The 253,875-nt window shown below is 39.3% G+C and overlaps 4 protein-coding genes and 1 long non-coding RNA gene across 8 annotated transcripts; 4 read left to right on the top strand and 1 right to left on the bottom strand.

Moving 5' to 3' along the window:
- Positions 1 to 3,519: 3,519 nt before the first annotated feature.
- On the top strand, positions 3,520 to 15,035 carry ARL1 (ADP ribosylation factor like GTPase 1). 2 transcript variants are annotated; one of them, XM_006043581.4, is made up of 6 exons: positions 3,522 to 3,756; positions 5,935 to 6,072; positions 8,031 to 8,112; positions 9,000 to 9,111; positions 11,803 to 11,981; positions 12,710 to 15,035. In XM_006043581.4, exons 1-6 carry the CDS (start codon positions 3,753 to 3,755, stop codon positions 12,738 to 12,740), a joined length of 546 nt encoding a protein of 181 aa, XP_006043643.1. In that variant the 5' UTR covers positions 3,522 to 3,752; the 3' UTR covers positions 12,741 to 15,035. The 2 variants fall into 2 exon arrangements, with proteins under 2 accessions (XP_025139429.1, XP_006043643.1); XM_025283644.3 differs by lacking the exon at positions 5,935 to 6,072 and having other exon boundaries at positions 3,520 to 3,756.
- Positions 15,036 to 18,537: 3,502 nt separating this feature from the next.
- On the bottom strand, positions 18,538 to 105,438 carry UTP20 (UTP20 small subunit processome component). The gene is made up of 62 exons (XM_006043580.4): positions 105,246 to 105,438; positions 104,270 to 104,350; positions 102,030 to 102,096; positions 101,780 to 101,912; positions 101,137 to 101,325; positions 100,212 to 100,293; positions 99,436 to 99,573; positions 98,806 to 98,961; positions 97,925 to 98,071; positions 97,706 to 97,840; positions 96,368 to 96,445; positions 94,456 to 94,634; positions 90,020 to 90,175; positions 89,787 to 89,875; positions 88,075 to 88,180; positions 84,480 to 84,630; positions 83,732 to 83,794; positions 82,796 to 82,954; positions 81,231 to 81,307; positions 80,402 to 80,481; positions 79,793 to 80,036; positions 75,825 to 76,010; positions 72,454 to 72,544; positions 70,364 to 70,449; positions 69,493 to 69,618; positions 66,234 to 66,400; positions 63,794 to 64,002; positions 59,038 to 59,181; positions 58,361 to 58,440; positions 55,928 to 56,145; positions 55,164 to 55,308; positions 53,444 to 53,531; positions 52,392 to 52,535; positions 52,160 to 52,210; positions 51,901 to 52,053; positions 50,428 to 50,583; positions 49,969 to 50,109; positions 49,410 to 49,547; positions 45,486 to 45,625; positions 45,160 to 45,242; positions 42,753 to 43,045; positions 42,303 to 42,442; positions 41,970 to 42,126; positions 38,578 to 38,676; positions 37,694 to 37,861; positions 36,161 to 36,327; positions 35,326 to 35,467; positions 34,321 to 34,437; positions 32,457 to 32,627; positions 32,094 to 32,225; positions 31,584 to 31,694; positions 29,750 to 29,829; positions 29,242 to 29,311; positions 28,933 to 29,115; positions 28,053 to 28,184; positions 27,445 to 27,577; positions 25,120 to 25,307; positions 22,577 to 22,648; positions 20,729 to 20,992; positions 20,407 to 20,533; positions 19,110 to 19,255; positions 18,538 to 18,866 (listed from the first exon to the last, which is right to left on the bottom strand). The coding sequence occupies exons 1-62, from the start codon at positions 105,288 to 105,290 to the stop codon at positions 18,711 to 18,713; spliced, it is 8,349 nt and encodes a 2,782-aa protein (XP_006043642.3). The 5' UTR covers positions 105,291 to 105,438; the 3' UTR covers positions 18,538 to 18,710.
- Positions 25,226 to 36,317, top strand: LOC102412086. Its single transcript, XR_003108794.3, has 3 exons — positions 25,226 to 25,363; positions 30,009 to 30,161; positions 36,181 to 36,317. It is a non-coding gene; the product is annotated as an uncharacterized LOC102412086 (long non-coding RNA).
- Positions 105,439 to 105,449: 11 nt separating the features above from the next.
- SLC5A8 (solute carrier family 5 member 8) lies at positions 105,450 to 240,659 on the top strand. 3 transcript variants are annotated; one of them, XM_025283642.3, is made up of 16 exons: positions 105,450 to 105,593; positions 107,046 to 107,147; positions 181,609 to 181,674; positions 183,868 to 183,919; positions 195,312 to 195,379; positions 196,601 to 196,755; positions 199,489 to 199,629; positions 215,003 to 215,132; positions 216,946 to 217,034; positions 218,339 to 218,451; positions 222,535 to 222,602; positions 227,235 to 227,321; positions 230,643 to 230,848; positions 236,301 to 236,404; positions 238,950 to 239,029; positions 239,293 to 240,659. In XM_025283642.3, exons 2-16 carry the CDS (start codon positions 107,103 to 107,105, stop codon positions 239,416 to 239,418), a joined length of 1,530 nt encoding a protein of 509 aa, XP_025139427.3. In that variant the 5' UTR covers positions 105,450 to 105,593; positions 107,046 to 107,102; the 3' UTR covers positions 239,419 to 240,659. The 3 variants fall into 3 exon arrangements, with proteins under 3 accessions (XP_025139427.3, XP_025139428.3, XP_006043644.3); XM_025283643.3 differs by having other exon boundaries at positions 105,507 to 105,593; positions 107,026 to 107,147; XM_006043582.4 differs by lacking the exons at positions 105,450 to 105,593; positions 107,046 to 107,147 and adding an exon at positions 172,997 to 174,159.
- LOC112584539 (adhesion G protein-coupled receptor A3-like) lies at positions 202,073 to 203,572 on the top strand. Its single transcript, XM_045165405.1, has one exon. It carries the CDS (start codon positions 202,073 to 202,075, stop codon positions 203,006 to 203,008), a length of 936 nt encoding a protein of 311 aa, XP_045021340.1. The 3' UTR covers positions 203,009 to 203,572.
- Positions 240,660 to 253,875: the final 13,216 nt, after the last annotated feature.

Below are 253,875 nucleotides of genomic sequence, written 5' to 3' on the forward strand. Positions count from 1 at the left end.
TTTGTATGATGCCAAGTTAAGAACCCTTAGTCTCAAAAAAGCTCAAAATATTCAGGAATAAGTTTAACCAAAGAAGTATAAGACCTGTACACTGAAAACTATAAAATATTGCTGCTGTTGCTACTGCTGCTGCTAAGTCGCTTCAGTTGTGTCTGACTCTGCGACCCCATAGACAGTAGCCCACCAGGCTCCCTCGTCCCTGGGATTCTCCAGGCAAGAACACTGGAGTGGGTTGCCATTTCCTTCTCCAATGCAGGAAAGTGAAAAGTGAAAGTGAAGTCGCTCAGTCGTGTCCAACTCTTAGTGGCCCCATGGACTGCAGCCTACCAAGCTCCTCCGCCCATGGGATTTTCCAGGGACGAGTACTGGAGTGGGTGCCATTTCTTTCTCCGACAAAATATTGCTAAAAACAAGTAAAGATGACCCTAATAAATGGAAAAACATCCCATGTTTGTGAATGGGGAAGACTCACTATTATGATGGCGAAATTTCTCAAATTAACCCTACAGAGTCAGTGCAATCCTTGCTGAAATTCTAATTGCCTTTCTTTGCATTAACAAACTGATCCTAAAATTCATATGGAAATGCAAGGGATCTAGAACAGCCAAGACAATCTTGAAAAAGGACAAAGTTAAAGAATTCATAATTCCTGATTTCAAAATCTATCACAAAGCTACATGATGGTATTGTATGAGAACAATACATGAGGACAGACATAAGCATCCCAGGACTAGAACTGAAAAGTCCATAAATAACTGAAAAGTCCACAAATCTGTACATTTATGGTCAACTGGTTTTCAACAGAGTGAGTGACATGACCATTTAATGGAAAAATCAGTTTCAACAATGGTGTTGGAACAACTGAATATTTACACGTAAAAAAATGAATCTGGACTCCTACCTCATAAATTACACAAAAAACAATTAAAAATGGATCAGAGACATAAATGTAAAAGACAAATCTACAAAATTCTTAGAATATGGGTGTAAATTGATGTGAGCCTGGATTAGGCAATATTTTTTTAGATATGACACAAAGAGTACAAGCTGAAAAATAAAAATACATAAATTGGGCTTCATCAGATTTTAAGTTTGTGCATTAAAGGATACTATCAACAAAGGGAAAACACAATTCACAGAACTGGAGAAAGTACTTGTGAATCATGTATTTGATAAAGGTCTAGTTTCCAAAATATATAGAGAACTTCTACAACTCAACAATAAGATGACAAATAATTCATTAAAAAATAGGTAAAGGATTTGAGTAGACATCTCTCCAAAGAAGATAAACACATAGCCAATAAGCACATGAAAAGATGTTCAACATTACTAGTCACTAGGAAAATTCAAATCAAATCCACAATGAGATACCATGCCATACCTATAGGATGGCTATAAGTTAAAAGTAAAAAATAAGTGTTGGTGAGGAAGTGGTGAAATAAGAACCCTCAAATGTTGGTTTGAGGGAAGCAACCAAGGCAGTTTCCTTGGGGGGAGCAGTAGGGAATTATTGTTTAATGGGTATAGAATTTCTGTTTGGGGTGATGAAAATATTCTGGGATTTGACAGTGGTTATAGCTGCAAGCTTCATGAATATATGAAAAACCACTGAATTGAACACTTAAAAAATGATGCTATTGTATGTGAATGACTTCTCAATAAAAAAAAAAAGACCACATAGTCTAACAAGAAATTCTCTGACAAAGTACATATTATTGCAAAGAAACATTTGAGATATAACACATCTAGTTATGATTTCAAAATGTTGCTTAGTTTAAAAGACAATTATAAATGCACAGTGTGAAAAGCCCTTCTGAAGCTTATATTTACTATCCTTTTATATTTATTATATTTCATAGGTTCTGCTTCACTCTGCTTGGAATTTATTCTGCTTGGAATAAAATCTAAGCAAAGAATGTAACTTTCACTAGCAATGGAACACACTTAAGTCTTAAGTTTCTAACTTCGGAAACTACAGAAAACTACAGTATGGCAGTTTGCTAAATCAACTTACCAAACTTACAGTTACAGAAGGCATCATAATGTAGTTACTTTAAGTCTGAAGTCAAATGGTAACAGTAGATGTCCTAGCTCTATCGCTTAGCTCTTTTCCACTTCTTCATCTGTGACTGAGATAGGTGGAATTGAAGTTCCTTCTAGCTTTAAAATTTTAAACTTACTCCATCTAATTGTAGCTTTACAGTCAAAAGAATTTTGGAATTGTTTTCCTTGCTTGGACTATATTAAAGCGTTCACATTTTAAAATTTAACATATAATTATTGTACCATAACATTTGAAAGGGATTAAATCAATTAGACCAACTTATCTCATTCTGCTGAGAACTGGCCTGAGGCAATACCTCCATCTGGTGGTTTCTCTTCAAACATAACATTCTAGAAGACGGTTTGGCCTCTCATCAAATTAGGACAGGTAGTTTAGGTATGCCTATTTTAGGAAACAAATTTAATAATGTTGCATATGTTTAAGTTAACTAATGCTTATGTAATTGGTCTTAAAAACTTGTAATTCAACACATTTAACAAATATTTGTTTAGTGCCCAAGTATAAGAACAAAAGAGCAAACAAAATAAAAATACGTGTATTCATAGATGTAACAGTCTAGTGAGAGAAAGTAGACAGATAAGCATAATAAGCAAGTAAATTATGTTAACTGGTAAGTTCTATTAAAAATCAGGATAAGGGGGATGTAGGGTAGGTTGCAGTTTTAAATAAAATCTGAGCAAATACTTGAAAGAGGTGACGTCAATTCTACACGCTTGTCTCAAGAGTAAAATTTCACTGACTTACAATCTAAGTATCTAGCTTTAATTCTAGCGTGCTGCTATACTTCTGCTTCCTCAAATGTGCCTTTTTAGTAAGCAGGGACTGCAATACCAGGTCAATATTAACAAGAAGGATATTAACATATTAACAGGATAATAAAATATTAACAAGAAGGACTGCATTTTGAAAAATGACGCTGCCCTAAAGATACACACCTTTCCTAGAGTAATGACTTTAGTATCAGGAAAGGTACAGGTGGAAGAAAGGAGGGGCTCTAACCCTGACCCTACAGACCACGGCGACGCCTAAAATCTCGATAGCGGCCTCAACTGTAAGGCTGCTCCGCAATGGTGGCGCAGGGCTCTTCCTATCATTACTATGTAGTTCTATTTCCTGATCCGAGAAAGGAACGGGGGAAAATCAGATAAACTCCGCAGGGTGCTTCTGGACCAGGAATGTCTGGTACGCCGCAACCTGCGCCCGCACCCAATCAGACAGCCGCATCCAGGCGTGACGCGCATTCCTGGTTGGCGGATTCGTCACTTCTTGGTGTCAGAAGTTAAAATGAAAATTCGAATCTCTATACCTCGGAATCCCTTCTTGTCCAAGAAAACAGAAGCAAGAGCAACCGGAGTCCTTGAATCTTTTTTTTCCTCTCGTGACTTCCACAATATCTACACCCTGTTTGCGGGGACTTGCGTCGAAAGCGACGACGCGGACGCTCAGGCCTCGGTTTCCAGCGCGCAGTCGCGGCGGCCCCTCAATCCCGCCCCTGCCGGGAGGTCCGACGTGGAAGTTGCTGGCTGACCAAGCTTCCAAAGAAACTGTCTGGGAGCCAAGAGTCCGAGCGGGAGCCGGAGCGCAGGCCTAGGCGAGGGGAGGTGGCGGCGCCGAGACTCGAATAGGAGTCGCTGCCGAGGTCGGGGCCAGTCTCTGACAGTGGACGAGGGCGGACAGGCGGTTCATCATGGGTGAGAGATCTGAGAAGGGAGCCTGGGCGCACCGAGAGGCCGAGGCCGAGGGGACGGATTGGGGAGAGGAGGAACAGAGGGGCAGGCCTGGGGAGCCCAGCCAGCGTCTCAGGGAGCTGGTTGCTGAGGACTTCAGTCATCTTGGCTCTTCACTAGTGTGCGTGGACTCTGCCTCGAACCTTCGCTTCCTGTCTCCCCGCGGCGTCAGGGGTGGGTCACCGTGGGTCGGTGAACTTTTCCCTTACCTCCTCGGACCCAGCGCCGCTTGCTGGGCGGAGCTGGTATGCGAAGCTTGGCAACATGTCAGTCGCAAGTTCGCTAAGGTTTCTTGGGTGAAAGATGAGCTCTGACCTTGTAGTGGCAGCTTGATACTCTCCCTGGTCGCTGAGACAGCGTCAGTTTAAAATCCAAAAGGTGTTGCTCGTAATGTTTTATTGCCAACACGGCATTTATCTGCTTGCCTGTAACTTTTTCTGTAAGAGAGGAATAGGGAGGGGGAAGTGGGCAGGGAAGATATTACTGGTCAGTGATGACGTTTTAAACTCAATTTTTGGAGTGCTAATTGAGAGAGCTACATTGTCGTCAAGCATCAGGTAGAGCTTCGCTCCCCACTGGAGCCCAAATGAAGGTGCAGATTTTTTAACTTGGTCACAACTCTCCAAGTGATGCAAATTTTTTGGGTTATTTAAAAACCTCAGCTATTTTCTGGGGAGTTTCCATCTTGCTCTGAAACATCAGAAGCGCCTTCTTGTCTTTTTGCATAACCCTTTCAGTTTTTTCCTACTGCCTCTTTTTAACCTGTAAAAAAGGATTTTGTCAAGTCACACTCCTTATGTTACAAACTTTCAAAGTTCTCTAGCCCATGGTGGATTCATTTTTCCAGACTTGTAGTTTTTAATTTTTTCATTTCTTTGTAAAGTAACCAGGTGGTGTTTGTGAGCATCGTTTCTGTTGTCAACTTTTTTATATTGTTAGTGTAACTTTTTTCTAATCTTTTCAAATGTCTTTTGGTAAGAAAGGGCCAGAGTGCTTTTATTGGGTGGGGAAGGGTAATCATTAAAAAAGAACTTATTTTAAAAGAGCTTCTTGTTTGATTGTAGAAATAATAAAGATTCTGAATTTCCACCTCCGTCACTCTTAGGGGTTATTTTATTTAAACACACATCAACAATTTAATCTGTTACTGGGAGGCCCTGCTGACACAGAGGATAATTTTAAATTTTAACATTTTTTCAGCTGTATTGAGGTATGAATGACAAAAATTGTATATATTTAAGGTGTACAGCATGATATTTTGATATATGTATACACTGTGAAATGATTACCACATTCAAGCAGATTAACACGTTCATCACCTTACAGTTACCCTTTTTGTGTGTGTGATGAGAACACTTTGAGATCTGCTGTCTTAGCAAATTTCAAGTGTACAATATGTTATTAATGAAATATAGTTACCATGATGTTCATTGGATCTCCAGAACGTATCTTCTAATGAAAGTGTATACCCTTTGACTAACACTGTCTCATTTTCCCCACTCTCCCAGCATCTGGTAACCACCATTCTATTCTCTGTTCACAAGTGCTTTTGTATTACACAATACCTTGTGTATAGGAAGCTTTCTGGGAATAGTTCATGATATGTTGAATGTTGCTTTATTACTATTTTTTAAAATGTTTTCATCAGAAATAATTTTTGTTATTTTTGGCTTCTGTCTCAATTTCTTTGCAAGTTACATTCCTTACGGAGAATTCTCAGTGATTGAAGGTACTTATGGTACTGCTGTTGGACAACAATAATAATTGCTTTTAATGTTCAAGGACTTCATTGTCCCACTATCATTCTAATTTGCCCTCTAATTTCTAGGGGTAATGAGGATATCACGTTAAGCTATTCATATTCTCTTGTTTAGAAAGTGAGCTCCATGAGGGGAGTCATATTTCTCTTATTTTTGAGTATATCTTCTGAGCCTGCCTAACATAGTATCCAGGACATGGTAACAATCAGTAATTACTAGTTTGATGTTGAATGATGTGTTTCATTGGAAGCAATGTTCCTATGAATGGAGGAAAATACTACAATGTTATTGAATTTAGTATAGCTTTTAAAGATCAAGATTAAATGTTTTGTGGATCTAGTTCTTGAAGTGATATTGAAATACATTTTTGTTATTTTCTAAGGTGGCTTTTTCTCAAGCATTTTTTCCAGTCTGTTTGGAACTCGGGAAATGAGGATTTTAATTTTGGGATTAGATGGAGCAGGAAAAACTACAATTTTGTACAGATTACAGGTTGGAGAAGTCGTGACTACTATTCCTAGTAAGTGTTGGTATGATAAACTAATCATAGGATAGGAGCTTTTGTTTTCCATTGGAAAAACAACTTTATTTCTGAATACATATGTAATGTAATTAATAAGATTTGTAGACTTCTATGAGCATAATATTGATAACATTTTTTTCATAAATTTACAGACAGTTTGGTGTAATTTATGAACCCCTGTTCATGGCTGGGTTCTGCTGTTCAGAGTTGTTTTAAAAGTTGGGTAGAGTTAAGCCACAGAATATCATTGAGAGCCAGTATCTTTATTGATAAAATGAAGATAATAAATATTCATCCGCTTTGAAAATAAAGCCAATGAATAAGGAAAATGAATCAAGTATATAAAATACTTTGTAAATCTGAGTAAAGAATTATCAGTATGTCGATACTAAGTTATATATATATATATATATATACACACAGACACACACATACATGTACAGTGTTTTTTTTCCTGTACTTGTTATTATTTGATTAAGATTAGTTTTTTTTTTGTTTTTTTTTTTTTTTTAGTAATCCTATTGATTATTTTTAAAGATCTGAGTTGAAGAGACTGAGTGTTGAATTAATCTGGAACTTAAAAATATCAAGAAAAGTAACACCTTTAAATCAATTGATACCTTAGAAAAATATTCTTCAATAGTACTAATTTACTACATAAGAAGACTGTTTTGTTACTTATACTATTTTCATTTTTTTGCCCTGAAGATTAGTATACTTAAACTAAGTTTAATAGTTTGTAGAGTTTGCTCAAGAATGTCTTTAAGTTACTCCGTCACTCAAGGTATTTCTATTTAGTACTATTTAAACTTGCAGATTAAAAAAGAAAAGTCTAGCTTTTACAAAAGAACTTTTTGAACCATGTCATCTGTTACTTCTTGCTACCACCTTCAAGCAATTTCAGTTTCTTTGGTTTTTGGTTCTCAAATCTCCCATCTGTGCTGCAGTTGAGTCATGGTGGCCGCTGTGGTGCCCATAGCTCAGTGGATTGCGTTTTAGCAAATGTGGTTTATACCATGTTCTTCTCTGCAAATAAACAACATTTGTAATTGAGGTTGAAGATGATGATTACACTGCTACCTAATTCTGAGGGAGACATCATGAACTTGCTTTTTACTTTTTCACTCAGATTTGCTATAGTAATTTTTTTATACTTGCCATATATACTCTTAAGCATCGTTTACCAGTATAAACTTAAATCTAAAAAATTAATTGTCCAATTGTAGCTGTAAGTTACATTTTACTTTGATTTTTTTTAAGTTTGTAAAATCTTAGTAATTTTTATATGTATAGCTCCTAAGTTTTTTCAGCATCCTCTCCAGCTGCTCTGGATTCCTTTCATTGAAAGTAATAGTATCTTGCCTTAGGCATGTAATGCCAAGCTCCACCTAAGAAGGATGGCAGGGAAAGGGGTTGAGACTCTTCCGCTTTGACCATCTAGCTGTGACCTTATTGTGGATGAGCTCTTGAGGAAGTCTTCAGAGGGTCTGTGAGAGTCCCTGTGTTAGCGAACTCAGCCTCCATAAAGAGGTATACAGCCATTGCTGTCCCTTACTGAAGTTTAGAATCTAGGCTTTTATCCTATTTGCTACCTACCAAAATTCCATTTTTTGTAATACGTTTACAACTGTCCTTTCTAAGTATAACTTTCTGAACGCTTTTGTATGCCAGCGTTTAACATAATAGGATTTCCACTGAGCTAAGAATTATCTAATTGCAGAGGTGGCTGGGGCTTCTTATATACCCTGATTGGGGTATACCCTGTGGGGTTGATCTTGCTTATTGTGGGGGGGTGTGTGTGTATATGTATAGCACAGCATACTATCATAAATGGAATAATATTTGAACTAATAATGTGATTCAACAATTACCACTAATTGCTGAAACTCAGACTGGACACTTTGAAGACAGAATGTATTAGTCTTCATATACTCTTAATTTGCTTTCTCTTCCAGCCATTGGATTTAATGTTGAGACAGTAACATACAAGAACCTTAAATTCCAAGTCTGGGATTTGGGAGGACAGACAAGCATCAGGTATGGTACAAAGGCCAGACCATTTTGTAGTATGGGGATCTTTATTGTTCTTTTAGGGTTAACAGCAGTAAATCAAAATATGTCTTCTTTTGTAATGTAATGGGAGCCACCTAGTTTAAAATGAGGTAAAACCACCTTATTCTCGCAATTAAAATCTGAGAATTAAAGATTTTTAACTGAAAATAATTAAAATCTACGGAAGTCAGTTTTTCCAATATCACTTAGATGAAAATTTTTTCCATGAAAGTCTCAAGACCTGATTACTTCAGTAGTATTTAAATAAAAAGAATCCTCTAGTTAATTCTTGTCAGTCCCTTCCTCTGTGAGACAGACTGTTTTGGATTTCATGAAAATACCTTTTCGGCCCACCATTTAGGACTAGATGCATTCCCCAAGCATTTTGCTGCCTTTTAACTCATTTTATTTCTTGAACCACTTTGGAGTCATTTGTTAATTTTAGCCATTTCTACTTCTTGTCTTCAGTGATCAATTTAAATCTGTTACTAAAATTATTTTTAAAGAACCCATTTCTCTTAAGGAGTTTCTAGTTAAAGATTTATAGGATACAGTGATCAGGTCTGTATGAAACATTTTTTCATCAGTACATTTAGTGATTTTATAGATTCTTCTCTCAGCCTGTAGTCTAAACTCATTCTTAAGCTCCTTGATCCTATGTTTTATCAATATTCTTTCTACCCATTCCCATCTGAAGGATATGATATATGTCCATCAGAAACAATCATTATGGCATTGATACTGATATGGGTGCGAAAGGATTGGCAAGTAACACACTTCACCCCACCATAGCCAAGTCGTAGCATATAAATTAACTTATCAGTTTCATCTTTCAAATAATAATGTATTCTCCCTTTCTGAATTTTCTTTAGGCCATACTGGAGATGTTATTATTCAAACACAGATGCAGTCATTTATGTAGTAGACAGTTGTGACCGAGACCGAATTGGCATTTCCAAATCAGAATTAGTTGCCATGTTAGAGGTAAGAAAACTTTATTAAAATGTGGGTAAATCATTTATATTTGCTTGCTCTTTTTATTATTTATTGTCACATGCAGAAATAATTAAAAGGGAAACAGGGGTCTCCCCCATACCCATGTCTTTAGTATCATTTTCTTTTATGCAGATTACTTTCTATTCCAAAAATACTGTTGGGGAGTGTTGAAGACAAAAAAAAAAAAAAAAAATTCCAGTCCTGTAACTTCCTTTAAATTAAATTCCTTAATTTCCAGAAAATTCAGAGCTAAACCCTTTCTAAACTGAAGTGACTATTCTAAGTCACTTCTGTGAAGTGATTGTTTTTTTAATGTCTTTATTTCTGGTTGTACAATTTAGCATATGGGAGCAGATTTATTGTATAAGTATATAAATAATAAAGTATATTTGTTTTAGGAACATTGAAGTTCAGAATGGATTTCTGGCACAATTCTGGCCCCTGTTTACCTCACCCAGCTTTATCATTTTTTTACTCTTCCCTGTGTTTACAGTACCTCAACCATACCGGTATTTCTTTTCTTTGCTCACTGAATTTGTGTACCTGACACCTGGTTTAGGGTTTGTACTTGCTTCTCTTGCTTGGAATTTTCTTTCCCCAAATCTTTATGTGGCTGTCTTCTTGACATGTTTTATCTCACATGTTTCTTCCTCATAGAGGAGGTCTCAGTTATCTTCTAACCCTTTATCTTACTTTATTTTTTGTAACTACTTACCATTTCTTTCCATTATTTTAAACATATTTGTTTACTTATGTATGCTTCCCACCCTAAAGTGTAAAGTTCTTTCGTTTACCTTGTACCCCTGATGTGTGGAACAGTGTATAATAGCTCTTAACTAAGAACCCAATACATTATATTCACTGAGGTTTGAAAGATACTGATAAGCTAACTGAATTTAGAGGGTGCATTAAGTAGTCATCTAAAAGATTTTAAAATTGTTAAATAAGCTTCTGAAATGTACTAATGATTAACTTAATAATGAAATTGCCTTTGCTTGAGAAAATTAGATGTATAGGTTTCCTTTTCCCACTAAAACTATGATTCTGAATTATCCAATTATTGAATGTTTAAGTTCCAGGCAACTTGATTGCTAGTTAGAAGCAAAACTTAGAATATTTCGGACTTCTGAGTTCTTGGATGATTAACTTCCTAGTAGCTTCCAATTTATAAATTTCAACCTAAAGTTTTAAAGTTTTGCCTAAATTTTTTTTTAAACAACATAGCGTCACATTTATCATAAGAGCTTCTTAGACCAAATTCAAAGCATAAGGAATTTTAAGGGACTGGTTAATTGCCTCGGCTATAACATATTTTTAAAATATAAGCTTTCAGTTCAGTTCAGTTCAGTCGCTCAGTAATATCTGACTCTTTGCGACCCCATGAACTGCAGCATGCCAGGCCTCCCTGTCCATCACCAATTCCCAGAGTTCTCTCAAATTCAGTCCATCGAGTCAGTGATGCCATCCAGCCATCTCATCCTCTGTCGTCCCCTTCTCCTCCTGCCCCCAATCCCTCCCAGCATCAGAGTCTTTTCCAGTGAGTCAGCTCTTCGCATGAGGTGGCCAAAGTACTGGAGTTTCAGCTTTAGCATCATTCCCTCCAAAGAAATCCCAGGGCTGATCTCCTTCAGAATGGACTGGTTGGATCTCCTTGGAGTCCAAGGGACTCTCAAGAGTCTTCTCCAACACCACAGTTCAAAAGCATCAATTCTTCAGCGCTCAGCCTTCTTCCCAGTCCAACTCTCACATCCATGCATGACCGCAGGAAAAACCATAGCCTTGACTAGACGGACCTTTGTTGGCAAAGTAATGTCTCTGCTTTTCAATATGCTATCTAGGTTGGTCATAACTTTCCTTTCAAGGAGTAAGCGTCTTTTATTTTCATGGCTGCAGTCACCATCTGCAGTGATCCTGGAGCCCCCCAAAAAATAAAGTCTGACACTGTTTCCCCATCTATTTCCCATGAAGTGATGGGACCAGATGCCATGATCTTCATTTTCTGAATGTTGAGCTTTAAGCCAACTTTTTCACTCTCCACTTTCACTTTCATCAAGAGGCTTTTGAGTTCCTCTTGACTTTCTGCCATAAGGGTGGTGTCATCTGCACATCTGAGGTTATTGATATTTCTCCCAGCAATCTTGATTCCAGCTTGTGTTTCTTCCAGCCCAGCATTTCTCATGATGTACTCTGCATATAAGTTAAATAAGCTGGGTGACAATATACAGCTTTATTTAGCTGTAATTCACATGGTATAATAAATTTTTATTGTATAAAGTATGGCATAAAAGAAATGGATTATTAACTTCAGTTCCCAATTCTCAAATTGTATTGGATTGTTGTTAGGTTTTTTCTAGTATTAGGATTTGACTTGTGTAATCTTTCTCCATAGAAAACTAAAAATTGTATTCATTCTTTAGGAATTAACTTTTAATTCAATCAATATTTATTTATTAGTGACATAAAGTACATGTGGAGGTTGAATCAGGACTATTATATTAAAACTTACAGACACAAAACCAATTTGTTTTACCTTTGTACACAAAACTTCTCAATGGAGTAAAGAAATATAAAAAGGAGTTAGGAAATATGCTTTTAAAATAATAGATTTTTTTTTTTGGCATTTCTTCCTAAACTCAGGAGCAAATTGATTAGAGAGTATTTTTTTTTTATTTTATTTAGGAAGAAGAGCTGAGAAAAGCCATTTTAGTGGTGTTTGCAAATAAGCAGGACATGGAACAGGCAATGACTCCCTCAGAAATGGCAAATTCACTTGGGTTACCTGCCTTGAAGGACCGAAAATGGCAAATATTCAAAACTTCAGCAACCAAAGGCACTGGCCTTGATGAGGCAATGGAATGGTTAAGTATCATGTTTCCAGAAGCCATTTGAGGATTTGTGTGTATATGCATTTGTAATTTCCCTTTGGTCTTAAGGATGAAATCAGATTACTTTGCATTTTATCATATTAAGTTCCTCTACCCTTTTCTTCCACTGGTTTTCATGTATATCTGCTTTTGTTTTAGCCACACGTACTAATTATAGTTAGGTAAACCACCTCTCTGCTATATTTCTAGCTTTTTCCCTTATTCAGCTCACCCTCCAGTTCCTTATCCTTCAGGACTTAGGTTGAGGCTCTCTGCTTCTCAAGAGCCTTCCTACCTCCAGGCCCACTGCCTTACCACACACACAGATGTCCTTGTCCAAGATCAGTGATATAATAGTAATTGTTACACTGTATTGTAGTTGGTTTGTGCATCTGCTCATTAAATTATCATCTCCTTGAGAACTGAGGCTAGTTTTCATCTCTGAATTATCTACATCTGGCCTGGCTATAGTAGCAGCCTGGAAAGTGGCTATTTGGTTGTTTTTGATTTTTCATTCAAAGCATAGACAGAGTGAGAGCTAAAATACACCCTTGTGGAAATTGAGTCCATAACCTTATTCTTCTGATATAACCATCTTAACCTTCATCATTTAAAGTGCTTTGGAATTCATCTTCAGTATGAAATTTATATTATAAATTGTCATTCTCTATACCTGAAAATTTGAAGTTAATTTTATGAAACTGTTCATTTTCTCTTCACAGGTTAGTTGAAACATTAAAGAGCAGACAGTAATTCAGTCACTTTTGCTCCTCTGAAACGAAGACCACATCACATATCCCTTTGGAAACAGTTAAGTGTGCTCCACACTACTAAATGTTAAAGCTGTCTGTTGGCATATACAGAACTGACTGGAACATTTGTAATACATATTAAAACTAAGTATTTGGTTGGAAGGGTAACTCATTGTGATTGAACCAACTGAATGTCTGCCCTATATAATGTAAAATATTCCTTCCTTGTTATCTTGTGTTAAGGTATATATTCTATTTGTATGCAGTTCTTATTCAGATACAGTCCTATTAAAGAATGTACTCTTAATGAGGAAAAAAACCCTCCGATTTTTAAATTAGTGGTTGCATCTTGTTTGTATTAACACTAATGAATATCTTAACTCAGATTTTTCCCTCTAAAATGAATTAGGTTTTTCCAAAGATTAGGCTCAATAGAGTAGGCCAAGAACCTAGCGTGGGTAATTATAGTCTTCATTTGCTTAATGACCACTTTATCTAAGCTGTTTCATTTAAAAGCTTTTGGTTATAGGCATGAAATAATTAATTTGGTGGCTAACTTCACTGACTTATCTGTAATTATTATTTTATACTATTTATAGTTGTTTGGAAATTTTTTTCAGATTTGGACCTACTCAGTCAATTGGTACAGGAATCCTGCCATGTAGCTAGGACATTATTTTTACATCTTCATTTTTATGGACATGGACTCAAAATGCTGATAGACTGGCTTGACTAAAGTCACCTACAAGGGAATCTTACAGTGAGATTTCAGGGTCAGACAGAAGCTTGTCCCATGAACTATAAGTTCCTGGAAGTGCCAACATTGACAACACAACTTAATTCCTTATGTAAAATTAAGCTAATAGAAGTAGACATAGTACATTCAAAATAATGTCTGTAAATTTTTCCATACTAGTAGAGGTAGTAGAAATAGTCCTAAATGGTTATATTTGATTGAATTCACAACACATTAAACAAAATTTCATATTAAAGGAAATTTTTTGAAAATAAGACTTATTTTAAGAAGCATTGTAAAGGATGTTTTTTACTGCCTTTGGTTCTTTCTATCTGCCTGTAATTGAACATGTGACTTTGGTGAAAAGTCAAAATCTTACTGATTCTAGAGGGAGAAAGTATTCCTGATTTTAAAAATTAGACTTACTGCTGCTAGACTATCAAAAACAATTATTTCCTAATGGACTTTTAAAAGGAACTTTACAAACAACCCAGTCTACAGTGAGACAGAAATAGAGACCTTAGTAATTACTAAAATTGGGAGCAATTTTTTTCAGGCCTTCTTCCAGGAGCATGTGTTCCCAGTGTACCCCAAAGTACTAACAGTATATAACTGACATCGTGTCATAGTTGCAAGGCACTCCTGATGGGCAAACTGTCTTTTTCATATTCATATCCCTAATGTCCAGTATGGTGCCTGGCACATTATGGCACCTCAGAATATGTTCATGGTTAAAAATGGTAGGCTGTATATTTGTCAGCTAGGAAAATAGTAAACCAGCACTTTATACTTGGGTCCCTTTCTGGTCAGTGGCACATATCTCGTGTTAGACTTGTACCTAAATGGATAAGCACTCCCCAGTGGTTCACGAACACTGTGAAGATAGAAGTATGGGGAGGTGCAACCCTGGCAGGCAAATGCTGCCTGACAAATAGCCTTGGTAGCAAAGGCCTGCACTTGGATGATCCTGATCCCTCTGGTTTGCCACAAAGAATAGGATGGGATAAATAGAGCATACATTGACATTAACCTGGTATAAATGAGAAGGTCCTTGTCTAGCAGGAAACAGCTGTACAAGTATGTTACAGGAGGTTGAATGTTTATATTTATAAAAATCTACTGAGTCTTGTTTCATGAGAAGCCTGAAAAGGACCAAACTTGAAATCAGAGCATATGAGTTCTAGGCGCAAAGGGCCACTCCATCAGTTTCTGTTTGGTTTTTCTTTTTGTACAGATAATATCAAAGGTTTCTTTTAGCGCTAACATTCTATTTTATAATTCTGTTTGGTAGTTGTGCTGTGTCATGTGATCAAATTTAAAAAGAGAAATTGAGAGTGGAATTCTATTATCAGAATACCTGAGATGCACTTTAAATTGTGGAAATGTAAGCTCCTTGAGGGCAGGGACCATACCTTATTTACTGTCAGAATCCCTTGCATCTAGTGTGGTGCACCTGGCTGGTACATACTTGGTACTGCGCTCTCAATAAATATTTACTGGAATAAATATTGATTACATACTGATTAAAATGATTAAATATTAAAACAAAGCCGTGCTCAATATACTTGAGATATTTATTTTTCCTGACTTTGCTTTTAGTATTAATAACTTTTGATTTATAAATTTTTTATAAAAGCAAATACCTGCACTTTAAATCACTTAGAATTGGGTCTGCTTTCCAGGATGCCCTATGTTTATCCTTTTGGGATATTACAAACACCTTGCAAGTGTGAGAACTCCTGTTTGAGATACAAACTACATCACAACACAATTGTGAAGCTCATGAATGTTTGAACATTTGATTCCTATGCCATATGCTGTAATATTCTAACCCTGTCACCATAAAGAGCATGGGCTTTCAAGTCCCAGGTTTAATCTTGACTCTGCCACATTCAACCTGTGTCACCTTTAGCTAGATTATTTAACCTGAGATGAGATTCCTTATCTGTAAAATAATGAGTTTTAGGAAGCTGTCAGAAAGACTTAAATGAGTTAAATTAAATGTAAAGTGTAGGATGATTTTTCCTCCCCCTACCCTTCCAAATGTATTGGATACTAAAGAATATTGCTTCTGTTTAGTACATCAAGTGTAGAGAGGCAAAAGATACCACATGGTTGAACAACATGCCAGACTGTTTTCCATAGTATTTTATAAAAAAAAGTTCCCTTTCTTCCACCACGCTTGCCAACATTTGGTATTGTCAGCCTTGTTAATCTGAAGGGTTCAAAATGGAGTTTCATTCACATGTTAATCTGCATTTCCCCAATTATTAACAAGGTTAATACAGGAGTGACTCAAAAAAAGGACATAGCTGATACTAAAACCCTACTAGCACAGGTTTTAGTCCTTTAATTTCTGGCGTGGGGAGACAATGGTGTCTAGGGACTCCTACAGCCAAAGTGGCGGTTTTGAAGTTCATGAGTGCCACCACAAGGTGGTCTCAAGACAATGACTTACTAACCAATACACAACTACTTTAATATTCAAGACCTGTTACAGCCTGTTATTTGGTAAGGGCCTGTTATTTGGTAACTGGGTTAAGGGCCACTTATATTTCCTTTGCAATGCCTGTTTCTATCTTTTGCCACTTTTTCAACTGTATCATCTTCGTTGGTTTTTGGTATTTGTTATATAGCCTGGGTGCTATTAATCATCTATCAGTATAAGGTACATACCACATCCCGGGTATGTCACCTTATAAGTAGAAGTTCTTAATCTTTATCACATCATCCCTCTCTAGATAGCACTTTTTGTCTTATTTTTCAGTATCTGACAGGGCAAGCCCCTTACGCTCTTCTAAGAGTATCATAGCTATTTTCGACTTAACTATCTTCCATATAAATTTTAGAATCAGCTTGTTGGGATAATATGAAGAACTCCTTTGGGATTTTGCTCAGATTTGTATTTAACCACAGGTTTCCAACTGGAGACAAACTAGCAACTTATGATACTAAATCTTCCTACCCATGAATGTAAAACTCCAAATTCTTTGGCACTCAGCTTTTTTTATAGTCCAACTCTCACATCCATACCTGACTACTAGAAAAACCATAGCTTTGACAAGACGGACCTCTGTTGGCAAAGTAATGCCTCTGCTTTTTAATATGCTGTCTAGGTTGGTCATAGCTTTTCTTCCAAGGGGCAAGTAAATATCTTTTAATTTCATGGCTGCAGTCACCAACTGCAGTGATTTTCAGATCAGATCAGATCAGTTGCTCAGTCGTGTCCGACTCTTTTCGACCCCATGAATCGCAGCACGCCAGGCCTCCCTGTCCATCACCAACTTCCGGAATTCACTGAGACTCAGGTACATTGAGTCAGTGATGCCATCCAGCCATCTCATCCTCTGTTGTCCCCTTCTCTTCCTGCCCCCAATCCCTCCCAGCATCCGTCTTTTCCAATGAGTCAACTCTTCGCATGAGGTGGCCAAAGTACTGGAGTTTCAGCTTTAGCATCATTCCCTCCAAAGAAATCCCAGGGCTGATCTCCTTCAGAATGGACTGCTTGGATCTCCTTGCAGTCCAAGGGACTCTCAAGAATATTCTCCACCACCACAGTTCAAAAGCATCAATTCTTCGGCGCTCAGCCTTCTTCACAGTTCAACTCGCACATCCATACATGACCACGGGAAAAACCATAGCCTTGACTAGACGGACCTTTGCTGGCAAAGTAATATCTCTGCTTTTGAATATGCTATCTAGGTTGGTCAGTGATTTTGGAGCCCCCCAAAATAGTCTGTCACTGTTTCTGTTGTTTCACCATCTATTTGTCATGAAGTGATGGGACAAGATGCCATGATCTTGATTTTTTTTAATGTTGACTTTTAAGCCAGCTTTTTCACTCTCCCTTTCACTTTGATTAAGAGGCTCTTCAGTTCCTCTTTGCTTTCTGCCATAAGAGTCGTGTCATCTACATATCTGAGGTTATTGATATTCCTCCCGGCAGTCTTGATTCCAGCTTGTGCTTCATCCAGCCCAGCATTTCGCATGATGTACTCTGTATATCAATTAAATAAGCAGGGTGACAATACACAGCCTTGACATACTCCTTGCCCAATTTTGAACCAGTCTGTTGTTCCATGTCTGGTCCTAACTGTTGCTTCTCTACCTGCATACAGATTTCTCAAGGGGCAGTTCAGGTGGTCTGGTATTCCCATCTCTTGAAGAATTTTCCAGTTTGTTGTGATCTACAAAGTCAAAGGCTTTGGATTAATCAATAAAGCAGATGTTTACCTCTTGCTTTTTCTATGATCCAATGGATGTTGGCTATTTTATCTCTGGTTCCTCTGCTTTTTCTAAATCCAACTTGAACATCTGGAAGTTCATGGTTCACATACTGTTGAAGCCTGGCTTGGAGGATTTTCAACATTACTTTGCTAGCATGCGAGATGAGTGCAATTGTGCGGTAGTTTGAGCATTCTTTGGCATTGCTCTTCTTTGGGATTGGAATGAAAACTGACCTTTTCCAGTCCTGTGGCCACTGCTGAGTTTTCCAAATTTGCTGGCGTGTTGAGTGCAGGACTTTCACTAGCATCAACTTTTAGGATTCGAACTAGCTCAGCTGGAATTCCATCACCTCCACTAGCTTTGTTCCTAGTGATGCTTCCTAAGGCCCACTTGACTTTGCATTCCAGGAAGTCTGGCTCTAGGTGAGTGATCACACCATCATGGTTATCTGGGTCATGAAGATCTTTTTTGTATAGTTCTTCTGTGTATTCTTGCCAGCTCTTCTTAATAGCTTCTGCTTCTGTTAGGTCCATACCATTTCTGCCCTTTATTGTGCCTATCTTTGCATGAAATGTTCCCTTGGTATCTCGAATTTTCTTGGAGAGAGCTCTAGTCTTGTCTCCTTGCTATTCTTTGGAACTCTGCATTCAAATGGGTACATGGAGCTTTATAAATATCTATATAAAATTTTGTAATTTTGCAAATCATCTGCTTGATTTACTCCTAACTTCTTCTGTTGTCTTGCTATTTTAATGTGTTTTTTTAAAAAGAAAAGTACATTTTAAACTCTTTATCATTAGTGTCAAATGCTTTTTAGACAGTGAAGATACAGTAGTATTATGAAATATTTTAATTAAAAACAAACATGAATTATATTAAACTGTATAATATTATACAATCTATGCCAAAGTTTAAATTAAATAATAAAACCTGCTATGATTTTGGACCAGCAGGTACACCAGAAAGTTCATGTTTCAGGGTAAGTTCGGACACAGCACAGGGAGCACTTTATTCCACCATTGCTAAATCTTTCAGGCTGTGGCTCTTTTGTCTCTTGGCCTTATAGCCTGGACGCAGGAACTCAATCTTTCTCTTCTTTGCTTCACTTTTATTTTTGTGTTTCTTCAGCTTTTTCTTGGCGGCAATATCAGGATTAGTTACAAACTTGAAAAAAGAAAAGAAATTTTGTATTACTTTTAAAGTAAATGTTAAACCAATAAAAATCAAATGCAGAAATGGACCATTTTTGAACATCACAAAATCTGGAGCCCCAGCTATAAAGTCCCACCTCTCAAACACAGCCAATTCCTCTTTCCTCCCTGGGTAAGTATGATACACACACGCACACATGCCTGGTTAAAAATAGTTAAGCCCAATGAACAGGTCAATTTCAAGCAGCAAGCCTACCTCCAAAGCCTTTCTCTTTTTCCGGAGTGCCCTTTTCTCAGTAGCCTGTTTCTGTACAGAGGCAAAGGCTAATGAGAAGCTCTCGAGCCCGACCAGCTTTTTCAGTAATTCTATGATTTCCTGGGATAGATTCTTCAGTGAAGGATCTAATGACACACAGAGTAACAATCAGGAATGCACAGGAAAAAACATATTTGAGTATGTACAAAATTAACATGCAAAATTTAAATTCCCAAGGCATGATCACTTTTATTACTTCAACATTAAACACTGATCTAAAAACTAGTCGCTTTGTTTCTGAGTTCCTGAGGTAGGAGAATAAGCAGAAGTGTTGGACACAGCATTCCATGGCACCTCCTCATCAAGGATGCTGCCAGATATCAGAGACCGTGAAGCACTTTCCCACAGGGATCCTGGCTCAGAAGACATTAAAGTAATTTGAGAACTGGACAAATGTTTTGTGTTACCTTTATTAACCTGCTCAGGTCTGTGCAGATGGGGGCAAAGAAAGGTAAGCATGTATCTCTAGGTCCTCTAATTCATGGGTCACAGAGGCTTGGCTCTGGCTGTAACCTCTTTTTTTGGGGGGGGGGGGTGGTGGGAGGGGCAGATCAAAGACTTTTAACCACCAGTGCCTGGCAAATATTCAGTGCTCAATAAATGTTGGTTGACAGCCAAAGCCAACCTGAGCTACTCTAAGGAAACTCAAGGTTGTAGGAATAGATAGCTCCTGTTTTGACATTTACTTCATTTATTAATATTTTAAAACTCTTTTAACATTCACTTTTTTTTTTTTAACATTATTCCCTGGCTTTCCAATCCCTAATTTCCACTAGTCCTGTTACCAAAAGAGAGAACATAAGGATCACTGAGGGAAAGGTACCAAATGAACCAGGCAAGAAAATATACTGGGAAAAATGAGAACATCTGAAGTAAAAACTATTTGATAGTTTTGCCTTATAATTCTTAACTGACTTATAGTGACATTTGTTCTTTATTGTTCACAGCACTGTGAGGTTTAGAACCACTCCAAATTAGTTTTCTTTTAATATTTAATCTACACTTAGGAGTTAAAAAACATCATCCTTTAGGAAAGAAACCTTCACTCTTAGACACAAGAAAGCATACAGAAGATAGTAAAAAATAACACAAATATGCCTTATTTGTTTGCTGTTGCCTTGATACCTAGCAAGTTTTCTTTCTTAAACTCTGGCAGAAAGGGAGGACAGAAAAGAAGAAGGAAGCATTCAGGAGAGAAGATAGGTATTTTAACATGTAGAAGAGGATGCAGAATTACCCTGCTCTGAATAGGTGCTGTTCAGTTCCCGGAACAAAGGCGCTATGATCACTGGGAGGTACGGCTTCACCTTGTCTATTCCAAGGTCCATTGCTATGGCTCCGAGAAATTTAAAGATGCATGTTCTCTGAAAGTACAGATCATTTTTCATTTGTACTTGTAGCTACAGAGTTAACTTAGAAAACAAGGTCTATTTAGGGGCAGATATTATGCTACAGTTGTGGGTTCAAAAGGTTCTAGGGACTTGGGAGGATAGCTAGTATCATTAAAAAAAAAAAAAAAAAAAAGACTACTTTTCAGCCATTTTGCATATGCACCACACCTTTAAGGGGTTTCTAGGTGAATACGCAGCTTCCACTTTTGCGATCCGGGACAATTTCTGGATCAGCCAGAGCAGTGTGGCTGGCCTGCTGTGCTCTTCTTTCTCATCTGCACACGCCTTGTGTTCTTCCACACCCTCTCCGGCCATGCCATCACCTAAAACTTCCTGTTCTTCCGTGTCTTCTTTTATGTCCCCTTGCTTGTCCCCAGAATCAGGTTCCAGTAAATATAAGACTTTGGCTACAAACAACAAGTTCTTAACAACCTTAAAAAAAAGGGATGTGGGGAACGGGGGAGGGGGAAAGGTAAGAATTAGATTCTGATTTTGCAATAAATATGGCTTGGTAAAGCAGAAGCTAAAACAGGTATCCTATAATTAGACAATAAAAAACTGGTATTCCAATATTCATGAGCAGTCCCTTTTTGTAAAAATTCAGTTTACCCAACAGTGTGTCCAAATCTATTTCCATGTAACTTTTATCCATTTGGCCTACTTCTGTTCTTTAAGGTCCCACTGAGTAATTTCATTCTTGACCATCCATTTATATTTTTCAAGAGAGCTTTCATCCTCATTGCATTAAATTCCTTCATCTAGTCCTCACAGAAATAACAATTTTCATTTTTTGAGCACTGACTAGTTGCTTTGTATACATTCCAATTCACCTTTAAAATATCCCTATCAGGTACTACTGGGCTTCCTGGGTGGCATTAGAATCCGCCTGCCAACATGGAGATGCAAGAGACATGGGTTTTATCCCTGGGTCAGGAAGATCCCCTGGAGCAGGAAATACAACCCACTCTAGTATTCTTGCCTGGAGAATCTATGGGCAGAGGAACTTTGCAGGCTACAGTCCATGGGGTTGTGAAAAGTCAGACACAACTGAGCACATGAAGTACTATTATCAGCAGAAAAAACCAAGGCAGGCTCAGAATTGTTGAATCTCACCCAAAGACAAAGTGGTCAACCAGAAGTCAAGGTCTTTAGAATTCAAGCCCAAGTTCTTATATACTGAGCCTCTTCTTTCCCCCATATCCCATTAAATTAAACTGCCCAGGGGTGGTTTTTTCAGTCTTGTAATAATGGACCCATTTATCGAATCCTAATCTTGGGACATCTATGAAATCTCTGCTGTGGGTATTTCACACCTATTGTGTGAAGGAGGAAATCAAGTTGGTTTTGCACTCCTTCATCATCCTGGCTACTCCAAGGCTACTGTGTGCCTAAGGTTCCTCCAAATGTGGTACTCAGAGTACTACACGCTGTCCAAGGCCAGCCTGGCCATCAAGAGTTAATGCCAAGAGGATCACTTCCTTCTGGAAGCTGGGCCTTTGTGAGGACAGTACCAGATTTGGAGGCCTTTCCCCCCTTAACAGCCACTTCACATTGTTAACTCCAAGATTAAGGTGAACTAAAATCCATAGTTTCATTCATCCTGGGTCAGTATAGTCAATCTCTTCCTACCTGTGCTGAGTATGTATGGTTTATCAGCCTCTACTAAAATATATTGTGTGAGACCCCACCCACTGTCCACCCTGGCATGACTGCTTTGGCCTCACTTTGCCATCCATTCCCCCTGCACTGGGAGCATAGTCTTAACCACTGACCACCAGCAAAGCCCCCAAATGTACCATTTTTATTGGTAATTTTAAACAGAGCCAGGAGTAATCCCAGTATGGACTCCAGAGTCGATTAGATACGTGTGCCTAATTGATCATGTATATAAATGTTTGTTTATATTTCATTTAATTCCCCAAGACTTAACTAGGAAAAACAAAAACCAAATGTGAGCTTGCTCCTATACTGTTGGTAGCATAGGTCCCTTATATTTAACTGGAAGGATTATAATACCTGTTCTCCTAGAGACTGGTCCAAGAATTTGGAGTGCAACTGATGGCAAGAGGCTAGGGAGATACTTTTCATCTGTGAAAAGAAAATGGACATTGGCAGACACAACACAGGGTATTCCTGATTGTTTTCAAAAACTTCAAGTAACTATAATAATGCAACTAAGGTAGTAGATTTTTCTCTGAATGAGCACCTGCATAGATCTGGAGAAGGAAGGTTCATGAGCAGAAATTAAATGTTCCCTTCTATCTGTCATAAGCGTTTTAACTAAAGGACATGGGGAGATATAAATCATAATCTTTAGATTACTGGTAGACAACTTTACAACCTTCAAATACTTTCCCTCCCTCTTTTCTTTTCTTCCATCCTCCACTCTATCTCCCCAGAGAAAAATCCACTACCTTAGTTGCACTATTATAGTTACCTGAAATGTACCAAGGGAACATTTCATGCAAAGATGGGCACAATAAAGGACAGAAACGGTATGGACCTAACAGAAGCAGAAGATATTAAGAAGAAGTGGCAAGAATACACAAAAGAACTGTACAAAAAATACCTTCACAACCCACATAATCATGATGGTGTGATCACTCACCTAAAGCCAGACATCCTGGAATGCAAAGTCAAGTGGGCTTTAGAAAGCATCACTATGAACAAAGCTAGTGGAGGTGATGGAATTCCAGTTGAGCTATTTCAAATCCTAAAAGATGATGCTGTTAAAGTGCTGCGCTCAACATGCCAGCAAATTTGGAAAACTCAGCAGTTGCCACGGGACTGGAAAAGGTCAGTTTTCATTCCAATCCCAAAGAAAGGCAATGCCAAAGAATGCTCAAACTACCACACAATTGTACTCATCTCACATGCTAGCAAAGTAATGCTCAAAATTCTCCAAGCCAGACTTCAACAATACGTGAACCATGAACTTGCAGATGTTCAAGCTGGATTTAGAAAAGGCAGAGGAACCAGAGATCAAATAGCCAACATCCGTTGGATCATAGAAAAAGCAACAGAATTCCAGAACACCTATTTCTGCTTTATTGACTATGCCAAAGCCTTTGACTGTGTGGATCACAACACTGTGGAAAATTCAAGAGATGGGAATACCAGACCACCTGACCTCTTGAGAAATCTGTATACAGATCAAGAAGCAACAGTTAGAACTAGACATGGAACAACAGACTGGTTCCAAATTGGGAAAGGAGCACGTCAAGGCTGTATATTGTCACCCTGCTTATTTAATTGATATAGAGAGTACATCATGCGAAATGCTGGGCTGGATGAAGCACAAGCTGCAATCAACATTGCTGGGAGAAATCTCAGTAACTTCAGATATGCAGATGACACCACCTTTATGGCAGAAAGCGAAGAACTAAAGAGCCTCTTGATGAAAGTGAAAAAGGAGAGTGAAAAGCTGGCTTAAAACTCAACATTCAGAAAACTAAGATCATGGCATCCAGTCCCATCACTTCATGGCAAATAGATGGGGAAACAGTGGCAGACTTTTATTTTTGGGGGCTCCAAAATCACTGCAGATGCTGACTGCAGCCATGAAATTAAAAGGCACTTGCTCCTTGGAAGAAAAACTATGACCAACCTAGACAGCATATTAAAAAGCAGAGACATTACTTTGCCAAAAAAGGTCCATCTAGTCAAAGCTATGGTTTTTCCAGTAGTCATGTATGGATGTGAGACTTGGACTATAAAGAAAGCTGAGTGCCGAAGAATTGATGCTTTTGAACTGTGGTGTTGGAAGACTCTTGAGAGTCCCTTGGACTGTAAGGAGATCCAACCAGTCCATCCTAAAGAAAATTGGTTGGTCCTGAATATTCAATGGAAGGACTGATGTTGAAGCTGAAACTCCAGTACTTAGGCCACCTGATGCAAAGAACTGACTCATTTGAAAAGACCCCGATGCTGGGAAAGATTGAAGGTGGGAGGAGAAGGGGATGACAGAGGATGAGATGACTGGATGGCATCACCGACTCAATGGACATGAGTTTGAATAAACTCTGGGAGTTGGTGATAGATAGGGAGGCCTGGTGTGCTGCAGTCCATGGGGTCACAAAGAGTTGGACACGACCGAGCGACTGAACTGAACTGATCCTCCACTCATTCAATATTTATGGTGTTCCCACTATAAGCCAGGTGTGCTAGGCCCTAAGACATGGGAGACAGATATAACATGGTCCCTGCCTAACACTTTCATGAACATGATGATCTCACTGAGGCATCAACAAGGTTATGAAGGAGGCACGACAGACAGTATCTTCCTTTCCAGCACTGATAAAGAACTTAAATATGTAATGGAGGATACATGTGCTAAACAAGCAAATAAAAAATCTGATTAGGGTCTAAAATTTTTCTTCGAAAAACCTTGGCCTTGAGGGTGACCCCTCTCTAGTTACTAATACTCGTGTGGATCCACATGTGCATCAAGTTGTTGACTGGAAGAGTTCCTCCCAAGGGCCAACCCCAAGATAGTAACATGAACCAGAATGAATACCTCATGAAGATGAGGGAAGGAAAAGGTGTTAGAAAAATCTTACCTTTTGCTCAAGGTCATTTGTTAGGAAGCGGATTGCGACAGGTTCCGAGACTTTCATTTTAGTTTTTTTGACATGCTGTTTTCTAATAAGTTCCTCAGGTTGGCAAGAGGCAAAGAGCAATCCAAAAATCTGGGCTGCTGTGAGCCACACCCAGCTGTGCGGATATCTCAAGTGGGAGTGCACGTGACCTGAGGGAGCCAAAACACATTTTCAGACATCTCAAGGCTTTCCTGACTCTATGGTGGTGAGCATGACTAATTAGGCATTTCTTGAATATCTATTATGTGCTTGAATTTAGGAACCAAAGATGAACAAAACAGTCCCTGCTTCTCAGAGGTGAGGTAGAGACTGAAATAACTAGAGAACCAACTCCTACCATGAGAAATGACATGAGATCTGAGTAAGCCTAAAAACAGGCCAGTTTCATAAGAACGTAGCTTCAGATTCAAGGAGGTAAGGTAGCATTAACAACTGCAATTTCAAATTAAAATTAATGTAAATATATATATGAGTACACTCGTTTCTCCTAACTGTTGAAATCAGTGGCACCAGGTAGCTGACTGGAAAGGTATCATTTAATAAGGCATTCTGTGTGCCAGCCATAGGCTAAGTGTATTACACATATTAGCTCATTTAGACCTCACAACAGTTCTGTGAGGTTGGAATTGTCATTCCCAGTTTATAGTTCCAAAGGGGGCTAAGTAATGTGCCAAGCTGTAACAGGCAGAACCAAGCCTGGACCCAAGCTCAACCTGGCCCCAAAGCTCATATCCTTAAATATGACCTCTTAAAGGATCTTCATTATGCGCCCTCAAAGCTCATACTCTTATGCTACTCTCAGAGCCACTCTCCATATACCACACTTGGGAAGTGCAATAGAAAAGCCTTGTGTTGGGGAACAGGACTAAAATTTTGAACAATCCGTGTCATATCTTAGTTTTAGTCTATGCTATATTTCACGAAGATGGTTTTACTTTTTTTTTTATATGAACCTTTGTAATATCTCAATGGAGCCATACCAGAGTAGGCTATACAGTAACTTAGTAACTGGATGATTTTTCTCATAAAATCATGAGTTCTCTTGAAACAAATGGTTATTTAAAGAATTCATTGCAGTGTCTATTTCCTAGTATTTAGTTTTGATTAATCAAAGCTAAAATGGTAAATTAATAATTCTAGGATCTTATTTTTTTATTTAAAGACTGTTACATAACTTAAATATTTCCATAGCAATGAAATGATTTAGTAAATTATGGCACATTTACACACAATGGATTATTTATAGCCAATTAGAAGGATATCTACTAAATATGTTATATATAATATGCTTGCTGCTGCTAAGTCACTTCAGTCATTTCCGACTCTGTGCGACCCCACAGACGGCAGCCCACCAGGCCCCGCCGTCCCTGGGATTCTCCAGGCAAGAACACTGGAGTGGGTTGCCATTTCCTCCTCCAATAATATGCTTGCTGCTGCTGCTGCTAAGTCGCTTCAGTCGTGTCCAACTCTGTGCGACCCCATAGACGGCAGCCCACCAGGCTCCTCTGTCCCTGGGATTCTCCAGGCAAGAACACTGGAGTGGGTTGCCATTTCCTTCTCCAATGCATGAAAGTGAAAAGTGAAAGTGAAGTCGCTCAGTCGTGTCCGACTCCTAGCGACCCCATGGACTGCAGCCCACCAGGCTCCTCCGTCCACGGGATTTTCCAGGCAAGAGTACTGGAGTGGGGTGCCATTGCCTTCTCTGAATAATAATATGCTTACTTAAATATAAACAGGATATAAAAGTTTATATGGAATTAGGCAACCTCAAAAAAACCCTATGGCTATTTGACAAAAGTAAGACTGGATGGAAATGTGTAACAAATAAGTAGCAAGGAGGACTTCGGGAAACTTCTTCCTTTCTTTTACTCCTCCATAATTAACATAATTGGGTTTCCTTGGTGGCCCAGTGGTAAGGAATCCACTTGTGATGCAGGAGACACAGGTTTGATCCCTGGGTCGGGAAGATCCCCTGGAGAAGGAAATGGCAACCCACTCCAGTGTTCTTGCTTGGGAAATCTCATAGACAGAGTAGCAGCTTGGAGGGCTACAGTCCATGGGGTCACAAGAGTCAGACAATACTTAGCAACTAAACAATAATTAACATAATTAATTTTTTATTTATAAATGAAATATATTATTTATGATTATATAATTTGCTTTTCCTCCCAGAAAAACATACTTTCACTGTAATCAATCTGAAAGGCCTATTAAATCTTTTTCTTATGAACCTTCCCCCTGATACTATATATTCCATTTATTTTTAAAGAAAAAGGAAATACTCACTCCAGATTTTACTCAGAGTTTCAGAGGGCTTGGTAAACTGAATGATATTACATTCCTTGATGAGTTTACTTATCAGTGTAAGAAAACTGAACAGAAGGCGATCTGCAGCTTTTTCTTCAGTCTCTTCCATGATCTAAAAGTAGGAAGAATGTTAAATTAATTAAGAAAATAATTTCAAAGTATTCTACGGACATTTTTACTCCAGGATGTACATCTGTAGCAGGGTTTCTCAACCACAATACTGCTGACATTTTGGTCAGGTAAATCTTTGCTTTGGGGGACTGTGCTGTGCATTAGAGGATGTTTAGCAATACTCCTGGCATCTACCCATTAGACAACAGTAACACTCTTCTAACCTCCAGTTGTGACAACCAAAACTGTCTCTAAACATTGCTAAATGTCCCCTAGGGGCTTATGAAATTTTGATCATATACTATGGAAGATAACTTACTTTAATCTTCATTTCAAAAAAGAATAACTGCACTGCGTTCTTACTTTTATTAATAAAAAAATTTTTTTTGACACAAATATGTAACCTGTTAGCTACACTATCTCAAGTAAAACTACAAAAATAAGCCAATACTTTTACTCCCTAACATATAACTTACATCTGTAAAGTTTTCAGGATCAATCTCCTTTTCAATCACAGGAAGAACAATTCCAAGTCTTCTCTCAAAATTGACTCCTTCACTCTCCGCAAAAAAGCCACAGATCAGGGCAGCTAGTTGTCGATTTAAGCGCTACAGAAAATAAAACCATCACAAGACAATAAACTTGGGAGGCTGTCTCCAAAACTGAAATGAAGGTGCTTATGACTGCCCTCAGTAGTTCTTTATGATACCAGAAGTTAACAGAATGTGGATTTTTGGTAGCTAATATGAAAAATACAAAGAAATCTTCATTTCCCTAGAACAAAAATTTTAAAAAGTGGTATTCATGATTATCCACTGAATAACTCTTTTCTCATTTTTTTATTAAAAAAAAAAAAAAAGCATTCCAGGCCCCCTGCCCAAAATCCTATTCTGATTTTAAAGCCAGTGTTACGTTATGATGTGTTGTTTGTATTCTACAAAGATGGGCCAGTGATGATGGGGCTAGATTTAGCAAGTTGATACAATTATTGGCAAAATACATTCTATAAATTGTATAAGCAGATATTCATCAATGAGGATGAATTGGAAACAAAGATATCAATGGAGATTGGTTAAGTAAATTATAATACATTCATGTAGTGGAGTAACTGGGCAACACTGACCTTGTTGTGGGAATACAGGTGATTTTTATGTTATTCTCTATTTGTTGTTACTCTCTATAACTTCTTATATTTTCTAAAATTTTCCTATAAGCATATATTATTACCATAATCAAATAAAAACAATAAAGCTACTTGGGAAAAACTAATTCAACAACGTATAATATGTATTCTTAAAAGTATAAACACCAAAAGCTCAGTATTTTCTTTGCAGTATGACTATAAGCAACCCTGACCTTCTTTGCCCCAAACCAGGTGGTAACCATATCGAAGAGCCAATCTTTTTTCTCAAGGCTGATTTTACTGAGTAAGGATTTGATTGCCATGGATGCCATCTTTTTACACATGGCAGAGTCATCGTTCACCATCATTAGACAAAGAGGAATAAAGAACATTCCACAGTTCTCATGGAGCAGTCCCTAAAAGAAAACAGATACTTATGAGCACACCGAGACCAGAATTCTCACATATGTCCTACCAAAGGAGAACCAGGGGCTCCCAGGAGCCACAGCTAACAGAAAGTCTGTCTCTGTGATTCATAGTACCTGAGGGAATGTGTCAAAGAGATAAGCAATCATTTCCAAGGCGGACTCTCTCCCGGTCTCATGTTCATAACTAGGGTAAGAACATCAGAAGGACTTGTTAGTAACTTTAAAATTGACCAGTAATTATTTTTAAGAATTTAAAATATTGCCTCAAGGTGCCAGTCTATTTCTTAAAAAGTGGGAAAAAACTCCATTTTCCTAACTTTAATACAGGTACTTATCAGGCTACTTTGCAGTTTAAAATATAACTGTTAGATTTTTACTGTTCTCCTAAGCAGACTTTAGGGACAACTGATGATCAGACTGAACTGAAAAGCAGCTTACAGAACTGCTCTATGAAGCCAGGTACAGTGGTTGGCAGTCAAGCCAGTGGTTCATAGGATAGCACCCTGGGAAAATGTGCCTTTATGTTTTGACTTTGCTCTTTTCAAGACAGCCCACACACTGAAAGGAGAAGGAACCTACCCGCCCCCACCCCTGCCTTGTATGGTTTATGACTTCAACTTACGTCAGTTGAGCAAGCATGAATTCCAAGTTTGGTCGCAATTTGTCACCCAGAGGATAGTCAAGAATGTATTTCAGAAAAACCTAGAAATAGAAATCACACAAGAGATTATTGGAGCCTGTCTCTCCAGGATTCCTTTTTCCTGACCTGCTTTCTGGGACACAATGGTAGGCTACAAATAGTAGGGTGATCAGTTAGGTGAAGTCCACCTCCTGAGTCAATAACTGTGCCTCTCCCCTCTCCTCCCACTTCACTTCCTCAGGTCCTGCCTGGTGAAGAGTCAAGTCCTGGCCCACCATGAGCCTGGATGTTTAGAGCTCCAAACCTCAGCTCACACCCTGGCAGCTCATCACTCTGAAAAGAGGCTTTGGTGAACTGAGTATGGACTGTGGTTCAACCCCATATTTCTCCTGAAGTAAGAATAGCAATAGTAGTGATAGTAATAATAACCACTGCATTTACTGAATATCTTCTGTGTGTCAAGCACGGGATGAAGTGTTGCTCAGTTGGTTTTCATACTCCCTTACAAAGTAGACATGACCCCTTTTACAGATGAAGAGAACAGGCACAGAAGCTAAGTAACTTGCTCAGGTGATAGTAGCAGAATTCCATGCCTAGTGTATCTACATCCAAAGGCTCTCCTTTCAGAGCCTTTAAACTGCTGTATTATTCAGCTTCCCTTATTAATAAGCTGTGAGATCTAAGCACATCATTAACCTTTCCAAAGCCTGTTTTTCCGTCAACCATAAAACGGTGGTACTGTTTCCTTTGAAGGGAAGTTACAAATAGAAGCCGTGTATGTAAAGTGCTGGGCGTGCAGCTAGTGCTTAATAAACAGCACCTGGCCCTCCTGCTTCCTAAAAAAGTTAACTTTCTGTGAAGACAGCCTCAGCAGCCCAGCCCTCCTTTAACTCCTGAGTTCATATTTGCAATTCAGAACCTTCTATTTCCTGGGTTGATATGTGGTCATATTATCAGGACAGATTTATGAAAATAAACCTGCTAATGTCATTCCTCTGCCTACTGATTTCAATGACTTTTTGTTATTCTTAGAACAAAGCCCTAAATCTTTAACAAGACTACAAGGTCTTGCCATATCTGGCAGCTTCGACAAGCTAAGCTCTTACCCACCTCAAGGCTCATCTTCCAGCCTGCAAGGCTAAGCCTTATTCTTTCTTCAAATTCTGCTTACATGCCAATCCTCAGGAAACCTTTCCCTCACTGTCCCACTAGGGTGGTCTTCCACTGTGTCATATGTTCTTCCATATTTTGTAGATTTTAAGAAGTACAGTTTTCTACATTTTAACATATGGACTGAAATTGAGATATCTTACAATGAATGGCATCATACCACTATGTCAAAGTTTTTTTCTTTCTCTGAGGTATATAAGTAATGCTGTGTCTTTAAGTGATGAAATAGAAATATGACAGTATTATTTTCCTCATGGCACTTAGGATAATTATAATTAAATAATCATTCATGGGATTTCTTTTTTTTTTTTATTCGTGGGATTTCTGCTTTGTGTGTGTCTGCTATAGGACAGATAGGGACTCTGACTGGACCACCATATGGAAATCTTTCTTGCAGGTTACCATGCTGCAGAGGAAAATGTATTTCTTCATCCACCTGAAATATGCCACATAAGGGCTATACTCAAAATGCTCCTTATACTGAAAAATGGCCCTGTACTTGGTATGTGAATGGGCTCCTGAGTCTCAGAATCAAGCAACAGCATGACACAGTTTTCAGAATTCAAGCAGTGTTGACATCTCTCTACCTAAAAACCAAACAGAGAAGGCAGGGCCCAACCATGGGAAAAAACTTCTCTTCACAAACCTGTCTGCACTGGACTCTGGCAGGTTCGCTTTGTGCAGAGATTGCCAGCTTGGATACTTTCCTCATGACATCATCAATTTCTGGGACCAACAACTTTCTTGATAAAATGGCCTAAATCACAAACGAGAAGACATACTCATTTCATGTTTTACTGCAAATGGCCTCTTGTTTACTAAGCTGACCTGATGTTCAAATAGCCTCAGGCAGTTTTCAAACATAATGAAAGTTATCTCCAAAAGAAAAAAAATATAAACTTAAAAAAAATGGTCAATTTTATGAAATGTATAAGTAAAGTACCTGCCTTTGTACAGAATTCTCTGAAGTTTAATATAGAGCTCACATTCAAACATTTTGGTAAGTAGATATGTTAGCTTATAATTAATCAACCAAAAAATAATAATCTTTTTAAGAACTATCTACAGCTAGTCAGAGCACTATGTTCCATGTAATTCTAAATATCTGACATGAGGCTCGTACACTGCACAACCCAACAATCTGGTGATGCCATACCTTCAGAAGACCAAATGCAGTGGCTTGTCTTGTAGTATCATAGATGTCCTCCTCAGCATACGCTAGTAGAACCTGAAGCTGCTTTTGAGTTATCTGGTATGACTTCACTTTCTTCACAAGTATGGTCACACACTGCAGGTCAACAACAGTGGGTTAACAGAGCATCTCAGAGACCAGGATCCAGGGGAATGATAAGGACTCAATACAACAGCAATGTTTTTTCACACAGTGTACTAACACTCTGGCCTTACCAAATTAATCTGGAAGAAATTTTGACCAAGACCATAAAGGATGATGAGGAAAATTCACTATGTTGCTAGTCCTGGTCCTGGCTTTTTCTAAGTGCAAGTGAAAACACCTCACCTTGAAACAGTTTACCACCAGGTGGAAGTTCTGGCCCCTGGCGGCCCCGAGTTTTGCATAGTCCTTCAGCAAAAGAAAAAGGTGTTTTGTCAGCTGCTCTGCTTTTGTTTCTATAGATGGCAGGGGGAACCTCAAGATCCAGATCAGGCATTGCAAAGCACCTGTGATCACCTGAAAAACAAAAAACAGAAAAAGCCAATCAACTGATGAAGTGACCAAACTCAAGAATCCAGCACCCGAGGCTGTGTAGACTCTGGGCAATCAAGTTGAAGGAATGAAATGCTCTGCCATTCTACTCAGGAAGCACTATGCCCGAAGTGTAAGAATAAGATAAGGAAGTTTCCTCTTTCCTGTTGGAGCTGCTTCTCCACACGATGGAAGGTACAGCCCAAGCAAGTGAGAAAAGGTGCTCACTTACCACATTCTTAACCTACTATGTGTAAATGATTAGATGGGCTGGCTAATTTTAGCATTTCTTCTTTTTTTTTCCTGAAAATCACATTATAAATGCCTTTCCAATTTTCTAGAATGGTTCTTTCATGTAATCCATTCTTATTGAGCTTATATTATGTCACAAGACACTCTACAGAATGTTAGAAATACGACAATAAAAAGGATGCCATTCTGCCATTTAAAGAGTAGATAGCTGACTCAGAAATTAAGCATGAGAACTATGACCTATAATTTGATATAGTTACGTGGAGTGCCAAAGATACGAGAAATGTGCTGGGATCAAGTGACTACAAAAGGATCCCTGAGCCTTCGAGATTATCTAGATCAGCTGGTTCACTTGGCTCAGCACTAGCCAATAGATGCCTACACTCTGATTGCTGGAATGGCCTTATTGGTCTGGATCAAGATGAAGACAGAGGAAAGAGCTTGCTGCTGCTGCTGCTAAGTCGCTTAGTCGTGTCTGACTCTGTGCAACGCCAGAGACGGCAGCCCACCAGGCTCCCCCGTCCCTGGGATTCTCCAGGCATGAACACTGGAGTGGGTTGCCATTTCCCTCTCCAATGCATGAAAGTGAAAAGTGAAAGTGAAGTTGCTCAGTCGTGTCTGACTCCTAGCGACCCCATGGACTGCAACCTACCAGGCTCCTCCGTCCATGGGATTTTCCAGGCAAGAGTACTGGAGTGGGGTGCCATTGCCTTCTCCGAGGAAAGAGCTTAGGAGTCAGAAAAACCAGGGCTTCAATCCCAGTTCTTCAGCTTATTACCTGTTTGACTGCAGAGACGTTCCTTTACCTCTTGGCACCTTTACTGTAAAACAGGCCATCTGACAAGGTTGGCAAGGTGTGGGCTTTGGAGTCTGACAGACTGAGGCTCATATCCTAGATCTGTCATAGGTGACAAGTCACTTAGCTAAAGGCCTGGATTTCTCATCTTTGAAGTAGAAGCATAAATAATATATGCTTCATGGGCTGTTATGAGGAATCATGGCAGTGAGCAGTAGTGACAAGGAGAAGGAGATGATCACTGCCATGGGGACAGCACCACTTACCCTCACGAAGTTGTGAGGATCAAATGAAACAACTAATGTACCTAGAAGGGCTTTTTTTTTTGGCCTCACTGAGTGGCATGCAGACCTTCCCAACCAGGGATTGAACCTGTGACCCTTGCATTGGAAGCACAGGGTCTTAACTACTGAACCACCACGGAAGTGCTTTAGAAGGGCTTTTATAATTATTAAGGGCTCTCCATTATTATTAAATTGCTGTTAAGGGAGCAATTTAATGCAGGGAACAGAGGTGGTTCATGTTGTTATAAATGTCTTTAAAAACTCAATCACCCTATGAAGCACAAGCCTAGAAATAAGTTTTAGGTATTCTGCACGACACAGGTCCTGTGAAGCAACAGATGCTCACCTTCACGTCCATGGAACCCAGGCAGTCTATGAGGAGAGACACAAAAGGATCCAACATTTCCAGGACATGTTCACTTGAAGACTTGACCTTGGAGGTCTTCAGACTAAGGTGCAATAGCTAGAAGTTTTAAAAAGATACATCATAAGAATGAGGTTAGGCATAAGAATAAGATTAGAATAAGGGCATAAGAATGAGGTTAAGGTGAAATGATTTTAAAAGACTAATGTGAAAAGTTAAGATGCTTCTATTTGAAATCATAAAAAGTGCAAAGAAAAGGGAGCCACCTGGGAGAGTCTCAGTAAATGGAGAAGGCAGGAGCTCACCATGCAGCTGAGATTCGAAGTTCATTTACCAAGTGGTTATTGCCCAGCATCTACTTTGATTCTATGCACTGGCCCAGCATGAAGGATGTGGCAATAAACCAAGATGGGCAGGGTCCTTGCCCTGATGGATCTTGGCCAGGAAGACAGACTCTAGGGAATAATTCACTATAAAAGGAGGGTGCTTTGAGAGTTCTGTGGGGACCTGGGCAGAGGGAGGAATAGATGGTGAGGTACTGGGGTGGGAAAAGTGTAGTGACTCTAGAGAACTGAAGGGAAGCCCTGCATCCAGCATGAGGCTGTGGCCCAAATGAAAGACAGGGCTCTCTCCTGGGAAAATGGGAGCTAATGAAGGATGAAAAAATATATACAATAAAATGATCAAACTTGTGTTTTCAAAACCTCACCATCTTTTAAAAAAATTTAAGAGTAGTTCAGAGGTACAAACTCATAGGCAAAGCAACAGTGAAAGCACTGTAAATATTAGGTCAGAATCACTAATTCTGAGAAAGTTCTACCATCAAAATAAGTAATAAATAGTAAATGGACCAATGCACCTTAAAACGAATTCCGTAATTTATGGTAAAAAACATTTCCAGTGGAAATGAGCAGTACTGGAAACTCAGCAGAGGATTAAAAGGCACAGAATCACTGTGGGCCGCAAGTCTTAACGGTTAATTCTTACCCGAAGCCCAGACTCAATAAATATGTGCATGTTGGTTTTCTTGCTCACGACAGCTTTCTGTCCACCTCGAACTGGAGTTGGGGGGAGCAGAAGACAGCTCTGGGGTGGCAGGCGTGGATCTGGTGCGGGGGTTGCTGGATTTCTGTCAGTCAAATGGAATGAAAACCAGTGGAAACAAACACATTGAGATGCTGCATCCCCAGAAGCCACTGTGTCTCTTTCTGGTGAGGAGCATCCAGCACCAAATAATTGCTCTTGGCTGTGGGGTTTTTCTCCCTTAACCATGAGACACAGAAGGGATGATCAGGTTGCTAATCAAAGTTTCTAGAGCCCCAGAAGCAGAGGTCAGAGGGGTGAATGCACATCTAAGTTAAAATGAACAGCAAGAGGACGCTCCCTTTGATTTCTGAAAACAAATGCCAAGGAGTCTTTCTTAGAACACCCCAGAAGCAAAATCCAAAAGAAGTTCACAAATAGCTATTTAAAAATCTTTGGAGGTCTAAGACTCTGGTCAGAACAAGAAGTATATATTTAAAATCTACCCTAACTTGGATTGAATAAATATCTAAAAAGTGGTGTCAGAGAAATGTTAAAATAATTGGTAACCTTCACAGCTACTTCATTCAGCAGAAAAATAATCTTGTGTTGACATGTATCACTTGGAAGGACCTCAGTCCAAACACAAAGTAGTACCATCTCACACCTCAGATAAATATACCCTTTTTTTTTTTCTTTTACTAAAGCCAGTTATTAAATGTACCCACTTAAGATGCTGAGAACTGAATGGCTTATTTGAAGCAAGTACCTAAAGGAAAGTTGTTTTTTTCAAACTTACTTTTCTTTCTGTGTTAACAGGGGGAGATTTTCGCTGACCAAACCATAACTAAGCAACAGAATGGATTCTGCTGTCATTTCCTGGTTTACAAGTAACCCTGCTATGATTCGGCGTAAGGTTTCGTGAACTTTCCGGGCCAGTTTTAAACTTGTGGTATTTTGCAAGATCTAAAGGCAAACACAAAAGCATGCTGAGGTGACAGAACTGCATTTTGATTTGTTATATATTTGTTTGATTTGTTTTATATATTATTTTTAAAGTATGTTTTTTCCTAATTAAAAAACAAACATTCTTAATAAAATTTCAAATGCAAGTATAACATAAAATCAAATTTACCCATGACCTCAACCCCAGAAATAATCACTACCATTAGTGTATGCCTCTGGAGTTTTTGAGCCTCCTCTGTACTCTGTTGTTGAGGTCCGGGCACAGGGTTGGAGATAGGATGTGACACTTGGAAGATGCCAGCCTTCCAAGTGCATTAAATGGGGTGATTTACAGACAAGCACATACACATCAATACAACGCAGTCACTCCTCACAGGAAACCATGCTAATGAAGACGTATGATGGCTAAGCCTCAGGGCTGGATATTAGGTATTGGGCCAAATCAGAGGAACTTAATGGGAGCTTAGCACCATCACCCCAGGAAAGCCCTGTGTGTCACAGCTAGTCCTCTGCACAGGACATGGTATTAGTAACTTTTATTACCTTGGAGGGACTTGATAATTTACATGGAAAACATGTGTGCTTTGTTGATTCTTTCATCTTAAAAACATATCTAACATTCTTAGATCAGGCTCAGATAAGCTAAATGTATTTTAGGAACAATTAGGGAGTGAATCTAGCATCAAAGCACGTAGAATTAGTTAATTTACGTCATTAGATAGGGTTTTTTTGCTCTAGGTTTAGTATGTAAAACTGTAATCAAGTGAATTAATAATGCTTGTTGAATGTTCACCCCTGCAACAGGCACAGCGAGCACTCTGCAGGCAGGTAAATTACAGTCCCTGCCCAATAGGAAGCAGAATGAAAATGGAAAGAATGTGAGCTTTGAAATTCCAGCTTCAGAAAGATCTGGCATGAAATCCTGGCTTTTCTACTTATTCATGTTTCTTTCTACCTTTTTGAGCCTGAATTTTCTCGTGTGTCAGATGGAAGTACTGTCAATCTCAGGGATGGCTGTGCAGATTAGAAGACATAATGAAGCACAGTGCTAAGAACACTGACATGTTCAATAAATGCAGTTCTCGTCCTCTTGGCAATCGGGGAGCAGCAGTCTCACTCCAAAGGCTATTCGCAGTTACTGATGGGACTCAGCTGTGTAATTCACCTATAATTCAATTTCTGTTGCATTTCCTTCTGCATCTCATGGTTTACATCTGACTCCTGGATCAGAATGCCCATCTCAGGGCTGCCAGACACGTGGTACTGGTGTTCTTAGTACTAAAGTGAATCATGACACTCAAGGCTCTTTTCAAGAACTCAAGATACTGAAAGGTGGTGATTCCCTATATTACATTCAAGTCCTTACCTCTTTTAGTGGAAGGATAAGTTTTGTAACCTGATCTTTTCCTACAAACTTGCCCAAGATTTCATAAGAATCGTAACTCTTGCTTCTTCGTGCCTCCATGACCTTGGAGAGGATCTGCTTTACTTCCTTCTCTTCAGCAACAGCACCAAACAACTCATGGTTAAAAATCTTTAAAAGAAAAAAGCTAAATGGTAATTATGTACACTCAAGCAAGATATGCCAACATAAGCAGTCTCTGCTTATGGTTAATTTCTATTAGATTTCACTTGTTTCAATGTAGCTAAGAGACCAATTACAGAAACACTTCAAGGTTTATACCGATGGAAAACAAAAGAATACTACATAGATTTACATATATAACTATATAATACACAAACAGGGATTTTTTTTGATTATTACCAAAAAGTAGCTTAATTTCCCTTTAAGAAAGTCTCATGATATTTGAAATTTAATTATCAAAATTAATGCATTTAAAAATGTAGTATCTAAACTTTTAATGTATAAACAAAAGATTGTGTGCCAAACTTAGAGTCTTTCTAACCCACCCTTCAAATTACTGTATTATCCAATTTTAAAAGTTGAGTGTTATTAATTTTTCACTATTATACATACAGTTCTGGTGAATATACATTTGTACAAACCCCAGATCACACCTGATTATACCAACTCAGGACCTACAGCAGGGCACCCATCTCATGTCACTTGAATCTTAGCTTTTTAAACCTCTGCCATCCTAAGAGGTGAGACAGTACATTATTTTCATGTTTATGTTTTATATTAATATATGTTTGTTTGTAGGCTATTATTGTGTCTTATTTTATGATATAATTTGTGTTCTTTGAACTCTTAAAAAAAAAATCAGAATTCCTTTCTCTAAATCTTACCTCAATCATTATATCCAAACAAGAGTCCAAACTCCCGACTTGTAGCTTGTTGGTAAGGCCTTGCAGCAACATATAGACAGTGAAAGTCAGCACATGGACCTGAAGTGAGATGTATGAGAAGCGCACAGATGGTCAGGAACACCACAGTAGGAAGAACAAGATCAAGGAGGACTGCAAAGGGTACACTCTGATTATATATTTGTCAGCATTGCAGGAAGCTTTGCTAAACAACACATACTTATATCAGGGTCTCAAGTCCTTTAGCCAAATGGTCACTTTGTAGAAAAGATGCTCAGCAACACATCACATGCACAGGGTCTATCACTGTGACTAAATCAGGCCAATCATTTTTAAAGAACAGCATGCATGCTAATTTGCTTCAGTCATGTCTGACTCTTTGTGACCCTATGGAGCCCACTGGGCTCCTCTGTCCATGGGATTCTCCAGGCAAGAATACTGGAGTGGGTTGCCAGGCCCTCCTCCAGGGGATCTTCCCGACCCAGGGACTGAACCCCAGTCTCTAATGTCTCCCTGGCAGGAGGCAGGAGGGTTCTTTACTATTAGCGCCACCTGGGAAGTCCATAAAGAACGCACAAATCTTGAACTTTTAAAAACCAACCTCTTAATTAAGGAGCCTACATGAAGAAAACAAGTTTCTGCCCTAAACAGTGATCACACCTAGCATTCCTTAGAGCTTACTATGGGCTAGACACTGTATTACTTCTCACATGTACTATATCTTTTATTCCTCACTCAATCTATGGTGTAGGAGAAATAGCACCAGCGCTTTCACTTGAGGAAGCTGAGACGCAAAAAGGTCAAGCAACTTGCCCAAGGTTACAGGAACAGGAAGTGGTGAAGTCAGGATCTGAAATCAGATGGTGCCAGAGTATACAACAGAGTATGTTCTCTACACTGCTTCCACTGCTGTAAGTTATCAAGGTAAACAGGTAATGACCATGTGCTAAGAAAATACACTTGGCTGTCAATATACAGATTGGATTTTAAAGGAATAATTTCATATATATGCCTTTAAAGGTACTTATGATCTTTAAGTACCTTTATATATTTAAAGTGTTTGCTGAAGACACTGGATGCATGGAACCACTACTGGGGAAGAACACCAGAGTGCAAATACCACCAAACTTCCAGTGAGTTTACCCCTGTTTTCTATATGGCTATCCCCCAGCCAACATGGAAATCATGCTAGGATTCAGAGAAGTCTATGAGAAGTCCTGTGGCTTTAGGAATAGGAGAGAAAACTCAAGAATGTTCCAAGAGAATAAGGAAATCTATTTTGTTTTTCTTTTCTCCATTTCCTACACCCCAAGGATCCTGTGGTGGTGGTGGCAGTGGCCTAGACACAGGGGCTGCTGCAGCCACAACTCTGCAGGGAGACCTTCCTTTCCTTCAGTGGGACTGCAGTTTGGAAAGGGTGGGCCCACAAGCTGCTTTTCTCCTCTCTAACTTGCCACTGCCTAGCCTCTGTGTGGTTACAGTTGTGGGAAGTGTGTGGCAAAGTAGGAGAAACAGTGCCAGCTTTGTAGCTGGAGATGTGAAACATGGAAAAATAAAGTGTTAACAAAGAATCAAAAGATATAAGGAACTAAGGAAACTTGAGAAGTGAAAAGAAAAATAACTGACATAAGAAAATTTACTGGATGGGTCCAACAGCAGGATGGAGATTAAAGAGGAAGGAGTCGGTGAACTTGAATATGAATCAACAGAAATTATGTAATCTAAACAGAAAGGAAGAAGACTGAAAAATAAATGTGAATCACGCATCAGGGATGGATGCTGCTGCTGCTTAGTCGCTTCAGTTGTGTCCAACTCTGTGTGACCCCACGGAATGTAGCCTGCCAGGCTCCTCTGTTCATGGAAATTCTCAGGCAAGAGTACTAGAGTGGATTGCCATGCCTTCCTCCAGGGGTTCTTCCTGACCCAGGGATAGAATCTGGGTCTCCTGCATTGCAGGCAGTCTTAATCACTGAGCCACCAGTGAAGCCCCCAGGGATGGATGGGACCCTTCAAAAAAGTCTAATATACAGTTCACTGAAGTCCCAGAAAACGAGAAAGAGTGCAGTGCAGAAAAGTATTCGAAGAAATAACAGGTGAAAACTTTCCAAAGTGACCAAGAAGCTCAACAAACCTCAAACAGGGTAAAACCAAAGAAATCTGTGCTCATAATCCAACTGCTGAAAAAGAAAAAGTCTTTAAAGCTGCCAGAGAAAAATAACGTGTTACTCAGAGGGGAAGAACTATTTATCAGAAAGGCCAGAAGAAGTGGCATGACATTTTTACAGTGCTGAAAGGAAAAGAAATAACTGTCAATGCAGAAGTGTGTCCTTCAGGAAGAAGGTGAAACAAAGACAGTAACAAGGGAAAGAAAACAAAGAGGGTCTGCCGCCACTACACATGCTCTACATGCTTGCCCAGACCGAAGGGAAATGATACCAGGAAGAAATCTGGAAATTCAGAAATGAAGAAAAAGCAGTAGAAACGATAAGTGTCTGAGGATTAAAAGCAAAACTCTGCGCTGCACTCGCCATCTGCAGTGGCCCACACTCTAGTCTGCGGAGCATGCCTCTCTCTGAATCTGAGTAAGTCTACTTCTTACCTATCAAAACAAAACAAAGCAAAACAGCTCTAACACTGCCCAATAAGTTTTCAACATATGGTGAAGTAATACATAAACAACTATTAAACAAAGGAAGGGTGAAGGGATCTATATTTTTACATTCCACTTGAAGTAGGAAAATATTGATTCTAAACAGATTATTAAAAATTAAGTATGGTTATGGTAACATAGAGCAACCACTCTACCAGGAGTCTTGGCTGGTTACTTCAGAAAAACAAGCTGTAGTGTTTCTCAAACTTTCAATCACTTGGGATCTTTAAAAATGCAGATTGTGTAGGTCCAGGGCTAAGGTCCTGATTGTTCTCCTAATAAGTTCCCAGGTGCTGCTGATGCCATGTGTCCAAGGCCCACATTTGGGAGCAGCAAAACAGCCAGGTAACTTCTCAAAGAGCTCTGCATTCCACCTGGTGCTCTTACTAACTTTACGACATATATGTTTCAACTCAAAACAAATTTTTATTGTTCACATTTGTGGCGATACAGTCATCAAGAATTTTATTAAGAACTCACAGAATACAAAACCTGATATCAAGTAATTTGACAGAAAATCACAGATTCTTCCGAAAAATAAAAAGGCTTTTTAAAAACTAGATTTTTAAAAAATATGGATTAGAAATTTTTAAATATTCTTGCCTGCACTCTTAGTAGATTAACTTTGCAAAAGATAGACCCAAAGTACCATGACTTAAGTGTTTAAAGTGCAACTATGTGAACTCCAACCCAATTTTAATATAAAATGCATGATGCAATTTACCTGATAGCCACGCACAAGCGTAGTCTGTAATTCTTTTAAAATATATTGTAGATAATGCACACCCAGATCCTCTATTATTTTTGCGAGGGTACTGCGTGCAATGTCTCTGATTTCCTGTGCTCTGTTCTTGAGGAGGGCACACACTTTCAGCAAAATACTAGAACATGAGTTGAAAAATCTAATTAGCAGAAACAAATAAAAATACAAATATTCTTTTGTTTCTTAATTACTCATAATCCAAATTATTCCAGTTAGGATTCTGAATTATAGCAAACTGTGACAGTGCTTCTAACAAAAAAGAAGAACCAATTTCTGATTTGTCACATAACATACCTTGGCAGATTAGTTTCCATAACTTCTCTTGGAAGGGACTGCATTAGTTTAACCATGGCAAAAGCTAAAGGAACTCGAACCACTTCCTCATCATTCACAACCTTCGATTTTATGAGTTTGTGTTCTTCGTCTCTTTTAGTCTGTAAGAAAATAAATAAATAAACTGAAACAAAAATAAATGCATTAGGGACCTACCAACACTACAACCTTGCAGCTGAAAAATTATCTACTGGTATCAAAATGATCATGAAGAAGGATCATTACTTCCTTAGCTGCAGGAGAGGAATCTGAAGATGAGGAGATAAGAGAAGGAAAGTGAAACGTGAAATGTAGAAAAAAAGAAAATCCAAAAGCTGATGTCAACCCATGCAGTTAGGAGCCTCAGTCTGATAAGGCCCCACAGACACCTGAGTTCAAAAAGACCTGCTGGGTCCCAGACAGAATGATTACCGTAGATGCCAGGCATTTATGGAGCCTGGGCAGGATGTCCCCAGTTATGGTTCCTTGGATATTTTTAATTGTTCTCTCCAATTCTTCCTTATTCCGAGGAAGGAAGGAGATGGACTTTGTGATACACTCAGATTCCTTAGCCGCCGTCCCTTCATAATCAGCTGGGTCAGGGTTTTCTGGCTCTTCATTCTTGTCCGACAAAGTCTTATTACATTCATCCTCCTTCTCGTCCTCATCCATATGCTCTAATTCCATGGCTTCGTGCTCTGGCAACTCAATCACTTCTGTGGTATCTATGTTTAGTAAACAACAAAAGTCAACTTAAATAAAGAAACAACACAGTTGTGTTAAGTAGTCTTTTCTACCAACATCTAATAAAAAAAAAATCACCAACTACAAGGGCACGATAAAGACTGAGGAAACAGAAGTAAATGAGACTGTTATGGCTCTTCACTTTCTTACAGTTTAGTCTAATGAGGAATAGAGACAAGTAAACTGATAATTAATAAAAAGAGTGGAATAGCAAGTACAGGGTACTTGAGGAACACATGGGGAGGCTGGGAAAAAGGAGGTGTCTAAAGCTTCCAAAGTACTGTGGTTCAGTTCAGTTCAGTGGCTCAGTTGTATCCAACTCTTTGCCACCCCATGGACTGTAGCACACCAGGCTTCCCTGTCCAGCACCAACTTCCAGAGCTTACTCAAACTCATGTCCATTGAATCGGTGATGCCATCCAACCATCTCATCCTCCGTTGTCCCCTTCTCCTCCCATCTTCCATCTTTCCCAGCATCAGGGTCTTTTCAAATGAGTCACTTCTTCATATCATGTGCCCAAAGGATTGGAGTTTCAGCTTCAGCATCAGTCCTTCCAATGAATATTCAGGACTGATTTCCTTTAGGATGGACTGGTTGGATGTCCTTGCAGTCCAAGGGACTCTCAAGAGTCTTCTCCAACACCACAGTTCAAAAGCATCCATTCTTCGGTGCTCAGCTTTCTTTATAGTCCAACTCTCACATCCATACATGACTACTGGAAAAACCATAGCTTTGACTAGGCGGACCTTTGTTGGTAAAGTAATGTCTTTGCTTTTTAATATGCTGTCTAGGTTGATCATAGCTTTTCTTCCAAGGAGAAAGCATCTTTTAATTTCATGGCTGCAGTCACCATCTGCTGTGATTTTGGAGCCCCCCAAAATAAAGTCTGTCAGTATTTCCCCATCTACTTGCCATGAAGTGATGGGACCAGATGCCATGATCTTAGTTTTCTGAATGTTGAGTTTTAAGCCAACTTTTTCACTCTCCTTTTTCACTTTCATCAAAAGGCTCTTTAGTTCCTCTTTGCTTCTGCCCTAAGGACGGTGTCATCTGCATATCTGAAGTTATTGATATTTTTCCTGGCAATCTTGATTCCAGCTTGTGCTTGCTTCATCCAGCCCAGCATTTCGCATCATGTACTCTGCATGTAAGTTAAATAAACAGGGTTGACAATATATAGCTTTGACACATTCCTTTTCTGATTTGGAACTAGTCTGTTGTTCCATGTCCAGTTCTAACTGTTGCTTCTTGACCTGCATACAGATTTCTCAGGAGGCTGGTCAGGTGGAATGGTATTCCCATCTCTTGAAGAATTTCCCACAGTTTGTTGTGATCTACACAGTCCAAGGCTTTGGTGTAATCAATAAAGCAGATGTTTTTCTGGAACTCTCTTACTTACTTTTTCGATGATCCAACAGATGTTGGCAAAAACCTACATTCTTGAGCATGAAAATCATAATGGCAGCCAACAGAGCTCATGCAGAAACGTCCCTTATTACAGGATTCAAACTGGGCAGTGTGGTGGGGCAAATCCAGACCTGTCTCTGCTAACAAGCCATGACTACAGTTCATTAATTTAACTCTCGTGTGCTCTGGATTCTTCACCAGTAAACTGGAGATGGATTACTTGCAAGGCTATTATAAGTATTAAATGTGATAAAGTCTCATTTCTGACACTTCACTGACCTTAATAAATGACAGCTATCCATTAGTCTTTGTTTTGTTTATGTGCTGTGCAGCTTTAGGAAAGTTACTTTACATCTGAAATCTCAATTTCTCCTATAAAAAATATGGAGTAACTAACACCTAAGGTTCTAGTAAAATTCTTATGAAGACAAATGAGTATTTCTGTGTAAATAACCCATAGCTCAGATTTTTGCCCCATACATTTTAGACTGGACTTCTCTATTGTTCAACAAGTTTTCAGAATAATACTCAAACCATTCATTTTAACTTCCTCCTGACTCATTCACTGGTCACTGCTACAAGAGCAGAAAAAGGGAGTTAAGCTGAATTTTGCCATCTTTAATTCATAATAATAAATAACAGAAGAATAGGAAGGAAATTTGGTTTAAGAAAGTTTAAAAAACTTACCCTCTTCATTCTGAAGTTTTCTCATTTGTTCTTCAAGAGTTTTGTGGTCAAAGTGGAATGCTTCTAACACTATCACTAGCAAACTGTTAAAAAAATTTCATAGAAACATATATTTGATTAATTAATATATTTGACTCTTAAAAGAAAAGTTAGACTTATAAATATTAAGATTACTTTTTCCTATGTTAGGTAATTTTTTACTTTAACAAATCTTAGTATCACCTCATTGATACAAATTAAAAGTAAACTGGGATTATAGAAAGGTTATTTCAGAAAAGAATCCAAATTTTACATTTTGAAAACAAAAATAACAAGTTTGGCCATACCTGACACCCAACTTTTGATTGATCTGTCCCGCCTGTAAGACATGAATGAAATGTTTCAAGTAGTACACGTATGCTGACCAAGAGAGATGTTTGCAAACAGCTCCAATAACTTCTGTGGCAGCAATGGTTATATTTTCATGCTGTAAAACAAATCAAGAGCATAAGTAAGAATAAATATTTGCAAATAAAATACACATACACAGCTAACTTGGTACAATAAAAATCTTAGATAGCAGGTGATCAGAAATTATAGAAAGGAAAGAATGCCCAAACTATGTTAAATAGTTTTCCTCTAGTTCTGGAAAAGCTTCTGTCAATTTCAAATGATATCCTCCTCTCATTAAAGAATTTAACACATTTTAGACTCTATTTCACTCAGACCTCCTTTATAGGTTCAAGCCTACAACTGTGAAGTAAATTCAAGGTATAAACGTTGATAAATGTCAACGTTAACTATAGATTGCACTGTTGAGCACTCAAAAGAACAATGCTTTGGAGACAACCCTTTCAGATCTCATGAAGAAGAGAGGCTGGATTTACTCTCATACCTTAACTAGGAAAGTAGAGAAAAATATCAAACAGTTTTCAGACTTTGGACATCAGTGTAGGATAGTGACCCCTGAGAGAAAGGAAACAAATGAAAAGAGCCTTATAACTACCCTCAGTTGATTGTGTGGGGATAACTGCCAGGCCATAGCACAGGAGAAGAAACCCCAAAAGAGACCTGTATCTCCTTGAGTTAAGGGGTCAGAGTTGATGCTGTGGAGCTCGAGTCCATAGGGCAGAGTACCAGAGAGAAGAGTTCAGAGAGAAAAGCTGCCCAGAGAAAGAGCCCCTTAAGCTTCAGCTGAGTATTGACCAGTACACTCTGAATAAGGAAGAGATGAGGAGAGAACTACCAAAAATGAAAAGGTGCAACAATCATCAAAGACGATACAGGGATGAGAATAGTTCCTGTTCCTTTCAGCCAGAGTGAAAAACCTCACGATACATGGAGTACTGGGTATTCAGGTACTCAGAAGGTTAGTACCTCAGTGGTAAGTTCAAATGAGCATCACACTAAGAGCTACTCGTGCCTAACAGAGCTTAAAAGTGAGCCTCAAAAGGACCAGACTACTCACAAGTAGCCTAACTGCATCTGAAAACAATTCTCAGAAATACTTAAAGAAATACAAAAATACCCAGCACCTAGCAAAGTCAAATTTATGATGTCTGGCATCTGATAAATAATTACCAGGCATACAAAGAAGCTGAAAAATAAATCTAATAAGAAGAAAAATCAAACAACAGAAGCACAGAAATGACACAGATGACACAGCCCTGAAAACAACTGATATAACTGTATTGCATACGATCAAGAAGGGAGAGGAAAGCACGAGCATGTTATGGAGACACATGTGAGGCATAAAAAAGGCCCAAACTGAACTACAGAGATGGAAAAGACAATTCTGAGGGAAGATATACTAGATGGGATTAACAGTAGATTACACATGACAGAAGGAAACACTAGTGAATGTGAAGACACAGTAGTAGAAAAATGAAACCAAATGAAACCCAGAAGGAAAATAAAAAGCCTCAGTGAGTTATGGGATATGGGACAATTTGGAATAGCCTAATATATGATGTAATCTCCAAAGACAAGCTGCTACTGCTGCTGCTAAGTCATTTCAGTCGTGTCCAACTCTGTGTGACCCCATAGACGGCAGCCCACCAGGCTCCCTCGTCCCTGGATTCTCCAGGCAAGAACACTGGAGTGAGTTGCCAGTTCCCTCTCCAATGCATAAAAGTGAAAGGTGAAAGTGAAGTCGCTCAGTCGTGTCCGACTCTTAGCAACCCCATGGACTGCAGCCCACCAGGCTCCTCTGTCCATGGGATTTTCCAGGCAAGAGTACTGGAGTGGGGTGCCATTGCCTTCTCCGAAAGGCAAGAAGGGGAACCAAAAATATCTTTGAAAAAGTAATGGCAAAAAATTCAAAGTCTGACAAAGACTACAAATCTATAGATCCAAGAAGCTCAACAAACTTCAGTCACAAAACAGTAAGGCTAACTAAGGCACCTGATAATCAAATGGCTTAAAACTAGTGATAAAGAGAAAAATGGGTGGGGGGTGAGAGGGGGAAAGAGATGCTCCACTCAGAACAAAGGATAACTTCTTTTGGAAACAGTATAAACGAGAAGTCAGTTCAAAGTATTCTTAAAGTATTAGGGAAAAAAATCCAAAACCTGTCAAACTAGAACTCCATACCTAGAAACATTATCTTTCAAAAACAAAGATGAGAAAAGACAAACAAGAGCTGAAAGAATTCATTACCAGTAGACCTGCACTACAAAAAATTTAAAAGAAAGTCTTCCTGTCAGTAGTAAAATGATACAGGGTGATTATCTGGACCCACACAAAGGAATGAAGAACACTTGGAATTATAAACATGGAAACAAATACAAAAGATCTTTTCTTTAGTTTTAAAGATCTCTTCGAAAGATAACTGATGGTTTGAAGCAAAAACAACAGTGTATTATGTGGTTTAAAGCTAACATACAGGTAAAACTTATGAAACAAAAACAGTACAAAGATAACTAACAGGCCAACAGAAGTAAAATAAAATCACTAAAAAAATATCCAGTTAACCCAACAGAAGAAGAAAAGGAGGAAAGAGAGAAAAAAATGAGACAAATAGAAAATAAATAACAAGATCATAGATTTAAACCCAACCATATTAATAATCATTAAATGCAAATGGTCTAAAACTAATCAAAACGCAGAGACTCTCTGAGTAAAAAAGCAAGATACAGCTATATATGCTACCTATAAGAAACCAACTTTAAAAGTAAAAGTAAAAATCACAAATAGGTTAAAAACAACAGAAAGGTGTACCAAACCAATACCAACCAAAGCTAAAACAGTTTTTTTTTTCCACCTACACTTCCTTCCTGTTTTACTGCCCTCTATCTCTGAGATGCTTACTGGCTCCTTAAACTGGAATTTAGGGACTCATTCTTTTACCTACTTAGGAAATTTAAAAAAATTCTTTAAACATCCTGAAAATACAGAAGAAACCTATCCTTGAACAAAATCATAAAATCAAGTCACAAATCCTGCTATTAGGTCAACTAGACTTAAATATTCATCAAGTCTTTACCATGTGCAGGCACTGTTCTTAGGCACTGTGTCAGCTGCTCAGTTGTGTCCGACTCTTTGCGATCCCATGGACTGTAGCCTGCCCGGCTCCTCTGTCCATGGAATTCTCCAGGCAAGAATATTGGAGTAGGTTGCCATCTCCTTCTCCAGGGGATCTTCCTGACCTGGTTCTCCTGCATTGCAGGCGGATGCTTTACTGTCTGAGCTACTAGGGAAACCCATTCTTAGGCATACGTAGTATAAACCTGAAGACATTCTGAGTTCAAATATAGGTTCTGACTGTATGTCTCTGAGAAAGTTATATAACCTCACTTATTCTCAGTTTATTCTCCTATAAAATAGTGGTAACAGTCCCTACCCCATAGGGTTGAGTTGCTGTGAGGATTAAATCAGAATTGTGCCTGTATCTGGTATAGTGCTAAAGAAAGGTAGCTATTGTTTTATTTCATTTCTTATGAGCCATTTGGGAAAATAATGAGAATTAAGGCCTATGATACAAAAATAAAAGTATGACATCTTGGTGATGTGATCATTTCTGTGAAGGGAAATATTCTGTGGTTAGCCTTTGTGAGCTAATAATAGTGAACATAAAATAATAGCCACCATTTTTAGAGCATGTGCCTGGCACAATTTTAAGGGCTTTTATAAGATCTATTTTTTGAAGAACTATTTTAAGTCTCTAATTATGGTGAACAACATCAGTATGGATGCCACCAACCCCACCTACACTTTGCAGCTCTGTCACGGTACAGGGAAAAATTTACTGGCTTCTACAGCTAAAGCCCTACCTTGAGCATTTTCTCATCAAAAACTGGTGCCATAGCATAAGGCATGATGTAATTCTGAAGAGATTTAGAAGACAGCACGACTTTGCCTTCCATCAGTTGTTTTGCCAGTTTCTTCAAGGCTCTTGCTCTTCTGTGGATCTATGAGTTAAATAAAATATAAATTAGTTACTGAATGAGCTCACCAACAATCAGCTCCATTTCCGTATTATATTCCTCTTCGAAAAAAAGATTAAGAGTGAAATACAATCCATGTGTTACATGAGCAAACACCTGTGCCTTGATTTGTTTACAGAGACATAATGCATATAGCATTTCTTTACCAATAAATCCTAGAGCATTTAAACTTCTTAGCAAATGGCAGGGAAAGGTGACACTATTATTATGGCTTGTGATACCACCAAGCAAACAAGCATGTCCTATGCAAATCTGATGACCACAAAGACCAAGAAATGAGAAGCTCAAAACTTTTTGGAAAATTAAAATATATCTTTTAAAATGAGAACCGCTGAAATGTTTGTTTCAAAGACAAGGGGGAAAAAAAAACAGAATTGTCTTCTACCTGAATGTGCTTCATATTCTCAAAGAAGTCCATTTCTGGATCATGGCAATCTGTAAGCTGAACCAAGTCTTTAAATTCTGGTTGATTTGGAAAGGTTTGAATTAAACAGGAAAGCAGTGTGGTATAATCCTGTTGAATAGTCTGCAAATATCAAGTTAAGAAAAAAAAATTTTTTTAAAGAATTTGATTAAATAATACAAAGAAACACCAAAGAGTCATTAAATTTTTTAAAAAAGTTAAAACACTCCCAATGTAAAAACAAACTACATAAAATCAGAAATGATTGCTCTCTTCTCCGTTCCCACTCCTCTGTTAAGTCTGGTGAGTATTTATACAATCAGGTATTTTAATTAAGTATACTAAGGTTGACTGCTTTTCCACAAATTATAGCAGAAGTGCAGGAAAACAAACAAACAAAAAACCCACAGATAACAAGTACTTAATTGCAAACCTCAATACCTCTGTCTGGCTCTTCAATCCTTTCCTCAGTTTCTCCAGGAGAGAACGATGAATGATTTCTCTATATTCTTTCTCTGTGACATTCAAAGCAGCAAGCTTTTTGATGATACTCATCAAGCACATGCTTGCATTATCACTTAAAGACATGTCTCCTAACTGGACACAGGAAAAAGCCCAAATTATACTGTGCAATACCTGTGATATGGACTATTATTTCCCAATGAAAGAGCTTGTAACATTTAGCCACTCTTCTGTATAAAACTCTCTACTAAGAAATGTCCCACAGGCCACTTCACACTTAAGGAAGAACAGGGGTGTGAGGAACACAGTAAGTGACTTGGAAAAATCATGCTTACTGAGAAGGGCTGGTTATTTGAGAAAATACTATGGTATGTACTTTTGTAAAATTACTGATTTTGTCTTTTGAAATTTGGTATTTTATACATCATGGGTTGTTTTTCTTTCTCCCCCCAATTTTAATTGAAATATGAGATACAGTTTTTAATTAGCTTTATTTCTCGAAGCAAAGAGAATAAAAGGTTCCCTAAAGCCAGTTTCAATATTCAAAATCAGCCGTTCACTTAGAATGACAGAGTAGGCTGGTATAATTCTGGTTAGCTGCTCCAGAGCTCCTCGTTTATAAAGAAGGTAGGTTGTAAGTGTAGAAAAATATTCTCAACTACGCTAACCAGGCAGTGATTCAGAATCCCTTATGTTGAACTTTGATATATGAAGAATGAGCCCCAAATGGTGAGATTACTTTTTCCTCTATTACTTAATCCTTAATATTTGACAAATAACTATAAAATACCACAAAAGATTACTGATACCACTACATAGTTAACTATTAAGCAAGGGTTTCATTTTCCCTATTTTTGAAATTTAATTCATTTTAGCAACATGGCACTTAATATATAGCTCCAAACCTTTTTATTTCTACTGTATCAATAAAAGAGGGAAACTGTCAAATAATATTGCTATTTAACTTAAAAAAATTGATATTTAACTGACACACCATGAAATTTACCCTTTTAAGTTGTATAATTCATGGTTTTCAGTATATTCCAAAGGTTTTATAACCATGACCACTAGCTAATTATAGAAAATTTTTACCATCCCCAAAGGAAATCTTGCACCCATTATAATATAATCACTCATTCCTCATTTCTTTCTCCCCTCACAGCTCCTGATAACCACTAATTTATTTTCTGTCTTTGTGAATTTTCCCATTCTAATATACAGCTTTTGACTTTTCAAAGTGCTTCCACATACATTATTTTTTTCAAAATATCTGCCTTTCATATCATGAGAATAACAGTATGGTCTTTGCTAAACTAAATATTGTGCAACTAAAAGAAATTTTATACTAAAAATCCCATCCCCCTCAAAAACCAAATTAAGAAATTAGTATATATGGTTGTACTGTCAAAACAATAAAAAATAATCCATAAATTTTTACTATAAAAAACCTACCTCCATGTTATAGAAACAATTATGCATAACTGGGATTAGGTAGTTAATGTCTACAGTTTGCATCTCTTTAATGTAAGAGGTAATGGTCTGGAACGCCGAGAAGCGAACATCAAAGTTGATATCATCAAGATGTCTTTGATCAAAGGCGTTAAGCTACAAGAAATGCCAGTGAAACCATATAAATGAAGGTATATAAATCTTAAATAAGGAAAACAATAATAGTTTTGAAGCAAAAGAGACTTAAGATTTTCTTTCTTACCTTGACAACATCAGTAATATATGTTAATCCACTCTCAAAATCAGAAAGGGTCTAAAAGGAATGAAAGCAGTGTATTATTAGTGAATACAACCTTAACTTTTTGATTCCCTGCCTGCACTCAAAAATACATGGAAACATCATATTGGCACTAAGAAAGCTGCTAATATACATTCCATGTCATAGTGATCTTTTGAAAAAGGAGTGATTTAGGATAAAAATGAGTATTACAGACCTGGAAAACTGTACAAAGTAACTGTCTTGACAACTTGTTCTTAATAACTGAGAAGAGTTTTGCTAGAGGCTTGAGGAAGCTTGTAGGCTCCAGACAATGTTCCAACAGGTTTTGTATTGTCACCAGAATGTCAATTTCTGTATCCTTAAGAAATAATAACATTGAGAGAAATCATATTTCAGTAATTCAGAAAACTGGTCATGTTGTTTTTAATATATTACAGCACAGAAAACAAATAAATATGTGTAACAAGTAAAAGTAGTAGTAATTAGAAAAGTTATTTTATGGTCTTTTAAAGTTCTTAACATTTTAACTTGATCAAAACACCATAATAGTGCCCATCAACAGTTTCTTCCTTTAGTTCTAATAGAAAATATACATGGTTTTAAATCATAATTTCTTCTATTTTCTAGTCAAAAAAGAAACAAAGAAAATGAACTTGCTGACAAAAAACACACACTTTCGGTTGTGCGGAAATGCGTGGTCTTCTAAAACTCAATTACTACATGCTAAGAGTCATTTAGTACAACTACTAAGGCTTTATAAATGAGTGTTAGAAATGGGGAAACTCTTTTAAAAAATAAAGTCTAAACTAGGGTTTGAAAATCATACCAGAGACTCTCAGCAATGTGTGAATATATGTGAATATAAAACCAGTTTGACTTTTCATTCAGTTTGCCATTCATATTTAAGATCACTATCATTCACATTTAAGATCAATGCACACCTCAGGTTCCAGATTTGTTACTGATCAAAGCCAGAGAGGGGGGGAAAAAACTCTGAAACGAATAAGAAGCTAAACAAAGGAAAACAAAGAGGTGAGACTTTTACTGTAATAGTAGATGATGAAGTCTTCACTTTCTTACCTGCCCTCATTTCTTTCTGTCCCAATTTTTCTCCCCTGTTTTCAGTTTTATATTTCTTTATGAAGTCTTCTCACAAATACTCTGAGACAAATATCTCACAGACTCTAGCCAATAAAATTATTTTTCACAAATAAACCTAATAATAAACTGTCACTTCAAAGACAAATAACTGCTGTGAATTCATACCTGAGCAACACTGCCACGGTAGAGGAATGGTAGGAGCAGTGTAATGAGCAGAGAACTTTGTTCTTTTTCTTTCACAAACTTGCTGATCCTGGAGAAGGAAAAACAAATGGGATAGGTAAGGAAGATACGTAAGATAAGAATATTTCCCAAGAAGTTAAACTTTTTGTAGAAAAACATCAGCGAGGAAAGACCCAGATTAGCTTGTAACTATGTGAACACGTGTAAAAAGTTTAATTCAGTTTTTGAACAGTGCCCACTCTCCTTCCATCTTCAGGTTGGTGGCTACCGTTCCATTGTTCTTGTTACATCTGATTGTGCGTTGCTGCTGCTGCTGCTAAGTTGCTTCAGTCGTGTCTGACTCTGTGTGACCCCATAGACCGCCTCCCACCAGGCTCCCCCGTCCCTGGGACTCTCCAGGCAAGAACACTGGAGTGGGTTGCCATTGCTTTCTCCAATGCATGAAAGTGAAAAGTGAAAGTGAAGTCGCTCAGTCGTGTCAACTCTTAGCGACCCCATGGACTGCAGCCCACCAGGCTCCTCTGTCCATGGGATTTTCCAGGCAAGAGTACTGGAGTGGGGTGCCATTGCCTTCTCCGGATTATGCATTGGTAATTGCTTATTTTGCAAGGAAATAACATTTTTAAGTGTCGAGATTCGTTTTAGGCTTTATATACATTTCAATTTAACTTCCACAAAAGCCATATAATATAGGAATTATTAATCCCACTTTGCCCATAGAAAACTGAGGCTCAGAGAGACTGATGTCACACAGAAAGGAAGTGGCAGAGCAGGGTTTGAAAGACCCTGGTCTTTCTGGTGCTAATCATCATCATCATCTCACTACCACATAGCCTATGATAAAATGTAATAAATATATTTGGTATGGTTTCCCATTCTGCGTAAGTTAGAAATACACTAGTATAAACAAAACATTTAAAAGAAGTTCCTGGAAGATTTAACACATCATTTTCTGTTGTTGCTGAAAGTAACAGAAAAAATAAACTTTCAACAACTAAATCCTGTAACAATTTAGGGTTTAAGATATAACCATTCTGGGGGAATTGCCTGGCGGTCTAATGGTTATGACTCCGTGCCTCCACTGCCGGGGGCAAAGGTTTGCTCCCTGGTCAGGGAACTACAATCCACATGGCATGGTCCATCCCCCCACAAAAAAGACACAATCATTCTGTGCATTCAGATTTACCAACCAGACACTTTATAGAAATCACAGTTACCTACTACCAGGTCTAGCAGTATATAGAGAATTTTTAAGAAAATCTTTAAAAATCCTTATAAGATCTTGACTCTTAAAAAAAACAAACATAGCAACCTGCTCTTTTAAGTTAGTTATTTTTATCAATCCCCCTAAAAAACTACAACTTTATGATCTCACAAAATGCAAAATCCTAATTGAACAAAATATGCAAAGGCTAATAAAGAAAATCTATTAGTCTACCTTAGAATTTTGAAAACTCTGTTATCTTTTATAATAAAGACAGATGCCATAAAAAGTCTATTCCAGCAAAGAAAAAGAATTCTACATAAACTGAAAACTGGAGGACATTTAAAATACTGAAACCTTTTTAGGTTTAACCTAAAACCTTTAACCTAAACCTTTAACCTTTACCTTACCAAAGCAAATGAAAAACCAAATATAATTAAAAAAAAATTAAAATCACAAGTTGTAACATTACCTTTTAAGAACCAATAGACCACTTACTTTGAAAGAATGCCAAGTTCCTTACTGACTTGTGCTCTATTCTTCTTCTTTTTTAGCTTTTCTGCACTTATTGTGGTTTTGCTGAGATACTGGAGAATAGCAGGTACATGAGGTAGAATTAATCGTCCTCCTATTGTGATAGACTCTGAAATATAGATAAATGAACTGATTTTAATTAACTACACTCTTAAAAGATAACTATACAATATCTTCTCAATGCCAGAAAAGGCAGGCACTCAATTATCATGAAAATTTCATACATTTCAACCTCCAAGATTAACTAAATTTCTTCTTAGTTAAAACATCTATACTGTTGTTTAGTCACTAACTCATGTCTGACCCTTTGCAACCCTATGGACTGTGGCATGCCAGGCTTCCTTTATCATTATCTAAATTGAAAATCCGTATGAGACCCTTGAAGTTTTATTCAAACCACTTTCAGTAGCACTAAAAGACTGTTAGGATAATATGGTAAGAAGAATTCAGAGACATGACAGTGGAAATCATTCGATAATGTCCTAGAGGACAGTTGAGCTTTCTGGAGAGTAAATAATCTGAATTTCTAACTACTGCAAAGAAAATTCAGTTTATATAAACTGAATTATTAAGTATTTAATTAATCTAGGTATTAATTCCTATAGAAGAGAAACTCTCTTAATAGCTTAGATTATCTGAAGAATCAGATTCTATTGACTTTTTCACTCTGAGGGTACAAATGATACCTCAAAAGTAGAAGAACCCTTTGCTCTGTACAGCTTACGTACCATCTGCACTTTCTGTGTATACACAGCCTGTCACCGGCAAGCTCAAAACTGCTTCTGAGGGTTCAAAATCTGGAAGGCTAAGAAGGTCGTCGGCTATTTCCATCACAAGACTAGCTGTGGCTTCAGAGAGGTTTTTTGCTGAGAGAATCGCAAAAACATTGGTCAGGATATCACATTCTGGGTGCCCAGGTTTCTGTTTAGCCAGGAAACAGAAATATCTGCAAGAGGAAACATTGAAACAGTCACCTTCTTTCTCAATATGTTTATTTCTAAAAACATGTTCCTTATGGATTTTCAGTTTAATGAAGATATATGTGTATGTGTGCAGATGAATGCTAGCTAATAAGCTCAGAAGGGAAATTACTTTAAAATTTGATGGATTATAATTCTAGGCACCATACATTGTATTATCTTGACACTTTATGTATATTTCTCATATTATCTTGGCACTTTATGTATATTTCTCTTTTTATGTATATGTTAATCTTCGTAACATCTCTGTTATGGTGGTATGCTTATCTCTACATTATAGATGCAAAAACAGAATTGTCCAAAGCCACTAAGCTAATAAGGGGTAAAACTGAGCTCTGAACTGCTAGTTCTAAGAGAAATGTACTAAAGACAGGCTATTTTTCAACTATAAGCCTTCTAGAATGTGAATGTTTATGCTGCTCCTGCTAAGTTGCTTCAGTCGTGTTCGACTCTGTGCGACCCCGTAGACGGCAGCCCACCAGGCTCCCCCATCCCTGGGATTCTCCAGGCAAGAACACTGGAGTGGGTTGCCATTTCCCTCTCCAATGCATAAAAGTGAAAAGTAAAAGTGAAGTCACTCAGTCGTGTCCAACTCCTAGCGACCCCATGGACTGCAGCCCACCAGGCTCCTCCGTCCGTGGGATTTTCCAGGCAAGAGTACTGGAGTGGGGTGCCATTGCCTTCTCCGGTGAATGTTTATACACTCACATAAAAACCAATGTACTACAACATGAAAATTAGGAATACAGACCACAGGTCAAATAAACACTTGCTGATCTAGGATATGCAACATTGAGACTAGGATCATTTGTGAAAGGAAAGGTGATGAACCCATCCCCAATAATGAAAGCCTCAAACAATGTTCCAAAGAGCAGAGAACACAAAAGCTTTCTAGCTACACATAAACCAGCAACTGTTTTACAGCAAGAGATGCTATCCTAACAATCAGTAGGAAGGTCAAACTGAAAAAATTCAAATAGTTTGGCTTTACCAGTTCATCATCAATGGAAAAAGAGCTCAAGCACTTGAACATGTTTAGTCCTGACAAACTCAAAGAAAAGTCCTAAGAGGTTATGTTCATACAAGTTTGTCCAGTAGATACTGGGGACAGTGTGGGCAGGCACCAAACAAGACAGTTTACATATTATCATCTCTATTGCCAACGAGAGGGAAACTGTAGAAGAGAATGAAATGGTATCCAGTGATGTGGCTCTATCCTTGATGAGGACCTAATTCACATAAAAACGGAATCACTATTGTAAAGTCTTTTTCGGTGAAAGTTCTTCATACCTTATTTGTGTAACAATGATACAACTACAAAACGTTTCTCAAGTATGCCTATGAAGTGCGGCTTATAAACGTCCAATAAAAAAACAAGATATGAAATTGCTTTATCCAACTGGGAATTAAAAGAGCCCTTCTGACAGTAAAGACAAAATAGGCTTTCCCGAGGAAGACAATGTCAAGGTATTCAGTTTGTTTTTGAAGACTATTTAATGACATGGGGAAATGTTCATGACAAAATATACATGAAAAAACAAAATCAAAAGATAGCTATATGGTATGATCCCAATTTTGTAAACTGATGCCAAGATTTTAACTTTTCCTTTATTCTATCTTTTATTCTTCAAACTGGATAGGACAAACTTAAGTCTGCTTCCATCATTCTTCAGTAAATACGCATTTAATTTTTGTAACATAGCATCTCTGAACCATCAGTCGATGAAGGTTCTGTTAATGGCTCATAATGTCCATAAAGGGATACTGATTTGTGACCATGAGTGCTGCATGCAAATTTAGATGGCGTTTTATAAAGAATAGAAGAAAATGACCTAGAAAATCCAGGAAACCTATGAAATTTTTTAAGTGGGAACTGAGAAAAAGACTAGAATGCCAATTACAAATCAGCTTTTACTGATTTTCTATTTCATTTTATATTTATACATAGATACATATGTAAAAGCATTTATCCTGGATCACACTACACCTATGATTTGGCCAATTGCACTTTTCTTTAAACTATGGATTTTGAGATTCAATGACTTTATTCTCTTTAACTGCACTAAACATAGTTCACTATGTGTAAAGAGCATAAATGACACTATTAGTTCCCTTTATTAGTTTTGACTAGATTAGTCTAAAACACTGACGTTTTTAAAGGTACAAAAAAAAAAATTTTACCTTGCATTTCTGCACCAGATACTAATTAGTTTCAGTAGAGGAGTAGGAGAATACTGACTTTCAGATCCAAGCCTGCTGATCTAGATACAAAATAAAAACAATACAAGATAAGAACATAATACAGACTTGAAGGAAAAAATCAAACAACTGAAAAGCAGAACAAGAACAGAAGCCACACAAGGATATAAGAGCCAAGAGATAGAGATTAATATTTAAAGGATAAACTGAACAGTGAGCAACTGTGCCTAAGATCAAGTCTCTGCTACAGTCTTAGCTATAACTACACCAGTTATCATCACCAAGTGGGGACAACCAGAGAAATCAAACAAGGAAACATGCAACAACAATCCCAGTGTATTTTTTCTCACGCTTGTCAAAATCCAGAGGCATACCATGTGAGGTGCTACAAAAGTTACATGGCATTTGCTTAAGAGACACAGTCATATTCAAATTAGCCTTAAGTATAAATGCTACTATACCACAGAAACTAGCTCTTGAGCTTTTGGTGGTAGTGGAAGCAAAGAAAAGTGTTCTAAAACTTCCAGAAACAAAAAAAGGCTTGACATGACAGAAAAGACCAGGATAAGCATTTGTGCCTGGGTGTAGACTGTGCGGGTAAAGTAGTAATAAAGGAAAAAGCAGACAATATCTGGGCAGAATGTGGGAATCAAGTTTACCTGGGGCCAAACTACACCATGAAATACTGCATCAATTTCTTCTGTTCTGAATTGATAGGACTCCCAATCCAAAAAGATATCAGTTACCATTTTGATTCCAAGACGTCTTAAATTTTTCAGTGGGTTAATAAACCTCAGCTGTATCTGTAAAATAAAGATCTTCTATTATAAGAAAATACTGTCTTTAGCTTTGATTCCTCAGGGAGGCACTTCTGCTCAGACAGCTAAGAATCAAGCTGGAAATCCTGCTAAGTCTGTTGACTCTGGTTCTGATTCACATGGAAACATCAGTAAGTCATATCGCTTTTCTCACTGAACAAGAAGGGAATACAGACTTCAAAAAAAAAAAAATCAAGTGGTGAGATGTGTTCTATTATCAATGTCCAGCAAAATCACACTAAGTGTCCTCAAGGCAAAACAAAATCTCAGTGGGAACATCTGTTTTGTGTTCCACAGTGTTTTACTTTTTTATTTAAGCAATTGTCTCAAGTAAAATTCTGATTTCTTTTCACAAATATAACACTCTGCCATTATAATGCTTCAGATTAGGAAAAATAAAATCTAAATGTTCATTTCAAATGAAAGCCACTTTTCTATTTTTTATATTTGTATTATTATTTTTACTTTTTTTTTTTTTAAAGACTATGAGTTTTTGGTTATTGTTAAAATTAGTCCACAGGACTGAAGAATTTATAGTTTCTTCAAACAGTGAAATACCTTGTGCAGTAAAGGAGAATGAAGTGACTGAATTAAGGCCTGCAAAGATCTCAAAATATACAGCTCAAAGGAAAATACAATTTGGAGAAAAATAAGATTTGTCTGTCTAGAGGCATAGAAGCTAGAGTCAGTAGATGTTTAAATTAACAGCAAATTTCTTTTATTAACAGGTGTTGCTACTTCCACTGGCATCTCCTTTCCTACAAGTTATAAAATATAAATAATGCAGCCAATTTTTTTAGGCTCAGAGTAGAAAAATATACTCAACCTATACTAAGGAGTCCAATGGTATGCTAGCCATAGTCCTGACCTCAACTTATAATCTTCCTGAACATTTATTAAACTACAAGAGAGATGAAAAATACCAAAGATATTTGACTTAGGACAAGAATTACTATAAATTAGAGAAAGGTTAAATTTCAGGGAGAATTTCCACTGCATCTTAAAAGATGAAGAGATTTAGGTCAGGCAGAGAGAAAAAAAGGCCTCAGAGAGATTTCTCCCAAGTACAGAATGTTGTAAAACCAAACAAATGGGAGAAGATTCAAAACCTAATTGTTTTTCCACTTGATTAACATATTGTGAGCTCTGGATATATAAGTGGCAACTTATTTTCTACACTTGACTTTAATTAGTGACATTTAAAGCACACTAAAATGTATGAAGACAGCACAAGTGCTCTAACATAATGAACATCAGGTCTTGTGGCCACGATAACATGGAGAAAACTCTCAAGTTACTTGTCATAAGAATCTGATAATATGATGAATGGAGGTATCTGAATATGAAACTGAACATTTTAAATTCAAGAGAGTATGAAGATGCCATTAATTTGCTATGTAAATCTAAGGAATCATGATGGCTGACATAACCCATCAAGTTTCTGCCATTCACTTTTAATTAACTATTATACAAGTTACAAAGAGAGGAAATGACAGACAAGCACAAGACAGTGACACTGTTACAAGTCGTTCTGTTTTGCCTCAGTTCCACTGACAGTATTTCCATTATTCTCTGGATCACATCTGGCGAAAGATAAAAACTATTACTGATATTTGAAGAAGCATGGTATCACGATCCCCTGGAGCAGTAAGAAACTAACCTTGGCAAACATGACACCAAATCAGAGGCCCCACTTTCCCCACCTCCATCAGCCCCGCAAGGCCCCCATCAAGTAGAATCTGCATGTTCTATTCTCTTTTGTTACTACAGGGCCAACTGCCCAGTCCTCTCAGTAATTGTTGAGAAATTAAACTGGAGAAAAATCCTAAGAAAGAGCAACTGCAGACTTTAATTCCTAGAGGAATACTCCATATGACGGAGTTTATGGACATTTACAAGTTACTTCCTTGCTTAAATATACCAAAACAAAAAAACACAAAAAACTAAAACCAAATCAAAACAACCTTCAAGACACCATTTCAGTGTCAGTCAATGCCCTGAAGGATCTGAAAGCTACAAAAAAGTCAATGTTTGACTTCACTCAAATACACAAGGGCAGAATTTTAACTCACTTGAGCATATTACTGTGTGATAATTCATTACAGAAACTCAAGGAATTCCCTGGATTTGTCCAAGAATTAACAAGAAAGAAGAAAAGTAGGCTCTTATGTGTCAGGAAGGCTAGCACTTCACTGTCTAATGAACTGTGAAACTGTATAAATGAGCCTTTGAATTACTGATTGTTGACTCAGGAGTAAGGCTGCATTACTGAGTAACATCTTCTAAGTTAACCAGAAAGTCAGAGGACTTTCATGATTTAACATGTCCACATATAGGCAGTCACTGTCACTCACTATAAGACAAAAACTAAAATTCTGTTTCTTCTTGGGATATGTCAATACTGTTCCGCCCCAGGACTTTGTGCTACTAGTCATTTTCTCTGCCTGAAATGTTCTTCCAGCGGCTGGGTAGGTATAAGCTCAAATATCAGCTCTTGAGAGGTGACCCTGAACACCCTACTAAAAGCAGCACACATCTACCTCTAGTTATTTTAAATTCTTTACATCTTCATGTCTTTCCCTAACACGCTCATGCTTTCCTTTCCTTTTGTGAATGTATGGCACGTATTTCTTAATGTCCTTGTCTAATTCTATCACCTGTATCATTTCTGGGTCTGATTCTATCCATTGTTCCAAAAGGTTCTGAGCTTTATTCTGGGATGCAGTTGATTTACTCAGAAAAGTTCGGTCTTTTTAGGCTGTGTTAGATGGAGCCACAGTAGCTGTTATGCCTGGGCTACTCTGGCTCCACTAGAGACAATCCCCTTCCTAGGACACTCCTTGATGCCACATCTCATGAGGTTTCTGCTCTGGCTGTCGGGAACATGAGCTGCTTCCAGCCCTGTGTTAGCTGCAGGGCTGCTCTGCCTGCTGTCTTCAGGTGGTTGTACTGTTTCTAGACATGATAAAATAACAGGGACCAGATTTATCCTCCCCTCTCAAGGCACTGAAGAATATATGAAACAATGATTTTTTGGACACTGGACAGCAGGCAACAGAGGACAGTCATCCCCGAGAGAGGAGAAACAGTCAAGATGAGTCCTACACATTCCCTCGCTTCCTGCCTGCAGACTTTGACCTTGGTATGGGAAGGAAAATGAGGGGACAATGGTGCAGCTCAGGGAGGCCAAGGTGGCTAGAAGTCACGAACAGAGGACTGGAGAGAAAACAGGGACACAGAGAATGACTTACGGATGTCTGCAGAGGCACCTCCTGAGTTTATTTTTCCTCTTAGAACTTATCAACTGATGTTCTTCTATCATTTGGCTATTTATCTATAACCTCCCCAAGATACTGAGTCCTTACTATTTCATTTTCCATCTACAACAATGTCTGGCAGATAGCAGGTGTGAAGTAAGTATTTACTGAATAATTAAACGGACAGGAACTTTTGTTTGATCCTTCACCCCAGTGCTTAGTACAGTGTCTGACACACAGTAAGGGCTCGATGAATAAGGCAGCATAAAATTCTGGCTGTATCTAAGAGGCAGTTCACCAGGCACATCAATAAAACAAATGAGTTTTAGCCAAATTAAAACTGCCTATTTGTCATTAACAACAACAGCAGAATCTGAGTTAAGAATCAACAGCAGAAACCTGAATGTGGATTTTCACTTCAGGTCCTATCTCCAAGAAGTCTTTAGTCCATAAAAACATTTTAAGTTCCCCTAAACTCCACAGAGTAAACTTATGTTCACACACCTGTTTCAACAGAACATAAATATATCATCTTCAAAATCATTCAGAAAACATTTCCTAAGCACCGTCTCATGAAGCCTCCTGGCAGTTAGCTAGTTGGCTTGTCATGCCCAATCTTGCTACTTACCTTCACTTAAAACATTGCATTTAGAGTAGGTAAGCATTTATTTTTACAAGAGCTCTGGGCAACTCTATCTCAACAAGGACAATGCCAACAGTGTTGTTGTCTTCATTCTCCAAATACTCTGAATAAATGAGAGTTAGAAGACGTGTTTCATACTTTCAGGCTTCTGAAATTAAAAATCTAAGAAACATCAGTTCAACTATACCAGACTTTGGTCTCTGAGACATAGACAGAACTAAATGCCTCCCTACCGTTTCACCTCCTTTTTAAATAGACACTTGATACAATCTGCATTTTCTAGCTATTCATAAGTATTTATAACAGTGAAGATTCCCAATAATAGGAAAGGTCATTTTAAAGAGACACCTTACATAAGAAAGATTTAACCTAGAACGATGTTAGCTATGGGTGCCAACCAATTTTCCAAGTAAAACACCGACCAGTATTAGCCCAAGAAGAAAGTGATAAAAGTCACTCAGTCATGTTTGACTCTTTGTGTCCCCGTGGACTGTAGCCTGCCAGGCTCCTCTGTCCGTGGAATTCTCCAGGCAAGAATACTGGAGTGGGTTGCCGTTCCCTTCTCCAGGAGCTCTTCCCGACCCAGGAATCGAGCCAGGATCTTCTGGATTGCAGACAGATTCTTTACCAGCTGACCTACCAGGGAAGTCCTATTTGCCCAAGAAGAAAGCTAAAGTTTAAAGTGAATCTCGCTCACCTTTTCTCGTTGGTCAAGGACGTGTGATATAGTTGCAGTCATGCAGAGCAGTAGCTGCAGAATCTTTGGTAAATATGCACTGATCAGGTGACTAATGTTCTTCAAAACTATCTCAAGGCTATTTAATATGCCATGCTGACGACCCAAAGGAAGAACTTTAGACAAATCTAAATCTTCTACTGCTTGAATGACAGCGGTATGGCATTCTCCTGGTGAAACACAGAGGAGCAGAGATAGCATGTGAAGTGAAATATTAGCTCATTCCTATTTACAATTATAGCTTCCTTTCAATTTCTCCCAATACAGCATTTTCTATTGTTATAATTTACAGATGATAATATATTTTACTTATTTTTCTCCTTTTGATTCTTACCAAACATTAAATGAGCTAGATATAGTAGGTTTTACTATTACCACTTTAAAGATGAGGAAACTGAGGAATAAGAGAGAGTAAGAAACCTGTGAAAGAACTAAGTCTATAAGCCCAATTCTTCCCCTATTTACACAATCCCTCAAAACCTGAGGAATTCCATTTTATTAATATTCTGTCTATCAACTTTCCACATTTTTCCCTCTGAGCTTTGATGGACTATGCTAATTTCAGCAGTTTCAAAGAAAATACCTTGCTATGTGATAAACTCTTTTAAGGCTGAGAATCAAATGTTTTATTTCTCTTGCAGTCGCTTGTAAATAAATAAAACAATAGTCCTTTATAAATGGGTGCCAAACTGATTTCATAATTTACTTAAAAGACCTGAATTGTTATTGTTTGAGCTTTACTTCAGACCAACTGGTATGAGATCATGAGCTTGCTGATTCATACACCTAAGTGGTTTATCCATGAGGGTATCATTTATAGCTACCCTCTTACAACAGAGGCCACTGCACTGAACAAAAACTTCTGTATTCCTTAACAGCCAACTTTCTTCACAGGGCAATATCATACTGAATGAAAACTTTTTAAAAAGCTATAACAATAACCCTGTGTACGAGACAGCAAAAGAGACACTGATGTATAGAACAGTCTTATGGACTCTGTGAGAGAGGGAGAGGGTGGAAAGATTTGGGAGAATGGAATTGAAACATGTAAAATATCATGTATGAAACGAGTTGCCAGTCCAGGTTCGATGCACGATACTGGATGCTTGGGGCTGGTGCACTGGGACGACCCAGAGGGATGGAATGGGGAGGGAGGAGGGAGGAGGGTTCAGGATGGGGAACACATGTATACCTGTGGTGGATTCATTTTGATATTTGGCAAAACTAATACAATTATGTAAAGTTTAAAAATAAAATAAAATTAAAAAAAATAAATAAATTTAAAAAAAAGAAAAAAAAAAAAAAGCTATACCTATCATTAAAAAAAAACAAAAAGCAACACATGACCCTACAAATAAATCTATGTTTGCCTAAAGCAAAGCAATTATAAAACTGAAACACAGGTATTGTAGTCAGGAAGATCTGGGTTTGAATCCCAGCTTCATCTGGGTTCAAATTCCAGGGCAAAGTACTTACCTCTCTAAGCCTGTTTCCTACTTGTAAAATGGCAACAAATAAATACTGAACCCTACTGTGGCTGTTTTAAGGGTCAACTGAGTTGTAGGTAAAGGAGCCTGTCATTAATTCTGGCAGGAAGCAGATGAACCTCACATACTGGAGAACATATGACAGAACATCACATTGTATACAGTTACTAATCCATTTTGTTTAGACTGTGAGGTTAAGAGCAGAGGTTATAAATGCTCAGTTTTCTATTTTCAACAGTGTCCAGGGCACAGGAGGTATTTGACAAATCATTATTTAGTAGGTGAATGACTCAGTGAAAGAATACATGCCAGGACAATTAAGATTTATTTTGCAGCATGCTTTAAGTTTCTAAGGAAAAACCTATTCATCGTATATGGAGAAGCACCACTTTTCAAGGGCTTCCCTGGTGGCTCGGGTTGGTAAAGAATATGCTTGCAATGTGGCAGACCTGGGTTCGATCCCTGGGTTGGGAAGATCCTCTGGAGAAGGAAATGGCAACCCACTCCAGTATCTGTGCTTGGAGAATTCCCAGGGAGAGAGGAGCCTGGCAGGCTACAGTCAGTGGGGTCACAAAGAGTCGGATACGATTGAGCGACTAAGCGCTTGGCACATGCTCTACAACTTGGCACCACTTTTCAAATGGCCAAAATGTACAAGAGAAGCAGAAAACACATTTTCTAATCAGGGGCTTATTAGCACAAGGCTGATGATAATCCCAAGATCATCTGTGAGGTCTACCTAATTCAATCAAAATTTAAATGAATTACATGTTAGCAAAAAGACCACCACTGAGACTGGGAGGAGCAACCAACCCCCTGAGAAAGACGCCCAAGAGCGTGGGGGAACAGCCTGAGACAGCAAAGGTCTGAGCAGAGAATATGCATTCACAGCGCGGCAGGCAGTTGATACCTACCGTTCCTGAAGTGCTTCACAGGCTCAAATAGAAGGTCTAAGAATATCTCGATCTCTTCTGGCTGGGTCCCAGCCAGGAACCTCAGGACGATGGACATGCGGGTACCAGAAGCAGATTTCCCCTGAGTTTTACTTCCAGTCTTATTCTTCATTCGACCATACAAAATTCTAAAATGTCCAAAGAAGGTTATTTGTTTGCACATTAACCCTAAAACAGTATTTTCTTGCACATTGATCCTAAAACACAATTGTTTTGTTTTCCTAGAAGGCTGGAATAGCAGCTCAACAGATTTAAATGAATGCATTCTAAAACAGGGAAGAATGAAATAAAAATCAAATTTTTAACATGGAGATTTTAAAACAACAACAACAAACAAGGCAAAGGGAAGCAGGAAGAAGAAAATATAAAGACAATGACTGGAAGCTGGTTCTTTGGAGGAGGGAAAAAAAGAAATAAAACAGGCAGGCCAGAGATAAGTCTCAACAAGGAAAAATGAAAACAGGAATATATAGATTAAAACGAAATAAAATAAGAGAGTACAACTATAAGTAAAACAAGGAAACTGGAAAGATTTCAATTAAATGGGTAATCTTCTGGAAAAGACCGACATCTATAAATAGTCAAAAGGAACCTAACAAAACCTGAAGAGATCAGTAATCATGAGTAAATTTGGAGTCAACACAGTTTTACAGATGAATTGTTGAAACTTTCAAGGAGAAACAATCCCCATGATATAGTTCCACAGCAGGGAGAAAGAAGGAAATAGTCCTTTTTCAGGGATGGATCTAGAGATTATTATACTAAAGTGAAGTTAAGTCAAAGACAAATATGATATCAATTATATATGGAATCTAAAAAATAATACAAATGAATCTATATACAAAAACTGACTCACAGGCATAGAAAACCAACTATGATTACCAAAAGGGAAAGAGATGGGGAAAGGGATAAATTAGAACTATGGGATTAACAGATACAAACTACTATGCATAAAATAGATAAGCAATAAGGATCTACTGTATAGCACAGGGAACAACGATATTCGATATCTCATAATAACCTAAAATGTAAAATAATATGAAAAATATATACAAATAATAATCACTTTGCTGTACACTTGAAAGTAACACAATATTGTAAATACTTCAATAATAATAAATACATAATGAGGAGGGTGGGGGAAGTCCACAACATTTCTGAAAACAGTACCCAGTGCTGCATTAAAACAGTATTAAAGCTGAATAAGGATTATTCCAAGAATGCAAGAAAGAATCACCAGTAAAATCTATTAATACAGATCCATGGCTTGTAGAAAAAAGTTAATACGATCATTTAAATACATGTCAATAGGCAGTCTAATAAAATTCAACATCCATTTAGTAAAAAAACTAAATAACATAGCAATAAAAGCTACCTTCTTAGCATGACAGAACTACTGACTTAACATTCAAAATTTAAGGACAATGGTTTTCAAACTTTTTGATATTAGGATCCCTTTTTACTCCTAAAAATTACTTTAGAGCTTTTGTATATGTGACTTTTATCTATTAGTATTTGTCATAGTACAAGCTAAAACAAGTTAGCATAACTAACATTTTTAATAAAAATTGTATTTTCCAAACCTGGCCCTCTCCAAATTAGAGAGACCAGAGGCATTGTTGTACATTTTTTTCCTCTCCAAATTTCTTTATTGCCTGGCTTATTAGAAGATAAATGAATCCTCGTATCAGCTTCTACATTCAATCTGTTGCAATATACTGTGGTTGAAAATCCAGCCTTACAAAGATATGCAACTGGAGAAGGGGAATATGTTTTGTAAACTTTCAGATAATTCTTCTCAGATAATTGTGAATATTCCACTTTGATTCTGCACCAAAGCTCAAGAAGAGGCAGTTTCTTAAAGGCTAGTTGCAAGGTGGAATCTAAAACCATTATCAGTGAATTTTGTAAACTCTGTTACATTAAAATCCATCTGTCTACTTTGCACTTTGAACAGATCTTTACCCATGAATGATTCTGTAATATGCATCAGTTACTTGGAAAATTTGAAAAAAAATTCCATGGAAACTAGTGAGCTGAAGAAGTATTTTATGCATACCTCTTAATTCATACAGAATAATAAAAAGACAAGTACTCAAGGCTCAAGACTCAATAAGGGCAGTGAGTGAAACCAGCTTTTAATTTTTTTTTTAAACTCTAGGTCTGTGGCAATGAAGAATGACCAACACAGTTTGGAGCCACTGTCCTGATTCATGCTAAGCACCTGGAGTTTTATACGTCACTGCTTTTGCCTGGTCAGCACAAATAGGAGCACAGTGAGGAAAGGGAATGTCTTTATGAAGAAAGTTTTAACCTCGTGGATGTCCTAAAAGCATCTCTGGGAAAGCCCCCACCAAGAAGGAGCAGACCACACTTTAAGACAAGCACAACTGTTCTAGAAACATTACTGTTAAATACAGTAGCAAGACAAGGGTAACTACAACTACCACCACGCCAAGTAATTCATGTAGGCTCTGTGGGGAATACACAGATCAAACGACACAACAGTGAAGGGGGTATTTATATCAGAAAAGAGAAGACAAACTTCATCTGACCACTACTGACTAAGAGGCATGGAGTCTGTCTTCTGGTAGAGAAAATGGATAATAAGAGGCCATGTTGGATGATTAAGTACTGTAAAGAAAGACTGTGGTGTGGGCTCTGAGAGGGGTGGTAAATGAAAGAGATGTTAGAGAAGCAGGTCTAGGCTAGGTCATACCATGCCCTTAAAGGAGTAGTAAGGACTCCATTTGTTGTTCTCAGTAAAATGGGACCTCAAAAGGTTTTTAAACAGGGACTAACAAGCTGACTGATGATTATTATTTACAATTATTTTTGACCCAGAAAAATCCAATGAAAACTATAAAAACTATAATAAAGTTTTATACATGGTTAGTTTTTATCTCTCATAATTAGTTACCTATCAAACAAATACATTATTTTTACTATTTCTCAATGGTTTAAACCTTAGAGAAATACTGGATTTAATTTTAATAACAATTAAAAAACATAATGTCAAGATCTTTCCTCCTATTAGGGACAAAATATTTAAAATAAGTCTCTATAACAATTTGACTTTCCCCAAAGAATCAATTATAAAAATAAATAAAATTCAAGATGAAATATTCCATTATAATTGCTGAAAGAATCATAATACTATATTCACAACTGTTTTTGTGATCAATACTTAAAATATCAGTTTTGAAAGAGTATAAATTACCTCATCAGAATAGGAAACAGTTCTGCTCGGTGGGCTGCTTTCACCACTGTATTATCTTCAGAAATGCTAAAATGCACTATCTCTTCCTTAAAGTTTCTGTCTTCAAGCAATCTTTGTAGGTTTTCCCTTTAAAAATAGAATTTAGCATAAATCATCACTTAATCAAAAATACTTTTTAAAAATATAATAGAGTAATAAATATATACATAAAAGAAACAGGCATTAAGAATATTTTACATTGTGGCTGACATCCATAAAAGAAAGTCTTCACACAAATACCTTCCAAAATGGCAAGTTTCAAATTTTAAAACGTAAGAGGGATCATAGTGAAAGTAAAAGTGGCTCAGTGGCCTGGAATTCTCCAGGCCAGAATACTGGAGAGGGTAGCCTTTCCCTTCTCCAGGGGATCTTCCCACCCAGGGATCAAACCCAGGTCTCCCGCATTGCACGCGGGTTCTTTACCAGCCGAGCTACAAAGGAAGCCCAAGAGGGATCATAAGGGGTTAGTCAATAATACAGCTGTTTAAAAAAGCATAATATGAAAGCTTTCTTCAGTTCTTGGAGCATAATTAAGATGATTCCTTAAGTAATCACCAAGATTTTAATGCCATTATATAAGCAAGAAGAAATGACATAACCTCAACACATATTTTTCAATTAATATTCTCTCTCCTACCTTATTATCTATGAAGAAGCACTCTTAACAAACAAATACACTTCTAGTTTTCATTGCTTACCTGAAAATAGCATTATGATTACCTTAGAAAAGAGAGCAATTTCCTGGGGCCTTTAAAAAATTATAAGAGGCTCTCTGGTAAAAAGAGTAAAAATAGCCCCCTAAACAGCATTTCTTTAGCTTCAAATAACTTACCTGTAAGGGAGAATATGTGGATGTTTATATGTCAGTATGCAATCCAGTGTTATTTTTTGTACCATCTGATCCTGATGTAGCAACAACTAGGAATGATATTTTATAAAATAAATGAATGAAGTCAGATATACACATGCCATCAGATAGTAATTTACTTTTACTAATTTGCTAAATTAAAATTCTTAGAATCTAAATTTTTAGATGTGGGTTAAAGATGATTCATGACAATAGCTTTACATTGTCCTGGAGGTAACAGAAAATAAATAGAATGTATGTAGAGAACAAAACAAAAACACAACTCTGACACCTGCATCCCACATGGCAGACTCTCAGGTCTGTCTTTTGGCCAAGGCCAATTCCCTACATGACTTTAGGTTTACACCAACTGGATTGGTCCTGTAGTCAGGGAAAGCTCTTATACCATGAAGGTAACCACAGTCAGTAAGATGCCAGGAAAGACCCAGCTCTGAGGCCTCTCTGATCAGTCCAGATTTTTGCTTCCTGTCGACAACTGAGAGTTTTGACTTCTGATTTTATAAACAAGTTATATCTGAATTATACACAAAATAAGGATAAATTCTGCCAAAATAATGTTTCATTTAAAAAACCTCCAAGTGAAAAGAGAAAATCTTATTTCCTCAGATAGCTTAGAATGACATCCCATGCTTTACTCTGCTTCTGACACCATTTTTTTTTTCTTCTGCAACCTTTTCTGGAATTCAAGGTCATATACTATAACTGCAACGGACTACTACTCCACCTACTTTCATTCAGTCTACCGGATCCTGAAACGCTAGGGCTCCATAAGGCTAACTCGCCTAGCAGTGAAAAGTAGCAGCTCTCTTGGTACAAACCCCTACTCCCTTCTAAAACCTAAATCTTATGAGACAACTAACACTTTGCTAAACCCACTGTTAACACAGCCAATCAATGTTTCAGTTCAGTTCAGTCGTTCAGTTGTGTTTGACTCTTTGCGACCCCATGAATCACAGCATGCCAGGCCTCCCTGTCCATCACCAACTCCTGGAGTTTACTCAAACTCACGTTCATCGAGTCAGTGATACCATCCAGCCATCTCATCCTCTGTCGTCCCCTTCTCCTCCTGCCCCCAATCCCTCCCAGCATCAGTCTTTTCCAATGAGTCAACTCTTCACATGAGGTGGCCAAAGTACTGGAGTTTCAGCTTTAGCAGCATTCCTTCCAAAGAAATCCCAGGGCTGATCTCCTTCAGAATGGACTGGTTGGATCTCCTTGCATGCCAAGGGACTCTCAAGAGTCTTCTCCAACACCACAGTTCAAAAGCATCAATTCTTCGGCGCTCAGCCTTCTTCACACTCCAACTCTCACATCCATACATGACCACAGGAAAAACCATAGCCTTGACTAGACGGACCTTTGTTGGCAAAGTAATGTCTCTGCTTTTCAATATGCTATCTAGGTTGGTCATAACTTTCCTTTCAAGGAGTAAGCGTCTTTTAATTTCATGGCTGCAGTCACCATCTGCAGTGATTTTGGAGCCCAGAAAAATAAAGTCTGACACTGTTTCCACTGTTTCCCCACCTATTTCCCATGAAGTCATGGGATCGGATGCCATGATGTTCATTTTCTGAATGTTGAGCTTTAAGCCAACTTTTTCACTTTCCACTTTCACTTTCATCAAGAGGCTTTTGAGTTCCTCTTGACTTTCTGCCATAAGGGTGGTGTCATCTGCATATCTGAGGTGATTGATATTTCTCCCGGCAATCTTGATTCCAGCTTGTGTTTCTTCCAGTCCAGTGTTTCTCATGATGTACTCTGCATATAAGTTAAATAAGCAGGGTGACAATATACAGCCTTGATGTACTCCTTTTCCTATCTGGAACTAGTCTGTTGTTTAGTCACCCTCAATTTCTTTAAAATCCACTAAATCAGTACTGTCTAAAACTGTTTCTCAAGGTATAGACAGTATCTGTTAGTTAAAAAATATATACTTAAAATGTAGAAATCAGCCCTAGTCAACAATTACTGAAAATCTAGAAGTTATTTGGGTAAAGAAAATGGTAGAGAAAAGTTCACAACTAACTACAGTGACAAGAATTAATTTTACTTACCTGAAGATACAGCTCATATAATTTCGATTCCAGATATAAGGCTCGTGGATTTGAAAACTTAGAGAAAACTTGCAAATGAGCAATTAGCTGCCTAAAATGCACAAAACAAACAAACAAAAGATACAGAGAGAAAAACAGAAAAAAGAAAAACCAGAAACAAAAACAGACATTATTTTCGTAAGATGATAGTATCTACCAGTTTTCTCTGACAAGTACTCTAAACATTTCAAATACAGTTTCACTGTTAATTACACTAGCAAGTTTTAATTACTTGAATTTAGGAAATCATTCTCCAGAAATTCCAAATCTCAGGCAGGGCTTTCCCTGAAATTCAGGCTCCCAACCTCAGAAAATCATTCAGGATGTGCTTAGAATGGTTTAAGTGAAACCAAATATAGAAAGAAAGTAATCAAAACACTAACATATTCCAAAATTGAACACAGATGATTTTTGGAATGATCCTTTTTTTTTCTGTCTAGTTTTTATGCAGTAGACAGGAAAGTGGAACATACTACGCTTCCTCACTTTCATATAACATAAAAACTGATGTCAGGCAACAGAGGTCCAAGTTTGGATAACTATGGCTCTTCCTTACCAAGAAACAGAAAGACAGAACAATGTTCTGCAGTTGGAATCTAAATTTGAAGACGGGGTTGCCTTCAAATAAACGGTACCATCAAAACAGAATGAGCAGAGAGCTTCTACTACATTTACATGTTCTACTTCCTAATACTTAAGATTCTGTGAGGCTTTAAAAACACTTGAGAAAACTGTTTTCTCCCTGTGTATAATTTAAAAGAGGTATTAAAACTTAAAAAAAAAAAAAAAAAACCCTGAATGAATAAATTACAATCTTGAGAAATGTTATTTGCCTATTTCAAGAACCTAAGCAGGGAGAAGTGGAGAGAGGTGGAAACAAAGCCACATGTGTGGTTCTGCCATTCTGAGCTGCTGACTTTGGGAAAAGTCACAGAATGTCTCAGCGTCTCATTTCTCATCTCAATAAAGAACAAGACTTTCAGCTTTTCTGCAGGACTGAACTAAAGAAAACAAGCTGTGGTACTTCAGTTCCTAAGAGCTTAGGGAACAACACATTTCTTTGCCTAAGAATAGGCAAAAAAAAAAAGCAAAACTGAAAGTCTTACTAGTTAACATAGAGAAAAACAGTTGGAAATTACGACCTCTTTAGATATTGTAGAAAAACAGGGGTAAGGGAAGCACTATTGTTATATTTAGCCTAAATGCCTGTGATGATTAGTCTTATGTGTCAATCTAAGTTACCATCCCAGCTATATAACAAAACACTAATCTAGGTGTTGTGATGAAAATATTCTTGTACATGTGGTTAACATCCACAACCAGTGGACTTTAAATAAAGGAGATGACCCTTAATAATGTGGGTGGGCCTTATCAAGTCAACTGAAAGCTGGAAGAACAAAAACTGATGTTTCCCAGAAAAGGAATTCTGCCATAAGGCTGTCACACTGAAATACTACCCTATGAATTTCACATTTAAGACTACAGCATCAAATCCTGCCCCGGTTTCCAACCTGCCCAACAAATTTTCTGGTAAGCTCTGACTGATACAATGTCTCTGTAATTACTTATCACTGAGCCTTTGCAGTTTTACAAAACACAATTTTAAAATCTACGGAAACATACATTCCTTTCCTCAACATTTACTAAGTATTTTTTATGTGCCATGTAGCCTTCAAGAGACAAACAGAAGTTAATTTACAGATTCTCATTAAATACCTACCAGTAAGGGGTGTGTTCCACGGGTTAATAAAATTGGACTATGAATATACTGAGATGGCCTCCAGAAGAATGTGTTTATCCATTTACTTATACTTTCAATGATGGTGAATGCTAGCAACATTCTAGGTTTGGCTACAGAGGGCAGGGAAATTAATCAAGACATGGAACTTGTCTTTAAAGAGCTTTAAATTTACATGGAAGATTTATTAAAAAAAAAAAATAATATCCATGGCAAGGAACAGCATCTGACCAGAGGAGCTGTTATCAAAGTTTGAAGGTGGGTAGATAACTAGATAATTTCCAGTTTAAAAGACAGGAAGAGCTTCACTGAAGAGGCAGTGTGAGAACTCGGCCTTGAAGTTATGACTAGAATTTCCCTTGGCAACAATGAGGCAAGGGCACTGCAAAAAGAATGCTATAGCAAAGGTCCGAGGATAAGAACAAAAGATGTATGAGTGCCTGAGTAGCTTATTCATTCACTCAGCAAACAGGTATGAGGACAAACCTTTGGCCAGCTGTTATGCTGAAGCACACAAAGACAAATGCAGCAATCTCTGTCTTAGGGGAAGTAGTAGGCGACAGAACACTCAGAGCTGTGGAAAGGCAGGAGCAGGGAGGCTGGGCTGTGATCTTTCTCACCCCTGTGCTTTATACACTATTTCCATCAGCCAGCAAGTCCTGTGCCTGGTAAACTTGTTTTTCAGCTCCAAAGGTGATCTCCTCTTTGTAAAAGTCTTCCCTTTGTGGTAGAATTATTGTTATTATTTTTTACTGTGCTCCTGTAACTTCTTTAAAAACATTTCTTCTATTAAAATATTTCACCAGGCATTAGACTACTTCCAGCTCTGCAGAGGCTAAAGACCGTTCATCTCTGTAGCTCTGCATTTAGCAGAAGAACCTCAATACAGCTGCTGAATGCTAGGCAAATAGATGACTCACGGGAAAGACTCAACAAGTGGGCATGTGAGATTGAGATGCAAAGTGTTACAGTAACACAGCAGCACCAATCTGGTGAATCCCTGGCACTTCAATTCAGACAATCTTTAAGTAAGCTGAAAGCACAGTCCCTTCTTTTTTCTAAGATTTCTGACAATTTAGGTAAATGAATAATCCAGAGAGCTGGAAAGAGAATATAACAGCATGAAAAAGTGAAGAAAGCCAAAAGTAATCAAGACAGAAGTGCTGACACCCTTATTTATAAAAGAAAAGATGTTCCATTCTGTGTTCCCTTAGCACACAAACATAACATCCCAGTGCTATGGAAGAGAACGGCAAAGGTCAAGGCCATTTAACTGCTACAGGCCCCAGGGCTCTCATCTATAAAAAGGTGCTTTGAGCAGATGATTCCAAAGTCCCTCAACTCTAACACACTGCAGCTAAACAAGAAAAAATAAAAAATAAGCAAGCAAAGGAAAAAAACTCAGAACACTAGCAGTTTTCTTAGGCTATAAAAGAAAATCCTGGGAAGATGCAACAGTCTGATAAATAATTATCTGAGTAATTTAATCTCATTCCTGGCTACTTCACAGGTGGTCACACGAGGTTTCTTCCTGCCCTTCCCTAACCCTAACCCTGGACTGGAGCCCTGGACTTTTCAGCAATGCTGAACCTACTTTGCCGCAGCTCTTCTTGTCTTTTTCTTCTGTGCGGGTTCCTCTTGGGGCCCCAGCTCTTCCTCCAGCTCGTCGTCGTCTCTGGCGGCAGTTTCCTCTTCTACTTCCTCTATCGCCAGCCCTCTGCCTTTTCTTCGCAGATCCTGGGTTGGTGCAATCTGCAGATCTGCTGGGTAATACTCATTGCTACAGTGGAAAGAGTGATATGAGGCAGATATCCTAAATGCTTGTGACAAATGTGTGCCCCCAGTTCATAGACTCACACACAGAAGAAATGCCAGAGGCCCCTTAGTGGAGGTCTTCTACAACATTTAAATTCAGCCTCTCTTAAGGACCTTATTTGACAAGTCAATCACTAACTGCAAAAGAGAGCCTGCTTCATTGTTACACTGTTGAGAATAAGTGAAATGTCTATTTTGGACTAAGCTGAAATTGGCCTCCCTGTCTCTGGAACCACAACTTGGGGAGGAGTGCATAGGGGTAGATTATATTACAGTGTTTAGACCATGCTGTATGTGTATCCCAGATACATTGTTTTGAGGATGTCCTTTCAAAAAGGGGGCCACAACAAATTCTAGTCCTCCAGGTATGGCCTAGTAAGACAGGGGGGACTATCAATTCTGTTGCTTTTGAGGGAAGTCACAATATGACAGACTCGAATGGAAAGTCCAGGCAATGAAAATCAGTAATGTTTCATGTTTTGGCTCCTCTAAGCTTGTGCAGTTGGTATTCATATGTGTTACTGAATTCCATAGCTTAAATTTTGGGCCACTGTTGTAGGTAACTAATACTACCTTGAAGGCTATTGTTCAGTGCATTACTTTTGTGTCATTTTGGTTCATTAATCTAACAATTATAAATATGTTGTCTATTCTGTGTATAACACTGGGTTACAGATGTGAGGAAACTGATCAGACTGACTAAGTCCTCACTCAAAAATATACTGACACATGTTAGAGGATAGCATCCTACAAACACACCTTAAAGAAATATACTACAGGTTAATATACTACACCACACCTGGAGGCCTGAGACACTACCATGCTCAATGCTGTATTCTTAGCTAGCAGGATCTTCCCCTTAATAAATTAAAAAAAAAAAAAGAATGAATGAATGACATGAACAAAGTTGCTCTGTCCTTTACAAATTGTACCATCACTATTTAAAAACATCTGTATTATACTCTCAACGCTCAATTAACCAAATGACATATTTTTAACCTTTACCTCCGAGCATAGCATGCTCATTCATTCATTTACTAAATAAGATAGTTTATACAAAGCACTTATAAGAGGGTCTGTAAGACACAGCAAGTAGTCATTAAATGTCATCTATTATTAAGATACTGTTTCTATTGTTAGTCATTCATTCCTGCTGCTGGTTTGGGGCTTCTTAGAAAATGTTTACAAGGGATTCACAGTTAGTACTAATATCAAATTATTTGAAAAATATTTAAAAGTATAAATATATAACTCCCCAAAAGTAAAAGCCCATAATGTATTTCAAAGCCAGACTTAAAAGTGACTCTTGGGTTTTCCATTAGTTTGGATCATCTATCAAGATATTGGTTATAGGGAGTAAGTGCCAATTAATCTTAAACATTTTTAAAAAATTATATCTTTTCAGTTGTTATCTTTTTAAACTCAAGAGACTCACTTCCTGTTACAGCCTCCTCTCTCCATTCCCACCCCCACAGTACCTAGTCCTTCTAGAGATAGACATTTACATGAGGCTAAGGAGTAATTTATTTCTTTACGGAAAAACTTAAAAAATCAACATGACAGGAACTTCATATCCTACTAACACCTTTAATACCAGCTTACATAGGTACAGCTCCTTGAAATTCACAAAACAAATGATAAACATTACTTTACATGATCTTCAAAACAAGGAAAGGAAGCTAAATGTCACTGTTCTCGTTCTAGAAGTAAATTAAAGCCCAAAGAGTGAAAAAGAGAAAATCATTACACTACCACCATATCTATTGACCTGTGTGTATCTTTGCTTGTAACCTTTCCCAGAAAGAATTATTCATGCAAACCTTTTTATTTATGCATGGGATCCTTTCTCCTCTTACCTATTCAAAGACAGGGCTCTAGCGATTTTACCCCCTCTGGCGTGACTAATTTCCCCTCCCTTTTGGATCACTCACACCAGCATTACATACATAGAGACTGTTTAAGTTAAACAGCAACACCACCAAAGGCCCTCTTTCCGTTCCCACACTTCCTTCCACCTATGTCTGCTTCCTTTCTACAAGAACTGTCCATACTTGCTGTTTCCATTTTTCTTCTCCATATTCTCTTAAGCCCATTTTAATCATACTTTCATCCCTATCAGATTAACCAAAACAACTCTTGTTAAGTAAAGCCAAAAGTCAATTCTTATTCTTCATCTAACTGACGTCTTAAAGATCTGATTCCACTGATTACTTTAAGAAATACTGAGTGGTCTTAATTCTCCTATTACTCTTTCCTGGACTCCTTTGCTGGTTCCTTAACCTCTGAATATTGCAGCTGGTCCTTGGAAATCTTTTCTCCCTACATTTACACTGCAGGTGTGACTTCACGCCCTATAATTTTAAAATCCATCCATATACTGATGAGTCTCAAATTTATTATCTTAAAAGCAAACTCTTCCTTTGAACTTTAAACTCCACATTCACCTGTCTACTTGAAATCTCTACTTAGATGTCTGTTTAGTATCCCAAACTTAATATGTCTTTAAACAAAACAAAACAAAACAACTCTTGATTGTCCCCACAAATCGGCAAACGTTTGCATTTCTTCCAATCTCAGCCAATGGTTAACTTTCTTCTTCCAGTTGTTCAGGCCCAAAAAAACCTTATAGATATCCTTAATTTCTCCCTTTTTTTCCTTCCTGCATACCCCCCACCACTCACAACCCCTATCCTACATATGTTAGCAAATGCCTCAGGTTAACCTAGTTGCAATTCTTCAAAAACGTATCTTTTTAAATTGAAATCTGACAAGTGTCCAGAATTCAACTACTTCTCACCATCTGCATTACTCCCACCATGGTCAAGTCACCATCATTTCTTGCACAGATTTTTGCCATTTCCTCCCAACTCCCCCTCCCCAGTCCCTCTGCCCTCACCACTTCTGTCCCACAGTCCATTCTCAAAACAGAAGCCAGAAAAATCCTCAAGAAAACATTAGTTGTGTAATCCTTGTTTAACCTTCCCAAAGGCTTTCTATTCCACTGATGATAAAAACCAAAGTCTTTACTGTCACTTCAAAGCCCCTACACAAATTCATTCTCCTGTTAAATCTTTTGCTCTCACCTCCAACTACTTTCTTCCTGGATCACCCTGCTGTTCCTTGAAAAGGCTGGCAGGCTGTGGTCTGTGGCCTGCCTAACCCAACCCTATACCATTTTCCCATGTAACAAAATGAAAATGGAAAATTTACCTTTGATTGACTAGTACTGTTCTATATTCTGCACCCCTTATCTTTAGCATTTTAAAGCAATCTGACTCTTCACAGAGCATATCTAGTCAAAGTAAAACAGTACTCCAGAAAGTTCTTGTTATTCTTTGAGAGCACATTCCTCAGCATCATGAGAAACATTCAAGAGGTTCAAAACAGAGTGGCTGGGGTTGAGTTACCTGAAAGTACTTTTAAGCTCTAGGCAGGCAAAACAACAATGAACAATAGGGCAACAAATAACAAGGCCACTGTGCATTGATCTAAGTCAGTACAGCCTTTCTCACTTTGCAACCTGGACTTTTTTATTAACACCATTTATGAGCTGGTTAGATTTTGATTCATGTAAGAACAAGTGAACAAAACTAGTTTATCTGTTATTCATAGAGCCAGTGCTTTAGAGATGTGCTAGTGATTTGAAAAGATGATAGACGTAAGGACTCAGCCAATCTGGGAATTTCACTTTGTACCTTCTCTTCCTCACACCCTACTAGGGACATATTCCTAGGAAAGAACACTTACTTGATAAATCTCAAGAAAAGTGGGGAAAGCTCCCTGGACCGTGGCTCTACCCTTTCTGGGAATTTTGCCAGAGCTCGCCAGAGCAAAAAACGGAAATTGGTGTGGTCCAGTCTTTCCTGAAGGTCAGTTTTCAATGTCAACTGCTTGTGATAAAGAGCTCCAACGTTTCCTTCCTGAGTCTGCTCCCAATTTGCATCTCCAATAGACTTCTCCTCATCTCTTGTGTCATTCTGCAGTTCTTTCTCTGAAAGAAAAAAGGTCATCATAACCAGTAGAGAAATGTTACTAATAACATCTATGTATGTCTTCCAGTGGGGGAATTTCCTTCTCTAGTAATACAAGCAAACAATAAACCGTATCCAAAGGTTATTAAAGATAATTTATTTCTCATTTCTGTTTCCCAATTTCATGCGTAATTAAGCAACAGAAATTAGGGAATTCCCTGGCTGTCTAGTGGTCAGGACTCTGCCCTTCCACTGCAGGTAGAACAGGTTCAACCCCTGGTTCAAGAACTAAGATCTTGCAAGCCTTACATCATGGCCAAAAAATAATTAATAAACAATCATTCCCCCCACTCCTCAGTTCTCTTCCTTAAATTCCTTTACATACCAGCATGTGTAGCTGCTTTTTCTAGATGCTCATAGTAGACTTTCCAAAACTGCTTATTTTCCATTTCATGTGCATAAGAACTAAGAGTAAAGATCATAAAACAAATATGTGATATAGGTCTTATTTTGAGAGATCTCATAGGGGAAAAAAAAGTAAAAAAGGATATAATTAAAATATTAAGTTATCCCTGAATGTGAGTCATAAGCAACTTTTACACTTATTTTTCAAAATGCTTTCACTACTTAGAACTAATAGTTAGGCTTTTGAGAGGGCACACATAATATATTTCCAATCTGACAAATAGGGTAGACCACCTGAAGACAAATGCCTACAAAAGAATAGATTTCTACAAATGAGACACAACATATGCATTTTTCATATGATTATGACAGTTCTTTAGAATTAAAGGGTTTTGGATACTAGATATCGAAGGTTTTAAGAAGTCCTTACTTTTAAATTAAAGTTTGGCTCAATGATTTTATATATAAATAAAATTATGTATTATAATTTTTACTTTTATTATTATATTACTGTTACTATAAAAAATTCAATAATATAGACATGCAACATAAAGTAAAAAGAGAAAGTTCCTCAAAGTGATTTCAAAGCACAGAGAAACATATATAAAACACCTGACTTGTCAAACACTTGGTATCAGACAGAATAATTAATGTTTATCTTTTCTTCACCTTGTCCCACAATGTCTTTAAGGTAACTATAAATACTATACACATCCAGTCATTTAAATCATGCCCTGGAGGACAATACTGGCTCCATCATTCTGCAGTAATGAAAGCACAACAGCTTCATCCATTTCACCCAGGCTTACCTTATGAGTTCAATAACAGGATCCCAGAGAGCACTGAAGTTTACATACAACATGCCTAATAAATAACGAAGTGGCACCTGCAATCATAGAGAACTAGTTCAGATCAGCATCAAAATGCCAATATCCTGACTTAGGACAACCTGAGGTTTGGAAGGAAGCTTGTGTTTTAAGAAAAAAACTTCTAGGTACCAATTCAGATTTCAGTTACAGTAATTTTCCTCCTCTCCCCAAAATGTCACTGGCTATTCAACAGAAAAGAATCACTAAAGCAAACATAGTATTCAAACCCACTCCAGATGTTTATGCAGGAAGAATGTATCTGAATAAACAGATTTGACTCATGATTAAACTCATTCCTAACAAACATTGCCATCACCTGACAAGACAAAATGTGAACAGTAATCAGCAAAGTACAGGTGCCTAAGAACCCAGCACCGTACTCTGTGAGTGGCAGCTGAGGCTTCACGAACAGATATGAGTTCTTAAGACTATACATCAAGAATTTAGTTCAGAGGATCTAAAGTCTTCTCAGTCCCTTTTGGAATGACAACCACTATCACCAGCATCCCCGTGTGCTCAGGAAGCATCATGTAACACAGTAGTTTCACTGTTATTGGGGGGTGGTGCTTGTATCTACTTTAGCAGCAGAACCCTTTTCCAAGTGAAACATAACACAGGACATACAAACAAGTTAGGAACAGAACTGCTCTGACAGAAAGGGGAATGCCTCCACTGGCCTTCTTCCCAAAGGGATCATGATGTATCATCAAGGGTCATGGACAGAAAATGCCTCGTAGAAAAGGTAGAGGGCTGACGTCCTGCTGCATTGAAAAAATCTGAAGGTGAGTTGCTATTCAGTTGCTAAGTTGTGTCCAACTCTCTGCAACCCCATGAACTGCAGCACACCAGGCTTCCCTGTCCTTCACTATCTCTTGGAGTTTACTCAAACTCATGACCATTGAGTTGGTGATGCCATCCAACCAAGAGACTCTCAAGAGTCTTCTCCACCACCACAATTTGAAAGCCTCAATTCTTTGTATCTGGCTGTTAATTGGACATTGCTCCTCCTGCTGCCACCTACTTACTATTTATCCTCACACGTGTGTGTGCTTAGTCGCTCAGTTGTGTCCGACTCTTTCAGACCTCATGGACTGTAGCCCACCAGGCTCCTCTGTCTATGGGGATTCTCCAGGCAAGAATACTGGAATGGGTTGCCATGCCCTCCTCCAGGGGATCTTCCCAACCCAGGGATCAAACCCAGGTCTCCCGCATTGCATGTGGATTCTTTACCATCTGAGCCACCAGGGAAGCTCCCTTATTCCCACGTACTATACACACTCAGGAGAAGGGAGGATAATAGAGTATTGTTGCTATTGAAAAGGCTGCAGAGTCATTTATCTCAAAACACTGAACAGAGCTGGGAATTTATTTAAATTCTTTTTTAAAAATTCTTTTTTTAAAAAAATTCTCTCCACTTTTCTACTTGGTATACTTCCCTTTTATAAAAAAAGCTAGTGAGGCAGATCTTAAAGTATAAATTAAATAATAAAAAGAAAGTGTTTTACCTCCTGTAACGGCCCATCAGGGACTGCAGACTGCACTACATCATGCCTGAGTTTTCTCAAATGAAGAAGCTTCTCTCTGAAATCGTTCACAGTGGCTGGCACGAGTTCTGCCTGGCGCAGTATAGCAAAGACAGACTGATGCTCTGAGAGCCCATCATCCTGAACAACCACAGGAAACCAAGAGGAACGTCAGTGTTTTTATTTTCCAAAAAGAGTATCAAATGTGCACAGAAGTCTAAAAGATAAAAACTGGCACATATTAATGTTTTAAATTAAATAAGTAACACATTTTTGGAGTAAATGATTCTTTCTTCTTCACACTACTTACTTTTTGGTCAGTAATTTATGTTTAAGGTCTAGCACAGGCATGAAAAGTAAAAAAAAAATCTCTAGACTGGCAACATTTGTCAAAATAAAGCAAATGTATATATACTTTCACTATACAATTCTAAGTAGAAGTAATTTCTACTTCTGGAAGCAATCATTTGTGTTACTGTACAGATACCTGTGTAAGGATGTATACAGCAGTATTATTGGAAATGATGAAGACTACCAATAACCCACCTAAACATCTACTGAGGGAGAACTGGTTAAATACAACATTTTAAACTGTGGGGCAGTATTCAAACTTCAAAAGAAATGAGGTAGGGCTGGAGGAACTGATATGGAAAACCCTGTGTGACACCATTTGTTTAAATTATCTAAGTATGTACTAAATTATATACGTATGTACAAAAGTCTAACAGTCACCAAGTAACTGGATTTTCAGTGATGGCCTTACTGAAGGGGTGGGAAAAAGAATTACAATTTTTTTTTCTTCAAATTTTGTGATAGATATTTACATAGTATTTGAATTTTCTGCAAAATTATCATTTTAGGAAAAATAATATCATATTACTTTTTTTAAAAGTTATCCAAAATGAACAGTTAAAATACCTCCATTAATTCTGGAAGCTGAACCTCAAAGTGGTTTAGGATCCTTATTGTCAAAAGTCGAATCTACAGGAATTAAAAAGCATGTTTCAAACTCCAAAGTTGAAATGCAAGAAGAAACTGATAGAGTCAATGAGAGCTAGAGTTAAGTTTCATGGAATTATAAACGATACACCTACCACTTGTCAGAGTAATACATGTTTATTCTATTTCTTATTTCATATTCTAACACCAACCAACACCTTACTCAAATGGTCCATGGAACAATTAATGACCAGACTAGACTGAGAAGATAACGAAACCATAAAACCATGCTCATAAAACCATGTTGTTTCTTTGAACTATGACACTATAAGCATCTCTATAAATAAGTGCAAAGATTCTGACTGAACTTCTAATTCCACTGAAATTAGTGATCCTTATTTACAAATAACATGTTCCGGTATTTCTATATACCTTAATGAGCAGCAGAATCACCTAGAAGTCTTTGAAAAATCATGTAGATATTTTACTTCCACCCTATGCCTGCTGAATCAGAACTTGGGGCTGTGGGGAGCCAGAATCTATATCTTTAGAAAGCTCCCTAATTAATCCTGCTGTAATCAGCTTGTAGGTCAGTGTTTAGGAATCACGGCTTTAAACAGAAACCACCTCAAAGCAGCATTTTCTGATTAAGGAGCTCGACAACCCCTGGCAATACAAATAAAAACAAAAGATGAGAGGCAGAGAATACACCACAAAACCACAGTACCTTGGATATACCAGTCGAAATGTTTGCTTGTAACTTGGGAAATAACTCCATTAAAGCCTCCTCTGAAAGTGGCCCCCTGCAGCCACATAAGGATAATCTCTGATAATAGAGATCAGCCAACAGCAACACAGACGGCTCCAAAGGAAACGTTCTGCAACGAGATATTTATTAAACCCCAAGTGTGCCACACACCCCAAAGAAGTCAGGCTATACTAGAAACCACAGAAGATTATCACTGACGGAAATATAAGACAGAACAGGTAAAAATTATATGTGGACATTTAGCATCACTTAAGACATGAAGAATCTGAGGCTCAGCAATAGTGAGTCACAAGCTCAAGGACACACAGCCAAGTGGAGGCAGAGACAGGATTATAATACTGTATTGTGACTAAAGTCCAGTGCTGTCTTTTCAGCAATAAATGACAATGACATACGAGAGGATATGTTATATTTGTGGGGTGTTTTCCATGTGCCAGGCACTGAGTTATGAGGGAAGAGGTACAGAGCAGGGGCCGCCACACCAGCTCTGGGGTAGGGTAGTCAGCCCATGTGCATCAGAGATGGAACCCTGAATAAGCCACTTAACCACTGTGTACTATCCTCCAACAAATATGTATTGAGTGTCTACCATGTACCAGTGACTTTTCCTAGATGTAACAGGAAACCATGGAAAAAGTCCCTTTTTCTAATAGCAGAATGTAGCCCACAAGTAAATAATTAATGACAGTGGTGAGGATGGTGGACAAAAACAAACTGGGGAAAGGAGGCTGGACTGAGAAGACTGGTGTGGGGGAGAGGGGGAGGGTGAGGGGTGGTCACGGAAGGCAGAAACTGAAGGATGTCAAAAAGTGAGCTGCAGGACACCTGGAAGAAAAGCATTCCACAGGGAACAGCAATGCCAATGCCCAGACACGTGTGCCTGCCTCTGTGAGCAGAATTGAGGCAGCCACTCCAGCTGGAACAGACAGAACGAGGAGTGATGGGGGATGAGGTCAGAAGCCAGGGCTAAGATCACAGAGCCCCAAGGAACACCGTGAGGACTGTGGACTTCATCCCGCGGGAGCTGGATACCATGAGAGCAGGGTTTCTCAACAGTGGCTCCACTGTCGTGTGGACCAGGGACTTCGTTGTGCGCCCGTCCTGTGCACTGCAGGACGCTCCTCTACCCACCAGACCCCACTGGCAGCCCCCAGTTGTGACAATCAAAACGTCTCCAGAATCGCCCCTGGCTAATATTCAGTGCCAGAGGGTTGTTGGCAAAAGAGTGACATGTACTCTTCCAACTGAAAAGAACTGCTGTTGATGGGTACAAAACGGACAGCAGCAGGGCCAGGATGGAAGCAAGGAACCTTGTTAGGAAGCTACTGTTGTCATCAGATGAGAGACGGTGGTCCCAACAGGGCAGCAGTCGGTACTGAGCACCTAGGAGTCTGGACTTACTTAAGAACGTTTTTTGGGTTGTGCTGGGTCTTCACTATTGCACGGACTTTTCTCTAGTTGTGGAGAATGGGCTACCCTAGCTGTGGTGCGCAGGCTTCTCATTACGGTGGTTTCTCTTGTGGAGCAATAGGCTCTAGGGCATGTGGGCTTCAGTAATCGCAGTTTCCGGGCTCCAGAGCACAGGCTCAGTAGCTGTGGCTCACCGGCTTAGTTGCTCCACAGTATTTGGGACATCCCCATATCAGGGGATCAAACCCGTGTCTCCTGTATTGGCAGGCGCATTCTTTATCGCTGATCCACCAGGGAAGCCCCTGAATTTATTTAAGAGCTTTAATTCTCCCATATTATAATGTGAACAGTACCTCCAGTTCAGGGGGTTGTGAAGATTGCATTAATTAACATACAGAAAGTACTCAGAAGAAAGACCAGCACAAAATAAAAATACAATAAATGCAATTTGCATAGTTATCACTGCACTCAGGGTTTGATTCAATCTCTAAAAGGGAAATACTGCTATTCCCTTTTGAGAATAAAGTGGAGATGAACTAACTCAAGGCTATCGAGCTGGTAAGTAGTAGAGACAAGGTTCAAATCCAGATTGCCGTGGCTGTGAAACCTCTGGCTTAACCAACAACCAGCCCACATCCAGCACAGAGGCCTCCACCTACAACTTTTACAACTGGAGTTTTCACCGCCACCCTCCAAGCTGATCCATTCCTGTTAGAGGTTTCCAGACCTCCAAGGCTAAGAGCACCTGCCTGGGAGACCAGCTGGCCTTCTGAAGGGGACAGACAAACCCTACTCTGTTATGAGTGCCTTTCTGTTTCAAAACCTCCACAGATGCCTTAAATTTTTCCCACTAAAGAACACAGTGTGAGAAGTTTGATGATTTTAAAGAAACAGTGGTTAGGGGGCAACATATGTAATATGATAAGTAGGATGACAGCAAATTCTCTCCTTAAAGGAATTTAAGGCAATTCAATTAACAGTAGAGACAGGGCTGCCTTGCCCAGATTGTATTATTGCAGTAAGTCTCCAAACTGGTCTCTTTTATCCTCCTTCAGTCTCTTCTCAATATAGCAGCTGGAGTGATCCTGCTTCAGCCTGAGTCACTCCCCTATCAAAAAAAAAAAAAAACAAACCCAGGGCTTTCCCTTTCACTCCCGAGTAAAAGCCCAGGCCCTGCGATGGCCAGAGGTCAAGCTCTGCCCGCCACCTCCACCTCGCCTACCACCACTCCTAGCTCCGCTCAGGGACAGTGGCTCCCTGATGCTCTAGTCAGGCACTTGCATGGAGCCCCAGCACTCACATCTCCCCCAGGCCCCTGACATCCCCATGGCTTACTCCCTCACTGCTTCTGTGATTCTGCTCAAATGTCCCCTTCTTCGTAAGGACTTCCCTAGTTAAAAATCCTATTGTTCCCAACCTCCAGACTCGCCCTATCCCCAACTTTACTACTGTCCAACAGGCTACATATTTTAAAATATGTAGTTGACTAGTGTGTTAGCACCATGACGGCAGGGAATTTTGTGTTTCATATACTGTGTCTCCCAGTGCCTAGAATAGGGTCTGGTATATGAGAAAAGCAATAACTATTTATTGAATGAAGTAAATGAACAAATATATTTTTAAAAGCATGGAGATAAATTGGATTAGACTCTGGAAATGGAAGCAAACTACAAGAATTTCAAACAGCCTGATCTTTTAGAAGGAGTGCTAAGCTGAATGGCTCCCAGTAACGGCCCTGTGTTACGACTCAAATCAAAATAAACTTAAGAGACCAAAAACTGAATTGTTTGGTATATAGTGAAGGACCACAGGGGAGTTTGTGAAATGTGTCAAGCTGAGAAAGATGGTGAAAGAAGCAGAAATGTAAACGCTGGAACCACTGTGCAATGTCATGTGACTGACATTATATACCCACAACACTCTGTGACACTATAAATTTACATGCACAATACAATACCTTTTACAAAGATGAATCATCTTCAAAGACTGTATCTGAAATGTTCTTATTTTAACTGAAGTATTTAAATTGATAATAAATTTGCTATGTGAATACAGCTCAGGTAAAAAACAGATTCAAGATTTCACAAACACAGAAGCCTTTATATCTGATTCATTAGGCTGAATGGAAGGTATGTCTACTCACAGTACTAAGTTCTTCACACGTTCCACAGGAACCAAACGAAGAAGTTCAGAAGATTCTTCCAAACCTAGCAGAGTATTTACAGCTTGACAAAGAACAAATAAGTTTCCTAAAGGCAGAAAAACAGGAGAGATCACATTATTTATTTCTTTGATACAATAACTATCAGACCTCTCATTTATCTACCACTTGGTATTTATACAGAGTTCCTAAATTAAAGTGAATCTGTGCCTTCTAAAGGATTTTCTGTCAAATGTCAGAATATAACAGAAAGGAACTGAAAGAGGTTTCAAGTCTTTAACTTTCTTAAGAGAAAAATATATTCAGAAATAGAGAGTAAAAATATATGTTCCCTTCAACTGAGATGAGAAAATTCAATGGTTCTACTGACTGGCATTATCAAAATTAGAATTTTTGAGGAGAACAGACTTAGACTTTCTAAAAGCTAAGAAATTATCTTTGTATAAAACTCAAGTTGATTTTATGACTCCAATTTATAAGAAAACACATATCTAATGGCTACCATCTATAATCCACTCAATTTATGTTAGTTAATCATCTAAATCTAGATCAAAGGTTGGCAAACTATGACCCCCACGTCAGATTGTGGAGGTAGTCTGATTTTATATGGAGAAGGCAATGGCAACCCTGGTTTTGTATGGGCAACAAAATGAGAATGCTTTTCCCATTTTTAAAGGGTTGTTTAAAACAACAAATAAACAGAATATGCCACAAAGACTGAAGACTGAATGTGGCCCACAAAAGCTAAAATCTTTACTGTGTGGTCCTTTACACAAAAAAATTGCTGACCTCTGCTCTAGCCTTAGAACAAGGCTATCCAGTAGAACCTTCCGCAATGGTAGAAATGCTCTATACATGTGCTGATGTGTAGCCACAATCCAATATGGCAGTCACTAGCCACACGTGGCTACTGAGCACTGGAAATTCTCTAAACATGTCTGTTTAGTATCTAAATAGATACTAAACACAGAACATAGTACATTAATATTTAAATGAGTGACTACCATATATACAGATTAGGAAAAAAATACTGAGCTAGAATAAAACAAAATACCTATTTTTATTTATTTTTTAATTGTAGCAAAATTTTAATACTTACCTTCTTTTGATCAAAATGCCTACTTTTAAACTGCTGTTATCAGGGAGTAGGGAGAGATGGACATGTATACAACAGGAATGGTGTTTGGGACAGGGCAATCTAATTCTGCCTGGATGAGTTGAAGGCCTTCCTAGAGATACTGTGCTGGTGTTGTTTTGAAAGCTAAGTAAGAGTTCACTGAATGATGACAGACCTAGAAAGGACTCCAGGCGGAAGGGACACATATGTAAGGGTAGCTGGAGCGGGTACAAGAGAGTGTCTTGCTCAGAATAAGTAAATGCTGAAGGACAAGTGTACTGGAGCTGGCCTGGGCATAGAAAATGCGAATAAGACACAAGCTGGTACTCAAAGTTCTATCTCATTTCTTTGACAGTAGCATTACTGAATTTACTCAGGCAAATATTCAGACCATCCTGACCTGATTACGAGGTGGAGCCCTCGTAATTACATCTCAGCCTCTTTCTTCCCTATTTATACTCGGGGGGGTTCTGCCAGAATACAACGACGGTACTATTCTCTGGTACCCATGTGTTTACAGTTCCTCTGGGTGCGCCAGGAAAGACAGACAAGAGAACAAATGGTGATTGTAACTGACCTTTTCCAAAGCTCCCTCTGTCAACAGTCATGAAGAGTGACTCGATGAAGTAGGTGACTAGTGGTATCACCTTCTCTTTCTCCAGGGGCCTGTCCAAGAAGTGGAGAGAAAAACGGAAACACTCAAACTGGCGTTCAACAACTTTTTCATGAAATAGCAAAAAAATGACTATTAAATATTTTCATCAGTTTGCTAAAATACTTTTCACAATTAAACACAGTTGATTTTCTCACCTAATATGAGGTAACACAACAAGGGCCGCCCAAGAACATGAAAGGTAAGTAGTATCTTGATTCGGGGGTGACTGAATTATAGATAAAAGATGTTCCAACACCGAGATCTGTTCCTTTCCTTCCTTGGATTTCGTCGTCTTCTGCCTTATATAGGATCTGAAAGAAGAAAAGATAAATATTTAAAATAAGAAAGGAGATAATTGCTTTTGCCCTCTGAAATTCAAAATAAAATTGGTTCCTCCACTGATACTATGTATAAAATAGACAACTAGTGAGAACCTATTGTATAGCATAAGGAACTCTACTCAGTGCTCCGTGGTGACCTAATTAGGAAGGAAATCCAAAAAAGAGGGAATATATGTATACATACAGCTGATTCACTTTGCTGTACAATAGAAACTAACAACATTGTGAAACAACTATACTTCAATTAAATTAATTTTTAAAACTTGGTTCCTTTCCATGTGTGGAGAATAGCAGGGAGGAGGGAATTGGTGCTGATGGTTGAATACAAATAACTAAACAAATGTGACTCATTTACTGATTTTCAGTGACAAGGTTTTTTTCAAACCTGTTGGTTCTGCTTTCTTTTTCTATTTTAATTTGCTTCATAACTTGCAAAGCAAGTCTCTTCCAGTTTTAGGTATTACTTCTGAATTTGAACTACTGATGGACAAGTGTTTAAGGTAATTTATTGGTATGAACTGACTTCTTCCATCGCCCCCTTTCCTTTTTAACATGATAAAATGATTAAGGGGCTTCCCTGGTGGCTCAGACAGTATTAGAAGTTACTTCCTCTGCTGCTTTAATCTGGTAACTGTTTACTCAATGATATTTTCTGACTTGACACTCAGTTTTAGGTACCTGTTACTTTGGCAGTATTTTTGTTTACCAATGAACTCTACCTCAGTCTTATTTCAAAGACAGAATCTAACAGAAAGGAAAGTCAAAGAAACAATAAATAAAATGATCTGCTATTATAATTTATCCTTCCATGACCAGTCTGGTAAACTTGTTATGAAATTGAAGTAGAATATCAGGTTTTTATTCCTACACCTTTTTATCATTAAAGTTAATGAAAAAGTTGCACTCTGTTTTGTTTCATACTTATCAGGATACTGAATGCTTGGAAACTACGATAGATAAAAACCAAGTTAATTTTATTGGTAATTTCTAAAAGTTGTTTTAGAACTTGTTTATACAGTCTTTCTAGTACTAACCATGACTCAATAATCTGCAAAAAATCTTACAAATAAAAAAAAAATGAGATGCTTTATAAAGGTAAGTCATTAGTTGCTATGTCATCCCCCTGCTTTATCACACCTGCCAATGAGCTCCTCCAATAAAATCCATAATTCTTACCTCATCCTGTAAGGCCTTGGATGATCTGACCCTTGTCTCCTTCTCTCATTTCCTCTAATTCCACTCTCTTCCTTTCTCGATGCTCTTTACCTGCACACGCTTTCCTTTAGTTCCTCAAACATACAGGCTTATTCCCATCCTACAGTCTTTGCAGGAACTCTCTTCTCTGTCTGGAAAACCTTTCACCCAGCCTTTCTCTGCCAGGCTGGATCCTTTTACCATTACAATTGGACCAAAGGTCCCCTCTCCAGACAGGACGAGTGCTGTTCTCTATCAACTCTCTCTCGACACCCTGTTTTATTTTTTCTTTTATCACTATCTAAAATTATCCTGTTTATTTACCTGTCTCACAAGCTTACCCCACTGAGAGTCTCATCTCCTCCAAAGAAGCCCTTTTTCATTATTATATCCCAGTGCCTCAAACAGTACCTGATATGATAAGTTTTGTCAAATGACAGAATACATTTATCTTCTGAAGACTCTTTTCACATCTATTATCCTCTCTAATTTCCACTATAAATTTGTGGATGAAGTGTGACCAGGAATATTCAGACAAAGACAAGTTATTCTACAGGGTGACAGAAATTTTCCTAGTGATGGAAGTTTTCTTACAGAAAGAAAACACAGAACCTGTGGCACTTGCTTTAAGTTAATATGCTTCCATTTATTAGGAATGATAATTTCTATTTGAAAAAAGAGTAAGCAGAATCCTTTCAAATAACTAAACTTTGCTTTAACTTCCAAAGAGTATCTATCATTTTTAATAAAACCGAAAAAGTAATCCACAGCCTTTTTAACAATTCAAACAATGCAAAAGTGTATAATCTAAAAGCTAATAATCACTTCTTTCTTCCTCTTACCATCCTTCTGATGTAAATAAAGTTAACAGTTTTGTGTATCTTTAGGGAGTTGTCAAATCTCCCCAAACTGACCTTTAGATTTAATATAATTCAAAACAAAATCCCAGCAAGGATTTTTTTGTAGACAAGTTTCTTCTAAAATTTATACAAAAGAAGAAAGGACCAGGAATAGATGAAGCAATTTTGAAAACAAAGAACACAGTGGAAGGATTTAAGATTTCCTGATTCATTTTATTGTAGTAATAAGACAGTGTGGCATCAGAGGAGAAGAGACACATAGATCAATGGAACAGAAGAGACAGCCAGAAAGTCCCACACATTAATGTCCAGCTGATTTTTGACACAGATGCAAAAGAGGTTCAATGAGAAAGAAGAGCCTTTTCAACAAATGTTGCCAGAGCAGTGGACATTTAGAGGCAAAAAAGGAAACTTGATCTAAACTTCACACCTTATATAAAAACTAACTCAAAATGGATCATGGACTTAAATGTAAAACATAAAATGATAAGATTTTAAGAAAAATAGGAGGAAGTACTTAAGAACTACAGCTAGGAAAAAAGTTCTTAGACTCAACATCAAAAGCATTATCCATAAAGGGAAAAGCTGATAAACTGGACCTCGTCAAAATATAAAACATCTGATCTGTGAAAAATCTTAAGTGAAGGAAGATAAGCTACAGACTGGGAGAAAATACTTGCAAAGCAGGTGAAAGGATTTATATCCAAATATATAAAGCATTCTTGAAACTCAACAATAAAGAAACAATCACAATCAAGTTAGAAGATGGATCAAGGAAATGAACATATATGTCACTAAAGATGATATGCAGATGGCAAATAAGCATATCAATATCCTTAGCCACTAGGGAAATGCAAATTAAAATCACCATGTAGATATCACTACATCCTATCGAACTGGAAAAACCAAAAAATCAGTGATAATATCAAACGTTGGTGAGGATGCAGAGACACTGGATCACCTATACTTCTGGTGGGAATGTAAAACGGCACTCAGTTCAGTTCAGTCGCTCAGTCGTGTCCAACTCTTTGCGACCCCATGAACTGCAGCACGCCAGGCCTCCCTGTCCATCACCAACTCCCAGAGTTCACTCAAACTCACAAAATGGCACTACCACTCTGCAAAACTATTTGACAGCTTATCAACCTGAACATGCCCGTATCATATAATCCAACAAGTCTGCTTTTAGGCATTTACCTCAGAGAAATGGAAAGCTATGTACATGAATGTTAATAAGAGCATTATTCATAATATCCAAAAACTAGGAATAGCATAAATATCTTTCAACAAGTGAATGACTAAACAGACTGCTCCATCCATTACCTTGGAATACTACTCAGGAGCAACACAAAGAAATATATTCAAAATAAAAAAGAACGGGTTACTGATGCACACAACTCAGATGGGTCTCAAGGGAATTATGTTGTGTGAAAAAGTCAATCTCCAACGCTGTACAGTACAATTTCATGTATATAATATTCTTGAAATGACAAAAGTGTAAAAACAGAGTGTAAGATTAGTAGTTGCCAAGAGTTAGGGTTGGAATGCAGAGCCGCAGGGTGACTATGGCTACTGAAAGTAGCACCAGAGATCCTTGCAGTGATGGAATAGCTCTGTATCTTGACTCTGGTGATTGTTGTGAATAGACATGAGATAAAAATGCACAGAACTATATATCCATATACATTTACACACAGAGATGAGTGATGTAAAACTGGTAAATCTGAATAAGATTGGTAGATTGTACTGATGTCAATTATCTAGTTGTGATATTGAAATAAGTTTATATAAGATGTTGCCACCAGGGGGAAAACTGCAGGAAAGGTATATGGAACCTCTCTGTTCTGTTTATTATGACCACACGTGAATATACAATTGTTTTAAAATAAAAGGTTAAGAAAATTAATAGTGACTTCTTTCTTCCACTTACCACCTTCCTGAAGTTAACAACTTAACCTGTTTTTGTACCATTCCACATGTTCCTATGCTTATATATACTTTCGATTTTAACTTTGCAAAATGTGATGGTATTAGATGTACTTACTCTCCTACAACTTATTTTTTTCATGTAACAATATATCACAGACATTTTTTCAGTTAATACATGTAGATCTTCAGTTTTTACAATATTCTGAATGCATTATTTTTAAATGTAACCCTACCAAGAATATAGGAAATTAGGACTTTAGAACTTACCCCACCGTCTGCTGGGAGAAAAGCAGAGGGTACTTCTCAATCGCCATGGAGCCAGCAGTGGGAGGTGCTGCTTTGTTAAGAATGAGCTTGGCCAAAATGGCCAGAGCTTCATCTCTGACTGCAGCATCATTCGTCAGGAAGCAATTCTCAATATACAAGAGAAAGCTGGGTAGGAAAAGCTAAAAATAAACAAGAAAATCATACTTATTAACAGATGTAAATTTCAGAACACTTAATGAAGAGAATATTCTAACACTTCCACAAAGAAAAAAAGATCATAAACAAAGATACCAGACCTCTCCAGAGGAGCAAAGGATGCAAGAAGACAATGGAGCAAGGCCTGAAAAACTGAGGAAGAATGAAAGAATCTAAAATGATACACCTGGGGTACTGGAGGTATAGAGTGAGGAGACAAGACACTTTCAGATGTACTAAAGCTCAAAATTTTACTACTGTTCACCTTTTCTCAGGAACCTCTGGAGAATGTGTTTCATCAAAATAAGAAAGTAAACTACAATGTAAGAAAGCAAGCTATAGCAAGAGAAAGACATGGGACCCAGGAAACAGGGCAAGTCCCAGTATGGCATCTGTGCAGTGGGCAGAGAAAGCAACCCGTTCAGAGTTAAATGGTTCTGGCAAGACTGTCTCCAGAAGAGAAAAGATCTGTTAAATGATGTGCTAATTCGCTGTGTGGAAGGCATTATACGAGGCTGCTGGAAGGCTGGTTGATGAACAATTTTAAAGAAGCAATTTCCAGTTTTTAAAGAATGAGGCAATTGGAAAAAATGAAGGGGTACACAAAAAAAGAAATGTAACTATAAAATATTCCTTGCTTATAAGGAGTACTGAGTATGATCTCAGCCAAAATTTGTGATGTTAACTCTCTATTGAGAAAAGTAGTATAAAAGAATAGAATCCACCTACTCAGGAGGAAGCCTACAGATGTGGACTAAAATTAATGTGTCAAGAAAAAGCAGTATATTCAGATGATTTAAAAATATAAAGTAAATACTAGAAAAAAAAATAGCTAAAAAAAAAAATCATTAGGTGTGCTTGTTCCTGGTGAGGAAGATGGGGGTGGGAATATTTAGCCCTGTGTGACCTTTCAAACTACATGCATAGGATACTCTGATAAAAATAAGTTATTAAAAAGAAGACCAAAAGGAACAGGGGAAAAGGAAAAGATGCCGCTGCCAAGAAAATCAGAGGGCTATAAAGGGTCCTCACTGGGCAGGAGAACAGAGCTAGGACATGTCTAAAGAAGAGGGGGTTTTTTTTTTTGGAGACAACCAAAAATATATATATTATTAAAGACTAAAGGGGAAAATGAGAGAAGAGATAGATTTCTATGAAGTACATAGTAGGATCACCAGTTTTAAGGAGTGGCAAATGTTTGATGCGGATGAGGGGAAGAGATAAGTTCAGGATTTGATGACACAGTGTTTTATAACTTCCTAAGTGAAAAGTGTGAAAGTGTTTGCCAGTCAGTTGTGTCCAACTCTTTGCGACCCCAAGGACTATAGCAAGCCAGGCTCTTCTGCCCATGGGATTCTCCAGGCTACTAGAGTGGGTAGCCATTCCCTTCTCCAGGGGATCTTCCCAACCCAGGGACTGAACACAGGCCTTCCACATTGCAGGTAGATTCTTTACCTTCTGGGCCACCACTACAGGCTATAACTTCCTAAAAGATTACTAAAACCAAATTGGTTACCTATTATAATTTAAAATGCTTAGCATGTGGAATAAAGTTTCACATGTGACTTAGAACTGGAATATAATTGTTTCAAAAAAAAAAGAATTAAAAACATCAAATCCTTTCCTATTCCTTTCAAAAAACAAAAATCACAGGATTTTTAAAATTGATTATTTCATCATGACAGAGTCAAATCCAAGACTTAATAATCTCACTCACCTGCTCAAACTGCTTCATAGCAAACATGACTTCTGAAAAATCCAAAATTAAGCGTCTTTCAAAGTTGCTTTCAAAAACCTGTGGCAAAGAATACTAATGTAAGTACAAAGAGAGTACTCTCCCATTCCTGAAAATAAAAACATCCCAAATCTTCAAGGTCCTCCAGCTTGCAAGTAGGAAGTAGTGGGATGCTCAATACAAGTTAAAGTAGTCATGGGAAGCAAAAAGAACTGGACTGTTGAATCTGCCACTGCCAGGGGTGAGCCCAGGCACTGGGCCCCCCTCCACAGAAAAGAAACTACTGAAGTAGAGGAATGGTGGGCACACTCCCACCAGCATTCTAAGTGCTCGGCCTTCTCCAAAGGGACTTACAGATTCGAAGGGCACTGTACTTCCAGTGATTAACACAGGTGCTCTGCCTAAGACCTGCTCATTCTTTCCCAGCTACACAGCAACATAAAAGGACAAGCAACACTTTATACCTTCTTTGTAACTTTCCACTGCTGCCCTACAAAGAACCTAACTGATTTTTACTTTCAGTCCCATCTCCCTCCAATTCATCTTAACTCACCAAGATACCAATCTCATTCAATTATTTCCCTGCTTATCATTTTTCCAGGACCCTCCACTACTTGCAGAGGAAAAAAATCCAACCTAATTTTTCAAAGCCAAGCAGAGCTTTACTGATATATATCACACTTCCTGTGCCCACAGCCCAGATGGCATAGATTTTTGAACACATCTCTGTTCTTCTCTCTCCTAGAGTTTTTAATCCCTCCTCTGACTGGCAGACTGATATTTAACCTTCAAGGACTATTCAAAATATAAGTCCGTTGAAAAGCATTCTGTTCCACAATCCCAGACAGAATTAACCTTTACGTTTCAGTTCAGTTCAGTTGCTGTCGTGTCCGACTCTTTGCGACCCCATGAACTGCAGCACACCAGGCCTCCCTGTCCATCACCAACTCCCGGAGTTCAGTGTGACACAAATGTTGACAGACTGATTCAACAGATTTAAACTAAATACTACCAGGACCCCACCTCCCTAAAAAAAAAATCACAGGGGGAAAAAAACCCAAAAACTGTCCATCCTACCATATCTAGTCCATAGCCTGCACTTGGTTAAGTAAATATTTGTTCAGGTGAATATTTGCTGAGCAGATTTAGCTTTTAGCACATTTGTTTTATTTCCGATACAGCATGTGATTCACATCTCCTTAACAAGATTATAAATTCCCTGAAGGCAGAGCCTTTGCCAGGCTTCACTGGTATTCCCCTGAAGGCTTACTCAATGCTAACATATTAACTACTTGATTAATATTTGCTGAAGTAAATTACTTTTTCTATGGTTTCTCTGATGAGGGTCTCTGGCAAGGAAACATTTTCGCCTAGGATCAAAGCAGAAACTACACCCAAGAGTGTCTCCCGGCAAGATGTAGCGAGATGGGCTGTTTGTAGTGTTTGAGACAAGACCTGTAAAACAAAAGGGAAAACAATGCACACTTAGCAGTCAGCTTCTAACAAACATGCTCTAAGCAAACTAAGTTGGGAACTTACTTTACAAACATCAATGGGTTTGGTTATCTTTGATCCATTTCCATGTTTTACAAGTATCAGGTATGTTTCTAACAACCTTTTAATCTGTTCAGAACTTTCACCACAATTAGTTTCTGTTACTTTTGTATGTAGATCCAGGAGTGATTCCTGCAAACAAAGAATTTAAGAGAGGAAAAACTATCAACTATCAAACTCATCTGTTAATGAAAATATTATGTGAAGCCACTCAAATTTTCACATTCTTTTGCTTTGAAATAAGAAGACACCTTTACTGGGAGTCACTAATGATAACTACAAACGTTACTCCCATCCAAGTACTAACCAGGGCTGATCCTGCTTAGCTTCTGAGATCAGATGAGACTGGGTGAGTTCAGGGTGGTGTGGCTATAGACATAGGTGAGTTCAGGGTGGTGTGGCTATAGACATAGGTGAGTTCAGGGTGGTGTGGCCGTAGACATAACCACAAACGTTTCTGAGTGCACTGTTTCAAGTTCTTAACAAGTATTTCCTCACCATCCTCACAGGTAGAGAATACTATACTCTTAGTTACCAGATGAAAAGACTGAGGACTAGACACTTAAATAAGTTTCCTAAGTCACAGGAGCAGTAAGTGACAAAGCCACTATGCAAAGAGGCCATCTGGCTCCAAAGCCTTTGCTCTTATCCACTATGCTGTACTGCATGCATCTCAAGATACCGAAAGCAAGTAAAAATATTAGTACAAGGGGTAGATGGAAGGAAAATCCTAGTTAGTGTGTAAAATTATAACAACAATTATAAAATATAATCTCCAGCAGAAGAAGGAGATTCTAAGCTAAGAACAACAGCAATCAACTCTTGGACTCCTAGTTACACACAAATACTTAAAAACCACAACTCACTTGCAAACATTCAAAGAATATTCCAAAATGTTCCTTGTAGATATAGAGTGCAGTGGATTTGACCATGTTTTTGAGTGTTTCTCCAACTAAAATCCATGGAAGTTGAGCTTCTGTTTCTGTAACTGGTCCAAGCTTTTGCAAAATTAGCTTTATTGCCTGTGGAAATCCAAGAGTCATGAAAATGAATATGTACACTCTTAGTCTCAAGTATTTCACTGTTATTTCCACTCTTGATTATTCTCCACTCTGATCAAGCTATCTTAAAATCTGATTCAGGATAATCAAGGATATGACAGTTTTGGTGGTTAACTATGTGTCCCAAAAGAATTTCAAAACTAGGATTAGGAATTTTATCATACAACTGCCCACCCCCATCACCCTCGCTCACTGATCAATTTATGTTACCTTCCAGCATGCAGGATGAAAAAGAGAGCAGTGATTTTTTACATGAGAAATACCTAATAACCCAGGGCCTATATTAAGTAAGCACTGCTTTTAAAGCCCTAATGCTCCCCAAATGTTTTCTATTTACTCTACGTAATCCTCTCTCTGAATCACCTGTGTATATCTCATTCATTTCCTTTTTAATCCTTTTCACAAAGACTCAAGGAACTCCTCTAGCTCATTTACCTTCTCTGTGCAAGAGTGAAACATATTTCTAACTCCTTTGCACATTTCAAAGAGCAACTGTCCAACGCCTTCTACTTTTTCTGGATGTTCATCAAGATCAAGAAACATTAAATTGAAAAGTGCATTTTTATCAGAAACCTAAAACACAAAATGCAAATAGAAAACTGCATTTACAACATAAACATATCCAAAAGAAGAATTATTATTTGCTATTCTAAAGATTTATATTTAAATGTAATAAGGAAAAAAATTCTGAAAAGAAGAGACACTTGCCAATGATTTCAAACTACTGCGAGAGTACCGTAACATTTGTAATGTTACACAGGAGTGATTAATTCATGGGTATAATATGAAGGTATGTACCAAGAAAAACTATGTAAGGCAACATTCTATCTTTTATGAGTATAAAAGAAATTTAATAGCAATGATTTTATTATAAAAACTCTTATAAAAACAAAAACAAATGACACTATAAAATCAGTTGCTTATAGGAAACTATTATAAAAAATCCCTGTTAATCTCACTGTTCATGTATAGACTGACATGAATTAGAGAATGTATATACACCAAATAACAAGAAAAGAAACAACCAAATTATTTCACATTAGTAAGCAAAAACAACCTTATGATGAGATAACCTCAAAACACTAACAGGTTTCCATTTATATATATATATATATGTCAGTCCATAATAACCATATTGTAAACGATATTGCCTTCTGTTCATCAGATTCTTGAGGATTAATGAGCAATAAACATACAATTATCAAACTAACCTTTCTCATCAAAAAAGTAAAGCTTTCAGCAGCAAAATTTCTTATATGTAGCTTTTTATGAGCCAGAAGTGTACTATACATGCTATAAATGAGAAAATAAGATATTTAATTAATCATTTTAATAAAGATGTATTAATAGTACATGTCAATTATGTTCTTAATACTATGCAAGGAATGCAAGGAAGGTATAATAAAATAAGCAGTTTAAAATCTCATTCGATTACATGACACTCACATGTCAAATGGAGACTGAAGTTAACAGACATTAAAAGTTCTAGGATTGGTTGTTGTCAGTATCAATAAAAACTGCCTGGACTTCCCTGGTGGTGTAGTGGATAAAGAATCTGCCTGCCAAAGTAGGGGACATGGGTTCCATTTCCGATCCAGGAAGATTCCATGTGCTATGGAGCAACTTAGCCCCTGTGCTGCAACTACTGAAGCCCATGCACCTAGAGCCTGTGCTCCCACGCACTGAAGCTAGAGAGCAGCGCCTGTTTGCCACAACTGGAGAAAGCCTGTGTGCAGTAACAAAGGTCCAGTGTGGCCAAAAACTAAAAAAGTAAAAACTTCCCTTGACCAAAAGACAAAAACTTAACACAACTTAAATGCTAAAAACTATCACTGTAGAAGAGGATCACTCTTCTGAGGGGCTTCGAGCACCCAGTTGTTTCCACAGAGGAAATCTTGTGTTCGACAAGTGCCTATTGCTTTTGCTCTCAAAGCTGATACAGATGGGGAACAGGACTTACCGTAGAAGGGCATGAGAAATCTTTTTGAGATGATGGAAACATTCTTAAACCGGATTGTGGTGATCGTTGCATAACTTTATAAATTTACTAAATAGCACTGAATTATATACAAAATAAAATTTTAAAGCAAAAAAAAAAAAAAAAGAAGAAAAACCTATATGAGAGAAAAGGGTTACCTGTATATATTGGACATGTCTTTCACCATCAGTCTCCAAAGGTACTTGTACAGATATGACAGAGAGGTGAAAGCCCATTCTAACAACTCCGTGTCCTGAGTCTCCAGGATTGAGGTGATGGTCAGAAAAAAATCCTGAAAATGGGGATAGAAGTCTGTCTGCAGATCTCGTGCCAACTGTACAATCAAACTGGATGAAAAAAATAAAGGAGGTAACTGATTCTGACACATGAAGATCAAAAACTGAACACTACAAATCTAGTTCACAAATGATAACCAATCGCCTATGATGAAAGGATTAATTGAACCTTCTAAACCAAGTCTCAAGAGAAGTATAAAATTTTTCATGTTTTAAGAGTTGAGCAAAGAAATCAGGCTACAGCAAGAAGATACATTCTATCACAAGTTATGGTCAATCATTCCAAAACTGTAAAAAATCAGGTTCTTATAAAAGTAGAGAAAGCAAAAATCCCTAAGATTCTGCTTTACGGTAATGTATCAATATTTTAATCTAACAACAATAAAAAAAGGTAAATTCTTGCTTCTACATTACAAACACCAGATCTAAAGCACATGTAGCTTTAAAGCAACCTTTCTTAAAATTCAGATAAATGTTGTCACTTTTCTCTCAACATGCTACTTACTCCAAAAGGGGTTGATAGGCATAACTGTTCTTGATTTGCAGGTGAGTCTTCAAACTCTGAACTATCTCATTTTGATGATACACCAGCTGATTGAATGACTGGCATTTGTCAATAACTTCTTTGTAAAACTTCCCTGGGTAGGGGGAAAAAAAAAAGTTCTACTTTTCTATCACACCACCACTCTTTAGCTGTTTTGACCATATTCAGTGCAAATGTCAGGTGAATAAAATAGAAACAAAACAGAAAATACCAAAGTGTTCCGTCAGGTTCAATTCTCTCCACTTCAGCAGACCCTCAAAAAAGTAGGTTTCAACTTCCTGCCAAGATTAAAGCAGTCCATCAATCAGACAACTCAAAGAAAAACTATAATCAAGGTAAATAAGAATAAAGATATATTAATATTTTAAGACAAGCATGATAGACAAGAGTTGAAAAACTCTTCTTAGTTTTTTTTTTAGCAAAGGGCATTAACTAACACACCTTAAAAAGCAATTGGGTATACAATATGGGCAGCAGATTTAAACATATGCAATAGTCACATTTAAAAAAAAACTTTTTATTTTTCTCACAATTTTAGGCCAAGAAAAATGTTGACTCTTACAGTTCTTTCATTCTGCTTTTGGAAATATGAATTGCTACACTCTTACAGAGAAGTAATCTGGCATTTCTATTAAAATTAAAAACAGGTATGTCCTTTGACCCAGCGCTTCCATTTTTGGAGATATTCTTATAAAATTTGTGAATATATAAGGATAAAGATGCTCATTCAGCTTTATTGTGTGTGTGGGGGGGGGAATATAAAAAAGCCTAAATATCCAACAATAGGAAAATGGTTGGCATATACCTTATGGTCTACACATAAGATGATATACCATGTGTCTATCAAAAAAAATTATATCTATTACTGAATTAGAAGGATGTTGACAGTATTCTTTCAAAGTGAGAAAAGCAGGTTTTATAGTGAGGAATTTGGTAGGAACCAATTTTTCTTAAGAGAAAAAAAAAAAAAACCTCTTTAAGTGTTTGCACATATTTATATGAAACTAAAGTTCTTACTTAGATGACTACCAAATCATCAAAAATGGTTGCCCTGACTCCAGTCATGCTCCTTCCTCCACATTAAAGCCAAAGAGATCTAAAACTTACACTTGGATCATGTCACACACTCCCCTGTCTTATAATCCTAGAATGATTTCCCACAGCTTCAGGATAAATTCAAACTTAGCTGGATATGAAGTTTTTCATGGTCCTTGATTATCTCTTCAGCATTATCTTTCACCAGCTACCCCTTTCACCCATTCACAGTTACCATCAACACAAACATCCCACATCCAATTATAAGCGCGCCAAAATGCTTTGCAGGTTCTTGAATGTGACATGCTCTCTTTAGCCTCTATTCCTTTACAAACGTTTCTTCGTCAGCCTGAATCAGCCTTTCCCGCTTTCTTTGCCATGCTAAAACCCACAGAAACAAGACTCAATTCACATAACACTTTGCCTACTTAACCTTTTTTGACACCTCACTTTACACCCCCAACGAATCTTGGTTAGGCTCCCTTCACTGTGAGCTCCCAAAGCATTATGTGCCTACCTAGATAACATCACTTAGCTGAACTCACATATTGGTAACACTGAATTCACATATTAGAGACACGGCATTCAAAGTGACAGTGAGCAGAGCCTGCCTCGAGTCAAGTGAAAAACTGTAAAAACTGAGGTTGAATCCCAAATTGATGGCATGTTATAAAAATATTGGTAGAGAAATGATGCAGTGATTTTTGAATACAGTTATGGCTGAATTACAGCATGGTCAGAAACAGAAAAAAGTTATATGGTCAAGGCCCCCTTTTTTTAAATAAAGGAGGAAACTAAGCCCCAGTAAAGTAACTTGCTCAAAATCTCTTTATTTATTTATTTTTTAAATTTTATTTTATTTTTAAACTTTACAATATTGTTATTAGTTTTGCCAAATATCGAAATGAATCCGCCACAGGTATACATGTGTTCCCCATCTTGAACCCTCCTCCCCATACCATCCCTCTGGGTCGTCCTAGTGCACCAGCCCCAAGCATCCAGTATCGTGCATGGAACCTGGACTGGCAACTCATAAAATCTCTTTAAAACTGTAGTTTCAGGAATACAGATCTGCAGCAGGGCTCAGAATGCATAAGGGAAGGGAGAGACTGGAGTCAGAGGCCACCTGAGAATCCAGTCAATTTTCTAACATCATCCAATAGAACTTTTGCAATGATGGAAAATGTTCCATATCTGCATTTGGTCAACATGGTAGCAACTAGCCACAAACAGCTACTGAGCACTAGAATTTTTTATTTAATTCTATCTAATCTGTCAAGTGTGGCTACTGTTTGAGACAGCAAAGGTCTAATGCATTTCACGTTCATAAAAGAATGGCTTGAGAAATAATTCACGTCTCAGACTGAAAAACCAACTATGAGTACTTGAAGATCAGCTAATTTAACATTCTCTTACCTCGTCGTAGCTTGCAGTTCTATCAATCCGGTGAATAATGTCGATATTCACATTCCCCAGTCGCTCAGCAAATGTAAGAAACTGAAGAGGAGGAGTATATTTAAAATACATTATCATTTTATACGTTTCATATCTTGAATATCTGTTTTAGTGCTATATAATCATATGTTGACAATTTCCTTGTGAAAGTATAAAGTTTAAAGCTTCCATATGCCGCCTCATGTTCTATCATTAGAAATGATGATATGCTTCACTTTCAATTTCAGACTTGTATTTTCAATCAATCATAAAATGTATAACTGAGTTTTACAACTAGAAGTAGACATCACTGATGAATCACAAAAGACAACTTTAAACAAACTGAACGGGCGTTAAACAAATGTACTGCAGTACTATAGGAAGAAAATGAAATATTTCTATGAGTGTATTTGCAAAATGTTTAAAATCAAATTCCCAGGCTAGACTGTGTTAAAAGACAGCAATATAGCCTCGCTAGATCTACTGCTAGGTTTCATTCATACCCTGCTGCAAGCACAGAATCTGGCGAAGTCGTTTCACCAACTGTATTTTTAAATATACATAGACCTACGGTTGTGGAGTAACAAAGAAACCCTCAAGAAACAAACAGAAAGCGGTGTTATCAGCCAGAAGCTTTAAGTCCCTTACCTCCTCCACCGACCCGCCTCCCCAATTCGGTCTTCAAGGATAAAAGAGCAAAAATAAATTCCTAACCGGTTAGTCTGTGATACTGAATTTAATTCCGATCTGAAAGGACCTCTGAAGCAGGCCAGACCCCACAAACCATAGCGGAAATCTGGAGTTCGGGTTTCCTTCCCCATCCCATTATTTACTACGCCAGGAGAGAGGAAGGCTCGTTTGCCAGAGCCTCCGGACAAGAGACTCCCGCTCGGTCCGGAGCACGGTACTCCTAGAATCCCGCTCAGAATCAGGCCCACCGGCAAGTTCCCTCGCTCACCCGATACGTGTTCTCGGTCTTGTGGGAAACCGGCTTTGGCTTCATGGCTGCAGAGGGGCAGCGGCCCGCGAAGATCTCGGGAAGGGTCGAAGGGATGCTACAGGCTGTAGAGAAGGAAAACTGGTTCACACACTTGCACTCCCACGTACTTAGACTATCTCACGTGCGGCTTGAGTTACTGGGGGCCGCCATATTGGAGACGGGGAGGAGGCTGGGCGGATCACATGAACGGAAGTAGCGGACGGAGCAGGCGCGCCAGTCCCCAGAGCCTCTGGGAACGGCGGAGTGTCTGCGGAGGTGTGTATGGAAGTTTATCAGCTGTCTTGAGCGAAGGCTTATAAGAAAAAGGTGCGTTTTTATCATAAAAGAAAATACGTCGTCATTAACAGCTGACCATCACTAACCCTCACTATGTACCCTACACCAAGCAAAGTTCTTTACATTCATGGTTTGACAGTAAAGCGCATTGTGAACGTTCAGTTCAGTCGCTCAGTCGCGTCCGACTCCTCGCGACCTCATGATGATTCGAAACGTACATATTTTTAAGTCTCTTTAGCCTACGAAGAAAGCAAGGATTAGCAACCGGTAAGTGGCAGTCTGGCAGAGGTCACTCGGCTTCAAAGTCTGATATTCTTAACACGCCTGCCAACGCAGGAGATGTAAGAGACGCGGCTTCAATCCCTGGGTTGGGAAGATCTGGAGAAGGGCATGGCAACCTACCCCAGTATTCTCGCCTTAAGAATGCGATGGACAGAGAATGCTGATTCAGGCTGACGAAGAAACCTTTGTAAAGGAATAGAGGCTAAAAAGAGCATGTCACATTCAAGAACCTGCTATTGCCCTCTATGCCAACATCTTCAATATCTCCATGCCATCCTCTGTTCCCTTTTACCACAATGGTTCTGCCTGCCCCATCCCTTCCAGCCAGTTCACTTAGACAAATTCTTTCATTTCTTCCTTCATAAGCTCGATTGGGAAGTCTTGGCAATTTTGCTCTTTAATCTTTGTTTCCTCAGTGCCCTCTAATTTAAACCCCAGGGATTACAAGAATGCAAGGAGTTTGCCTAGCTACGTGAACCTCAGTTTACTCATCCACAATTTAGGGGTAATACTAGTGCCCCTCATGGAGTTGTTCTGAAGAGTCAGTAACCTAATACTTTGGTTATCGAATTGTGGTCCCCAACCAGCAACATCAACACTGTATGGGAACTTGTTAGGTGTGAATTCTGAGGCTTCACCCCAAACCTGTCGAATCAGAAACTGGGGATGAGATATTTTTATTACATATTTGCTATTGTCATTATTTTATTCTCCTATCCATATCACCAGGGTAGGTTGTATTATCCTCACTTTAAAGATAAGGGATCTGAAGCTCAGAGGACTTCTAAGCAGTGGAAGCATTTGTATTTGGGTCTTCCAGGGTTTTTGTTTTTTTTTTTTACTGCCCCACTTTTTTTTTTTTTTAACTTTTTACTTTATATTGGAATATAGTTGATTAACAATGCTGTGTTAGTTTCTGTACAGCAGAGTGATTGAGCTGTACCTGTACATGTAGCTATTCTTTTTCGAATTCTTTTGCCATTTCCCTTGTTGTGTAGTATTGAGCAGGGTTCCCTGTGCTATACAGTAGGTTCTTGTTTTCTATTTTAAATATAGCAGTGTTGCCCCACATCTTAAGACTGTGAACTAGGAGGGACAGACTTAGAGAAATAAATGCATGGATGTTGTGGTGGACATTTGTAGAGTTCTTGACAGTGTGTGTTCTCTCTTCTTGAAACAGCATCCTGATTTTCCTTTCAGGACTCACTCTTCCCTCATTCTCAGTATCTGAAGTTCAGATTAGACACCTAGGAGGGCATGTGTCCTAAGAAGCATTTCTTTGACCAACTAACTGGTTCAGAGGTGAGTATGTGTCCTAAACTGGACCAAGGGCCCTATCTGGAAGTTTTGTTAGAGCTGTTGGGAAAGAGGTGCTTCTTTTTCCTGGATTTTGCAAGATGATAGTAGCCTTAAGCTGTTGGTGGCCATTGTGTGACTTCATTGAGAAGTCCGCCTGAGAATGAGCTCTGTGCAAAGTAAATGAGAGAGAGAGAGACAGGGAGAAGGGGTGAGGGAGGGAAGGAGATGAAGATGAGCTTACGTGAGCCAATGGATCCCTCCATCCAGTTCTTGGTCTTTTCAGTTGCCCTAGTTAACAGATTCCCCCTTTGTGTGCTTAGGTCAATTTTAATTGGGTTCTGTCACTTTCACCCAAAATGATACTTAACACATCTGATTTAAACTTTTTGTGTTGCTGATAAATAAGACTGGAAACTTAAGCCTTCCTTTCAATGCAAATGTTTATATGGTGAGTCAGAGTCAAAAAAAAAAAAAAAATCAAAGACAAAATCTTGATAATAGGAGTCAGTGATAGACTGGAAAGAATATCAGACCAGGAGTCATAAAACCTGGTTTCTAATCCTGGGAGGTTCACTCAGCTGTGTGACTTTGTAAAATTAATGCTGCTCTGAAAGAAATAATGTATACATATGTGCTTTAAATATTCCATTGAAGTCAAATAATTATTAGAGTTTCTCCTTAAACTTCTTACATGTATAGAATGGTACATTTTCAGTTAATTTAGTGGTGGAGGTAGAGAAGGAGATGCTTCTTGGTTTCTTATGTATTGCTCTTTGATCTGGGTGATAGAATACTTTAAAGATACATTTAAAAATACATCTTAAGAGAATGGAAAGGCAAGTCACAGACTGGGAAAAATATTTTAAAAACATATATCTGATAAAATATGTGTATCCAAAATGCACAGAGAACTCTTACAATTCAGAAATAAAAAGAACTGAGTTAAAAATGGGTAAAAGATGTTAACAGACACCTCACCAAAGAAGATATACAGATAGAAAATAGGTGAATGAAAGATGTTCAACATCGTATGTTATTAGACAGTTGCCTATGTGTTAGATTGACTAAATTGTAAAACGGGTCTCTAGCCCCCATACCACAGACTGTACCAGTCTGTAGCCTGTTAGGAATGGGGCCACACAACAGGAAGTGAGTGGTTGTCTTCCATGAAACCAGTCCCTGGTGTCAAAAAGGTTGGGGACTAGACTACTGCTCTAAAATATTGGCAACACTAAATCCTGGAGAGGAGCAAAACAAACTCTCATTCATTGCTGGTGGGAATGCACAATGGTACAGCCACTTTGGGAGACAGTTACCTACTTTTTGTAAAGCTAAACATAGGCTTATCATATGATCCCCCTGTCACTCTCCTAGGTATTTAACTAAATGAATTGGAAATTTATGTCCACACAGAAACCTGCATATGGATGTTTATAACAGCTTTACTCATAATTGCCAAAATTTGGATGCATTCAAGATGTCCTTCAATAGGTGAATGGATGAACAAACTATGGTACATCCTTAAATATAGTATTGTTCATTGATGAAATGAATCTGAAAAAGAATGGATATATGTATATATATGACTGAAGCACTTTGCTATACACCTGAAAATAACACAACATTGTGAATCAACTATACCCCAATATAAAATAAAAATTCAATTAAAAAAATGAGCTATCTGGTTTCAAAAAAAAATGAAAGAAGCTTAAATACATATTGCTAAGTTTAAAAAGCCCATTTGAAAAAGCTGCATACTGTGTGACTCCAACTTCATGACATTCTAGAAAAGGGAAAATTATAGAAACAATAAAAAGATTGGCGGTTGCCAGGGGCTGGGAGGAGGGGGCAAATAGGTGAATCACAGCGGGGTTTAGGGCAGTGAATCTATTCTGTATCATACCATAATGGTGGATACATGACTTTATGCATTTGAGAGTACTCACAGAATAGTAGAACACAAAGAGTGAACCCTCAGTTAAATACAGACTTTAGTTAGTAACAGTGTATCATTATGGGCTCATCCATTGTAACAAGCATGCCACAGTAATGCAATGCAGTTAATACTCAGAGACAGACTTCCCTGATGGTCCAGTAGCTAAGACTCTTCACTGCCAGTGCAGGAGGCCCAGGTTTGATCCCTGGTCAGGGAACTAGATCCCACATACTGCAACTAAGAGTTTGCATGCTGCAGCTATTAATAAAAAATACCACGTGCCACAACTAAAAAAGAAAAAGAACCTGCATGCTGCAACAAAAACCAAAGATTTTGCATGCCTGCAAAGAAGACCCAGTGTAGCCAATTAAATAAATAAAAATTAAAAAAAAAATGGGGGAAATTGTATGGGAAGGGAAAGTTGGCATACAGGAGTTCTCTACGCTTTCTGTTCAAGTTTTCTGTAAACTTAAAGCTGCTCCGAAAATAAAGACCATTAACTTAAAAAAAGTTGCATCTCCTCCTAACTCCTTCTTGGACGCAGAGTTCTTTGGAGAACATCATGACTACTTGAGATGGGATCTGGAAAGACAACATCCTGCTCTTGAATCCTGGGAGCTCCAAGAGGAAGTCGGATCAGAATCTCATTAACACTGGAAACGAAGAAAATTTGGATCTGTGTGATTCAGAGTGAAAGAGAAGCAAGTGACTCAGAATGCCAGATAGGGAAAAAAGTCTATTTACATACTCAATGAATTTCTATTGAGTGCCAGCTATATGTCAGAAACTGATCTAAAGGCTTAAGAGACAAGAGTAAACATATGAATTCCCTGTCTTCGTGGGGCTCATGTTCCAGTGTGGGAAAATAAAAAATCTATAGTAGATCATCAGATGGCAATAAATGCTATGGAGATGAGTATACTAAGTGGAGAGTGTGGCAGAAACTTTTAACTATTCCACAGAATTCATTCCCCTTTTCATTTTTTAGAAAAAGAACCCCTCTCTCAGCTTTTAACTGATAACATGGCTACGGCATTAGAGTCTGCATTCCCCCTGCCTTCATTTTGCACCTGGATATATAGTTCTGTGACAAGTTCAGTTCAGTGGGGTATGAGTGGAAGGGTTTTGTGTAACTTTCAGGTCATTAACTGAAGGATAAAGCCACTTTCCTTGTATCCTCTCTTTCTCCTTCCAGCTGGCTAGGAGATGGCACTGACTGGAGCATCCTTGGAAGCCAAGTATGGAAGATGACAGAGCCCCCAAATTTAGAGTGCTCAATTACTGAGTATTACACAAGAAGGAAGTAAACTAACATAAGCCATTTTGGGTTTGGATCTAATTTCTGGGTCAGGAAGATCTGCTGGAGAAGGGACAGGACAGGCTACTTACTCCAGTACTCTTGCTCTTCCCTGGTGGCTCAGCTGGTAAAGAATCCACCTGCAGTGTGGGAGACCTGGGTTCATTCCCTGGTTGGGAAAATCCCCTGGAGAAGTAAATGGCTACCCACTACAGTATTCTGGCCTGGAGAATTCCATAGACTGCCTAGTCCATGGAGTCGCAAAGAGTCGGAGATGACTGAGCAACTTTCACTTTCATTGCAGCTTAGCTGGTACTTAATTTGGAGAGCACCAGAGCAAAGTGGGGGAGGATTTGCAATGTTGTATAAGGTAATCAGGGAAACAGAAGCATGAAGGAAGAGAGGGAGGGAACCATGAACATGAAGATAATTCCAGGCAGAAGAACAACAAGTGCAAAGGCCCTGAGGCAGTATTGAGCTTCAGTCTGGTCCAGGAATAGCCAGAGGTCTAGCATGTCAGGAACACAGCAAGTAGGAGAGGAAGTCAGAGGGTTGAAGAGCAGATCACATATAGCGGGTTATAGATCATACTAGGAGATTGCTGAAATGGCCTCTTAGAAAGGGTGGCCAAGGTCCCAGGGCACGGACAATGAAAGAAGGTCCATGGAAGAGGAAATCACCAGATGCCTTATAGGAGCAGTGAAAGAAGACTGCTATGTATTTCTCAATCATCTGTAAGTTGATTTATGCTTATATTCATGGGGAATTATAGAGACAAAGACATTATGATTTCACTATATACTCTTGGATGTATTCTATTAAACAGATACTGTATTTGTAATCAAATGCTGTCTGGGCAGGTGCGTTTTCCAGAGATTCAGTGGGGATTTAATCTAAAGGATGAGTAATCTTCCACCAAGAATGACCACAACCCAATGCCCAGGAATATCTTTGTCACAAGAGCTATGCAGTCACAATGTTACAAGCATTCCCCATTTTACAGGCTAGGGTAACCCAGAGAAATCAAATGACTCACTTGAGATGACACAGGAAATTAATGGCAGAATTGGGAACTAGAATTCAGGTGTCCTGATCCCCAATTTAATACGCTTCCCATTACAATGAACTTTACTTCATGTTAACTACAAAAGATGATGGTGGATATTTCAAATCACAAAACAATCCTAATGACATTTGCCACTGGATTTGGCAGTATTCTTGCTTGGAAAATCCCATGGCTGGAGGAGCTTGGTGGGCTTGGTGGGCTACAGTCCATAGGGCTGCAAAGAGTCAGACACGACTGAACGACTTAACAATGCTTTGGTTGAGGGATCCATTCTTTTGTCAGCAGCAGATTTTCTTCCTCTAATGATTCTTTGTCTAAAGCACTGTGGAATGAAAAACTGCCTTGATTGCACACAGTCAGATAATCTTGATGGAGATAGTGTTAATAAGGCCTTTTATCTATAAAGGACTTGAAGATTTGTAAGGAATTTAACGTCTGTCAACTCCTCTGATCCTTACAGCATCCCTGCAAGGTAAACAGGGTAGATATAAGTTCTGTCACATTACAGATGAAATTAGGTAATCCCAGAGATGAGAAGTGACTCAGCTGAGGTCACTCATCTCTGACTGATGATGCCAGATTTTCTCGCTCCAGGTTCAAAAGACTTCTTGCAACATGTATCCACCCAGATGATGAATAGCTGATACTTTATAGCTCTTGCTATGAATCAGGTACTCTTCTGTGTTTTGCATATTATGACTCGTTTACTTGTCTTACAAGGTAAATTCTATTGTTATTCCCATTAGTGTTGGGAAAACTGAGACTGAGTTACTTACCCAAAGTCAGTTTCATAAAGCAGTCAGAGCTGGAACCCAAATATATGTAGACTGTATCCAGAACCTGTGCTTCTGGCCACTGCACTGTGCTACCTCTCCAGTTACGACTCTGAAGCCATTTTATGATTCAGGTAGCTCATGGGCACACATCAGGAGTCTGTGAGATGAAATTAAGATACCTCATAGTTCCAGTGACTGTCCTAAGCCCGTCTTTAATGTGAACAGCCTCTTGATCATTATCTACTTATATGATAGATGTAATCAAGATTTGACTTGTAGACCCATCTTCTGGGTGGGATGGAAGAAAACTTGTGCATAACAATAGCTATTTTGGCATCAGTGTTGAAAAGTTTATACAGATAGTGAACCACGTATGTTCTGCAAAAGAATCAGTGCTGAGAAGTCATTGCTTCACTCTCTTTTTCTTTAATTCATTAGTAATATCAAGGAGTAGAGAAGAATATAGACAAGTATAGAAGCCTATTCAATAGAATACAGTGCAAGTAGCATGTGACAGTTCTGAACCTAGATCTTGCACTCTTCCAGGCTCTGTTAGGCCTTTACCAGGGCAATCAAAAAGCCCAAGCTAGCCTTTTGGGTGATGAGAGACTACATGAAGAAAGCCTTGTAGCCAAGTCATCTAAAGCCAAGGCCATGCATGCATACATGCTAAGTCGCTTCAGTCGTGTCTGACTCTTTGCAACTCTGTGGACTGTAATCTGTCAGGCTCCTTTGTCCATTGGCTTCTCCAGGCAAGAATACTACAGTGGGTTGCCATGTCTTACTCTAGGGATCTTCCTGATCCAGGGATTACACCTGCATCTTTTATTTCTCCTGTATTGGCAGGTGGGTTCCTTACCATTAGTGCCACCTGGGAAGCCAAGGTCATGCATAGTATTCATCTGTTCTTTTGATAGCACTACTTTAATTTTCTTTTAGGGAACCCTCTCTTTATTTATTCTTAGTCCATGTGTTTTTATCACCAACCCATCTCCTATCTCTGGGTTGGATGAAAGTGATCCAGACCCAGGCACAGTGTATTGCCCTAAAAAAACAAAGTGGTTGATCAGGGATAGGTGTGTGATCCTAGTCAGTCCAGTGAAAGTTGTCCCTCATATGTTTACCTGAACTATTAGAGTACAGGTGTCCTTGGTGGCTCAAGTAAAGAGTTTGTCTGCACTGCAGGAGACCTGGGTTTGATCCCTGGATCAGGAAGATCCTCTGGAGAAGGAAATGGCAACCCTCTCCAGTATTCTTGTCTGGAAAATCCCATGGACTGAGGAGCCTGGTGAGCTATACCCCTTGGAGTCACAAAGAGTCACACATGGCTAACACACACACCAACGTTAGAAAACAGAAACTCTCTTTCTACTTAACTAATAGAATATAACCTAGAGGCTGCTGGTGGCCATCCTGACCCATGAGGGAATATTTGCATGAAAATGAAACTAAGATAAAAGTAGAGCCAAGAGATGGGGAGAATCAAGTTCCCAATGACAAATTAGGGCATCTAGATCTAGCTGTGTCTACTCTTGGACTTTTAAATAACGTGTGTGCATGCTCAGTCATGTCTTACTCTTTGCGACCTGACCCCATTGACTGCAGCTCGTCAGGCTTCTCTGTCCATGGGATTTTCCAGGCAAGAATACTGGGGTGGGTTACCATTTCCTTCTCCAGGGGATCTTCCTGACACAGGGATTGAACCCATGTCTCCTGTGTCTCCTGCATTGGGAGGTGGATTCTTTACCACTGAACCACTTGGGAAGCCCATATGAACCAATAAATTCCCTTATGTGTTTAAGCAAATCTTAGATTTCTGTCACTTGCAACCTAGATTAATTTTCCTGATTAATTGTTCTGGTTAATACTGGCATAATTCATACGTTAGACTTTCTTGCTTTGCCTGAAAGCAAACTGTATCAGTTAACTATTGACACAAGAAAGCTGCATAAAAAAACAGCCACAGTGGCATGCAACAAGCCTATGGCTGGATGGTTCTCATGTTCTGGGTTGGTCGTGGCTGATCTTGGCTGGGCTTGTTGGTGCTGGTGGTCTGCTGACCAACTAGGGGATGGCTAATCTAGCATGGCCTTGGCTTGGATGACTTGGCTACATACCTCTGCGTCATGTGGTCTCTCTTCATCAAGCAAGCCAGCTAGCTTGGGCTTGACTCATGGTCAAGAAGAGGCCTGAGAGAGCCTGAAAGAATGCAAGACCTAGGCTCAGAACTTCACACACCACTGTCACCTTACTCTGTTTGGCAAAGCAAGTCGCAAGAATAGCTCATATTCAGTGGGTGGGGAAATAGTCCATCTCTTGATGGGAACAGCTACAAATTCCCATTGCAAAGGGCAAAGCTACAGGGAGGAGCCAAGGATTAGAGCCATTTTTGCAGTCAGTCACCACACTCATCCTTGTTACATTTGATACAATGGTAGTAAAGAGATAGGGAGAAGGCAATGGCAACCCACTCCAGTCCTCTTGCCTGGAAAATCCCATGGGCAGAGGAGCCTGGTAGGGTGCAGTCCATGGGGTTGCTAAGAGTTGGACACGACTGAGCGACTTCACTTTCACTTTTTACTTTCCTGCATTGGAGAAGGAAATGGCAACCCACTCCAGTGTTCTTGCCTGGAGAATTCCAGGGACAGGGGAGCCTGGTGGGCTGCTGTCTATGGGGTCGCACAGAGTTGGACACGACTGAAGCGACTTAGCAGCAGCAGCAGCAGTAAAGGGATAAGTAAATGGGGACTGGCACTTACCAGTTGCTCACCAAAGGTAGCATGTTCTTTCAGTGCAGGAGATGATGCTCCCCTGGGAAGACCATAGCCTTGACTACACGGACCTTTGTGGGCAGAGTGATGCCTGCTTTTCAACACACTGTCTAGGTTTGTCGTAGCTTTCCTGCCAAGATGGTAGCAGATCTCTGGCTCTGAGGCAATGAAGTTGAAAGTTAGGATCCCCCTGAATTTTGCTTCTCAGGTCTTTCTGCCAGTTTCGTGAGCGCCCAATTGCCTGTGTTAAATACCCTTCTGCTTGAAATATCTAGAGTGGTATCTGTTTTCCCTATAGGTATCTACATGATACAGATTTCAAATTCTGGACTCTAAACTGTCGTCTCTCACATTTGTTAACCTTATTATTATCCACTTTTTTCATGTTCCCAGCCTGCTGCCTCACAGCCTACCCTCTTGCCCACACACCTAGCATACCCTTAGGAAGGGAGCTCTGCTTCTTATTGCTGAGAAAAAAGAATGTGTTACATATGACCTCCCTCAGCTATTCTGTCTCTCCACTTGGAACTGTAGCTACCCTTTTTGTTTCCTTCTGCTCCATCTGTACTTCTGGGGTAGAAAAAGGATAAGACTTTTATGTGGTGCATGGCACCTTTTATTTACCATTTTAACCTAATTTTCTGCCATTTTTCATATGTGCCTGTACTAATTATGGTAGACTGACAGCACTGAAAAATAAAAAAAGATGGAATTGTTGCTGTAACAAAAGACCCCAAAATCTGTAGTAGCTCAAACACAGTGAAAGTTTATTTCCTGCTCAAATAACAGTGCTGGGCACATGTATAATCAATGGGATAAGCCCTCCTCTATTTAGGGACCCAAATTGATGGAAACCCAACCGTTTTGAAGATGTGCTTTTCAATGTGACCTTTCCAGACATCCAGGAGGGGAAAAGCATATGAGGGATATATATACAGAGTTTTTTGTGGGTCAGGTCTAGAAATGTCTTTTTTATTCCCATTCCATTAGCTAGAATTCAGTCACATGGCTATACCTAACTGCAAAGGAGGTTGGGAAATGTAGTCCAGCTATATGAAAGCTGAGTGCCGAATAGTTGATGCTTTTGAACTGTGGTGTTGGAGAAGACTCTTGAAAGTCCCTTGGACTGCAAGGAGATCAAACCAGTCAATACTAAAGGAAATCAATCCTGAATATTCATTGAAAGGGCTGATGTTGAAGCTCCAGTACTTTGGCCATCTGATATGAAGAACTGACTCACTGGAAAAGACCCTGATGCTGGGAAAGATTGAGGGCAGGAGGAGAAGGGTACAACAGAGAATGAGATGGTTGGATGGCATCACCGATTCGATGGACATGAGTTTGAGCAGGCTCCGGGAGTTAGTGATGGACAGGGAAGCCTGGCATGCTTCAGTCCATAGGGTCACAAAGAATCAGACATGACTGAATGAATGAACTATGTGTCCAAGAGGAAGGAAAAAAATGGATTTTGGTGAATATCAGTCTGTGCCATTATGCCTTAAACCTTGGAAAACTTAATTTTTCAACTGTTCAACTTTGTCTCTTCTAAATTAAGGATAATAAAAGCATCTCTGTAGGGCTGTTGTAAGGATTAAATGTATTATACTATAATTCTTAGAATAGGGCCTGGCACATAGGCAGGTCCATCCATAACCATCAGTGTTACCTGTTGTCATTTTTATCATTATCATCATCATCATCCTTAGAGACTCAGCTTAAATATTACTTTCTAAGTAAAGTCTTGGTTCTCCCCTTTTTCTCCTGCCCATCTCTTGCCCAGAGTTACATTGTATTATAACTGTTTTATGATTGGTGCCTCCCGTAACATGCTTCTTGAGGGCAAGAATTGTGTTTGCTGCTGCTGCTAAGTCGCTTCAGTCCTGTCTGACTCTGTGCGACCCCATGGACTGCAGCCTACCAGGCTTCTCCGTCCATGGGATTCTCCAGGCGAGAACACTGGAGTGGGTTGCCATTTCCTTCTCCAATGCATGAAAGTGGAAAGTGTGTTTAGTTCTTTTTATATCTCAAGTATCTAGCATAGTCCCTGGGGTATGATAGATATTCACTAATATTTATTGAAGGAGGAAAAGGGGAAGGGGAGGAAGGGAAAAAAGGGAGAAGGAGGGAGAAAGGGAAGGAGGGAGGGAGTAACAAAGGAAGAAAGGAAGGAAAACAATGCAAGGGTCAACATCTTGCCAAAGGTAGATTCATGAAAGGGCAGCCTGATACACTGCATAGCGGCTTTAGTTGCTACCATATCCCAGATCCCAGAGGCTCTGAGCTACTGCCAGCTCAGGGTCCAAGCTTCAAACCCTGTGCTGGCTGCCCTGTGCACCACCTCTCATCCTCTCAGCCCAGCTTTACTCCAGCCGCTGCTACAACACTCAGGCCGCCAGAGGTATAAGCCTACCATCCCTTGCCTCAGATGTTTGCATCTCATTCTGCCCTGGGCTTGCTGTCCATTTCTTTCTTGGACACCTGCAGAAATGTGTTTTGACTTTCACATATGCAAACAATGCAAGTGTGAGGGAGGTGGCATGTTGTGGGGCAACTTAACCATTGAAGGACAGGAGGTAGTGGATAAATGTTCCTTTTTTCCAGCTCTTGGGCAGTTGATTCTGGTAGGGTGACCAACTTGTCCTGGTTTCCTTAGCACTTTTCTGGTTTTTCCTCTGAGAGTCCCACATGGCAGGAACCCCCTAATTCTGAAAGGAATTCTACAAGACTCTTCATGAGCTTCCGGTGGGGGTCAAGTCCCAGGTGCGCAGAGCTCAGTAACACACCTGGACTGCCTTTCCCTACTTACTTCGATGCAAGCCCTGTCTCAGGCTCTGCTTTCTGTTGGTGTTTGAATTGGGCAGCCCTGAGCTATTTCAAATCCTGAAAGATGATGCTGTGAAAGTGCTGCACTCAATATGCCAGCAAATTTGGAAAACTCAGCAGTGGCCACAGGACTGGAAAAGGTCAGTTTTCATTCCAATCCCAAAGAAAGGCAATGCCAAAGAATGCTCAAACTACCACACAATTGCACTTATCTCACATGCTAGTAAAATAATGCTCAAAATTCTCCAAGCCAGGCTTCAGCAATATGTGAACCGTGAACCTCCTGATGTTCAAGCTGGTTTTAGAAAAGGCAGAGGAACCAGAGATCAAATTGCCAACATCCGCTGGATCATGGAAAAAGCAAGAGAGTTCCAGAAAAACATCTATTTCTGCTTTATTGACTATGCCAAAGCCTTTGACTGTGTGGATCACAATAAACTGTGGAAAACTCTGAAAGAGATGGGAATACCAGGCCACCTGATCTGCCTCTTGAGAAATCTGTATGCAGGTCAGGAAGCAACAGTTAGAACTGGACATGGAACAACAGACTGGTTCCAAATAGGAAAAGGAGTTCGTCAAGGCTGTATATTGTCACCCTGTTTATTTAACTTATATGCAGAGTACATCATGAGAAACGCTGGACTGGAAGAAACACAAGCTGGAATCAAGATTGCCAGGAGAAATATCAATCACCTCAGATATGCAGATGACACCACCCTTATGGCAGAAAGTGAAGAGGAACTCAAAAGCCTCTTGATGGAAGTGAAAGTGGAGAGTGAAAAAGTGGGCTTAAAGCTCAACATTCAGAAAACGAAGATCATGGCATCTAGTCCCATCACTTCATGGGAAATAGATGGGGAAACAGTGGAAACAGTGTCAGACTTTATTTTTGGGGGCTCCAAAATCACTGCAGATGGTGACTGCAGCCATGAAATTAAAAGACGCTTACTCCTTGGAAGGAAAGTTAAGACCAACCTAGATAGCGTATTCAAAAGCAGAGACATTACTTTGCCAACAAAGGTCTGTCTAGTCAAGGCTATGGTTTTTCCTGTGGTCATGTATGGATGTGAGAGTTGGATTGGGAAGAAGGCTGAGCGCTGAAGAATTGATGCTTTTGAACTGTGGTGTTGGAGAAGACTCTTGAGAGTCCCTTGGGCTGCAAGGAGATCCAACCAGTCCATTCTGAAGGAGATCAACCCTGGGATTTCTTTGGAAGGAATGATGCTAAAGCTGAAACTCCAGTACTTTGGCCACCTCATGGGAAGAGTTGACTCATTGGAAAAGACTGTGATGCTGGGAGGGATTGAGGGCAGGAGGAGAAGGGGATGACAGAGGATGAGATGGCTGGATGGCATCACTGACTCGATGGACGTGAGTCTGAGTGAACTCCGGGAGTTGGTGATAGACAGGGAGGCCTGGTGTGCTTCGATTCATGGGGTTGCAAAGAGTCGGACATGACTGAGCGACGGAACTGAACTGAGCTTCCCTGTGTAGTGATGTGTTCCCAGCTCTAGAAAAGTAAACAGGGCAGGGCCAGAGGAAATGAGTCAGGGCTCCAAACAGCCAAATTAACACTTTCCTGATGTTGCTACAAAATTAATCTGGAAGAGATGATATCATTTAAAGATATCCTGAAACAAAAACAAAAAACCTATTCATTCAGTAAAAAAAAGAAAAGAAAAATGATATTATCATGAAATGTTTATTAAATGTGCAAACAGCAGGGTGTTGGAGAGAATATCAATCAGAAGACTTAGCTTTCCTTTTTTTAATATTTTTTATTTATTTGGCTGCATTGGATCTTAGTTGCAGCCTGCTAGATATTTGTTTCATCATTCAGGACCTTTTTTTGTGGCACATGGTCATAGTTGCCCTGCAGCATGTGGGATCTTAATTCACCAGCCAGGGGATCCAACCTGCATCCCCTGCACTGCAAGGCAGATTCTTAATCACCAGAACACCAGTGAAGTCCTGGGAGACTTAGCTTTTAGCCCCACTTGAAGCTACCTTGTGGTTCAGACGGTAAAGAGTCTGCCTGCAATGAAGGAGACCTAGGTTCGATCCCTGGGTTGGGAAGATACCCTGGAGAAGGAAATGGCAACCTACTCGAGTAATCTTGCCTGAAAAATCCCATGGATGGAGGAGCCTGGCAGGTACAGTCCATGGGGGTGCAAAAAGTTGGACACGACTGAGTGACTTCACTTTTACTTTCTAGCATCATAATCCTACATGACCTTTGTCATTTTTCTTCTCCTTGGGCCTCAGTTCCTCATCTATAAAATGAGGACGCTGGACTTGTCCCTTTTTGCTTTTACCAGTTGTCCTGTTGTACAGGAGACAGGGATCAAGACCATTCCCATAGAAAAGAAATGCAAAAAAGCAAAATGGCTATCTGGGGAGGCCTTACAAATAGCTGTGAAAAGAAGAAAAGCGAAAAGCAAAGGAGAAAAGGAAAGATATAAACATCTGAATGCAGAGTTCCAAAGAATAGCAAGGAGAGATAAGAAAGCCTTCTTCAGTGATCAATGCAAAGAAATAGAGGAAAACAACAGAATGGGAAAGACTAGGGATCTCTTCAAGAAAATCAGAGATACCAAAGGAACATTTCATGCAAAGATGAGCTTGATAAAGGACAGAAACGGTATGGACCTAACAGAAGCAGAAGATATTAAGAAGAGATGGCAAGAATACACAGAAGAACTGTACAAAAAAGATCTTCACGACACAGATAATCACGATGGTGTGATCACTGACCTAGAGCCAGACATCCTGGAATGTGAAATCAAGCAGGCCTTAGAAAGCATCACTACAAACAAAGCTAGTGGAGGTGATAGAATTCCAGTTGAGCTATTCCAAATCCTGAAAGATGATGCTGTGAAAGTGCTGCACTCAATATGCCAGCAAATTTGGAAAACTCAGCAGTGGCCACAGGACTGGAAAAGGTCAGTTTTCATTCCAATCCCAAAGAAAGGCAATGCCAAAGAATGCTCAAACTACCGCACAATTGCACGCATCTCACACGCTAGTAAAGTAATGCTCAAAATTCTCCAAGCCAGGCTTCAGCAATATGTGAACCGTGAACTTGCTGATGTTCAAGCTGGTTTTAGAGAAGGCAGAGGAACCAGAGATCAAATTGCCAACATCCGCTGGATCATGTAAAAAGCAAGAGAGTTCCAGAAAAACATCTATTTCTGCTTTATTGACTATGCCAAAGCCTTTGACTGTGTGGATCACAATAAACTGTGGAAAACTCTGAAAGAGATGGGAATACCAGGCCACCTGATCTGCCTCTTGAGAAATCTGTATGCAGGTCAGGAAGCAACAGTTAGAACTGGACATGGAACAACAGACTGGTTCCAAATAGGAAAAGGAGTTCGTCAAGGCTGTATATTGTCACCCTGTTTATTTAACTTATATGCAGAGTACATCATGAGAAACGCTGGACTGGAAGAAACACAAGCTGGAATCAAGATTGCCAGGAGAAATATCAATCACCTCAGATATGCAGATGACACCACCCTTATGGCAGAAAGTGAAGAGGAACTCAAAAGCCTCTTGATGGAAGTGAAAGTGGAGAGTGAAAAAGTGGGCTTAAAGTTCAACATTCAAAAAATGAAGATCATAGCATCCAGTCCCACCACCTCATGGGAAATAGATGGGGAAACAGTGTCAGACTTTATTTTTGGGGGCTCCAAAATAACTGCAGATGGTGATTGCAGCCATGAAATTAAAAGACGCTTACTCCTTGGAAGGAAAGTTATGACCAACGTAGATAGCATGTTCAAAAGCAGAGACATTACTTTGCCAACAAAGTTTTGTCTAGTCAAGGCTATGGTTTTTCCTGTGGTCATGTATGGATGTGAGAGTTGGATTGGGAAGAAGGCTGAGCGCTGAAGAATTGATGCTTTTGAACTGTGGTGTTGGAGAAGACTCTTGAGAGTCCCTTGGACTGCAAGGAGGTCCAACCAGTCCATTCTGAAGGAGATCAGCCCTGGGATTTCTTTGGAAGGAATGATGCTGAAGCTGAAACTCCAGTACTTTGGCCACCTCATGGGAAGAGTTGACTCATTGGAAAAGACTGTGATGCTGGGAGGGATTGAGGGCAGGAGGAGAAGGGGACGACAGAGGATGAGATGGCTGGATGGCATCACTGACTCGATGGACGTGGGTCTGAGTGAACTCCGAGAGTTGGTGAGGGACAGGGAGGCCTGGTGTGCTGCGATTCATGGTGTTGCAAAGAGTCGGACACGACTGAGCGACTGATCTGATCTGATCTGGCTGTTGCACTTACTTGTGGGGTACTGTGGGGAGGACAGAGGCTCCAGGGGTGTCAATAGGTCAAGCAAATAGGGGAGGGGACAGGAGCCGAGGTTCATACCTGCATCAGTAGTTGAGTACATGTTGCAAAAAGATTATATAAATGGATCATGGTGGATGGTGAAGAACCCCTAATGAGTGTCCCTAATGTTCTTAAGATTTATCAATGAATCAAAAACCCTCTGCCTACCTAGACGAGATTTCAGGGCCAAGAAGATTTGCCTTTAACTTTTTTTTTTTTTTGGCCATATGTCTTAGCACGCAGGATCTTAAGTTCCCCAACCAGGGATGGAGCCCATGTCCCCTGCAGTGGAAGTGCAGAGTATTAGCAACTGGACCACCCAGGGAACTCCCTTCCTTTAACTTTTAAGAAAGATCTTCATAAAAACTGAACAGCTTGAGGCCATGACCTTGACAGCCAGATGGAAAACCCAGCCAGTGGTGTGCTAGAGTACTTTGTACCTACTTGTAAGAGGTGATTGTGAAATATTCAGGAATTTTGTGAGCCTAACAACCATTGGTAGCTTGAAACCAGTCTTGGGGAGAGCACTGACACCATAGAAATTGGCCAATGCTAAAACTGGGGCTCTCTCTGCCCCCTGAGTTGTTTTACCAGCCCTTCACTGCATCCAGCTTTGATCACTGTTAGCTTCTTATCCAGGATTGTGGCTAAATTATATGTGTGTGTCTTAAAAATTTTTTTTTTTTCCTCCTGTGTTTTTTTTTTTTTTTTGGATTGTGGATACAGTGATCAGAGTCATTAAAACATGTCTTTCTCTCTCCCTTCACAGAGGTTTTCTTTATAGATGCTATGAATTTGAAAGATGCAAATCCCTGCAGAGCTATCTGGCAAGAGTCCATACCCCCAAGTCCTGCAGGTCCTGGCAGGGCCCAGCTCTGCCTGTATTCCTCAGAACCACGTCAGGGTGTCATGGTGCTGCTTCAAGAGTGTTTGTCCTCATGAATTGCCTCTTTGGGGGCTTTGGGCAATTCTTGAAGGATTTTGAAAGCTTGGTTGGAATCCTGGTTGTGCCACTTGGTAACTCTGTGACTGGGCAAGTTACCTAACCTGACTGAACAGTTTAACTTCTGGGCTTAACTAGAACCTAAGGAAGTTTAAGCGTTAAGGTACCACACTTGTGTGAGTCTCTCACGGGGGAGCCTTAGGCATGATGTAATTTGTTTAATGTTTATTTGTTTGGCTGCACCTGGTCTTAGTTGCAGCACGAAGGATCTTCTACCTCCAATGTGGCGTGCAGGTTCTTTGGTTGCCACATGTAGATATTTTAGCTGCAGCATGTGAACTCTTGGATGCGGCCTGCGGGATCTAGTTCTCTGGCTAGGGATCGGACCCAGGCCCTCTGCATTGGGAGCACAGAGTATTAACCACTGGACCTCCAGGGAAGTGCCTGCATTTTCTATTTTAATCTCGTCATCTAAACCCAACCCCTCACCCCTACCACAAAGTACATCATCTTCAGAGATTCACACAACTTGGATCAGCTACTACTTGTGGAAAGGAATCATGCAACACATGTAAAAGGCTTAACCCAGGGTCTGACCCATTGGAAGAGCTTCATTAAAGTCCCTGCTGTAATGCAGATGCTTTCCCTCTATCACCACACATCCCATGTCATTTTTCTCCTGTCCCGAAATGTCAGCACTCGTCCACATTCTGTTCGTAGTTTGCTTCTCCTCCGCCCACCACACTGGCTTCTTGCCAATCACTTGCCACTCGGCCAAACTTACTCCAAGAAGTGCAACATGCAGCGCCTCACTGCCGTGATTGTAATGGTGAGAAAACAATTTTTAGCAATCACGTTCTTCATCTCCTTGCAACGTGACAGCAAGGAGAAACCATAAGTGAATTGCCCGAGGCTCCTTGGTGTGATGGGGAATCAAAGACATATTAATACTTAACAAAACATCGAACAGGACAGGAAAACAAAGGGCAATTGAGGCAAGGCTCTGATGCTCTGCCAATTGTTAAAATAAGAGGCTGATTGTCAGTCCACCATGAGGTAGAGAGCTTCCCTTAAGAGCATAAGTATCTCAGAATTATCAAAAGCCTCTAAGTCCCCTTAGTGATGGGCTTTTACCACCGGTAGAGGGGAGGCAAACCACATTTAGTGCATTTGGCACTACAGGTGTAGCAAGAATTTCAGAGCCATATGCCTTTACTCATGGTGAGTTAGGGCGTGGTTGGTGTGCCTGTGAGCCCGACGTGCACTCCTTCCCTGAGCTGGAAGAAGGGACCTTGAGTCAGATGAAACTTAGGTGCAGTCATTACTAACAGACTGTTGTATGCACGGCACCTGGAGTGGTGCTTTCTATTACACAGTGTTGAAAGCTGTCCAGTCAGGCGGAGAGAGTGAGGCCATTGGGATCAGATGAATCTCATTTAATCCCGGCACTGCTTTGTGTTGTTATATGATTTAGACTGTTTCTGCAACCTCTGATCCTCAAGTTTCCTCATCTGTAAAATGGGAAAAATACCACTCACATTGCAAAATTGCGAAGTTTGTAATAAATGTTCATTTTTTTACCCTCTTCTGAAAGCATAGAATCCAAGTGCAGTTTTGGTATTCTCAGAAACTGTTCATGTAGCTTTTCTGAGTCTTGTAGTTATGTTAGTAGTTGAAACATTTTGTCCTGTTATATTTTTGTGGCACAAGAATTAGAATATTTACATGAGTATGATAAAGAATCCACCTGCATGCAGGAGACCCGGGTTTGATCCCTAGGCTGGAAGATCCTTTGAAAGAGGAAATGGCAATGCACTACAGTATTCTTGCCTGGGAAGTCCCATGGACAGAGGAGCCTGGCAGGCGACAGCCAATGGGGTTGCAAAGAGTCAGACACGACTGAGCAACTAACACTTTCACTCTTTCAAAAAAGATTACACATAATTCCAACATGTAGTTACAGCTTTTGTTAAAACCCTTGGAGGTAACCTTCCAGAATATATTTATGCATATAAATACTTGTATTATTGAAATATAATTATATGATTCATATTATTCTATAACCTGCTTTTTAAAAAAGATGATAGATCTTATTTATAGGAATCCTTGGGGAAAATCTCTTCCCTGACAAGCCAGGTAACAACTCTTCCTTGTCATAGGAAACAGTTGAGATTAACACACTATTACAATTGTCTATCGTTATTAAATAAGTTATAGTAAAACTTCAGTGCATTTTTCCCAGAGAAAGGCCATACAGCCGCTATAATGAAAGAAAACAAGTGACATTTACAAATCCCATTGCTGAAACTCCTTTGTTTAGGAATCATGTTGGTTTTTTTTTTTTTTTAACAATTTTATAAAAACTATAAAGAAACTTGTCCCTTTGCATTCAAAACAAGGCAAAAAGAGATTTGTAATTGGATATTGTCCTTGATCAAGCTGCTATATCAAAATACCATGGACTGGGGAGCTTAAACAATGGACATTTATTTTCTCACACTTCTGGAGAATGGAGGTCTGAGATTAGGGGACCAGCAGATCTGGTTCCTAATAAGAATGTCATTCCTGTCTTGCAGATGCCCGGCTGCCTTCCAGCTGCAACCCTGCATGGTGGAGAGAGAGTGTGCTCTGGTGTATTCTTCTGCTTATAAGGACATTAATCTTAACTGTGGGGCTCTACTCTCATGACACTCTCATGACCTCATCTAAACCTAATTACTTCCAAAAGCCTGCCTCCCAATACCATCACACTTAGAGTGAGGGCTTCAACATGTGGATGATGGGTAAGGGTAGAAACATCTAGAACAGAACAAATATTGTTATAGGCCCATAACACCTTCACTAAACAAGATAATGGACTTCTCTGGTGGCTCAGATGGTAAAAGAATCTGCCTGCAATGCACGAGACTTAGGTTCGATACCTGGTTCAGGAAGATACCCTGGAGGAGGGAATGGCAATCCAATCCAGTATTCTTGCCTGGAGAATTCCATGGACAGAGGAGCCTGGCAGGCTAAGTCCATGGAGTCAGAGTCACACGTGACTGAGCAACTAACACTTTCACTTTTCTGTAGAGAAAATAATAAAAGGGAGCAAATTACCTCTACCCTAACACGGTACTGGCACTTAGAAAATGCTCCATGTTTGTTAGATTCCTGTTCTGCCCTCATTCCTCACGACAGTGATACGAAACATCCACAGGCTTTGGAATCAGACCAGGGTTTGAACACTGGCTTATTATCATTGAATACTGGCTTTATTTATCATTATCACTGGCTTATTTGAACACTGGCTTATCATTTGGTGGAGCATCTCGAAGCCTCATTTTATATTTGAGGATGTCCCTTCCTGGGATAGGGTGACTATCCACTCTTCTTTTAGGGCTCTGGCCCATACCTCAAGGATTTATCTCTGTGTAAATTTCACATTTCCTGGGCAATAGAAATTTCTTAGACATGTAGTTATCTGCAGCTGCTGCAGGTGCTAAGTCGCTTCAGTTGTGTCTGACTGTGCAACCCCGTAGATGGCAGCCCACCAGGGTCCCCTGGGATTCTCCAGGCAAGAACACTGGAGTGGGTTGCCATTTCCTTCTCCAATGCACGAAAATGAAAAGTGAAAATGAAGTCGCTCAGTCGTGTCTGACTCTTAGCGACCCCATGGACTGAAGCCTACTAGGCTCCTTCATCCATGGGATTTTCCAGGCAAAAGAGTACTGGAGTTGGGTGACATTGCCTTCCTCAGTTATCTGCAGAAAAAATTTTAAATATGCAAAAAACTGAGTTTGCATATTTTGTTATTTCGACCTCTGTAAAGCTAGTGGAGGTGATGGAATTCCAGTTGAGCTATTTCAAATCCTAAAAGAGGATGCTGTGAAAGTGTTGTACTCAATGTGCCAGTAAATTTGGAAAACTTAGCAGTGGCCACAGAACTGGAAAAGATTGGTTTTCATTCCAATACCAAAGAAAGGCAATGCCAAAGAGAGCTCAAACTACCACACAATTGCACTCATCTCACATGCTAGTAAAGTAATGCTCAAAATTCTCCAAGCCAGGCTTCAACAATACCTGAACCGTGAACTTCCAGATGTTCAAGGCTGGTTTTAGAAAAGGTAGAGGAACCAGAGATCAAATTGCCAACATCCGCTGGATCATGGAAAAAGCAAGAGAGTTCCAGAAAAACATCTATTTCTGCTTTATTGACTATGCCAAAGCCTTTGACTGTATGGATCACAACAAACTGTGGCAAAATCTTCAAGAGATGGGAATACCAGACCACCTGACCTGCCTCCTGAGAAATTTGTATGCAGGTCAAGAAGCAACAGTTAGAACTGGACATGGAACAACAGACTGGTTCCAAATAGGAAAAGGAGTACGTCAAGGCTGTATATTGTCACCCTGCTTATTTAACTTCTATGCAGAGTACATCATGAGAAACGCTGGGCTGAAAGAAGCGCAAGCTGGAATCAAGATTGCCGGGAGAAATATCAATAACCTCATATATGCAGATGACACCACCCTTATGGCAGAAAGTGAAGAAGAACTAAAGAGCCTCTCAATGAAAGTGAAAGAGGAGAGTGAAAAAGTTGGCTTAAAGCTCAACATTTGGAAAACTAAGATCATGGCATCTGGCCCCATCACTTCATGGCAAATAGATGGGGAAACAGTGGGAACATTGTCTCCAAAATACTGCAGATGGTGATTGCAGCCATGAAATTAAAAGACGCTTACTCCTTGGAAGAAAAGTTTTGACCAACCTAGATAGCATATTGAAAAGCAGAGACATGACTTTGCCAACATAGGTGCATCTCATCAAGGCTATGGTTTTTCCAGCTAGTCATGTATGGATGTGAGAGATGGACTATGAAGAAAGCTGAGTGCCAAAGAATTGATGCTTTTGAACTGTGGTGTTGGAGAAGACTCTTGAGAATCCCTTGGATTGCAAGGAGATCCAACCAGTCCATCCTAAAGGAGATCAGTCCTGAGTATTCATTGGAAGGACTGATGTTGAAGCTGAAACTCCAATTCTTTGGCCAGTTCTTTGACGTGAAGAGCTGACTCATTGGAAAAGACCCTGATGCTGGGAAAGATCGAAGGCGGGAGGAGACAGGGATGACAGTGGATGAGGTGGTTGGATGGTATCACTGACTCAATGGACAGGAGTTTGGGTAAACTCCAGGAGTTTGTGATGGACAGAGAGGCCTAGTGTGCTTCAGTCCATGGGGTTGCAAAGAGTCGGACATGACCAGGCAATGGAACTGAACTGAATTGAACTGAAAGTGTCAAGAGATCCTAGACTAGGATCCCTTTCCTACCCCTGGCCCTGAAAGTAATTTCTAAAGTCCTGCCTGAACAGCAAGCAGCCTCTCCTTCATTGGCATGTTCAATAGTTTGAAAATCATTGATACCTGAAATAGTGGTAAAATCAAATAGGGTGACCTAACAAAGTCAAACTTTGTGAGCTGAAAAATGTGGCCTCAGAGTCTGAGTGGGTATTTGGAGAGCACTGACGTTTCACTGGGCAGTGAGAGAAGCAGAGGGGATTAAACCAAGTTTCTGTGCTTAAGTCTTTAGTAAAATTAGAGTTGGCACAGTTTGCTTTGGCCCTGAATCCCAGCCATATCCTGAAAACAAGGTGGAAGCTACTGCCAAAAATAACATGCTTTTTGTTTGACCATTGCACTTAAAGTAACATAATACATTTTTGCAAATGTCACAGGACTTCTCATCTCATATGGATCTCCTACTGTTTTGGGCTGAATGTGTCCCTTAAAAATGTATATGTTGAGTATGTTGAAGTCCCAGTCCTCAGTATCTCAGAATGTGACTTCATATGGAGAAAGGGTATTTACAGAGGTGACTGAGTCAAAGTGACATCATTAGGACAGCCCCTAATCCAATATGACTGATGTTTTTATAAAAAGTTTGAAAATTTGGGACTTCCCTGGTGCTCCAGTGGTTAAGAATCTGCCTGCCAGTGCAGGAGACACAGGTTGGAACCCTGGTCCAGGAAGATTCCACATGCCACAGAACAACTAAGCCCAGGTGCCACAACTACTGAGCCCATGTGTCCTATAGCCTGTGTTCCACAACAAGAGAAGCCTCCACAGTGAGAATCCTTCACACTGCAGCAAGAGAGTAGCCCCCTCTGGCTGTATCTAGAGAAAGCCCATGCTCAGCACTGAAGACCAAGCACAGTTTAAAAAAAAGAAGGGCCATCCTTGCCAACACTTAGATTTTGGACTGCAGCCTCATGCGTTGTTTTATTTTGTTACAGCAGCCCTAACAGACTAGTATGTCTGCCTAGATGGACTCTTACCCATTCCCCACAGAGGAAATTATAGACTGTATGGGAGGGGTCTTCTGGTAGCAGGCAATAGAATTGAAGTGAAAAGTGAGAGTCTATTGTAATGGCAGATGGTCATCTTAGAAAAGCAAGGCCAGAGGTATGGGATGGGCCTCAGCCAGGGACACATTGGAACCAGGGACTCATTTGCTATCAGGGCTGGTCACATCTCTGCCAATGGACTGATTTTGAGTCTCCAGACCTTATAGTAGGACAGACAGATTCCCATACATAGTTGAGGTCCAGTTACTTAAGAACCTCCAAAACGATCTGGGGGAAGGGACGTTGGCTCAGCTGTCATTGCTGGCTTAATTTCTGGTGTCCCTGTCTCAGAGCAATCATATATCTAAAACTTTTCCAGAAGCATCCTCTGTAACCATGGAGGTTTTGGAGGGAAAGAGTTAGACCAATTAGTTTACTATGGTGTAGTCTCCCAGGGCTGCTGTAACATGACCACAGACAGAAATTTATTCTTTGACAGTTCTAGAGGCTGGAAGTCCAAGATTAAGGTGTCAGAGGGATCATGCTCCCTCTAATAGCTCTAGAGAAGAATTCTTCATTACCTTTTCCTAGTTTCTGCTGGTGGCCATCAGTGCTGGCATTCTTTGATTTGTAGCTGCAGCACTCTAATCTTTGCCCACATCTTTACATGGCATTCTCCTCTCTGTGTTCAAATTTCCTTCTCCTTATGAGAATACCAGCCACTGGATTAGGGCTGGTATTAACTTGGTTACATCTGTAACAACCATATTTCCAAATACAGTCACATTCACAGGGACTGAGGCTTAGGACTGGAACAGATATTTGTAGGGGATGGGTGATGGGTGGGACACAATTCAACCCACAACCAATCAGAATTCACTAACAAACTGTTAACAATTTTACTAGTTCTCTTCCTGCTGTGGCTTTTTTTATCCCTGAAGGTTCACCAGGGACCTTCCTGAGTCAACAGCCTAACTTTTTCTACCGCAGATGTGCTGTGCAACATGTGGGATCTTAGTTACCCTACTAAGGACTGAAACTGTTCCCCAGGCAGTAGAAGCATGGAGTCTTAACCACTTGACCACCAGGGAAGTCCCATATAGTCAAACTTTTCAACTCCTCTGTCTGTATTGTCAGGCATCTCTACCTTCCTCCTTTTTATCTTGGAAGAAGTGTATGAATAGGGTTGTCAGATAAAATACAGAACACTTGATTAAATTTGAATTTCAGATAAACAGTAAATTTTTAGTGTAAGTATTTCCCAAATATTGCATTATATCTTGAATTTTTATTTGCTAAATCTTGCAGTCCAAGTTATGCTCCTACTAAAAAGATCTTAAAGTTCTTTAGATAAAGTATGGATTTTCCATTTGACCACCACACCAAAATATCTACACCTGACCTACTTTATTTAATTAAGTTATGTACTTGGCACCAGTGGATGTTTCAGTTTGCAACCCCTATTCTGGAGTTAGTGGTCAGTTAGAGGGTTGAAAGTCAGGTGAAAGATTACCAGATTCTGAACTAAGGCAAAAACACAGAGGTGAAGAGGAGAAGGATGGATTTTAGAGCTGGTAGGATGCAGAATAAAGAATTTTGATATCTGTCTGAATGACTTTAGCATTATAACCCGGGCTACCAAATGAAACTAGTAATTGAAATAGGAATACAGGAAGAAAGGGAATTGTAAGGCAAAGTGGTAGCTTTGTAGTTGGACATGCTGGGTTTGGGATATCCTTTAGATGGTTGGCTGTGGGGCACTCAGGAAAGAGGTAGGAACTGAAATGTAAATTGAGAGGTGTAAGCATGTGGGTAGTAACTGAGATGTGAAAGTAGTTGAGATTTCCTATAGAGAAACAATAGTATTAGAAAAAAAATAAAACCCTGTGGAAGACCAAATTTTAAAGTGCACAGAGGAAGGAATCCAGGAAGGAAATAGACATGGTTAGGAAGTAAGTGATTTAGAGTCAGCAGTTTGGGCTGGGTTCTGTGGGGTGGTTCTTCTGCTGGCCTCACCTGGGCTTACTGCATCTGCAGACAGATGCCATTCCATTAGGTGCTCTGTTTCCACAAGTGCTCTACAAGCATCTGTCACATTTGATGTTGTGTCACACTTGCCAATGGTGCATTGGCCAAAGAAAGTCACAGAGCCAACCCAGACTCAAGGGATGGAGAAACAGATTCCACATCTATGCAGATGCAGGGATGGAGGGAGGTGAAGAATTTGTGGTCATCTTAACAATGTACAAGATGGTCTTACTGCCTCCATTTTATAGAGGGGAAAACTGAAGCACAGAGAATTTAAATAACTTGCTTATGCTCACAGGGCTCCAAAGTAGCAGATCCAGAATTTGAACCCAGATAGTCTATCTCCAGTCTATACTCTTAACTGTGTGACACTACCTGACATAATAAATACTTTGCAATAATAGGCACTCAACAAAAGTTGGCTCTTCTTTTCATAACATAAAAGGCAGCATAAAGAACGACCTCAGAAACCCTTATTAATAGAAATGTTTGTGGAAAAATACTGTGCATCCCTGTCAATGGTGGTTGTCATTGACTGATACTGATGTTTTTAAAGAAACAGCATTAACTGTTCTACACTTGATTTGGCCAAAGGCATAGAGCAACAAATGTTGCTCTCAGACTGCAAGAGATGTATTAAAATATAGAAATTAAAACCAATGCTAAATTGAGGAAAACAAAACAAGTAGCACTTTGAAGATAAGTTGGTTATTTATTTATCCAGTAATCATTTGTGAATATTCCTCATACATTAACTTGGAACTTGCAAGCTGACTCAATCGTAAATCAGTTAGTTCAGTTCGGTTCAGTCACTCAGACCAGTCTGACTTTTTGTGACCCCCATGGACTACAGCACGCCAGGCCTCCCTGTCCATCACCAACTCCCAGAGTTTACTCAAACTCATGTCCATTGAGTCAGTGATGCCATCCAACCATCTCATCCTCTGTCATCCCCTTCTCCTCCCACATCTTTCCCAGCATCAGGGCCTTTTCAAATGAGTCAGCTCTTCGCATCAGGTGGCCAAAGTATTGGAGTTTCAGCTTCAACATCAGTCCTTCCAATGAACACTCAGGACTGATCTCCTTTAAGGTGGACTGGTTGGATATCCTTGCAGTCCAAGGGACTCTCAAGAGTCTTCTCCAACACCACAGTTCAAAAGCATCAATTCTTTGGCGCTCAGCCTTCTTCACAGTCCAACTCTCACATCCATACATGACTACTGGAAAAACCATAGCCTTGACTAGATGGACCTTTGTTGGCAAAGTAATATCTCTGCTTTTTAATATGCTATCGAGGTTGGTCATTGGAGAAGGAAATGGCAACCCACTCCAGTACTCTTGCCTGGAGAATCTCTTGGATGGAGGAGCCTGGTGGGCTACAGTCCATGGTGTTGCAAAGAGTCAGACACAACTGAGCGACTTCACTTTTCACTTAGGTTGGTCATAACTTTTCTTTCAAGGAGTAAGTGTCTTTTAATTTCATGACTGCAATCACCATCTGCAGTGATTTTGGAGCCCCCAAAATAAAGTCTGCTACTGTTGCCACTATTTCCTCATCTATTTGCCATGAAGTGATGGGACCAGATGCCATGATCTTCATTTTCTGAATGTTGAGCTTTAAGCCAACTTTTTCACTCTCCTCTTTCACTTTCATCAAGAGGCTCTTTAGTTCTTCTTCACTTTCTGCCATAAGGGTGGTGTCATCTGCATATCTGAGATTATTGATATTTCTGCCTGCAATCTTGATTCCAGCTTGTGTTTCATCCAGCCCAGCATTTCTCATGATGTACTCTGCATATAAGTTAAATAAGCAGGGTGACAATATACAGCCTTGACATACTCCTTTTCCTATTTGGAACCAGTCTGTTGTTCCATGTCCAGTTCTAACTGTTACTTCTTGACCTGCATACAGATTTCTCAGGAGGCAGGTCAGGTGGTCTGGTATTCCCATCTCTTGAAGATTTTTCCACAGTTTGTGGTGATCCACATAGTCAAGGCTTGACTATGCCAAGGCTTTGGCATAGTCAATAAAGCAAAGGTAGATGTTTTTCTGGAACTCTCTTGCTTTTTTGATGATCCAGTGGATGATGACACATTGATTTCTGGTTCCTCTGCCTTTTCCAAATCCAGCTTGAACATCTGGTTCACTGTTCGAGTATTGTTGAAGCTTGGCTTGGAGAATTTTGAGCATCACTCTGCTAGCGTGTGAGATGAGTGCAATTGTGTGGTAGTTTGTGCATTCTTTGGCATTTTAGATTTTTCACGTTTACGAATGTACTGATTTTACATTTTAGTGTGAAATTAAAACCTTAAGTAAAGACCACATCCTAAGACTTGCAGAATACAACTTAGAGTTCAGCTGTGCATTTCTCTTCTAAGTCACAGAAAAACAGTGAGAGGGAAGTCAGTGCTCTAAGTGAATTTACAGAAGACAAGCAGCATTCAGGGATTCAGAGGAGGGCACTTGTGCCCTTGAAGGGGCTTCAAGGACACAGGTAGTATTAGCCACAGTGGGGACTTTGTGTACATATGAATTATGACTCAAGGAGGAGGTAATTGTCTAAAATACAGGTTCCCAGGCCCCATCCTTACATATCTTGATTCATCAGGTCTGGAATGGGCTCCAGCATGCCAGATTTTCTCATCCTCATTCCCACGTGATCCTGATACAGATAAGCCACAGAGCAGGTTTTTTTGTTTTTGTCTTTTTTAAGAGCCACAGTATTTTTTAAAATTAAATTATTTATTTATTTATGGCTGTACTGCTTTTTGTTTTTGGCTCCACTTGTTTCAGCACTCGGGCAGGCTTCAGTAGCTGTGGTACACAGGCTTAATTTCCCCATGACATGCATGTGCAGTCTTCCCAGACCAGGGGTCAAACCTGTGTTCCTTGCATTGGCAGGCAGATTCTTAACAACTGGACCACCAGGTGAGTCTATCACAGAGGATATTTTAAGAATAAGTGACAGTAGACACAGCCTTGGGGGAGTTGAACAACAGAAAGGAGGGTAGAAAAGGATAAGGCCATTGTAGACGGGTACTTGATTACAAAGTTCTTTTAGTTGGGTTATATTTCCTACATTATCAAAGATAATTTCATGTTTTGAATGGGGGGGTCTTTGTTTATTCAGTTCAGTTCAGTCCCTCAGTTGTGTCCAACTCTTTGTGACCCCATGAATCGCAGCACGCCAGGCCTCCCTGTCCATCACCAACTCCCGGAGTTCACTCAGACTCACGTCCATCAAGTCAGTGATGCCATCCAGCCATCTCATCCTCTGTCGTCCCCTTCTCCTCCTGCCCCCAATCCCTCCCAGCATCAGTCTTTTCCAATGAGTCAACTCTTCCCATGAGGTGGCCAAAGAACTGGAGTGTCAGCTTTAGCATCATTCCTTCCAAAGAAATCCCAGGGCTCATCTCCTTCAGAATGGACTGGTTAGATCTCCTTGCAGTCCAAGGGACTCTCAAGAGTCTTTTCCAACACCACAGTTCAAAAGCATCAATTCTTCGGTGCTCAGCTTTCTTCACAGTCCAACTCTCACATCCATACGTGACCACTGGAAAAACCATAGCCTTGACTAGATGGACCTTTGTTGGCAAAGTAATGTCTCTGCTTTTGAATATGCTATCTAGGTTGGTCATAACTTTCCTTCCAAGGAGTAAGTGTCTTTTAATTTCATGGCTGCAGTCATCATCTGCAGTGATCCTGGAGCCCAAAAAAATAAAGTCTGACACTGTTTCCACTGTTTCCCCCATCTATTTCCCATGAAGTGATGGGACTAGATGCCATGATCTTTGTTTTCTGAATTTTGAGTTTGAATCCAAATTCTTCACTCTCCTCTTTCACCTTCATCAAGAGGCTTTTGAGTTCCTCTTCACTTTCTGCCATTTGTTTATTAGCTTCCAAGAAAGGCAATGCCAAAGAATGCTCAAACTACTGCACAATTGCACTCATCTCACATACTAGTAAAGTAATGCTCAAAATTCCCCAACCAGGCTTCAACAATACCTGAACTGTGAACTTCCAGATGTTCAAGGCTGGTTTTAGAAAAGGCAGAGGAACCAGAGATCAAATTGCCAACATCTGCTGGATCATGGAAAAAGCAAGAGAGTTCCAGAAAAATATCTATTTCTGCCTTATTGACTATGCCAAAGCCTTTGACTGTGTGGATCACAATCAACTGTGGAAAACTCTGAAAGAGATTGGGAATACTGGACCACCTGACCTGCCTCCTGAGAAACCTATATGCAGGTCAGGAAGCAACAGTGAGAACTGGACATGGAACAACAGACTGGTTCCAAATAGGAAAAGGAGTACGTCAAGGCTGTATATTGTCACCTTGCTTATTTAACTTATATGCAGAGTACATCATGAGAAACGCTGGGCTATAAGAAGCACAAGCTGGAATCAAGATTGCCAGGAGAAATATCAATAACCTCAGATATGCAGATGACACCACCTTCATGGCAGAAAGTGAAGAGGAACTAAAAAGCCTCTTGATGAAGGTGAAAGAGGAGAGTGAAAAAGTTGGCTTAAAGCTCAACATTCAGAAAATGAAGATCATGCCATCCGGCCCTATAACTTCATGGGAAATAGATGGGGAAACAGTGGAAACAATGTCAGACTTTATTTTTTGGGGCTCCAAAATCACTGCAGATCATGAGCAGGCATGAAATTAAAAGACGCTTACTCCTCGGAAGGAAGGTTATGACCAACCTAGCTAGCATATTCAAAAGCAGAGACATTACTTTGCCAACAAAGGTCTGTCTAGTCAAGGCTATGATTTTTCCAGTGGTCATGTATGGATGTGAGAGTTGGACTGTGAAGAAGGCTGAGCATGGAAGAATTGATGCTTTTGAACTGTGGTGTTGGAGAAGACTTTTGAGAGGCCCTTGGACTGCAAGGAGATCCAGCCAGTCCATCCTAAAGGAGATCAGTCCTGGGTGTTCATTGGAAGGACTGATGCTGAAGCTGAAACTCCTGTACTTTGGCCACCTCGTGCGAAGAGTTGACTCATTGGAAAAGACTGTGATGCTGGGAGGGATTGGGGGCACGAGGAGAAGGGGACGACAGAGGATGAGGTGGCTGGATGGCATCACTGACTCGATGGAAATGAATCTGAGTAAACTCTGGAAATTGGTGACGGACAGGGAGGTCTGGCATGCTGTGATTCATGGGGTCGCAAAAAGTTGGACACGACTGAGCGATTGAATTGAACTGAATGTTCTTCAATAAGTTTTCCTTACACAAGTAAATGGATGGATGGCATATTTGTATATTGTAATATTGTAGGAAATGATAAAATTATGGGAAGACAAATATCCATCAATAGGGCACTGGCAAAATGGGTTTTGCAACATGCATACAATGAATATTTTGCAGCTATGCAAAGAATAAGGAAGCTTTTTATGTACTGATATGGAGGAAATTCAAAGACATAATGTTTTTTGTTTCTTGTTTTGGCTGTGCTGGGTCTTTGTTGCTGTGCAAGGTCTTTCTCTTGTTGCAGAGCACACATTCCAGAGCACTCAGGCTTCAGTATTTGTGGCACACAAGCTTCGTTGCCCTGTGGCATGTGGAATCTTCCTGGACCAGGGATCAAACCTGTGTCCCTTGCATTGGCAGATGGATTCTTAGCCACTGGTCCATCAGAGAAGTCCAAAGACATACTGTTACCTGAAGAAAGCAACATTGAGGGATGTCTATAGAATGCTGTAAATTTAGGTATAAGGAGGGGAGATATATATTGGTATTCACTTGTATATACAGAAAAACAATTTCTAGAATATTCCTCAAAGAACTAGTGAGAGTGATCATTTATTGGAGGAAGGTGGGAACTGGCTGGATACAGGGACAGAGGTGGGAGAGAGAATTTTGACTGTAATTGCTTTTAGATTTTTTTTTGTTCAGGTGAGCACATAATCATATAATCTCTTTGAAATGTTGTATGAGCAGAAGGAAGGAAGAGAGTGCCATGTGTAGATTCCAGTAGGATCTACTACAAGGTTCTGGGAAGGCCATTTGGTTCAGGGCATGACATTCAAAAACAATCTCAAAATTCTACCTCCAAATGAGATTTTATGCACATTCACAAAGACTGAATTTACCAACAACTGACAACTTTAAACTGTGTCTCATTATCGAGTCACATCATCTATTGTGCATCTTGAACTAATATTTTTATAAACTCTACCCTTAACAAAAATTAGTTATTTGGCTCTGCTGGATCTTAGTTGTGGCACTCAGGATCTTGATCTTCGTTGTGGCATGCAGGTTCTTTCATTGTGGCATGTGGGATCTAGTTCCCTGACTAGGGATCGAACCCAGCCCCCTGCATTGGGAACATGGAGTCTTAGCCACTGGACCACTAGGTAAGTCCCAAACTCTATCTTTTAAATAACATGATTTGTACTCCATATTACATTCTATTTAGAAATTAACTTGTTAAATTATTAACTTGTAAATATTTAAGATCAAGTGGGGCTTCCCAGGTGGCCTAGTGATAAAGAATCCGCCTGCCAATACAGAAGATGCAAAAGATGCGGGTTCAATTCCTGCATGAGGAAGATCCCCTGGAATAGGAAATGGCAACCTGCTGCAGCGTTCTTTCCTGGAGAATTCTATGGGCAAAGAAGCCTGGAGAGCTACAGTCCGTGGGGCCATAAAGGGTCAGACATGACTGAGCAACTGAATGCACACACATAGACATCAAGTGACCACGTGTTTGCCTTTCTTTACTTTTTTACACTGTTGAGAGCTTCAAGATGTAGTAGTAACCTGGACTTCTTTCTATATGGCTCTGTATCAGCCCACAACTGTTTGGAGTTAATGATTTCAGTCAGGAAGGCAGTCTAGGGTCTTCCATACATTACATTTATGATTATTCTTCATAGTAGGTTCTCAAGCCAAAGTCTGGTTCATGAATTTCTATGTGTGGTTAGTATATAAAGGTGTGTCTATTACTTAGTTTGGACTGTGAGGTTTTTTTCTCCCTAATCCAATTGAAAGAGGCTGTATATTGGGTTGGTCAAAAACTTTGTTTGGGTTTTTCCATAACATGAGTGAACTTTTTGGCCAACTCAATATTTGTAAATTCTGTGGTCCTCACTGTATTAAAGTGAGTTCAGGATTTCAGACTGGGCCACCTTCACAGAATGTGGGTGTGTGTTTACCAGAACACACATGGCCATACATATGTTCAGGTGTCTCTTTGAAAGCAGGGTACAATATAAGCAGAAATTTTGTTTCTGCTATTCTTGTGAGACTGTGTAGTCTAGTGATTATGAGTGCTCATTCCAGAACCTGACTGCCTAGGCTTGAATTCAGCTTCACCAAGTGTTAGCTGGGCAGTCTTGGGCAAGTTAGTTAATTGTTTTGAGTCTGTATTTTCTCATCTGTAGAGTGAGTATAATAATTGTTCCTATTAATAATTATATCTACCTCATAAGGTTGCTGCAAGGATATATATATACACACATACATACATTTCTATATATATATATATATACATTTCTATATATATGCATTTTATGTATATATGTATATGTAGAAATAAAACAACTTCAAGCACTTAGAACAGTGTCTAGCATATAATAGAAAATAAGTGTTAGTTATTATCATTCTCTTAGTGTCCTAACAGGTCTGTCAAACAGAACTGGCAGTTTTCCAAGTGACACTTTTAGTTCATTCATTATTCAGACAACACACAACATCCTGATGCCTGGATATGTCAGGTATTATGATGGGCTCTGGGCAATGTCCATTTTTCCATTTCCTTTAAAAAGAAAAGCTGACTCTCCCTGTTTTCTCAAGAAAACGCCTTTGTGACTTGGCGTTCCTGGAACTAGAGCGGGAATCCTGGGAGTGTGACAATGCACCATGGCTTACCAGCAGAGACCTCTGTCCCTGAGCAAGAGTCACTCGTGTGGGGAGTGGACTGAGATTGCCCAATGCCAGCTCTTCCTAAATCCACATCTACAGCAGCCCTGCAGTGGTCAGAACTGCCTGTTCTGGCAGCGTACGGTGACATCAGGCTGGGGCTTGGTGTGTGGGGACACACCGTTCCTGGCGTTTGTCCTGATGGTCTTCCACAAGGTGGCATCTGTCCTACTTTCCAAACCCTTTCCTTCAGGTAATCCAAAGCCAGGATAAGGAGGTTACAGATTATTTACTCTGAAAATTCCGACTCTCTTCCAGCTTCATACATGTTAAATGGCTTGCATTACGAGAAGAGCCAAGGGACTCTAGCAGTGCATTTCTTTTCATTTTATTTAAAGAGAAATTCATGAGGCCCTTTCACTGCACATTAAGGATGAGAAGGTGGAAAGGGGAGAATGGGTAAGAGAACTAGCATTTATTTAACACTCGCTCTGTGCCAGGAAGTTTATATATGTTGGCGTTTGGGGAACCTGGACTTGACTAAGGTCTGCGAGGTCAGGGGCCATGGATGCCTTTATTTATCTGTTAGCATAGTGCCTTATCTCATGTTACTAAATGAAATAAATAAATATATATATATATATAAATATATATATATTATGAGCCCATGTCTGTCTGTCTATCTGTTTAATCTTTGCCAAAGCTCACATCATTTAAAAATTACATTGACCTTTGTCAACCGGAAAAAAAAAAAATGCACATGACATTTGTGAGTTCAGTTCTATTTGGGGCTTACTGTGTACTATAGTCCAAGAGATAGCCTTTCCAGTAGCTCTGAGAACTGCCGCACAAAGAGGAGTGGAGAGGGGGAGGTCAGTATATAGACATGATTTGGCCAAGGGGCAGGGGGAGGTCTGTGCAAACAAGCATCAATCTTATTGGAAGGTTGCTGCCAGTCATGAGAAGGTTGCTGCTAGTCACAAGGAGCAGATGATTTTAGTGCCTTTATCTAGGAATGAGAAGATGCAAGAAATTGGATTCATAGAATTTTCTCCTGAAAATATCTGAGTATCTGAAGACCATTCTGTCTATTTTTCCCAAAGCACAGAGAGCCTCATTCCTGATCCTTGCCCTGAACTCTTTTCAGGGTGCCTTAAAAGTCAGCAACTGCAGGGTGAGTGACTTCAATTCTTTTAAAAACCAGATGGCAAGTGACATTCTTTAGTTTACACTTTGGTCTGAGTTGAAGACCATCTCATCATTTCTATATCCAATATTTGGTTTTATATTTCTTCTCATATAATATAAGCTAATTAACTTATTGTTATAGTCTTTTGAACCTGAAGATATTTTCAGAAGTGTAAATTGAATACATCTATGGGTTTGATGAAACTGTTACTTTTTAATTAAAATGGTTACATTCATCTTATTTTCACTTGGCTTCCCAGGTGGCACTAGTGGTAAAGAACTTGCCTGCCAATGCAGGAGATGTAAGAGACACAGCTTCGATCCTTGGGTTGAGAGGATTCCCTGGAGGAGGGAATGGCAACCCACCCCAGTATTTTTGTCTGGAGAATCCCATGGACAGAGGAGCCTGGAGAGCTACAGTCCATGGAGTTGCAAAGAATCAGACACAACTGAATCGACAGCACAGACCTAAAACAGAATCCTCCTGTCTTCTTACAGTGACATTTTTGGCATTAAGAGCAGCTTGAAGTTGAATGGGGAGGAAGAGAGAAAGTGGAATGAGAGGAGGGAGCAGATTGGCTTAGCATTCACCCTCCCTACACTTCTAAAGTCAGTATTTAGAATTAAGATGAACTAATTGGAAACATCCTTCTTGGAATTGTTTATGTCTTGTAATACTTTAAATATATTAGGTCAGTGATTCTCAAAGTTTAGTTATTCTGCAGGTTTGCTCTAAATTCACAGTGTTTAGTATATTTTTGTATCACCTGTACTTGTATTGATATTTAAATCAACTCACTTTTTTTGTGTGTGTGTAGCAGAGTTTTATTAAAGTGAAAAAGGGACAGAGAAAGCTTCTGACATAGACATCAGAAGGGGGATGGAGAGTGCCCTGCTTACTAGTCTTAGCAAGGGAATTATATACTTTTTAAATTGGTTATTACAATAAATCAAAAGAATGTCTCAAGGTTGTAAAGATTTTACTAGACCCACCCCCCACAATTTACATTTTAAGATGACAGGATAAGAACTAAGGATAGAAATATTTTACCAGACCCACTCCTATAATATACATTTTAAGATAACAGGATTAGTCAGGTTTTCAGGAAGGAGAAACTGCCCTCAAGCAAGATACATTGTTGTTATATAATCCTTAGTACAGAGTTTGAACTGAGTTGTTTGTTGTGTAGTTATCAGTTCCAGGCTTAAAGAAAAAAACGTTTATGTGACTAAGACTAAGGAATGTAGGGAAGAGAAAAAAAAAAAACCTTTTGTCATTTCCTCCTTCTTGAGAACTCCAAACCCCTTTCTCCTCCTTGGTGACACCGGACTTCTTATCAATCTGCCTAGGAACTGACTCTCATTCCCCCTTTTCTTTCAGGAGAATATGGCTGCCAAGGGGAAAAGGGGCATCTCTCTCATTCTGTAGCTACTTCCTGCTGTGATGGGGCACTGTCCCTAAATTGTTGAGGCAACATATTTTCCTAACCCTAATATTGAGGGTCTCTGATCCAGGGGCCCCAGGTAATAGTTGGAAAAAGCTGTGGTACTCGTAGGAGCCTGGACAACCATTCATAACTTAAAAGCTTTCAGACGGTTAGAAACAAACCCATTTATACAGTTACAGATGTAAGGCAAAATAGTCATTAAACCAAGTTAAAACATTATCAAAATTAAGTCACATTATGTCCATAGTTAAGGTACAATATGTTATACCAGTCCATCTTAGGATTGTTAGATGTCATCAGATCAAGAAGAGGTGTCACACATGATTGTTGTTGGTGAAGGTATTCCCAGAGCTGAAGAAAGTCCTTTCCTTGAAGCAGAGAAATCCACCACACAAAGCCTTCAATTGATGACGAGGTTGAAAAGCTAAAAGCTGAGTCACATAGTTAATTTTAAGGCTTCAGGATCTATGACAATGTCAGTCAGTTCAGTTGCTCAGTTGTGTCCGACTCTGAGACCCCATGGACTGCAGTATGCTAGGCTTTCCTGTCCATAACCAACTCCCAGAGCTTACTCAAACTCATGTCCATTGAGTTGGTGATGCCGTCCAACCATCTCATCCTCTGTCTTCCCCTTCTCCTCCCACCTTCAATCTTTCCCAATATCAGGGTCTTTTCCAATGAGTCAGTTTTTTGCATCAGGTGGCCAAAGTGGCACAAAAACAGTCTGCCATAGAGACAGTCCCTTCTTCTTAAGAACAGTTCAAGCTCTCATTAAAGCTATGGGTAAAACTTTAAACCAACTGTCTTGTGTTTCCTGAGTTAGCTTACACAGATATCTTTTAATAATGTCACTAGCCTTTTCAATCTTTCCTGCAGATTGGGGTCTCAAGGAACAGTGTAAATGATATTCTATTCCTAGAACTTTTGACACCCCTGGAGTTATAGTAGATTTAAAGATGGAGCATCGTTGCTCTGAACTTTAGAGTTTAAGATCCCTCTTACATCATGAGAAGTCAGTACAGTAAGATTTTGCCCATTAGTAAACTTGTGAGCTTTAGGCATTAGCAGAACAATAGTAGCAATTACCCTCAAACAATGTGGCCACAGCCTTTTTTCAGTAACAAACTAAACTCTGATCCTGTGGGCAAGCTCAAAGGTGAACCCTACAGGAGAGCAGTTTGAAGAGCTTCAAAAGCCTTTTGAGTCTCTGGGGACCAAACCAGCTTGTCGGTTTGGGCCTGCTGAGTCACAGTTATAAGTTTATATAAAGGCTGGGCAAGTTCCCCATAACCTGGAATCCAAATGTGGCAGTAGCCAGTAATGTCCAAGAATCCTCTTAATTTTCTTAAAGTCATAGGTAGAGTATGATTTATGATAGGTTTAACTCTAGAAAGTATCCTTCAAATCAGTGACTGAAAAATATTTGGCTCCTTTAGGAATTTCAGATAATAAAGTATAAGAATTAGGTACTTGTTATTCATATATCTTGAACAAGTCTCCATTTATCATTTGACTTTTTTTACACCCAAAATAGGAGTGTTACATGGACTATTAGAATTAATAGCCCTTGTTCCTTTAAATTGTCAGTGATGGGTTTTAACTCTTCCTTAACCTCAGGCTTTAGAGGGTACTGCTTTTGATGTGGAAATAGGTGAGGGTCATTGAGCTTGATAACAACAGGAGTAGCATTTTGTGGTCGACCCACAGTTTTTCCATCAGCCCACACTTTAGGTTTTACATTTTGTTCAATTAAAAAGAGCAGGTTCCATATTCATGAAAACAGAAGCCTGGACTTTGCTCAGTATATCCCTCCCCAGAAAGGGTGAGGGAGACTCTGGCACGATTAGAAACTCATGAGAAAACAGCACAGAGTCCTAGTTGCAGCTTAAAGGATGACTGAAATAATAGCGTTTGGCTCATCCTGACAGTCCCATTACAGTAGTGGATCAGGAGGAAAGTGAATTAGGGGCTTCAGTGAGCACAAAGTTGCCCCAGTGTCCAAAAGAAAATTGACTTATTGGCCCCCTCACAGTTATTAATACCTGGGGTTCCTCAGGTGTAATTAGGATGGGGACCCCTGGGCACCTTCAGTCCCAATTATCTTGAGAGTCTGACCCCTGGGGCCTAAACCTCAGAGTGCAGTCTCTTTTCCAGTATGGTCCTTTGCAGACCGGACATGGAGCCTTGGGTGGCTTAGAAGCCTGAGGGCAATCCTGCTTGAGATGCCCCTGCTTTCTACAGTAATAACAAGTCCTTCCATTTTCACCTGGGTCCCTCTGGGCATTTTTCCTCAGGCTGTTTCAGAGTGGATCTAACAGCCATTGTTGGGGCTTTAGTCTTTTGTCTGGTTCTTTTTTTGCCTATTTTCCTCCTCATATTCTCTACCATAATATACCATCTGAGCCAGCTACAACAGTTTTTCTAAAGACTGATTTTGTCCAAACGCCTGTTTCTGTAGCTTGAGGCAGATATCTGGAGCTGACTGAGTGAGAAATCTATCTTTTAAGATCATTCCTCCTCTGCACTTTCTTCTCTCCCTGTTCTATATCAGCCAACTTAGTATAGTCTAAAGTCTCAGCACGCACTTGCTTGAGTCCTTCAAGATTACTTCTAGCAAAGTGGTTCTGATATGGGAACTGCTTGGCTCCCAGTAGGGAGGAGAGCTACTTCATGTTCCCTCTTTCCCCTTATCGCATGTTCAAGCCATTCATCTCCAAAAGTAGTAGCTTCCCCCAAAACTCTAGCTCTTGAGTCAGGAGTCAGTCAGTCCCAAGACAAACATCTCTCCAAGTAAGGTCATAAAGTAAAGTTAGTCCTATAAAGTCTTCTGTGTACCTTTGGGATCTTCTTAATAGTCTTGACCACAATTGGGACTGTTTGAATTTCTACCTAGACTGAGGTAACTCCTCCTGGAAGGGTGCCCTGATTATCAGCCTGTTTAGTTGGGAGCCCCAGATACAGGGGCTAAGTAAGTGGACAGGAGGCAGCTGAGGGCTTCACACCCAAATCTGCACCCTTAGGACATAAGTTCTAGCATGTCTGCAGAGAGATAAAGAGCAACATATATGTCACTTCTACCCATTTCTCTTGTTTTCTACAGAACTGGTCTAGTTGTAAACAGTATCATAAGTAAGATCCTACACTGGCCAGCATTCCCTGTCTTCCAAAGGATACTGTGGCCATTCAGTATCACAGAGGAATATTGGGCATGTCTTTTTAAACTCTGGGGATCAAACTTGTCCCAGTTTTTAAAAAATACATTGTAAAGGAGTGGTTCTGGAACTGCTAGCTCCCATCTATAACAGAAAAAACCCAGCATCCACAGCCATGGCTTCTTTCCACTAGAGGCATCCCTTCCTGCTCTAGATGGGGGTGTAGACAGACTTTCCACTGAAGCTTTCCTTCCCTGGTCAGACTAGTCTCTCTCTTACAGATGCAGCCACCTTACTCATCCCTCCCGGTTCTACCACCAAGGTGGGGTGGAGATGCACCAGGGGTAGACCTGATGGCATCTCGGGTTGATTTTTAGTTCCTTATCACCGATATGCTACTGGAGATCAGTGGAGAAATAACCAGAAAGAATGAAGGGATGGAGCAAAAGCAAAAACAACAACCAGTTGTGGATGTGACTGGTGATAGAAGCAGGGTCTGATGCTGTAAAGAGCAATATTATAGGAAACTGGAATGTTAGGTCCATGAATCAAGGCAAATTGGAAGTGGTCAAACAGGAGATGGCAAGAATGAATCTTGACATTCTAGGAATCAGTGAACTAAGATGGACTGGGATGGGGGAATTTAACTCAGATGACCATTATATCTACTATTGTGGGCAGGAATCCCTTAGAAGAAATGGAGTAGCCATCACAGTCAACAAAAGTGTCTGAAATGCAGTACTTGGATACAATCTCAAAAATGACAGAATGATCTCTGTTCCTTTCCAAGGCAAACCATTCAATATCATGGTAATCTAAGTCTATGCCCCAACCAGAAATGCTGAAAAAGCTGAAGTTGGACAGTTCTACAAAGACCTGCAAGACCTTTTAGATCTAACACCAAAAAAAGATGTCATTTTCATTATAGGGGACTGGAATGCAAAAGTAGGAAGTCAAGAAACACCTGGAATAACAGGCAAATTTGGCCTTGGAGTACAGAATGAAGAAGGGCAAAGGGCAAAGAGTTCTTTCAAGAGAATGCACTGGTCATTCTCTGCTCTGCACCGGTCAGAGCAAACACCCTCTTCCAACAACACAAGAGAAGACCCTACACATGGACAACACCAGATGGTCAACACTGAAATCAGATTGATTATATTCTTTGAAGCCAAAGATGGAGAAGCTCTGTACAGTCAGAGAAAACAAGACTGGGAGCTGACTGTGGCTCAGATCATGAATTCCTTATTGCCAAATTCAGACTTAAATTGAAGAAAGTAGGGAAAACCAGTAGACCATTCAGGTATGACCTAAATCAAATCCTTTATGATTATACAGTGGAACTGAGAAATAGATTTAAGGGACTAGATCTGATAGAGCACCTGATGATCTATGGATGGAGGTCTGTAACATTGTACAGGAGACAGGGATCAAGAACATACCCAAGAAAAAGAAATGCAAAAAAGCAAAATGGCTGTCTGAGGAAGCCTTACAAGTAGCTGTGAAAAGAAGAGAAGTGAAAAGCAAAGGAGAAAAGGAAAGATATACCCATTTGAATGAAGAGTTCCAAAGAATAGCAAGGAGAATTAAGAAAGCCTCTTCAGTGATCAGTGCAAAGAACTAGAGGAAAACAATAGAATGGGAAAGACTAGAGATCTCTTCAAGAAAATTAGAGATACCAAGGGAACATTTCATGCAAAGATGGGCTCAATAAAGGACAGAAATGGTATGGACCTAACAGAAGCAGAAGATATTAAGAAGAGGTGGCAAGAATACACAGAAGAACTGTACAAAAAAGATCTTCATGACCAAGATAATCACAATGGTGTGGTCACTCACCTAGAGCCAGACATCCTGGAATGTGAAGTCAAGTGGGTCTTAGGAAGTATCACTATGAACAAAGCTAGTGGAGGTGATGGGATTCCAGTTGAGCTATTTCAAATCCTGAAAGATGATGCTGTGAAAATGCTGCACTCAATATGACAGCAAATTTGGAAAACTCAGCAGTGGCCACAGAACTGGAAAAGGTCAGTTTTCATTCCAATCCCAAAGAAAGGTAATACCAAGAATGCTCAAACGACTGCAAAATTGTACTCATCTCACATGCTAGTAAAGTAATGCTCAAAATTCTCCAAGCCAGGCTTCAGCAATATGTGAACCATGAACTTCCAGATGTTCAAGCTGGTTTTAGAAAAGGCAGAAGAACCAGAGACCAAATTGCCAACATCCGTTGGATCATCGAAAAAGCAAGAGAGTTCCAGAAAAACATCTATTTCTGCTTTATTGACTATGCCAAAGCCTTTGACTGTGTGGATCATAATAAACTGTGGAAAATTCTTCAAGAGATGGAAATACCAGACCACCTGACCTGCCTCCTGAGACACCTGTATGCAGGTCAAGAAGTAACAGTTAGAACTGGACATGGAACAACAGACTGGTTCCAAATAGGAAAAGGAGTACATCAAGGCTGTATATTGTCACCCTGCTTATTTAACTTCTATGCAGAGTACATCATGAGAAACTCTGGGCTGGAAGAAGCACAAGCTGGAATCAAGATTGTTGGGAGAAATATCAATAACCTCAGATATGCAGATGACACCACCCTTATGGCAGAAAGTGAAGAAGAACTAAGGAGCCTCTTGATGAAAGTGAAAGTGGAGAGTGAAAAAGTTGGCTTAAAGCTCAACATTCAGAAAACTAAGATCATGGCATCTGGTCCCGTGACAAATAGATGGGGAAACAGTGGAAACAGTGGCAGACTTTATTTTGGGGGGCTCCAGAATCACTGCAGATGATGATTGCAGCCATGAAATTAATACGCTTAATCCTTTGAAGGAAAGTTATGACCAACCTAGACAGCATATTAAAAAGCAGAGACATTACTTAGTCAACAAAAGTCCATCTAGTCAAGGCTATGGCTTTTCCAGTAGTCATGTATGGATGTGAGAGTTGGACTATAAGGAAAGCTGAGAGCCAAAGAATTGATACTTTTGAACTGTGGTGTTGGAGAAGACTCTTTAGAGTCTCTTGGACTGCAAGGAGATCCAACCAGTCCATCCTAAAAGAGATCAGTCCTGGGTGTTCATTGGAAGGACTGATGTTGAAGCTGAAACTCCAGTACTTTGGCCACCTGATGCAAAGAGCCAATTCATTGGAAAAGACCCTGATACTAGGAAAGATTGAGGGCAGGAGGAGAAGGGGACAATAGAGGATGAGATGGTTGGATGGTGTCACCGTCTCAGTGTACATAAGTTTGAGCAAACTCTGGGAGATAGTGAAGGTTAGAGAAGCCTGGTGTGCTGCGATTCATGGGGTCACAAAGAGCTGGACATGACCTAGTGACTCATTTGAAAAGACCTTGATGCTGAGAAAGATTGAGGGCAGGAGGAGAAGGGGATGACAGAGGATGAGATCGTGGGATGGCATCTCTGACTCAATGGACATGAGTTTGGGTAAACTCCAGGAGTTGGTGATGGACAGGGAGGCCTGCGGTGCTGCGCTTCATGGGGTTGCAAAGAGTCGGACACGACTGAGCGACTGAATTGAACTGATCACCAAGACCTTTGTTTGATTTGTCCTTTTCCCTGATGCCACCCAGAGTGTAACAGAATAGCTTTCCTGGAGTGTTTCCCCAGCTAGGACTACTAGGGGAAGCATCCATCTTTCATGTGCCTTTGGACATTCCTGAGTACAATCCTGACCACAGTAGAAGCAGTGAGTCACTGCCACATAGTTTCTGTGATAGTGAAAGTGTCAGCCAGTGAGGAAAAAGTGATTTTTGTCCTCAAGCTACTAGGGCCAATCCTTCCAATTGATTTCTGGAAGTCTTGAGTTCGATTTCTGGGTCTGGAAGATCCCCTGGAGAAAGAAATGGCAACTCACTCTGGTAATCTTGCCAAGAAAATCCCATGGACAGAGGAGCCTGGTGGGCTATAGTGCATGGGGTTGCAAAAGAGTTGGACACAATTAAGTGGCTGAACACACTGTCAGGGACAACCATTATCTGCTAGCAACTTTGATTAGTTTCACCTATTTTAATATTTTATATTAAAGGAACAGCATTATATGTTGTCTTTCCTGTTTGGTTCTTTGGCCAACATTGTTTTTATTCCTTTGTAAAGATATTTATTTATTTGGCTGCATTGGGTCTTAGTTGCAACATGTGAACTCTTAGTTGTGGCATGTGGGATCTAGTTCCCTGACCAGGGATTGAATCTGGGCTGCCTGCATTGAGAGCACAGAGTCTTAGCCACCAGACCACCAGAGAAGTCCCTCAACATTGTTTCTAAGATTCATCCATATTGTTGTCATAGTCATGAATCACTCATTGACATTTCTGCATGTAATTTCACTGTGTGAAATACCACAATGTATTTATCCATTCTGCTGTTTGTGGGTGTTTGGGAAATTGCCATTTGAGGGCTGCTATTTAGAGTGCTGGGGCTTCCCTAGTGACTCAGAGTTGCAGGTTCAATTCCTGGATTGGGAAGATGCCCTGGAGAAGGAACTGGCAATACACTCCAGTATTCTTGCCTGGGAAATCCCATGGACAGAGGAGCCTGGTGGGCTACAATTCATGGGGGTCACAAAACAGTTGGACACAACTCAGTGACTAACAACAGTTTAGAATGCAGCTACAAAGATGCTAGTGCATGTCTTTTGGTGAACACATGGATGCATTTCTCTTGTGTATATACATAGGAATAGAATTACTGCATCTTAGGGATTGCCTACATTCTTTTGTTTGGTACAACAGTTTTCCAAAAGATTGCACCAATTTATACTCCCAACAGTGTTGTATGTGGATTCTGGTTGCTGTATATCCTTGGCAAACCTTGGTATTTTCCATCTTTTTCATCTTAGCATTCTTGATGGGTGAGTAGTAATGTTACACTATGACTTTTAATTTGTAATTTCCTGGTGACTTATAAAGAAGAATATTTCTTAGCTATTTGTATATCTTTTTTTTTTTTTTAGAGTATTTTGGCCTCTGTTCTATTAAGTGTCTTTTCTTATTGATTTATAGAAGTTCTTTATATATTCTAGATCTGATCAGTTGTCTAATATAATTACTACAGGTATCTTCTCCAGCTTTATAATTGCTTTTTCTTTCTTATTTATGTCTTTTGATGAAGAATTATCAATTTTAATATAACCTAATTTATTGATTTTTAAAAAACTTTCGTGCTTAATGGTTTTAATATCCTGTTTAAGAAACCTTTGCAAACTTAATTCAGTGATGTTTTATCATATCACAGTGCTATTTGAGGGGCCACAAGTTTAGGTGACTTCTCATCAATACTAGGCATCAATTTGGGTTGATATTTAGGTAACTTTTGAAAGGTCCTTGAGTTTTGTGTTTCTGTGTAGAATCCAGTTGCCAACAAATATGCCTTGGGAGGTTGCATGTGTGCTCAGTAGCTCAGTTGTGTCTGGCTCTTTGTGACCTTATGGAGTAGAGTCCGCCAGGCACCGTTTCAGTAAAATATTGTGTTCACCTTATATTTTGGAGGGTTATTTTTTTAACCCTCAAATTGAGAAGAGAAGAAAATTTAAAATGTTGTTTACTTAAATTTTCTTTTCCAAAGTCAGCTTGGCCTGAAGAAAAAAGCATCCATTTAGTGCAATGGCCTTTTGTCTGATGCTTTTTAGTTGCAAATTATCCACTCTCTCTGAGCCATAGTAATCTCTTCTGCAAAAGCTGTGAAATAATTCCTGCCATGTCAGGAATAATTCCTATCATGTCATAATCCTGTTATGAAAATAACAAGATGATGCAGTGCCTATAGTACACCAGTACTTTTGTGGAGTAACTACCATACTTGGAGGACAGGTATGTAGTCCTTGGCAGACTACATAGTTCTTTATAGTCTGAACTTTGGAAAATAACAGAGAATATGACACAGAATTTGAGATTTACTGTCTACCAGGAGTGACCAAAAAGTATCACAAATGATTGACATTTTTAATGTAGGAAGTTACAACACCAGGCAATCAACTCATTCTTTTGAGAAATGTTCTTATTTGTACAGCTCTTTCCAAAAGACAGCAAAAGACTTTATCAAGTTAAATACGAATGATAAAACCAATACAGGACTTATAAAGCCAAATACATAAAATTTTCAGTAGCTGAAAGTGAATCTTTAATCTGTGGATTTCATTAGTGTGTTAGTTGTTCAGTCCTATCCTACTCTCTGCGACCTCATGGACTGTAGCCTGCCAGGCTCCTCTATCCATAGAATTCTCCAGGCCAGAATACTAGAGTGGGTAGCCATTTCCTTCTCCAGGGGATCTTCCTGACCCAGGGATCAAACCCAGGTCTCATGCATTGCAGGCAGATTCTTTACTGTCTAAGCCACCAGAGAAGCCCACCAATTTCTTACATTGGTAAACAGACCACTTCCTTGAAACCTCTCTAAAATCAAACTATGCTTAATTAATAAGTCAAATCAACTGTTTTTCTTTAAAGAAACCACTTTAGTGAGACCTGATTGGCATGTAAAAAGCTTTACATATATACTGTGTATAACTCGAACGGTTTGGGCAGATCAACTAGTTTTATTAACGTATCATAAGGAACAATGAATAAAACAAACAGAAAAGTTGCATGACCATAGCAACAAATGAAAAGGGGAATTCCCCCACCAAGAGACTGACCTTAACTCGGACTAGTTCCTGGTCTTAACTTTGTTTCCTCTGACTTCAGTGGTGAAAAAGTATGAGAATTTCTCAGGGAGCACCCCAGTGCCTCATACTTTTGTTTACCCATCATCTCGTGATGGCAGCTTGTCATTAAGAACCCAAGCATGCAGATGGCTTATAGAAATGAGAGGGCTTAGGCTGTGTATGAGGCATACGGTCAGGTGTTTTGTATCCTTTCAAGTATTTTAATAACGCTTATTATTATATAGTCAGTGTTTCCTGACACAGTATGCCTTCTACACTCAACATGAGTTTTCTTTGTGCTTGCAGTAGTTTCAAGTTTTATTTTTAAAAATGAAAAGTTACTTTTCTGTAGAAAGAAATCAGTAGAAGAATGTGGCCAGAAAGCAGGAAAGGCAAGAAGGAGTCTTTTCTTATTCTGTCAAAAAGAAATGTCTTTTAAAAATGTGGGCTTTCTTTGGCTAGCCAATTATTGTTTTTCAACAGTTCTATCTTATTGATTACAAAATGAGATGTCTAAAGTTGGAAGAAAGTTGAGAATTGTTACTGCTTTTGCAAATCTGAGTCTTGGCCTAAGGATGGAAAGTAACTGAGACGTTAAAGATGAAAGAATTGCTAAGAGATTAAAAACAATGAAAAAAAAGAGAGGAGGAGATAATTATTAACTCTAACAAAAGCAATAAATTATATAAGAAAGTCAATTTCTTCTTAGTACTATATGTGACTTGGCTGTGAATAATACTTATACATAATACATACTGAATTTTCCCTAACACAAATCATGGTATAGTTATATTAGGAAAACTGGGGACACAAGGTGTGTGTATATGTGTGTAAAGGTGGGGAAAGAGGGGCTTCATAAGGGTGCTAAGTCTTCAGTTTCCCTGACAGGAAGGTGATGCTGCTGCTGCTGCTGCTAAGTCACTTCAGTCGTGTCTGACTGTGCGACTGCATAGATGGCAGCCCACCAGGCTCCCCCGTCCCTGGGATTCTCCAGGCAAGAACACTGGAGTGGGTTGTCATTTCCTTCTCCAATGCGTGAAAGTGAAAAGTGAAAGTGAAGTCGCTCGGTCGTGTCCAACTCTTCGTGACCCCATGGACTGCAGCCTACCAGGCTCCTCTGTCCATGGGATTTTCCAGGCAAGAGTACTAGAGTGGGGTGCCATCGCCTTCTCCGAGGAAGGTGATAGAACATACTTAAACTTTAGAGCATTGGAAAATAGAAATCTGGAGGTCAATACTAAAAGAAACAGCTAAAAAAGTATAAACTGGTTTTTCTGGAGAGTGAGAATTAGGGGTGAGAACACTTGGGAGGGAATATTGATGGTTTGTTGAAAAACTTTGTAATATGATTTGACATTTTCACCTATATACACATACTCTCTCTCTTTGTCTCTGCTTAGTTGCTCAGATGTGTCCAACTTTCTGCAACCCTATGGACTCTAGCCCACCAGGCTTCTCTGTCCATGGGATTTCCCAGGCAAGAATACTGGAGTGGGTTGCCATTTCCTCCTCCAGGGAATCTTCCTGACCTAGGGATCAAACCTGCATCTCCTGCATTGGCAAGTGAATTCTTTACCCCCGAGCTACCAGGAAAGCCCATATACATATATTAGCTTAATAAAATAAAAACTTTCATAAAATCAAGGACCTCTCCTAAAACTAAACTAATGTCAAAAATTTTAATAATGATAAAACAAAAGGAGGAGATGATTGGGGGCAGGATGTGGAATATATTCTCAGTTCGAAACAAGTCCCATAAATAAATGACTTTAAGAACATAACCCGTTCATAAAGACAGGCCTTTCTACATTTCAAACCCAACCCATGTGGCATGAGCTCTGCCTTTGGAGGTTCTAGATACAGCCCGGCTTCCACCACCTTGTCGCCTTGTTCAGTTCTTTCCTGTTTCCTGTTGGGAGTGAACGGGTATTACCTCTTAGAGGAATGCAAAGTGCCAACCTAACAAAGCTGATGTTCTCAGTTCAGTTCAGTTCAGCTGCTCAGTCATGTCTGACTCTTTGTGACCCCATGGACTGCAGCATGCCAGGCCTCCCTATCCATCACAAACACCCGGAGTTTACTCAAACTCATGTCCATTGAGTCAGTGATGCCATCCAACCATCTCATCCTCTGTTATCCCCTTCTCCTCCTGCCCTCAATCTTTCCCAGCATCAGGGTCTTTTCAAATGAGTCAGTTCTTCACATTAGGTGGCCAAAGTACTGGAGTTTCATCTTCAACATCAGTCCTTCCAGTGAATATTCGGGACTGATTTTCTTTAGGATGGACTGGTTGGATCTCCTTGCAGTCCAAGGGACTCTCAAGAGTCTTCTCCAACAGCACAGTTCAAAAGCATCAATTCTTCAGCACTCAGCTTTCTTTATAGTCCAACTCTCACATCCATACATGACTACTGAAAAACATTTAGGTCCGTCAAAATCAGTTTTCCTAGAAATGAACATTGGACTGAACTTTTGAGGCCTAACAGCCCTTTTTGGATCTGAGAATGAGCTGGGGAACTCAAACCTCTTTTCTTTTCTTTCTTTTTTTTTTTTTTTTTTTTGCTCTTTTAAAGGAAGTAAAGGGACTTGCAATGACACTTAAGGGGGAGTGCTTTTTGCAGGTTAGGTACACAAGGTGCCATGGGAAAATAAATGAGGTTGACAATAGGTTCAGCTTAATAGGACTTTGCAGACTTCCAGAATTGTTCAATTAGATATCAGATTTCTGGGGAAAAGAAAAAGCTCTTAGTCTACTCAGTTTAGACTTGGGTTTAGATTGGGTTGCAGGTACTTTCCACTTGGCTAGCAAAATCCCATCTGCTAGAATTTGAAGAGCAGCCAGGGCTTGAGCTGTAAGCATTTCTCATGTTTGTGCTGGGCCAGGCATCCCCCCAGGAAACAGTTATTTTGGGGCATCAAGCACTCATTGGTCAGAGAAAGTTGCAACATATCACCTGATCCCGGCAGCTGTCCTGACGAGAAGAAAGGAGCAGAGAGGGTACTCACAGAGTCACTGAGCAGGGCTCTTGCAATGTAGGGACACACTCTTTCCCTTCTACCATTACATTTAGGTAGCTTCCATGTCCTGGCTATTGTAAATAGTGCTGCTATGAACATTGAAGGGCATGTATCTTTCTGAGTTATGGTTTTCTCTGGATATATGCCCAGGAGTGGGATTGCTGGATCATATAGTAGTTCTATGTTTAGTTTTTTAAGGAACCTCCATACTGTTTTCCATAGTGGTTCTTTCAGTTGATACTCCCACCAACAGTGTAAAAGGGTTTCTTCAGAATTTGTTTGTAGATTTTTTGATGATGGCCATTCTGATCAGAGTGAGGTGACACATCATTGTAGTTCTGATTTGCATTTCTTTACTATTAATACATAGTGATGTTGAGCATCTTTTCATGTGTTTGTTGGCCACCTGTGTGTCTTCTGTGGAGAAATGTCTAGTTAGGTTTTCTGCCTATTTTTTGGATTGGGTCATTTGTTTCTTTGATATTGAACTGCATAAGCTGTCTGTATATTTTGGAGATTAATTTATTGTCAGCTGCTTCATTTGCAAATATTTTCCCCCATTCTGAGAGTTGCCTTTTTTCCTTTTGTACATTTTATAATTTTTCTACAATGGTTGGGAATGGAGGTGAATTTTTGCCCTCAACAATATTCAAAAGGGCCACAAATGTATTTGAATGTAATAATAAAGCAAATAAAAATAATGAAAGCTAAATATTGAGCACTTACTATATGTTAGGAACTGCTTTAAGCTCTTTACATGTGTTATCTCATTTAATCCTAGAAATGGTTCAGCTAATTGCACTGTCTCAACATCATCTTAAGAAGCATCCTGTGCTAAAAAGCTGATTATTTCCTGACTTTATGCAAACAGAGTGACATACTCAACATACAATCCTATTTGTCCCCTTATTATGTGTTACAAGCAGAGATGTAAATGAACTAAGAAATTGTTTCTTATGAGTAAAGATTTTGAAACAGTGTCTACTGGGTCTCATATCACTGCCTCATGGTGTAAAGAGGACTTGCTCACTAGATGAGAATTCTCCAAGTACCACCCTGACTAATTCATCTTATGAGGCGTGGATCTCACATGCATTCAAAATGACTCCATTTAAAGTAAATACAGCCTGTCACATACAGAGTTTTCAAAGTTGGCCTTCTAGACCCAAGGATTCCCCCATAAGATGGGCCATGGAAGCTAGCTTACCCCACCCACAATTTGCTAGTGTTTCCAGGGAAGCAAAAACCATGCATAAGGAAAGCAGAGAAGTCTATGCCAATCGAGAGCCAACCCATCACTCCACCCAAACCAGAAAGTCAGGAGCTAATGCCATGGAATGTGCTGTGCTTCTCCTTCCCAGCAGCCACCAGCTGGATGCAGGACTTCCTGACATGTTCCTGGAACTCAGGGAGGATAGAATTGGGAGAACAGGCCATACCATCACTGCTAGAAACTGGGCAGGTACAACAGAAGTTATTACATTAAATAAAATAATGATGATAAAGACCACTGGTTCTGAAAACTATTTCACCTATTTAGATTGGACTACTGACATTCTGTCAGGTGGCTCAGTGGTAAAGAATCTGCCTACCAGTGCAGGAGATGCAGGAGACAGGGGTTCGATCCTTGGCTTGAAAAGATTCCCTTGGAGTAGGAAATGGCTGCTAACTCCAGTATTCTTGCCTAGGAAGTCCCATGGATAGAGGAGCCTGGAGGGGTACAATCTATGGGGTCCCAAAAGTTGGACATGACTGAACGTGCACGCGTGTGCACACACGTGCACACACACACCACACTGACTTTCTAGGACTTTTTTACCTTCAGGTCCAGAGTGAAGGACACCCTCAGGACAGAGTGAAGGAGTGGAAGAGACTAATGTTGACAGAAAGGAAAGTCAGAATTTTGGAACTGAGAAATTCTAAGAGTGTCCATTTCCCAAAGAAGAAACAGGGGCACAGAGAAACTCAGTGACTTACTTAAAATCACACAGTGTAGTCAGTACTATTGGAATCTAGATCTCTGGACTTCTGGTTCAGTGTGCTTTCAACAGAGATACCCAGCCCCATCTTTTAAAAAAAAAAAAAACAATGAAGCACTTTAGAAAACTGGGAAATTTTAGCCCCTTCCCCCAATTGCCCATAATCATAACTTTCCAATCAATAGCTATTATTGTTTTTGTATACCTTTTTCCTACATATCTTTATTTTCATATTTTTAATATTACCATAATCATTACCATACGTGTTTCAGATTTTTTGAAACAAAAGACATTTTTTACAATTTCAGTAATTTTTATGTCCATTCATATTTCTTTATTAAATGTCTACATGCACGAGGTACTGTTCTAAATAAAACAATGTCCCTGCCCCACAGAACTAACATCCTAGTGGGATGGACATAGAACATATAAATAAGTAATGTACGACATTCCCCAACGAATGATGATAATTTGTTCCTGGAAAAGGGTCCTTGTGGAGTGAATTCTCATAGGCTGAAAATGTAACTAACGTTAATTTCAGTAAGCAAAACATTTTTTCTTGAGTGTCCCCTTTGTTAAAAACAACACCAAACCCATCGAAACAGACTGTGTTATCTCATAAGTAAATAATTATCATAGGCCTTATATCTGTGTGGGCTTGCCAGGTGGTGCAGTGGTAAAGCATCTGCCTGCCAATGCAGCAGAGGCAGGAGATGTGGTTTCTATCCCTGGGTCAGGAAGATTCCCTGGAGGAGGAAATGGCAACCCATTCCAGTATTCTTGCCTAGAAAATCCCATGGACAAAGGAGCCTGGCAGGCTACAGTCCACGGGGTCACAAAGAGTCAGACATGACTGAGTACACACACACACACACACACACACACACACACACACATATCTGTGATACCCAGAGTGTACATAATTAGATGTTTACTGCAAAAAAAAAAAAACAGTGAAGACTAAAAATATGGATGAAATGATGCACGAGATGAATACTTCCATGAGTCCTTTAAAAGAAGAAACTTAGGGCATCCTGCATCACTTTCAAAACTGCAAGGATGACACATGGGTGCTTGTGCTGAATGCACTCAGAACTGGGGTTTCCTAAACCCCAGAAATCCAAATCCATCCTCCTGAATGTGAAGAATGACTCATCGCTGAAATGGTGGTATTAAATAAAACTGATTGAGTCTATTTCTTCCCGTCCAAGTACTAACCAGGCCTGACCCTGCTTAGCTTCAGAAATCAGACAAGATTGGGTGCATTCAGGGAAGTATGACCATGGACAAGTCTGTTTCTTGAAATACCACCTACCCCTGCAACACGGTTCTCTCCAGGGACTAACCAGTACAATGGCAGGTAGTGATCAGTCGTAGAGGGGGTAAACGTGTGTGTGTGTGTGTGTGTGTGTGCGTGTGTGTGTGTGTGTATGATTTCCAGATAAAAGGGCATAGGGAATAATGAGGAGCAGAGATGGGGTGAGAAGGGTCACATCTTATACAGAATAATCAGAGAAAGAAAGGTCAAACTGGTCAGAGGTGACCTTCCAGCACAGCTGTGAATGACATGAGAGAGTGAGCCATGCGACTATCTAGGAAAAGACCATGCCAAAAAGGAAACAGTAAGTGCAAAGGCTCTTTTGCAGAGCTTGCTGGATGTGCTCAAAGAATGGCAAGAAGGCTGTTGTGAGGGAGCCCAGTGTGGGAGGCAGGGTTGTAGAAGCTGATGGTGTCCAGGTGCCAGGTTAAGAAGGGCCTTGCTGGCCATGCTGAAGACCTGAGAACTTTGGAAGCCAGTGTAAGATTTTGAGCAAGGAGTGACACAAACAGATTCATACATGAAAAACAGACTAAGGGTCAGGGAGATAAATTAGGAGAATATCATGGGATTCAATTGAGAGAAGGATAGAAGAAGATAGCTGGGGTCAGGGTTACAATGATGCAGACAGACAGAGGTAGTTAGATTTTAGTTGTGTTTTGAATATAAAGCCAAAAGGCTCTGCTTTGAGCTGAATGTGACCCATCAGAGAAAGACAGGAATCAATACTATTAACAATAACAACAGCTAACAGTTTGTTACCTTTTATGCTTTACATATATTAATCACAAGTGCAATTATACTTAATGTCTTTCTAGTACCTTCACTGTGCCAGATTCTAAATGCTTTAACATACATTCACCCATATCATCCTTACAACAATCCCATTGGGTAGGCACTATTATTGACTCCATTTTTAGATAAGAAAACTGAGGCAGAGAGTGGTTCTGTGGTTTGTGTAAGGGTGATCCAATAGGAAGGGCTTCCCTGTGACTCAGTGGTAAAGAATCCACCTGCAATGCAGGAGACACAGGTTCAATCCCTGGGTTGAACCTGATGGAAGGCATGGCAACCCACTCCAGTATTCTTGCCTGGAGAATCCCATAGACAATGGAGCCTGGCAGGCTACAGTCCATAGGGTCGCAAAGAGTCAGACACGAAGTGATGTAGCACGCATGCACAACCCAACAGGAAATGGTAGAACTGAGCTTTGAATCCAAGCCCTTAGACTATAGAGTCAAGATTCCTAACCACTACACACAGAACCTCTTGTGATGATAAGGTTTTGATCTAAGCAGCTGGGTAGGTGGTGTTGCCATCAACTGAGACATGAATATCTGGGGCTCATTAGATCTCTGAGTGTAGATGTTGTGTGGATATAAAGAATCTGATGTTCATGGGAGAAGCCAGTCTGAATGATCAGCATATACATGGAATGTAAGGCCCTGGAACAGATAGAGGAATAAAGTTCATTTGACTTCAACATTAATTTGTTAATTTGAATTCAAATTATATGTCTGTTGGGTATCAGGTATGGTACTAGGCACCAGATAAAAAGAGGCAAGCAAATCACAGAGTTCTTGCTCTTGAGAATGTTTCAGGAAGAAGGAGGAGGAATAGGGGAGGGAAAGGAGGGAGAGGAGAAAGAGGAGGAGGAAGAAGAGGAGGGGGAAAGGGGAAGAGCAGGAAGAAGGAGGAGCCATTCATGATATTGGTATCTGGAGTTTGCCTAATGAGTCCAGTGGAACACCTCATAGAAAAGCCTGATAGTTGACAAGCCTCCACCCATTGATTCACCAAGTATGAGGGAGAAGAAAGGGTTTTTCAGACATGTGAAATCTCAAAAGAATTACTTCCTGTGGACTTTTTCTCAGGAAGCTTCTGGGTGGTATGCACAGTCCAGACAAGGGAATATATGAAAAGAAACCTGAGATTCAAGTAATAAGAGATCAACAGGGTAAAGACTGGCAAACTTCTTGGATTATGATAAACTGAGATCCCAGGGCAACAAGTGTGCAACAGGTCTGGAGAGCAGTAAGTCCACAGTGATTGCATGATGTATTGAGACATACTGATGGAGATTAACACTCTGGGGGAAGAGTCTGGGAATGAGATGACTAGGGGAAGGAAGCAGGGGGGTGGTCTCTTTTTGTGAGTATGAGTACACTCCATCAGTCTCTCAGTCTTCAGTGTAGAAGCCCAGTCTCAGTTGTCCCCAGGGGCCTCTGTCCACAGTCTCTCTGGTTTAACCTCATCTGTGAGTGAAACTTCAGTTTTCTGCTGGGATGGTGGAGAGACAGTTGATCAGCTTTGCTAGGGGTGGGAGGTTGAGGAATTAGGATAAGATTTCTTTATGTATATATTTCTGGACCCCTCTTCCTCACCTTCTCCCTCTTCAAAAACTATTGCTACTTCCAAATCCTGATCCTTCTAGGGGCTTCTGAGGTACAAATAAGCCTACTTCTGGGCCTTCTCTACCACTGGCTAGAATTTCAGCTTCCTCTCATTTTCTAAGTAGGTTTCTACTTAATGCATCTGCTTTCCAGCTTCCAAAATTTTATCCTCGTTCTTTCACTCTCTCTTTTATGGTTTATGCTGTTTTTATTCCACTACAGTTGATTTTAGTGAGGTTTGTGCTTATTTTCTCAGTCATGTCCGGCCCTTTGCGACCCCATGGACTGTAGCCTGCTGCACTCCTCTGTCCATGGGGATTCTCCAGGCAAGAATACCCGAGTGGGTTTAGTGAGGTTTGGGAAGGAACCAAAAGTAAAAACATCATTCAATCTGCCATGCTGTTTGAAAAGTAGTTTTCTTTTAAATTGTAAAATATTTGCATAGAGCTTAATGAATAATTGTAAAGTGAACAATCATTAACCAATACTCAAGTCAAGAAATAACACATTGATAGCACCCTAAAAGCCCTCCAGGTATCCCTTCCTTGTGACAACTAGCTACCTCTCCCCAGAGGTAACACTATACCACCTTTTAGTATTACAACTTCCTTCTTTTTCTTTAGTGTTTTACTACCCAAGTCTGCATTGTGAAACAACACAGTTTAATTTGCTGTTTTGAAATTTTTACATAAATGGAGTGAAAAATGTGTTTTCTTTACTGTTTAGCTTCTTTTACTCAACCCAATAAAATTCAGTCATGGCACTGTTCACAACCATCTTGATTGGCTGAGTATGACTCATTGGAAAAGACTCTGATGCTGGGAGGGATTGGGGGCAGGAGGAGAAGGGGACGACAGAGGATGAGATGGCTGGACAGCATCACTGACTCGACAGACGTGAGTTTGAGTGAACTCCAGGAGATGGTGATGGACAGGGAGGCCTGGCGTGCTGCAATTCATGGGGTCGCAAAGAGCCTGACACTACTGAGCAACTGAACTGAACTGAACTGAACTGACGGTGTGCTTTTGGGTTGTTTCCAGTTTGCAGTAAGTCTCATTGCTGGGACATTCTTGTACACACCAGGTGGTGCACATGTACACAAGTTTCAAGCTGCAGGGAGTAAACATTCTGAGTCACAGTGCATGAGCATCTTCATCTTTATATTACCCATCATTTGCCAAAGTGCTTCTACCAATGTTATATGCAAGACCCCAGTGCTTCACATTCCTGCCAACACTTGGTATCATTTGACTTTAGCTTTTGCCAGTGTGGTAACTGTGCAAACCTAGCATATAGAGTGGGAACTATTATGCTTCCTTTTCCCTGTACTTGCATCACTTTATCACCGTGCTTTTTAAGTCTTAAAAAATATTTTTTAACTTATTTGGCTGCATTGGGTCTTAGTTCTGGCCCTCGAGATCTTCCTTGTGTTAAGCAGCGTCTTTCATTGCGGTGCGCAGGCTCAGTAGTTGTGACTAGCACTTGGGCTCAGTTGCCCTGCAGCGTGTGGCGTCTTAGTTCCCTGACCAGGGATTGTACCCACATCCCCTGTATTGCAAGGTCAATTCTTAACCTCTGAACCATCAGGGAAGTCCTCATCACCATGCTTTTTGAAAGGATCACTGAAACTTCTTTCTCATGAAGGTCAAATCTGTAAGACAATGTTTGCTCCATCGTTGCTTCTTGAAGTTGTTCCACATGGAGCCTTCTGACCTGCTCCCATATGGACTAGCTGCTTATTTGTACTCTTGGATTTGCTGTTTCCAGTCATACCTTTCTTCATTTTCTCCCTTTTTTCATGGAGCACATTCTCCAGAAGCTTCATGAGAAATGGTGTATAGGGAATAGCACTTTTGATGCCTTGTCTATTTGAAAACATCTTTATACTCCTCTCACACTTGGTATGATAGTTTGATTTCCTATAGAATTTTCAGTTGTAGTTTTTCCTAAAAGAACTGTGAAGGCATTATTTTATTGTCCTCTAGCTTTCTACAAAGGCAATGGCAACCCATTCCAGTCCTCTTGCCTGGAAAATCCCATGGATGGAGGTGCCAGGTAGGCTGCAGTCCATGGGGTCGCGAAGAGTCAGACACGACTGAGCGACTTCACTTTCACTTTTCACTTTCATGCATTGGAGAAGGAAATGGCAACCCACTCCAGTGTTCTTGCCTGGAGAATCCCAGGGACGGGGGAGCCTGGTGGGCTGCCGTTTATGGGGTCGCACAGAGTCAGACACAACTGAAACGACTTAGCAGCAGTAGCAGCAGCAGCTTTCTACACACTTATTGAGAACTTTCACCCTGAAGAATCATGTTCTTAAGATTTTTAGAAAATTTCCTTTGTAAGTTTTGTTCTCTCCATTCTTTCTCTAGAATTCCTATAGTTTGTCTTTTAGACTTCAAGGATTGAACTTATAGACTTCTCTTCTTTTAGCTTTTTTTGCATCTGTCTGTATTTTTGTCCTCAACTTTATCTTCTAATTCTTCCACAAATTGTTCATTTCTGTTCCTCTAATTTCCAGAAGCTCCATCTTATTCCCTAAATGTGACATTTTAACAGCAAACTCTTCACATTTCATAAATGTGGAATTTTCCTTGTTTTCTCAGGAAATAACTCCAGTGTTTTTTGTGCGTGTGTTTGTTTTTAAGGTTTTCCTTAGCTTTTTTTCAGTGACACCGTTTTTATTAATATTTATTTCCTCATTTCTTCTGGTTTCTGTCTTTTGCATGAAAGGTTTTTCCCAAATGGAGAGTGATCCCTGGATGTCGATTCAGTTAAACAGAGAGGCACCACAAGCTAATCGGAAACTGTGTGAAGGCTGGGCTTGTTGAGGAGAGGGTCTCACTTTAGGGTGGTCAGGTGAGGGTCCTGTCTTTTTCTTTAATTAATTAGTTAGTTGTTTTTCGCTGCTCTGGGTCTTTGTAGCTGCAAGTGGGCTTTCTCTAGTTGCAGCAAGTAGAGGCAACTCTTCGTTTTGGTGCAAGGGCTTCTCACTGAGGTGGCTTCTCTTGTTGCAGAGCACAAGTTCTAGGTGCACGGGCTTCGTTAGCTGCAGCTCGTGAGCTCCAGAGCGAGGGCTCAGTAGTTATGGCACATGGGCTTAGTTGCTCTGCAGCATGTAGGATCTTCCTGGATCAGGGATTGAACATGTGTCCCCTGCATTGGCATGCAGATTCTTATCCAGTGCACCACCAGGGATATTCAGGGTCCTGTCTTTGTATAGAACTCCTAGATCCCAGGGTTCTCTTGAGCTGGTTGGTTTCCCCAGAAAGGAATCCTCTCTAGTCCTGCCTGAGAGAGTAGAAAAATCTGGTAACAGTGGGATCCGAGTGTTGAAAGGCTGGGGCGGGGTCTCCTTATTCAGTAGACAAATGGGTCTCTAACCCCTATTTTTTTGGGAAACGTCTCACTCCAGGCCTTAGCAGTGATGGGTTCCTCAGCCAGAGTTTCTGTAGTTTAACCTTTTCAGAAAGGGTGATTTTCATTTTTGGCAAGAAAAATGAAGAGGCAATTGCCTGGCTGCCCAGAAAAGCCTTCTGGCTTTTCATTTTACCTCCTACCCTTACCTTTAGGTGGACATGGAGTGAGTTAAAGCAGACTCCAAGAGATAGTGATGAACAGGGAAGCCTGGTCTGCTGCAGTCCATGGGGTCACAACGAGTCAGAGATAACTTAGCAACCGAACAACAACAACAACTTACTTTACATGTATGTGGCGTTTCTGACTCTTCCTGGAGGGTACTGTGCTACAATAGGTTTTGTTCTTGTTGGCTTCTTTCCCTTAAGGTATTTAACAGGTGAAGAAAGCTGAAACCCAAGTCAATTACCACTTGCATTCTTCCAAAATTGTGCTAAACCTTTTACTGGCAGCCGTATCTTCTCCCCTTCTCTCTTTTTTAATCCCTTTGATGTCATTTTAGTGCTGTTCCAGGAAGTAGTGCAATATGTGCAATCAACATATTCTTCTGGACATCATTCCTTCTTTGTGTTTAACTTTCTATATCCAAAAGAGGAGTTGAGATTGTTTGCAATAAAAGATACATAGGAGGAAGAATGGGAGGAAGAGATAGGGAGTTTGGGATTCACATGTACACACTGCTGTATTTAAAATGGATAACCAACAAGGACCTACTGTATAGCACAGGGAACTCTGCTAAATGTTATGTGGCAGCCTGGATGGGAAAGGAGTTTGGGGGATAATGGATGCATGTATATGTATGGCTAAGTCCTTTTGTGGTCTACCTGAAACTATCACAACATTGTTAATCAGCTATACTCCAATATAAAATAAAAAGTTTAAAAGAAAAAAAAAGATATATAGGCAAAAAAGATTGAAATAGGGGGAGAAAAACAAAAGTCAAGCAACAAAAGAAGGAAAATATGTGTGCCAGAAAACCCGGCTACAGATGTGGGCTGTGATAGCGCGAAGGTTGGCCTTACTGAGCTGCTATTGCAGTTCTGCTAATAGAAACATGAGGAGTTTCATAGCCTTCATTACCTAACAGGAAACACACCAGGGCATCAGATAAAACTCCTCCTGCGAAATTTATTGAGCTGTTGACCCATTGCTTAATAAAGTACCTAGTACTCCAATGCAGAATTGATTACATGGAGTTGGTCAGAGTGAGACTCAGGTAAGAGACAAAAGAAAAGAAGATGTGTGAGGGTAGTACTGAGTCATTTATGCTTCTCCCAACTCAGGCCTTGTGGTGACTGTGGGCGGAGGACAGTCACCGGCCATTTCAGTAGACAAAGGATGTTGTTGCTGTCAGCCACTGCAGCCGCCTCCAGCGGTGTACCCTGAGTGGATTCAGGATGGAGAAAACAGGATACTGGTCCTAGACAGTTAAGGTGCATATCAAAGGAATGATTTCAATGAGCCCAGACTCTTTCATCTCCCCCCACCCCAAAAGCACTAAATTCATTAACTTGAGATATCTGTTTTTTCTTTAAGTAACAGTACCTGGTTTTTGTTGCCAAGACTCCTATATATCCTGGTTCCTCCCTTACCTCTTCAGAACAATCCCTCAGAGCTCTCTGAGAGGCTGTCTCCCGAGCTTAATTCCTCAGTGTGTCTGCCAAGTAAAACATAATCCTCAACTTCTAGATTGGGCATTTTTTTCAGTTGATAGCATGGACTCTTGTACTGCCTTAAATTTATAACTTTACTCAGTGTTCCTAGGTGAAAGGTCATTAAGAAAGTGCTCTGTAGGAATTCTTATACTCTTATTTTCCTTTGCCATGTCAGAAGGATATTTCAGGACCCCATAGCAACTGTGATTGTGATTTCAAGGTAAAGAATAAGCAGACAGTAGGGTATTAGAACTGGAGTATATTTTTCTCTAAATTTCCTCTCAAAAATTAGAGGAAAGAGGCTTTTTTTCCTGATAAGAAAGCATAAGTCTAGATTCAAGATCCAATGAGATCACTCCCAGGATTCCAAAATTCACTTTTAGAAATTCTTAGGAAATTCTTGATGCCAATGGGCATGGTAAAGTAGGTCAATGCAACAGCATGTTTAGCATTTTTTTAAAGGCAACAAACAGTGCTGGATTCTGGGGATTCATGATGATGAGCAGGCCCATTCCTTTTTTCCAAGGAGTTTATTTCACTCTCACAGGGGATAACAGAATGGCACAGATGTTTAATAAAGGAGGTCCCTTTCAGAGCATCTTGCCAGCTCACCACCCTCCCACATGGGAAACTAGTCCCCTTCTCCACTCTCAGGGTGGATCTGTGCAGCCACAGGGGGAACCCTGCCCTTCTGGCCCCCGCTGATAGGATTAATGGTCCAGAGACATGGCACCCAAGTTGCACCAATCAGATTTCCTCTGCATGGGATTTAGAATTAAAATTCAAAGGTGCTAATTGGTCTCTGCTACTTACTGAATTAAGGGCATATAATCACAGGCTTCAACATTTCTGATCATATACCTGTGGCAATTCAGAGAAAACCCAACTGGAGAGAGGGGGGAAATGAAGCAGGTGTGTAGAGTGGCTTTCCAGTTCCTGCTTTTGGATGTATGGAATCCATGAGATTATCCTGCATTAACAGCCTTGGTTAAAACAGCCTTGATTAAACCACAATATCAATATGAAGGCCAAAAATGCAGTGCAAACACGCGGAAAGAGCTCAAGGCCAGGAGAGAGTACACCTGGTTGTGGGCAAGTAGTAGCAAAACATTCATGAAAAATGTTGACAATTCAGTCCCCCTTTAATGACAGGTGAGACTCTTTATCACCCATCTCACCTAGGAGGAGGTGGGGTGAGGGTATTTATACAGAAAAGGAACCACATAAGGGAGAGAAAACTTGGGACGGGGATGTGCCAAGATGAGTGGGGAGAGTGGTCTTCTTGTGCAAGTTTGAGCTCTTTGAGAAGCTCTGATCCTCTTATGAGCTGTGACACATGTCAGCACAGTCTAGGGTTCTTTTTCCACTTGAGCATAATTGCCAGCAAGTGTCATTTTGTTCCCAGTAACCTCCCTAGCCACTCTCCTTAAAAAAATTTAAAAGGCCATTCAGAAAAACTCCTGTGTTTCTACAGAAGACAAAAAGATGTGAAGCAGCTAGTCATGTAAAGCTGTAATTTTCAATATGAATTTCTTATTTCCTTGTTTCAGAATAAGTGGTAAATTAACATTTCCCAGCAGTGTGAGGTGAGTAAACTAATACCAAACATTATTTCACCCAAAGGGAACCTGCTTGGCTCTGTTGACCCTCTCCTCAATATCTGTATCTAGGGCCTTCAGATGTAGCAGGCCACCAATTTTCAGGGCCACCAATTACTTTTCTGGGAAAAAAGTTATTTTGCCAAATTTTAAAAACACACCATAAATAGGACTGGGGAAAAGGTGTAATATATACCTATTGTGGGTTAAGTTGCTATTTTTCACAAAATATTAAATGTAAATATACTTCTAAAATGAATAATTATGCATTTATAAAGCATTGCATAAAGAAGCTTATTATATATTTTTACATGTTTATAAATACACTAATTAGTTAGGGGATAAAAGTGAACTCAGTAGGAAAGTTCTGGAGATAAACAAAAGAAGTGAGAACTTGTATCTTATAGCTAATATCATTTATCTTATTTAGTGAGAGATCTGGTTTATAAACTAAAATAACTTTTAGGTCAAGTCAGTGATATTTTAAGCTTGATGGTAGCCCATGTAACTTTCTTAACTGCTGACTTGTTAACAATTTTAAATATCATTTGTTCCCAAACTGATCTTTATCCTAGCCTTGTATTAAGAACTTCCATGAGCTTGAAATCTTGTCCTTCCTTCACCAAGCATCTGACACAGATATAATCCCATTACAGCAGATGTCACTGCTAAATTTTCTGTATCATGGGAAATATTTCCTACTCCAGTCATGACTCTTCCTTAAAAGAATGTAGTCTGTATAACAAAACAATTGGGATAGTGCCTGTACCTAATTTTAATGAACTTTGACTTTACTCCATCCTATGTACTGTGTTCCTAAAATCAATGCACACTGATCTTTAAAGCAGCCAATCGCATGTCAAAATGCACATGAGAAATGCTTTCTTCAAGGGCTATAGGCAAATGAGTAAAGGGTAGCCCACTATGAACTGGCACCACAGTGTTCTTCTGTGTCTCCCGTTCTGACTCAGCCACTTCACTGCTTCTGTGTGGCCCTAGTGTTATGGGTCTTCTGAGTGGTTTCTTGAGGAGAGAACAGCTGTTTGTCAAAACAAAAGAAAAAACCAGAAACTGACAACTTTACGTAGAGAAGGGTAAACTGGGAACTAGTCATTGGCGCAGTTGATTTGTGTTTTTAAACCTGAGGATATCTAACTTTGTCAGCTAAGGTTAACCCATGGGGAAATAGTAAAACTTCCTGGGAAACTGGTATCTGAGAAAGAAGTCTGTTTTGGTGCTCAAGTTAGATGTGGCAGAGACTGCTGGTGATCTCCCAGTGTCTATTCTTCTCTTCTTCTTTAGAAGTAGGACCCCCAAATTTAGTTTGGCACATGTCCCCTTGGTGTAAGAACTTCATTTCCCAGTCTCCCTGGCAATTAGATGTGACCATGTGACTAAGTTCTATTCAATGGGATATAAATGCAACCATCACTTAAAATTGATGAGAAATGTCCTTGAAAGATGTGGATGTACCCTAAGCAGTCCTTTCCTTCTTCTCGATGAAATGGAAACCAAATCTGAGTATGGTAGAACTGTAGGAGAGGAGTTTGGATCCCAAATCATTTCATGTAGACTCACCCCTCTCCAACCGATCCCAACTCTTGCTACTTGTCCATGAACATCTTTAAATGTGAAAGAGAGACATTTATCTTGCTTAAAGCATTGTTATTTTGGTTCCTGTCATTCTCAGCCAAATGCAGTATTAACTGATACAATGAGTAAAGAGAACATAATGATAAATTAAACTGCTTCAGGTCTAAGGGTAGCTTTAAAATAACAAGTAGTTCCTCCCATTTTTTCCTTCAAAATGCCTATGAAACACAGAAAAAAATGAAATTTGCAGCATTAGAAACCAAGACTGAGCCAATTTATTTGAAAGGATTTCCTAATAATTCCTTCCTTTGTCTATTCACAAGTTCAACAAATTTTTTTATTTTTCAATTCATTTTTAAAATTAATTAATTAATTTGTCTGTACCAGGTCTTAATTGTAGTATGTGGGATCTAGTTCCCTGACCAGGGATTGAACCTTGGTCCACTGCATTGGGAGCATGGAGTCTTAACCACTGGATCACCAGGGAAATCCCAACAGATATTTTAAAAAATAACTATTATGCATCAAGTTCTACACTCAGGGAGTATAATGGTGAACAAAGAAATTCCCTGTCATGATGGGGCTTCTGTTCCAGTGGGAGGAGACAGACTATAAACCAGATAAACAAAGAACTATGTCAGACTGTTTTGTATGTGAAAAAAAGCAAAACAAAACAAACACAAAGTAAGGGAGTAGAAAATGATAGATGGAGTGGTCAGGGAAGGATTTGGAGGAGATAACATCTGAGCAGACACCTGAATGAAGTGAAGGTCAGAGTCATGATGACATCTGGAGGACGAGCATTCAAGGCAGAGGATGCAACACATGCAAAGGCTCTGAGGCAGAAACAGGCATGGCTTATTCCAGGAACACTGAGAAGATAACATGGCTGGGAATAGAGTAAATGGGGAAAAGAAGTGGTAGGAAAAGATGCCTGAGAGCTGGTCAAGGGGCAGATAATGTAGGATGAATTACTAGGAGGTCACATTTAACTGAACAAAAAACATACATCATGGTCCATTATAGATTCAATGTAATCCCTATCAAGTGACTAATGGTATTTTTCATAGAATTAGAACAAATAATTTCACAATTTGTATGGATATACAAAAAACCTTGAATAGTCAAAGCAATATTGAGAAAGAAGTACGGAACTGGAGGAATCAACCTGCCTGACTTCAGACTACTACAAAGCTACAATCATCAAGACAGTATGGTACTGGCACAAAGACAGAAATATAGATCAATGGAACAAAATAGAAAGCCCAGAGATAAATCCACGCACCTATGGACACCTTACCTTTAACAAAGGAGGCAAGAATATACAATGGAGAAAAGACAATCTCTTTAACAAGTGGTGCTGGGAAAACTAGTCAACCACTTGGAAAAGAATGAAACTAGAACACTTTTTAACACCATACACAAAAATAAAGTCAAAATGGATTAAAGATCTAAATTTAAGACCAGAAACTATAAAGCTCCTAGAGGAGAACATAGGCAAAACACTATCTGACATAAATCACAGCAGGTCCTCTATGACCCACCTCCCAGAGTAATGGAAATAATAGCAAAAATAAACAAATGGGGCCTCAGTTCAGTTCAGTCGCTCAGTCGTGTCCAACTCTTTGCGACCTCATGAATCGCCTGATTAAGCTTAAAAGCTTTTGCAAAATGAAGGAAACTATAAGCAAGATGAAAAGACAGCCTTCAGAATGGGAGAAAATAATAGCAAATGAAGCAACTGACAAAGAATTAATCTCAAAAATATACAAGCAGCTCATGCAGCTCAATTCCAGAAAAATAAACAACCCTATCAAAAAATGGGCAAAGAACTAAACAGACATTTCTCCAAAGAAGACATATAGATGGCTAATAAACACATGAAAAGATGCTCAACATCTCTCATTATCAGAGAAATGCATATCAAAACCACAATGAGGTACCATCTCACGCCAGTCAGAATGGCTGCTATCAAAAAGTCTACAAACAATAAATGCTGGAGAGGGAACAAAGAAGAGAGTACCCTCTTACACTGTTGGTAGGAGTGTAAACTAGTACAGCCACTATGGAGAAGAGTATGGAGATTCCTTAAAAAATTGGAAATAGAATTGCCATACGACCCAGCAATCCCATTGCTGGGCATACACACTGAGGAAAGCAGAATTGAAAGAGACATGTGTACCCCAATGTTCATCGCAGCACTGTTTACAATAGCCAGGACATGGAAGCCACCTAGATGTCCATTGGCAGATGAATGGATAAGAAAGCTGTGGTATATATACACAATGGAATATTACTCAGCTATTAAAAAGAACACATTTGAATCAGTTCTAACAAGATGGATGAAACTGGAGCCTCTTATACAGAATGAAGTAAGTCAGAAAGAAAAACACCAATGCTGCGATTCATGGGGTCGCAAAGAGTCAGACACGACTGAGTGACTGCACTGAACTGACTGAGTATATTAACACATATATATGGAATTTAGAAAGATGGTAATGATGACCCTATATGCGAGACAGCAAAAGAGACACAGATATAAAGAACAGACTTTGGGGCTCTGTGGGAGAAGGTGAGGGTGGGATGATTTGAGAGACTAGCATTGAAACATGTATATTACCATATGTGAAATAGATCACCAGTCCAAGTTCAATGCATGAAACAGGGCACTCAAAGCTGGTGCACTGGGACAACCCTGAGGGATGGGATGGGGAGGGATGTGGGAAGGGGGTTCAGGATGGGGGACACATGTACACCCATGGCTGATTCATGTCATTGTATGACAAAAACCACCACCACAATATTGTAAAGTAATTAGCCTCCAATTAAAAAAAAAAAGTAAGTGGGAAGACCTCTTTTCCCACTTACAACTACTACTATGCTGGGTTCAAAGTCATAACATCTATCGCCTTCAGAGAACTTGGCAGCCCACCCTCTGTTGTCTGAGTGTTTTCCACCAAAATGCCCTTCTCTATACAGTCAGAGGCCAACACCTCCAGAGAACATATAATCTCACTTAATTCTTTGACAGGACACTAATGGAGTAGAGTACACTGGCATTGCACAGTGAAGTAAAGCACTGTAGTTTGTATAGAGATGGAAGAACCCCCGATTCAGTGGATGCTATAACTTTTATAATGCAATTTTATGCTGAGAGTTTGAGCACCAGGCAGTGACAGCAGAAGAAAAATGCTGTCTCTGAAATATAGTAAATTTCATACAGGAATTAATTTCAAACCATATAGTTGTTTAAATAATGGAATTACTTGGATTTATCTTCTATCTCCTTCTTTATTTCCTTTGAAGAGTGTTATGCAAATAAATGTTGTTATTTAGTCACTCAGTCACATCTGATTGCTTTGCAACCCCAAGGACTGTAGCCTTCCAGGCTCCTCTGCCCGTGGGATTTCTAAGGCAAGAATACTGGAGTGGGTTGCCACTTTCTTCTCCAGGGGATCTTCCTGACCCAGGGATTGAACCTGAGTCTACTGCATTGGCAGGCAGATTCTTTACCACTGAGCCACCAGAGTAGCCTTATGCAAATAATGCCAGTTTACAAAAAAAAAAAAAGTCTGACATAGCTTTATTCCCATGCCAGGCTGGTCTAAAGGCATTCTGTGGATTGTCTGCCAAGAGTCAACAGGTAAATTATAAGCATTTAAGAAAATAAACAAGGATGGCTTGAAATAGACCTATGCCAGGGCATATTTGGCTAGAGGGCCTATTTTAAAAGAAGAATTTAGGAATCACATTGCTTTACAAGCATGACTCATGTTGTTAGTAATATTTCTCGACAAGCCACTTAAAATACTGAGTGCTAATACTGGAAATGATCTTGTCTTCCACATGCTTTCAAGTATCTTCATTTAAGTGTATATAATTGTGCCTACATTTAACAAGTGTCTATATTTGAACTCTACAAGGTATAGCATTGAGATTAAGAGAACAAATTCTGTATCAGACCTGAATTAAAAATCTTAATCTCCACCATTTTCTTGGGCAAGTGTTTTAGCCAGTTTCCTTATTTGATAAGTGATGATTTCTATATCAAGGGTAATAGTAAGAGTTGCAGTAGTTAATGTACAAAGTGCCAAGCATGTTACATGTCACATGGTAAGACTCATTAAATTGTAGGTATTATTAATCCACCTGCCAGTGCAGGAGACACAAGAAACATGAGTTCAATTCCTGGTTCAAGAAGATCCCCCGGAGTAGGAATTGGCAACCCACTCCAGTCTTCTTGCCTGGAAAATTCCATGGACAGAAGAGTCTGTCCCGCTATAGTCCATGGAGCTGCAAAGAGTCAGACACCACTGAGCAACTGAGCATACACATGCACACACACCCACACATATATTATAGCGACTACCATTCTTAGGAGAAACTGCTAGGGATGAAAATTGTTCATTGAATAAAAACACAGGCAACCAATAGCACAGATTTGTTCCTCTCCTTTATAACTGCTTACCTGTCTAAGAACTGGGACCTCAGCTCACTGCACACTGCCACAGAAATCACCCATCAATTTATCAGATAAATCAGTCTAAAAACTCCAGCTGTACCTTCCCGTAAGGACCCGGTCTGTTGAACCGGAAAGCTTAAAGGCGTGACAATTACCCTTCGACCCACACTCCCCGATAGGTCACCTGCTCATTTAAATAGTGCGTCCCCTCGGGTGCCACTTGATAAAATTTTCGCTGAGCGTTCCTTGAAGATTCGCCAGAGGCGGCTGGAAACTCCAGTTCTCACCTGCCCCGGTGTCCGCGGTGCTAGGCGAGCCACCTTGGTCTGGAGCCCAGTGAGAGCTCAGCGCCGCGTGGGTGGGGTGTCTCCGAAATCTCGTTTCGGAAGGCTCTGCTGGCTGCGGTGGGCGCAGAGGCTGCGCTGGGCGCTGGGGAGCGGAGGGACAGACACCTGCCAGACGCCTCTCATCCCCGCAGGGCGCTACACCCGCCGCGTGCGACTGGGGGATAAGTGAGTGCTCGGCACGCAAGGGAAGCTCCAGCTCGGGCTGCGTGCCGCGGGGCCGCCAGTTTGCGCGTCGGACCCCGGCGACCGCGCGGCCATGGGCGCACCGCGGGACATCGGCACCTTCGTGGTGTGGGACTACGTAGTGTTCGCTGGGATGCTGCTCATCTCGGCCGTCATCGGCATCTACTACGCCTTCGCGGGGGGCGGCCAGCAGACTTCCAAGGACTTCTTGATGGGCGGCCGCAGGATGACCGCCGTGCCCGTGGCGTTGTCCCTCACCGCAAGCTTCATGTCGGCCGTCACCGTCCTGGGCACCCCGTCCGAGGTCTACCGTTTTGGGGCCATATTCAGCATCTTTGCCATCACCTACTTCCTCGTGGTGGTCCTCAGCGCGGAGGTCTTCCTCCCCGTGTTCTACAAACTGGGCATTACCAGCACCTACGAGGTAAAGGGTGAGGGGGTCACGGAGAGAGGTGACGGGGGGAGAGGAGGACTTTTCAGGCTCCTGGAGGAATTTTCCTGGGGGCAGACTCACCACCACGTCGAAATCTCTCCCTGTTCATACCCATCACTTCTGTTGTCCTCCCCTTTCCGGGAGAGGTGTTCTGTAAAGGAGAGGGAAAAAATCTTGGGACTTAACTTTCATGAGCTTGAAGGAAAAGAGAGGCTTCTGAAGTAAACCGAGTTATTTCGACTAGTCTTCACTAAGGTGATTTCTGCTTTAACATCTTTGATTCCAAGTCAAGGGAAAAGATTTTTAAACTTATCCTGGGGGAGGGTCCGTTTTTCAAGTCTCAGCTCCTCCTCCTTGAAATGAATTCCCTCATTCCAGGTCCTCAGACTCCATTTACTTTTCCAGGATAGCAGGAAAATGTGTGTACTCTCTCCTGCCTTCCACTCAGGGGCAGGCACCCAAATGGTTAAGATTCTAATTCTCTTGTCCCAGCACCTGCATTTGAGACGGGATTCTCCACTTACTAGCTGGAGAACCTGTACTGACACTTAACCAATTGTGCCTCTTTCTTAATCTCAAAATGGAAATAATTACACCACCTACCTCATCTGGTTGTTGGGAGGATTAGAGGAGATGATGCAAGGATAGCATTTAGAATAGTGTTGGCACAGGGTAAGGGCTGCATAAATGTTGACCCTAAATATTGGGGTGATGATGGTAGAGGTGGTTCCATTGGGATCACTAGGAGAATTTGGCCACAAAGTTCCTCATCAGCTCTGCCTTCTCCCTCTGTGGAGAGATGATTCAGGAAACCGGCTTTCCAATTGCACAGGTCCACTGATTATAGATTCTTTCAAGTTGTCTGCCAGAAAGGGCTTTGTAAGGTAGTGTGAACATTTGATTTAGTTTAAAGAGCTGTTGAAAGGGGGTGTCCAGCGAGAATAAAAGTTCAGGGCAGGGGTCGGGCCTAGTTCCCTGTGCTCCGTGGACAAAGCTGCAGTAGTGTTCGATTCCAGAGGATGCCGAGCCTCTCAGCAGCTACCTTGTCCTTGAGTTTATAGAATGTTTGCCCTGACCCAACCACTCGGTGAGGCTGCTTCACCTGGCACTGGGGAAGGGCCCTAATGGCACAGCAAGTGTTGGTGACAAGCTGCCTGGGCTCCAGTGACGTCATTCAGGGCGAGGTGCCCCTGGGGTAGCGTTGCCTTCTTTGCACTCTGGTCATTGTATTTGAGAGTGTTTAGTCATCACCCCAGAAGTGAGCAGGATACAGTTTGTTTTGCTCAAAAGTGACAAACTAATTGCCCCAGGCCAAACTCAGTCTTGAGTCTTTTTGGTTGTTGCTGATCCTTACAATGCCTTGAAAAAAGTGAAGTGAAGTGAAGGTTGCTCAGTCATGTCCAACTCTTTGCTGCCCCATGGACAATACAGCCCATGGAATTCTCCAGGCCAGAATACTGGAGTGGGTAGCCTTTCCCTCCTCCACGGGATCTTCCCAACCCAGGGATTGAACCCAGGTCTCCCACATTGCAGGCAGATTCTTCACCAGCTGAGCCACAAGGGAAAAGTTAATTTAGCATTTAATGATGATGATGAGAAGTCAAGTAAAATTCCAGATTCTGGCTTCTTTTGAAACTTAAAAGACTAGGGACTCAGGGCTCATATTCCCTGTGGTGACAGGAACTTCAGTTTTTAGCCACTGCTCTAATTTGCGATTAATTTCTGTATTGAGGCCTCTTCGCTACATCTGCATGGTTACTTTCTTATGATAGAAAAATCTATCTGCATTTAAGTCTTTATCAAACATGCAAAAGAGAAGATAGAAAGGTGTGAAGGGAGTTCTTGTTTGGAGGGGGATGTCAGAGAACATATTTCTTATTGGATATGAGGACTATTTCAAGCTGGTTAATATATGAATGCCTGGTCGATTAACTTATGTATTTTACCTGATGAGATCTGCAGGCACTTTGAGTCTGTGAGCTCTGATCCGTAGTTTAACAACTCCAAAACCCAGAAGGGGTTTGAAGAACCTGGCATGAGGATTTCAGTCACCATAGATGACTGCTCCTCTCGTAGTCACTGACCCGTACCTCTCCAGGGCAGCAACATTAACTCAACCAGAAACACGTTTCCCACACATCCACAGTGGTGGAGGCTAAGTTAGCAAGGCTCCAGCTAAAAATGGCAAAAAGCTAACATTTGCCAAATGCTCAGTACAGGCTGGGTACTGGGCTGCCTGTTTTACATACATTTTCTGTCTCAATACTCAAAATAATCCTTATACTGTGAGAGCCCCATTTTGTAAACTAAGAGAACTGGAGTAAACTAAGTTACACAAGAGAGCCTGAAACAAAGTGGATACATGCTGAGAGGCTCTGCAGTGGTGCACTGCTGGCTGCCTCTGAAGGCTCCTGTGAGTGTTATAACCCCGAGTGGAAGAAGGGCTAAGGCACGTGATGTAGGACACAAGGGCTTGTGGGCACACAGCAGGTGTCCTTGACTAGTGGATGCCAGGCCTTTGGGGACAGAGAAGTTAGGTTTTATGCTATGTCTCTGGCAGTTGGTCATGGAAAACTCTTTCATATGGTGTATTTTCTTTGTTTTATGATAAGAGCTGGAGTCAACTATACAGAATAAGAGGTCCAGCATTGACCTGGCATTCTTATACAAATATGAAATTTCTCCCTAGTTTCCATTTGTTAGCTATGAGACAATACAATGGGGCTTCCCTGATGGCTTAGATGGAAAAGAATCAGCCTGAAATGCAGGAGACCCGGGTTCCATCCGTGGGTCAGGAAGATGCCCTGGAGAAGCAAATGGGAGCCAACTCCAGTATTCTTGCCTGAAGAATTCCATGGACAGTGTTGCCTGGTGGGCTACAGTCCATGGGATTGCAAAGAGTTGGGCACAACTGAGCGACTAACATACACACACACACACACACACAGACTAGGCTATTCGGAAGCATTTGTGATGTCTATTACTGCTTTCAAAGTATAGTCCTGAGAGGTGTTTAACAACTTCCAGACCCACAGAAAAAAATATCGTGCAGGAACCCAACTGAATTCCCCATTTCTTCAGGATCTTTCTGGATTCAACAAAATCTAAGTGTTTAAACTACATTGCCCTTACTCTCTCTCTCTCTTTTTTAAAAACAAAATTCAATAGGAATCTTAGTGTCCCTAAATTATTCAAAGTACCAAGAAGCGTGAGAGATCATGGCTGACAATAGGTGATATCAAACCAAACTTGGGTCCACTTGCCCATACACAGGAACGCCGATTTACTGACTCTGGGTTGTGGTGAAAGAAACTGAAGCTTTTATTATTAGTCTGGGGCAGCTGATTATCAAAAACTCAGACTCCCCAATGCGTTTTAGGGAAGCATTTTTAAAGGCAAGGTGAGGAAGGGGAGTCACCAACTATGTGATAACTTTGGGCACAATTCTCTGATAGGTTTATAGTGAGGTAACCAGGCAGTGTTACAGGGGTAAACATAATCAATCCTCAGGCTCCAGTGGTTCTGGGGGCATCAGTTAATTAGCTTCTTCCATTTGGTGCAGGTTTTAGCATCTGTAAAGCAATTGGGAAAATGTGCACCAGATGCTGTTATCTTGGTACTTCCGGAAGGAACTAAAGGTTCTGTGACTGCTATATGGCTGATTTACTGTTTAAATTGTTACCAGTTCTTCTGGCCCAACTGCTAGTTTTGTCACTATGTATTCAACATCTTTTCAATCATTAATTGTTGGGCCAGACTTTTGTAACTCAGGGAGGCCTGGGAGTCTACAGCTTTTCTATAAACAAGAGGCAGGGTGAGGACATGGGGGCAAGAATCTGTCCTGGGAAGGCCCCATAGGGTCCTGCTTGGTTACACAGATGCCTATTGTTACTCTATAGCTTTGTCAAGAAATCCTAGAGCTACTCTCTGAGCCTACAGATCAGTGACTTGGTCTTTAAGTATCTCTTTAGCAGCCCAGTAGCTGAGGTGGACAAAGAACGTCTCTGCCATTGCAGTAAACAATGAACAGTGTGGCCACGAAGCCATCAGCCACTGCCGCTGCCATCCATGGCGCACCCTGGGAGAGTGGAGACAAGTAGGATACTGGCCCTAAGTAGCTAAGATGTCTATGAAAGGAAGGATTTCAGTCAGCTCAGACTCTTGCATCTTTCCATACACAGAAAAGGACTAAAATCATTAACTTGAGATATCTGTTTTTTTGTGATTAGCAGTAATCTTTTGATGTTCAACTCCATATTCTTCCCTTGCCCCTAGTAAATACTCCTCTATATTCTGGCTCCTCCCTTATCTCTTTGGAACAGTTCCTCAGAGCTATCTGAGAGGCTGCCATCCTGGGCTATAGTCCTCAGTGAGGCCTCAGAATAAAGCATAATTCTCAGCTTCTACGTTGTGCACTTTTTTCCACTCGACATGGAATGTCACTGACATGGTCATGACACTGGAATTCTTGGATCTGTCTTGAGTTAGTCTTGTGTGAGGAAAAATATATACATGTATTTTGTTAAACCTGCTACATTCTTACCTCCATCACATTTTCCTCCTCAGTTTTTTTTTTTTTAATCTCCACCAATTTGGATATACATACTTAGAAAAGGCAAAGATTTCTCTCTCAATTCATGTACATTTATTTTTAATAGAGTTTTACTAAAACAACTTATAAGAAATAGCAGTGCCCTGTTTCCATGCTTCAAAACACCTCTTGGGTTTTCTAAAAAGTCTTTCAAAATATAGTTAGATAATTTTAACACATGTAATTTACTAAGATTCAAATTCTCAAGGCCTATGGCTTTGGTTACCAGCTTCTTAATGTCTTAGATTTAAGATATCCATTTGCATCATTTGATGGTCTCCAAAATCCTGCAGAGTAAGAGAGGAAAGAATTATTACTATGATCCACATTTTCAAGAGGAGTGAGGCTGGAACAAAGGCTGGAACTCTTGCCCCAGTGTACTCACTGAACAGCATTGTGTGTTTTTTACTTATCAGTTATTTTAGGAGGTCCTACTGTGTGTCAGTGCCACTCACTCACTCTGGATGAATCTTAAACACACAGGCAGTTTACTTGCTATTTTGGACAACATAATGGTTATGTACACAGAGTTTGACATCAAATGGTCCCAAATTTGAGTTGTCTCTAACAATTATTAGGTTACAATCTTGGTTTTCTCTCTGTACCCCAGTGTCCTGGTTTCTAATATTCACTTTGTATAGTAACCACCTCATGGACTTACCTGGGAGGAAAAGACATGCAGCAAATACATTATAAATGTTATCTGTAATTATGAAGCAAAAATATCTGGTGTCTTTTCCTCTAATATTTACCAAATATCAGTTTTTCTTTCCTTCTTTTTTCTTCTGTATGTGAAAAGACTGTTAGCCTTAAAATTCTCTGTATATTGTAGTAACACTATTCAAGTTAAAGAATGTCATGGACCCCAGCTTCCTCCCTCATAGCTCAGTGCGTAAAGAATCTGCGTGCAGTGTAGGAGACCTGGGTTCGATCCCCAGGTTGGGAAGATCACCTGGAGAGGAAATGGCAACCCACTCCAGTATTCTTGCCTGGAGAATCCCATGGACAGAGGAGCCTGGTGGGCTAAGTCCATGGGGTCACAAGAGTCGGACATGACTTAGTGACTAAACCACATACCCCAGCTTCCTTCCAGCTGTAAAGTCCTAGGATTCTAACTCTGTGGCACATGATTATATATAAATAGGAGATAGGCACACTACTGACCTACCTCAGAGATGTGGCTGGTTTGGTTCCAGACCACCACAATAATGTGAATTTTGCAGTAAAGCAAGTTGCATGATTTTTCCTTTCTCAGTGCATATAAAAGTTGTGTTTACACTATGCCTTAGTCTATTAAGTGTACAATAGCTCTTTGTCTAAAAAAGAATGTATATACCATAATTAAAAAATACGTTATTGCTAAAAAATGCTAACCATCATCTGAGCCTTCAGTGAGTCGTAAGCGTTTTGCAATAGCAACATCAAAGATCACTGTAACAAACGTAACAATAATGAAAAAGCTTGAAATATTGGGAGAATTACCAAAGTGTGAAACAGAGACGTGAAGCGAGCAAAGGCTGTTGGAAAAATGATGCCAATAGACTTGCTTCTTGGAAGGGTGCCAGAAATTTTTCATTTGTAAAGAATGCAGTGTCTGTGAACAACAATAAAAAGAAGTGCTATAAAACGAGGTATGCCTCTCTATTATAGTCTATTGCAGATGTCAAGGTTGGCTTTGAATAGAAAAATGGACTTAGGCTGATTTAAGTTAAAACTTTTTATTGTAAGGATATGGGCATAGCTCACAGAATAGGAGGAAAAGCTGAGCAAACAGACTATGAAAAGGAACAGAAGCCAGGGCAGCCTCTTCAGGCCACGCTGTCAGGATCAGTCTGCTTTCTGGTTCAGTCAGTTTCTGTCTTTATATCTTGCCTCTAGGATTCACCTATTGAGAAGAGAAACTGATGGGCTGAGTGTAGGTCATGTGACTGCCTTTTAGCCCAGGCAAGGCACCCTGACTGACAGTTCTGCCACAGTTGCCTAAAGTGGGAAAGGGTTGATTCCCTAAGTGTATCAAGGGAAATGTATTGGGTAGATGCCAAGAGAAAGGGGAGGACCACACTTTGTTCATTCTAAAAATGCAGAAAATAATTGCATTTGTATGACATTCTGCAAAAGGCAAAACTTGTAGGGATGGAGAATGGATCAGTGATTGCCAAGGTTTAGGGATGGAAAGAGGATTTGACGACAAAGGAGCAACATGAAGGACTTTTCTGGGGGTGATGAAACTGTTGTGTGTTAAAACCATTGAACTGGGGCTTAACCTAGCAGTCCAGTGGTTAAGACTCCGCACTCCCAATGTAGGGGACACAGGTTGCATCCCTGATCGGGGAACTAAGATCCCACATGCTACACAGTGGCCAAAAACAGACAAACAAGCAAACAAAAAAAATTTTGAACTGTACTCTAAAATAAGGGTCAGTTTTGCTATTTGTAACTTAAAATACTAAGTTAAATAATTTGTACATCTATGGCTGTACACATGTACATAGGTAGCATATGTACACCTATGGCTGATTCATAGGTGTACATATGATTCATATGGCTGTATACAGGTGACATATGTACACCTATGGCTGATTCATGTTGAAATTTGACAGAAAACAACAAAATTCTGTAAAGCAATTATCCTTCAATTAAAAAATAAATAAATTTTAAAATAAAATATTAATTTAAATAACATTTGAATAATTTAAATTAAACTATTAATAGTGAAATAGAAATGCAGGATAAAAATTAGTTATGAAGTTTCTTTAAAGTTTTAGCCCCTTTACTTCTCAAGCTGCTGGTTTTTAAAAAGTGTCCAGAAGTTTTACATATTAACCATTTTTCCTTTTTTTTGGAAACAGTATTTAGAACTTCGATTTAACAAATGTGTTCGCCTCTGTGGAACAATCCTCTTCATTGTTCAAACAGTAAGTAGCCATCAGTTCATTTATTTTATCTTCTTTCCATCTACAGTGTTTTTAAACAAGGCACCTGGGTCAAGCTTCTTTGATAAATACGTGAAAGAAAAGAGGTTGAATGTAGGAGGAAACACAAAAGTAAAAAGGCCTGTCACTACATAGCATTAATCCTTAAGATCATTAAACCTTGTCTCAGCAAATGCATTATTTCCTGAGAAAACAGTGAGTTAAGTGGACACTGAATATTATGTTGAACAAGCAACAGTTATGGTTAGGAAAATATGTTTTTTCCTCTTATGTCTCCCTCTGTCCCTACCAAAGTGGCAGTAAGGGCATGGCTTAGATGACAAAGATATTTGAAAGAACTGTACTAGCTGATAGTAGGAATTATAATAAAGGGAAAACACATTGTATATTTCATAGTATTTTTGCAGTGTGTTAAGTAATAGATTTAATAGAAAATATTAGCTGACATAGGAATAAAAAATTTGAAAATAATTTTCCTTGAAAGCATACTTAAAAAAAATGAATCAATGCACTCTTTCAGAAATTGAACTGTAAAACCTAATTGATATACTCACTGAGTATAAAGCAACAACATCATGCACTCAGGAGGAGTTTTTAAAGCTAAGTGCACAATCCAACAGGCTTCCCAGGTTGCTCAGCGGTAAAGAGTCTGCCTGCCAAGCAGGAGACGCAGGTTCAGTCCCTGAGTTGGGAAGATTCCCTGGAGAAGGAAATGGCACCACACTCCAGTATTCTTGCCTAGGAAATCCCATGGACAGAGGAGCCTGGTGGGCTACAGCCCACGGGGTCACAAAAAAACCAACAAAACCCCCCACAATCCAATACTTCAAAAATATGCAAGTATAGATTTACTGATTGGCACAAATGGAAATCAAAGATTTGCCAAGTCATCAGTGACAGAGATTGCTTCCCACCCATCATCTTGTCACGATCATTGTCACATAATTTAGACCTATCTCCCTCTTGGCAGCTAAGTCTTTCATGAATGAGTTTGATAATGGAGGTCGAGGAGGGAGTTTTCAATCTCTTCCCTATTTATAATTCCATTTCTCCAGTCAAAAGCTACCCAAGACAGAGTGCTTTGCTACAGCAAGACAGAGTGCCTTTGTAAATTATTTAACTTAGCTTCATTTTATATCTTTGCTAGCTATGTAGCTTAAATTATATTTGCCCTTAACACTTGCAGTATGAAAGAAAAGAGCCCTCTGGGATCTGGTAGAGATTCTGACCCAGAGCTGAGGCTGGTAGCTTGCATTCCACCATGGAGTTCAATCCCTCTTTGGATCATCATTAGAAGTGCCAACAGAAATGTAAGAGTGGGGACAAATGTTAAGAAGATGGCTGGGTCACATTTTCAAATCTTTAACTTGGACGATATAATGACTGTGGAAAGCTAGTGCATTCCTGCAAAAGGAGGGGAGCTTCAGAATCCACTGTTCGAAGGACTTACTTCTATAGATCTATTCATGCAATTTAATAAAACATTCAAACACTGAATGATATGTTTTTTTCATAGTATGTTTTATAGTATAATCATAGAATTAGCCTCTATGTATTTGAAAGATCAGATGCAATGAAAATGATATTTTGAGAATATTTATCTTACTGTTGTACCCCAGATTAATAGATATTTGTTAAGTATATGAATGAAAAATAATAATATTAAAAAGGTAGAGTAGAATTTTTGTTGGCCCTCAGGAAATTTTAGGGCAAATTTACACTTTTGTTTAATTAGTGGTCATGCCAACTTTTGCAAACAAGTTTCCAAAATTTTCACTGCTTTACCACATCTTCAGTGATTGACAAAAGTTTGAAAGCATATGAACGAGCATCGCCCTTTTAAATCTGTACCCTTTCTTTCTTCCAAATTGTTCCAGATCTAGGAAAGTTGGTTTCAAACTTGAATTGATGGATTAGTGACTATCTGCACTAAGCACTGCATGAAAAGTCCACATTTTTACATAAAATTGGTCATAAAAGGCTTTTGTAACGTATGACCATACCCCAAATAGAAAAGGAGAGTCAACTTCACTTAAATAACATTTTCAAGTTGCAAGAAAATTTTGTTAAAGTATATTAAAACTATGGTTTTTAATTTATAAGTAAATTTATAGAAAAATATCAATATTTCATTTTGTAATTCATACTATTTATTTGTTTTCTTTTTTCATCTAGATTCTGTATACTGGAATTGTTATTTATGCCCCTGCCCTGGCTTTGAATCAAGGTACATTTTGGAGTTAATATGTCACTCATGCTTGGAGGTTCACTTTTAACAGACTTTATTCTCTCTTTGGGGAGATGGGGAGGTGGAGGAATGCTTCCAGTAACCTGCATCAGCTTGAAGCGGATCTGGTGGGTTCAGTGTCTACACAACAGCTTCTCTGGGTTCCTGAATTATAGCTCAGAAAGGTCTGTAAATTAGTAGAAGGTTAGAACCCTGGGGGCTTCCCTGGTGACTGAGTGATAAAAACATGCCTGCCAATGCAGGAGATAAGGGTTCAATCCCTGGGTCGGAAAGATCTCCTGGATAAGGAAATGGCAACCGACTTCAGTATTCTTGCTGGGAGAATCCCATGGACAGAGGAGCCTGGTAGGCTACCATCCATAGGGTTGCAAGCATCAACATGACTTAGCAACTAAACAACAACAGGCTTCATTGGGCTGTGTTTCTCTGGGAAGTGCCAACCAGCCATTCTCCATTCCTTCAGAATGAACGCCCCCTGTAGTCTAAATCATGAATGGACTGCACTTGCTCCCTTTGTGTTTGTAACCTGGAGCCCATCTCCAACAGTTCAGTTCAGATCAGTCGCTCAGTCATGTCCTACTCTTTGTAACCCCATGGACTGCAGCACACCAGGCCTCCCTGTTCGTCACCAACTTCTGGAGTTTACTCAAACTCATGTCCATTGAATCAGTCTTCTGCGGCCATCCAACCATCTTGTCCTCTGCTGACCCCTTCTCCTCCCACCTTCAATCTTTCCCAGCATCAGGGTCTTTTTAAATGAGTCAGTTCTTCACATCAGGTGGCCAAATGGTTCAACATATGGTTGAACTGTTGGAGTTTCAGCTTTTGCATCAGTCCTTCCAATGAATATTCAGGACTGATTTCCTTTAGGATGGACTGGTTGGATCTCCTTGCAGTCCAAGGGCCTCTCAAAAGTCTTCTCCAACACCACAGTTCAAAAGCACCAATTTTTTGGCGCTCGGCTTTCTTTATAGTCTAACTCTCACATCCATATATGACTACTGGAAAAACCAGCTTTGACTAGACAGACCTTTGCTGGCAATGTCTCTGCTTTTAATTTTGGGAAAGACGCTTACTTCTTGGAAGAAGTTATCTCCAATAGGCTTCTGCGTTATTCAGCTCAGACTTGGTCCCATTGTAAAATTGGGCAGGAGGAGAAATTTTTTTCTCCACACTTTGAATGTGATCCAAAATACAAGAAAAAAGGTCTATGTGATTTGAAATATTAGATTTCTCCTGGTGACCAAAGGACAGATGGTTATAGTAGCCTTATAAATAAATATGTGACAATTTTATGGATCAACAAGTTACTCTCTAGATTTGGGAAGATAATAGCTGTGAAACTGGGATTGTTTATTGAGGCAAAGAAGTGAATTAGTCATACACTCAGAAGGCTTCAGGGAAACTACATACTTTAAATTCTTATCAGTTAGAAGCAAATTTATCTCTGAAACTTCCTTCTAAAATGGACAAGTGGAGTCTGTGATGGGAAGAATGTGATGCAGTTCCTCAAATTAATATAAAATGGAAAACCTCAAAGAAAACAAGAAAAGGGAAAACTCCTTCTAACTGCAGATTCTAATTTCTTAATTTCATGATACATAGGTAATAGTTGCCATCTATATTTATAAAGCACAGCAGTATCATTACAAAGAAGAAATCCATTATATAATGTGATGTTGAATTCTGAATGTCAGGCATGTGTCTTGTAAATATTACCAACATCGTGAATGAATCACTTCATATGTAAAGAGCTGAGCTATAAACTTCATAAGTTACCTATTGGAGTTAAGTATAACTGAAATATTGGCTTTAGAGTTTTAAAGTGCAGTTCTGGGAATAAGAAACACTACCTTCAATGCTTCAAGGACTGTTCTTATCAGTTTATTGAGCCACTCCCTGGGAGTAAATTAGGATTCGAGGCATTGCATTTTGACCACTTTAATATCAGCCATGTATTTGACCATGGGCTTCCCAAGTGGCTCAGTGGGTAAAGAATCGCCTGCAATGCCAAAGACACAGGAAATGCCAGTTCAATCCCTGGATCAGGAAGATCTCCTGGAGGAGGGCATGGCAACTCACTCCAGTATTCTTGCCTGGAGAATCCCATGGATAGAGGTGGCTACAGTCTGTAGGGTCACAGAGTTGGACCTGACTAAAGCAACTGAGCATACGTGGATTTTACTGTAACAAAGCAGCAAACACAGACAGAGAGAGAGTACTTGGTGTGCAACAGATGCTCCGTAGAAACATTTTTAGCTGAATTGGCACTTAACGTTCTCTATGTGCAATCTTTTTAATCTTTTTTTTTAATTACAGAAAACTTCAATCGTATGCTAAAATAGAATAGTGTACTGAATGCTAACATACCATTAAATCTACACTAATAATTATCAACTCTTGATTTCCATCACATCTGTATTTCTATCACTAGTTTATTTTGCTGCAAATCTGAGATATTTTATCACTTCATCTGAATTCCATACGTCTTTTACATACTTTTTTTCACTGAGGTATAATTGACATATAACATTATATTAGTTGCAGGTTTACCATAATGATTTAGTATTTGTATATTGCAATGATCACCACAATAGGTCTAGTTAACATATATCATCATGGTGGTGGTGGCTTTGTTGCTAAGTCGTTTCCAACACTTTTGCAACCCCTTGGACTGTAGCCTGCCAGGCAACCCTCTCCAGTATTCTTGCCTGGGAAATCCCATGGGCAGAGGGTTGCCATTTCTTTCTCTAGGGAGTCTTCCTGACCCAGAGATCAAACCCAGGTCTCCTGCATTGGCAGGCAGATTCTTTACTGCTGAGCCACCAGGGAAGTCCTGTTAAATGCAATACATGAATTGAATATAATTTGCAAAAATCCATAATTCCTAAATTTGAAGGGGGTGGATTTTAAGGGACGTTATAGGATTGTAATTGCTTCCCTGGTGGCTCAGATGGTAAAGAATCCGCCTGCAAAGCAGGAGACCTGGGTTTGATCTCTGGGTTCCATCCTAGAGTGGGAAATGGCAACCCATGCCAATATTCTTGCTTGGAGAATTCCATGGACTGAGGAACATGGCAGGCTACAGTCCATGGGGTCGCAAAGAGTCAGACACCCAAGAGTGACTAACACTTTCACTTTTTTCAGCTATAATGTGTACTCTTCAGAATAAAGACTGAGTTTGGTATACAGGCACCTGTAAAAGATCCAGGGTAGCGAAACAAAGGACACTGAACAGATCAATGGTTCTACCCTTCATAATTATGAGATTAATGCTTCCTTTTCAGATACTAAGCTCACCAAATTACCTTTTGATCAGAATTTGGCTTCCCACATTGACATGTTAATCAGTAGGAAATTATATGATCATGAACTAACAATTACAACAAGTCTGCTTCTGACCCCTATTTCTCATTGTATATTAGTAAACTTTGATGCTGTTTTACAGCAATGCTTATAGTTTACCAGTCAGCATGACTTTCCCCCCTATAACCCATTCATCTTTGCATTTCTAAACCTACAAAGTGAAAAGCCAAATTCTGGGAATGTAAAGATAGCATTAAGGTATAGATACACCTGGCCAAGTAGCATCTCTCTCTCTCTCTTTTTAAAATATTCAAATACCATTAACGCATAGGATTGAGATTCAAGAAGGATTTTTTAAAATTTATGGCAGTTGTTCTTCAGTAGCTAAATCATGTTCAATTCTTTGCAACCCTGTGGACTGCAATACACCAGGCTTCCCTGCCTTTCACTTTTTCCTGGAGTTTGCTCAAACTCTTGGCCATTGAGTCAGTGATGCTACTTAACCATCGCATCCTCTGCTACCCCCTTCTCCTCCTGCCCACAATCTTTCCCAGCATCAGGGTCTTTGCCAATCAGTTCTTCATATCAGGTGGCCAAGGTATTGGAGCTTCAGCTTCAGCATCAGTCCTTCCAATAAATATTCAGGGCTGATTTCCTTTAGAGCTTGTATCACGTATTCAATTATATTTCCATTAACTTTATAAGGACCACGTAAGTTATTTGGCTCTTCAAACTTGTTTTTTGTTTTTAAGAAAAAGCTTTTGACTAAATAGCTTTTATAGAATCAAGTTTTTCTCTAGGCCTGTGGAGAAAATTGTCTAAAATAAAATGACATTTCTAGCCTATAGTTTGAAGGACTGTGCTTATAAAAGAAACAAGATCATATCCAGTGACATATTAGATAATTTATATTCAGATATCCTGGATTTAAAAGGAGCATTGAAAAAGTGATAGCAGGTAGAAACATAGCTATCAGCAAATAAAGAAATTTTTATTTAACAGTGAACACTGCTTCTCTGATAAAAGCATGAGGTAGAATAAAATTATGTAAAATATCATTAGCCTCCAGATTTTCAGCTTATTTTTATAAATGTCTAGAAAATGCATATAGTGTTAGAGATGATTTGAGAAGAACAGGAAGAATTAGAAGAGAATTTTGAAAAGCTACTCTGGAGGTTATTTGGTTGATTTATTGTTATCATATTTATTCCTAAAGGCCCAGTCATGATAATAGGAACTAGATTCCTACATATACAAAACTAAAATGATCGAGAAAAAGCCTACAATTCCACTTAGTTAAATATTGATGACAATAGCATGAGATTTAAATATATGTAGAAGAAAATACACATCATTATGTTAACAGTGACCACATCTGAGCAGTCAATTTTCTGATGCCTTTTTCCTCACATTGAATGTAAAATTACTCTTTGGGATATGCACTGCTCATAGTTATGAAATTTTTTTCTTATGATGAGAGCTTGTAAGGTTTACTTTCTTAGCAACATTTAAAATATGCAAGACAGTATCATTAACCATGCTGTACCTGACATTCTCATGGTTTATATATTCTGTAGCTGACAGTTTGTACCAAGGTGTGTTTTTAAAATACAATTGTAACTTCCATCATTTCTAAAATGTTAACACTGATTGCTTACTATCATCAATAATATTCAGTGGTAAAGAATCCACCTGCTAATGCAGGAGACGCAGATTCGATCCCTGGGTCGGGAAGATCCGCTGGAGAAAGAAATGGCTGGGAAATGCCATGGACAGAGAAGCCTCATGGGCTGCAGTCCACGGGGGTGCAAATGAGTTGGACATGACTTAGTGACTGCTGCTGCTGCTAAGTCGCTTCAGTCGTGTCCGACTCTGTGCGACCCCAGAGACGGCAGCCCACCAGGCTCCCCCGTCCCTGGGATTCTCCAGGCAAGAACACTGGAGTGGGTTGCCATTTCCTTCTCCAATGCATGAAAGTGACTAAAAACAACAATTGCCAGTATGAGGTCAGTGTTCAGAGATCCCTGATGTTTTCTCAGTGTTTATTAGAATCAGGATTCAGATAAGTTTATATATCTGTAATTAGTTCAGTTGTTTCTTAAGTTTTTCTTTCTTGCTTTTTAAAATTGAAAGCCATATTTTATTGTGATATAGTGTATATACAATAAAGTGCTCAGGACCTAAGTGCACAGTTGGTTGACTTTTGACAATTTTGTGTACTTGTGACAACCATTTAACTCAAGATATAGAATATTTTTATCTTCATTTCCCAGAAATTTTTTTGTGTTTCTTTCTAATGAATCCCCCCCTCTATTCCAAGCAGTGAGCTTCTATCACCATAAATTACCTTTCCCTGTTCTTAGATTTTGTATAAGTGGAATCATATATTGCCTTTTTTGTATCTGATTTCTTTTGCTCAATAAAATGTTTTTGAGGTATTCTTTCATGTTGGTACATGTATCAGTAATTCATTCCTTTTTATTGCTAGTATTTTATCATATGCATCTACCAAAATCTGTTTATCCATTCTCTTGTTGATGGATGTTGGGTTGTTCCAGTTTTAGGCTATTTTGAATGAAAGCTGCTAAGAACATTCTTGTACAGGTTTTGTTTTGTCTTGCTTTGCTTTTTGACATGTTTTCATTTTTAGTGGATGAATACCTGGAAGCAGTATAAAGTTCAATATACACCTGTTCTGACCCACGTGTTCAGACCCACAGGGCAGTCACATGTACAGAATTTAAGAGAAACTACCAAATAGCTTTTCTAAGTTGTTGTATCATTCTACATGCCCACCCCACAACCTATAAGAGTTTCAGTGATCCATGTCCTTGCCAGCATTTTATATTTGTCTTTTTAATTATAGCCATTCAAGTTGTACCATCTATTATCTTACTGTGGTTTTATTTTGTATTTTCTTGATGACTGTTGATGTTGAGCTTACTGGCTCATAGAATAACAAAATCAATGGAAAAAAGACAAATAACCTAACAAAAAGTGGGCAAAAGACTTGACCTGTCATTTACATGGTCTATCTATCCATTACTTGGCCTATTTACCCATTTACCCAGGCCTTTTAAAATTTCATTCAGTAATGTCTTTTCATCATTTGCAAGTATGGAAAAATACAATTGCCTTCTATATGTTGATCTTCTATCCTGAGAACTTGCTAAACATACTTACTAATTCAAATAGGCTTTTGGAAAATCCTTTGTGGTTTTCATGTTGTTTCTGAATAGAAACAAAGAATATAATCAATCTGATTTCAGTATTGACCATCTGGTGATGTCCATGTGTAGAGTTGGAAGAGAGTGTTTGCTATGACTAGTGCATTCCCTTGGCAAAACTCGGTTAGCCTTTGACCTGCTTCGTTTTGTACTCCAAGGCCAAATTTGCCTGTTACTTCAGGTATCTCTTGGCTTCCTACTTTTGCATTCCAGTCCCATATAATGAAAAGGACATCTTTTTTTGGGTGTTAATTCTAGAAGGTCTTGTAGGTTTTCATAGAACTGTTCAACTTCAGTTTCTTCAGCATTACTGGTCAGGGCACAGACTTGGATTACTGTGATATTGAATGGTTTGCCTTGGAAACAAACAGATCATTTTGTCGTGTTTGAGATTACATCCAAGTACTGCATTTTGGACTCTTTTGCTGACTATGATGGCTACTCCATTGCTTCTAAGGGATTCTTGCCCATAGTAGAGAAACAATGGAAATAGTGAGAGACTTTTTGGGCTCCAAAATCACTGCAGATGGTGACTGCAGCCATGAAATTAAAACACGCTTGCTCCTTGGATGAAAAACTATGTCCCAACCCAGGGCTTGAACCCGGGTCTCCCGCATTGTAGACAGATGCTTTACCATCTGAGCCACCAGGGAAGTACATGACCAACCTAGACAGCATATGAAAAAGCAGAGACATTACTTTGCCAACAAAGGTCTGCCTAGTCAAAGATATGGTTTTCCAGTAGTCATGTATGGATGTGAGAGTTGGACTATAAAGAAAGCTGAGCACCAAAGAATTGATGCTTTTGAACTGTGGTGTTGGAGAAGACTCTTGAGAGTCCCTTAGACTGCAAGGAGATCCAACCAGTCCATCCTAAAGGAAATCAGTCTTGAATGTTCTTTGGAAGGACTGATGCAGAAGCTGAAACTCCAATAGTTTGGCCACCCTATGCGAAGAACCGACTCATAGGAAAAGACCCTGATGCTGGGAAGACTGAAGGTAGGAGCAGAAGGGGATAACAGAGGATGAAATGGTTGGCTGGCATCACTGACGTGATGGGCATGAGTTTGAGTAGGCTCTGGGGGTTGATGATGGACAGGGAAGCCTGGTGTGCTACAGTCCATGGGGTTGCAAAGAGTAGAAATGAGAGACTGAATCCTGACTGATGAACAGAAACAGTTTTACTAATTCTTTTCCTGTCTGTATGCCTTTTACTTCTCTGTCTTCATGCACTGTTAATGTAGAAAATTATATTGATTTTTCAAATGTTAAACCAATTTTCCTTCTTGTGATAAAATTTACTTGGTCATAATGTATTAACCTTTTAATATATTGATGAATTTGATTTGCCAGTATTTTGTAAAGGAATTTTGCAGGTTATGAGGAGTATTGGCATGAAATTTACTTTTCCTTAAATGTTTTCGTCAGGGTTTTTGTATTGATTATACTGACTTTGTATGGTTTGGAAAGTGTTTCTTCCTCTATTTTCTGAAAGAGATATAAGACTGTGTATTTATTTCTTAAATGCTTGAAAAAATTCACAATGAGGGCATCTGAGCCTGATACTTATTTTTGTAGAAAAGTTTTAGTTTATTGATACAGCTTCTGTAAAAAATATAGTCATTTGGATTTTCTAGTTTTTGTCAATTTTAGTCAACTGTCTTTTTTAGTTCATTTTATCTAATTTGCCAAGTCATTGGCATAAAGTTGTTTAAAATATCCTCTTGATATGCTTTTAATGTTTATAAAATTTATAGTGATGTCCCTTCTAATTGTTCCTAATATTGATATCTTTTCTGTCCTTTTTTACCTTGATGTATCTTGCTAGTCTTTTATTGATGTTTTAAATTTTTTCTAAGAACTAGTTTCTGGCTTTGTTAATTTTACGTATTTGCTTTCTATTTCATTAATTATGTTTACTGTTTCTTCTACTTAACTTTGGGCTTAAATTTTTTAGCTTTTTAAGGTAGAAACTTAGACCACTGATTTTAAATCTTTCTTATTTTCTAAAATAATATTTAAAGCTGTAAATTCTATTGTAAGTACTGCTTGATTTGTATCCCACAGGTTTTGATACCATGTTTTTTTTTAATCATTCAGTTCAAGATATTTTCCAGTTTCTCTTGTGATTTCTTTTACCCACGGGTTATCTAGAAGTGTATCACATAATTTTCAAATATTTGGTGATTTTCAAACTTACCTTTTTGTTATTGGTTTCTAAATTAATGCTGCTTTGGTCAGAGAACTACTATGATTTTAATTCTTTGAAATGTATTAAGATTTGTCTTACAGCCCAGGATATGGTCTCTGTTCCTGAAATTTCCATATATTTTTGTACAGAATATTCATTGTGTTGGGGACAATGTTCTATAAATGTCAAAATTTCAGCTTGTTAATTTTCCAGGCTCTTTGTTTTATTGATTGCATTACCATGGGGTCATTTGATGTTCCCTCAGTTCAGTTCAGTCACTCAGTCGTGTCCGACTCTTTGCGACCCCATGCATCGCAGCACACCAGGCCTCCCTGTCCATCACCAACTCCCGGAGTTCACTCAGACTCAAGTCCATCGAGTCAGTGATGCCATCCAGCCATCTCATCCTCTGTCGTCCCCTTCTCCTCCTGCCCCCAGTCCCTCCCAGCATCAGAGTCTTTTCCAATGAGTCAACTCTTCACATGGGGTGGCCAAAGTACTGGAGTTTCAGCATCAGCATCATTCCCTCCGAAGAAATCCCAGAGCTGATCTCCTTCAGAATGGACTGCTTGGATCTCCTTGCAGTCCAAGGGACTCTCAAGAGTCTTCTCCAACACCACAGTTCAAAAGCATCAATTCTTTGGCGCTCAGCCTTCTTCACAATCCAATTCTCACATCCATACATGACCACAGGAAAAACCATAGCCTTGACTAGATGGACCTTTGTTGGCAAAGTAATGTCTCTGCTTTTCAATATGCTATCTAGGTTGGTCATAACTTTCCTTCCAAGGAGTAAGGCGTCTTTTAATTTCATGGCTGCAGTCACCATCTGCAGTGATTTTGGAGCTCAAAAAATAAAGTCTGACACTGTTTCCACTGTTTCCCCATCTATTTCCCATGAAGTGATGGGACCAGATGCCATGATCTTCGTTTTCTGAATGTTGAGCTTTAAGCCAACTTTTTCACTCTCCTCTTTCACTTTCATCAAGAGGCTTTTTAGTTCCTCTTCAATGTTCCCTAGTCCTCTGTATTTCTTGTGAAGTATATCTAGAAGCATTCTCAGACTTCAACTTTTTGGAGACTATTTCATAACGCAGTTTTCAACTCTTTTGAGTAAATACCAAAGGGTACAATTGTTGAATTATATTACAAGAATATATTTAGTTTTGTAGGAAACCACCAAACTGCCCTCTAAAATGGCTCTTGCCATTTTGCATTCTTACCTGCAATGCATGAAAGACTTATGTTGCTCCATGTCCTTACCAGCATGTGATGTCAATGTTCCAAATTTTGACTATTCTAACAAGTGTATGGTAGTATCTTGTTGTTTTAATTTGCATTTCCCTGATGACATATGATGTGGAGCATCTTTTCATATGCTTATTTGTCATCTATATATGTTTTGTGAGGTATGTGTTAAGGTCTTGGTATGGTTTAGAATCAGTTGTTGTTTTTTTTTTTTTTCACTGTGAGTTTTAAGCATTTTGTATGATATGGAGAACAATCCCTTATCAGATATCTTTTGTAAAATTTTCTTTCAAATCTGTGGGCATAGAGTTGTTATCCTTCCATTAAAAAATATAATTTGACCCACTGCTTCTTTTTTTAAAAATTGAGTGAATTAATTAATGACACATTAATAGTTGCAGCTTTTTACTGCAAAAAGTTGAAATGAAGTCTGAGAATGCTTCTAGATCTAGTTCACAAGAAGTACAGAGGACTGGGGAACATTAAATGACCCCATGGTGATGGAATCAGTAATGACAGTTCAGTAGTTGCAGCGTGTGGGCTCTGTAGTTACAGCTCCCGGGCTCTAGAGCACAGGCTCAGCAGCTGTGACACATGGGCTTAGTTGCCCCAAGGCATGTGGGATCTTTCTGGATCAGGGATCAAACCCATGTCTCCTGCATTGGCAGACAGATTCTTATCCACTGAGCCACCAGGGAAGTTTTGCCCCTTTACTTCTTAAATAAATGGTAACAAATGATATAAGCTTTTCTCTTTCTTGGGCTTCCCTGGTGGCTCAGAGGTTAAGGCGTCTGCCTCCAATGCGGGATACCGGGGTTTGATCCCTGGGTTGGGAAGATCCCCTGGAGAAGGAAATGGCAACCCACTCCAGTACTCTTGCCTAGGGAATCCCATGGACGGAGGAGCCTGGTAGGCTACAGTCCACGGGGTCGCAAAGAGTCTGACACGACTGAGCGGCTTCACTTTCACTTTCACGTTTCTCTTTCTTGGTCCCATTTTAGTAACACGGACAGCTTGTCTTTCAAGGAGTGGTAGAAAAATGTGTTTATTTGAACCATAACAACAAATATCCTATGACCCCATTCAGTCTGGGTAACCACCTCCCAATATCAAGCAGTTTCTCAGCTTAATTATAATATAAATGCTTTTTCATGTATTTGATTTAGCCAATGTTGGATCCTGTATAGTGTTTGAGGGTAGATGCCAGGTCTATTTAACTCATCAAATAAATTTTTGAACTCTATTTGTTTTGGTACATTTTTTGAGATTTGGGCCTAGTTTAGGGTAAGAGGGTATAGAGGTAGGTGCCCAGTAAATGATATAGCCTCCTGCTGATGATTTTTTGAGAAGTACTGGTGTATGTTTCACAGTTATACATGCATTTTCTTTTCTTCTACAGTCACGGGATTTGATCTGTGGGGTGTAGTAGTGGCTACTGGTGTGGTCTGCACATTCTACTGCACTATGGTATGTCAAGAACCTTATTTCTCCCTTTACCCTATACATTGCTTTGCAAAATTAAAAGTTTCAATCAATGCATGCTGCAGTCTGGGTTGTTTATATTTCCTTCCCACAATAACTTATTTTTTATAAGGAATATTCAGTCCAGGGTAAAATTTGATCCTTTGTAAAACATTGATCATAACTGATATTTTTTCTTCATTTGAACCATGCAGTGGTCCCCAATCTTGTTTCATAATTTGCTCATATTGCTGTCATGTTATTATAGCTATGCTCACAGTATTCCTTAGCTTAGTGACCTGAGATAATTTCCCATTGCCTTTAGGCAGGAGTGACAGTAAAAATATGTAAGAACCAGTATGGCATGGGCACTAGTATTATCATTGATGCTGATCCTTAGCAGTGGTGCAAGTCTTGTGCAACCTGTGATACTCTAAGTCTTAATACTTTAGTTGTTTGATGATGTAGAAGACAAAGTCTACAAAGAGGGACTCGGTAAGGTTCTGGAGGGGTACACTTGGGCAGTGACTAGTACGAAACAATTTTATTTTTTCAGTAACTGGTATGTCCTTCTTTGTGCTAATCCACTTGCCAATACAGAAGATGTAGGAGAGGTGGGTTTGATCCCTGGGTTGGGATGATCTGCTGGAGTAGGAAATGGCAACCCACTCCAGTATTCTTGCGTGGAAGATCCTATGGACAGGGGAGCCTGGTGGGCTACAGTCCAGGGGATCACTAAGAATTGGATCCCCTCAGAGCACACATGCATGCCTTCTTTGTGCATACTGTTTGACCATCAGTCCTGCCTATAGGATAAAATCTATGATACTGCAATTTGACTCTGAGTTTTATTCCTAACAATATCCCCACACCACTCCACTTTTCTCCAAAATATATATCTGGACACACTAAGCATGCCATGTATTTTGAATTCTAGGAGCCTAGCAGGCTACAGTCCACAGGGTCACAAAGAATCGGGCATGACTGAGTGACTAAGCATAGGCTTTTTGTCCACGCTGTTTTCTCTGCTGGGAGGACCTTTCATTTTGGATTCTGTTTATATTTGAAAGTTTGATCTAAGTACTACCTTCCTGACTATCTCCCTTGGGTGCACTTCTTGGCCAAGATTCATGTTTTCCTTATCTTTGACCAGGAGAGTGTATAAGCATGTAAGTGCTTAATAATGTCTGGTAGAAGCATTAATCCTAATGTACTTTTTCCTCAAAGGGTGGTCTTAAAGCAGTCATCTGGACGGATGTTTTTCAAGTTGGAATCATGGTGGCTGGCTTTACATCTGTGATTATAAAGGCTGCATTGATTCAAGGTGGAATCAGCACTATTATAAATGATGCCTCCAATGGAGGAAGATTAAACTTCTGGAAGTAAGTTGCTTTTTTGGTTAAGTATTTACTTCTTGGTTAATAGAATGTTCCTTTTTTTTTCTGTAAAAAGTCTCTTGGCTGAAATAATAAATTTATATTAGAAAACAAACTAACCATTAAAGTCATGGTACAAAAATTTGAAGCTGGCACATAAAAGTGTAAGAAGTTTTCACTTTAAGGGTGGAAGCAGTTGGGTGGTACTTAGTTACATGGTGCTAAGGATGGTGCTTCCTCCTGAGAAGGGATTGATAGCAAAAGAGTATTTTCTTCCAGAAATTAAAATCTGAGATAGGTTGAAAGGTAGGGGTAGGGAGAGAAGGGAAGATATAGTGGAGAGGTAAGGAAAGGAAACCTTTTAAGAGAAAAACACTAAAAGATAGTGATTCCATTTTGACAATTCTTTGTTTCAAGCAGCCTAGAGAATTCCTCTTTTAATATGGCCCTCGTAATATGTAGTATATTATTATTATATATGTGTGTATTTTATATGTGAATATTATTTAATGTATATTATGTAATATTAAATATTATTTCTAGAATATTGACTGGAGAAGTTATGGCCAATGCCTCAGGTATCAGCATTACATATGATATAATGTCTTCAACAACTATTCAACTTTCTTAAAGAAGGCTAATGGAGAAACTAGATATTTCATCACAAATATATCACACAATTTAAAAGACTATTTAAAACACTTTATCTTTTGGAATGATAGTGTCTTCCTTATACATCATGTTCAATGTGCAGGGGGACTCATTTTGACATGAACCAGCTAATTTTCTTTTTAAGCTCTGCTATGAGATAAGCAAGCTGAAATCACTGGCAAGAGGAAAGAAAATCACTTTACACTTGGTGGCTCTCTTCTAGTTATCTGAAAGAAGGTGTTAGTGTTTGAGAATAAAGTTAGAAATTGGACAGGGTCAATGTCTTAATTTGCAAGAATGAGTTACAGTGAATCAACTCCAACTGTTCTCAATATTTTTAAAGAAAATAGAGCCTCCAGTTGGCCTAGCTTAGGCTTGATTCCATCCATTAGCTAGGACAGAGTAGAACATTTTGATTGACCATCATTTAGACTATTTAATGGAAAAATGGTTATTTTCCCAAGGCAAACCTAGGTTGCTGTTACTAGAAGTGTTAATTTCCCAGTCATGTCCAACTCCTTGTGACCCCATGGACTGTAGCTCATCAGACTCCTCTGTCCGTGGGATTCTCCAGGCAAAAATACTGGAGTGGGTAGAAGAGTGAGGAATAGATACCAAGAGGCAGAAACAACCAGTGGCCACTCGGTAGACCTGGATTACTTCCAAATCTCTTCCTAGTCAGCTAGGTTGAGGGGAAAGGGTATGGAGTCAATCAATTTTTCTGCAAAATAACTGTCAGTTTATACAAAGGGTAAATACATTGCTGCATTGAAATAATAACTTATAACCAGTAAGAGATTCCAAAAAGTAAAAGATTAGACATTTTTATGACCCTTACAAGGTTTCCAACAATTAAGGAATAATGAAAAGCCTTATTGTATATCCCTTGTTATTCAAATATATTTTAAGAATATGATGGTGGACAATAAATCTGCTCTGGGTAGGATAAACGAAGAGAAGGATTTTGTGTTGATATTTTCCATATGGTCTATGTTTGGCATATGTATTCTGTATTGCCAAAACCAAAACCACTAAATTGGGTGTTTTAAATCTTGTCTTACTTTCTTCCAGTAACTCACAGAACCCTTTAGCTCTTGACGTTTATTAGCTAGTATAGTAGCCACTTTCTTTATGGGAGAAAGGGCCAACACCCTTGAAACTCTTAGCCTTTGATATTAACTATTAGAGAATGGAATAGAGGCTCTCATCTTTCCATTAGAATGCTGAAAACACATAAAGTTGTAGCACTTTACCCAAATGATCTCAAATATAAACTTTGAAGTGAAATTGCAGAATTTCAGAAATGCAGAATGTTTCCATTAAAGCTAATTTTGCAGAAAATTTTCAAGCTTATATTGTGTATCAGAGATGAACAGACTCATTCCTTCCAAGATGATACAGTAAGAAGAATTAAAAGATGTATTGAATGTGGAAGCTGAGCTTTCTTTGTAATTGTATTTTGTTTCAGTGCCATAGTGTGACTTTCAACTATGAGTATGTAGATGGTGCACACAACATTTTAAGAACATGGTTATAATGACATGGTAGTTTTAAACATGAAAACCTTTAAACTGCATTAATTGAAATCTTCGGCTTGAATATAAAGTAGAACTGGGACTATAAATGTTCCGGGAGAGGAATTATACACATGAAATGTGTTGATATTATGTTTATTTCAGTACCATATCTGTTGCTCCAATGTACCTAGGAATTGCTTGCTCTCTCTTTCTTCAGCTTCATGATCTTCTTTGATTACAGCATGGCAGACTTGTTTAAATAATTTCCTGTGGCCATGAGAGAACAGTTTCTACAAATGTTCACAACAATTGAAACATTCATTTTGGCCCCAGTCCTATCCAGAATTTCCAAATCTCTGAAAGTATTGATTTTTTTATTTCACTGAACTTAAGTTAGAAATATTTCTACCTTTTACATTACTTAATCAATCTGTACATATTTGTGTGTGTATATATATATATTTGTTTATATTTATGTAAGTATACATTGCTTGCTTCCAAAACACTCTAGAAAGACTTCTGTAATAGTTTACTGAGAGTTCAAATTTGTTTTCTGTTTGTTTTCATTTAGCTTTAATCCTAACCCTTTGCAAAGACACACATTCTGGACGATTATTATAGGAGGGACCTTCACGTGGACCAGCATCTATGGCGTGAATCAATCCCAAGTGCAGAGATATATTTCCTGTAAAAGCAGGTTCCAGGCAAAATTGTAAGCCAAACTATGGTATATGAATCGTGAATAACTATCAATTGTCTTTATGGATGCTTAGAAGTCAAGCTTTGCTGGAGTTTGTCTTTTGTATCATAAAATTCTAAGAGATAAATGATATACTTACAAAAGGGTCACATAGAACAAAGTGGTACTGTATGTTTTGAATCAGATATTTTAAAATATTTATATCAAGTACCTCTGTTTCTTTTGTCTGCCTTCTGATGGATGAGGATAAGAGGCTTGTGCAAGCTTCCTGATGGAGGGACTGGCTGTGGGGAAAAACTGGGTCTTGCTCTTGTGGGCAGGGCCACACTCAGCAAATCTTTAATTCAGTTTTCTCCTGATGGGTGGTGCTGTGCTCCTGGTGGTCCAATGGTTAAGACTCTGTGTTTCCATAGCAAGGGGTGAGGGTTTGATCCCCGGTTGGGGAAATAAGATCCCACATGCCACATGATGTGGCCAAAAGAAAATTTATATCAATTATTAAGTAAAACAAACCTTATCAAATAAATAGGCATTTATTTTGTATCTCTTTGCATAAGGAAATATAAGGAATAAAAATTATAAATATGTGGCTCTTATCATAAAGGACAGAGGATGAGATGGTTGGATGACATCATCAACACAATGGACCTGAGTTTGAGCAAACTCTGGAAGATAGCGAAGGACAGGGAAGCCTGGTGTGCTGCAGTCTGTGGGGTTGCAAAGAGTCTGACATGACTTAGCAACTGAACAACAATCATGAAGGAACATAGCATCAAATTAGGAAAATATATGCAACTATGTGAAAAGTGGAAGAACACTAGAGGTATAACAGTTCCCTGAAACAATGTAACAGTAGAGGAAATGTTCTAGAGCATTGTACTGCCAGATGTGTTGTTTCATTTTATATTCAGACACAGTTATGGGTTTATAACCTGGTTCTAACACTTGCTACTTGAGTAATGGGGTGAGTTTCTTAGACTTTCTGAACCTCAGTTTCTAAACTTATACAATGAGTATATCACACATCTTGTGGAGGAATTATAAAATACTGTGTCATGCCTGTGGCCGGGATCCAGTAAATGTGAATTCCCTTTTCCACCTCAAATCCTGGGATGTGAAGGCAGGGATGAATGAGAGATTCCTGCTGAGCAGGCAGGTCCTGAAGGAAGACCACGTGTGGGCTGGTGGAGAAGAATGGGAGAGCATTCCAGGTAGGAAGAGTGATTTGCCCAAAGCACAGAGGTTGGCTTCCGACCTCTTATCATGAGCCCTCTGGAGGGCTTCCCAGGTGGCACTAGTGGTAAAGAACCTGCCTGCCAAAGCAGGAGACATAAAAGATGCGGGTTCAATCCCTGGGTCGGGGAGATCCCCTGGAGTAGGAGATGGCAACCCACTCCAGTATGCTGGCCTGGGAAATCTTGTACACAGAGGAGCCTGACGGGCTACGGCCCATGGGGTGGCAAAGAGTCAGACACTACTGAAGTGACTTAGCACATGCATGTACAGAGGTCGGAAGGACAGCATGGTCAGGGGAGTCTCCAGCCCATCTTGGCTTGTGCAAAGTGTGAGCAGTGGCTGGTTTTTTCTCAGGAGGCCTCAGATAAACTTGGTGACCAGCATTCTTAATACTGATAAATAAGGCTGAGTTGGCTTTCAGGCATTTTGAAGCTTTAAAACTATAAGAGTAACAAGGTGATTGAAGTAGGAGGAGTAGTATTCTCTTTGTATTAAGGGAGGATATTAAAAATAAGTGATGGGAGGAGGTGGAGGAAGCAGCGGCGCTCCCGCCCGGCAGTAGAGCGGCGCTGGGACCCACGCGGCCGTGACCCCGCCGCTCGCCTAGGGCCCAGCGCGGCAGCTGCGGACAAATGAGCATGTCGGCGCCGAGGAGGGCGCGTCCTCCGGCCACCACGAGACTCCCGGCGCCGCGGGGCCCGCGATGCGCTCCAGTCCGCCGGGGCACCGGGCGGCCTGCTAGGCCAGCGCAGCGTCGCTCGGCCCGCAGGCCCCGGCCGGCCGCCCGGCCCCCTGCGGGGCCGCCCGCCGCCGCCCCTTCTGCTGCTGCGGCTGGCGCTGCTCGCACTGCTGGGCAACGGGGCTGTGGCGCTGCCCCCGGGCTGCAAGCACGACGGGCGGCCCCGAGGTACCGGGAGGGCGGCGGGAGCCTCCGAGGGCAAGGTGGTGTGCAGCAGCCTGGAGCTCGCACAGGTCCTCCCCCCGGACACGCTGCCGAACCGCACGGTCACCCTATGGTGTGAACATTGATACCCACCACATCCCCGTTAATGTGACGCTGCGTCGAATTGCACTTGGAGCAGATGCTGTGGCTGCCCAGTGGGATTTCGATTTGCTGAATGGACAAGGAGGCTGGAAGACAGATGGGTGCCATATACTCTATTCGGTTGAAAATATCACTACCATTCAGTGCTACTCCCTTAGTAACTATGCAGTTTTAATGGATCTGACGGGATCCGAATTCTATACCCAGGCAGCCCATCTCCTGCACCCTGTGGTCTACACTACTGCTGCTATTCTTCTCTTGTGCCTCTTAGCGGTCAGCGTCAGTTACATATACCAGCACAGTTTGATTAGAATCAGTCTCAAAGGCTGGCACATGCTTGTGAATTTGTGCTTTCATATTTTTCTGACCTGTGTGGTCTTTGTGGGAGGAATAAGTCAAACTAGAAATGCCAGTGTCTGCCAAGCAGTTGGAATAATTCTTCATTATTCCACTCTTGCTACAGTACTATGGGTGGGAATGACAGCTCGGAACATCTACAAACAAGTCACTAAAAAAGCTAAAAGATGTCAGGACCCTGATGAGCTGCCACCTCCACCAATGCTCAGGTTCTACCTGATCGGTGGTGGTATACCCATCATAGTTTGTGGCATCACTGCAGCAGCAAACATCAAGAATTACCGCAGTCGGCCAAATGCACCCTATTGCTGGATGGCATGGGAACCCTCCTTGGGAGCCTTCTACGGGCCCGCCAGCTTCATTACTTCTGTAAACTGTATGTACTTTCTCAGCATATTTATTCAGTTGAAAAGACACCCTGAGCGCAAATATGAGCTGAAGGAGCCCACCGAGGAGCAGCAATGGCTGGCAGCCAATGAAAATGGAGAAGTCAGTTATCAGGACTCCATGTCTCTGTCCCTGATTTCCACATCAGCTCTGGAAAACGAACACACTTTCCATGCTCAGCTTCTGGGGGCCAGCCTTACCTTGCTCTTGTATGTTGCCCTGTGGATGTTTGGGGCCTTGGCTGTTTCTTTGTATTACCCTTTGGACTTGGTTTTTAGCTTCTTTTTTGGAGCCACGTGTTTGAGCCTCAGTGGTTCATTCACCATTGTGTCAACAGGGTGGATGTCCAGCTCGCATAGATCATGACTTGCTGCCCAGGAAGGAGCGCCTATTCAGTCCAAGTCAACATGCAGCCCCCCAGCTCCAGCCGGCCCAGTGGGGAGGCTCCCAAGTGCACCAACAGCAGCGCAGAATCTTCATGCACAAACAAGAGTGCTTCGAGCTTCAAAAACTCCTCCCAGGGCTGCAAATAAACCAACATGCAGGCTGCTGCGGCCCAGTGCCACACCAGTTCCCTACCTTTGAATGCCATGCCTCAGCTCGATAGTAGTCTGACAGAACATTCAATGGACAACGATATTAAAATGCATGTGGTGCCTTTAGAAGTTCCATTTCGAACAAATGTGCACCCAAGCCGCCATCATAAAAACAGAAGTAAAGGGCACTGAGCCAGTCCATTTTGAACAAATGTGCACCCAAGCCGCCATCATAAAAACAGAAGTAAAGGGCATTGGGCCAGTAGACTCACGGTCCTCAGAGAATATGCCTACGACGTCCCCACGAGCGTGGAAGGCAGTGTGCAGAATGGCCTGCCGAAAAGTCGGCTGGGCAGTAATGAAGGACACTCTCGGAGTCGGAGGGCGTACTTAGCCTACAGAGAGAGACAGTACAACCCTCCCCCCCACACGCAACAAGATAGCAGTGATGCCTGTAGCACGCTTCCCAAAAGCAGCAGGAATTTTGAAAAGCCTGTTTCAACTAGTAGTAAAAAAAGATGCAGTAAGGAAGCCAACTGTAGTTGAACTTGAAAGTCAGCAGAAGTTTTATGGCCTGAACTTGGCCATTCATAATGGGCCAATCAAAAGCAGTGGGCAGGAGGCACCCTTGCTGGGTATGGATAGCACTGGCAATGTGAGGACTGGGTTATGGAAACACGAAACTACTGTGTAGAGTTGGTGGGCTTCCTGGGTAAGAAATCCATATAAACTGTGATAGTCACATTCCTTTAAGCTATGAACATGTAAAAGCAGACTGTTTACAGCCACCTTAGGGATTCAAAAGAATTTTGAATAAACTTTTAAGTTTTGGATTTTGGGTATTTTATATCCCCCAAGTGTTGCTTTTTTATGAATTTTAGAAAAAGCCTCTAAAACAATGTTTCAGTTGTCAAAGCACCAGCAAGATATTTTGGGAATCTGAAATGTAATTTTCTTGAAATCTGTAGTATCTAGTTAACGTTTCAGGCTTGTATTTAATACAGTAAATAGGTGTTTGCCATTGTGTGAAAAAAAATATGTGATGTCAGATTTAAACATATGAGAGTAAGTTGGTTTAGACATTATCTATGTTTGGTAAATTTCACAATGAAAGATCTATATCAATATGAGTATAGTAACTGGATATGGAATCCCCCCAAAGTGAGCATAGGAATGCTGATATTTTAAGACACTTTAAAGAAATATAATTTATATATCCAGTAATCTATCCACATTAGAGCTGATGTCCCTCCCAAAGTAATTGTGCACAGGCTCTTCTTTGGGAACATGCTTCTTTGAGAATATGGAGCTCAAAAAGCCCAATTTTATAACTAAAAGAATAGCATCAGAGCTTTCTTAGTAGAAAACAATTTCCTTCCAAATAGTCCAATGGTCTCTTTAACAAGAACTCAGGGGAACCATTTTCTCCCAGTTTCTAACATTGGCTCCATGGAAAGAATGAACCCCAGCCAAAGAGACAAGACCTACTGACACTGATTGACTGGATATAGTATCAGATGTTGATAAGTGGTCTATCTGACTGGCATTAAAGTAACATAAAACATAAAATAAGATATTAACTCATATATAAATGAGGTACGGTGACTGAGTAGGAAAGTGTCTGGGTATATTTCTGGTGATTTGGAGATGACATATAGTTATACTACTTTTAATTTTTTAAAACATTTTTATGTTGGAGTATACTTTATTAACAATGTTGTTTTAGTTTCAGGTATATAGTGTTGGGGTCCATTAATGGACTGGGACCTGGTCGTCTGGAGGCGACAATAAGAAAGTGAAAAAGAGAGAGGCTGATACTCCTTGGTTTATGCAGAAAACCAATAAAGCCCTTGACACAGGACTTGCATGTCTCACGAAGGCACCGGGCTCCCTCTCGAGGAGGGTTATAGCACAGGGTGCCTTCTCAAGAGAGTCTTAGAAGCCCGGGCAGGACAGTGAGCAAGACGGGTCTCTGTGCTGCAAAGAATCAGCCGAGAGAGAGAGAGAGAGAGAGAGAGAGAGAGAGAGAGAGAAAGACACGGGATCTCAAGCTCTGATGGAGCAAAGGTGCTTTACTGATTTCTCTGTGAGTATAGAAAGGCTATGGTACAAGAAGTTTCGTACAAGAAGTTTCTGTCGACAGTGCTAAAGATCAGAAAACCAAGTGTACAGCACCTGTCACCACGGGAACAAGGGATTAATAACGGTCACAAGGTCAGGAGACAATCCACATCTCAAGAAAGGGGATCAAGACTAAGTAGTTTTGTCGTAAAGAGAATGTTTACTAAAGGAGATTCAAGCCTGTCTCACACAATGACCTCAGTTCCTGGGAGCAGCGTGCTGTTCCACTTAAAAAAGAAACAAAGGACTTGTGAGAAACAGCACATAGGAATCCTCCTGTTAAACATTCCCTGACAATTCCCCCTTATTTATTTATAATATTTGTAAAAAGAGTTCTGACCATTAGAGTTTGTTTAGTTTTAACAATCTTAGCATGAATCTTGGCAACGGTAGATGACAAATATAATTGTTAAGACAATCACCAAAATTACAGTTTTAGACCCGATGCTGTGAGTAATGCTTTGAAACCATCTGCGTGGGTCTAGCCCAGATAATTGATCAGCTAGTTGTTCAGCCAAAGTTTTCAAATTAGTGGAAGAGGGCAGATTGTTAGAAAAGGTTTCAAATATGTCTTTTTGTAATATTTGTACATTCAGAGAGACATTTTCATGTATGTTTTGTAAATGAAATTTGATTTGTTCCTAGTTGTAGGCTTTATTATTGAAATGAACAGGAGTAACACAAAATTGAGTAGAATTCCAATCATATTTTGGCATCACCTGTTTTTGTACATCTATTAATTGATCTCCAACCCATCTGATAGCTGTTTTTAGTTCCTGTATTTCATCTTGCATATCCTCATCTATCTGAGCCTAAGTGGCCTGCATAGTATGGGCATCTTTAGTCCAATTTTGAATAGAATTATGTATTTGAATTGAGGTTTGTAAAACAACACCAGTGATAGCAGCAGTGGTGCAAATAGCTATTAATCCCAAAATGCCAAAAATCAGCCATCCAATGAATCGTTTAGATTGTCGGAACAATTCAGTAAGTAACTGGGAAGCAAGTCCAGCCATGGGACCTTCTTCCCAGGGCTGCTGGAGATTTATTGGTAACCACGGATTATGTCGAGATCGAAGAATCAAAAGGGAGTCATTTCTCAAGGAAATAGAGAAGTTAAGACAAGTATATAATTTACAATTTATGCAAGTTACAGAACGTAAAGTCGTACTGAATTGTAAATTTCCTATAGCTGCAACAAAAGGAAGTGGAACATAGGCTTGTATAAAATATGATTGATTATAATGAAAGAAATAGTTTCTATGGCTATGATTGCTCCCTGTGAAATGTCTAGTCCAAGTCCCAAGTTCCTCGGTGCTTGCAGCAAGTTTCCAGGTGTCTCATTGTTTATGCCCAATCTGTTTATCAAGGACGATTCGAGGACAAGGGGGGTGGCCATTCCACCGTCAAGTCACCCAAGAAGTCCTCTGTCGTGGTAATGTTCCATTGTAGTATTAGTAACCTTCTATGTTATTTGAGTGACATAATCATACACAGTGTTGTTAATATCATTTGAGCAGTTAGATAACCATATACTATGGGGTCCCCAATCAACAATTGTATGATTAGCCATAAACATTAATTTTCCTGATTTGGCCTGACATTTGTCCCAGTGAACAGGAATATATTTAAAGTTCTTGTTAGTAAACCCTTTACATAGTGTTCTTTGTTCTTTCCTTAACTCTTTCCCTAAAGTTTCAGTAGTATAAACATGGTTCATGGACAAAGAAAGGGTAGTAAATAATCCAAGCAGTGTCTGAAAGTCTTCCTTTAGAGGCAGGGTGAAAGCCTAAGTTTGTCGGCTAACATTTATGCATAATTCTGTTGGGCCCATATAAAAAGGAAGGACTTCATAACCTAGAGACATATTAATTAGTTTTTCTTCTTTTTCAGGATGAGAGGGCTCCTCCAACTTCCAAGGAGGGGGCATATGTGTTGAGTCATTAGTGGATATGATTGGTCCTATATCTGTCCATTCTATAACCTACAATAAAAAAGGGGAGTTAGGTACATAAGTCCATTAAGTGTGATCAATCAAGTCAGCCTGAGCGGGGGAAGCAAAAGCAAGCAAAGCAAGCATAGCAAAGAAAAATATTTTCAGGATTCCGAGGCATTCCCTGTTGAGAAATCAGATTTTCCGTTTGATTAGTAAGGGTTTTTATCTGTCCCCAAGTAGGGAGATCATAAGGTCGATGACATTGAGTGCGGTGTTTTTTGGAAATTTTTAAAGTCTCCATGGCTTGTATTGGAATTGCTTCCTCCTGAGGTTTTTGTTGTATCATTTCTAGTCTGAACGTTGGGGGCCCCCTTAAGTTGAATCTTCTGAAGAGGAAGTTATATGAGTTCGTTGGATCCATCTGGAGAAATAGAAGCATATCCCTTTCCCTGTAAGATTAGTTTCTTAGATTTCCATAGATTAGTTAACCTGTCTTGATATCAAATGGGCAAAGGAAGGGAGGTGTCCTTTAATGTTTCAAAATGTTTTTCTGCTTTTGTCAAAATATCTCCTTGCGGTAAGTTTTAAAAATTTAAAATAAATAAAGCTATATTAACAATAGTTATAGAAAGAAAGGAAAGCAATAATGATGAAAACATTCTTAGGAAATATTTCAGTCCAAAAGAAAAAAAAATCATCTAGAAATCTGTTTGGGACTGGTATTTGTCTGTGGTTTTGAATTAATGGGTTGATTTTCTCTTCATTCAGTATATACATTTTTCCTGATATTAAAAAAAAAAATGGGATCTGACTGTGTTTGAAGTGGTTTGTGTTATTTGGGGCAAAGGATTAGGAGCAAACATTCAAATATTTTTTCCTAAGTGAAATTATTGAAAGTTGATGCAGAACAACTTGATAAATGAAATGTTGCTCATATCCAAATATATTTGACCTTGTCCTTGGAAAAGAAATGCAGCGTGGCAGCTGTTAAATTTCTCTGTTCAGTGTGTCAAGGAAGATGATTATACTTTCAAGACAGACCTGAAAAGAAGGTGAATATTTTGCACTTTTGATATTCTTAGGAACAAATAACTAATTTGGCAAATGGTGTCCTTTTTATGTTGTTTTTGTTTTGTATTGTGAAACAGGCATTGAAGTCGATGTTATTTTGTTTTAAGAATCTTACAGACTGGAAATAGAAATAAAGCTATATTAACAGTAGTTATAGGCTTAAAAAATATATTGCGTCAGAATCTAGTAAAAAGTCAGCCCTGGATAAGGAAGATAAAAGTGTTCCTGTGTATTTTTCTTTATTTAATTTTCTATTTGTATTACAGTGTGTAATGTGTTTGTTTAATTATGTCTTGTGTTTGTGGATTATAAGGAATGTTTGTAATCTGTTTAATAGAGAATGAATGTAAAAATTGTTTGAATTGTTTAGAAATATAGGTAGGGCCATTGTCTGTTTTTATAGAATTAGGCAATTCTCATTATTGCAAAGTAAGGTAATAAGTGGGTTATAACGTTCTGTAGTTTCACCTTGGAGAGGTGTGGCCCCTATAAAAGAAGAATTTGTATTGATTGAGACATGTAAGAAGGAAGAGGAAGAAAGTTCAGGGTAATGAGTTAAATCCATTTGTCATAAAATTTTCTTTCATTTGTCATAAACCCTGTTTATATTTTTGTATTCATCATCTTATTTGCCATTTCTTATATCTTTTTATTAAAAGCATATATCTTATTTTTCTTTAGCAACTATGAAGTGTCTTATATGTTAGTATTTTTATAGATGGGTGAATGTATTTATTATATTATATATTATAATATATATTTATTTTATATAATATATATATTTATTAATAGTTTAAAATCTCTTTAGTTTTTCTGTAAGAAAAACTTTTTGTAAGAGGAAGTTAGTGTTCAGTAATTAATGTTTTAAAATCTTATTTCATTTGGAAATGACCTAGTTATTTAATAAACTTTTATTATTTAGTTTAGTACAACTCTAGAAATTTAAGTTACCCCAATCTTAAGAGATTATTTTAGATTATAATAATAGATTAAAATAATAGATTATTTTATTTAAAATATAATTATTTTAATAGAGTTTATCTAAAAGTTTTTATTTCATTTATATATTTATATATATATATATAAAGAGTTACCTTTTTGTTGGCAAATTTAGTTTACCTTAAACCTAGGCATAATAAAAGTATTACATAATGATGATTTAAAACACGTCTTAATTAGATTAGCAATTATATTTAAATTATATATTTATATTTAAATAAATATTATATTTAATATTGAATATTTTTCAGTTCATGTTAACTTGAATTTAAATAGAGCTTATTAACTTCATATTATCCAAAAACAAAGACATATAGTGAGACATAGATAATTTTAGATAGATAGGCATAGTTTTCTACTTGAAATTTAAAATATCTTTTTGTTTTATTTTTTATTTTTTTAATTTTTTAATTTAATTTAATTTTTTTTTTAATTCCACCAATTCGTTTTTGGCTGGAGTCCTAGATAGAGTGGGCTGTGTATCCCAAGGACATGATAAGAGTTAATTTTTGGTTTTTTCTTAGGCTTGTTTTTGTATCCCAGGCAGAATTGGAGCTCCAAAAAAGTATTTTAACAAGTTAACCTTTTCCTAATTGCATGTGTAAGAAGAATCGGTTTTGCAATTTCAAAAAAGAGTTTACTTTAATCAGTTTTCTCTGGAGTCTAAAGAATATCATGGCCATTCAGTGTCAAAAATATCATTTCTCCCTTTTGTAGTTACAGTATATTATTAATGATACATGCATGAGGGAATAGCTGTCATATAGGAAGTAAAGCCTTGGATGTAAAATTTTGACAAATATTAGGACTGTTAAGCATACCTTGAGGTACCATAGTCTGTTGAAATCTTTTATGAGGCCTGGTGTGATTAGGATAAGGAAGAAAGTGAATTTCTCCCGGTCTAAAGAGTGTAAAGGTATATTAAAAAAGCAATCTTGTAAATCAGTAATAATAATGTGCCAATTTTGAGGAATAGTAGTAGGTGACAGGATCCCTGGTTATAATGCATCTATAGGTTTCATAGATGCATTAACTTTTCTAAGGTCTGTTAAGAGATACCATTTGTTAGATTTCTTCTTTATAATAAAAATAGGAGAGTTCTAAGGAGAGTAAGATTCCTTGATATGTTTCAATTCTAATTGTGTGTCTATAAGTCCTTTAGTAGCCTGTAATTTATCTTTCGTAAGGGGCCATTGCTCTGTCCAAATAGGCTCGTTGTTCTTCCAAGTTATTTTAATAATTGCTTTGTTTGTTAAATGAGCAGTGGCCCCTAGGAAAAATGTGGAATGTATATCTGTGTTTGCCATTGCATAAGTAAGTCTCTTTCTCTTAGATTAAGGGGTGCATTTATCACATAAGGTCTTAATGTTGTAGGTTGGCCTTTTGGCCCTTCATATGGGTAGATCTAAACGTTTTGATAAATTTCTTGTATTTAGGTTTGAGAAATTCCTGCAATTTGGCAAGAGACCTTTTGTATAGGCCAAGATTTGGGCCATAAATGTTTGGAAATAATAGTAATACTAGATCCAGTGTCAAGGAGACCAGAAAATCTTTTATTATTAATTTTGATATTTATATTTGGTTGGGCATATTCAGATACCAATGATGTCCATAAGGATTGTTTTTGATCTGTATTGCTGAATCTGCCTGTCTGTACATTATTAGAAGAGTTAATAGAAATGTAAGGCAAAAGAAGTAATTGAGCAATTTTGTCCTCCTTTTTGAATTGCCATAGAATCTGAGATTATATCATAATTTGAATCTCTCCTTTATAATTTGAATCAATTATTCCAGGGTGAACAGTAATTCCTTTAGAAGCCAAACTAGATCGGCCAAATAAAAGATTGAAGGTTTGAGGGGGCAGGGGTCCAAGAAGTCTGGTAGGTACTCTAGAAGGGACTGCTTAAGGGTAAAGGAAAAAATCATCTAGGGCTGGTAATTAACAGTAGCATTGCCAGATGTTGAGGGTTTGAGGGAAAAGATAGAATTTGCCCCTGGTTTTTGTTGTAGGGGACCTGGGGGGTCCCCTGTTTGGAGTTCCCTGGAATAGGTTTTCCATCAATATCAAATTTAAATTTACAATCTTTGGCCCAATGCATTCCTCTCTCACAGTGAGGGCGAATTCTTGGAGGTTTTTTATTAGCCTTCTTAGGGCAGTCCCCTTTTAAATGGTCTTTATCTTCACATGTAAAGCATCCTTCATTTCCCTTTTTAAAGGCAGTAGCCATTGTTTTAGCTAGCATTTGCATCTTTTGAGTTTCTGATCCTAGATTGTGACAAGCCTTCAAATAATAATAGCCTCAGTCTCATGAATTGCAGCGATAGCTCTTTGATATTCCTGATTTGCATTCTCATAAGCAAGTAATTTCTCTAGCTGTTTCTTGGTTTCTTCTCTGATTACAGTATGGGAAATAGCAGTTTCTAATCTAGCAAAAAAATTAGCATAACTTTCACTAGGTTCCAACAAAGGAAAGACTTTTGGAGTTGCACCTGTTGGCAGAGGAGGAGCAAATGGAACAGCCGGGGCAGGGCTAGTAAGAAAATTTTGAAATATTTTATATATATATTTTTTTTAATTTTATTTTATTTTTAAACTTAACATAACTGTATTAGATTTGCCAAATATCAAAATGAATCCGCCACAGGTATACATGTGTTCCCCATCCTGAACCCTCCTCCCTCCTCCCTCCCCATTCCATCCCTCTGGGTCGTCCCAGTGCACCAGCCCCAAGCATCCAGCATCGTGCATCGAACCTGGACTGGCAACTCATTTCATACATGATATTTTACATGTTTCAATGCCATTCTCCCAAATCTTCCCACCCTCTCCCTCTCCCACAGAGTCCATAAGACTGTTCTATACATCGGTGTCTCTTTTGCTGTCTCGTACACAGGGTTATTGTTACCATCTTTCTAAATTCCATATATATGCATTAGTATACTGTATTGGTGTTTTTCTTTCTGGCTTACTTCACTCTGTATAATAGGCTCCAGTTTCATCCACCTCATTAGAACTGATTCAAATGTATTCTTTTTAATGGCTGAATAATACTCCATTGTGTATATGTACCACAGCTTTCTTATCCATTCATCTGCTGATGGACATCTAGGTTGCTTCCATGTCCTGGCTATTATAAACAGTGCTGCGATGAACATTGGGGTACTCGTGTCTCTTTCCGAAATATTTTATATTGTTCTAATTGGGCCTTTTGTAAAGTTTCATCATCTAATTCATATACATGCAATAAGTGTTCTGTCTGAGTTTTAAACAAATGGTGAAGTAAAGTAGAGAAATGATTGGGCTTTCCAGCCGTTTGACCCATATCTTAGTACTTACCGACCTCAATAGGTCCTGACCTCAATAGGTCCTGAGTCCCTCCGACCGAAATGCCACGTATACCAGAGTCCCTGTTCTGGGGCGCCACTTGTTGGGGTCCTTTAATGGACCAGGACCTGGCGGTCTGGAGGAGGCGATGATAAGAAAGTGAAAGAGAGAGAGGCTGATACTCCCTGGTTTACGCAGAAAACCAATAAAGCCCTTGACACAGGACTTGCATCTCTCACAAAGGCACCGGGCTCTGTCTTGAGGAGGGTGAAGGCACAGGGCGCCTTCTTAGAAGCCTGGGCTCCTAGGAGAGTGAGCAAGACGGGTCTCTGCACTCCAAAGAATCAGCCGAGGGGAGAGAGAGAGAGAGAGAAAGAAAGACACGGGGTCCCAAGCTCTGATGGAGCAAAGGTGCTTTAATGATTTCTCTGTGAGTATAGAAAGGCTGTGGTACAAGAAGTTTCTTTCGACAGTGCTAAAGATCAGAAAACCAAATGTACAGCACCTGTCACCACAGGAACAAGGGATTAATAATGGTCACAAGGTCAGGAGACAATCCACATCTCAAGAAAGGGGATCAAGACTAAGTAGTTTTGCCATAAAGAGAACATTTACTAAAGGAGATTCAAGCCTGTCTCACACAATGACCTCAGTTCCTGGGAGCAGCGTGCTGTTCCACTTAAAAAGAAACAAAGGACTTGTGAGAAACAGCACATAGGAATCCTCCTGTTAAACATTCCCTGACGATATAGCAAAATGACTCAATTATACATATACATGTATCTATTATTTTTCAAATTCTTTTACCATTTAGTTTGTTGCAACGTATTGAGCAGAGTTCCCTGTGCTATACAGTAGATTCTTGTTGGTTATCCATTACTCATTAGGCAGTAACAAAACACACAGTGAATGTAGTCAATCAAGGGAAAAGACTAGCAATCTGTTGTTTGGGACTTCTTGCACGTTAGGTTCTCCTGGAAGCAGACTTTGAGATGGAGGTTAGCATGCCAGAGTCTCCTAGGGAATTACCACTGTAGAAGCGAAGGAAGGGGAGATTGGCCAGAGGGAGAAGGTAGACTGAAATGCAGTCTCAACAGAGGCCTCAACAGGAGCTTTAGAGCTGAGATGACCCTTCAGGCTGTTCCAGGTTGCCTTGAGGGAACTCAGCCTTTAAACCTCTGAATCTAGTCATCATTTTGTGCAGGCTGCCCTGGGGAAGGAGATAAGAGTTGGTGGTGGTGTGGGCACCTCTCTTCAATCCAGGTGTCCACTATAGTACCCTTGGGGGGAAAAAAACATAGCTACCTTAGTGGGAGAAATATTTGTTATCAACTGCTTATTAAAATAGGGCTTCCCTGATAAGACATAGCATTCAATGATATTAACTCTAGTAATATCACTAACTTCCATTTAACAAGTGGTTATTACATGCTATTGTGTTACATGATAGACACTATTTTATTTAGTCTTACTATAACTCAGTGAGGTATGCATTGTTATTTCTAGCTGTCAATGAAGAAACTGAGGATCAGAGAGGTTAATTTACTTGCCCAGCGTCACATATGGTAGAGCTAAGATTTATGCTCAGGACTGACTCCAGTGCTATTACAGAAACCTTTACATTCTACTGGAGCACATACCATGTATTGAAATGCTGAACATTATTTTGGAAGATACCTGTCTAGGAATGCAGGTTTGCCTTTCCTATTTAATGGATGGCATCACAAACCACATTTAACAACTATGGTGAGTTGCTATGTAGATGCTAACAATGTCAAGCAAAGGGAAAATGAATAAGTCACTGCTCTGTTGACTATTAAAGTCTCTATTTCATGACAAAAGATCCTGAAGTAGTGTAATTTTGTTACAGTTGTTCTTTAGTCACTAAGTCATATCTGACTTGTTTGCAACCCCATGGACTGTAGCCCACCAGGCTCCTCTGTCTGTGGTATTTCCCAGGCAAGAATACTGGAGTGGGTTGCCATTTCCTTCTCCAGGGATCTTCCTGACCCAGGGATGGAACCTGCATCTTCTGCATTGATAGTTGGACTCTTTACTACTGAGCCACCAGGGAAGCCCAAAGTAGTGTAGTTAAACATTATAAAGCTAATAACGCCCATGGAACTCTGACCAGGAGGATACATTCATTCAGTGGCAAAACCCCATCTACTCCAAATATTTCCCAATACAATGTTTATTGACCTCATAAACAGAAGGTTAGGCCAGAATAAAAGAAGTAGCATTTTTGACACCCAAAAGAGAATGCATGTCTATTGAATATAATCATGAAAGTCTCTTCTGTTTCACAATTTTCCTCATCTTTGAGATGGAAGTTAAAATTGTCATTTACTTGTTTGTTTTCACTTCATTAGGTCTCTCTACATCAATCTCCTGGGACTCTGGGTGATCCTTGTCTGCTCAGTGCTTTGTGGGCTTGCCCTCTACTCCAGGTACCATGACTGTGATCCTTGGACAGCCAAGAAAGTGTCTGCACCAGACCAGGTCCAGTACTATGTCTTTCTTATGTGCAGTAATGACGTTCCCAAAGTTTATTAGCTGGGAGGAGACAGTGTTCATGTTCTTGTAAAGTACTAGCAAATAGGCACATTATTCATTTTTAGTTTCTATAAAGCATTTGGAAAATTTTATTTTAGCAGACATAACAAGAATGAAGAATGCTACTTCCAATATTACAATACTGAGAGATTTCCCTGGTGGTCCCGGGTGAAGGATCTGCCTCCCAATGCAGGGGACACGGGTTCTATCCCTGGTCCCGGGATGATCCCCTATGCTGCAGAGCAACTAAGCCTGGGTGCCACAACTACTGGAGCCCGTGCTCTAGAGCCCGTGCTCTAGAGCCCATGCTCTATAGCAAGAAAAGCCACTGCAATGAGAAACCTGCACACTGCGATCAGAGAGCAGCCCCCTCTCACTGCAACTAGAGAAAGCCCAAGTGCCCTAACAAAGACACGGTGCTGAAAATAAATAAATAAATAATAGAAAAATATATGGAAATACCTGGAAAAATTTTCAAGGCAGTTCATGCATTGACAAAGAAGCTGCAATATGATTGCTTAATTGGTGAAAGTGAAAGTTGCTCACTCATCTCTGACTCTTTGTGACCCCAAGGAATTGTCCAGGTCAGAATACTGGAGTGGGTAGCCTTTCCCATCTCCAGGGGATCTTCCCAACCCAGGGATCAAATCCTGGTCTCCCACATTGCAGGCAGGTTCTTTACCAGCTGAGCCGCAAGGGAAACCCAAGAATACTGGAGTGGGTAGCCTATCCCATCTTGACTGCATCTTCCTGACCCAGGAATTGAACCGGGGTCTCCTGCACTACAGGCAGATTCTTTTCCAACTGAGCTATTTGTAATCTAGTGTAATTGATATGATTACTTCATGCTAGCCTAGCCTATACCCTAATGAATGAATTGTTATAAAGTCTTGATGGCATACAGTATAATAGTCATATTCATAATATAGTGTTAGAAGCATTGTGTGTTTTTTTAAAAATCACTTACTTGTGATGATTGGTTGTTGCAGTTTCTGCAGTTATTAGAGAGAGACATACTGTGCAGTAACACAATTCTTTGAAATCAGTAATAAGACAGTAAAAAAAAACCCTAACGTGTTGTTTTCATATTAAATATCACTCACGCCATACCTGTGTAAGGATAGGTTATCCACGTCAACAAAGTCATGCATATGATGTTCTACATGTATATTTTTCTATATTAAAAAAAATCTGCATATAAGCAGACCCACACAATTCAAACTCATTTTGTCCAAGGGTCAACTGTATAAGCAGCTCTAATTACATTTTCAATCCCGAATAGTGATTGAAGTTCACAGGTATAAACTTGAGTCATTCTTACTTAAGCACAGAAGTATGTAAAAATATTTCCTTTAAATTGATTTGTTATTCCAATAAATGAGAACAGCTGCCTATTACTGAGCCTTTACTATATTCTGTGTTCTATACTAAGAACTTACATAGATGATCTAATTTAAGTTTTATAGCAACTCTGTGAGGTTAGGATTATTATTCCTATTTTACAGATGAGGAAACTGGGGCTCAGAGAAACTAAATAACAAAAGCCACATCTGTCTGAATCCAGAGCCTGTACCCTTAACTACTATTCTATTCTTTTATTTAAATGTTAGCAGGTAAAGAGTTTAGTTTTTCATATTTGGACATTTCAGTTGTGTGGAATATCTTCCTTTAGTTCTTGAATACCACAAAGTAAATGAGATGTTAATTAATTTTATTTCATAGCCAATAGTATTCAAGAGTAAATTTTGGAATTTTTCAGCTCATGCCTTACTTGGTACTGGACATTCTGCAAGATTATCCGGGACTTCCTGGACTTTTTGTGGCCTGTGCTTACAGTGGAACATTAAGGTATGAACTAGGACTCTAATAATACAAGTTTTCCCTCTTGGGATGTTTCTTTTATTATTGGATATTTGGGGGGATAAAGTTGAATTTTGGACATGGGCACAAATGGCCCTAAATAGGTAATTATTCCATGTCTCCTTTTCTGTCAGTCTGACTCTCCTCGTTGGCTGTCTGTTGTCATAAGTCTTTGCTTTTATCTTTAGTCCCGACTATCTAAAACATCATCACATACCCCATACAGTCACAGTAATGACAATCAGTCGATGGTAGGTTTTGCCGATGGTCAAAAATAAGGACCTACAGTCTTAGTTTAAAATATGAATGTAACTAAAGCATGGTCAAATGGAAAACTTAGAATAGGGATCTCCTATTACAGGCTGAATAATATATACAGTCCAAAGAATCTTATTTTGTGTTTGAGCTTATTCATTGTACTTTGTTCCTGTGTTATGCTTATTATTATCATGTACAACATATGTTAGTGAAGACCCAGCAAATTAAGATTATTAATATTTATGATGAATGTTAGTGAGGACTTATGATAGTCCTTTCTATGCATAAAGAAAAATGTGCTTTAAAGTCATTATATAGTAATACTGCATGATCTAAGAGATTCTTTCATGGATAATAAGGATTAATTGCAAAATGGAAGCAACATTAAATTATCCTTTCTCACTATTAAGCCTATGGATTTGCCTGAATCATTCTTGGGTGACAGCTTCCAGAAAGAGGATGATGTAATTATTAGAAATAATGTAGTAGGTAAAATAGATTTAAAAAAACAAAGTCCTACTATATAACACAGGAAACTGTACTCAATATCTTATAATAAACCATAATGAAAAATAATATGACAAAGAATATATATATGTATATGTATATATGGCTCAGATGGTAAAGCGTCTGTCTGCAATGCAGGAGACCCAGGTTTGATCCCTGGGTTGGGAAGATCCCCTGGAGAAGGAAATGGCAGCCCACTCCAGTATTCTTGCCTGGAAAATCCCATGGACCGCTGAGCCTGGTAGGTCACCGTCCATGGGGTCTCAAAGAGTTGAACAGGACTGAGCGACTTCACTTTCACTTTCATATACATATAATATATACATATATATACTGAATAACTTTGCTATATGCCAGAAACTACTACAACATTGTACATCAACTATACTTCAATAAAGAATTTAAAAAATAATGTAGTAGAAATCTAGTTATATTTAAGAAGTGATAATATGTTTTCTTTTTCTTATTCCTAGTTAAGGTATTATTAAAGTTTACATATACATTAAAAATTTGATTTCCCTTTACAGCACAGTGTCCTCCAGTATTAATGCCTTAGCAGCAGTAACCATGGAAGACCTAGTGAAACCTCGCTTCCCATCTCTCTCGGAAAAGTCTCTCTCTTGGATTTCACAAGGAATGAGTAAGGTTTCATTTCACAATTCCATTTTAACTCTGGGAGATCATTTTTAGAGATACCAGAAATTATTTTCCATGGAAAATAGTGTGAATGTATGCATGCATGTGACTTAATGCAGTCATGGCCATATTTGCAATCAAGATTTGGGATATACTTCAAACAATTGTCCAGTGACCACAAAGAACAATTTCAAGGGGTCCTATTTGGCTAACTTTCTTTTCTACCTTCTTCCTATCCCAAATCTATGTTAGAATTCTTAGCTACAGTTAAAAATTCAACCCCTTTCCATCAACCACAGTTTTAAGAGATATCCTTAGCTTGGAACCAAGAGTCACACTTTTTCTCTATTACCTAAGAGGGCACTGAGAATTTAAGATATATAGTCTTATGTGTATGGATTGAAGATAAAGAAACAGTGTTATGATTTTTTTTAACCAATCTTGATTGTTCTATCTGCATGTGTAGGCTGTCCAGGAGATAGTCAATAAAATTGTATGAGGAATGCTCAACTTTATTCAATATGAATTCTCAAATTCATAGATTGTAGGATCTTCAGTTCAGTTCAGTACAGTTGCTCAGTCATGTCTGACTCTTTGCGACCCCATGAATTGCAGCACGCCAGGCCTCCCTGTCCATCACCAACTCCCGGAGTTCACTCAAACTCACATCCATTGAGTCAGTGATGCCATCCAGCCATCTCATCCTCTGTTGTCCCCTTCTCCTCCCGCTCCCAATCCCTCCCAGCATCAGGGTCTTTTCCAATGAGTCAACTCTTCGCATGAGGTGGCCAAAGTATTGGAGTTTCAGCTTTAGCACAAGTCCTTCCAATGAACACTCAGGACTGATCTCCTTCAGAATGGACTAGTTGGATCTCCTTGCAGCCCAAGGAACTCTCAAGAGTCTTCTCCAGCACCACAGTTCAAAAGCATCAATTCTTCAGTGCTCAGCTTTCTTCACAGTCCAACTCTCACATCCATACATGACCATTGGAAAAACCATAGCCTTGACTAGGTGGACCTTTGTTGGCAAAGTAATGTCTCTGCTTTTAAATATGCTATCTAGGTTGGTCATAACTTTCCTTTCAAGGAGTAAGCATCTTTTAATTTCATGGCTGCAATCACCATCTGCAGTGATTTTGGAGCCCCCAAAAATAAAGTCTGACACTGTTTCCCCATCTATTTCCCATGAAGTAATGGGACCAGATGTCATGATCTTAGTTTTCTGAATGTTGAGCTTTAAGCCAACTTTTTCACTCTCCTCTTTCACTTTCATCAAGAGGCTTTTTAGTTCCTCTTCACTTTCTGCCATAAGGGTGGTGTCATCTGCATATCTGAGGTTATTGATATTTCTCCTGGCAATCTTGATTCCAGCTTGTGTTTCTTCCAGTCCAGCGTTTCTCATGATGTACTCTGCATATAAGTTAAATAAACAGGGTGACAATATACAGCCTTGACGAACTCCTTTTCCTATTTGGAACCAGTCTGTTGTTCCATGTCCAGTTCTAACTGTTGCTTCCTGACGTGCATACAGATTTCTCAAGAGGCAGATCAGGTGGTCTGGGATTCCCATCTCTTTCAAAATGGAAAGATATTTAACCTCAATTGCTAAATGTCCCAGATGCAGTATTTGACTCAGAGAAACCTAGCTCGTGCACTTCTTCATTTTCATTTGGGTATACTTGTTTCAGGATGAATGGCTAACAAATTTGTTTTTTAAAAAAGAATCTTTAACCTCAACTTAATAGCACTAGTAGACTGTCAAAGAAATAGTAAATAATATTCTGTTTTATACCACAATTCTGTATGTAATTGCCATAACTGTAGCCTGGAATACATACTTAATTTATATTCTTCAGTGTCCCCTAAATTTAAATAGCATTAAATTATTTTATTATGTACCTGATTTTAATCTAGAGCACAATTTTTTTAAAAATGATGTAATGCTTCCTTGAAGGATATTTAGATGGGCTCATTATGGGGTTGTTGAAGCTGTGTGGTTTAGTAGAAAAAATAGAAGCTTTTGAAGCCAGATAGACTTGCTGGCCTCATCAAATTGCTTCACTAATTTACTGTTAGCCTCGAGCAAGGGCTTCCCAGATGGCTTGGTGGTAAAGAACTTGCCTGCAGTGCAGGAGATGTGGGTTCAATCACTGGTTTGGGAAAAATCCCTTGGGGAAGGAAATGGCAACTTACTCCAGTATTCTTGCCTAGGAAATTCCATGAATAGAGGAGCCTGGCAACAGAGGAGCCTGACAGGCTGTAGTCCATGGGGTTGCAAAAGAGTAGGATATGACTTAGTATCTGTGCAACAACAAAGCCTTGAGCAAACCCAGTTGAGCCTCTGTTTCTTTATATGGAAAATGAAAACAAAAATTATTCACTTTGTAGGTACTGTGAGAGTTAGAGATAATCCATGTAAAACAAGAGGTACTAGCTGATACTCAAGGAATGATGTTGATGATGATTAATAACAAATGGACTCCACTAGTGTAGATGAAGCTTTCATTCATTTTGAAGGGTTGAATATAATCATTATGTTGAGGTATGTAATATGGCAAATGACTTGAATGTTTCCGATAATTTGAGTAGAAAAAACCCACAATGATGATCATTCATGAGCTACCAAGTAGAGAAGAATTTAGTATGTTGGAAATACTATTTATATTAGGACTTAGAGACATGGAAAATCATTGCAATAAAGCTCTTTTAAAAAAAAATTAATGTAAAGTTTTCCATTCAGGCACAATGAGATTATTTACTCACTTTGCTTAACAAAGGTGTGAGTGCTTTTGTAAGTAAGATAGAAATAACGGAAGGAATGCACTAATTTTTTTATGAACAAATTTCTCATTCATTTTATTTTTTATATTTTGAAGTTTATATGTGGGAAATTATATTAATGGATTTCAGGTGAGTTTTGTTGAATGGAAATCTTTAAAAATAAAAATGGGGGGTGGAATTTTCTTATGTGTGTTAGTTGCTCAGTTGTGTCCAGGTCTTTGCAGCCCCATGGACTATAGCCTATAAGGCTCCTCTGTTCTTGGGATCTCCCAGGCAAGAATACCGGAGTAGGTTGCCATTCCCTTATCCAGAGTTTTCCTAAAGCAGTTTCAAAAGTAAAATGTGTAGTTAGAGAAAACCTGGAAAATACTGAAAGCCAAAAGACAAAAAAAATTCCATAAACTGACCACCAGTGATAGCTTGAGAATTTCTATAAAGAAGTTTTGGGGAAAGAGTTTGGTAGAAGGGAAAACTATAATACTTATCTTCAAGTTGCCTTTCTTTGCTTTTGTTTAACAGGAAAGGTTTGTGAATATTGATGATTATAAGAAGGCTAAAGATCCTAATAGCACCCCACTCCAGTACTCTTGCCTGGAAAATCCCATGGACAGAGGAGCCTGGTAGGCTGCAGTCCATGGGGTCGCGAAGAGTCGGACACGACTGAGCGACTTCACTTTCACTTTTCACTTTCATGCATTGGAGAAGGAAATGGCAACCCACTCCAGTGTTCTTGCCTGGAGAATCCCAGGGACAGGGGAGCCTGGTGGGCTGCCGTCTACTGGGTTGCACAGAGTCTGACACGACTGAAGCGACTTAGCAGCAGCAGCAGCAAAGGTCCTAAAATACTCTGGTGCGGATTTCCACTTCCCAGGAGAAATGAACACTTAAAGTCAGAAGACTTTCTGATGTTTATTACTCCCTTGCCCCATCAGAGCAGTGCGTCCTGTTTTTGCCAAACTGAAAAGAGACCTGAGCTTTCCTTTACAAACAAATGTTTATGGAGGATTAGATTAGTAACACAATGGTTTTTAGTTTTAAAATACCTATATTTAATTTTAGGGATTCTTTACTTATATAACCTAACGTAATAAATCCTGGGACATGATATCAGTGTTTTCTTTCCTCTTTGCACACTGCTGATGCTGTAGAAAAATAGCCCATTGCCTTTTTACCTGACTCTGAGGTAGGTGGCCATTCTTCATTATAGTCACGTTACACACTTTGAATCAAAGTATGGTAGTTTATTCTATTGAGAATTCTAATCCTCTGAGTGGATTTTGCAATGGCTTTTATGTCATCCATATAGGTGTGCTGTTTGGGGCCCTGTGTATTGGCATGGCTGCACTGGCTTCACTAATGGGAGCCTTGTTGCAGGTAAGAGCTAATCCTCAAAGGTTTAAGTCATAATCACTAAATTCTTTTTTTTTTTTAAGTTGATGTGATCATCCTTCTAGATTTCTCTCTTTATATATCTACCCATAGACATACCAAGGAACAGATATGACTAAAGTCTTTAAAATTTTTTTTAATTAAAATTTCCATTTTGAGAAAATCATAGGTTTACATGTAATAGTAAAAAATAATACAGAGAGACTCCACATATCCTTTAGCCAGTTTCCTCAATGGTGAGAGACTTAGGTTACTTTTCCCTGTGGATGTCCAGTTGTACCACTTGTAAAAACTATCTTTCTTCCATTGATTGCCTTTGTACCTATGTGAAAAATCAATGGAGCATATTTGTATGGGTCTATTTTTGGTTTCTTTGTTCTATTCCATTGATCTGTGTGTATATCCATTTGCCAAGATCACACAGTCTTGATTACTATCATGTTGTAATAAATCTTGAATCCAGATTTACTGACTCCTTCCACTTTATTGTTATTTTTCAAAATTGTTTTAGCTATTTTAGCTCCTTTGCCTTCCTATATAAAGTTTAGAATAATCTTCTCTTCATATATATATATATATATATATATATAAACCCTGCTTAGATTTTGATAATATTGCCTTAAACCTATATAACAACTCGGGAACATTTTTACCACGTTGAATCTTTTAATCCATAAATGTAGTATGTCTCTTCATTTATTTAGATTGTCCCTAAGTTTTTCCACCACCAACTGTGTAATTTTTATAAGTCCCATTTATATTTGATTAGATTTATACCTAAGTATTTCATTTTTTGAGTAATTTAAATGATATTGTATTTTTAATGTTGGTGTCCATGTGTTTGTTAATGTATAAGAGATATAATTGATTTTTGTATATTTGTCTATATCATATGACCTTGTTGAGTTTACTTATTAGTTTCAGGGATTTTCTTCAACTTCAGATAGGGACAGTTTCATATTTTCTCTTCCAATCTGCGCATGTACCTTTTGTTTCCCTATTGCCTCAATTTGTTATTATTATTATTATATTATTCCTGTGGCTTCAGTTTACACATCATGTTGAATAAGTGTAGGAGAGTGAACACCATTGCCTTGTTGCCCAGTCTGAAGGAACAAAGTGAAAGTGAAAGTTGCTCGGTCGTGTCCTACTCTTTGCGACCTCATGGACTATACAGTCCATGGAATTCTCTAGGCCAGAATACTGGCGTGGGTAGCCTTTCCTTTCTCTAGGGGGTCTTCCTAACCCAGGGATTGAACCCAGGTCTCCTGCATTGCGGGCAAATTCTTTACCAGCTGAGCCACAAGGGAAGTCCCTGAATGAGGAAAACATTTAGTAATTCATTCTTGAGTACATTAGCTGTAGGAGTTTTGTATATCCCCTTTACCAAATTAAGGAAATTCCCCTTTACTCCTATTTTCCTGAGAGTTTTTATCATGAATGAGTGTTGAATTTTGTCAGATGATTTTTAAGTGTCATTTGATATAACAATATGATTTTCTTCTTTAGTCCTTTGACATGGTATATTATCCAGTTGATTTTCAAATGTTGATCCAGCCTTGCATTTCTGGAATAAATTTCATTTGGTCATAGCATATAGTTATTTTTATATGTTGCTGAATTCTATTTGATGATATTTTATTAAGAATTTTTACATCTATATTCATGAGAGGTACTGATCTGTAGTAATATTTTTTTGTAATGTCATTGTCTGGATTTGGTATTAGGTTCATACCAGCTTCATAAAATAAACTGGAAAGAATTCTCTCCTTTTTTCTGGAAGAGATTGTGCAAAACTGGTGTTAATTCTTTGTTTGGTATAATGCTGTTTGGTATAATACTCTAGTGAAACCATCTGCTCTTGGGGGTTTCTTTTTGGGGGAATTTAAAATTATGAATTCAGTTTCCTTAGTAGTTATAGCTATTCAAATTACCTGCTTCATATTGGATGAATTATAAAATGGATCAAGGATTTGATCCATAGTATTCCCTTATTATGGTTTTGATATCTGCAGAGTTTGTAGTGTTAGCTCTTGTTTTATTCTTCACATTGGTAATTTTATCTTTTATCTGTTTTTTAGTCTTGCTAGAGCTTTGTCAATTTTTATTGATATTTTCAAAGAATTAGCTTCTTGTTTCACTGATTTTTCCATATTGTTTTTCTGTTTTAAATCATTGCTTTTTGTTCTTATCTTCATTATTTTCTTCCTTCTGCTTACTTTGGATTTTGTTCTTGAGGTAGGACCTTAGATGATTGATTTCAGAATTTTATTTATAATTTATGCACTAATTGCTAAAATATTCCCTCTCAGCACTTCTAGCTGTGTCCCACAACTTTTCATATTTTGTATTTATATTTTAAAATTTCCTTTGATATGTCCTTTTGCCCCATGGATTGTTTAAAAGTATGTTACTTAGTTTCTAAGTGTTTGGAGATTTTCCTGTTATCTTTCTGCTATTGATTTCTAGTTTCATTCCAAGGTGGTCATTCTGAACACATTCTGTATGATTTTAATTCTTTAAAATTTGCTGAAGTCTGTTTTATAGCCCAGGATATAGTATTTTGGTATCTGTTACAGGGGAACAAGAAAGGAATGTGTTCTCTGCTATTGTAAAGTATATATTCTACAAGTGTCAATTATTAATAGATCTTCTCATTGGTGGTTCTGAGTTCTTCTGTATCCTTCTGATTTTCTGCTTAGCACTCTTTAACTGTTTAAGTCTTATTTTTCCTTCAAGTTTCAACTTAAACATTATTTTCTGAAAAGGCTCTTTCTGTTACCTGGATAGGTTTGAGTTCCCCTCTATTATGTTCCCAGAGTACCTCATATTTCTCTTGTAATACCCATTATAATACTTTATTGCAGTCATTTATTTAGTGTCTGTTTTACTAAATAGGTTAAAATTTCATGAAGGTGAGGATTATGTCATTGTTCTTTGATACTATACCAAATATCTGGTACAGTTCCTAAGACAAAGTAGATATTTTATACATTCAGGTTGAATGTAACTATTTATGTATTGGTTCATAAATATCTACTTACCTGATCACCCCCAAGTAGTCCATGGAATTTCCATGGCCACCTGGGTCCGACTCTGGGAATCTGGGACCTCAGCATGACCCAGAAACTTGAAGGTTAATGCTAGGCATAACAAGTCCTCCAGACTCCTGCTTCAGGCCTAAGATTTGGTTCCTTTCTGGTTGGTTGTTGCTTAGTGTATACCAGCTGTTAAAATAGTATACTCTCATTCTGATTATATGAATGAATGGATGATTTAGGTCTAGAAACTCTAACCTTATCTGGTATACCTAAGCTATAACCAACGAAACTCCTGTTAGTATGCTTTCCTTCATAGTCTGAATTATTATTTAGAGCTCTTATTATGATTGATTTCCCCTTTTCCCCCCTTTTTCATATACCAGCTCTGGCCTGAGTATAGGTAATGAGATATTCTAGGAGAGTCATCATGACTTTAAGACAGCTCTTCCTTGCTTCATCTCTAACCAAGGTCTTATTTCCTGAGACAAGTATTTGGTGGGGAGACTATTCCTTGTATCTCTAGAACTGGCTCTAGGTCACACTGTCACGGTGACCACCACATGTGCCAAGTGACTTTTCACATTTTTCAGTGACGTCTACCTTCCTTCCAACTGGACTCTGGTTCAAGAGACATTGTGAAATGATTCCTTAGGACCATATTCCGAGTCCATATTCTCCTTGAACACTAGTTCTTCTCTGCCATCATATCATCACTCCTTCCCTAGTCCACTAGGTAGAGCTCTTTTCTTGTTTTTTTGTTTGTTTGTTTGTTTGTTTTGTTGTTGTTGTTGTTTGTTTTTGAACCCAGAGCTGCAGTCTATACCCTCTAAAATTTTTTTGACTGACATTTTTTCTTTAATGTATTAATTCTGTTCCATCTGTCCCTTTTACTCTGTGAACAAACCAGTGGGTCCCTGATTCTTCTTTGATGGTTCTATTCACTCTCAAGAATTAGCTGTCTGAATATTGTGAACATATATCTCTTGAATGTTTCAGCTATTTGCACTTTTGCATTCTTCACACTGTAAACTTTTTTCACTATCATGATTTTGGCATCTGTCCATCAAAGCAAAGGTTGCAGTTAGCCAATCAGGTTAAAACTTTCTACATGATTTGACCAATCTTTTTTTTTTCTTTTTGAAATCATATTTTTCATTCTAGTTCTATCCTTAGGAAATCAAGGATAGCTTTGGGTTTTGTTGCCATCTCTGGTCACTTAGTAGTACTTATCCACAATCTTGTTTTGCAGAGCATTTTGAGACTACCAAAGCACAAAGGAGTGATGTGATTATTAACATCTACAAGAACAATGCTAGGAGGAGTAGTGTCCCTCTTGCCTCATAATTCTCTGTCCTCTTTATAGTTTGCTTCTTTTATTGAGGATACATAATGAACAGATAGAACCTGAGCCTGAGATGCAGAAGCTTCCAGGTTCTAATTATCTCTTTGTCAATGGCAAGGCTGCCATGATTTTCAGGAGTCTTGAGTTTAAATCCTCATCGCAATGAAATTACTTTTAAATGTTTTAACTTTGGATTTCCGATTGCTGATTGATGATTTCTTATTAATTTTGTAGGCAGCACTCAGCATATTTGGCATGCTTGGTGGGCCACTTATGGGCTTGTTTTCTTTGGGGATTTTGGTTCCCTTTGCCAACTCAATTGTAAGTATAAAAGATGAATATATGTAAAGTCTACTTTTCCAACTTCAGTAGAATTTCTACAATTTTTCTCAACTACAGAGTTATGGTTCCTCTGATACCTGTCATTAGTGGCTTATCTTGATGACTTAAGTTATTTGTATTGACTTTGCTGGGACACACAACGAATGTACTATGCACTGGGACCCTGCATGTGTGAAACTAAATGGAAACTGCCAGAACGATATATATTGTGACTGCTGCTAAGTTGCTTCAGTCGTGTCCAGCTCTGTGCGACCCCATAGACGGCAGCCCACCAGGCTCCCCCGTCCCTGGAATTCCAGGCAAGAGCACCGGAGTGGGTTGCCATTTCCTTCTCCAATGCATGAAAGTGAAAAGTGAAAGTGAAGTCGCTCAGTCGTGTCCGACTCCTAGCGACCCCATGGACTGCAGCCCACCAGGCTCCTCTGTCCATGGGATTTTCCAGGCATGAGTACTGGAGTGGGGTGCCATTATCTCCTCCGATATTGTGACTATCACATAATTATAGAAAAACATAATTATAACTAAAATATAATATTGTTGTTTAGTCACTATGTTGTGCCTGATTCTTTGTGACCTCATGCACTGTAACCTACCAGGCTCCTCTGTCCATGGGGTTTTCTAGGCAAGAATACTGGAGTGGTGGTGGTGGTAGTTAGGTCACCAAGTTGTGTCTGACTCTTGCGACCCCATGGACTGTAGCATGCCAGGCTCCTCTGTCCATGGGATTTTCCAGGCAAGAATACTGGAGTGGGTTGCCATTTCCTTCTCCAGGGGATCTTCCCAACTGAGGAATCAAACCGAGGTCTCCTGCATTGCAGGCAGATTCTTTACTGACTGAGCTATGAGGGAAGCCCATTTCCTTCTTCAGGGCATCTTCTTGACCCAGGGATTGAGCTTGTGTCTCCTGCATTGGCAGGCAGATTCTTTACCATTGAGCCACTGGGGAAGCCCAAAATATAATATTAAAGAGTATCATAAAGCACAGCTAAAGGATATATATTATGAAATAATGCATAATATGATATATAATATAATACAATATATTATGAATATTGGGCTTCCCAAGTGGTGCTCAAGGTAAAGAACCTGCCTTCCAATACAAGAGATGTAAGAGATGCAGGTTTGATCCCTACGTTGGGAAGATCCCCTGGAGGAGGGCACAAAAACTCACGCCAGTATTCTTGTCTAGAGAATTCCAAGGACAGAAGAGCCTGGCAGGCTACAATCCCTAGGGTCTCACAGAGTCAGACATGACTGAAGCAACTTAGCATGCACATTATGAATATTATATTATATAACTAAAGAACAACATTTTGCTTTCATTTATTTTTTACCCTTCATTAAAATTAATCATTAAGATTTAAAGGAGATTTACAGGCTTGGATATAAAAGATTTCAGGGCAGTAGAGCCAAGGATACCTGTGAATAGCCAGGTACAGTAAAGATAAGCAATAAGATAAATTCTTTGCCACTTTGGTCAGAAATTATTCTCCTGATATTTAAAGATGTAGCTCCAACAACGTGCTTCTGTTCCCAAAGGGGTGATCATAATTTAGAATTGAGTTCAGAAAGAAGTAATAGCTCTGTTCTTCTATATAGACATATCTGTGCTTTGAGGTGTACTAAGTTTTGTTTAGAATAAATGAAATTGAAATAATTTCTCTGAAAGTCAGGAAGAACACTACTAATTTAGTCCAGCTACAAAGCTGAAGTTTAGGAAAAGCTTATAATGTATATGTGGTTGTTTCAGACAGATGGAGAATAACTGTAGAACTTTATACTTAGAATTCCATTTTCCTCATGAGGCATTAGGAATTGGTAAGGCAGATACAAATAAGGGCTATTATCATTGTTATTATTGTTAATAATAATTCTCAATGAAGTGTCATATGAAATGCTAGCTTAGTAGAAATGAATCACAAAGAAAGAGGGCAGTTCATGTCCACCTCAAAATGTTGAAGTTTCGATGAGATTCTTTGCGAAATGCAAGTGGTTGGTTGAGTGCCTGAAATATTAAAAGAAGATTGACTTTTGATTTTTGACATTTATTGCCACCATGAGTTGCCTCCAGAAATGCTATAGCTGACTAGGTCCAACCTGTCCTTAGCAGAGGAAGTAAGATACTGCTATTTCTGTTGTAATAATCTGATTATTATTCTTAAAGTGAGGGGAGAAATTTCACCACAGAGAAAGGGGCTTTCCAGCAAGATTTGCTTTCTACTGCATCATTTGGAACTAGGGCTTAAATCATTCAAGGACTGACTGGCTATCAAAAACTGTTCGATTACTGGTGAAAGGTAGGAGCAGGGTAACCCAAGTCTTTCAAAGATTGTGAAACCAAATGTCTTTAGAGAGGACATTTCCACTTATCTCTGGAAGTACTTGGCTTGGTTATATGTACCGTTGCAGTCATTTGTGAAAACACCTTGCTATTTTCCAGTATTCTTGCCTGGAGAATCCCAGGGACAGAGGAGCCCAGTGGGCTGCCGTCTGTGGGGTCGCACAGAGTCGGACACGACTGAAGCGACTTAGCAGCAGCAGCAGCATTGTCCCCTAATTTACTTATCATGCATGTTGCTAAGTAAAGGAATAAATTTTGTGGATGCTTTCTTCTTCATAGCCTGTTGCTCATGCATGCGTGTGTGCTAAGTCACTTCAGTCTTGTCTGACTCTTTACGACCCTAGAGACTGTAGCCCACCAGGCTCCTCTGTCCATGGGATTCTCCAGGCAAGACTACTGGAGTGGGTTGGTGTTCCCTCCTCTAGGGGATCTTCCCAACCTAGGGATCGAACCTGAGTCTCTTAGGTCTCCTGCATTGGCAGGGAGGTTCTTTACTACTAGTGCGACCTGGGAAGCCCCTGTTGCTCATATGATATGCCATTTTTTTTGTAAATTAAGTAAAAGTGGAGGGAAAAGTTGGCTTGAAGTCAACTGCATATCTGTCTGTTGTGGTCACTGGGTGTAAAGAGATGAAGAGACCAGAACAGAGGGCTGGCCATGGAGACAGAGTGGAAGGCATGGAATTATGAGATATGTAAAGAAAAATGAAGAGGAATTGGTGATTGGCAAGATAGAGATATAAAATAGGGGTTGGGGGCTCCAGAGACAAGGGCTCTGGGCTGAGGGACCTGGGACCCATGCTGCCCTTGGCAAGAGGCAGGGAGCTTGCAAGGGAGAAGAGTTTTAGGAAGGAAGCTGGTAAATTTGACTTGGACCATGTTGAGCTTAAGCTCCTAATGTTAACTTCTATTTCAAAGCAAACTGTATTATTTGTTTTGAAAAACACTTCTGTTTTGCAGGGAGCACTTGGGGGTCTGCTGGCTGGATTTGCCGTTTCTTTGTGGGTCGGAATTGGAGCTCAGCTTTATCCCCCACTTCCTGAGAGAATGATGCCATTAAGACTTGAAACCTATGGCTGTAACAGCACATACAATGGAACAAATTGGATGACAACCACAGAAATGCCATTTTCTACCAGTGCTTCTCAAGTACACAATATTGAAAGGTAATGAATTGAGCTTTGTAATGTCATATTTTAAAAAATGAATGTGACAGATAGAAAACCTCTGTTGCTCTTTGTCTTGCCTGCAGTGCTGTGATTTTGCCTAATTCTGAAATGAGGAGAGTGCATGTGGCTTTCTGGCTACTATATTTTGTTCAGAAATAGCACACAAAAAAAGCCATATTTTCTTAATTTCAATAAAAACTTCCACTTCAACTACAGATGCAGAGAAGACTTGAATAGTAACAAAAAATTCTACTATGTGTAAATGCTGACAAATATTAGTTCCACTTGAATGAAAAGTTGTCTTTGTCCACTGAAAAACCTTTAAAATGAAAAGCAAAATTATAAAAGACACATTGCATATATAGCCTTTGAAGTATAACTTTTACCAACTAGAAGCTGCAATTCGTTGAAATACATTGGATGATTGCTATTTGTTCAGTTTTAAATATTCCAGATCTTTAGAGCATTGGCAATGAGTTGCAGCTGTGATCTTCCTGTTAGAGTTTTCAGTTATGCAGTACATTTTTGAGCTTCTGGCTACTGATGTCATCTGATTTAATGAAATAATGTAGACTTTTGGTTGGAGAAGGAAATGGCAACTCACTCCAGTATTCTTCCCTGGGAAATTCCATGGACAGAGGAGCCTGGTGGGCTATAGTCCATGGGATCACAAAGAGTCAGATATGACTGAGCGAGTTTCACTTAGTGACTAAACAGCAACAGACCTTTTGGTACATCACTGTTAAACTGTACAGTGGATGTGAGAGCAAGACTACCCTTAGTGGGTATGTACATCTTCAGCTTTAAAGCACAAAACCCATGGATGCATTCAAGGAATGCAAAGATGAGGGTACTTCCCCTAAAGTATTGCCCCAGTACCAGCTTGCCTGAATGAAGCCACTAGAGAATCATTTCTTTTGAGACAAAACATGGCATCTCCCTCTTAAAATGGGACACACTCCTGGGAGAAGGAATGTGACCATACATACAAACATTATTGGTGATTCAGAGGGAATTCAGCTATGAGAATACTTGTGTGGGAGTCAGGGCTGGTAATCTGCATGGGTAAAGAGAAAAGGTAGTTCTAGGGCCTGAGGCATGTGTGGGGGAAGGTTTGACTAGATGGGGATGCTATGGCAATAGGGGCACAGAAATACAGGGCATATTCTGGATAAGAATGAATGCATTTATGGGGTGGAGCTCAGAAAGTCATTAGAGAGAAGGGAGAAGTGATGAATTAGTTAAGGGAGAAGTGATTAAGGGTAAATTGGAGGATGTTGAAGTTGTGCTTTTCATTTCACAATTTTTCTTAGTGTTTGTCCTAATTATGTAGATGTATCTTTTAATTTAAAGGCAGATTGGTTATTTGGATTTCCAAAATACATAAATGAGCTGAGATTTACTATGTGCCTGGTACCATAATAATCACTGTTCTATGTTAGCTTATTTATAAAATAGCTCAGCTAATAAATCAGAATTTTTTGAGTATGAACTAAGTACCCACAAGAATGATTATAAGCAAAGTTGAAATGTAAATTAGCACAGACTTCAGGGATGCACTAATACTTGAAGAATGCAGAAGTTGGCTAGAAGAGAAGGTCTGGAAAGTTATTCTTGTCACAGAAAATGACCCAAACGGAAGTTGGACAAGAGAATAAACAAGTAACACATTGTGAAAAGTAGTATTCACAGTCTATCATGACAACCAGAAGGAGGAGGAGCCTAATGATTCCTGAGTGAACGATTCTAGAGGAGTGTAACATGAGTGAAATAATCAGGTGAACAAGATCAGACAGGGGGAAAAAAGGAAGAAGGAGTGTATGTTGCAGAATGAAGGCAACATATGCAAATCAGGAAGGCCTGAAGCCACATGGTGTCTTAGGACATCATGCACAGTTCAGGATGACTAGAGTTCAAGGGGAGTGAACACACAGCCAAAGGTGAAGTAGGCTACTCTCATTGCCTACATATTAGGTTTCGATTACTCAGATTCAGTTTTTACTTTTTAAGTTCCCAATACTTAATGGGTACATAACTTGCATTTCCCTTATGATTAATGAAGTTTGATACCTTTTTACATGTCTACTGGGCATTTGTATGAGGTGGCTGGATGGCATTACCAACTCGATGGACATGAGTTTGAGTGAACTCCAAGAGTTGGTGATGGACAGTGAGGCCTGGCGTGCTGCAGTTCATGGGGTCGCAAAGAGTCGGACACGACTGAGCGACTGAACTGAACTGAACTGGGCATTTGTATAACTACTTTTATGAACTTCTGTGACTTTATTGAAATCTTTTGTCCATTTTAAAATGAGTTCTCTGTTTTTATTTATTTAAGTTTTCTTGATAAATTCTAGATAAAAGATAAGTTTTGAAAATATTTTTCTCCCACTCTGTGGCTTACCTTTTTACTCTATGGATGGAGGAGCCTGGTAGGCTGCAGTCCATGGGGTCACTAAGAGTGGGACACGACTGAGCGACTTCACTTTCACTTTTCACTTTCATGCATTGGAGGAGGAAATGGCAACCCACTCCAGTGTTCTTGCCTGGAGAATCCCAGGGACGGGGGAGCCTGGTGGGCTGTCATCTCTGGGGTCGCACAGAGTCGGACATGACTGAAGCGACTTAGCAGCAGCAGCAGCAGCAGTGATGCTTTTGGAGAAGGCAATGGCACCCCACTCCAGTACTGTTGCCCGGAAAATCCCATGGATGGAGGAGCCTGGTAGGCTGCAGTCCGTGGGGTTGCTAAGAGTCAGATACGACTGAGCGACTTCACTTTCACTTTCCACTTTCATGCATTGGAGAAGGAAATGGCAACCCACTCCAGTGTTCTTGCCTGGAGAATCCCATGGACGGAGAAGCCTGGTAGGCTGCAGTCCATGGGGTCGCACAGCCGGACACGACTGAAGCGACTTAGCAGCAGCAGTGATGCTTTTTAGTGGTCAGAATTCCTTAATTTTAATTGAGTTCAACTTATCAGTCTCTTCCTATATGGTTAGTCTTTTGTGAGTCCCGTTTAAGAAATCTTTGCCTACCTTGAGGTCATAAAGATATTCCTCTAATTTTTTTATTTAAAAGCTTTCTTGTGCACCATTTCCATTTGTGAATTGTAATCCACTTTGGAATTGATTTCAAGTGATCAAGATTCATTTTTTCCCCATATGGATATTAGCCAAAAACCATTTATTGAAAATATCTTCTTTTTGCACCATTTTGCCATGCAGTGGCAACTGTGACATAAACCCAATGACTATTTTTTGTGGGTCAATTTTTCGATTTTCTATTCTGTTCTATTTTGTCTGTCTTTGGCCCAATATATCACATTATCTTAAGTTCACTAGCTAACTTCTATTTTTCCCTTCTTTCTGGGATCTTGACCCCTTAAGTTCTAATATTACTTTTGGCTGGATGGTGGGTCTATCAAAGCTGCATGTGGAATCCTAGAGCAGTTGTTTTAGAAGCAGATCAGGTCATGTCACTTCTCCACTTAAAATACTACAATGTGCCTACCAGGTCTATCCACGTCGCTGGAAATATAAGTGAAATAAGTCAGACAAACACAAATACTGTATGATATCTCTTATATGTGGAATCTAAAAAATACCACAAAACAATGAAGATAACAAAAAAGCAGAGAAGTGGGGAGGGGCAATATAGGGGCAAGTGATTAAAAACAATTAGGTATAAAATAAGCTACAAGGACATATTATACAACATAGTGAGTATAGCCAATATTTTATGATAACTGTAAATGGAATATAACCTTAAAAAATTGTGAATCACTATATTTTACACCTAAAATGCTCAGCTGGATGAATCACAAGCTGGAATCAAGATTGCCAGGAGACATCATTTAAAAGTGGACATTTAATTTCCAAAATTCATGGAATTTTTAAAGTATCTTTGACATTAATTTCTCATTTTGATATTAATGTCTCATTTAAATGCTTTCTTCTCTACAATCAAAATGGGAATTATTATGTTTATTAATTTGTTTACTTAATCATTACATATCTCTTTTAGAATGTAAACTTCCTGAGAGCAGGAACCCCTTTGTCCACCTTTTCAATGGCAGACTTTCCAATGAGAACAGTGCCTGGGAAAAAAAGCAGTGTTGAGTGAATAACATGAATAGAATGAGTAAACATGGACATTGGTATTATAATAAACATTATTGGTATTATGAGATCAAGGTTCAGTTCAGTTCAGTCCAGTTCAGTCGTTCAGTCATGTCCAACTCTTTGCTACCCGATGAATCGCAGCACGCCAGGCCTCCCTGTCCATCACCAACTCCCGGAGTCCACTCAACTCATGTCCATCGAGTTGGTGATGCCATCCAGCCATCTCATCCTCTGTCGTCCCCTTCTCCTCCCGCCCCCAATCCCTCCCAGCATCAGAGTCTTTTCCAATGAGTCAAGTCTTCGCATGAGGTGGCCAAAGTACTGGAGTTTCAGCTTCAGTATCAGTCCTTCCAAAGAACACCCAGGACTGATCTCCTTTAGGATGGATTGGTTGGATCTCCTTGCAGTCCAAGGGACTCTCAGGAGTCTTCTCCAGCATCACAGTTCAAAAGCATTAATTCTTCAGCGCTCAGCTTTCTTCACAGTCCAACTCTCACATCCATACATGACCACTGGAAAAATCATAGCCTTGACTAGTCAGATGGACCTTTGTTGGCAAAGTAATGTCTCTGCTTTCGAATATGCTATCTAAGTTGGTCATAACTTTCCTTCCAAGGAGTAAGCATCTTTTAATTTCATGGCTGCAATCACCATCTGCAGTGATTTTGGAGCCCCCAAAAATAAAGTCTGACACTGTTTCCACTGTTTCCCCATCTATTTCCCACAAAGTGATGGGACCAGATGCCATGATCTTAGTTTTCTGAATGTTGAGCTTTAAGCCAACTTTTTCACTCTCCACTTTCACTTTCATCAGGAGGCTTTTTAGTTCCCCTTCACTTTCTGCCATAAGGGTGGTGTCATCTACATATCTGAGGTTATTGATATTTCTCCCGGCAATCTAGATTCCAGCTTGTGCTTCTTCCAACCCAGTGTTTCTCATGATGTACTCTGCATATAAGTTAAATAAGCAGGGTGACAATATACAGACTTGACGTACTCCTTTTCCTATTTGGAACCAGTCTGTTGTTCCATGTCTAGTTCTATCCGTTGCTTCCTGACCTGCATATAGGTTTCTCAAGAGGCAGGTAGGGTGGTCTGGTATTCCCATCTCTTTCAGAATTTTCCATAGTTTATTGTGATCCACACAGTCAAAAGTTAGGTCACACTTAATTTCTGATCCAATAAGGTAAAAGTGGGACAGCAAATTTGGACATTAGAAACATGATTAAATATTATTTTCTGAGTTTGCCATGAGGCTTATTGACACATACTCTTAGTTACTAGTAGCATGCATAAAATCTTACAGTTATGCTTTTGTTCTTTCTTAGGACTCCACTGATGGATAACTGGTATTCTTTATCATATCTATACTTCAGCACTGTTGGAACTTTGGTAACATTATTTGTGGGAATGCTTATCAGTGTATCAACAGGTAACATTAACATTGCTATATTTAGTATTAGTATTGCTATATTTATTATTGCTATATTTACCTCTGTATTAATTTTTACTATATCTGTTTTATAGCTGTTTATGTTATTATACTATATAAAATAGTGAAATACTATTAGTTCAATTATTTGTTCCATTTTACTCATGGGAAGTTTTAGGGACTAGTCTTGAAAACAGAAGACCCGTCTCAATTTGAATCTGTTACGCCATTTACCAGCTGCATAAACTTATAGCTCTAAGTCTGTATAGCTGCTCCATAGCTACTCTGAGCCTTAGCTATCTTATGTATAAGATGAGGGTAATAACAATTGACCTGCCTATCTCACAGTTTGCGGTAAGATAAAAATAAAATGCTTTTTTGTAGCTATTACAATGCTAGGAGTTTTATACATACCATTATAATAGCCCTGTGCCATGATATTCTCATTGTCCTGCACCAACTCTTTGTAAACTGGAAAGAAGATATCTGTACATGTAAGGAGTAGCCTTTATATCTAATTATGGTCTTTATATCCAAACATAGTGTGAAGGCTTTTTTTCAGATGTCTGTAAACTTAAAAAAATACATTTTAAATCAAATCAAATCAATAATACACATGGTATACCCTGCTTTTCTGGGATTGCTGTAGAACCATTATCCTGGGACTTCATTTTGCCCTCATTCTGTGAATTCCCTTGGTCTCCTTCCTGTGTTCAATGCTCTGCTGCCTGAATCCCATTTCTCCTAATTCTTGTTTACGCCCTTAACTGAATGGAGTATATGCTATAGCATGTTCTTGAGGAAGGATGGACAAGAGATCTTGGAAACATTGCATATCTGCTTGATAATTGTTGGCAATGTGAGTAGAGCATCCTAGGTTGAGAGTAACTTTCTTGTTCCTGGAGCCTGTCTTACTTTTCTTCGACTTGTCTTATTGCTGTTCAGAATACCAGTTCCCTGTCATGTACTGGCTGTTTACATGTGACCCATTTCACAATGACTGTCCTGCCCTAAACCCTCAGGAGGGTCTAAAGACCTATATCCTTCAGTTCCAGGGAATTTTCCTACATGATTTCTTTTATAATTTCCTGCCATTTTCAATTTTCTCTTTCTGGAAACTCCTATTAGTCAAATGTTTTAAACTTGGACAGACCCTCTGATTTTCTTATCTCTTCTCTCTATTTTCCATCTCTATGTCTTTTAGGTCTACTACATGGGATATTTTTATAAATACTTTTCCAATAATTTTCAAAGGAGAGTGCTGATCCAGTTTTGAGAGTAGTCCGTAAGGAAAGGAGGGTGGGTAGAGGCTATTGCACTTATCCAGGTGAGCTGTCGTGGTGGTTTGGAGCAGAGCAGTAGTGTGGAGTTGGGGAGAAAAGCTGGGCTCCCTAATTTCCTGTGTTCCCTCACATGTACACATGCAGAGCAGCCAAACAAGGGGCAGAAAGCTCCACTGCTTTCTTTATCAAATGTGTTATAATCAGTCAGAAATCCTATACTTCATCCAAGTATGTGTGATGTCTGCTTTATGCTACAAATCTACCAGCACAGTGCCCACTTTGTAGAGTACTACCACCTCTCATTGATTTTTTGGCATCTGGATAGCACTGTCTTTGATACTTCTTTGGTACTTGCATTTATTATTAAAATTATATTAATAATGACATTAATATAACAGATTAATGATTATATTAACATTATATACTTGTCATTATTATAGACATTACAATCTATAATTATTGTAAGTTTATAATAAAGTTTGTAGATTTCTGTTACCTCGCAAACAGTTGTTTAAACTATTCTCTTTCTTTTCAAAAAGAACTATGCTATTTCTCCTAAGTAAAATTCCCAGCATGGCAGGTTTACTCTCTTATCTGTTGTGATATATTTTAAGACAGATTTTAAACTTTTCTCACCAGTAATCCAACCATTCAGATCTGGAACAAACATCTCCTTTTACTATTTGACTTTTGGTCTTTTTCAACTCATTTTTTTCCTTAAAAAATGTGAGTGTCATAATACTTTCTTTGCTCCTCCCCCCCTTAAATGCTTTGATTCTGATAACCATATTGGTTTTCATTTGAATAGTTTATCCAACAATTCACAGTTTTCTACATTTCTTCATACATTCACAGCCACCAGATTAAGGAAAGGAAACTCTGCTGTCTGAAGCAGAGGTAGATGGTTTGATATTTTATTGATAGAACATGTAGAATGCTTTTAAACCAGTTTTCCTACCAGTATTGGGCCAGATGACTCTTCCCTAGCTAATACTGGATGAGGCAGTTGGCTTACATTTAAGAGCCATCTCATTTATCCTTAAACACTAGACTCATATTGATCCCAGTGAGAGGCTTGCAGAATCTGGGACTGACTGAAGGAAGAGAAAGAGTGGGCTGAGTCTCCAGCACTATTTAAAAGACTCTTTGTGTTTTGTAAGTGCATAGAAGTGAATGTGCTCGAGTTAAATGTGTGTATGATGGTCCATCCCTGGGTTGTTACAGATATCTTTTTAATGATGTAAATAATGTCTGTTTTTCAGGAGGAAGAAAACAAAACATAGACTGCAGATTCCTACTAACCAAAGAGGACTTTTTATCTAATTTTGACATTTTTAAGAAAGTGAGTTGGCTTTCTTTTTCCTTAAATTCTTAAGACTGCTTTTATCACCAGTATAGAATACTCATTAGTCCTCAGACTCTCTTTGGAACTCTGATGGACAAGGAAGGTATTTGCCTTCCTCTTTAAAATGATTGATTTCTGTTGTTTATCTCTGCTTCAGTAGACTGTGAATAAGATTTAGAGAAAGAAAAGTAGTAGTGATAATTATTGAGGTGAATGAACAGTTTCTTTTTTCTAATCATCATGTTAACATTTTCTTTTAGAAGAAGCAAGTTTTAGGCTATAAATCTCATCCAGTAGAAGATGGTGGAACTGATAATCCTGCGTTCAACCATATTGAATTGAATGGCACAGATCAAAGCAGCAAGATCAATGGAACTCGTTTGTGAAGCAGCTGTGATGCTAAATGACCTTAAGCAGTGTGCCAGTTTTATGTCTTCTAAAATACTTGAATCAGGTTTTAGATTTTTTTTTTTTTTTTGGTCTATAGTGAGTACTTTGGAGGGAACTTCGGGGGATCATTTTGTTTAAGCAAAGCCCTGACTTTTTTTTTTTAACTTTCTACACTCATTAATTGATGCAACTCTGGAGGTGAAAGTTTCAGCATCAGCATTTCCCTATAACTCTCTTTTATTTCAGTGAAGCTGTAGTTGTGAAAGTTGTGACTACATATTTGCTGAAAAGCTAATACATACATATAACATGTGCTTGATGGTTAAAAGAATATTCTTAAATTAGGGCATTGTTAAAAATATTTCCCATGCATTTGGTGCTAGCATGTTTTAGAGTTTGCTAAAATCGTAATTGATGTTGAAAAAGATCTTTCTCCCTCCTATCATACTCTGTTTTTAGGGAGCAATGAAATAGTGGGTCTATGCTATCTAAATCTTTGCTTCTCATCAATCCCTATCAGCCCAGGGCACATATTAATCTTGGAATTGATTCTTGCTCAGGAGGGTGGTAATCAAGAAGCATCCTGTTTGGGACAGAACATGGGCCCAATAATCAAGGCCTTCTTGGTACTACACATCTATTCTTAGGCCTTTTTGATTGTTATCTATAGTTCCTGGCCACTGGCTGCTTGTATTGCCTTTCTTAGACTCTAGTTCTTATCTGGACTCCAATTTTCTGACCCATCGACTTTGGTTTTGTTGTGCATTTCATGCTTGCTTGCCTTCCTATTCATAATTTCCCATTCACTCTATTGCCTCGTGCTTGCATATGTCTTAAGACACCCAGTGTGAATCCTGTTACCCCAGATCCTGGTTCACTGCATCCCAGCCTATAAATATAAACTCCCTCCCATGAGCCTTATACTGACCAAAGTACTGTCAACTAGGTACTTACAGATTTGGTGGTCCAAGAACATACACAGAATTAAAAATGATTAAGTTCCATGGAATTAGAAGATTCCTCTGAATACTATTAAGCTGCATTTTTGAAAGTCAACTAACCTGCAATCATTTAAATTTAAAGGTACATACGCTTAGACATGGGTTGCCACCTGGCTCAGTGGTAAAGAATCTGCCTGCAATGCAGGAGATGTGGGTTTGATGCCTGAGTCTGGAAGATTCCCTGGAAAAGGAAATGGCAACACGCTCTAGTATTCTTGCCTGGAGAATCCCATGGACTGAGGAGCCTGAAGGACTAGAGTCCAGTTCAGTTCAGTCGTTCAGTTGTGTCTGACTCTTTGTGACCCCGTGGACTGCAACACGCCAGGCTTCCCTGTCCATCACCAACTCCTGGAGTTTACTCAAACTCATGTCCGTTTGAGTCAGTGATGCCATCTAACCATCTCATCCTCTGTTATCCCCTTCTCCTCTGGCCTTCAATCTTTCCCAGCATGAGGGTCTTTTCAAATGAGTCAGCTGTTTGCATCAGGTGGCCGAAGTATTGGAGTTTCAGCTTCAGCATTAGTCCTTCCAATGAATATTCAGGACTGATTTCCTTTAGAATGGACTGGTTGTATCTCCTTGTTGTCCAAGGGACTTTCAAGAGTCTTCTCCCAACACCACAGTTCAAAAGCATCAATTCTTCAGCGCTCAGCTTTCTTTATGGTCCAACTCTTACATCCATACATGACTACTGGAAAAACCATAGCTTTGACTAGATAGACCTTTGTTGGCAGAGTAATATCTCTGCTTTTTAATATGCTGTCTTGGTTGGTCATAACTTTTCTTCCAAGGAGTAAGCGTGTTTTAATTTCGTGGCTGAAGTAACCATCTGCAGTGATTTTGGAGCCCCAAAAATAAAGTCTGTCACTGTTTCCCCATCTATTTGCCATGAAGTGATTAGGACCTGATGCCATAGGGTCACAAAGAGCCGGATGTGACTGAAGTGAGCATGCATGCATAGACATGGAAGGAAATGGCAAACCACTCCAGTATTCTTGCCTGGAAAATTCCATGGACAGAGTCTGACAGGCTACAGTCCATGGGATTTCAAATAGTCAGATGACTTAGTGACTAAACAGCAATGCTTAGACATACTGAATTCCAGTATACCCACCTGGTTGAAAAGCTAAATTACATAGGCAAATATTTTTCTTTAGTGTTCTGGAATTACTGAGTATATGCTATGTTCCATGTTTTAAAATTTCAAGTAGCAATCTCAAAGTTTATTTTGTTTCTTTTGCTACTATTCTAGCTAAGACTTTGGTTACAGGCTTTCATCAATAGTTTACTTTTTTTCTATAGTTCACACATTAGATACTGTTTAGAAGGTTTTTTTTTTTTTAGCTTCACACTGTTTTAAAGTAATAATGTATGAAATATTTAGGTACATTAAAATATTTTATAATTAGATAATTTTGCTTATTTTTTGATACTTAGTGACTATGCTGTGTACATTTAGAGGTTGCCAATTAAAAACATTAATAAATTAAAAAATAGGAAATAACATTAATCTAAAACAAAGAGATTTATACATTTAAATTAATGATATATTCATATATTTTGTATATGTAAAGTTGTTACTTTTAATCAACATATTTGTAAGCATATATCAAACTTTGTAAACCTTTCTGTAATTTTTTAATGAGTAGAATGAAACAAGATATAATCTTGTTTCATGTGAGGGTGATTTGAACTATTGTTATTTATTTAGTAATTCTAAATGCACATATGTATAGACTGCTTTAATTTAGGAAATAAAAATCAAGTTATTTAAATAATTTTTTCTTATCTGACCGCCAAGGAGTTATGCAATATATACTTTTTTCATGCAATATATTCTTAATGAGAAATATAATACTTTGATTCTTATTCATTTTCTTTTAATAAACTATGTCTTTGTGACATTAGGGATTGTAGATATTTTACTTTTATAAACGTGAGAGAACCAGATGGAATTCTTAAGAAATAAAAGTAATATTACTATTAAGTATTAAAAATTATTTATCTTGTCTAAATCTTTGAGTTAAACCAAATGAAGGTAAAATGTTAATATAATATGAATTTTAAAAAATCAAGTGTTCTTAATTATTTTGAATCATAAAAGTGCTAATGGGAGCAAAAAGCCATGTAAGTTGCCTTTTTTTTTTGCCACTAACAAGTTGTATCACCTTGAATTTATACTTAATCTCTAATAATGGAAGTTAACACTAAACACATGCCTACCTCACAAAAATATGTATGAGTATCAGAGGTCATTTGACACCTTATTAACTCAAATAGTGTGCTTAAAATTTCAATTGAAATTGCTTCATTTCTCCAAAGAAGACATACAGATGGCTAACAAACACATGAAAAGATGCTCAACATCACTCATTATCAGAGAAATGCAAATCAAAACCACTATGAGGTACCATTTCACACCAGTCAGAATGGCTGTGATCCAAAAGTCTACAAGTAATAAATGCTGGAGAGGGTGTGGAGAAAAGGGAACCCTCTTACGCTGTTGGTGGGAATGCAAACTAGTACAGCCACTATGGAGAACCGTGTGGAGATTCCTTAAAAAACTGGAAATAGAACTGCCTTATGATCCAGCAATCCCACTGCTGGGCATACACACTGAGGAAACCAGAAGGGAAAGAGACACGTGTACCCCAATGTTCATCGCAGCACTGTTTATAATAGCCAGGACATGGAAGCAACCTAGATGTCCATCAGTAGATGAATGGATAAGAAAGCAGTGGTACATATACACAATGGAGTATTACTCAGCCATTAAAAAGAATACATTTGAATCAGTTCTAATGAGGTGGATGAAACTGGAGCCTATTATACAGAGTGAAGTAAGCCAGAAAGAAAAACACCAATACAGTATACTAACGCATATATATGGAATTTAGAAAAAGGGTAACAATAACCCTGTGTACGAGACAGCAAAAGAGACACTGATGTATAGAACAGTCTTATGGACTCTGTGGGAGAGGGAGAGGGTGGGAAGATTTGGGAGAATGGCATTGAAACATGTAAAATATCATGTATGAAACGAGTTGCCAGTCTAGGTTCGATGCACGATACTGGATGCTTGGGGCTGGTGCAGTGGGACGACCCAGAGGGATGGAATGGGGAGGGAGGAGGGAGGAGGGTTCAGGATGGGGAACACATGTATACCTGTGGCGGATTCATTTTGATATTTGGCAAAACTAATACAATTATGTAAAGTTTAAAAAATAAAATAAAATTAAAAAAAAAACAAAAACAAAAGTTGAGACAAAGGTTATTGCTAGTTTTGAAAAAAGTTAAGCTGTTAATAATTTTCAATGTAATGATGTGGTGATAGTTCCTTTCTCTAAAAGATATCTACCATAGAAATATTAAAATATAGGTAAGAATCAAAAGGCTACAGGCCAATCACATTCACTCCATAGAGAAAAGAAAATTTTATATGTAGGATGTAAAACAGGATATATGTACATTCATCCATTTAGTTGCTAATGTGTTCATTTTCCCTGTCAACTAGTGGTTCTCCATGGGGCAACTTTACATCTCAGGTGACATTTGGAAAGAATCGGGATACATTTTTGGTTGTCTCAGCTGGTGAGGAGGTGCTACTGGCATCTGGTGGATAGAATTCAGAGATGCTGCTAAATGTTCTATGATGCGCAGATCCACCATCTCCTCCACAGCAAAAGATGATCCTGCCTCAGATAGCGATAGTGTTGAGTTCAAGAAATCCTGCCCGAGAGGCTAATGTTGAAATCTTGATTTTTCCCGAAGTCACATACCTTGGCTATGTTCCTTTAGAAAGTGGCCTTGACTTATCTGATTATTCTCATCTACAGGTGAGGATAAAGTATTCTAGCATATGGAATGTTATGATGCAGAATAATAACCATATGTTTTCCACAGCATTTGAAAATAGTAAGGCCTGTAGAATTGTGAGTAAATGTGAAAACAACTCTTAAAAGAGTTTCATTTTGCAACATGGTTTTCAATATTAACATGCTCTAGGATAAAGGAAATATTAATATATGAATATGAAGGTTTCATAATTTTGTTTTATTTATGATAACTCCAGAAAGTATAGAAAATGAGTGTCTGTCCACAATGTAGATAACATGGGACAGGGATGTGGTTGAGATGGAGGAAGTAGCTTTTGTATTGATCCTTACATGAAATTCTGAGTTTCATCCAATAATGATTGTTGATACAGAGTCAACAAACTGCATGACCCTTTAGTTACTGAAAATTTGCTGTATAATTTAATAACTGTAAAATTGACTTTCACACTTAAGTTACATGCCCATTGTTTGTAAAAAACTTGAGATTGAACATCATAATATAAAAACATGATTGCATTTCTGATATTTCAACTTGCTGATTAAACTCTACAAGTGTCTGCAGGTGTTTGTTCTTAGGGACTAAATGTCAAATTGAATTTAATTAATGTTATCAGCTTTTATGGAAAGTTATTTCCACCCTACCACACAAAGGACTCTTCCTATGTACTATGTGTAGGTTATAAATGTGTAAGCAAATAAACATGTAATACTTTTGTCACTGGAAGAATACTTTATATTTTAAGCAATTAAGACTGTATCTGAAAATAGAGAGTAATGTATTTAATACTGGTAATTTCTTAGCTGTTCTCTCTTTTAATCTCCCCCCATCTCCCATTTTCTCTATTCCGTAACTCTTTACTCCTATTAGATGAATGGTGTCACTTTTTGTCTCATCCCTTATTTCTTCTAATCTAGTTCATAATTTCTATATTTTCATATTTTTATAGTCACAGAATTGGACGACTAAAATCTTAGAACATTTTAATCACCCAGAAAAAGCCCCATATCCATAAGCAGTCCATCCCCATTTCCTCCCAACACAGTTAGCCTTAAGCGATCACTAATCTCCTTTTGGTCTCCACAGAGTTTTCTATTCTGGAAATTTCATATAAATGAAATCACATGAAAATTGAAAAACCACAGTATGTCTTTTGTGACCACAGTGGTCTTTTGTGACTGGCTTCTTTCACATAGCATAATGTTTTCAAGGTTAATCCATGTTGTAGACATCAGTACTTCATTCATTTTTATGGTCTAACAATATTCCATTGTATGGCTATATCACATTCTATTTACTCACGCATTAGTTGATAAACATTTGTGTTGCTTCTACTTTTACGCTATTATGAATAACGCTAATCTGAATGCTGTGTGCAAGATTTTGTGTGGATGTGTGTTTTCATTTCTCTTAAGTATATACTAGCAGGAGAATTCCTGGGTCATATGGTAACCCTATACTTAACCATTTGAGGGACAACTAGACTCTTTCCAGAGTGGTTGTGCCATTTTACATTTCTATCAGTAATGTATGAGGGGTCCAATTTCTCCATATCCTGATGACCAGTTGTTAACTATATGTTTGATTATAGCTGTAGTATCTTGTGATTTTGATTTGCAGTTTCCTGATAGCTAATGATATTGAGAATCTTTTTCTGTTTATTGGCCATTTGTACATCTTCTGTGGTGACATGTCTATTGAGATCTTTTGCCCATTTTCCAGTGGCTTATATATCTTTTTCTTATTGAATTATAAGAGTTCCTTGCACATTCAAGATGCAAGTTTCTTATCAGATAAAATTTACATTTTCTTCCACTCTGTGGGTTGGGGGAGAGTTTTCTTATAATTCAAAGTCTCTTAATTACAGAGTAAAATGACAAGATCTAAACATATCTTGGAGAAGGCGATGGCACCCCACTCTAGTACTCTTGCCTGGAAAATCCCATGGACGGAGGAGCCTGGTAGGCTGCAGTCCATGGGGTCGCGAAGAGTCAGACACGACTGAGCGACTTCACTTTCACTTTTCACTTTCATGCATTGGAGAAGGAAATGGCAACCCACTCCAGTGTTCTTGCCTGGAGAATCCCAGGGACGGGGGAGCCTGGTGGGCTGCCATCTATGGGGTCACACAGAGTCAGACACGACTGGCCCTAGACAGAGAAACAGTAGGAGACAGGTGAAGGAGATGGACAGACAAGCAATAGGAGAAAGATAAATACATAGATTTATCTTCCTGCTAAAGTCATGCATGGGTGGAAGCCAGGATACCCAGGCAAAGATAAGACTGAAAAAAATGGTATGAGACAGTAATGGAGACTTCCTAGGTGGCGCTAGTGGTAAAGAACCTGCCTGCCAATGCAGGAAACCTAAGATACATGGGTTTGATCCCTGGGTCGGGAAGATCCCTGGAGGAGGGCACGGCAGACACTCCAGTATTCTTGCTTGGAGAATTCCATGGACAGAATAGCCTGGTGGGCTACAGCCCATGGGGTTGCAAAGAGCTGGACATGACTGAAGCAATTTAGCATGAACAGAGAGGTAAGAGGCTGGATCAAGGAGGCCATCTGCAGGGGAAGTGATCAAGTAGAGAAGATATTCAGAAAACTTAACCAATGATCTTCTCCACACCCTGGAGCATTTGATTGCCTCCTTGCCTCTTCTTTCACATTCAAATAATTAAGCGTTTGGTGTTTTTAGCTCAGAAAAAGGATGCTTCCACAAATACCAGAGGAAAAAAAAGATTTCTTCTTGACTTTTGAGAGTCAAAAATCTAACCTCTTGGTTGACAGAGTCAAAATATCTTGGAAGGTAAGAGCTAACTTCTCAAACCCCTAAAATAGAAATGGATTTCTGATGCTGGGAGGGTTTAGAGGAAACCATGAGAGTCAATATATTAATGAGTCTCTGAGGAAGGGCCTGTGTCCTACTTTATGTGGTGAGTGCTGAAGTGGTCACAGCAAACTGCCATAGGTTTGTGGGATTTGAGAAAAACAGCACAACTTGTGCCCCATCTCCTGGTTAAAGCTTAGAGTCATAGGACTCCAATAATTACACAGCTGAGCTGTGAAATTACCCCAATAATTACACAGGTCAGGCATATGACCTTGGGGTGTTAGAGAGACTCTACAGTGGTTTGTAAGCATGAAGCAGAAATGAGTACATAAAGTGTCTAGGTGACTAGGACTTTAGCCTAACAATTTCCGACAACCTGCACACCTAGGGTAGTATAAGAACAGGACGGATGAAAAGAAGGAAACCAATAGGGGAATTAGGCTCAAACACCTGAGACCTACTGAGACTGACGAGTATTTTTTGGTTTCTGAACAGAATAGAAATATTATAAGCTTAGATAAAAAAATAGAAAAACCTAGGCAGATAGGGGAGTGAGGATGGAAAGAAGTAATATTCTCTTTTTTTTTTTTTTTTAAATAGCAAGTAGTCAACAATGCATGCGTGCTGTGCTCAGTGGTGTCTGATGTTGTGACTCCCACCAGGGTCCTCTGTCAATGGAATTTTCCAGGCTAGACTATTGGAGCAGTTGCCATGTCTTACTCCAGAGGATCTCCCCACCCAGTGATAGAACCCGAGTCTCTTGTGTCTCCTGCATTTGCAGGCAGATTCTTTACCACTACAGCCACCTCGGAAGCTCAATCAATACAACAGCTAACAATTGATTTCAACCTCTTAAAGCTTTTCATGATCTCTCTTCTTAAACTTAGTCATCTTTGTTCACTGCTGTATTCTTAGCATCTAAAACACTTTGGCCCAATACATACTGCTGAATGAATGAATCTATAAAATCACTGCCTGTTGGAGTTTTCATCCACTTGTTTGTTTTTAAAAGAGCGTCACAGGTTTGATTCCCTGGGATGCAGAATCTGAGATGGAGTTTGGTGCGCTTAATGTTTATTAAGAGGCGCCTTTGGGATCCACACCTGGGGCCGTGGCGGGAAGGGGCGTGGTCTTGGACCATGTGATCCTCTTCCATAAGTCCATCCTGAAGAGCTGAGAGCAAGGCTGTCTGCAGCAGGAGCAGCTTGCAATGGCTGCCGCAAGACGTCCTTCAGTGCAGGGTATCTCGGCATGTATTACAGTGTCCACTCCCAAGGTAACTGCATTTTAGAGACGTTAAATCATTTGTCCAAGGTCGTACAGCTTGGATTTGAAGTTTAGTTATGTCTGACGCCAAAGCCCATGATCTTGATATTTTACTTAAAGCACACGTTGATGTAAGCTCACTGTTAAATTGGTGAGAGCTGGGAGTTGGAATTGGGAGGACTTATTCTCGGGCTTCTGAGATACAAAGTGCAAGTCAAGGTGACAGACCTTTGAATGGTCCTGACTCAATCTTTTAACAGTGGTCCCCAACATTTTTGGAACGAGGGACCAGTTTTGTGGAAGACATGTTTTCCACAGGCTGGTGTTGGGGGTGGGGGATGGTTTGGGGATGATTCAATCACATCACATTTATTGTGTGTTTTATTTCTATCATGATTACATCAGTTTCACCTCAGATTATCAGGCACTAGATCCCCCGGGTTGGGTACCCCTGTTTTAAGAAACCCCCATTGCTCTGCTCAGCAAGAAAACTGTTGTGATAGTGTTTTGTGTTGAATGATGTGATTAACAACTACTACAGTTTGAAGTTGGTACCTGCCTGCCTTTCCATCAGGGTGGTACTCTGGAAAACATACAGTCATATAAAACTGAAAAGTTTAGCTTGCATTGTATATTCTAATTTTGGCAACATATTGAGTAGATCAGTGGTTTTAAGTATGGGTTCCCAGCCAACAGTATTGACACCACCTGGTACTGTGTCAATTGAAATTCATGGGCCTTCCTGGAAACTCCTGAGTTCAAAACCGAGGTGGGTGGGCTCAGGTGATTCTATTGCAAGCTAGAGTTAGTTTGAGAAGTACTGGAACAGATGGTACTGATAATTAGTAGGAGAAACAAGCTGGATTTGTAATTAGCAAATAAACTGTATATAACTGATTCCTTTTTAAATGGTTTGAATGTTTCCTCTGTTCGCTGGATTTGCTTTCATGTTGGATCTCAGCCCTCCTAAATAGTCACAACATCCTAGTGAGTGAGGTCTGAATTAATGAAAGTTAAAGATGACCTTTAAAGTCTTTTTTCCGGCGGGGGGTGTCTCTTTATATCTTTTAGGTCCAGAATTTGTCCCAACTGCATGCGTGTGGTTAGGTTTAGTCCCACACAGTTTCTTTGTATTCTGTTGCTCAAGGAGTGGTGTATCCAGGTGTAAGCATTAGAGCACAGCAGCAAAGGATCCCAGGTCACAAGCCTGTTTCAAAGCTAGAGAGTCTCTGTGCGATCTGGGGAAACTAATGTTCCTGCTGGGAAAACAATAGCTGGACTTGAGTGGGCTTAAATTTTTCATGGATTGTGTGAAGTTGAGGTTTTACACTTAGCTCTTTCATGTTGAAATTTACTTACAGGAAAGTGAGTTAGCATTGCATCCTGTAAGCACTAAACACTTGACTGTAGGCATCATACACTGTTAGGTGCTGGAGAAAGCAAAAGTGGGGTTCTTTCTTTTATCACTTACAAGCTATCTGAGGATATAAGACAGATATTCATGCACTGATGGAGGAATAAAACATGGGAAAGAGTCCGAATGAGTAAGGCACATTCTCCAGCAGGAGGCTTCTGGGGCGAAGGAATCCCAGTGGACAGGACTAGATGAGAGGCACACTGAAAAGTTGAAGTCCAAGCTGGACCTTAAAACCTGAGATGATAGGAAAGGGCAAAGAGGAAAGGAAACATGTTTTTCCAGGGTGTATGGTGCCTGAAGGAAGGTATAAGTAATGCTTTGGGAAGAGTGAGGAAATCTGCTTTTCTCGGGGAGTTAAGGAGATCTTGGCTAGCAGGGAGGTTGGTACTAAGATAAAGAAACATTGTACAGGTAAAGGGGCTGGTTTGAAGGAGCAGAATGTAGAATTAGGACTTTTACCAGATCTTCTCTGAATCCAGGAGGGTCTGCTGGCCTGGTAGGTGTATTTGCTGTATTCTTAATCTGCCTCTACCATACTCTAGCGCTTCCCTAGTGGCTCAGATGGTAAAGAATCCACCTGCAATGCAGGAGACCAGGTTCGATCCCTGGATTGGGATGATCCCTTGCATAAGGGAATGGCAACACACTCCAGCATTCTTGCCTGGGAGAATTCCATGGACAGAGGAGTGGGGTTGCAGAGAGTCGGAGGTGACTGAGCAACTAATATTTCCACCATGCATGAGATAATATAATGTAATAAGTAGTAATAGAGTAATAAATCATCAAAAGAAGGATAAATTTCAGTTTCCTTTAGTTAAGAACCCCTGGAAAGTGTATTTATAGAACAGTTATATAGAAATTTATTTCTAGATAGATTTCCATTTTAAAATATCAGCTAAAATAAAATTTAGTCAGTTCCAAGATTAATGCCCACTGTTAACTATTAATGGATAACTTTATATCCACACAGTCTAGATTTTAATGAAGATTATAGTGTTGAAATTGTGTATTTCCAATATTCTAGTTTTATGAAGACTCATAAGATTATATATGTTAGAAAATCCTCAAGTTATGGCATACTCATTATACATGATATTTAAAATCATTCTCCACCAACACTGGGAAACGGAATTCATCAGAAATATATGCTAATCTTTTGTTCGCTATGTTGTTTCTGCATCTATTCATCCAATAAACACTTGATTTTTCTTTTTTCTTTTCCCAGTTTTATTGAGATATAATTAACATACTGTGTGCTATATAAGTTTAAGATGTACGGCATAATGATTTGACTGCATGTATTGTAAAATGATTATCGATATACGCTAACATTCATTATTTCATGTAAATATAAAAGAAGAAAAAAAAGTTTTTTTCCCCTTGTGAGACTTCTTGGGATCTATTTTGAAATATGCCATTCAGCAGTGTTAACTATAGCCATCGTGTTGTGCAGTATATCCCTAACATTAATACTTATTTAACTTTTCTTGAGATATAATTGGCATATACATTGGCTTCACATATGCCACATAATACTTTGATATTTCTATATATTACATTGATACATAGTGTGTATTAGTAAGTGGTATGTATATTAATAAGTGATGACCACAGTATGCCTAGTTAAGATCCATTACAGTTATCAGTTTATTTTTCTTTTGATGAGAACTTTAAGATCTATTCTCTTAACAAATATACAGAACAGTATTATTAGGTGTAATCACCATGTTGTACATTATATGTCCATGAATTATTTATAACTAGATGTTTGTAACTTTTGAGTGAGTACTCTTGCCTGGAAAATCCCATGGACGGAGGAGTGTTGTAGGCTACAGTCCATGGAGTCGCAAAGAGTCGGACACGACTGAGCGACGCCACTTTCTCTTTCCCGTATCACCTGTTCCCTGCCCCCACCCCTGGCTGCCACCAAGTTGTTCTCTGTGTATGTATTCTGTTATTTAGTCACTAAGTCAGGTCTGACTCTTTTGCAACCCTTTGGACTATAGCCCACCAAGATCCTCTGTCCATGGAATTTCCTAGGCAAGAATACTGGAGTGGGTTGTCATTTCCTACTCCAGAGGATCTTGCTGACCCAGGGATTGAATCCATGTGTCCTGCATTGGTAGGTGGATTATTTACCGATGAGCCACCAGGGAAGCCCACATGTATTCTGAGCACCTTGTAATTGGCTGCCTATGTGTTAGTCCCTGGGATGAGTGAGTCTGAGCATGTGAGCCCTCTGAATCATTTATCAGTTTGCTATGCTCTTTTTTAAAAAGTTTTTTTTTTTTTTTTTTAACTATTTTTGGCTCCACTGGGTCTTTGTTGCTTGCATACAGGCTTTCTCTAGTTGTGGCGAGCATGGGCTACTCCTTTGTTGCAGAGCATGGGCTCCTAGGGCACTCGGGCTTCAGCAGTTGTGGGACATAGGCTCATCCTCCCCGAGAAATGTGGGATTCTCCAGGACGAGGGATTGAACCCATGTTCCCTGCACCAGCAGGCAGACTCCGAACCAGTGGACCACCAGAGAAGTTCTTCTGTGCTATTAAGGATGTGAGTCCTGTTGGTTTTGAAAGCGAGATGTTTCATCCCTCAGGTGCAGGTCTTAAAAGTTGTGGTGCCTGATGTGGGGTTGAGACTTGTTCCTTCTCAGGGAGAAAGAAGGTCCTGGTTTTGAATTCTGACTATAGATTGTCACACTGGGGATGGGGTTTATGGTGAGATTGCATCTCAGCCTCTTCTACCCACTTTGTGGGGTTTTTTTTCTTCTTTTTCCCTATGTGTAGGAGTTCCTCACCTAGTTTTAGGTTTTGCTGTTGTTGTTGTTGTTTTCCAGAAGAAATTGTTCCATATTTAGCTGTAGATTTGGTGTGTCTATTGGAGGAGATCAGTTCAGGGACTTCCTACATTATGATCTTGAACCAGCCATATTGCTATAATTTTATAATATAGCTTGAAATCAGGAAATGTGATGCCCCTCTCCATGTTCTTTTTTGTTAGGACTTCTTTGCCTATTCAGGGTCTTTTATGGTGCCATATAAATGTTAAGATTGTTTTTTATACTTGTGTAAAAAAAATGTCATTAATGTCTTGACAGGGATTTCATTAAATCTATAAATGGCTTAATTGATTTTTAAAAATATTCATGTTAGCTAGTTTGGCTGCACTGGGTCTTCATTGCTTTCTGTAGCTGTGGTGAGTGGGGACTACCCTCTAGTTGCCATGTTCAGGCTTCTCATTGCGGTGGCTTCTCGCTGTGGAACACGGGGTTTAGGTGCAAAGGCCTCAGTAGTTGTGGCATGTGATCTTCATTGCCTTGAGCTTGTGAAATCTTCCTGGACCAGGGATAGAACCTGTGTCCCCTGCACTGGCACGCAGATTCTTAGCCACTGGAGGTCATTTAAATATGAACATTTAAACAATATGAACATTTCTAGTCCTTAAACAAGAATTCCATATATTTGTGTTGTCTGTGGTTTCTTCCATCAATATCTTATAATTTTCAGTGTGGAAGTTTTTCACCTCTTTAGTTAAATTTATTTTTTAAGTATCTTATTTTTCTAGCCACTTTAAGTGGCACTGTTTTATTTCCTTTTCAGATAATTTGTATAGTGTATAGAAAAACTTTGGGTTTTGTATGTTAATTTTTTGTCAGGCAACTTTACTGAATTCAGTGATTAGCTATAACAGTTTATTTTTTTTTTTTTGGAGTCTTCAAGATTTCTGTATATTAAATCATATCATCTGTAAATAGAGACCATTTTACTTCCTTTCCAATGTTGATGCCATTTATTTATTTATTTTCTTGCTATTTGCTCTAGCTGGGACTTCCAGTACTGTGTTGAATGGGATTGGAAATAACAGGCACCCTTGTCTTTTCCTGATGTCAGAGGAAAAGCTTTTAACTTGTCATCATTAAGTACGATGTTAGCTGTGGCCTTGTCGTATATGAACTTTATTATATTGATACATGAATCTGTTTATAGTTTGTTGAATGGATGTTGAATTTTGTTAAGTGCTTTTTATGTATCTATTAAAATGATCATATAATTATTTCTTTCTATTAATGGATATATCCCATTTATTGATTTGTGTAAGTTTAA

The sequence above is a fragment of the Bubalus bubalis genome, chromosome 4 (assembly GCF_019923935.1).
Source record: "Bubalus bubalis isolate 160015118507 breed Murrah chromosome 4, NDDB_SH_1, whole genome shotgun sequence".
NCBI lineage: Eukaryota > Metazoa > Chordata > Mammalia > Artiodactyla > Bovidae > Bubalus > Bubalus bubalis.

What these genes read in the sequence shown, in the direction of transcription:
- UTP20 (XM_006043580.4), bottom strand. Translation starts at nt 105,290, where the DNA reads ATGAAGCCAAAGCCGGTTTCCCACAAGACCGAGAACACGTATCGG. An exon ending in CGCTTGTGCGTGGCTATCAG is followed by an intron (nt 38,677 to 41,969) that starts GTAAATTGCATC and finishes ATCTCACTTCAG; the next exon opens with GTCCATGTGCTGACTTTCAC. An exon ending in TGGTGGTAAACTGTTTCAAG is followed by an intron (nt 32,226 to 32,456) that starts GTGAGGTGTTTT and finishes GTTGACCTGCAG; the next exon opens with TGTGTGACCATACTTGTGAA.
- LOC112584539 (XM_045165405.1), top strand. Translation starts at nt 202,073, where the DNA reads ATGGATCTGACGGGATCCGAATTCTATACCCAGGCAGCCCATCTCCTG.
- ARL1 (XM_006043581.4), top strand. An exon ending in AATTAGTTGCCATGTTAGAG is followed by an intron (nt 9,112 to 11,802) that starts GTAAGAAAACTT and finishes TATTTTATTTAG; the next exon opens with GAAGAAGAGCTGAGAAAAGC. An exon ending in CTTGATGAGGCAATGGAATG is followed by an intron (nt 11,982 to 12,709) that starts GTTAAGTATCAT and finishes TTCTCTTCACAG; the next exon opens with GTTAGTTGAAACATTAAAGA.
- SLC5A8 (XM_006043582.4), top strand. Translation starts at nt 173,809, where the DNA reads ATGGGCGCACCGCGGGACATCGGCACCTTCGTGGTGTGGGACTACGTA. An exon ending in AGCAGGTTCCAGGCAAAATT is followed by an intron (nt 199,630 to 215,002) that starts GTAAGCCAAACT and finishes TCACTTCATTAG; the next exon opens with GTCTCTCTACATCAATCTCC. An exon ending in TTGGATTTCACAAGGAATGA is followed by an intron (nt 218,452 to 222,534) that starts GTAAGGTTTCAT and finishes TCATCCATATAG; the next exon opens with GTGTGCTGTTTGGGGCCCTG.